Source organism: Passer domesticus, chromosome 7 (genome assembly GCF_036417665.1).
Source record: "Passer domesticus isolate bPasDom1 chromosome 7, bPasDom1.hap1, whole genome shotgun sequence".
Classification (NCBI taxonomy): Eukaryota; Metazoa; Chordata; class Aves; order Passeriformes; family Passeridae; genus Passer; species Passer domesticus.
Window position 1 is genome coordinate 8,751,778 of NC_087480.1, and position 221,360 is coordinate 8,973,137.

At 46.5% G+C, this 221,360-nt stretch overlaps 17 protein-coding genes, 1 long non-coding RNA gene and 1 other non-coding gene across 41 annotated transcripts; 9 read left to right on the forward strand and 10 right to left on the reverse strand.

The window, feature by feature from the left end:
- Positions 1–621: 621 nt before the first annotated feature.
- On the reverse strand, positions 622–57,444 carry KIAA1210 (KIAA1210 ortholog). 6 transcript variants are annotated; one of them, XM_064426740.1, is made up of 13 exons: positions 39,199–39,319; positions 38,491–38,852; positions 22,768–22,844; positions 17,726–17,894; positions 14,829–14,958; positions 12,195–12,353; positions 11,578–11,643; positions 9,904–10,116; positions 9,306–9,423; positions 6,967–8,562; positions 6,049–6,209; positions 5,482–5,581; positions 622–2,431 (listed from the first exon to the last, which is right to left on the reverse strand). In XM_064426740.1, the coding sequence occupies exons 2-13, from the start codon at positions 38,781–38,783 to the stop codon at positions 2,259–2,261; spliced, it is 3,255 nt and encodes a 1,084-aa protein (XP_064282810.1). In that variant the 5' UTR covers positions 38,784–38,852; positions 39,199–39,319; the 3' UTR covers positions 622–2,258. The 6 variants fall into 6 exon arrangements, with proteins under 6 accessions (XP_064282810.1, XP_064282812.1, XP_064282814.1 ...); XM_064426742.1 differs by lacking the exons at positions 38,491–38,852; positions 39,199–39,319 and adding an exon at positions 53,923–57,444; XM_064426744.1 differs by lacking the exons at positions 38,491–38,852; positions 39,199–39,319 and adding an exon at positions 52,194–52,502.
- Positions 42,507–45,140, forward strand: LOC135304091 (uncharacterized). 3 transcript variants are annotated; one of them, XR_010365529.1, is made up of 5 exons: positions 42,507–42,889; positions 43,203–43,254; positions 43,340–43,401; positions 43,885–43,991; positions 44,268–45,140. It is a non-coding gene; the product is annotated as an uncharacterized LOC135304091 (long non-coding RNA). The 3 variants fall into 3 exon arrangements; XR_010365528.1 differs by having other exon boundaries at positions 43,203–43,401; XR_010365530.1 differs by lacking the exon at positions 43,203–43,254.
- Positions 57,445–57,597: 153 nt separating the features above from the next.
- Positions 57,598–63,064, forward strand: PGRMC1 (progesterone receptor membrane component 1). The gene is made up of 3 exons (XM_064426755.1): positions 57,598–58,005; positions 59,735–59,890; positions 61,071–63,064. The coding sequence occupies exons 1-3, from the start codon at positions 57,684–57,686 to the stop codon at positions 61,169–61,171; spliced, it is 579 nt and encodes a 192-aa protein (XP_064282825.1). The 5' UTR covers positions 57,598–57,683; the 3' UTR covers positions 61,172–63,064.
- Positions 63,065–65,071: 2,007 nt separating this feature from the next.
- On the reverse strand, positions 65,072–76,117 carry LOC135304402 (A-kinase anchor protein 17B-like). 8 transcript variants are annotated; one of them, XR_010365813.1, is made up of 6 exons: positions 72,993–74,638; positions 71,909–72,034; positions 69,901–70,137; positions 68,058–69,067; positions 67,558–67,722; positions 65,072–67,016 (listed from the first exon to the last, which is right to left on the reverse strand). XR_010365813.1 is itself a non-coding variant. In XM_064426754.1 (6 exons), the coding sequence occupies exons 3-6, from the start codon at positions 69,988–69,990 to the stop codon at positions 66,880–66,882; spliced, it is 1,644 nt and encodes a 547-aa protein (XP_064282824.1). In that variant the 5' UTR covers positions 69,991–70,137; positions 71,909–72,034; positions 72,993–74,637; the 3' UTR covers positions 65,072–66,879. The 8 variants fall into 8 exon arrangements, 7 of the variants coding, with proteins under 7 accessions (XP_064282824.1, XP_064282823.1, XP_064282822.1 ...); XM_064426754.1 differs by having other exon boundaries at positions 67,558–68,814; positions 68,908–69,067; positions 72,993–74,637; XM_064426753.1 differs by lacking the exons at positions 71,909–72,034; positions 72,993–74,638 and adding exons at positions 74,665–74,753; positions 76,004–76,053 and having other exon boundaries at positions 67,558–69,067.
- Positions 76,118–79,968: 3,851 nt separating this feature from the next.
- Positions 79,969–95,520, forward strand: SLC25A43 (solute carrier family 25 member 43). Its single transcript, XM_064426757.1, has 5 exons — positions 79,969–80,338; positions 82,757–82,998; positions 83,961–84,133; positions 94,015–94,149; positions 95,176–95,520. Exons 1-5 carry the CDS (start codon positions 80,067–80,069, stop codon positions 95,377–95,379), a joined length of 1,026 nt encoding a protein of 341 aa, XP_064282827.1. The 5' UTR covers positions 79,969–80,066; the 3' UTR covers positions 95,380–95,520.
- A 3,057-nt stretch (positions 95,521–98,577) lies between these two features.
- Positions 98,578–100,633, forward strand: SLC25A5 (solute carrier family 25 member 5). Its single transcript, XM_064426758.1, has 4 exons — positions 98,578–98,781; positions 98,897–99,383; positions 99,499–99,639; positions 100,238–100,633. Exons 1-4 carry the CDS (start codon positions 98,671–98,673, stop codon positions 100,393–100,395), a joined length of 897 nt encoding a protein of 298 aa, XP_064282828.1. The 5' UTR covers positions 98,578–98,670; the 3' UTR covers positions 100,396–100,633.
- A 4,388-nt stretch (positions 100,634–105,021) lies between these two features.
- STEEP1 (STING1 ER exit protein 1) lies at positions 105,022–108,706 on the reverse strand. The gene is made up of 7 exons (XM_064426759.1): positions 108,540–108,706; positions 108,169–108,286; positions 107,997–108,038; positions 107,747–107,885; positions 107,144–107,233; positions 106,940–107,032; positions 105,022–106,214 (listed from the first exon to the last, which is right to left on the reverse strand). The coding sequence occupies exons 1-7, from the start codon at positions 108,661–108,663 to the stop codon at positions 106,152–106,154; spliced, it is 669 nt and encodes a 222-aa protein (XP_064282829.1). The 5' UTR covers positions 108,664–108,706; the 3' UTR covers positions 105,022–106,151.
- A 917-nt stretch (positions 108,707–109,623) lies between these two features.
- Positions 109,624–117,395, forward strand: UBE2A (ubiquitin conjugating enzyme E2 A). Its single transcript, XM_064426761.1, has 6 exons — positions 109,624–109,871; positions 110,175–110,255; positions 110,347–110,372; positions 115,345–115,434; positions 116,430–116,518; positions 116,903–117,395. The coding sequence occupies exons 1-6, from the start codon at positions 109,828–109,830 to the stop codon at positions 117,029–117,031; spliced, it is 459 nt and encodes a 152-aa protein (XP_064282831.1). The 5' UTR covers positions 109,624–109,827; the 3' UTR covers positions 117,032–117,395.
- A 3,083-nt stretch (positions 117,396–120,478) lies between these two features.
- NKRF (NFKB repressing factor) lies at positions 120,479–129,532 on the reverse strand. Its single transcript, XM_064426760.1, has 3 exons — positions 129,182–129,532; positions 124,955–125,076; positions 120,479–122,915 (listed from the first exon to the last, which is right to left on the reverse strand). Exons 1-3 carry the CDS (start codon positions 129,382–129,384, stop codon positions 120,928–120,930), a joined length of 2,313 nt encoding a protein of 770 aa, XP_064282830.1. The 5' UTR covers positions 129,385–129,532; the 3' UTR covers positions 120,479–120,927.
- Positions 129,533–130,434: 902 nt separating this feature from the next.
- Positions 130,435–156,683, reverse strand: SEPTIN6 (septin 6). Of its 6 annotated transcripts, none has more exons than XM_064426765.1 (12): positions 156,536–156,683; positions 150,368–150,482; positions 143,285–143,480; positions 141,968–142,154; positions 141,576–141,737; positions 140,577–140,678; positions 139,133–139,229; positions 138,709–138,877; positions 137,654–137,786; positions 136,933–137,123; positions 135,057–135,100; positions 132,081–132,304 (listed from the first exon to the last, which is right to left on the reverse strand). In XM_064426765.1, exons 1-11 carry the CDS (start codon positions 156,560–156,562, stop codon positions 135,097–135,099), a joined length of 1,383 nt encoding a protein of 460 aa, XP_064282835.1. In that variant the 5' UTR covers positions 156,563–156,683; the 3' UTR covers positions 132,081–132,304; positions 135,057–135,096. The 6 variants fall into 6 exon arrangements, with proteins under 6 accessions (XP_064282833.1, XP_064282835.1, XP_064282832.1 ...); XM_064426766.1 differs by lacking the exon at positions 132,081–132,304 and adding an exon at positions 132,360–132,791; XM_064426764.1 differs by lacking the exon at positions 132,081–132,304 and adding an exon at positions 132,360–133,336.
- Positions 156,684–158,847: 2,164 nt separating this feature from the next.
- Positions 158,848–162,399, forward strand: SOWAHD (sosondowah ankyrin repeat domain family member D). Its single transcript, XM_064426768.1, has one exon. The coding sequence runs from the start codon at positions 159,899–159,901 to the stop codon at positions 160,907–160,909; it is 1,011 nt and encodes a 336-aa protein (XP_064282838.1). The 5' UTR covers positions 158,848–159,898; the 3' UTR covers positions 160,910–162,399.
- Positions 162,400–164,963: 2,564 nt separating this feature from the next.
- RPL39 (ribosomal protein L39) lies at positions 164,964–166,885 on the reverse strand. Its single transcript, XM_064426778.1, has 3 exons — positions 166,750–166,885; positions 166,438–166,541; positions 164,964–165,263 (listed from the first exon to the last, which is right to left on the reverse strand). The coding sequence occupies exons 1-3, from the start codon at positions 166,750–166,752 to the stop codon at positions 165,215–165,217; spliced, it is 156 nt and encodes a 51-aa protein (XP_064282848.1). The 5' UTR covers positions 166,753–166,885; the 3' UTR covers positions 164,964–165,214.
- On the reverse strand, positions 165,385–165,516 carry LOC135305534 (small nucleolar RNA SNORA69). Its single transcript, XR_010366653.1, has one exon. It is a non-coding gene; the product is annotated as a small nucleolar RNA SNORA69 (small nucleolar RNA).
- A 774-nt stretch (positions 166,886–167,659) lies between the features above and the next one.
- On the reverse strand, positions 167,660–174,590 carry UPF3B (UPF3B regulator of nonsense mediated mRNA decay). The gene is made up of 10 exons (XM_064426773.1): positions 174,177–174,590; positions 173,482–173,588; positions 173,263–173,369; positions 172,404–172,502; positions 171,947–172,057; positions 171,237–171,280; positions 170,474–170,662; positions 169,825–169,976; positions 168,806–169,118; positions 167,660–167,970 (listed from the first exon to the last, which is right to left on the reverse strand). Exons 1-10 carry the CDS (start codon positions 174,573–174,575, stop codon positions 167,824–167,826), a joined length of 1,668 nt encoding a protein of 555 aa, XP_064282843.1. The 5' UTR covers positions 174,576–174,590; the 3' UTR covers positions 167,660–167,823.
- A 44-nt stretch (positions 174,591–174,634) lies between these two features.
- Positions 174,635–175,493, forward strand: NDUFA1 (NADH:ubiquinone oxidoreductase subunit A1). Its single transcript, XM_064426777.1, has 3 exons — positions 174,635–174,868; positions 175,045–175,134; positions 175,409–175,493. The coding sequence occupies exons 1-3, from the start codon at positions 174,767–174,769 to the stop codon at positions 175,427–175,429; spliced, it is 213 nt and encodes a 70-aa protein (XP_064282847.1). The 5' UTR covers positions 174,635–174,766; the 3' UTR covers positions 175,430–175,493.
- Positions 175,494–176,638: 1,145 nt separating this feature from the next.
- On the forward strand, positions 176,639–180,227 carry AKAP14 (A-kinase anchoring protein 14). The gene is made up of 6 exons (XM_064426779.1): positions 176,639–176,781; positions 176,899–177,019; positions 177,092–177,183; positions 177,340–177,519; positions 178,482–178,534; positions 178,864–180,227. Exons 2-6 carry the CDS (start codon positions 176,908–176,910, stop codon positions 178,949–178,951), a joined length of 525 nt encoding a protein of 174 aa, XP_064282849.1. The 5' UTR covers positions 176,639–176,781; positions 176,899–176,907; the 3' UTR covers positions 178,952–180,227.
- Positions 179,534–185,357, reverse strand: NKAP (NFKB activating protein). The gene is made up of 9 exons (XM_064426776.1): positions 185,072–185,357; positions 184,604–184,684; positions 184,137–184,210; positions 183,806–183,925; positions 183,159–183,204; positions 182,655–182,770; positions 182,430–182,505; positions 181,832–181,981; positions 179,534–180,554 (listed from the first exon to the last, which is right to left on the reverse strand). Exons 1-9 carry the CDS (start codon positions 185,311–185,313, stop codon positions 180,380–180,382), a joined length of 1,080 nt encoding a protein of 359 aa, XP_064282846.1. The 5' UTR covers positions 185,314–185,357; the 3' UTR covers positions 179,534–180,379.
- Positions 185,352–194,084, forward strand: ZBTB33 (zinc finger and BTB domain containing 33). 3 transcript variants are annotated; one of them, XM_064426770.1, is made up of 2 exons: positions 185,352–185,505; positions 189,110–194,084. In XM_064426770.1, exons 1-2 carry the CDS (start codon positions 185,487–185,489, stop codon positions 191,149–191,151), a joined length of 2,061 nt encoding a protein of 686 aa, XP_064282840.1. In that variant the 5' UTR covers positions 185,352–185,486; the 3' UTR covers positions 191,152–194,084. The 3 variants fall into 3 exon arrangements, with proteins under 3 accessions (XP_064282840.1, XP_064282842.1, XP_064282841.1); XM_064426772.1 differs by lacking the exon at positions 185,352–185,505 and adding an exon at positions 187,636–187,750; XM_064426771.1 differs by lacking the exon at positions 185,352–185,505 and adding an exon at positions 188,287–188,407.
- Positions 194,085–195,058: 974 nt separating this feature from the next.
- TMEM255A (transmembrane protein 255A) lies at positions 195,059–220,583 on the reverse strand. 2 transcript variants are annotated; one of them, XM_064426775.1, is made up of 9 exons: positions 220,338–220,583; positions 216,195–216,337; positions 211,658–211,720; positions 207,079–207,168; positions 204,878–204,940; positions 203,807–203,895; positions 201,078–201,237; positions 199,721–199,864; positions 195,059–197,755 (listed from the first exon to the last, which is right to left on the reverse strand). In XM_064426775.1, exons 1-9 carry the CDS (start codon positions 220,393–220,395, stop codon positions 197,597–197,599), a joined length of 969 nt encoding a protein of 322 aa, XP_064282845.1. In that variant the 5' UTR covers positions 220,396–220,583; the 3' UTR covers positions 195,059–197,596. The 2 variants fall into 2 exon arrangements, with proteins under 2 accessions (XP_064282845.1, XP_064282844.1); XM_064426774.1 differs by having other exon boundaries at positions 201,078–201,240.
- Between the last annotated feature and the right edge of the window lie 777 nt (positions 220,584–221,360).

Consider the following 221,360-nt stretch of genomic DNA (forward strand, 5'->3'; position numbering starts at 1 on the left):
ATCTCCTAGAGCAGCTTCTTTGCATACACACAAACAGCTATTTTCAAGGCTTCCTATGACCATGCCCTCAAACCAACCCTTCACTGAAGGAGCAATAACTCCAGAGCAACAGGAGAGCCATCAGCACTCTCATGATGTCTTAAACTTAGATTTAGAAAAGTTCCTTAGTCTGACCAGCTGTGTTGATCAGTCTTAAGTCACACAAAATGACCCCAAAGCAAAATCTATGCAGTTTATCCAGAGTCAATATTGACCAAAGACCTCTTTTTATTTCTTCCTGAATGAATGAGGGCCATCCATCCCTCTTCCCAGAAATGATATCATCATCACTGGCAACAGCATTTAATAGTAAACCAAACAGGGGAATGGAATACAAAAGGGGTTCCTTCAAGACAAGGATTACAAAAACATATATACACTAAACATAAAAGACAGGAATAATATTAAGATCAAAAGTAAACACAGGGAAAGAGAGATTATAGATCCATTGCAGTGCTTTGGGTGAAGAATCACAATCCACATTAACAGAATGAGAAGAGAGTTTGCTAAATAAAGAAAGGCCTCTATTTTATACAGGGTCAGTAAGCTTGTGGTGGGATGACAGCTGTACAAAACTCCAGGAATCAAAGCTGATTAAATTCTTTTACATTACACTCAAAAGTTTCAGTTCTTTGTAAGGAAATATATGCTTCCTAAAGCTGAGAAAAAGAAGTTACAAAATAGGCATCAATTACCAAGCCACTCCTTGTTTCCTTATCAAGTGAAATTCTGTTCTGGTGTTAGTCCAGAATAAATAGTATCTATAGATTCTGAGCCTTCCTGGGCAAGTAAGTTTTCACCTTTAAAAAAAAATATATCACAGTCTAGCTCCTAGTTAATACTGTTTTCAAATTGCAAAAACTACATATTAAATTCAGGCCAAAACTGGAAGATTAAAGTCTTGCTTGAGCTGATCTGAAACCAATTTTCTTTGGTTTGCAGTTAATCCTATCAATAGATAATATTTTCCTTTAAAAATTCTGACCAACTTTCCAGCTAAAACCAGTCAATCAGACTTCAAATTTTGCACTGGCTGTAAACAAAAACTACATAGACGTGCAATTCTGCAAGAACTGGAAGCACCAGTAAGTGCCACTGTCTCTTAACCTACCAACATTATTTCACAAAGCTTATTTTTCAAATGTCTGCAGCCTTCAAAGTCAACAGCAAAACTTTTGTGAGTTTGAGTGACTGCAAGGCCAGGCCCTGCTCCAGCTGCACATTCTCAGACTGATGTTGAGTTAATGGTTAAAGACTGATGAGACAAGAAGGAAACCAGATGCCCCTTTTATGACTAACACTACATACAACTGAGTAAATATACATCCTTATGAACATGGAGGGTGGCATTTCTTGAAAAGAAGATGCCTTTCCAAGGAGCAAGTTCTCCCCCCAACATACTCTTTAAGAGAGACAATCAGCTGAGGAATCTTTTTAAAAAATCACTATTGCCATAGTTAAAGAAACTATGTAGAATGTTTAATTTACCCAGATTTTTACAGGTATAACTAAAAGCAGACACATGCTACAGTGTGGTGGCTGTCCAGTGCATGGGAGAGAATGGTGTGCAGCTCTGGGCCATTCCAGTGGGGATCTGTGAGCAAGCACAAGTCCAACAGCACTGAGGCCTCAAATCACACAAAAGCCAGAACCCTCCAACTCAGGTGTGTTAAGATCTTGCAGTTATCACAAAACAGATCATTAACAATCTGAAGCAGAGTCAGGCTGCCCAGCCTAGAGCTCTAGAGAAAGAAGTGTGATGACATCAGTGTCCATGACTCACGGTGTGTCAGTGCCCAGCATTGTGAATATTTTAAAGCATACGTTAATTTCTTATCTCAAAGCCAAACCCTACAAAACACTGTACAGTCTTTTTAAAAGAACAAGTTTCTTTAAAAGATACTTTAAAAACATATTTTGCTAGAGAAATGTTTCAAAAGCCTGAAGCATGTCTTTTCAGAACATCACCATCAGATGTGTAAGCATATAAAAATGAACAAAATTTTCCTAGTGTCTGGTAGTAGGGAATGCTCAGCTTCCTCATACATCAGATTAAGCCCACAATGGCATTTCTTCATTATGTCTTTATATACAACAGTCTGATCAAAAGTTTTAAGGCTCCTATTTCTGGAAAGAAAAGAAATGGTCACAGTAAAGAAGGGATTAAGTGGAGTTAACACAGCTATTGGCAATGCAAAGAAGGATGGTCATGTCATTTGCTATTGTACGATCTGGGGCATTTCACTCCATGCTTTGGCTTTCTTCTTGGCCAGGGACAGCCAGGGTGGTTCAGCAGGACTGCAGGGTGTCATTGGCAGGTTAGAGGAGTGCCTTGCTTCCTTTTCAACAGCAGGAACCACGGATGCTTCCTGAGAAATTGGTCCAACTTTACCTGCCCATGAGAAAATACACATCACTCATCAGAAGTCTAGAGAGTTAAAAAATCAATTTCTGCCAATAATATTTTCTTCTCTCAAAAGAAACTCTTTTACAGACCAAAATGCTTGTGACTCACCAATAAGACAAAAGAATTATTAATTGGCTATTGCTGGCACTCTCTGGTCCACAACAATGTGAGGACCAGCTCTTGCAACAGGAAAATTGATACTAAGCAATGAGTAACGTGTCCATAAAAAATGGTCTCCTCAGTCTGAACAGCAAGTGTCTAAACCCAGATAAATGAAGGACATTTTTCAAAATTCTTCAAGCATATGAAGACTACAGACTATTATATCTAATTCAGATTCTTGGTTAATTAATCTCTTAATTTTTCAAACTCTTGATTTCTATTAAACTGCACAGCAAGGAGCTCCACAAGCTAATTATGCTCTGTGAGAGCAAGAAAATCTAGGAATAAGACTTCTGAGTATGCAGGAAAGCAGAAACAAAATAGCTGCAGGATAAGGATTACCCCAGGCTTGCTGTGGAGCTAAAAGTTTATGTTTTCCAATACTGAGAAGACTTAAAGATTTCTTTTAGTCTTCACTGCCAACACAAACATTGCTGCAGCAATATTATTAAATAGCAGGTAGGAATCAAACCGCTGCTTTATGTACTTTCACTTGGAAGCTATGGTGGTAGGATTTTGATGGTACTAGGTGTTCTTGATGCAGCCTAACAGAGGCCTGTCATACCCACAAAGGATGAAGGAACACAGATAATTCTTCTTTGATGGCTTTGAGTTCCTATTTAGAAAAGGCCTGCTCCATTCACCTTGTTTAAATTAATTTTTCAAAATTAATGTCTAAGCCATGTTAGGTAAAAGAAGCTTGATCTTGCTTGCACTGATATTAATTGAAAATATCCATCAGCTCCATTAGTCACACTCCATGAGCAGAGCTAAAGCAGTTCCCATTTTCACTCAGGAAGTCTCTGGTCTTTTAAAAGTTCTGGCTGGTTGATAGTTCTTGCAGGAGGCAAACTATACTTAAGAATACTGGAGGTAGGATACTGTCCATTGAACAGGCTGCAGCTCTGCATACACAAGAAATTTTCACAAGTATAAGATGAGGTAGGAATTCAAGTGTTACTGGAATTTTGATTTTGAAAATTAATTTTCCCATTTTGGGAGAGAACCTTCTTTGTAATAAGCACAACAATCCAAATAAGTAACTCCTCTGGATATTAACTCTACATCCTTTCTACCACCAGCACTTTCAACTAGACAAAGCCCTGGTTGGGCTAATGGGAACCAAACCAGGGAAGAGAAGAGTTTACATTTGGGATTCCAAATTTCCTACTCATGTGCAGATAGTGCTGAACATTTCCTAAACAATAGGGCCTGCATTTCTGAGCAGCAGAAGAGCAGTGTTTTCCTTAATCATCAGCACTAGTCAGAGCTTTTAGTGATGCTCAAGTCGTGGGACACCAGAATATGCCTATAAATGCTACCTCTGGAGACAAGGAAACAGTCACTGGATGTCAGGAAACCAGGCCAATTCTGGGGAAGAGGTGACCCACAAAAACTTGTAATTCTGCTGTAAGCACCACAAAGACGAGTGGAGAGCAATTTGTGAAGTTCTGAATTTTGACCAAAGGCGGCTGGGCTTCCAAGCTTAGGATGATGCAATGTACAGAAATCCAGTCAGCCTTTCAAAGGAAGACCTCATCTGAGCAAAAATCAGCCTGTTTATGTTCCATCTCTCACTTTGCACCTAAAACCACAAGACAAGGCAGGGCTGTAGCAGAATCCTTTTTAGAAGGTGTGGTATTTTAATCACACATACACACACACACAAAATTAGCTGCAACCAACATCAGAGCTTCTGTGTTGGTGCAAACACCCTGAGCCAGTCACCTGCTGTGGTAAGGGAGAAAGCTAATTTTGTAGAGCCTGTAGATTCAGAAATGGCTAACAGCTCTAGCAATAACTACTACAGGGAGCAGCACAGAGGTACTGCCAAATACCTCTAGTACAACAGCTCTGGGTGCTGCTGGATTACACAGGGAAAGAAAGGAGCCAGGTACACGGACTCTTTCCAGACAGCATTTCTTCCTGTGTCAGCTGCAGGAATCTGCAATGGAAATGCCACAGGTCTGGCACAGGGGTGCATTTCTTACCTACCTAGGCAGGATCTGCAATCAATAGCTTTCAGCTAGCACAGTATGCTTTCACAGCTGAAGGACTGGCTTCTCTGAGTCTAGCTGGAGCATGGCACTGAGGCTTGGCACCACGCTGGGTAAGCAGGGAGGGAGAAGCTGCAGCCCAGCAGAAGCCTTGGAAGAGGTAATAATGTGAGTCACCAAGTGAGTCACACTCTTCCCCTGCATCTTTAATACAGAGAAACATTGCTAAGTGTTCAGGAGAGGGGCCACCCAGCCTCCGTGTTCACCTGAGGGTGAAACTGACTCTACATAAATTATTCTTGATACATGTTTATCTATTCAACACATCCGGCCATGGAAACTGCACACTCTCCATATGCAAGCCACGCTCTTCTGCACCTCACTGCTCTTATTGTTAAAAAGTATTTCCTAACATCTAAGCTAAACATCCCCTGGTGCATTTTAAGTTCATGCTGGCCATAAAGAGTAGTCTTGCCCTCTGCAGAGAATTTAGTTGTCTTTTCTAGACTAAACAACTCTACTCCTATCAGCATTTCCTGGCTGACTGGAGATCTAGAAGACCTGACCTTTTTTGCTGCTCTCTTCTGGACACTCTCCAACTTCAACTGCTATTCTTTAGTACTGATCTTGGCCAGTAATAAATCACCAGACTGTTTATATGCCATTTCATGAACTGGCAGTGGAGATAAGAGTTCCTCACTTGCTTTCTCTGCTGAGCAAACAAGCCATTATGTTGACTTATACAAAAACCATGGTCTGAATAGGCCTTATATAAAGTGTGCTGATTATAAAAATGGTGTGTCTCTTCCCCCATCCCCTGCCACCCACACCACTTACTGGTGCAAACTGTAGCCACTATGTAAAGAAAAAGAATACCTGCTGCTGCAGACACACCAGTCTTCATTTGTGTTTTCCTGTCCTGAGAGCTGGAAGGCATGTTCTTCTTCAGCGTGTCCTCACTAGCACACATCCCTGGCTGCAGTGTGAGGAGAGAAAAAAGAATGCAACTGACTGCCAGCCATGGGCACTCACAAAACTTACCCTGGCAACCTCTCAAACCTGCATGTGGAAAGGCAGCAAAGCCAGGCAAGGATGGTTGGGAACATCCTGTAGGAGGGAGGGAGAAGGCAGGGAGGAAGCTAATGCAACTCAAAGCAGCTACATAAATATGCCCTGGGCAATAAGAAAGCTCTGAAAAAGTTCAGGTTTGAGCAGTGCAAAGGAACATATAGGAAAATCCAGCTGTGAAACAAATCCCTGTGACAGTCCAGTCCCAGGCATTTGCTTGCTTGCCTCACTTGTCTGTCTCAGTGTTTTGGAGGCCTGGCCTGCAAAGCTCCCTTTGAGTAGTGCTCAGAACACACCTGCCATGAAGACAATATTGAACAGTTTGCAGAAGTGCCCCGGTGACCTGGGGCAGGATTCACACCCATGCAACATTACCTGGCACTCTACCTCCCCCTGATCCACTTTGGTGAAAGCTTTGTCTTCATCTTTATGTTCTTTGGCAAGAGGATGGTCCTGGAAACCCTTTTGTTTCAGCTTTGCCATGGAGACCCAAGCTGGTTCAGAGGAAGCAGTTTCCAAATATGGAGAGACTTTTTCTACAAAATAAGCATTTTTGAAGTTAAGAAGGGATTTAGGTCAAGTCAGCCTAAAGCTAGTGCTTCACATTTTAAATCCTTCAGCATCTGTAATAGCCTTTGAACATAATGGAGATAAAATTACCTTCCCTGATGATTTTGTCCTTGGCAATAACTTTTTTTTTTTCTGTTTATTCTCCAGTTTTTGACTCAACTGTGCTTCTGTCTAAGTCAATGGTAGATGTCCCACTGAGATCACTGTGAACTGGATTTTGCCTTTGAAACAACATCCATCCATGGCAGATTAAATAAGTACTACTACAGTAAGGTTTTTTTTTTATGTAGGCAATAAAATACAGGCTTCCTTGTCACTTTTAAAATATTTTAAATTAAATAATTGTTAAAAAAATAATCTCACATAATGCAACTCCTAGTTAATGTTTGAGCAGCTGCAGTCTGAATTTTTAACTAAAACTGCAGCAAGTTTTAAAAATCTGTGTTGAAATTCCAAACACCTCATACCAGAATTTTTTCAGAGGCATTTAAGCTATTACTCTGTTGTTCTTCTTGCTGGAACACACCCTTCATTAAGATAAGCCAGGAATTCTCTTGACTGGCCAAATCATCAAGCCAATTAAATTATAGTGGTGATGACCTCAAGGCTGAATTTGGTTCTTAGCCAAGATTATTTTTAATTCTTTTTTTGTGCCACTCTGCCAAGGCTCTGTACATGATCACAGCTTTCTACAATATTTGGATACAAATACAGCTTAAATACCTGAAGGTTTATAGCCATTTTGCTTCTTTGCCACTTCTTCTGATCTTGCCTTGGTAGGATTTTTGTCTTCTAGGAGATCTGTTTTTTTAACAACTGATTTTGTGTTGACAGGAAGGCTTGGAGATGTCTTCCCAGTGCCCATCAGTTTCTGATCCTCCTTGACTGAAGCAGAAGAAGCAACTGGAGCAGCTGAGGGGATCAGCTTTGGAGGCTCTACATGGCTTTCAGTCTGGTATTTTAGTAAAGATGATGTTCTTCTTAGTCGGACCCCAAATGGGCTCTCAAAGTTTTGTGTTTCATGGTCAGCCCACTCCATAAAAGAATTCAAGTGCAGATCTCTGTCCTTACAATCTCGATCAAATCTGTCTGCATTGGTTTTTGCTGATTCCTGCATAATTGCATCAAATCGTGCAGGTTCTTTTGTCATTCCTTCAAAGAACTCTGGTCTTATGGGGGATGTTGGAGAACTTCTGGAGTAGGAATCTTCCTTTGAATTTGAACCCCCTGAGAGAGATCTTTGCCATGCTGGTGCAATGGTAAATCTGACTGGTTTAGCAGAAGCAGTCTTCAGTGGACTTTTTACATTTTCATCTGATGATTGACTGCCTTCTGCTGTTTTTCTGTGAGAAGCTGTAGTGCTTACCTGGTGCTCCTTACTGTCAGCATCAGAAGATATATTACTCTTCAAGCCAGCCAGACTTGAAGAGGCAAGACACCCAATGGAAAGTTTTTCAGAAACACATGATGTGTTGGCCTTTTGACTGCCTTGGTTACCCTTTGAAACAGGAACAATTTCTGCTTTAAAACATACTTCCAGCTGACTGCAAGGTACCACACAAACTGCTTCTGAGACAGATGCAGCAGTGTCTATTTTTTTTTCTACACCATCCCTGGATAACTGAAATTCCATAATTTCACAAGTTTCTTTGTCATTTTTTGCTACTGAACTCTTTTCAGACCTCAAATCAGCCACTATCTTGATGTCAGAACACGACTCTGAGACAGCTGCTGCAGCTCGTGGAGTGCTCAGTGCAGTATCTGAAACAGCATGGCTGGAGTGATTCCCAGTAGCACCAAAGCAGAGTTCTTCCTTTCCACTAAACAGTGGATCCCCCTTTTCCTGGGCTTTAATGTTTGGATCCACAGAATTTACTGAGGAACTTGGTGCAACATCTGGCAATATATCCATGCCCACTGTTTCCACACCACTGCTAAACAAGTCAGCTGCTGGTATGTCTGGAGACCCAGCAGCTTCTCCTTCAAGTTGCTGCAACTCTGGAAGTGCAGGTACTTCAGCACTGGTCCTTTGAGGATGTGTTTTTGATTCCTCAGCAGACCCCTCTGCAGGATACAGCACTCTGGCACTGTGGTGTTCTTGCAGGCTCACTGGGGAAGGCTCAGGCCTCAGGAGAAGTGTGGCTCCTTTGTGACGGCCCACACCAGGCAGGCACCCATCCCCTTGCAGCAAAGCACAGGGGTCTTCTGCCACAGGTGTGGAATCACAGGATTCAGGGGCAGCATCAGTGGGAGTTTTTACAGCTGGTGTCTCCTTAAAACCACCTCCCTTTGCACAGTGTCCCACCTGGGCTGATAATCCTATATTAAACAGAGGAAAAGAGTGTGCACGTAAAGGTTACAATTCAGACACCATCTGTATGCATGCCCAGAGAGTGCACTCCTTTAACAGGAATGCCCCATGTCTGGGCACTGCTGACTGATAAATAAGCTTGTTCAGAGCCTATTTAGAAATGGACAGTCCAAGTGAGAGACTAATAAATTTTAGTTTGAACGTACCTAATCCAGGGAGTGACTGAAAATTGCTGTCTGTTTCAGGTGTACACATGAGTTGCTGTTTAGTTGTTTCCTGTGCATACCCTTAGCTGTAAGACTACTGGCCAAATTTCTCTAGACATTTCTGCATCTGTGCCTAGAACAGCCATCTACAATGACTGGGAAAATTCTCTCTGGGTGAGTGGCAAATGAAGATCCAGTAAACAGAAGCCAATCAAAGCTACCTGACACACACAAGATATAATGCTGTGGTTAAGGTTTTCCTGAGTGTCAAGGAACTCAGTTTCACACACTGAGGTCCAGCCAGCTGTGTAGGACATGTGCTTCTGAACATGGTGCTTTCAGCTCTTGGGTTTTTTTAGTGCTGCCCTCAAAGTTCACCATCAGCATCATTTTGTTGAGTGTACTTGACTTTTTCCATCACAGCAATTCAGCAGGATTGGTTTTATGTTATAGAACCAAAAGATGCCTAGTTTGGAAGGACTAACAATTCAGACAGTTCTTGTCAGTGTTATGCAGAAGAGTTCAAGCACCCAAAGTAGCAATACCTGTGTCTTCTTTACCTTCCCAATCGCTTTTATGTTTGTCACTCTCAAGTAAATCTATTGAATTTCCCTTCCTTTCTGGAGTTGCAGGAAGACAAGTTTCATTTTCCAGCTGTTCCACCTAAAGAAGTGAAGATGCTTTAATTAAAGAATCATGCACAAAAATTGTAGTTTATACACATGCATTTCTATGAATACTCAAATCATAGAAACAAAACCTCCCTCCTGTAATTTACCAACACTGTGAGAAATGTACTATTCCAGTCAAGAACTAGATTTGTAAAAATAGATGTAGGCCTCTTTAAAACTGACATTGAGCTTTTCAAACACCAGAAGTGTTTTTACAAATGAAGCATAACCCACAATTTTTGGCTAAATAATGAAAACCAAAAATTGCATTTTTCTTCAGTTTCCATGACACTGAAGTTTCCAGAGTCTTTTTTGTTTGGTTGGTTGGTGCAAAAGAGGTGTCTTCCATTCTTCCAATGGAAGATGTAAACATGGATAGGAAAGAAAAAAGAAATTAAAATATTTAAAACAATAATTAAAAACTCACAGTAATTTCCTCCTGCCCAGTGATTCTTTTGCAGAAAACACCCACCTGGAGGGGCAGCTGATGCTTGTTGGTAAAGCCTCTCTGTTTCCGAGGGTTGATGGCAATCCTGTGCCTGGCTGCTGAGGTGTCCAGGCAGCCAAGGGGACTGGCAGGGGTGGTAAAATCGACAGGAAGGAAGCTGCTGCCTCGTGAGATGGGGGTCCCCTGAGTGGCAGAGGATAAAGGACTGATGGGCCTGGAGGAAGCTCCAGAAGGTATCTGTAAAACAGAAATACAAGATATTGTATTTATATATCATGTGTGTATTTTGCTTTACTTCCCCACATCTCTGGAACATTTCCTTTGTTAGCTCATTCCATTTCAGAAGCTTTAAATGGCTGTAGTTTCGGCCATAAATCCTCATTTTAAAATGCATGGCTAAAGCCATCTCTGCAGAGAGATTGCTCGGTTCTGTGTGTTCAGCTGTACATAACACAGAAGAAGAAATACCTGTCTGTGCCGCAGGGAGAGGCTCAGCCCGTCCCCACCCCAGCTCTCCTCTGCAAACCCCTCTGCAGTTGATGCACACACCAGCAGGAGACACTGCTGCCGTTTGTACGGCTGCCTCTCACCCCAGTAACGTGACCCACCGCAGAAATACATTATTTAAAAGCCACAGAAATAGCACGGATGCTTGCTCCTTGTTATCCCTAAGAAAGCTGCCACAGCCGCTTTTCTCTTTCAATATCTACTTCCAGGAAAATCAAATTATTTTCAGAATATCAGAACCATCTTCCAGACAGTGATGAATCTCATCCTCACAGCAATAACCTAGCAGCAGTAACCTAGGATAGTGCAATCAAAATAAAGGGTTTGCAGAAATGTTTGTACAAAAGCCCCCTAAACATGACGTTTGAGTGGTTTTGCTGCTGTTTTGAAATGCAGACCAAACATTCTGGAACACTTGCAAAATGTCCCAGATGTGCCAAACAAGCTTCATTCATAAAGCTGGGTGACACTCAGCCATTGCACTGTGCCTGGCATTTGCAGTTTAGTTTTGTTTAAGCTTAGGATATAACACAGCATTTCAAATATGTATGCTGGTGAAGTTTTAAAAATCATGAAAACATCTTCACATCTCATCTACAAAAACTGTCAAGGTGCATCAAAAAGTATGACCTCTGCAAATTTTTCCAATCTGGTCAAGGACTGTGTTGAGAGCAGAACCTGCTGCTTCTCATGGTCATTTATCATCCAAAGAAAATTGCAAATTAAAACACACCCTTTCCTGTGGAATACCTGCCATCAGGAAAGGCTGGTCCTGCAATCATTTCCCATGATAAGAGAGATCTGGGGCACTGCTCACAAGCCACTGCTGATGGGAAGCTGTGATTATTTGGTAAGGGGGCCCTGGGACATGGGAGCAGAATTGAAGTGCTTTGCCTGGTCCAATGTTTTGTGTAACTTTATAGATTCACACTCTGTCACAGAGCTGCCTCTGTGCTGTTCATACAACCCACTTACCAATAGATTTCTGACTGTCTTTATTTTTTTATTGAAAACCCTGAGAGGTACATTTTAAGTATCATTTGCCTCGCTCTGGACTCTTAAAGAATTGTTTCCTAGGATACACTGTACCCAGAATAAATTTAAAAAAAAAAAAAAAAAAATACTGGCTCCATACAGACTCCACATATGCCATCTCAGGGAAGTTTATTAGCAGGAAAAGGAGCTATTTACCTGTTCATCTTCACTGTCTGTCCCGCCTAAACTCAAAGAGCTATGACGCTGAACAGGGTTGGAGGACTGTGGGATAAAATGAGGAAGAGGGTAAGTCAAGGGAAGTATCACACTGAATTACCTTGAGCTGGATATCCAGTGCTAATTATGAGAACACACAAGAGGAAAAAGAAAGGAAGGGTCACTGGTCCCTGCCTTACACAGTAGGTTTAATTTCTTCATTGGCATCCAACATAAAGCAGGGGAGATTTCTCCTGCATTGGGAAGTTCCAGGAAGGCTGACCATAGGAGGCAGTATATTTTATAAAGTTATTTTGGGTCATTGTTTTCAAATCATCACATTTACAAATTCTCACAAGTTCACTGAAGTCTGAAATCATGCATTTGCTAATGATAGAGGTCAGAGTCCTGGTCTACAGACAAGCATGGAAAATTGCACCCAGAAAGGGTATCTGCAGGGTCAATTTCTAGGTATACCTCAGAGTGAAAAGTCCACAATCCATCTAGGAAATTTCTTCTGCTTCTAACTGATCTCTACTATCATGTACAAACAAACAAAATGGTCTTCCCCTTCCCTAGGCAGATTTTCTCTTTTCTGTACACATGGGCAATTATACCTTGTTTGGCGAATCTGTCAGAACTTCATGAAGGGTTGAAATTTCAGGAGGGCTTCTAGGTAAGCCATCATCTTCAGAAACAGCACCTGCATCTTCCAGTTTTTTCCCAGTTATAACAAGAGGAGGTGATCCAAGTTTGACATTCTGCTGCAGCTGAAGCTGTGATTGAAATATAGAATATAAACTTTCATTGGTACAATTTAAAGATGTTCTGGACATTGTGACCCACATGCTCCTATTAAATATACAGAATCTTCTAGTTAACAGAAAAACTTGAAGTAACAATTTATAGAAAAGAGCCATTAATAAAATTTTATCCGGCTGCATTCATCAAGGACCCATCATTAAAAACTGGTGTTGGTATAAAATTAAAATTAAAAATGAAAATCGGTTTTATTCAGTTATTTAACAAAAGAAGACAGGAATCTCACCATTCCAGAAAATTTACTACAGTTTAACTCAATTTAAATTTAAAACTTTCAAAATTCTAGATTTAACTATTTAGTCACATAAATTTAGGTATTTAGTCACACAAAGTATTGTCAGTCAGCATTCCCAATCCCAGGTTTACGTAGTCACCTTTCCCTCACAAAGCCCTTCCAAATTTGAGAGCTTGTTACAACCCTCTCCCACACAAGCAGCTGAGTCACAATTTTTATACAATACCATATTAATTTCATTTCTGGTCCACCCTAATTAATTGCTTGTTAATTTCCCCCACCATCACATCCTGGTCGTGTCTACAGCAAGAATGGTAACAGCAGCCAGGAACAACTTGGTTTGTAAAGGAGTTGGGGATTCTTTTCCAGGATTGCACAAAAGAATGCTCTGGCCGGCCCTGACCCTAGAAAAATACAACAAAGTCTTCAAACTCACAAGCAGCCAGATGTTCCCTCAAACTAAAAATGTTCAGATCTCAGGAAACACCATTACTAAAATTCTTGGCTTAAGTCTGTCAGCTGTGACAAAGCTGGAATAGAAACAAGGTCTGAACACAAACTTTGTCCTTCAACTGAAAACATCTCAACAGAATATTCCCAAGATAAACATGCAGACTTGCTTTTTCTGGGTTGTTTTTGGTTGTTTTTTGTTTTTTTGTTTTTTTTTGTTTTTTTTTTTCTTATTAAACCATATTGGGTAATTTTAAACCTAGTTTTGTGTTTTCCTGCAATCTATGCAGTCATTTACACCTCTGTAAAATAGACCTAAAAAGCTGCAATTCTTATTCAGCAAGGTTCATTTGCAATGTAATTCCTATAGATCTAGCTGCCACACAGGGTAGCACGATGTCTGGAACACCAGAGCCCAGTTCAAACAGCTTCCTTTTGCAATTTATGGGCAATATATTGCAATGCTGTGATATGTGGGCAGCACAAGGCATGCAATATAAGTGTGCACTTAATGGGAAGGAAAAGACAGAAAGTCAATTTTGCTTTGGTCTCTTTTCACAACTTCCTGTCTTAGATTTATTAAATTTATTACATGCAGACAGCAAAGTGGTGTGGGGGAAACTGAATTTGCATTCTGTCTTCTACTGGTGGAAGTTAATTTACATTGCTAAGAAAGTAACTGCTTTTATTAGTGCTTGGCTTTTATTCTGACAAGAGTCAAGCTCACAGAAAAAGCCTGTCTGTCAGAGCTACAAAAATAGTGCTGGCAGTATTACATTACTGTGGAGGATGATGGATGGGGAGAGGGCACAGTGGACTGCAAACAGCATGAAAAGAGCTTTTTCCCCCTAACAATGTTCTGTAATATACAAACATGTTTTCTTCTGCTACTCCTTTAGTTATACAAAAATAGCTTTGCCCATGTTGCAGCCTTAGAGAGGAACAAGTCCCTCTGTGCATCTTCTATTACTTAACATGTGACTCAATTATCTTTTGCAACATGAAGCTCACACTGAGCAAAGGAGGAATTTCAATGACCTTTGGCTCCTTTATCAACCATTTGTATTCAGTCTCTGGAAAAACCTTAAACTTTTATCTGAGTATTCCAAGCTGGGCAGTTAGTGACATGCAATTAATATAATCAACAGTTCATAAGGGAGCTGTCAAGGAGGGTTCAGTATTGCCTTGGAAGAAGGAAATGACCCAGCAGAATACAGTGTCTTTTGCTGACAGAAATCAAAAGAATAATGATATAAATAAAGCTGTCAGAGCATCCTGACATATCCATCATCCTACACACTTACACAGCCACTGGCACTACCATGTATAGTGAAAACATCTGAGCCAGAACTGCCAAAAAGAGTAACACAAATAATATTTAAATAATAACAGTGTAAGGGACACACTGCAGTATAAATAAATGGCCTTAACCCAAAAGCAGTAGCTATGAAGTAAAGAACATAAATCCCATTGGAAGAGGACACACTTAATAAAGAAAGTTTCCAAGAGTTCATGAACTGGATTCACATCACACACTAAGAGACCTGGGCAAGGCTCAAAGCACCAGGTCTGCTCAAAAATTCAGCTTCCAAGAGGCAGAGTAGATCCAAAAGTAGCAAATTTGGCTTTAGGCACTTCAGTCAGCAAAATCCTGAGGCACACAGCAAAAGGAATCAAGCGACAGACTTTCCTGGGAGACAGCTGACAAAAAGCAGCACTACTGATGGGGGGATGATGCTCTCACCTGTAAAGTTTTCACCCTTCCAGGTATGTTTTCCTGAGACAAGACGTCACCTGTCACATTTCCTGGTGCAGACTCAAAAATGAAGACACTGTCATGGGACAAGGCTTTGTTTCCCATGCTGCCCTTGGGCCTGGAATGGAAGGAAGGAAGGATGGGTGGTCAGAGCACTGGGTACATTCCCCACACCAGGGCAGAGGGTGACAAAGAGGCCACAGTGGGATGCATCATGCTTCACTTCAGATTTGTGCATGTTTAAGACAGTCACTCTTTGCTTCTTTTAAACTCAGGAGAGAGGAGAAACACATTTGATCAAATGCAGATGTCCCTTTGCAATGCACTCAGCATCTGCATTGAACACACAGGTCAGTTTGCTGCCTGGAGAGGGAGTCCAGTGTGATTAGGTCCCGTGTTAGGAGGTAGGTGGATGCAAACCACCCTAAGAAAGGTGCAGAAAGGGACAACAGGAGTCCCCTGCCCTCCTCTGGTGGCATGTGGCTAACATGAGACATTCAGGATACAGCTTTTGCAGCCTGGTGTGTGTCAGATGTCAAATCTTCTCATGTCCAGCAATAAAACCAGTTGCATTCACCCATATCCTAAATATGATCAGATCCCAAGTGTTTAAAAAATGTAGATGGGACAAGTGTCCATGGCTAGAGTTACAGACCTATCAATGGCCAGGTTAAAGTGCCTAGGTAAGACATTCCTGCTCTGTTTCTGTGCTCATTGGCTGTTCAGCCCAGTGAAGCCATGATGAGTTCCCACAGCAGCTGTTAACTGAGTTGTAATTAACTGAGATTGATTGGGCTTGGGCTATTAATTTATGCAGACCAAATTTTGCACCTGAGTGCTCAACAAAGAAGGCTCCAAATCATTTATTAACCAAGTTCCACCAGCACATGCAGGTGCTATTTGTACATTACTTTGTCCAAAGACAACAAGGATAGCCTCTACCAGGATTTCATCCTAGTCTTAAACTGGAAAACATCACAGAATATTTTCTCATTGTTGGCCACCAGACTATTAACAAATACAAATTACAAGGATTCCTTGGCTCAGATGCTGCACAGGCAATGCTTTGCTTCTGAAAGTTTGACTCTGGGGAGCAGAGGATGATTAGGAACACAACTCTGACAAGACAAATTCAGTATGTAAAAGCTCTTCTGCAAGGAAGTAAAATAGAAGAGGTCTCTGCTATTTGCCTAACCACAGATTCTCTCTTTATTTAGAATAAAGCCGAGAAAGACTGAACATTCATTAAGTAAATGCACTACATAAAAAACCCCAAACAAAACCCCTTTTTCCTCCTGCATCCCCCTTCTTTACACCTCCAGAGACCCCTCCCCTAGCTGCTGGGCTAACCCTTCTGTTGCCCCAAAGGTGTAGTCAGTCAGTCTACACCTATACACAGCCCCACAGCAGGGCAAAATAAATTTTCTGTAAGTTTATGTTGTGTTGAAGGCAATCAGAGCTGTTTCTCTCACAGCACAGGTCAGAGTTTGTGCTTCCTCCCATTATATATCATGGTTATTGGCTGTGTTAGTCTACAGGACAGCAGCTCTACACACAAGCAAGGCACTTGCCTTATTTCTTCATTAATGAAGCCATCCCATCCTTTTGTGTTTGATTTTATAGTCCTTTTCAGCATGGGAGATATTCCATATGGGCAAGACACAATTTTACTGCATTAGGAAAAACAGTCATGCAGCTTTTATTTACTGCAATGTATGTTCAGTATTAGCTGGCATATTTTATTTATTGCAAAGAATGTGTGTACATTAGGATGTATTTGCCTTTCCATCTGGGGAATTCTTTACCCATAAGGGCTGAGGTCTCCTTGTTCTTGAGACTGCCAATACAAGATCTCTGTCTTTCTTTCTCTCTCTGAATATGTATCAGATGTGTTGGCAAGAGAATTACTGTATTTTCTTCTGGCAGTCACCAAAAAAAGCACAGGATTAAATATAGAATTAACTGCAGCTTTAGTACAGATCAGTCTTTTATGTGCAAATCTACATTCCTCTGTAATTCCAGGCAGTATATTTATATGTACATGCATATTTCTGCTGAAGCTAAAGATGCACTAACTAAAGCCCAGATGTTTCAGCCAATGCCTGCCCACACTGATTTCCCCATACAAATGCTCAATTCATTCCTGTGTATCGAAATTCAAGCTTCCCACCAAGCCAGAGGAAATGATGGGACTCTAAGGGCAGTAGTTGTGTAGTTTGATGGTCTAAAGATTATTAGTGAAGCAGTGTTTGCAGTGCAAGCTGACAGCTCCTATCACTGAGAAAAGGACATCCTTGTGCACTAACACCGTTCAGGGAGCTGAGAAATGCTCCCATGGGCTTGCAAACCTCACACGCACAGCCCTGCAGGGGTGGCTGACACAAAAACAGGACCCTTCAGCTGTTATCTGTGCCTAAAGGGCCAGGTAAGAAAGTTAAAGAAGCAATCAAACACTGACAATATACCAGAAATACTTTTCTCTTTACTGCAGCCACGACAGAGGGCATCAGTGATGCTGACAAACACCCACACAGCTTCACACGTCTTCTCTGTACTAGCAGTACTCAGCCATCATCCTCTTCGTGTAAGGTTGCTGCTGATCAGACCCTCCTTTTAGATTTCAAACACTAAAAACAATCAAAGCAATCTGGGCTATCTGCAGTCTCAGACCAAGAGCTTGGATCACCCCTGCTCTCCCTCTCCTTTCCAGGCTGACTCTCCAAGCACTAGCAAAGAAAGAGGAAATTCCTGGAATTCCTTCATCAGCATTAGGGCTTGTTTTGCACAAATTTGGACAGAGGCTGCTCCCAAAGGGCCAACTCATGCTTTCATCCTACTGCTGCGAGAGGTCCACTTTTATTTATTTTCCTTCCCTGCCAGCTTACCCAGCCTCCCTCGGTGAATGAAGTGCAGCAGTGTTGAGCACAGCGATGCTGACATCGCTGCTGGACTGGCAAGGTTTTAAATTACTCTCTCCCCTGGGAGGTGGAGGTTCTTTCCTTTTCTTCTTGGCAAAGAAGTTCTTGAAAGTCTGAAATTTGGATTTTTTCTTTCCTGCAACATGAAAAAAAAAAAAAAAAGAAAATTTATGAAAGTTAGTGGTGTTACCTAGCTTGGGTAATGTTATCTCTTAAATTCTGGAGGAAGCCTCAAAGCCGGAGCAGCCCATTCAGTTTCAGTCAGCTCCTTTGTAAATAATTCAGTGCTGGAGCCCAGTGAAAGGTGAAGCTTCAATTCTTACATTTGGTTCCTATAAAGAAACACTGGCACTAAGCTGACAATAGTGGTGCCTACCTAGGTTCCAGCCTATACAAAAATAAACTTTATATAGAGAATGTATCTATCTACAACTGAACAGTGATCATGTTTGGTGTATTTTCAATAAAAATTGCTGTCAATGTCTTTAGGTATGAATGTTCTTCACTTAGTTTGGTTTAGTTCTGCTTACTCTTCGTTCAGTGCTCTAAGGAGACAACACCTGAAGGACATTCAGTGTTGGCAAAAATACTGAAACTGGAAAAAGAATTAATAAACTACAAACCAAAATATCTGTTTCCACATTAAACAACTGTCCCAAAATAAAATCGACATCTCCTCCAGGGACACAGAAGCAAACTTAAATTAAGACATTGTCGTGCAGGAAAGCCCCAAATAGAACAGCCCTAAGAATACCATTGGAAAACTGTTAATTTGGTTTCAGATTTTCCATAGTCCAAACGAAAATATGAAAAGGAAAAAAAAAAAAAAAAAAAAAACACAACACAACAAACCAAACCACCATGAAACATCACTGATCTTTTAATAAGAGCTAAGATGCTTCAACATTTTTATGTATATTTTCTTTCAGCACACAAGTCCTGCATTTTGCCCCTGACCCTTACACTGAGGGGTCACTTTGAGTGGTTTGGGCCAAACTATTGTACTAAGCCCCCTGTGATTGACTCAAATACATACTCAGAGCAATAACATCATTGCATATCTGAGCCAGCTTCATTGTTCAATTAACACTTTACAGCAGTTGGCACAATACATGCCCACAGCTGGAGGATTCCTTCATAAGCAGGGCATTATCTCAAGACAATTATTGTCTTCTCCCAGCAATGATTTAGTTGGTGATGCTGTGTCTCAACGTGTGCCCTGTGCGTGCAGGGATCTCTGCCAAGGGCCTTATCTGGGCTGAAACTGCCACCACACAGCTGCATCACACAGTGGCCACTTTGAGAAACAAACAATGACACTGAGATCTACTCCCCCTGTCTCCTCCCTGCTCCTCAGCCCAGTGCCAGCACCACGTGTCAGGACACACAAGGAGGTGGCATGATGTCCCCAGGGCCTGGTGACACAGCTGCCCTGGGCAGAGACCCCAGACCTGCAGCTGCTCTCCAAGTGACCTGGGCTGCTTCTGAGACCAAAGCATCTTTCAAACCATGGAAGGTGAGCTCTCACTGCAGTCCCACAATAACAACGGGACGTGGCTGCTCTTAGGGAGGGTTTGTCACTGGAAGGTTTTGTTATCTTCCACTGCTGCTTATCAGGCAATGAGTGAATGAGGCAGCCACAGAAAACACACAGGTTGTATTGCTGTGGCCCAGCCAACAGAGCTCATCCCAAGGGTTTGGGGTTTGTTAAGACTCCCAGAGGGCTCAATGAGGTTCATGCTGCACCTGTAGCAAGAAGTGGCAGGAGAAGACAGGTCACACAGCCAGCACACTGAGCCTCCCCAGTAAAACAAGCGTGGTGAGTGTGCTTCAGAGCCTTTGGAAACACATCCTGACCATTCCTGTCTTTCTATCAGCAACCAGACAGTGTGTGTGGTATTCTTCCAGGAAACTTGTCAAAGCTGATCTGGTTTATCTTAGGCAAAACAAAAGCTTAATGAGTTTAATGAAAGCAGTTCCCCAAAATTATCAATTGTGCAATGACTGCTAACATAGTCAATGACTCAAAGAATGAAATGGTAAACTTTGAGACAGGCAAAGGGCTCTGCAACTCAAAAGCTATCTAAATGAGGAACAAGGACACATACATTGGCCATGTACACTGGTGAACTGTCAGCTGTACAGACAGAAAGCAGCTGGATTCCAGTGCAGGCATTATTGATGAGCTTAATTAGATGCTGGTATTTCCAGAGAACCAGGAGAGTTTAAAAAAAAAAAAAAAACAAAACCCAAAGTGAAACAAAATCCGCTCCAAAAAGCCCACCACACAATAACAAGTGCTCCTAAGGATGTTTGGGAGAAGCAGACATAAGTCTTGCCACAAAAGCAAACATTGCCAAGGTACTGCTCCAAATACTTGTCTAGATCAGAAGTGGTGCTAACTGTAGAATGGAGGCTACAGAAAGGATTTCCAAACACTGCCAGTGAGCAATCCCCAGCTGGCATGGGACAACACTTGCACCATTGTGCAACAGAGGGGATCTGATGCAGACACATCAGGCACTTCAGTGCCTCCTCTAGACTCTAATTTATTGCTGGTGTGTGGGGTACATCCCCTCCAGCAATAACTCCTCTTCAACCATGCTCTGCTCAGCTGCAAACATTCAGCTGCCTCAGATGAATGAGAAGACAGTAAGTTTCCCTGCAGTTCCAGAGACTGGCACTTGCCATATTATTATATAAAAAAAAGATCAAATCACTAATGGGCACTTAGTGCTGGATGCGGATGGAAACTGTGGGACTGATCTGTGAGGGAGCACTTAGCAAAAGAGACATGGCTCAGAAGGACAATGCTCTTGTTTGCTTCCTGCTGGGAACAGCTGTGCTCTGGTTTTGCACACCATGAAAAGGATGCCACCTTTAAGCTAAAGGTGCCTGCATCTCAGTGCACTGTGAAACAGCCCAACATGACAATAAATTGGTAGAATCCTCAATGATACTTGAACTAATAAAATACAAGAAACGGAAAAAAAATCATGGCATAACAAAAATACAAGTTCAAACAACTATGCCTATTTCTCCTTCATCCACTGGTGATTTTTGAAATCTTATGGTTGCAAATCTTGTTTTACGGCACTAAAAATAAAATACTAAATTCCTGGGTTACTGCCCTAAAAAGGAAAAGCCTTCCCAAAAATTAGTTGCTTATGCTATGTTTTAGCCAACTACAACAGAAAAGAAGCAAGAATAAGCATTTTCCTTTCTCTGTAAAGTTTGTGAATTCTGTATTTTTTACTGTATGTGTACTGCCTATTCCATCGTGTCTCCTGTACACAGAGAGAATTAACTCAGGACTTTCTGCTCTTTGAATAGTTATTCCTTATAACAAGACAGAAAATAAAAGGTTGCTTCTTCCAATGCAAAAATTGAAACTGCAAAAAACATAGGGAACATCTGATTTGGGATGTCAATGATCACATTCAAATTAAACTATTCATCTGGGGATCTTCTATGGTCTCTGACTTCCTAGGGTGCATTCAGGAAGTATTTTGTATCTTTTGTTTCCCTCAAATCCAAGGACTAGATATTTTCAACCTTAAAAACACCTGGGAAAAACCCCAACCCACAGACAAGATCCTCAGAAAGTGTCATGATTGTAGCTTCATAAAATTACCAGATATTGGCAGTCAGACAATAAAATCATGGAATTCAGTATCACCAACACTGGGTGCTAACAGTTTTTGGACAGCAACCTGGTTCCTGCCACAAAAAAAAAAAGGAGTAGCATGCATTGGAAGCCTTGCACTACAGACAACAAAGCAAACCTCAAGAAATCAGTCTGACTGACTGGACTGTGAAGGGTGGGGATTTTACCCTCCCAGAGCCTTTACATCGTCAGCTAATTATGAAGAGGGAGAGGTGAAACAATCCTTCATTACCTTTGGAATTAAACAGAAGATTCTGAAATGGCTTTGTCCAGGTCCAGCCAAGTGTCTCCTGAACTCCTTGGCAACAGCATAGCAGCCTTTAACTATTTAAAATTTTGTTCATTTAGGGTCAGAAATATTCCTGGTGGATTTAGAGGCAACACTTCAGATCATGAGCCATGTCCTGCTTTTCCTATCACCCGGGTCAGAATTTGACCTCTTTTCTGAATCTTCTAGTGAACGTGAGTACAAAATTTTCAGGCATTGGCTTCACACAAGGTTACCAGATTGCTGGGATAGCACCAGACTGTGTGACAAACCAGATTATAAATCTAGGAAACCAGGAGTGCTGAGCATCTATCATTACACTTTCTTCACCTCTATCCATCTGCCAAGCAGAGTTCAACTAACAGTCTCTTTGCAATTTGCTTATCTCTTCTAACAATATTTTGATAGTGGCAAATATATTTCTAAAGGATAAAGCAAGATGACCTTTAAAACACAAACATTTAAGACGATTGCAAAACATTAGCCAAAGAAAAGAGAGAAAAAAACAAATGTTGTGACAGCCACTTCTCCAGAGATGCTTCAGACATGATGCTATTCCCCATATTCAAACTGGCAAAGGGGATCTCCTTTCATGTAGACAAGTCTCTGGCATAAGTATGATATTTTCATTTCTTACCTATTATTCCATCCCCTCACACTGTTTGCATCAAACCAGATTAAATAAGTAACAAATGGCTGCAGAGAAAGAGAGAGGCTGCTGGGGGTACTGATACAGCTCCCACAGACAGGGGATTGTTAACAGGCTCAGCTCCCACCTCTGCAGGATCCATCAACACAGGCACAACCATCAGCCCTTCAAGCTCTAACATCCTGCTTCTAAAACCCAAGTCAGAATCAAAAGGAATATCCTCCAACAGGATATGTTGCTCCAGCATTGCACATTAAAACATATTTTCCATAATACTGACAGCTGACAAAGACACACAGAATTTTCTTTACTCTACAAAAGAAGCCCCCAAAAAACAACACTGCAAAGCAGCTCACTACAGACCTGATTAATTGAAGAAAACAAATCTTCCAAATCAGCTGTACACTCAGAGAACAGCTACTTACCTGTGCACTCTTCGACTGTGTCTCCAGTTTCAGGTGACTGTGTGACCTCTGTGGGCCTCGTAGCCATTATGTAGTCACTGAAACAGAGATGAAAGCATCAGTTAAATTTTAGTCAATCACCCAGCAGAACATGGTCCCACACTGCACGAAGAAAGAACACAGCTGAATCCTTTCTAAAACTACATGCCCAAATGGTTATCACAACCATGCCTGGCACACTTTTGTGCACTTTGGCCACAGAAGTTTTCATTTTCCAGTGACACTTACTTCTCCAGCCACAACTAACAATCCAGTCTAATCACTGCCAGCACCTCTGTCTTGTAGGAGACCAGAATCAAAGTTTGCTTTCAGGAAAGATGTCATTACATCTGCTCAGCAAACACTGTAATGCTCCCCACTCTTAGAATAATGAACCTTTGCTAGGGAGTGACAGCTTCACACTGCTGTAAAAAACAGAAGTCAGTGTTCAGCTGCCCAGGGTTCATGCATTACAGCGTCCTCACAGCAGGCACCAGTCTAGTCTGTCATCATTATTAAAACCAGTTAAGCATCAGCACTGAAACATCATTCCAGGCTATGCTACATTTGTGGAAACCAATAGATCAAATTTATTTTGGATCCAGTGCAATCAGCTTTTAACCACAAGCTCTGAAACCTTATCGCCAGCAGGGCTATTGATCAACCAAATTAGCTGATGGCATCATCTTCCTCCCTGATGAAAACAGAAGTTCAGCCTAGTTTTAAGATCATTCAGTGGCTCCACTTTGTATTTTCCAAATGGGTGTCTGCAACAGACAAAGGAATGAAGCAGCAGACCACAGGAGTTACAGAACAAATGTCAAGCAACAATGGAAAGGTGACAGTTTAGCAGGGCAGCTCATAAATACTGTCCTTTGTTATGGAAGGTACCTCAGTGCTACTTTCATGTAAGTAGAGGTTCCCATATGCTGTCAGGACTCAACGAGTAAGAATCTCTACAACCAAATCCTGCTCTCTTTTCTGCATAGATCACATCTAACAATTTTCCACATTTAAGTGCTGTAACAATACAGCCAAGTCAAGTATCTCAACAGCAAACAAGACTGTGATTCTGTACTAATTTGGCCAACCACTAAACTCTTCCATTTCTTCTGCATCACCCACGTACTCTAAAATCTGTCATGCCCAAAAGCACTGGGACCTTTCTATGAGCCCACATCTCAGACAGCCTTAAAAGATGAGGTGCACAAACTCAGGGGCAGAGGTGTCTGTCAGAGAAAAGAGAGGAGCAGCTCAGGGAGGTGAAACAGGCAGGGCTCCTGTGACAAGAGGCCGTGGAGTTAAACATTCCCTGCACTGCCCACACAGACAGGGCAACTGTAAAGCTGCTGAACTCTGGGGAGGAACTGGGGAGGGATAAAAGAGAAGCAAAGTGCAGTCAAATAGATCCCCTGTGAGCACTGGGCACAGGAGAGCATCGGCACAATCTAGTTCCAAATAATCTCACTTCAACTTGTTAAAAACCAATGAAAAAGTCATTGCAACAACCAGGACTGATTACACCTTTCCTGACTGAGAGGCACTGAGGTTGTTCTTGAAACAAATCTCAGACAGTATTGACAAGCAATAAAAAATAAGATTTCTAAGTTTCCTTCTGGATGATCATAACCATTCAACTTTTATCCTTTCTCCCCCTTGTCTCATCAATTATCTATGAAAATGTTTGCATTTCCTGCATACTTTTCTTTAAAGCAGTCATCAGTAGACTTTCTTACAGACTCTTTCTTTATATTAAAAAGAAATTTGGTTCCAATTTTTCCTCTCAACTTTATACACCACGCACCCTGTATTAGATTTTTCTGAGGTAAAGGGAAATGCATTTGAAATAAAATATTGAGAAAGCATTCAATAAATTTACAGGGACAAACTGACAAGTCTCCAGACTTGAGTCTTTTCACAGAATTTGAGTGGACCTGGATTTTGGCTCATCTAGACCTCTAACTTCTGCTTTACCCACCTCCAGTTAAACCAAAGCAAGAGAAAGTTGATTTTTTCACATCTAGCTTTGTTTGCATCAGCTCAACATTTATTTAACTCAGTCATCTCAGCTGCTCACTCAGAATCCTTCCAGCCTTTGAAGACATTTGACTGCAATGTTTATTGTAACTGCAAGCATACATTTCCAACTGGTATATCTTATACAAGTAGAGCTTCAGCTGCAAAGCAGTTCAGCTCTGAGGCAGCTTCTTCACAGTCAAATCAGCTCCAGCATTAACTCAATTTTATAGTTGAGTTCTCTGGGGCACATGGAGCTCAAGTGTCAACTACAAGGGTGCCCCATTTAGGACCTCATCATCTTTTTCCAGTGAAATGAATATTACAGATTTTCTCAAGCTTTGAGTCAGTTGAAGTAGCTGAATTACAGGAAAAAAAATCCATATAATATGTGGTGTATATATTCCACCAGCAACGTGGAGGTTCCATCATTAAAAACCTGATTACATACCTGGAGGAAAGTTAGCAATTAGGTGGCATTTAGACTTCAAATTCTGGTGGCAGTGAGTTGTACTTTACAGAGAGCAGTTAGCAAATGTTCTGAGCCACAAGCCCTAGCCTGGAGGTCAGTGTAATGAGAAAAAGAGGACAAAAGCCCCATCAATACAAACACACATGAGTGCACAGGCATTAACCAATCGAACCTCCAGACATTCAGCACTTCCAGGCCTTAATAACAGCAGACAGACACATTGTCAGGATGTATCAATACCATGTACACCCAGCCCAATCAGCTGCACCAACCCCCTGTGAGCTCTCCCAGAGCATTACACCACTAGAGACGAAGTTTTAAACAAATACTGTCTGTGTATTGATTTTCAGTGATAAAAATATCAGGTTAAATAAATGGTCCTTTAGAGCAGTATTTCTGATACTCAGGACAGCTGGGCGAAGATGCTTGCAGAGGGATGCAGGACACTTCTCCTCAGTGTGGAACACTGGGTGCACTTCCCCAGTCTACAGCTTTCTAATATGTTCTTAACCCTCTCTCAAACAGTGTTTGCAATCCCTGCACAAGCACAGACTTCCTGCTGCAGAGGTACAGGGCACACAAGATGTGAATCTGCCACACCCCTCAAAAGCCAGACTCAGCCATGGCCAGCAAATCCACTGCATGGATTCCTATGCAGGGCCATGGAAAGGACTGAAGGTTTACTAAAAACAGTGTTTGCCTCTCCCAGCACAGCATGATGGGCTGGATTACCACAAATGTGAATTAATTAATTACTTGCAAAGAGTGGCTTCTTATGTCAATGCAATCACAAAAATAATACTGACATTATTAGACCCTATTTGCATTGCTAGGGTGTACTTTAAAGCAATTAAACTCCTACAAAGTTGCAGGGTTTCCTTTACCGCCAAAAGAGAGAATGGAACTTAGCAGTCACCACCACCCTCACTTGGTTTGATGTTTTAGATCCAGGCTGTCTCTGCTATCCCACATAACATTTCCATTGATAACCCCACTGTGCTGCATTCACTCAGAACTCTCCAACTCATTACAGGAATTAAAGAGTCTGAAAAGTAATAAGAAATCTCCAGGAACAGGAGAAATGTCCTTGTATCCCCTTTACAAACTGAACCAACTGGACAAATATTTGGAGTACTCTATTGGAGGGCAGTGATAGGGCAAAATAAATAAAGATCCAGGATGGTGTTCTGAGCATTTGCTTTGCTGAGCTGAACACATGACTTAATAAGTACATGGGGGGTAGAGGGGTGAGAGAATCTCACCAAATGAATAAAAGACAATTCCCTTTCACTGCTTGGTTTGTGTATTTAAGGACTCCTGGGAAGTTAGCTTTGTACAGGATTCAAGTTTCCTGCATTCAACAAAAGTTCAAGACCAATGTTCTCTGCTCAGCCTCAGAAAAGGGACACAGCCTCCTTGCTGTCTCTCCAGTGGAGCAGAAGACCTGGAAACTGCACAGCAAGCAAGCTGCTAGCCCACCTTCAGTGCTTCTTCAGCTTCAGTCCACGGCTCTGCATAGGCACTCCAGAAAGCCTTATGACAGAGAGATCAAAGGAGATGCTGAACCCTGAACAGCCTCTTTCTTATCAAATAAATGCTTGAGGAAATAAAGCCTCAAGAATGCGAGGCACTGCATTCAGTTAGCATCTTCATCGCCTATAGAAGACAGACAGTGGCAAGCAGCCAAGAGAAAGAGGTGATATTTCTGCCTGGAGCTTTTAAAGACCAATTTCCTCCATGCTACAAAAATTATTTGAAATCAAGGTTATGCTCCAGATTTCAGGACACACACTTTCCACAGCAAGAGGCATCAGCATAGGAAAATGGAGCCTGTGGACCTCATCTGGTCCTCCAGGTCACCACCCTGCAGCCAGCCTCCCCCAGAACACACTTCAAGTCACTGCAGGACCTCAGAGAAAGCCCTTCTATTTCTCCTGAAAACCAAGGTTCAAAAAAACACAGAATGCAGTATGGTTTAATATTCAGATTACATTCTGCAGCAAAAGGTGAATGAGAGGTTAAATTCTCTTCTCTCTTATTAAAGTACATTAATACTTTACATTAGAGGACTGTTCTGACAAAATATGGTTGATGGCTTTCCTCTCTGGGATCCCAACAATCTATCAATGAACTCATTAATCCAATGACAGCTAAGTGAAGTAAAGTTTACCCTCTGCAACTTCATGGAACAGGATTTCAGAGTCAATCATACAGCAACAGCAAAGGCAGCAAGATTTCTATTCAATTTTCACACCCTTGAGCATGTCAGAAACTCAGCAACCAAAGCTCCCTTTGCTGTCCATGAGATGAGTGACCTGCACTTCAAGGCCCACGGTCACAGAATATGCTGAGCAGTGTGGGATTCAACAAAACAGCTTTGTAGAAACAGGGCACAATCCAATACGAGAGGGGGAACCAGGATCTGACCTTGTACAGCTGATCCCATTGTGCTCTTCTACAATGGAGTGCTCCTAGGATGGAATTCCCAGGTTTTTTTGCCAGCCCCTAGCTGGTATCTCCCATGGGTCCCTCCCATGTGGTCCCTCCCATGACTGTTTAATGTGGGTATAAGAGCAGTTCACACCAGGATTCTTGCTACTGTCTCCACTGGTAATGGGGAGGGGAAGAGTTTATAAAGAATATTGATCTTGTAATTTTCACTGAAGGAGGGATAGTTCAAGAAAGTTTAAGGTCCTTTTCCAAGGATCACAAATAATAAATACAGCAGTAGTACCCACCAGGAAGTCTGGATAAGCATCATTAATATCAATAAAATATTCTCTCAGAATCAAGCAGGGGGTCATAATCCCCCACAGCAACAGACAACATTCAGCTCCTAACCTTGACAAGATATCCAGAGCAAACAACCATCCCCATGGAGAGATCTGATCCCAGCTCCCACACCTTGCATTCAGACAATGCCCCGACCCCCCTCTGTCCCCACACCTTGGCTCCTCCGTGAAGACTCTCCAGAGACAGGTCCCAGTGTGCTGAACTCTTGTTTGCTACAATCTGCTTTGAGAAGCCTCTGCCTGACAGCAGAGATTCTGAAGGATTTCTGCTGTTCAACAGTGCCTGAAGCATTATGTCCTGCCCTCCTAGTGAGTGTGTGTGCAACACTAATGGAAAGCAGCTGGTGGGCTGAAGCAGACTTTAAAAAAAAAAGTAAGAGGAGGAAATGCCTTTCATACAGTCACACAGACTCATTCTGTAATTGTGTGAGAAGCCAAGAGGATAAGAAGGGGGAAGGGTAAATGGGAAAAATTCATAAGCACTCTGTTACCAGTCCAGAAGCTGAGAGAGCCAATTCCTCTGTCCCCTGCCCTGCTGCCCCATCTCCCCAGACCCCCTCTGTCCCTGCCTGCTCTCCTGCCTTTTGTGATTTAGCACTGGAGCTGTGTCCTGGTGTGGGGACTGACTGCAGACCTGCGGCAGGTACCAGCAGCAGGGCAACTTTGGCTTGCACTCAGCTCAGGAGGCCAAACTGAAGTCCCAGAGCTTTGCAGCGCTTGGCACCCACGCCAGACAGATTAACTTGGTCTGGTGCCACTTCAAGCTGTCCTCATGCACCTAATTACTCTGCTGTGCTTATTAGCACGATCTTGGGTAGCTGCTGTCTGTGCAAGATCTCTGCTGCAAGTTTGTATCAGCTCAGACAATACAGCAAATATCTACCTGCTAGCCAAAAGCCAAGGAAAATGCTTCTTGATAGCCCAACCCTAATAATAATTTATCACAGATTTTACAGTGCATTTGCAGAGAAATGTGACAGAAATTTGCCCAAATCAAGACTGGCTCTAACATAGTCATGATCTCAGCCACAGCAAGATTTTGGCCCCAGACTGTCTCCATTTTAAAGGAATGGCCATTAAATGACCCAATTAAATTCCACCACTTGGCATTAGCCTAGGAGTAAGTTTTTCCCATGTATTAATTCTTTTTCTTCACACTAACACACTGGGGAAATTTCAGGAAACAGCTGGAATGAGGATCTTCTCCCACTCTTCCTAAAAAGAAGAAAAAGAATAGCAAAGTCTTCCAGCAACCACACGAAAGGAACCAGTTGCCAGCAGTAGGAGACACCCTCAGATCCACTTGACACGGATACTTTGAAGTAGTTGTGGAGGAGGAGGAACATGCATTTGAAAACCAAAGGGATGTAACCAAAGGCTGCCTTTGCCAGCTAGGGAGCTGCTCCCAGAGAGCATTACTGCCTCTGGAAATGGTTTCAAGGCAAAGCCAGAGGAAATGTCAAGCCACTATCACTGAAGAGCAGACGTGCCTCATGCCAGCAGAGCCGAGATGTCAGAGTCAAGTATGGGAATAAAAGCCAAGCTCACTGTCTCTGCCTCTCCAAGTGGTAAATTCAGCAAGCAAGTGTAATCTTCCATCCCAGGTCTGGTGGTAGGCATATTTAGCCACTGTTTTCTAGCTTGTGTATGTGCTTTTTACCCCCTCTCCAGATTCCTAATTAATTTTGTCTCCCCTGGAACCTTCAAGCATGAAGAGATGACTGGGATCTGACCTGTGGGGTGCAGAGCCCTGGGAGTCCATGGGCTGCTTTGTAGGGATCAGCAGAAGGTGGCAAAGGGAAGAGGTTTGCCATCAGCTGGCTCCAACATGCTCTACAGGGGCTTGAAAGACTGTGAGCCTGAGAAAACTTCATGGGAATTGCCATATCTGCAAACTCTGAAGGTGACAAGTACTAGTTTAGACAGCAAACTCTATGAGACAGAGCTTGTCTTTTAAACACGTTCTAGCAGATGGAGGCTATTGGGCTGGGATTTGGGTAAATTCACTGGTTTTCCTGGCTCTGTCATTGAACAGCAGGGCAAATTACTGCATTTCTAACAAAGCCAGGTTATTTATCACTCAGCCATGAGTTTCTTTACCTGAGGAATCACAATGGTCACACTGAGCTCCTGCAAAGCTTCATGAGCCCTGTGGGAGAGTTAGGGATCACCTCTGCTGCAGGAGAGCAGCATGCTGGAGCTGTATGGACTGACACAGGTGCTAGAAACACATAGAAGGTAAATCACAAAAAAACCCATAAAATTTCACAAGAGTAATCTGCATATCTGCCTTGGCCCCATATTGAGTCACAGTGATTTCCAGTATGTTATTCTCAGAAACTGGGAAGGATCATTACATCCTGGGCCAGAAAGAAAAGAGTCTGGAGGCATTTTTACCAAACTAAGCTGTTTGACTATTGCAGGAAAAATGAGGCTGAAACAACAGAGAACTGAACACCAGACTGAAACACGGAACTTTATATCTAAAGCTTTCTCTTTTTTTAAAGATTTTTCCAAAACAGTCACTTATCCCTCAACTCTTGGTTAAAGAGCAGCTTAAAGATGGGAAAAAAAATTTAAAACTTCAGATACAATGGAACTTCTCAGGACAAGATATAATAAAGACATTTAATGGCATAGAATTCAAAGTATACTTAAAAAGGAGGCAAACAGAAAATTCTGGGAGAAACTGTTACAAATTTTCACTCTGAAGATCAAAATGCCATAAAACCAGACAGCCATCTTTTGGCTATAAAGAAGCAAATAAAGCACAGGCTTTGTGGTCTCAGAAGCTGCCTTTGGCAGGAAGCTCAGGAAATCTCTCTTCATGTGAAGTCCCAAAACCTATTTGTCAGTATCTACTGCCTGCACACACAACAAATAAAAAGAAGCAGTTGAAACAGTGTCTGGCTGGCTCACCCTGAGCTCCCACTGCCCCTGGGCATTTCTGCAGCTCAGAGCCCATTCCGAAGGCCCGAGGCAGGCTCTGTGCTTGCAGAGGGAGCTGTGTGTGAAGTCTGATGGTTTCCCTCCCTTCTTCTGTTCTAAAGAAACCTCCTGCTGTCCTGCTCTGCTCTCTCTAGAGCCTGCGGTTAGGCAGCTCCTGAAGTACAATTGCTCTGGAAGCACATGGGGAGCTCCTGGAGCCAAGGGAGATCATCCATGTGCTCAGAACAGTTCCTGAGCCACTTCTGTCCCAAGGGCAACTCCTGACCTTTCACTCTAGCACGAGCAACTACCAAAAAGGGATCCTCCTTCTCTGGGATTCCAGACACAAATTTACCTCTCTAAAACAGGATCATCTAAAATAAGATTATCTGAGCTAATGCTGTTTTGCAGCAGTGGAGTTTCAAGCTGAATTCAACTGTATTTTAAGGCAGTGGTACAGCAGCATCAGGGAGCAGAGAGGGTACAGGGCAGCAGAACTGACACCAAAGACAACAAGAACTGCAAGATGGGGCAGTGACAAGCAGGCACATGGGGGAGAGAATCGATGGGGACAAACATTCTGTAAGATCTTCACAGGCCAAGTCTGCAAGAAAGGAAGCAATGAGACAATTGGCATCTTGATAATTTAAGCTTTTGAAACATTATTTTCACTAAACTGAAGTGATGGAAAGCAGTTTGGCTGCTGGAGTGAACCAGGAAACAATTCCTCCACACCTCTGTCAGGTCTGTATTTTCCATGCACATAGATAACTTGATGGTTACCACAGTGTCTCCATCCTAACTCTGAGCTAGACCACTCAAATACATTTCATTTTCATCAGAGCCACTGTGTGGATCACAAGTGCCTTGTTAGATGAGTGATACCAGGAAGCCCCAGCAGAATTGCACAGTTGCATATTCCCAGAATGTATAAGCATAAATTAATTCATCATGCATACAAGTCAAACATTTAGTTCACTAATTAACACCAGATCCTTGAATCTCAGAGGCCAAAAGGAGCAACCACCACAAAATTCTGAAGCTGGAATGCCAACTTGGCTCTGGATGGATGGTTAGAAAGCAAGACCAGGCAGCTTTGTCTGCACAGCCAAGTTTCCCTGCCCTGACTGAGAGTGCCACAATTCCCTCTAAGAGCACCTTTAGGGCTGAGGCAGAGGTAATCTTCATCCTAGCAGCTGGCATAGAGCTGTGGATTGGATTTGTGCTTGAAACAGTGCTGGTAACTCAGAGATGCTTCCTTTAGCACTAAGCAGGTCTCACCCAGAGCCTTCTCTGCCCCTCAGCCCAGCCCAGCAGAGAGGCTGGGGGTGCACAAGGAGCTGGGAGGGGACACAGCCAGGACAGCTGAGCCCAGCTGAGCCAGGGATGCCCCAGAGCACAGGGCTCCTGCTCAGCTCAGAAATCTGGGGGAGAAGGAGGGAATTTGGAGGGATGGTGTTTGTATTCCTGTCACCACTACATGTGACAGAGCCCTGCTGGTCTGGGGATGCTAAACACCTGCCTGCCCTGGGGAATAAATTCCTTGTCTTGCTTTGCTTGTGTGCATGACCTTTGCTTTCCCTATTAAATTGTCTTGATCTCAAACCATGAGTTTTCTCACATTTACCCTGGGATTCTCTCTCCAGTCCCAGCAGGGGAGAGTGAGGGAGTGGCTGTTGTAGGGCTGAGGTGCTGGGGTTAAAGCACAACAGTCACAAAGATACCAACATGCTGCAGCATGGAGACAGGACACAACAGACACAGTCTTGGCACCTGGACACTTCTCCAAATGCAGCAGCACACACAGGTACAACAGTACAGCTAAAGAAATGAATAATAATGTGTGTGGCCTTTTTCACACACATTGTGATGGAAATATTGGGCTGTTGGCACAGCCTTGGCTATTGGCACAGTGATGAGCAGTGACAGCTCAGCATCTGCAAGCAATATCAGACAGGATATCAACTGACTGGGGTTTCTTTTTCTTTGTTTATACAGTGACCCCCCCCAATGGAGTGGGAGCTCACCTGCAAACTTGAAAAAAATAATTAAGAATAAAATAATAAGATAAAATAAAATATGAGAGTTTGCATTTAGTATTTGCTGTATCCAAAATAATATTTAAAAGTACTTAATCCACAATAGTTTTACCAGCCCTGAGACTGAAAGAGATGTAATGCAGAACTATAAGCTTGAATCACTTTGGTGTGGAACACCTTGTGCTCAACTGTTTTCTTACAGCAGGAGAAATATGGAGGGTGGAAGGAAATCAACCTTGGAATTACCTTGGGTTTTTTTCCTGTTTCCCCATGGACAGACTTATCTCATATTTCCTCAAATCTGGCTGGTAATCAGCTCCAGCTGCCCTGCACCAGCTCAGGTAGGTTATCTAGTGGAAGCACAACCTGAACCCACTGCATTTTTCTCTCATATATAATCAGATTTCAGCTTTTACATCCAATTCTAGGCCTTCACATCACAGCAGATGTGAAAGCCTAAAACTTTGTCGACATCTGCACAAGAAGGAAATGACAAATTAATCTCTCCAATTGGCTCTAGGGGTACAAAGCCAGACACTTGGAACAGCAGAAGTTTCTGTCTAAGAGAACACAAGGGAAAATTATGACAAGATGTTTTCATGGCTCAGTCTGGCAAAATCAAAATCATGTACACAGAAAACCTGATGGTCAAAGGATGCAGAAGAGTGACAATCACATTTAGCAGATTGTCCCAGCCCAAGCTTCTGCTCCTCTGCAAGTGATGTAGGACAAGCAGCAGTGAAGGTCAATTTGACAGCATATCTGCCAAATACTCAGAACCTTGGTGATAGCAAAAGGGCTGTTCTACTGAAACCAAATAAACAGGCCTGCTTGGAATTCCTCTGCCTACAGCCAGCAAACACACTGTACCACTGTGGCTGCAAAAACAAACACCATCCAGAGAGAAGCACGAACAGAATGAGGATGGGAGTGACTCACTGGTGTATTAAGCCAGAATTGAACTTCTTGCACCAAGATGAGTCAAACTGAATGAATCACAAAGAGAAGTAGTTGATTTTTTGTTAATAATATAGCACCATTGTACCAACAGTGCCCAACTGCCTGCAGTGCCATGGCTCTGACACCTCTTAACTGCTTTTGTTCACCCTCTCTGCTATTTTTGAATAACAAAACAGGACTTAAGTCTCTGTGCACTTAATACCAGGCACTGAATGACTCCTGTGGGCTGAAGACAAAATGCTCACAAGTATCCAAACACTGTATAATTGCCTAATACAGGAACACACTCCTAGGCTGTGTACTGAAAGATTCCTCCAAGAGACTCACAACCCCTGAGGAGTCTTTCTGCCTCAGCTCACACTCTCTGATTTACCTTAGTGGGGAGATCCCTCACCTTCCATAAAACCCATTTCTTGAAACTCATCCAGGGTTTGTCTCTGCACAGGTGAGCTTGCTTTGCTGGGCAGATATCATACTCAGATATTTTCATCTCAAAATCCCCCAATACTGAAAAGCTGTTAATGAGCGATTCTTTCTCTTGTGAAATATGCTAAAGTGATGTACAATAAAAAGACACATAAACAGACATATTTCAGAATACCAAAGTGTTTATGGGAAGCATTTCACCTCTCCTGAGTTCATCAGCCACACAGAGAGATCCCAGATCATCACAGGGGCAGTGACTCTGCCACAGCTCCCAGGGAGCCTGCACTGATTCCAAAGCTGCCCAGCCTTCAGCCAGCTGAGCCCATGGACCACGGCTGAGCCAAGATAATGCTGGGGGATGCCACAGGCAGGGCTGGCCAGGGAGCTCAGTGTCTCACTTTAAACAGCCCTGGAATCTTGGACAGATGCTAACACCATGCCAAAGAGCAAAGCATCACTGCCTGCAGTCAGCAGCAGCAGAGCATCATTCCCTGCAGTCAGTCACAGCAGAGCATCACTGGCTGCAGTCAGCAGCACAGCATCACTCCCTGCAGTCAGCAGCAGCAGAGCATCATTCCCTGCAGTCAGTCACAGCAGAGCATCACTGGCTGCAGTCAGCAGCAGCACAGCATCAGTCCCTGCAATCAGTCAGCCCCAGAGCATCACTCCCTGCAGCCAGCAGCAGCGCTGCTCCTCAGCCCCCGCAGCAATCACAGCCTCAGAAAGGGAGGGAGGCCAGGGAGGCCAACGAGCTGCTGACAGAGCAGAGCCAACAGGCTCGACCTGCCCGGCCCCCGTGCCAAGTTGCTACTCCAGTAGCAGTTGCTGGAGCTTTAAACCACTTCCAATCCACTTGTCACTGTCCCAGCTAAAACAGCAGCTGCTGGCTGTGGATGGAGAGCCAAGGGCTCGAGGGACCACGCAAACATGGAAAAGTTGTAAAAAGTGTAACTGGCCACAAGGAGGACAAAGGGATTTTTGGGATTTCCACCGTCCCCTCTGAGCCTCTTCAACAAGAAGGCTGGGTGCAGGTGCAGGGGCAGTGAACAGACAGACAATCCAGCAGGTGGACAGCTTTGTACCATCTTCAGAATAAGCCCAGCAATCACAACAACCTCCTCCTGACACTCATCTGAACAGGCAACAACACAAAATACAGCCAACAGCACCTAACCCAGAAAACATATTTTACTCAATTTCATGGTCATAACATCATTTTAGATTAGCAATTGCTTTCATCACAAACAATCTAGAAATATATTGAAAATTCTACTGATGCATTCCTTGATCAACTTGCTTTACCCAAATGCTGAACTTCTTTGCAGGATAAAAGTGCACATCAGCATTTTTTGACAATTATGGAATATAAGAAAAGAACATAGCATCCCACTGAAAGTGCAAAGCTTGGCAAAGCAGAAGACATTCAAGCTGAAATGTCCATAATTCTGGGATTGTTTGTGAAAGGCACCATGAAATCCTGAGTGACCACATTAAATGCAGTTAAATACATTTTCTTATAGTCTGCTATAGAAACCAGACTGAGCTGGCACATAAAGCCTTCAGCCAAATATTTTATATAGCCTCTAACACACTATATTTGTCTTTGGAAATTGGCAGTTTGCATTGACCATCAGTGAACCTTATTATTCAAGCAACCACATTTTCAGCTCATAACAACATACTTGGCTAGTCCCAAAAACTGAGGAGCATATGAAAAGATTCTTCCACAGGCTTTAGGAAGATTTATCATATTTGTTCAGGTATAATATTTTTTTTCCTGGCACCATGCTTGGAGCAAGAAAAAAACAGAACTCTGCAACAAGGGTGATGATAAACTTAGGAGAACAATTCAAGATTACTCAGGTTACATATGCTGGTTAAAGAGAAATATGAAAGCAGGCTAGAAGTTTCATTTCAGTGAAATAGCAGTCAAGATTGGAACTATGATGAAGAATTACCTGGATTAGGCTTTGGGTTCTTTTTATTTAATTTCATAAGAGGACATTAACAAAGCACAGGGACAAGACTGTGTAGAAAAGCAGATTCAGCCACACATTATTACAGTGCACCAAGGCAGAGCCTTTGCTTTCTCTTGTAAGATGTGGGGCAGTGGGGTAAATGTGGCAGCAGCACAGGAGAGCACTCCCTAAAGCAGCTTTTAAAACACTCCAGGTGCTTTAGCTGGACTCAGCAGCTCAAAGCCCTGGAGGGAACCTTTCCTCATGAAACCTTTCCCCAAAGTCCATGGCAGGTTTCTTGGCAGGTACTAAGCTCTAAGTCACTTTGGACAAATTCCTACTGGTATCCAAACCAATTCTTAAAGCGTAAAAGTAATTTCATTCCAAAAGAGCTTTCATTTAGAAAGCAAATTAACTCCTACAGGTCAAATGACCACGTGAGAATTTGGGGAAGTTGTTCCAATGACACATTTGTCCAGAAAGACAAATACTTCATGTTAAACTCCAAACAAATTTCATTGAAAATTAATCTCAGGCTAAAACCATCACTATTTCTGCAGCTGGTGTCTTGAACTCATTTTAACTGCCAATAACCACAGCCAAATCAGCATATAAAATTTGTGAAGACTGCAAAGAGTTAGTAGTTAAATTAATTCACCTAGGAACACATCAGAGGGCTGAAATAACAGGCTGAGGAATATAACCTGTGCATTATATCAAGTGTAGAGACTTAACTGAAGAATATCAACAAAGAAGAATCTGTTGAATAATAAAAAAAAATAAATCCTGTTCCTCAAAAGTCAGGTGGAGATTGACCAGGAAAGAAGAGATGGTTTACCACATATAAAAAAGCTTCATCTGTCCAGCCTTTATAGCCACTCTCTGAATTACAAATTGGTTTTAAGAGCATATGATTCTAAAGGATTGAGGGAGAAAAATCAAACAATGCAAATGTATTACTTTTTGTCAATTCAAGTGCCAATCCACCTCCCTTCTTCAGGACTCACTCAGAGCCCTTTTGCTAGTTCTGATGGCACATCTGCCTTTATCTAAAGCAAACTTCTCTGCCAAATACTAATTCCCTGTTACAAATTTCAAAGGAGGAAAGGATTCAGTGCATGATGGAAAAGCTAACAGAAATCCAGTAGGAGTTGTGTGCCCTTGAAAATGCACATTTCCACCAGAGTAATGTGAGACAAACTGCTGGTGTGAGGGATCCAGCCTTTGGGAGAGGAAAGGAGTCAGCTGCCAGCTCCACTTTTGAACTATTTTCCTCCCTCTGCTCTCCAGGACTTACTCACACATTTAACTATCAGTATTCACATCTCAAGCCTCAAGACACAATTTCACTTGCCCTCCACTGTGCCTGGTCTGTAATCTCCCACCAGCTGCAAGAATAGAGCCCTCTGCAGTCTGCTGGTGCAAAACACGATCAAACCACTCCTCAGGTTTGGCAGCAGCAAATTTTGTTCCATTCCTCAGCAGGGAGAATGTCAAAGGAAAAACAGAATGCATCTTCATGGTGGTTTACAGCACAAATACTAACATGCATTCTCTCATTCTCTTTTCCCTTGATAGCCTACTCCAACAGAACATGCCAGTGAAGCACTAAAAATATAATTTTTTTTTAAATACAACAAATCTCTCAACAGGGAGCAATTACAGAAACAAACCTCAGATTGCTTATAGAAAAACTGAGCTCCTCAAGTTCTTAAAGAGCATTTACTGCCAGACTTGTAGCTGAACATTTTTTAAAAGCCAATGTGAATTTCTGTATTTCTCCTTTTTATGTGTTAATACAGAAACAACACAGCTAATCAGTAGGGAAGAGGGAATTTTCCCTCTTGCTATAATTAAACAGGAAAAGGTTCTTAGTACCTTTTCCAATATTTCATGTTTACACATGTGAAGGAGAAAAAAAATGACCAATTTTCACCAAATGAATATTTTAGCCAGGACTTATTTTTTGCACTTCTGTGCTCAGGCTGGCACTTTAGACCCAAGGCAAACCCACTTTGTCCAACGCTGCAGCTGCAACACAACAAAGACAGAATTTCAGAGTACCCGCTATCTCAGCTCCCTTTGGGAAGGGGAGGGCTCAGCATGGCACTTACTTTTTACTTTTCAGGCAGCCGTAGAAGCCAGCCATGGTGCTCCCAGGGAGGCGTGTGTGCATTGATTCACCCCAGCGTGGGGATGCCAGCGGGGATCCCGTGCAGCGCTCCCCACTCGCGCCACGGCAACCCCTGGCCAGATAAAGTTCCTGGTGTGAGGCACTCCGGCTCTGCTGAACCGGGTCCAAGGAGGGCTGTGCCTGCTCCATACATGGATATGAATTGTTAACTCCCCCTTTTCCTGTCTCCTTCCAGCCATTGGTACGCACAGCATCCGAAGTGTGAAATGCCATATGGCGTTTGATTCCGTCTCCCCGTGGGACTAATGAGAGGCTCGGTTATAATTAGGATGTGAAGAAGCCCTGAGGAGATTAATTGTTATTGTTATTTTTTAGACAGAGGAAAGCTACAGAAAATATTTGCAACATCTTTGAAATAATGACTAAAAGCCGTAGTTGTTCTCCAGCACAAAAGGTGCACAGGATCTCTCAGAACAGGCATTATCCCAATTCACTGTAAATCACAATCTATTCTAACAAGCTATTCTGCACATTAACAGGAAAATAACTCAAACAACTGCATCCCTGCAATATTGCAAGGTCAGGCGAAAAGCCCTAGAGTTTAAATTAGCCAGCACACCCATGTGGCAGAATTACTGCCAATTTACCAACAGTTGTTACTCACTGTCACAGCTAAGGAGGCACTCACTGGGTGTGGAGACAGGTAAATGCTGGGGAACACAATCCTCAAGGAGCCTCCTTCACAGGGGTGACCCAAGTCCTGGGGACAATGTAGCTGTACACATTTCTGCCATTGCACTGCATTAAATTCATATGGAAATGAATTTGCAGCTTGGCTATCAATGGCCTCTGTTGAGGTAAAAGCAGAGAAAAGCCAAGACATTGCTGGTGCTGCCTGCACACAGGGAGGGAGCAGCAGCAGCCAGTGCCACAGCCTGAGCCTGCTCCTGCAGTCACATGGCCTGCTAAGAATATCAGCTCCTAATTAAAAATTGCATGGATATTTCAAAGTAGGAGGTTCATAACTCTCATAATACTAAAGCAAAGTTTTACAGTCATTCCTAGAAGATCAGAAGAAAACCACATTTATTTGTATTTCTCAGCTGGTACATAGTGTTTGAATACTTGGGTCTGGCAAGCCAGTAGGAGGGAGTTTTATTAAGTATTTTTATATGAGTTTCTTAAAGACATTTAGTAGAAATACCACATTTACAGTGGAGAAGTCCTTTTTGAACACTTGGAAAAAATGCTTTATTTAAATACCTTTCTCATGAGAGACACATGTAGTTTGGGAAATGGACCTCTGGTGAGGAGCCCCACAAGTGGCTCAGCTTTAGCAGTTTTCTAACAGTGCAGAGGTTTGACATCTGTGAATGGACAACTCCATTTCTCAATATTCTATAAAGGCCCCTACACAAAGGAAAGCTGTCACGCAAATATCAGATGACAACAAGTGCAAGGGCCATCACAAACAGGAAACAAATCACACTCCAGTCTGGTTTCCCACTTAGCTGGAAAGCAAAAGCCTCTACAAGCAGCCAACTTCAATGCCATCCACAGAGTGCATTTGCAGATCAAAGCTGAGCTCAAGCAGATATAACACATTTTCTGCCTCTTGGGAAAAGACAAAGCAGCAAAAATACAGTAGCACTAGTGGAAGTTTGACTAGAACAAGTTTCACTGCTGGGAATTACCGCACTTGTCACAATGGCTTCACGCTGAACTCTTAATCCCAGCAGCAAAAGGATCACTAGAGAGCATTAATCTCCATCCATCTGACAAAGCCCATAGGGAAAAAAATGCAAAATCAAGGCTTCAGTTATTGGGCAACCACCACCAGGAAGGAATTCCTGGAGATTACTGGAGAAACATTCTGACTGGCTTAATGCACAAAACCTTGGATGTAGGATTGCATCTGAAATCTGCTTGGCATTTTCTTCAGAAAAATGCTGCCAACAGAAACATTTATACTACTGTAAGAAATGAAGGAGACCTCATGAGAAATTCACATTTATTTTTAAAATCAAGAAAGATCAAATGGCCTTCCAGTGGGAAGGCACAGTCCCTAAGGCTAGTGGAAGGGTGTAATCCTGATGACTTTGGAAGAATTTCATCACTTTAACTGGCACAGAACACAGCCTGGAAGCTTAAAAAAATCAGCATTTTTGCTAACATAAAGCAGATTTCCTGTATCCAAACCTCCTCAGATGGCTTGCCTTCAGAATATGCTTCCTTTCAATATTGTTCTTTTCTTTCATGCATTTTTGTCTTGAAGTTACTTACCTGAACATGCAAAACTTCATCTGTTGGCTTCCACTTAGGTCAAACATCATCCTGTTCTCAGCAACCAGCAGCTAGCAACACAATTTGCACCATCTCAAAACCCCCTTACTTTCCAAGAAGCACAGAGTAGTAAACAGTCATTAAAAATAATTATCCCACCTCAGGATTTAATACTTTTTGATTCTCTATCTTCATATCACCCTCCAAGGCACACCATGCTAGATTTATTATTCACTCCTCTGCCTCTTTATCACCAGCACAGTTTCAAATGGCTACACACTGAGTGTTTTGGGTACAGCCCTGAAATCTTAGATATTGATAAACATCACAGCTCTGTGTCCACAGGCAAATCAGTGCAAGCCAGCAGGTATGGGCTGTACCTGCTCTGACAGCCAGACATCACTGCTCTGACATTTGCTCCTCACTTGTCAAGTGCTGAAGTGAAGGGGCTGCTCTACTGCCAATTAATTAATTGAAGCTGTTTTCAGCTGGGAGGCAGACAAGCACCAAATAACCACAGACTTCGGCAGAGTAAAGATGGTTCTTCAAAGATAGGGAAGACAGCAAGTTTAAACACATGGAATTTCAATCAGATCTGGATTTCCTCTAAAGTTTGTGGCTTGGCTTGATTGAAATAGCCCAGTCTAGGCCTACTTTCATTTGAAAATCTGGCTTTCTTCAAACGCACTGTCATGGCTTTCCCTCGATAGCCCAATATTGCACCAGCCCCCTGCACATCCAAATCACAGCACATCCAGATTACTGTATGTCCAAATCTCTGCACATCCACATCACTGCACATCCACATCACTGCACATTGAGATCACTGGACATCCAAATCACTGCACATCCAGATCAGCCTTGCTTCCCCTGCTGGGAGAACAAGCAGTCCCAGGGCAACCTGCCCTCCCACAGTTCCCAGCACCTGGTAAACTTCCCAACCTGTTTCTTAATTTATCCAAAGGGAACAAGGGAGGCAAGACTGAGCAAGGTCCAGCCAGTCAACCATTGAGAAATCCTTGCACCAAAACACAGCTCCTAAAATCATCAAGATATTTATTTCACATGCACTGACACTTGAGTCATTGCATAAAGGCCTCTTCAACTTAAGTAACCAACAGCAACGACTAATGCAATGGAGGAAACTCAAACAAATACACAAATATTACAAATACCCAGGGTACGTGCCAACAGCCTGAGAGCTGAGGTACAAGGAGCTACACACACAACCAGCAATCCTGAATGTGTTCCATGTCCAGCAGAGCTGCTGTGCTTCTTGCAGCCTCTTGCCACTGATCTCCAAGGGCAAACCCTTCCCAGCTCCCTGCCTTCAAACACTCCACATTTTGCTCATCCAAAGCTTGCATGGCTGCAGGGCACACAGCAGCAGGAAGGGACCAGATGACACAAAGATAGGAAATCACACGTCTCACAAACTGTGTTTAAGCAGGAGGTTTGGTTTACACTTTTTAAAATTTATTTTCAGAAAGGGACAAAAGTTTCATTTGAGCATTTCACTAAAATTTCGAGGTAGGAGTAAAACTCCTACACCAAAGTGATGGACTGTAGCATTTCAGATTTCCAGTATATTTTGATGTCTCTGAACTGACTTCTTAGCAAGGTAAATGTCACATTGTGATAGGGTGAGCCATCAAATACTGATCCTTGAGCCACTTGAATTTTATGGCATGAAGATTCTGCGTGTTCCTTACAAGCACGTTCCATTTGTACCCCTAGCAACACCTTGCAACAGTGTGCCAACACAAATGGGGCTCTCAAGAAACACTTTGCTAAAGAAAAGGATTCAGCTTTCCTACAAGTAAAATTTACAGGCTGGCAAATTCCAGGCTTGGAAATTTTCTGTGAAAACTCTCCAGTTCTAGAGAAACAACTAAACACATCTCACTGCTAAAAGCTGCACTATCAGAGCTTTAAACAAGCAGGGTTACAAACACAGGAGTCTGCAGACAACAAAGAAGTGGAGATAAGAGGATTTCTGCCATGCAGAGTTTGTACATCCATCTGTGATTAATATTATGAGGAAAATGAGGGTCAAAGCCTATCTCTGAAACTGAATGTAGAGAGTGTAGTCAGAGGTATCTAAACATGCACTATTTCAGCTTTTTATTCATGCATTTATTTATATATGTATGAAGAAATTCTTCATGCCAGAAGAATTTGCCATGATACTTGCTCTGGAGTCTAATTACTCTATTCTGCTCTAATTATGTGTGTTTTCACATTTTGTATATCACGTGGGATTTGGGGGATTTTTGTTGTTGCCATTCCCTGTTAGAAGGACTTCCTGCAATCTCCCTCAATAATAAAAATATTTCAAAGACCATGGCAATAATATAATCTCTTTGATTCCAGTGTTTGGTAATTTTGGTAATTCATTTTTTCTTGCAGTTTATCACAAACACAGTCTTCTCCCCTGAGGAAGAAGTGAAGAAAAACTTTGGTATGGGGTATCCAGTGATTACTGAATTCTAAAATACGGCCAGAAAAATACTGACACTCTAAATCCATCCTTTATGCCCCCCCAGCCAAATGTGAACTCTTCCTGGATTAACTGGAGATGAAGGTCAGGCCATGTGTCATTCAAAAGGTAATTTCCCCTTGATTTGCAACAGGATCACAGATGTAACCTCAGGCTTCAGTGACAGAAAATACCAATTGTCTAACAAATAATACAGATCCAGAGATAGAACTGTTTGTTTGACATTTTACAATCTACAAGGATTTATTTGCATATAAATATGCAATTTGTTTTTAGATAAGTAACAGCGTCCCTGTATACACAGACCTCTCACATCTCTGCTTTTTTTATCCAGGGCCATAAATCTAAAATCTAAGATTTTTAATAATCTGAATGAAAAACAGATTATTTTTGACACAGTGGAAGAGTTGGTATTTCCTGTGAAAATACTAGCATGGTCAATATTTTATATACTGGGAAACTGTGGTTCTTTTGTCCTGGTGGGGTTGGTGCAGAAGTTGAACAAAGGAGCTCTATTTCTGCACATTCTGACTTAAGAAAATACCATGTTAGAGAATATTAAGTTCTAACAACACAACTTTTCCTTCTCAGTGTCCAGGCAGGCACCAACACACGAGACCATCTGGAAGGAAATGTGAGAACACAGTGTGTAGCCACAGCACATGGAGCAGTGCCTGCTCCGAGTGTGAACAGCAGAGGTAACAGTTACTGAGGCTAAACAAATATCCTGAGGAGATGTGAATAATGAATTGAGTTTTCTACACGCCATTCTTCCCCAATTCCCCTCTAGGGATAGATCCAGTTAATGTCCTTCAGACACTCTGGCCAAGCTCCCTTGGAGACAGATCAGACCAAGGCTGCCACTAATGCCCGTGCTGTGAGAGCAATCAGGCTTAATGACTTCCCATGTATATTAGTCTAACACTAATGTGGGCCCACCTCCTCACAGACTCACTTCTGGTTTGTTTGTACAGGTATGAGCAAGAGGAGAACCAGGGACTCACACATCTGGAATAATATTCCTAAAACCATCCACATCCTGGATTCCAGCTGCAACTGCAATGAGACTTCAGAAGCGAAGGTCATCTCTGATACCATCTCAGCAATAACACAGGAAAGCAGGAAGCACAGCTCTGGGGAAAAGGCTGTCTGACTCCAGTGCCTGCAAACACCAGGCTAAAGATAAGGTGACCATTAACCTTCAGAGAAAGGCAGGGAAGGCCCAGAATGTCCTGCCTGCAGGCTTTGTTTCTCCAAGGGGAAATAAACAGAAAAATAAAGCTCAGAACTGCCTACTCTTGACATTTAACTCAAATGAGTGTGCAATGGTAACATTTTCTCTGTTACCTTTCCTCTCCATAAAAGCCATGAATACAGTACCTGGTTCATTCCTCAATCAGCAAAATAAGTGAAAATATTGAGTAGCAATAAATTTATTCCTACTACTCGATATCTGTGAGATCTCAGACCTGTGCCCTCTGTACAGAATGTATTATTCCATGTTGCAGATACAGTGGGGAGAACTGAGGACGAGTAATTCAGTGACTGCTCCAGAATCCATAAACTGCAATTGAACTCAAAAGTTCCTGGTGACTGAAACTGTGTTTTAGAGCCTTTCCCCATCCTTCCTTGCTCAATAAGGACAGCCAGAAAGGCCCTACAAGAATAGGCACACTATAAATATCCAAGATAACTTACGTTCACTAGCCAGCCTTCAGCCATGGGAACTCATACAGGAACACTGGCATCAAAATGCTGAGTTAAATTAGAAATCAGTGACTGTACAACATGATTTGGCCCCACATGTTGAGAGTTTTAAAATCATCACATAATAAAAAATACCTCAATTTCACCAGAGTAGACACATAGCACATCAGAGTTCTCACTCAGCAGCCTAACACATTACTCAGACAAGTTCTGGCAATCTTTAAATATCCCAGAGTGCTCTCAATTGTCTTTTAAATATGCTGGCACTGTCCCCACAATAGTGAGAAGGGAAAATATCTAATACATACCCAGGGGCAGGCAATAAGCTAATTGCAGAAGAATTTTACCTAAAACTCTTGAATAAACTACAGTTCTGTGTCACTAAGTCACATCATCACATGTGTAAACTGAATCTCTCCTTGATCCTTCTAACCACAGAGCCTGGCACGCACTTTAGCTATTTGCTGAGCTGATGGGTGTGTCTATCATCCCAGAGCACTGGTAGCCAAAAAAGCTGCAGTTAAGAGACATGTCAAACTTAAATTCATTGTAGTAGTATCTTTCTGCTTTACCATGGAGTTCAGGGAATATCTTCAGCTTTCCCAGGATAAATGCCACTCTCAGCCTCACCACTCCAGCCCCTATAGCTAATCTTTAAACAGAACACACTTGAGATCCACTGCTATTGGCATCAGGTGTTAAACCATCCTTGCTGCTAAGTGGATTTTTCCACCGAGGTATTGGAGCAGCCAACATTGCAGGCCCAAACAGAAAGTGGAGCAGTTGTCACCATGCACCACAGAGCTGAAAAGTCACCTACCCCTCCTGCAGATTTTATCAACACCCACCCAAGAACACCAACTCAGCCTCTCTCATGAAGCAGTTGCTTTGGACACAGCACAGAGACCAATATAACCGATTCTTCCTGGCATGGTGCTGATTGAGTCCTCAAGGGACTCTATATACGCCTGGAGATAAGCTACTGTGAAGCCTAAAGATTAACTCTGCTTGTTCTGCTCTCTGAAAGCTCCCTTTTGGTCATGGGAATAGTGAGCAAGCCCTCCTTCTATTGAGGACTGATTATATTTAATGTACATAAGACTAGATGGGATTTAAAAGCCACTGAAGACTGATGAGCTAACTTAACAAGGTGGATTTGCAGTGATTTCCTGATTGCAAAACTGATATTGTAGTATCTTCTCACCACAGATGAGAGAGATTTCATTTTTCAGAAAGGCAAATACAACCATGTACAAATGCTAAACAATAATAAGACTTTCAGATATTTTTGTTGTCTTGTGCAAAGTTTTCTCACCATGTAGTTGCTAAATACAAAGGGATGTTAGTCAAAACCATCTAAAGGACATGCCCCTGACTGTTGCAGAATTACTACTGGTCACCAGTTAAAATGGTATTAATGAGGACATGATTAAGCTTTTATTTTGATCAGAATCAGCTACAAAACCAGCAAATATCTTATCTCTGAAGAGCCCCATACACCACACAAATGTAACACCCATTCCATCAAAATGAAAACCTGTTCAAAATCTGCAAGATGTTTCTTTTGCAGGAATGAGGACTCGTGATTGTGCTGATGCTGAGTAATGTAGGGTACAATAAAATCTAAGTCACACCCTACACAATTTTTAACCCTCTTAAAACTACAAATGAAGAGGAGATGCAATGGCCATAGTTTGAGGACCAATAGGGCAGAAGAAATGTGATTCTCAGAATCAGAGCAAGTAAATTGCTTGTATTTATTTTTTCCCTCTATCCAATCCACAAAAGTTGTGATAATATTGATATAACAAAGTTTCTTCAGACTCATCACAATAATTATGGCTGGTTTGCTCATTTCTTTCCTCTTTCCTCTGCTTAACATGATTTTACATTGATATGAATTAAAAAGATAATAGAAAACCTTTTGCATAGCCTAGAAACTTGACAATCAACTAAGGCAAGAACTGAGATAAATTATAGTCTTTCTTTGGCTCAGATTTCTTGCTTTAAGCTGATTTATTGCAAGAACCTTAACATTTTAATGTATTTCCTTATACAATAAGATACCACTTTTAATTATTGCAGAACCCACAACTTTTGGAGTTCAACTCATTAAATTCCCTCCTCAGTCAGCACATAGTCTTGAGTAGCAACATAGTGCTAATGTACAGATGATAGACTAAAAAATAAATAAGCATTAAAAAATTCTCAGAGAAGTACATTCTGGTAGTTAACAACAGGTGTATAAACATTCCCATGTTCTGTTCATTGCACAGCTCTTGAACCCTTAAGTGCCCACAAACAGGTGGCATTGTGGTTTTGAAATTTACTTTGATGTGCTGCATGCTATGTCTCTTTCAAAGTACAAAATTATTTTTTTAATTAAAGCTTATACATCTGTAAATAAGGTGTTTCTTAATCTATCTACAAACAAAGAACAAAAGGTTTTGCAAAACCTTTCATTACTGTTGTACATAAGGCAATTCTGAAATGGCCTCCCCAGCAAAGTTTAATTTGTTAATGCACAGGAGGTTTTTTATGCCTCAATCTCTATAACACTGTGTTAACATCTCTGCCTTTTTAAATTCAGATTTAGAGAGTCAATTAAATAAATCCAGAAGTTCCCTATGACATGTTAAATCATTTGAAGGCAGACTCAAACATAACATACAGATTGAAAAAGCAAGAAAATCCAAGCACCATTCATAAACAGTCCCTGCTCCTAACAGGTTTCTGGGAAGTTGTACTATGGGTCTATAGTTTAAATTTAGAGAGAAACTCTTGGATCATTTCTCAAATGTCAAGCAAACCACAGAGCCTGTTTTCTTCACTTGTCCTTTCACTTCCTCCTCCTGAGATAATGAAATAATTATCATATAAAAAACCAGGGTAAATTCAGGAGAGCTCAGAAATCCTGACACTCTTGGAGAGGCAACAGGATCAGAGAATGCATCTCCTCCAAAACTCCCCCCTCCTGTCATTACCAGAGCTTAGGAAAATACAAATAGCTTCTTGAACAATGGGATAAAATTCATCCTGGCATTGTGAGGAAGAGCCTTATGTCTCTGTTACCTGGCTGCAGCCACGTGCAGTGAGTGACAGAACTGGGAGAAAAGCTCAGTTTGGGAGACACAAATGTCCCCATATTGCCTGGTAAGGGCTGCAGCTCAACTCTACTAAGCTACACATCTTTTAAAAAGAAAAGTCACCAAAAAATGTCTTGGCATTCAGAAGAGCAAAGGTGGGCAAAGTACCAGCCAAATCCAGCAGCATTAACCCTCTGTTTGCTGGCAAATACCCTTCCCATTTAACCTAGTGGTATACAAAAATGGTCTCATGAAGCATTAACTGGGAGAAAATCACATTATATTGCCTTGACCACAAGGCAATATAATGTGATTTGCTGCAAATTGTACCAATAATATTAGCAGACTCCTATGAATGATGGCAGCCTTTTTTATAGGCAAATATCAGTTAATTCCAAGAAATGCATGTTCAGCAGAAAGAAAAATGAGTGGAACAGCAGATGAAAAGAATGGCAGTGAAATGACAGGATGGGCTGTGTGATTCCTTGGCATGCCATTTTGCTGAGGTTAGCCCCAAAGAGGTGTCAAAGTTGTAAGTAAAATCAGTATGCACACTAAGCTCCATTTCCCCCCACAGGCTTTTCAGCAGCAGTTTCAAGAAGCAATATCCTCATTACTTCCTGCAGTTTTAAGAGCTTAGAACAGTGCAGCCACCCCAAATTCAGCATTCCTGAGGCAGCTAAACTATGAGACATCTTAAACAAGTGGGTATATTGCAAATAATATTTGGTGCTCTTCATTTTGAGTTTCTGAATCATTAAAGATCCTGCTTTCAAGCTTTGTGACTGAGTGTGTATTTTGGCAGTTTTGCTGCAGTTTTGGTAACTCAGAATATTGTTCAGAGCCTTGCATGATCACTTGGCTGTGTGAGCTATGACCTGATGAGATCTTACAAGAGTTTGGGGAGAACTGCAACAGTCAGCAGGAGTCAGGGATGAGCAGCAGTTGAAACAATCCTTGTTAATAACATCAGCGAGTGTCTGCTGCTTGACAAAAGAGGTGGTTTCAAGTTCTAACATGTAGCACTCCTTCCCATTACACACAGAAGCTGACAGCTGAAGGTACAGAGATAAACCACTCCAAATGCAGAGAAATCTATTTATGTTTAAACTACAAAATAGATTGAACTTAGACAGAAGAACTGGCATAGAATCTCATCTGAGGGAATGATGAGAACTGCCCTTTCCGCTAAACCCGGTGTCAAGTACCAAAATCTCATGCAATGTGTTTGAATTCATTTGGAAGAAAATGATGAAATACAAATGGCATCTCTGCTTGTGGCATTGGCACTCTGCTTGTGGCATTGGCACTCCTTTTAAACTTTAAAAGAATGTCTGTGTACCTGTGCACACATGACTCAACATGATGCTGGTGCCACTCCAATAAAAGCAAGCCACTGATTCCTGAGTTTGGGCCATATCCAGAGTGATTCAGATCAATGACAGCCTTTCCACTAAATGCAGCTCTTCAGATCACAGCAATCAGCTTGCAGACTGATGTGCCACAGAGGCTGCAGCCACACTGCTTTGTCCCCTGTTTGACTTACAGCCCAGCTTGATGTTTATGTTACATAACTAAAGATATTGAGACCAACCACACCACGCACACTGTCCACAGCACAAACATAAGGATTACTGAAAATCCTCAGCAGGAAAAAGAAAAAATCAGCTCCCCAGTTTAATATACACCATGTGTACTTCCTTTTCATTTATATATAGAGAGACTTCATATAAATCCATAAATACCTATGCATGAATGCCCAACACACTTCAGCAGTATCAGATACAGGAAACATTCTGGTCAAAGTTGCAGAGGATTTTAGCAGATATTAAGCAGGAACAACTAAAGATGTGTTTGTTTGTATTAAATATATCAGACTCACACAGACACAAATTATTGTGTCCCCTGAGTATCCATTTTCACAGCTGTTCAAAACTGAGCAACATCTTAGCCCTTTTATTAATGCTTATGCAAGATTCCAGTATTTGCACTTGCAGCTACTGCTTTCTTGTGAAATATTCTAAGTACCCACTGATTTCTAAATAAATGTATTTAGAATTTAAATAAATGGGCCTGTATTGAGCAAGCCTTTGGACCAAGTACAACTTCTTGTTTCTTCTCTGACTGCCAGACATCATCTTCTGGAGAAAGAAAACATAGCTGTGCATTTGTCTGAAGTAAATTCACTGACCAACAAACTAAGAGCCATTACAAGTGGAAAAAATATTAACTTTGAAAGAGAAACCAGTGCCAGGAAAACTTGTTAAGTGATAAAATTTAACTTTTGATAATTGTCTGCACTTAATTGCTCCCAGAAAAACTAAAAAGAAGTCTAAAAGAGGATCTACTTCCCAAATGTCTGAATACAGTCAAACACCCTGTACTGTGGGTTCCAAAGGACAGAGAGTTTTGAATCATCAAATCTGCATTAAGCATGTCTCCATCTCTGTGGTCACAGGAATCTGTGACATTTCATTTTCTGAAAACTTCCATCAAATCTTTGACAGAATCATAAGCAAACAGCTTATATAGAAAAGCTCACAGTGATCTGAAAAAAATGGAGGGATTTATTTTTTGTTCATATAACATCCAAGTAATTTGGGTTTGCATATTAGAAAAACTTTATACATATATAAATAAATCCCCTAAATATCTAAAGATATTCTAAACTTGAGCCAAGTCAGGTCAACTCCAAGGTGAGAAGCGAGAAGCGCTTTGCACTTTCTTATATTATAGTGAGTTTTAATTTTGCAGACATGGACCAAAGTTCTGCATTGGACTGGGCAGCTGTGGAATCCTTGCAAACCTCACACTGCTGTGTGATAGGGCTGCATTTCCTTGTGACTAAATAGGAGCTCAGTCTGGAGAAGTGTAGCTGCTTTTATGTAGTGTGTTCATTTTGATAAGTCATCTATTTATGATAAGTCAGCTACTGACATACTTTGGAAAGAGATGAGCAATTTCACTAAATCAATATAAATTTTCTGGTACAATATTCTTCAGGAAGTGGCCTGAAGCATTAGCAATGTACTAGTCCATGTATTATGGAGCTAGAGGTCCAAACTAGAAACAACCAATTGAGCAAGCAGTGCAAAAATTTATGCCATGCTGGATTAAGCTTTCATTGTATTTGTTGTACAGCAGCAAGATAAATATATATTTGCATTTCCTATCTTACAAAGGTATTGGAATCCTAATTATCATCTATTATATTGTGTGAGAGAAAAAGAAATAGAAAACTCACATTCATGAAGCTGTTAATACAAGATAAGGCCACCAAGCTTGCCTTTCTGTTTTAAAGGTTTCAAACAGTACACTTCAAGTTACCTGTAACTGCTTTCAGTTTCTGTCAGGCACCAGACAGCATGAAGTGTAAAAGATCCACAGTGCCTGTAATCCCAGGTGGATCAGAATGTGTGTGTACTAAGCTAACTCAAATTCTCCAGCACCAGTTCTGAAATGAGTAAGAGCCCATCCAAACGTGCATCAGAGGAGCTCTGCTCAGTACATAGCTCTAGGCAGAGAAGTCCACTCAGACAGCTCTCCACAGGATGGGGTGAAAGGACAGCACGAGGGAAAAGAATCACTTTGAATGGCATTTTCAAGAGAGGAGTTAAACTAGAAAATGGAGAAGACTGCAGGTGGTTTGGTGGGGTTCTCAGATATTTTCTACTCGTAGTCTGTCTGCAGTTCATCGCCTGGGTGAAAGCATTTGCCCTAACTAACACAAGCCACTCTGACTTGTACAAGGGCAGTTATCACAGAAAATTCATCAAAGTTGCTATGTGATTAAGGCTTTATTCCTGCTTACAGCTGTTTGCTAAGATCAAGCAATTAAGTGTACCAGCAAAATAATCATGACAGAAATGACACAATCTCTTTTCATTCTACGACACTTTATGGATCTGACCCTTTACAAGACCCTGCTACTTCTCTCACGTCACTCCTGCACAGAAGCTCTGAGATCACAGGGATTCTCCCAGAGAATCTGCTAAAACCTCACACCTGGGAGACGGCCACCAATTCCAGCAATTCTACTAACGACCTAAGAGACAAAACAAAGACCAGCTCATATTAACAAGCAGCTACCTAACATAGGTTAAAAACCTGATTTGGAGCCCAAAACGCAGAGGTCCGACACTGGAAGACTGCAGGTCTGTAAGTCCGGGATGAGGATGCCCATGCAGCCCGCCTGCCTTGCGCTCGCAGCCGCAGGGAGCCGAGAATACAACACTGGAACCACGAGCGTCCCGCGGCAAGCTCCGCCGGGCGCAGCCGCCGGGGTTAGCCCAGCGCCGCCGCCCCCGGGGGCTCCGCCCGCCCCGGAGCGGCCCCGGCACGGCGGCTGCCGGGCCCCGGCCGGGCTGCAGCGTTCCCGTGCCGGCAGCCTTTCCCGTGCCCGTCCCGGTGCCGCCCTGCCGGGCCCCGCCCGCGCCCGCCGCCCCGGCGGCCCCGCCCCGCGGGCACCGGGAACCGGGCACGGCACCGGGAACCGGGCACGGCACAGGGCACGGGAACCGGGCACCGGTCATGGCAACGGGCACGGCACCGGACACCGGGCACGGCACCGGCCCCACCTCCGCGCTCCGCGGGGGCACACACACACACGCACACACACGCACACACACAAACACACACAAACACGCACACACACACGCACACACACAAACACGCACACACACACACAAACACGCACACACACACGCACACACACAAACACGCACACACACACACGCACACACACACAAACACACACGCACACACACACACGCACACACACACACAAACACACACACAAACACGCACACACACACACAAACACACACACAAACACGCACACACACATACGCACACACACACACCCCCACCCCGCCGGAGAGCGGCTCAGCCGCTGGGCACCGCGCTGCCTCCCCGCGGAGCCCGTGGCCTGGGACAGCACCCTGCACAAAACACCTTGGCATGAAGGAGTTTTGGCTCTTTCTCAAGCCTTTGTGGCCTGGGAAGTCCCTGCTGCCTGCAAGGCTTCCTGCTGGTTTGCTGTCCATGGAATCGTACAGACTCCAGTCTGAGACACCTGCAACAACTCAGCTGTGAAGGCACAACCACGGTGTGACCATGGAATCACAGAATATGCTGAGCTGGAAGGGACCCATCAGGATCATCGGGTCCAACTCCTGGCCCTGCACAAGACACCCCAATCATGTGCCTGAGAGCACTGTCCAAACACTCCCTGAGCCCAGAGAGCCTTGGTCCTGTAACCACTTCCTTGGAGAGCCTGTTCTAGTGCCCAGCCACTCTCTGGGTGAACAACCTTGTCCTGGTATCTAACCTGAACCTTCCCTGACAGCTTCATGTGATGGTAGTGACAGTTTTTGGGGCTCAGCTCCTGAATGTCTCAGGAAAACATTCAGTTTGACCTAAGCCAGCATTCAGCACATCACCTGGAGAGCTCAGAGCATCCTCACAGCAACAGGATTCAGGTAACATTGTTCAGGCTGTGGGGTGACTTTGAGGGTCTGAAAGGTTTTCCCATTGTATAACTAGAAATGCATCAGGATGGGAAATCAACAAAGCGCTTCCTTAGCCTGTTGAAAACTGGATTCTCCTGGATCACTATGTAGTGTCTTCATTTGTGTTAAATCAAGTTCAGTAACTGAACCGATCTCAGCTGAGATAAACTGAGGTGAGAATCCATCCGTCTTGTTGCATTTCTGCAACCAAAATACTGCAAGGTTACACCTGAGAAAATGCAGAGTTTATTGATAACTCCCACCTTCTAACCTTTGAATCTCTTGATGTTGAAGTTGGTTACCAATCCCTATTGAAGCAGACTGACCTGTTCTGTTGCAGAACTGGCACAGAAGTTACAGACCCTCCTTCAGGGATGCAGTGACACGAGTGAAGACAGCTCATGTGTTCCACAATGAAAGTGAATGTCTCCAGTGTAAATAAAAATAGGTCCTTGTGAACAACACGTGTACATGCCATGAATAGCATTTCCATATCCAACAGCAATGGAGCTGAGATAACACTTCCTAATCCCTCTAACAGTGCTACTGCTTTGACCTGATCTGGACATGCATCAATTTTCCTTCACATCATCTGTTACTTCTGATATCTAAAATCCTTCTGGCTCATTAGACCTGGAAGGAGATCCAAGTTGTTATTTTCAGGAAGTCAGGGATTTAATTTACTCTTTCAGTGTCAATAAGTGTGCTTCCTGGGGATACTAGACTCCTACATTGCAAGAATCACATGTGGATTTATGTTTTCTTTTTTTCCTTGCCTCTTGCAGAAGTATCTGCAGCTTGTGCAGATTGGTTTTGACATTTGCTACCTTTCAAAAAAAAGGAGCCAATACTGAGAATTCACAGTTGGATTTTCATCTGTAGTTAAAATACACCTCCAAAACTTCCTAGTGTGGTTGCTGTACATACTGATGGAGCAAGCTTTCTTGCCACAGTGACTGTCAGTCCAGCTTGACATGATTGAACTGAAACTTACAGTCTTGGAAGGGGGAAAGATAAAGCCAGTGAGGGAAATATTTTAGCTGTAAGTTTACAACAGGATATTTCTGAGGAAAGCAATTCCCCAGCATAAACAGTCTGTCTTTCCAATACCCCTCTCTGACACATTTTCTGAAATTTGGTAAAAAGTCCCATCTGGAGCTGTTTTATGCTGCAGATGTTTACACATTTATCTCCAAGAATGGCAGGATCTTGATAGCCTTCAGCACATAGCCTTGGTAGTCTTCTTCACAGTCCACAGTCCTTTCTCCTTGCACATTACTGGATGGAAAGCATAGCTAGACACTCAGAAGATGCAACTGAAAAAAAAGAAACAGAAATGTGATGGAGATGGAAATAAAAACTAATAAAAAAAGCAAGTCCAGCAAAAATATCTATGTTGCTTATTAAAAAATACAAATAGGAGTATATTAAAACTGTTTGAACTATCCTGACTTGCAAGGATATGAAAGCTGTCTGAGTTCCAGAGTTTTCTTCAATTCACAAGAAGAGAGCATTATACTAGAACACTGTGCTGGAGGCTATCAACCCATCTCAGAGATGCAAGCAGAATATTGCAAGGAGAAAGCTGTTGTTGCCTACAGAATGGAGAGGGAAACCTGTGTGGGAGCACAGCTAATGCCAGTGGTGTTTGACTAGAGCTGGGCCAACTCCTGACTAGAACCTCAGTTCTGTTTAAAGGAATTGCCAAGTGGGCTTGCTAGAGGGAAATGTATAACAAATGGTTCATGAATTTAGGTATTTCCAACCCATGTATTATAATTTTATTCATACCCTTTTATCTCTAAACATCTGTTCTTATTTTTTGCTTAAGATGCATTCTAAGGCATATGATTTTTTAAATAAAGATCTGAAAAGTTGGGCCACTGTAACTTCCAGTACCAGCACTTGCATGGCAAATAACTTGAGATTCTATCAATCTTGGCAAAGTTTCCTGGCCCTTCTTAATCTAAGAATGAACTGTTCTTGAATCATTTCCCTTGGATATTAGGCATAAACAGAGCCTCTTTTCCCTGTCTTAGTGTCTGATTCAAGGTCAGATTCAGGGTTGGGGTTGTTTTGGAGTCTTGGGGTTTCTTCCTCGCTGTTGAAAAAAAAAAAATGTAAAATATCCCTCCAAATTTCTGCTTTTTTTCTACATCTATTCCTCTACAACGTAATATCAACACAATGAAGTGTAACAGTGTCATGTCTACACTGAGCAGAATTAACTAGGTAATACAGCTCCCAGTTTGAATAATTCTGAAGTTTCAGAGATTTCTCTAGTATCTGAAATAGGGTCAAAATGCAGAGCTACTTTATTAACAAGTACAAATCTCAGCTGTCAGGTCAATGAAACAAGGAGTTTTATCAAATTACACAGCAGGTGGAAGCAAAAGTCAGTGCATACCACGAGAGGAGAGATGCAAGTTCTAGAGCTGGTCCATAAAACAAGGAACTTCCCAAAGGAGACAGCAGGTGGAACCAAACACCAAGAGCCAACGTGTCTAAGCATCTTAGCACGCAAACTCCTTGCGTGTTTCCCGAAAGGCAAAACTTTATCCACATCTGCATTGACCCACAGAGTTAAAAACGTTCCTAACACTGAGAATTAGAAAGCAAACGAAATGCAGTTCTTTCAGTTTTCTGTAACTACATGTCCCAGGGCCAGGTTCAGTACAAGCTGCCTGCTCCCCCTGAAGCAGTGATGTGAGATCAGGTCAGCACTTGGACTTGGTGATCCCAGCAGTCTTTTCCAACCTTAATGATTCGGTGATCATGGCTGGCACACTGCATTTCTTCTCTGCGTGTACCCTGAGGCACTGACTTGTGCAGAATGATGATACTCTGGCAGGGTTTGTGTTCTTTTTGAAGGACACAGTTTGCAGAGGTGACTGCTCAGACCCAAAGCATCACTTTGTGCTTTCTCACACCTGACACCGAGGAGCAGATGCCTATTGTTCCTGTATTTGGGGCTGCATTTGCTCCACCATATGGACACCATGCCAAATAGATACATGCAAGTTAGTACTTCCTTCAGCTTAAGTTTTTATTCACCAAAGCCTCCAGTGAGAAGAAACATGAATACAGAACTCAGTGAAAGGACAATTTTATTTTTCATGTTATATTAGTACATCATGGTTGCTGCTTCTGTAATTTTGTGGGGCCTGGAGGTAATACCTGAATGAGAAAAACCCAGAAGTTTGGTAATTTCGTCCCTTTTCTTCTATGTTGTTTGACAACATTTCTAGAGTACTCAGAGAAGTCACTGCCTTGCCAAGAAAGCAAAGGTGTGCACAAGCAGAGGTGGAGCGAGTGCAGGGAATGACAGAGCGGGTCGGGTAGAAGGGACCGTAGTGGGTCACCCGGTCCAAGCTCCCTGCTCAGGCAGGGTCAGCCCGAGGCACAGGACTGCGCCCACACGGCTCTCGAACGTCTCCAGCGAGAGACACCCCACGATCCCTCAGGACAATCAGCTGCCTCGTGCAGCACTGCACAGTACAGCTCAGGTGGAACTTCTGTGCATCAGCTTCGGCCCGCTGCCTCTCCTCTCAGGGTCTGGCACCGCGGAGCTGAGCGGCTCCATCCTCCACCAGCAGGGTGCTCCGCACAGCCCGTGTGGCAGCCCCGACACGGCTCTAACGCCACCCCGAGGGCATTTTTCCGCAATTTCTGTGGAACCGTGCGCCTGACCCGACCCGGGGACCGGCGGCCGGGGAGCCGCGGCCACGGCCGCTCCCTCACCATTACCGATCCCTCACCACGGCCGGTCCCTCACCATTACCGATCCCGCACCATTACCGATCCCTCACCACGGCCGATCCCGCACCACAGCCTATCCCTCACCACGGCCGGTCCCTCACCACGGCCGATCCCTCACCACGGCCGATCCCACACCACGGCCTATCCCGCATCCCCCCCTAGCGCCGGCGAGCCGGCCCGGCCTGGGGGCGGCCCCGCGCCCGCGCCTCAGCCCCGCCGTGCCCAGCGCCCGCCCCTCCCTTCCTGCCGCCGCCCCTCGGCCCGCCCCGGGCCGGCTGCGCCCCGTGCCGCGCTCGGAGCCCGCCGAGCCGCCGCGCAGTGCAGCGCCATGGCCCGCGAGGAGGCGGCGGTGGCCGGCGAGGAGGCGGCGGCGGGCGAGGGCGGCGGGCTGCTGATGGAGATCGTGGGCTCCCCGCTCAACCTGAGCCTGCTGGGCCTCTGCCTCTTCCTGCTGTACCAGATCCTGCGGGGCGAGCGGCCCGCCGCACCCGCGGGCGAGGCGGACCCGCCGCCGCTGCCCAAGATGAAGCGCCGCGACTTCACGCTGGAGCAGCTGCGGCCCTTCGACGGCGTGAGCGACCCGCGCATCCTCATGGCCGTCAACGGCAAAGTGTTCGACGTGAGCCGCGCCAGGAAGTTCTACGGGCCCGGTGAGGCGGCGGCCGCGAGGCGGGGCGGGTCGGGGCCGGTGCTGGCCGGGGCTCGGCGGCTGGTTCCCTCGGCGGGGATCAGCGCTCCTGCCCCAGCCCAGCCCGGAGGTTTGGCAGCGGCCCGCCGTGCTCGCCGCCGGCAGGGCTGCGTGACCGGGGCCGCCGGGGCTGCAGTCGGGCCCCGGAGTTGTCGAAACTCCGGCTTTGCCGGTTTTACGTTGTTTCATTATTCTCGGTGTTTTCCCACGGCAGGCTGCACGTACTGTAAGAGGTTGGGCGGCTTTGTCGGCCTGGGTTGCCTTCGCCTGATGGCAGGCAGCAGAAGCGAAGTTTTCTCTCAGTGTTGACATTCCATTCCTAGCTTTTAGTGGGTGTCACTCTATTGCATAATATTTATACTAAATACTTGGCAATTTAGATTAAACCGGCTTTCTATCAGGAGCATAGTTCAAACGTGCAAAGATTGAATAACCTATGCTCTCAGAGCAGCCAGTGATGAGGTGGGTGGGACTATGTGCGCCCTGCTGAAAGAGTTTTATCACCTCCACGAGGCCCTGGGGTTTTATTTTTATCAGACGGCCCACTGAGCCTTGCTGATTTGTACCAGAATCTGCCTGGCATAACCACTCTTGAGCTGTCCAGAGAGCCTGGGAGCTGCAGTAGTGAGCTGCCGGTGCTACTTAAGAGACAAGGAGGAAAATGCAGGAGACACCATCTTTTTGGAAGTGTTATCAGTTACTACTTTTGGGCCAAACATAGATGAGACTGTCACTGACTGATGCCAGGCTGTCACTTTGCATTCTGCAGCAGTCAGGATGATAGGTACAGTGAAATAGATGTGCAGTTTTGTATTTGTGCAACTTAAAATCCAGTTGACATAAGGACCAAGCTTTAGATGCTGCCTTCCTTGATGACAGTAAAAGCTGCCTGTTGCATCTGATTTGGTAATTGCTGAATGGTTCATCACAATGTCTGGCTGGTTTGACTTTCATTTTAATGGAAAAGTAAGATTATTTTGATTAATTTAGGAAAAAGCATGCTCTGGAAGTTGGCATGTGCTCTACAATAACCAGAGTTCACATCTAACTTCTTTGAGCTCCTTTTAGAAGAACGTTGAATGTCTAGTTGAACATGCAATATCTCAATTTTTGGCTTGTCATGCAAGCAAGTTTATCATTAATGAAGTTTAGCAAGAGTTTATCTTGATGTCTCTTATCTGCTGTGAGTTTAATGTTTTGGTCATTTGAGTTGATCTTGCATTTTGTTTTAATAGATGTTTCCTCCAACTTGATAATTTCTAGTAGCTCCACTATATTTTCTGTCCAGCCATCCTTTCATCTCAAGTCAGGAGTATCCATTACAAAACTTTCATTTCACCCCAGACATAGAAATGCTTCCTCTGTTCCTTATTCTAAGGATGTGTGTCCCAGTCTGTATGCTCATCCTTACCCTGTTTTTATGTGCCATGCACCATTGTGTGGTTCATTGTCCTGATGTTTCAGCAAACCTCAGCATCTTTCTCCGTTATTTTGTTTCTTGTCTTCTTCCTCTGTTTTCTCTTATTACCAATTAGAATAAAACTTTAAAGCATTTCAGAAGCTTGAGGCACCTGATGCATGGCTGAGGGTAGAAACTCATCATCTCTTTCAGTTGGGGGACTCTGCTCCATGAAGGTAACACAGCTTCCATTACCTCTGCAATAATGCTGCTTATTTTTTTTATTTTAAAGAGGGCCCCTATGGGATTTTTGCTGGAAGAGATGCATCCCGAGGTCTTGCCACTTTCTGCCTGGATAAGGAGGCACTGAGGGATACCTACGATGACCTCTCTGATCTCAACGCCACACAGCAAGAGACCTTGAGGGACTGGGAGTCACAGTTCACTTGTAAGCCATTTTAAACCTATTTACAAAGAAGTAGTTAACTGGTAATAGGGGAAGCAGTAGTTAAAAGGCTGTAACCAGCTGGTAGCATCATACATTAATATATTTTTATATTTATTTATTTATATATATATCTGTGATGGAAATTGCATACACCAATAGCTAGTATAGTGGAAATAAAATGTGTTTTCTTTTTAAATCTAGTGTTGAAAGATTTACTATAACCAGCTACAATGGAGTTTTCTCCACATGATGCCATTAGAAGTTTCTGTCCTGACCTGAGGTGCCCCTACTATTTTGGCCCTCTTCCTGTTTTAATTAAGACTGTTAATCACGCCACACTGAATGGCTGTTTTATTATGCTAACAAGCTTGTTGCAGAAACCAGAACTGTGCTATCAAATGTATGACTTGAGCTAGTGTTAAAATCTACCTTTACACGTGTTGAGCATCAGGACTGACAGTGAAGTCCACTCTTTTTATTACTGTGTTCCTATTAAATATGGCAGATAGTTGTTTTAAATTGTTATAACAACATTGCTAGTCTGAAATACCTGAAATCAGTGGGTTCTTTTGCTTTGTTGAAGTTGGCAGATAGGCAACATAGCTCTCAGTCCTTACATGTTTTGGCATTTTTACATGCTCAAAAGGAGATATAAAATAAATCAGAGGCTTAATCACATAATCGGATAACAGACCCATCTCTATCTTTGGGAGAAATTATCTCCCTTCTGTCCTATTGAATATTTTTAATACACATTACAAAAAATAAAACCCCTTCCAGGTTGTGTATATGTGTGCACATATATGTGCATGTTTAATAGATGTGAATAGTCTAACAAAGCCTTTGGTTGAAAAACCAGCTTTGACATGGGCAAGAGAACATCTAATCCAGGATTCTGTTTCCTTGGCTGGGTAAGTCCCTCAGTTTGTGTTTGTTCCTCTTTTGGTTTAGGCAATAAAATGAGAGTTACATTCACTTCACATGATTCTTACGACATCAGTAATAGTAGTTCAGGTAGAAGTTTATTTTAGTTTTTCTTCTTTCCCCCAGTGTTTGGAACAAGTTCCTCTGAGCTGTTTTATTGAAATATAGCTATGCTGCTCATTCAGAAAACAGTTGGAAGAGTTTAAAAAGGTGTCTTTTCAGGGCAGAAAAATTACTTGGATTTTTTTTTCCCCAGTTAAGTACCATCACGTTGGTAAGCTGCTGAAGGAGGGGGAGGAACCCACTGTGTACTCTGATGAAGACGAAAAAGATGCCCAGGATGCAAAGAAGGAGTAGATACTGCAGTGAGGAACAATCTATTTTTGAACCATAATGGATCATTTGTAACATTCCACTTCTGTTTCACAAGGTGCAGCAGCATCCAGGCTTACAAAAGGTCCAGAGGTACAGTGAATGGTTCCTTTTCAAATATTTCCTTTTCAAATTCAGTGGGAAGCTTCTGAAGGTCTATGATGTCTTCCTTTAAACCCACGTAATAAGAAGTATGCATGACAAATGTCTGTGCAAAAGTAAACTGCAATTTTGGCAATAAAGGACTTTTTCTGCTATCACCATTTAGTGCAAAGTAGGTTGGAATCAAGTTTTTCATTACCAACCTATCACTGTGGAGACAAGCACATGACTCACTTCACATATGCAACACAAACACCACTAATTCTTCTTTTGTGTTAGCTTCTGCAGGATCTGGCAGATCTTACCTGGGTTGTAATTCCTTTAGAAAAGGGACTATATTTTGTTTGTCCACAAAGCATCATACTCATTTGTTGTGCAATGTAATTCATTATTATGTAAAATAATTTGGCTTTCAATGCATTGCATTAGTGACTTACAGATGAAACCCTTAACTGCTTTTAAAAAAGATTTAAGAATTTTTGTGAGGTTAAATCACTTTTAAGTATTTAATAAAGACTGATGAATGCTTGATGTATTCAACATGCATAATTCTGCATAGACTAATATTCTCTGTTCACTTTTAAAGCACATCTAGTGTTAAAACACTTTCAAACACACATAGTGTTGTAAAGGTTTAGACAGTGAGTGGAACTAGGCATCCTTAAACGTACACCACAGAGTGTAACTTGACTATTGTTCATTTGATTTTCTTATTAGCAAAAAGCTAATAAGTGTTAATGTGAGTGTTAATGGAATTATATTAAACATGGAAGGTTAGCTGCTCTTGATTCCTAGGCCTAAAAAAACAAGAAGTTGCTGGTATGGCATGATTAGCAAGTGCTCTTGTACATGCACCTTTACTTAGCAGAAAAACATTACTGGTCAACATAACGTACATAAGTTTCCTCTGCAAAGTAAAACAGTGTGAGCTGTTTCTGCATTGAGGCCTTTGTTGGTTTGGAATGTTGCCATTAAAAGAAATGACACAATCTCATGCATAACCAGCAGTGCTATACCTGTGGCCCTGACCTTTGAGTTGCTTTTTACTTATTTGCACTCCTGGCTTACCTCTATGCTTAATTACTAGTTTTTTCTAAGTGACCTGCCTCCTGCCAGAGAGGTCTGGGGAAATGGATATGACCAAGGAAAAACGTAAATGTTCATCATCCAAAATACTTCTGTAAAACTTTCTTAAAAATTCCAAGATAACCAATGATTTGCTGATCACTTGTGAACTTGTTTCCTGTCCAGGTGATTCTCTAGTGCACAATGTCCAGGGTGCCTGCCTGGTGTAGTTCCCTCATTTCATTTCTCTGACTCAACTGTCTGGTTGATTCAATTTGGCAACGTGACCAAAATGATGAACTGAGTCCTGAGTAGGAAGGTGTAAACTAGGCAAAAGTGTTCAGAAGTAGAGTGTGTTGCACAACAGCAGCTTTCATAAACAAATTGACACAACATATTAAAGTGCCTGAGACCATCTGTGGTGAGAACAACTGATTCCCTCAGTCCCAACACTGTCCTGGGGTTTTCTTTTGGTTGCACTGGGCCTTCCAATGAAGAGTGAGGTTGTTTGAGCCAGAGCTGTGTAAAGTGGTACTGTATGAACTACCTGACAAAGGTCTAGAGACACACGTAGACCTTGTCATGACCTTTGTGTTGCTATTTTATTTTTAGAGACATTTATACTCTTTGCAAACTACTACTAATGGTTTACCTCAAATTGGAAATGTGCTTTTATTTGTTTAAGGCAAAAAATAAAATACTCTTGCATAATGGTGGAGTTTGTTTTTATTTACTGCAACCAAATGTTATATTTTATTATTATATTTAATACTCCCCTAATGTTTCACGTTTTATAAAGTCTTTCTCTGATGTGTCACATTATCCAATGCATACAGTGAGTAAAATATGTTCTAATGGAATGCTTGTAAATGCAGTTTGCTAGTAAAATTTTAACAGAATATTAGATAGAGAACATGCTCTATTGCAGAAAAAAAACCCCAAGTAATTGTTAATGCTGAGCAAAAGCTGGAGCTTTGGAAGGCTGTGACCTACCCTTAAGTGGACCCAATCAGCTGACTGAAGTTACTCTGTAACATCTTCCGAGGAACTGAAAACTATTGTAAGGATTAATCTGTACATCAGAACGCTATGCATCACAAAGAAAAGTAGCAACAAAAATGATGCAGAAAACATCAGGTTTTTTTTTTTCATTCCGTAACACAGGACAAAGCTCATTGTTAATACTTCTTGGGGAGGAGGTATGATGCTTTGGTAAGACTGTTACTTTTTCAAGGAAAACAGAGAATTTCTTGTGAAAGGAGAAGCATGTCACAAAAGCTGCTCATAAAGCAGCAGGTATGGGTTTTACTTCTTTCCAAAGTGCTGAAGAAAATGCATGGGTTTTAGCTTCTTTTGTAGTCTGTTCACTACAACTTGAACCCTTCCTTCCACAGTGACTGGCAGCAATGACTATGCAAAAAGAGCCATGCCAGGCAGCTTATCAGGCTGTACATTAACCAGACGGGACATGATGACCAATTCAAGGCAGAGAATGTCACTAATCTCCCTCATCTGACGTGTCCAACACCTGTCACAAAGATCTACTCCAGGACAAATCAAAACAATTGAGTCAGATCTTATTTTCAACCATACTTTTTACTGCTTTGTAAAATTCAGATATTCTTTCACCTGGACTTCATCTGCCTGTAATCACCTTTATTAGCTCTTACTTCCTGCTGTTTCAGTTAAAAAAAAAAATTCAGTATAGAATGCTTCTGTTGAAAATTATGTAAGGGGTTTTATGGAAGGTGAGGCACTTCTATGCATTGCCTGGAATCCCTGGTTAAGAAGAAAGGGCTTTATATCATAATTGCTGTATTGTATTTCAAGCAGATGGACTGGTTCAAGAATGGGCCTTGTGTATTACTGCTTTAAAACCAGCCTCTAGGATTTTGACTTCAGCATTCAGCACAAGGTACATACAACCCACAGGTCACATATTTTCAGTAACAAAGCATTGTTCAGCCCACTTCTCTTCATACCAACTCTATGAGAAGGCATTTTCACTAGTTCTGTACAGAAAATTAGACTTGATAGCAAGATCTGCAGTCTCAGGGCCCAACTTCATACATGTCAGAGTAAACAGTGTTTCCATAAAAAGCACCCAGCCTCTTGAACAGCAGCTGGGCACAACAGCAGGTTCAAACTGAAAGGTGTGAAATTATACCAGAAATGTTCCACATTTCCATTGCTGAACTATATAAATGCTACTTTTAATGCACCTTTTCATGTAATAAAATAAATGTTTTAATTGCCAAAACATTCTCTAACTTTCATATGTGGGATGTGACATTTATATCTATGACAACCAAAATCCAATCTACAAAGCCATGCATTTTAAAAGTTTTAAAGCAAGCTGTTACATGTATCTTTAAAGATTAGCCATCAGGATAATAAAATCATATTAAGCAGGCCAGTGTATGAAAAGGTGGGGCTCATATTAAATGTGCTGACAGGAAAAAGAAATTCTTTCCTGTGAGCATGGTGAGGCTGTGGCAGAGGTTGCCAGAAGAAACTGGATGCCCCATCCCTGGAAGTGTTCAAGACCAGGCTGGACACTGCTTGGAACAGTGTCCAAACGTGGAGCAATCCAAACCATTCTATGATTTTGTGAAAAGAAAAATTACTATTTAAACACCTGAAATCAGGTTCTAAGTAATGTCAAATAGGAAACACAGAAGTTCTCTTTTGGTATGAAGATTACAATGATGTCTCACATTTTAAAGTGCATGCATATTTTATTAACTAACAATGCTTTACAGGGAATGAGGACTTGGGAGACAAAGCAAATCCTCTATCAATTTCAGTCAATACAGGTGAACACCTGAAGCAATTACAGAAATGGAGTATTTATTTGTTACTGTTCTTGTGACAGCATGTTGATAAAACACTGGAAGTTTACACTGAAGGAAATCTTTAGTTCCTTCTGCTCCAGATTAACTAAAGAAATACTTCCTCACCTGTCACCAAAAGGCCTGTCTCGTGGGAAATGGGTACTCATGGACACAAAACTGTGTATAGCTTTACAGGGGGGAAGTTTTGTTATCTTTAATCTGCAAATATTCCATAGAGAAAAAAACACCCTTGGTATGTCCCATCAGTGCCACTGAAAACATTTTACACAGTCAACAAATACAATGGTCCCTCATCAGGATAACTGTATAAAATACTAAAGGGAAGACTTAAGAGGGCATAAAGGTTCTCCAAAATAGTCAGAAAATATTTCTGTCAAGAAAATAACATATTTTTTTTAGATAAAAGTAATAGATTAACAGTACTTTGAGTAGCAACCATTTATCATTCATTACCCTGAAAAGGCACTCAACATCTGAACATATGAACAGAAAGACTGATAAAACCTGGCTTAGAAGCCTGCAGGAATCACCAGTATTGAAGATGGGGGGGAATACCTATCTACCACAAACAATTACAATTATCTTTTTTTATTACTATTTATTAGAGCAGAAGTTACAAACATGGGTAAGATCTTATGTAATGAAGGCAACATTTTCACATTAACTTCGTCTACTGGCATGTAATAAATAAAGCATAATAAAATGAAAGCTGTAATAATCAGTGTATTGAACTTCAAACTCTGTGCCTTGCTAAGGGACTTTGTCCAAAAGCAATTGTGGCTGTCTTCTAGATATAGTCAGATGAATAAATATGGATATAAATCAAGCTCCTAGACTGCATTTTCCCATTTTTATCTACATGCAGCACAACTCTGACAACATTTCACAATTCCTCTGGAAAGCATTTGTAGGCAAACTCATACTAAACAGCTACCTCACTACATGTGCCTTCAAATTCTTGTGAATTGTAAGCCTGCATTTACATGGGGACTGTCAGCAGGCTGACATGCACTGCCCTCTCATTATCTAACACCCAGAGTTTGCTTAGACAACCATTCAGACTCCTGGAAGCACTACACTGAGCCTAAGTTCAGTGAAATCCTCCCAAAAGCCAGCAAGTTTTCAGAAACACCTCTAGAGTAGTGAATAGTAAACCAAGGTTCTTCTAGTGTGGGTTTTACAGAAGATGGGACTTCCTTCACATTTGGAAATCTATTACTTCTCAAAATTGAGTATAAATATCCCCCACACCTTCCAGTCCCACCAATCTGATAGAGGAGACAATTCATATGCTTGTTCCAGGATTGACAATTAGGTTTTTTTCCCAATGACTCATTATTAGTAAATATTGTAATTTACATGATTCTCTGCATTCAATCAAAGTGTAATGCTCCAAGATCTCAGTCTGTGTCCCTTCAAGTTCTTTAGCCACTAGTCCATGAAAGTTTGTCCTGGCTCTGGGGAAAGTTTTGGTCCAAAAGTTATCCAAAAGGCAAACACAAATTCTGCTTCTGTGGCTCACTTCACCAGTTTGATATTCTAACCAAAGGAATTATGTAAGGGAAAAAAAAATCAAAAACCAACCCAGTAGTTCATACACCTTTTAATGATCAAAGGGCTTTGTTCTCCCACTTGTTTATAAAAACTTCAGAGCTATAATACAGTAGCTGTTCAGCATCCTCTTCTGGGCTCTCCTCCACAGAAATTATCTGAGAAGGGGTTTGTCTGAATTATCTCAAGAGGAAATAGAGGGCATCCTCTGACATCTGCATCCATCTCTCTTCTCAACATTAATTTCCTCTCATCTCCTGTAGATAAGAAAAAGTTACTTGAAACAAGTTTGTCAGGCAGGCAGGGTGGGAAAGGGAGGTGGCTGTGAGGGTAAGGCTGTAAGGGTATCCACTGGAAGCACAGTAAATTGTAAAAAAGACTCTAAGAACAGCCAGTAGCAATCCTGTATGAAAATCAGAATTATTTGAGCTATGTAAAAATTTATTCACCTGAGACAGTACTTCCTACACAGCTGTGCCACACATTGAACTGTCTATCAATGTTTTAGTTGGCTAAAGCATGTTGTTACCAGAATAACCACTAATTGGGCTAATGCCCAGGACAGATACTGTGCTACCCAGTTCATTAGACAAATGTTACTCTTGAGCTGCAGCTGTGTGTTTCAGAGCTAAACTGAACAAACAGTTACTTGCAGAGACGTTGCACTGGGTTTTTTTTATGCCATGTTTATACCTTTTAAAACCAAAAACCATTCATCACTGTAAGAACTCTGGCAACGTCACCTGCCACAGCCCTGTCAAATTCAGTCCCCTTAGCTGTGGTGTCCCCCTCTCTCACCTCTCCTCTGGGGGGTCTCCTGAAGGGACGAGCCACCATCAGGGGTAACATCTGGTGCTGCCACAGAGGTGTGATGCGTCTTGAATTTCACTTTTTTGTGCAACATTTTCTTACATTTTCTCTGTATCTTTCTGAGCGACTCCAGCTGCATGCAACTGTCCGTCTCTGAAAAGCCACATTCATCAGATAAAAGATTAGAAGAAAGCTTTTTTCGCTTTTTCTTCATTTTATGAGCATTTTTCTCCTTTTCCCTGGATTGTCTCTCACTTTTCTTTCCTTCATATCTTAATTTACTACTAGACCTCTTGCATGACTTTTTAAGTTTACGTTCACACTGCCTTGCCAAGCCCTCATGGACAGAATTAGAACAGGAGTTATATTGGCTGATTTCCTTCTCTTGGCCTTCCAGAGCTACATTTTTAGGGTAAACCAGTAATTCTCTTTCCCCAGCTCTTGCAGACAAGCACCCTTTATTACAACTGCTGTAAATTTCTTCATACCTTCTTTCTGCTCTCTTCACTGAGCCGCCACATGCCTCTCTAAAGTACTCAGAATCACTGATCTCTTCCAACAAATCCTTTAATCTGCAAGCAGATCTACATGTTCCATATGGTACAGTGCCTTCATCTCTACCATCTTCTTGCTTGAATTGCTCATTATGAGTAACAGTAGTGCACTCCAAAGAATGATTCAGTCCAGCATGTGGTACATTATCAACAGTGAGTGAGTCATTCCTCTGCACCTGCAGCTTTTTTACAAGCTTGCCCCCATGGACCTTGCTTTCTAACACTTTGTCTGTTGACTCAAGTTCCCCAAGAGTGATCACCAGCCTATAATTACTATCACTAATACAATTTCTCTTGTGGAGGTTCTGTACAGGACTCAATTCTCTGAAGTGCTGACCATGTTTGCTACTCAAGCTGGTGTCAAACCCACTACCATCATCAGACACCACTCGCTTCCACCGGGACTTGTTCACAGTGGTTTTTGGCTCTAAGCAAACACGTGCATAGTGTGGTGTCTGATAGTAGTTCAGCAAATAATGGATGAATTCATCAGTCTCATAAACCTTTTGCTTTCTGCAGTCATCTTCCTCAGACACTGTCTGCGTGTGAACTGCATGCCGTGCAGGGCGGTGCCTTCCAGGGAGAGGCTCGATGACCCTGCCGTCCTGGGTGACCGTGATCAGCAAAGGCGCGCGGCCTCGGCGGGAGGAGCTGCTCACATCTCTGCCAGGCACGCCGTCAGAGCTCGGGGCTGCAGGGGGATCGTTTGAAATTGTCCTGACTATGTGACAAGCAGGTGCACGGAAGTTCCTCACATCTCCTTCCTCACAGCATAAAGCACTACCTTTGTGGGTTAACGGGCACTTCAACTCCTTACGCTTCAGCTCTTTGTGCGTACGATAAAGGGAGTTAATCAGCTCCTGCTGAATGTCTTTAAATGCTGTTTCAGAAAATGAATTGTCCTTCTTTACACCCAGTGAGGGATCCACTTTTTGACTTGCCAACTGCGGAACCAAGAAAATAGGAATTTATTTAACACATCATGTTCATAATCAAGAAGGCAATGTCAGATGTAATGGGGCCCTAAAATTCACGCAGAATGCCAAGGGTAGCCTCTGACTTCAACTCATAGTAAATTACAGTCCTTTAGAAATCTTTTGCATTAAGGACTGATAAAAATACACACTTACTAAAAACTGCAAGCAAATTTTTCTTTGCAAATAGTGGAGACAAAGGCATAGTAGAAAATAAAACCCCTGTTTTCATTTGAAACCTTTTTTGCCCAAAGCACTAAATTAAACTTGCAAATGTTCATCTGTGTGCAAAACACTCAAATTTTTATCAGTTCTCTGCTGACTTTCTCAAGACATTATCTGAATTAAATAAGCCTGGTAATGAGTGCTGGCCAAGAAAAAAGAAGAGGCTATTAGAAATCCAACAGGTATAATCTGCCAATTTAGTTCAGTCACTTGTAAACCTGAGACCAAAACAAGCAGAGAGAGCATCACTTATGTCCCCACTCTAAAATTCCTTGCTTGCAACACTGGATCAAGTCTAATCGAGTTAAAACAGCCTTTCCAGCCCTATTTTTTACTCAGTTAAGACAAGGTCTTGAAAAAGCACCAAGGCAAAGTTTCTGGGTGAAAATGCACTATGTTTGCTCTCAGGGCAAGACTGAGAGCAGATTGTCACAAGACATGGACCTCAGGCCTTCTCAGTGATCAGTCAGCCCCAGAGCAGTCTTCTGAATAGCATCAAGATATCAAAAGTCTAGTGAATTATTCAAGCTCTAATAGATATCCTTAAAAGCTTAAAATATGTTTTAAAATAGTCTTACTTTCACACGCTTTAACAGCACTGTAAGCAGTCTGACAGACTCCACTCTTCTCTGAGCTAGCAGGGATTTCCTTTCTTCCCATTCAGGCATATTCTCTGGCCAGTGCTGTTCTTCAGCCGGTGCCTTCTGCTGCTTTGGGGGATGTTCCTCATCTCCATCTATCTGCCTCTCTTCTCTCCTCTCGCGCTTAGCTTTCCTTTTTCTCTCTTGAACTTCTTTCCATCACCACGTCTTTTTCTAGGTAATTATCAATATGGGACAATTTAGATGACACTTGTTTTATTTTTTACATCCTGGGGAATTGGATGTAAGTCTTTGAAGCACTAATAATAAGCAAACAGTCATCAAGAATCACATGTGGCTAACAGGGAATGTCCTTTGCTTAAGTAACATGTTTTAAAAAAAAACCCATAAATTACACACACCCAACTGATCCCCACAATTAGAAAGCTGTCTCTTCAAACAGTCTGTACTCTTGGGTTTTCTTTATAACCACTGCCAAGACAACAGCATCACATGATTGTTTGTCCCCAAGGACACAACTAGAGACTAATCATTTGGATCTAATTCTTAAATTAACAAATCTCCCCTACAGATTAGCATGAGGGTCCTGTTTAAGAGGTATTACAAGAGTAATTCAGGGGTTATCACTGAGCAAGGCTTACCCAGAGCCAAGGCCTTTTCTGCTCCTCACTCACCCTACCAGTGAGGAGGCTGGCAATGAACAAGGAGCTGGGAGGGGACACAGCCAGGACAGCTGATCCCAGCTGACCCAGAGAATATCCCAGACCATATGGCCTCATGCTCAGCAATAAAGCGAGAGGAGGAGGAGGAGGAGGAAGGGGGAGCACTTGGAGTGATGCTGTTTGTCTTCCCAAGTCACTGTTATGTGGGGTGGAGCCCTGCTGTCCTGGGGAAGTGGGGAATGAATTCCTTGGTGTGCTTTCCTTGTGTACATGGCCTTTGCTTTACCTATGAAACTGATTTGATCTCAACCCTCAGTTTTCTCACTTTTACCTTTGTGATTCTCCTCCCATCCCACTGGGGAGAGGGGGAGGGATTGAGCAGCTGCTGTAGGACTTAATTACCAGCTGGGGTTAAACCTCAACAGGCTATCACCACTTTTTGGAAACTTTGCCCTGTAGGAAGTAGCTCTACCATATAATCAACGTGACACATCACCAAAACCTCCAGAAAACTCAAGGAACTGTGTTCACACAAATGAGTGTTTAAAAACAATTTTTAAGAAGTATTTGAATAAGGAAGAATTAGCAATGCAAACATAGCAGTGCTTCTAGAGACCTAGCATTAGATTCACTATGCTCTGCATTCTAAGTGGTTGTTTTTTCAACATGATTGGTTACTCATGACAGTTTAGGATGCCATCCAAACACATTATCTAAAGAATTAAAACTTCAATATACTACTATTACTCATATGCAAAATTAAGAACACTGCACTAAAGATATCAACATTAAAAATGGGTAAAGACAGAAAAGTATTAATTTCATAGCCTTGGACTTTCCAGTCAACTGGGAGGTACTGAGAAATGTACATCACATTAATTTTATTTCAGGGCACAAGAGCATTGATTTAAGATGTTGCAGCATAGAGCAATACAAAAAGCCCACATGCAGAACCTTAAGGAATCAATCCTCAGAACAATTTGAGAGCAACAGCTCTCTGATTTCACAGAATCATAAAAATGAGAATCTGTAAACCCACAGAATCATAGAATAATCCAATCTGAAAGAGACCTTGGCAGATCTCCAGTCCAACCTTTCTCATAATCCAGACCCCTGCATCTGATGCCTCACATGCAGAATTATCATTATGGTTTTCTTTCCATTATATAAATTAACAACTACATAGGATTGTTTCAATTTCTCCAACTCCTGCATTCTCAAACCTGGATTTTTACACAGCCACTCTTCCTGTATCTTACTTGGTGTGAGGAAGTGTAACAAATCTCAAGAAAATGGGACATTCTCTAAAAATATACTCTCACCTTTCAACCCCCTCTCTTTTCCCCTCCTTTTTCAAATGTGCTCCTGTTCTTGCAGCTTTAATCTTTCCAGGCTTCTCTGTCTTATGGCTCCTTCACTAAAAATGTCTGGTTTGTTTTAAAAGCCACCTGCCACAGAAGAAGCAGAATCAGACTTAGCAGCCCAGTTTGCTGTGTATTTATATATTTATATAAACACAGCCTGCTGAGCAAATGAGAGACCCCAGGTGACACCAAAACACCACTACACTCCTGAGAATGCCTCTCTCAACCCTGGCACAGCAGAACTCCTGAAGTTCATTCTGGGTTGTCAGTCAAGCTCAAACACCCCTCTCTCAAATGTCTCCTCCTGCTGTGACATCAGGGCTCACAAAGTGCCATCATATCTTTGAGCAAACCTGTTCCTGGTAGGCTCTTCTGTGGACTCAAAGTTCTGCATGTTCAGCACAGCATTCCTAGTTGCAGGAGTCATGCAGATCTGCCAAAACTAGAGTTCACTGACTCTGAGAGCAACATATTTTGGATCCAATGCTTGTTTGCTTGCTTAAAAATTGATGGATTCTGTTGATGTAGGGATAATTCAGGGTCACAGTTTAGAAATTACCAGCTGGGAGAAAAAAATGAAACAGGGTACTCCCTAATAAGTGCTTATGGAGGTAAATCAATAGGCTGCTGAAATTAAGCTTACAGGTTGCACATTTTCTTTTATAATGCCACACTAGGCATAACACTTCAGAGGATTCATCTCTCAATATACTTAAACAAAAAGGTACAGAGAAAAGAATAGGTACCCTTTTCTAGCCAATAATCACCAGGCAGCTGCTGCACCTACTTCATATTTAACAACAAGAAACTAAGTATCTTTCAGAGTCTCATCAGTTCCTGACATCACCTCCCAGTTTCAATGCCAACTACACTGAAAACATTGACAACCTTCAGCTTACCAGAGTAAATTTTCAGGAAATCTAAACAGTATAAGGCTGGGTTTTGATTACAGGAGTGAAGTTCAGACACCTGAACTCCATGTATCAGTATGCCTACATCTAGTACAAACAGAATAGTCACACTGGGGTTTTTTGCCACTCACATGGTTAATTGTACAAAAAGTTTACAGAGAGGCTTCCACTGGTTATCAAGGACTTTTCAGGCCTAAATTCAAGGAAAAAGAAACAGAAGTTGGCAAACCACCATCTGTGCCAGTTTCTTCCACAAAGGCTCAGCACCTAGTAAAGCTCAAGTAAAGCTTAGTGTATTTTAATGCTGTCCATATGCTGTATTTTTATTTTATAGACTCCATTTTAATAAATACAGACAAAATCAAATTGAGGAAAAAAGATACATAAACAAAGAACTGCAAGAATGCCATATAAAAACTTCCACTGAAGAAACACAACATAAAAGTTTGTAAGATGGTTTTCACAAGTTAACTATACTGTTATTACTTGAAAAATGCCTGTTTGCTTTTAACATGGGAATGCACAAGGGAAGACAAGCACAGAAACTGTTTGATAAAAGAGGGTGACTACACTTTTTGAAAACGATGAAGAAAAAACCACACATATGTACTGAGAAAAAACTAGTCCAATTAACATTAACATAAAACAACCAGGAATCTCTGGAAGCAGCAGCTACAGCAGACTGCAGCACTGAATCACTCCTCTTAGTGAACTGCAGCCAAGTGCATTCAGAATTAACTGTAAGTTTGTCAGGCAAGGCTGAATCTCTCAGGATTAATCTCTGCACACAGCTGTGTATGTACAGACACACCTCCAGTGTCTCATATAAGCAAAGCAGACACACAAAGCACTTTCTACAAAACCGAAGCACTGAGTAATCTCTAGAGTCCTTTCTGCCCACTGTGCATTAAGATAAAGAGCTTCCTAAAGATTTCCACCAAGTTAGTGCCAACCAAACTTCTGCCACCCCACTAAGATTTGTGGTGCAGCAGGTTAAAACATCCAGGACTCTGCTGTTACAACCTGCAGAGAAATGACTGTCAAGCCTGCAGACCACCTGGTGTACACAAAATCCTGCTCTGTTTTGCAAGTACATCATCTGTTAAACCAACTGATATATTATCCTGCCCTTGAAAATCTTCTTTCACATCTATCCTTGCACCATCACAGCTGCAACCATCTTCCTACTACTGCCATAAATCACCTAAAAGCCCCAAACTCTCTTCGTAGAGCTGAGTAAGCTACAGTGGTTTGCTGGTGCACACCATTAGCCCTGCTCTTCCCCACTTGTGCTCATAGCCAGGAGCTCTTCAAGCATCAGAAATTTATTTCTCTCTACATAACTGTGAACAAGGCATAGAATTATTTACTGGCTGACCCACTGAACTGCTGCTCAGCAGCATGGCCTTTTGGAAGTAACCCTGACATATCAACAAGCCACCACCTTAACTGCTGCAACTGACAAATCACAAGGAATTTGACTTTCAACCCCTTTATCAAATTATTATTTCCTTTTGGCCATTCTACCATGGTAAAAACATTTGGAACACATCTGCCCTTGCACTAGGATTTACTACAATAACTGAAGGCTGAACTGTCCTTATCTTACAAGGCCCTAAACTGTGTCACCTAAGTTCATACTTTAAAACAAACTTACACTTCTGGGAAAAATTAACAGCCTGGCAATATCTAACCTGAAACACTCACATAGTGCACCTGAGCAACATGCAAGTAGCAGGAATAATTGTTCCAAAGGCACCCCTCACATTTGCTCACTGTCCTGCTACATCAAACAGCTCTTACCATCCCCAGCTGGTCATTCATGCCAGGCCCTGGGCCATCACAACAGTTTCAGAGACCATATCATCCACCAGGTCAGGATAAAGGGTTATCTTAAAGGGGGGGGGGGGGAAATCATATTTTCCTAGGTTACTTTTCATGCTCTCACGGACAGTGTAGCCCCTGAGCAGTCCCACCAGCAGAGGTGAAAGCAAGCTCAAGGCAGAGGAAATATTTTAATTCTGCAGAGGCGAGTATGTAGGAGCACTATAAGCTAATGTAATGTGGCAACTGTATGTATTGATCCCCAGTAGCAGAGTTTATCATGCAGGGGAAAAAAGCTGGAGCCATTTAGCCTGGAGAAAGCGAGGCTGGAGGGACCTTATGGCTCTCTACAACCACCTGAAAGGAGGCTGGATCCAGGTGGGGGTCGGTCACCTCTCTCAAGTAATGTGAGGGGAAATGGCCTCACATTACATCAGAGGAGGTTTGGATTGGATCTCAGGAAAAACTTCTCCACTGAAATGGTGATCAGGCATTGGAAGAGGCTGGAAACACCATCCCTGGAAGCTTCAAATGGTTTGTGGCTATGGCACTTGGGGACGTGGTTTAGCAGTAAACACAGTAAATGCTACTGGTTAGACTCAGATCTTAGAGGGCTTTTCCAACCCCAGTGATTCTATGCACCAGAAAATCACTTGGAGAAGTTTAAAGAAGAGCTTTAAACTGATTTTTAACAAATTAGTTTATCCAGCCTATGGATTTGCATATTATCAGCCTATTTGCATTTGCCCTATGCAAAATTAACTGAAAAGGAGCGATGATCAGAAGCGCCGCTTCTCTCACGACTATTGCAATAAAGGAGCGTTTTGAAGCCAACACTCCCAGCACCGCTGTGCTGAGGATAAAGCAAACCCCAGCCCGATGGATGGAGCCACCGAAGGCCGCGGACCCCGAGCTCCGGCCGAGGGCAGCCCGGCGGGCAGGGCCCAGCCCTCGGCGGCTTCGGCGGGGGCACCGGGGGCCCGGCTGGGCTGCGAGCCCCGGGCAGGTGCGGACCCAGCTCGGCAGCACCCGGGCCGGGCCGGGCAATCCCCACAGCGGGCACCCCGGGCCAGGCCCCGCACGGGCCGGGCTCCTCCGGCGCAGCCCGCCCCCCCAGCGCCGGAGCAGAGCGAGGGTCGCCCCGCCCGCGCCGGCAGGCCCGCGGGCTCCGGGCAGCGCCAGCGGAGCCGCCGGGAACCGCCCCGGCAGCCGCCACAACTTTCCCCGGCGGAGCGAGCACCGCGGCCCGGCTCGCCCCACCCGGCCCCGCAGCGCCCTCCGCCGGCAGCGCCCGCTCCCCGGGGCCGGCCGCTCTTACCCTCCGGCCGCCGCGGCACCGCCGGCCCTCGGCCGCCACCCGGGGCGGAGCGCGGCGGCGCCCACGGCCCGCCCCCGGGCGCGGCTCCTGCGCTCCGCCCGCCGCCGCGGGCCGCGGCTGTGCGCTCCGCGCGGCCTCGGGGCGCTGCTGGGGCTCTGCTGGCCCGGCGAGTGCCCGCGGCTGCTCCTCCTGCCCGGCCCTCGCCCCGGCCTGCGCGGCCTCGCTGCAGCCGCAGCTTCGGCCTGTGCGCATCCTGCGTGTGCCTTGTGGTAAAAATAAGCCGAAAAGTTACTCCTCGGAGCTGGCTCGCTTGGTTGTGGTGCGATACCGTGTTTTCCTTTGTCCCGTAGCAAAGGTAGTTCATCCATCAGTGCTCACGAGTGGTGTGTGAGGGTTTATGCCGCCTGTCTCTGCAGGTACGGCTGTCAGCTCCCAATGGTGCAGTGCTCGCCCTTGTGCTGCAAAGTCCCCACTTCCTTGGTTGTTCTGAATTTAGCATCCCCGAGGGGACTCAAGGTAGGGTAGTCGTTTTTTAAAATACTCCCTCAGATTTCAGTTTGTTTTTTTTGTCTCTTGCGGTATTCTAGATGCAATTGTACAACCTTATATATATATATGTATATACACACACACACCTTTTATATCCTTCATCCACCTTGTTCAAAACAGACACTTTCCCTCTCCTGGATGAATACAGTGGTGACCAGGATGCCATTTCCACTCTGCAATGTCCACTTGCTATGTTTGCAATCACAACCCGAGACCAGTGGGTACACATATATTTACTGTGGGAGTGTGTTTCTGTTTTGTGTGCCTAAAAGCAGGTCTGTGTTTCCTCACTGTAGGAACGGATAGGACAAAGATACTATGTTTACCCTCTAATTGTTGTTCTGGTCTGGGTGCCTTCTGCACAGTTGTTGCTTCTTTTTCTTCAGCTTCTATGCTGACATTTGTTTGAGTGTTTTTTATCTTAAAATTGTGCTTTGGTGATACAAATTTCCAATATATTCTAAGTTATGTGATGTTTGTTTTCCTTCTGCATAATTTTTCCAAACCCAAACAGCCAAACTGGCATTTGAGATCACTTTGCAGCAGCAGGGTCATTGTATTCCCCCACTGCTTTTCCAAACCAGAAGTTGAGAAACTTTAATGTTTTATCTCTTGAATAAAAGGTTTAATGCAGCCATACAAAGCTATTTCTTTCAAGATCTGACGTTGTGCCCCCTAGATGCAGGAAACCAGTTCCTTGCCTGTAATTAAGCAAATTATGTGTCAACACAATCTATTTTATATTCTGTATTTCAGGGACCACTGTAAACTGTGGTCTTTTGCCATTGTGGAGTATCCTGCCTGCTGGGATTGAGCACAGAGCTGGGGCAGGGTGGAGGGCTCCTCTGGGAAAGGAGTCAGGGAATGCCAGAGCAACATCACAACCAAAAGAGTTTGCTTTAAAGCCTGGCAACCAGGGCACACAGACAAACTTCTCTGGAAGCTTCAGGATTAGGCTGGGGAGGAAGATGCTTGGAAGAACACAAAGCTTGCTTTAATACATAAAAGCTTGTTTAAATACATAAAAGGAATACTCTTGGCTGTGTTTCTGCTTGTGGCTTGGTAATGTCATTCCAGAAATTACATCTGAATGTTACATACTGCTCAAGCAATTTTAAAGCTAAGACAACTTTCCTCATTGAGAATACAAGTATAGATCCACTGCCTGTAGGTTGTACAGTCTGTGGGAAAACCCAAACCTCAGAGTTGTATTTAGTTTTGAAATAGAAAATTGAAACCTGTTCCAAAGGATGGTAAGAAAACTCACATAGTTTTGTTTCATAAATAACAATGATACAACATTGCTTGTATGTATTGTAGTGGGTGATTTGCTGGGAGGGAGGGAGGGAGGGAGGGAGGGAGGGAGGGAAGGAAGGAAGGAAGGAAGGAAGGAAGGAAGGAAGGAAGGAAGGAAGGAAGGAAGGAAGGAAGGAAGGAAGGAAGGAAGGAAGGAAGGAAGGAAGGAAGGAAGGAAGGAAGGAAGGAAGGAAGGAAGGAAGGAAGGAAGGAAGGAAGGAAGGAAGGAAGGAAGGAAGGAAGGAAGGAAGGAAGGAAGGAAGGAAGGAAGGAAGGAAGGAAGGAAGGAAGGAAGGAAGGAAGGAAGGAAGGAAGGAAGGAAGGAAGGAAGGAAGGAAGGAAGGAAGGAAGGAAGGAAGGAAGGAAGGAAGGAAGGAAGGAAGGAAGGAAGGAAGGAAGGAAACTACCTTAACCATCATCTAATTCCAACTCTCCTGCCATGGGCACAGACACTTTCCACTGGATCAGGTTGCTCAAAGCTCTATCCAGCCCTATCCTATTTTTTAATATATGATTGGTTTTATTTTGGCAGGCCCCTTTTCAAAGGAGAAAAAATAACAATAGACTCACACCAACCACCTCCTTATCCAAGGATTGCTGCAGGAGGCTGAGGTCAACTGGTGATTCATTTTATCTGCCAGAACAAGTATGGAAAAACTTGCCCCAAAATGAGTAATGGAAATAGGAAGACTGTATGGAAAATTCCAATGCTCAGTAAGAATCTTGAGGTTTGTCTTGTACAGATGAGAAATAAAAGAAAAAAACCTGGAAGAAATATCACCCTTTTCTTTGAAATCTTGAAGTAACATTTGAAATCTTCTGTTTCCAAGCACTAATCATGCATAGCAATTTATACCTATTTATTGTTGTTTTTCTTGTCCTTGATGGTTAAATGCTTTCTTCTCACCAAGAAAGTACAACACCATAAATAGCCGAGTTCCTGGAGAGAGATGCAATTCCAGAGAGATGTCTTTTAGCTCATTTATTGATCTAGAAATAGTCCATTGGATCAGCGGCAGAGCATGCTTGCCAGAGGCAGACTGAGTCATCTGACACTGTTCTGTTGGATGCACTGTAAGACACTGAACATAGCTTTCAGTTTGACTGGAATTAATTTTTTGGTTTGTTGGCTTGCAGGGTTTTGTTGGTTTTTTTTTGTTTTTTTTTTTTTTTTTTTTTTTTTTTTTGGGGGGGGGGTGTTTTGGTTTGGTTGTTTGGGTTTTTTTGTTACAAGAAACAGAACATCCTGTTTTGGAGCAATCTCTGCTACTACCTCCGTACTGGCTGTTATCTCCTCATTCCACAGATTCTGGTTTCAACTTGTATCTCCTTTCCACTTTCGTCTGTCCCCTCCCTGTGCCTTTTTTTTTTTTCCTCTGGCAGCACGTCAAGAGAACCTGAACTAACTGACCTCATAAATCTTACTAATGATGATCACTCAGTTACTCAGTTCCACATCAACACAGAGTGCTCCAGGAGCAGAACGTGGTGTTTTTGTGTAGCCGTGCCATTGCCGCATGCGCTCCTGTGGAAAAACATTTAATTGTAAAGAGAAAGGTGTGCATCCCTCCTGTGGAAATACATTTAATTGTAAAGAGAAAGGCGTGCATTCGCTCCTGTGGAAATACATTTAATTGTAAAGAGAAAGGCGTGCATTCACTCTCCGTGGAAATACATTTAATTGTAAAGAGATAGGTGAGCATTCACTCCTCTGGAAAACATTTAATTGTAAAGAAAAAGGTGAGCATTCACTCCTGTGGAAATACATTTAATTGTAAAGAGAAAGGTGTGCATCCCTCCTGTGGAAATACATTTAATTGTAAAGAGAAAGGTGTGCATTCGCTCCCTGTGGAAAGAGGTTTAATTGTGAGGGGTGTGTCCTGAGTGCAGCTGGGTCACTGTTGCGAGGGGCTTTTCCCCAGCTCCAGAAATGCAGCAATGCAGCAATCCATGAGTTCAGGGGCGAGCAGGGGTAGGGGCACAGCGGGCAGCGCCGCTCCGCTCCGCTCCGGCCCTGCCCCCGCTCCGCTCCGGGTTTTCCGTCCGCCTCCCCAGCGCGCTCCCGGGGCGCGCGGAGCCCCGCGCCACAGCGCCCCCCGGCGGCGGAGGCGGGCGGCGCCGCCCCGCTGTGGCCGCGCCGCGCCGGGCCGGGCCGGGCCGGGCCGGGCCGCTGTGCGCTCCGCTCGGCTCCGCTCCGCTCCGGCGGGACGGCGGGGCCATGGCCACGCTGCGCCGGGACGGCCGGGTCACCGCCCTGCAGCGCCTGGGCTGCGCGGGGCTGGCGGGCGCGCTGAGCCTCAGCCTGACGGCGCCGCTGGAGCTGCTGACGGTGCTGGCGCAGGTGGGCACCTGGCACTGCCGGCGGGGGCTGCGCCACGCCGGGCGCTGCCTGTGCCGCGCCGAGGGCGTGCGGGCCCTCTGGAAGGGGAACCTGACGGCCTGCCTGCGCCTGTGCCCCTACAGCGCCCTGCAGCTCGCCGCCTCCCGCCGGTAAGCGACCGGCCCGCGCGGGGCTCGGGGCTCCGGGGCTGCGCTCCGCGCCGGCTTCGGAACGGGGGGAGCGGATGGAGAGTGCCGGGTTCAGTCTGATCTCTGTCTCTGCCGGGTGTGCGCCCCTTCTCCCCAAAAACGCGGAGCCTTGCTTGTAGTTTTATTTACCTAATTTGTTCAACGCCTAGCGATTGTTAGGGCTTGGTGATATGCCAGCAATTGTATATCAAATCACAGATATTCTTCACATGATGAAGGGTCGGTAGTCTGTTAAAATTCTTTTGCTCTGGTTCATTTAGAAATGAAGTTACAGTGCAACCTTAGGTGTGGCTGTCACATCTGTTCTTTACAACCAGTTTGTCTAATTAATTTATACACTCTCAAGTATTTATGTTGTCTGTATCAAAGAAAATAACAAAATCACAAGTCAGATATTTTTACCCTATCATGCAGGAGTTGTTAAGCAAATTTGATCGGTTGTGACGTTGATACATGACATTGTTTGTTTTAAGACCTTGTTTTTGATAATACACAGATATTAAACTAAGGTAAGTGCTGGAAGGACTGCAGCGGGATGAACAGGGAGCAGTGCTGATGGAGCTCTGCCAACCCTGCTGTTTCCTGGGATTCCCTTCTGCTTCCAGTATCTCTCAGCCTTTGCAGGGAGTGCCTGGCTGTTTGCACACACCAGAATGTTTTGCCGCTTTGGGGGCTGGGCTTCGTTCTTTTTTTTTTCTTTTTTTTTTTTTATTGCAGTCAGCTGTTCATGATAACACATGACATTTCCACCCAGCTGGGTGCTGAGCTGCTCTGTTCCGGGCAGCAGCACAGCCCTGCTGGTGCTGCCAACCTGCTGGGTTTGTCACTCATCTGTCCCCGCACGTCATCTGCCCATGACTGCCTGCGCCCTTCAGGAGGCCACAAATGAAGTGACCCTAAAACTGGGCAGCTTTTTTTGTGCCATAATAGACACAGTGGTCAAACAAAGAGTGAGATAATGTGAGTGGGAAGGTACAAACAGTAATTTAAGTGTAAAGTTCACAGAAAAAGCACCAACATACAACAGTTGATTTTGAGCAAAATAACTTCATTGTTTGTTCAGCTTGAAACAGTGTATTCCTTTTGCAAGGCTAAAGTTTGTGTCTGGTTTGTACAGGGCGTTCTGAATTATGGGTAGGCTACCAGGAAATTAAATACAAGGTGCCTATGCTTAGTCCTTGATACACTCACTATTTGGGGGTTTTGGAAAGTCTTTTCTACTTTCTGGGAGAATGGTGTATGTAAAGGCAAGAAACACAGAAAGAGAAATGTTACAGGGCAGCTTAGGTAAACAGTCCCAGGAGGAGCAGGACTGAGCACAGTCAGCACCCCGGGGATGGTGACTCCACTCTCCCTCAGCAATTTCTCTGCACAGATTCTTGTCTTTCCATGGCAGTTTTAAATGCTATCAGGTAGTGCCTAGAGACACCCCATGCATTTGTCCACACACAGGAAAATTAGGCTGCGTGGTTTAGGAACCGCATAAGACACACAGGAAAAAAAGGTTTATGCCCTTTTGCTTCTGCTTGGCTGGGCTTTCTGCCCTGGGCACTCCCAGGGCTTGAGACAAGTAGATGCAGGAATTTGTCATGCAATAGAAAATGCACGTTCAAATGAAAAAACATTGAGCGAGCAGTGACTTGTAAATATTTGCACATTATTTTGTTCCACACCATGCAGGTTAAATGTAGATGTGCTGTTTAGATGTTTTAGTTAATGCTACCAAAATAGAATAATACATTTCTTTATCTCCAGCTAAAACTCTGGTGTTTTTACTTGCTTCTTGCTCCCTCCAGGACATTACTCCCTGATGCAGGAGTTTCCTGTCATAGAAAAGTCCTTCAATGCACCACAAATGTATGACTTGTGTGTAGCTGTTAAACTGTGCTTCAGTTTCAAATTTTCAAATTGACACTTAAACTCCTGAGCATAATAGTGCCTGGGCAGAAGTCTTCTCTTGAGGCGTGTCCCTGGGAACCTTCGTGTCCCAACATAAGTAACAGATCAAAGTTCAGTAGCTCTCAGAAGGCCTGTGATGTCATGGTCTACATATTTCCTCTTACGTGATAACCTTAACTGACAGGTTGGACCAACGCCTTTAACTGATGATCAGATAGTTTCTTGCAGATGTGTTTTGAATCATGGCAAGTTTCATCCTGTATATGGAAATACAAAAGAAAGATTTTTCATCCTGTAGATGGGTGCTTGTGTGGTGTTATGTATAAGATCTTGGATGAATCACATGCTAAAATTTCAATTCCTGCTGCTGAAGTGGCTTGTGGACAGAAGAACATTTGCAGCAAGAATCATCTGCCCTAATTACTGATGTGTTTTCTTCATGTTGTCGTTAATAGTACTTCTTTTCTGTGTTTGCTTTAGTCTTGTCACCCTTTTCACGGACGAGCTGGGCCATATTTCCCACTGGAGAGCCATCATGGCAGGAAGCCTGGCTGGCATGGTTGCCACCACCGTGACGTACCCCAGCGATGTGATCAAAACACGGCTCATCGTGCAGAACCGCCTGGAACCATCTTACCAGGGAATTGTTCACGCTTTCTACAAGATCTACCATCAGGAGGGGCTCCGTGCGCTCTACCGTGGTGTGTCACCAGCAATATTAGGTAAAACAGCTCTGGGGTGAAAGCACCTCACTGCCTGGTTTTTGTTGCAGCTGTGAAGTGTGTTCACTTGCTCACTTGATTTAAAAAGCAAATAGGAATGTTTTCTTGTAGAGGATGTGGAGATTTGCAAGGCACTGCAATACTGATAACCTTTGCTGCAGCTTTATTACTTCAAATTAGGACCAAGTGTGTAGTGTTTTATGTATGGTTAAATGTTCAGCAAAATACTCTCTTCCTTCTTTTATAGATGATCTAATTGTGCTTGGATGCAAAATTTTCACCATTAAACTCTTCAAACACATTTATACACACACACAGAATGCTTGTAATTCCTGTCAAGTGTGAGAGTGTCTCCTGAGCTGTTCAGTGAAACCAGTGTGAAGTGTAGTGTATAGTAGGTGTTAAAAATTAAGTTTAATTATGTTCTTGCTTTACTTGAAATTAATTTTTAATTATCTATTTACTCTGCATAGCCTTTAGAAATGCCATTTACCTGAGTCCACTTTCTTGCAATTTGACATTATATAAAATGCATACCAACAATAATAATAAATGTATAATCCCACTATAAAACTGATGAGAGCATGAAACAAGCAAAAGAGGCCAGAAGTATCCCTCATCAGCCTGACTGAAGACATAGCTTTGTTTACTTCTCTGTCACAAGAGAGAACCTGGAGAAACACCTGACCTGTCATGAGACTGTAGCAGTTAATAATTCTGACAATGTGCACATTTTAATAGGTAAATGTGTGTCCCTGTCAGCATATCTAGATGGTACAATATGGGTGTTTGGTGGTAAACCAGGGACTAAAGAGTAAAATTTTTCGAAATCTGGATTGGGTTTGTGGAATGTGAGGTGTGAATTGGCAGCAGCTCCTCCCATCTTTCTAGTTATGTGACGGGCAGCTCTTGTCTCTGAGTGTACAGTGTGTTGATTTAATCCTGTCTGGTTTGCTTTCTAGGTGCTGTTCCGTTTTCTGCAGGCTCATTCTTTGTTTACATCAGTCTGGACACAATCTGGCAAGAACCCATAGTTCGTTTCACTCCTCTTCAGAACTTTGTAAATGGCTGTGTAGCAGCTGCTGTGGCACAGACACTTTCTTTCCCCTTTGAGACTGTCAAGAGGAAGATGCAGGTACAGAACATTCTTTGTCACAGGTGCTTGGTGCAAGAGCTTGGGACAAGACTAGCTAGGTGATCATGGGTGCCACTTTATTTCCCTTACCAGTAGGCTACAGAGGCTTTGGTTTTGTTGGGTCTTTTGCTTGTTAGTGGGTTTTTGTTCGTTTGTTGTTTTGTTTTTAAACTCTGGAAATCATTGCTACAAATGGGCTGTTATACCTTTAATGTGAGTTCAAGTACTGTCATGGGATATGTGTATGCTCTCAGACTCCATCTCTGTAGCTTTATTTCTTTCCTTTTTCATAGCAGTTCCATCAAATTCTCAAAATTCAGAATTGGCAAACCTTCAATGAATACAGGCTGAAAGCTTGCCAGCTGAAGAAATTCAGTTCCCTTGGTGGTAGTCAGGATGAATGAGATCCATGTGGTTTTCAGAGCCTGTGTGTCTGCCATTTGTGCCTCACCACAAAACAAACTTGTTCAGTATTAAGTCTGAAGGATCATTATCCTTGTTCTTATTTCTGACTTCTCTGGTTAACAAGTGACTTTCCAGCTGCAGGTGCTGCTGTTTTCCTGGAGCATCAGCAAAAGGAGAGTTACTACAGCTTTCTGATCCTTTTTCCAGGAATTTAGCAATACTGATCTAAAAAAGGCTCAAACCCCACAAAACAACCACTATCCCACAGCTTCCATCTCACTGATAACTCACTTGTTGATGTTGACTTTTCATTAGAACTTCATCAGTAGAGAGACAATGAATAGCTTTCATCATATGGTCATTCTCTGGCAGGGGCATGAGTTTGGATTTTCAGCCTAGTTCCTGGGAATGCAAATTTATGGGAAGCTTTTGTGATCTTATTAGAAAAACAGTCACTAATTGTGGCAGCCTTATATAGGTCCTTGCACCCTTCATCAAGTGGTAGCCTGGTTGGCAAGTCACAAGGTAGCAAAAGGGCAGTGAAACTGTGCATTTCCCTCTCCTGCTCCCCAGTTCCCCTTTTCAGGGTGCAGGTGCTGTGTCACAGGAGCCTCCACTGCCCTCTCTCCATCTTGTAGCAGAGAACCTCAGCAGGAGGAGTAAGGGGCATTTATCAGACCAGCTAACGTAGCTGATGTGTCCAGAAGTCAAGGTTTAAACTGAGCACTTTCATCAGGTGTTTCATAAAATATTTCAGAAAAATTCTGAGCATGAAAATGTGATTGTTTTTTCCAGCTGTACCAGTGGATCTAAGAAAAGCAAATACTCCTTACAAGCCTTCTTTTACTTTATATCCTTAGGCTCACAGCAATACTGTTGCCCTGAAGAATAAAAGAAAATAAAGGCATTTACTGTGCTGTTTCCCTTTTAATATTTTCTGTCGATGCAGCAGTTGCTTGAACACTGAGCTTTTGTGATCAGTTCAGAAGTAGTTCTGGCTGTAACTGGTGTGGTGTGTTGTGTCAGGCTGTGTCGTGACAGGCATGTGAAGAAGTGGGACAGGCCCATGTTTTATTTTCCTGCCACTAGGCCGTGCTCTTCCACCGAGGGGAGGCTTAATCATCTGGTCAGCACTTCAGGCAATACAGGAACTGGATTTATTGCCTAAATGTGTAGGACTTGGAGAGGCTAAAAATACTTTGCATGGAAACAAAAGGCTCATCAACAGAGAGGGTTCCTTCCTCATAAGTGCATTGCAACACTGAATAGTGAATCTCTGAGCTTAGAGAAACACCTCCTGTTCAGTGATTATTCTGAAGGCATGGGAGAAGACAAAGATATTTCAAAAGAGCAAGCTCCCTAGGTGTGAAATCCTGTAATTTGGTGGGTGCTGGAAATTGCTTAATTCAGTTGTCCGGAAAAGAGACCTGTTGAAAATTGCAACCCACGTTGAAACCAGCAAAGCACTTGAATTCCTGCAAGGTTATCCAAGAAGTTTGGGTTTTCCAGTTAACACCAGGGTATGGCCCAGCTTTGCAGAGATGAGCTCTGCTTTGTGCTTGCTGGTCTGTGCAGTTTGTAGGGTGCTGGACAGAAGAGAGAAATGCCTAGTACAGCACCTAGTACAGGAAAAGTATCATGAAAAGGGATGGACTTAGAAAGGAGAGAATAAAGAAAAGGAAAAGACCTTCTAGACATTTCAGAGTTCTGTAGAAAATGAGGGAGTGGATACTTCTGATTAGTTTTTTTCTCACACATCTTATTCTGAGCAGCCTCTGTTTAGTGATTCAGCTTTCTGGCTGATAGGAGGAGGGGGCTAGCAAAGCCTTCAGCTACCTCTGAGCCTTGTGTGTGCTCTGCAGTGCACATGGAGAAGTGCTGGGCTTTTTTTGAAGCAGTGAATGCTGGGTTTATGGTGTATGAAGAAGAACCCAGCACACTGTGGAAGTCAGTATCAGATTCCTTTTCCCTCCCTTTTGTCCCACCAGTCTGACAGATAGAGGGATTATATTGCTTAAATAAGATTTTTCCAGTGAAGCTGCTGGTGATAGGGAGCCAGGGAGTTGTAAGACAGTCTCAGGAACTTCAAAAACTGAGAAACTAGGACAGAAGGTTGTCTCCATTGATTCTGGGGTAGAGTACAAGCGTGAGACCAAGACATCCCATTAAGATCTTTACCTGATGTGCTAGGCAGTCTTAGAATTAGCTCCATTCATCTCATCTGGACAGTGCTTGAATTGTTTGCATAGACTAGGAAATGAATTCTGCTATGGGAGAATTCATAAGGATAAGGTGCTATTTTTGATCTCCATTGTAATAATTTTGCTTCCTCCTTTCTTACTTTACGTATCTGAATCCTACACTTCTGACGTTGGCTGCCTCTGTCACTGACAGCTGTGGGAGTAGGAGCTGACTGTCAGCTCCTACTTCCTCAGCTCTTCTGAGGAAGAATTGTGTTTTGGTGATGCTTTATGATGTCAGATTTGTTCTGTAACCATGACTTCTTCCACCTTTGCTGTTAGAATTAGCTTTATCAAGTTTTTTGTTGTTTTTTTTTTTTAAAGATGCTGTGTTTGCTATATATACTTGAATGTTTTTCTTAAAATAAATGTTAATTAATATGAGTGAGTCTTACTGAATATTTGAGTCCTCTATATTGTGCTTATCCTAATCTTATTCCTTTGTCTTCCCTTTTTCACTTTGCTCCTGATTGGCATGTTAGAGAATTCAGAGGTACTGTATGCATGTTTCAGCATGGAAATATGGCTTTTGTTGTGCATCTGTAGAAGGGGATTAATGAAAGAGAGGGTTATGTTCTATAGTAAGTGTTTTCCTGACTTACTTTTATGATGTTTCACTTTCTGAACAAAATCTTACTGATCTTTATATCATTCTGACTATTATTCTTGGCTTTCACTCCTTACCTCACAATATAGTGTTCTTTGTTAAATCCAGTTTCTAAGCCATGTTCAAGTATGCCCTTTTTACCTTGCATACAAGACTTGCATACAAGAACACTTTTTTCTTTTTCAGTTTTTTTTTTCTGCCTTTAGCAGGGAAATATTACTTTGAATGAGTCTAGGTCTAAGTAAAATCCCTTCTTTCCTTTTTTTGTTATATCTGAATACTTTGAGCTACCTGCAATTTTTATTGTTTCATTGATGTTATTACAAAGATATTTTATACCACTTTCTGAAGTTGTTGCAGAATGCTGCTCTGATGCTTAGGGAAGTATTTGGTCTGGCAAATGGTTGACACAATGTCTGAAAAAAGCTATGGAGCATAATGTAGGCTTTGCCTTCTGTAACAGCCTAGATCAGCTTTTATGAATCTGAACAAATCTCGGAAGCATGTATCTTAGATCCCCAGACTTCCACAGGAGAAAAGCTTGAGGACTGACTGTCTGTTAAGCTGGAACACTGAACAGTGTTAGTAGGAAAACTGGATAAGAGGAAGAAATTGTAGATCAAGAATTGGAAGCAGGACTGGGCTGTTTTAGCTGTGAGGTCTGCCTTGACTCTGAACCTGTCCATCCAAGAAGCTGTGGTGTGATAATTATGCAATACCTTGAGGTGGGTTAGCTTTGCACTGCAACACAGTGGTGTGCTGAAGAAAAGCAGAACACATTGCACCTGTTTGGAACGCAGGAAGTCTGAGGGATGCCAGAATGCAATTCTCTCCAAATGATCTCCCCAGCCACTAAAATGGCCACCATGCCCCCAAAGTGAGATATGGTAGTGCCATCTGATCATGTGTGCCAGCCTCTTACAGTGCCTCAGCTTTGTCATCGGTGTGGTGTGAGTGAGAGCACTTTAATCTGCTTTGGGACAGATCAGATGGGTTAACTCAGCCCACCTTTTTAAACTCCACAAGCTCACCCAGCAGACAGGACCTGGCACAGGCTGGGTTTGCTGCTGCTCACACACAGCTGTTACAGACATAACCTGAATGCAGTAATGGCTCTGCAGGTACAGCTATTACTGCTGCCCCCAACGTGGGTACTTCTGCATCAGTAATGCAGGACAGGCTTGTATCCATTTGTCTGTGCTTAGAGTGATGTACCTGTGACATGTGAGGTGACTAATTATGGAAAACACTCCATTACCAGGAGCTAAAACTTGATCAAGGCTCTCTTGATGGCCACAACAACCCCCTGCAGTGCTACAGGTACTCAGGGGACAGAGTGGCTGCACAGAGCCCAGGCACAAAGGGACCTGGGGGGACTGGTCAACTGGACATGAGCCAGCAGTGTGCCCAGGTGGCCAAGAAGGCTAATGGCATCCTGGCCAGGATCAGGAACAGTGTGGCCAGCAGGAGCAGGAGGTCATCCTGCCCCTGTACTCAGCACTGGTGAGGCCACACCTCGAGTGCTGTGTCCAGTTCTGGGCCCTCAGTTTGGGGAGGACTCTGAGATCCCCTAACACATGCTGAGGTGGGCAACGAGGCTGGTGAGGGGCTTGGAACACAAGCCCTGTGAGGAACAGCTGAGGGAGCTGGGGTTGTTTATCCTGGGAAAAAGGAGACTCAGAGGTGACCTGATCACTCTGCAGCTCCCTGAAAGGTGGCTGTAGTCAGGTGGGGGTTGGTCTCTTCTTGCAGGCAACAAATGACAGAATGAGAGGACAGTCTTAAGACTGAGTTAAACTTTCCCCACGCCACAGGAAATTTAGGTTAGATGTCAGAAAAAAATTCTTCACTGAAAGAGTGACTGGGCAATGGAATCATCTGCCCAGGGAGGTGGTGGAGTCACCGTCCCTGGACATGTTTAAAGAGAGACTGGACGTGGCACTTGGTGCCATGGTTTAGTTGATGAGGAAGTGTTAGATCATAGGTTGGGCTGGATGATCCCAAAAGGTCTCTTCCAACCTAGTTCATTCTGTGATTCTCTTGTAGGTGATTTATTTTGATTTTGTGTAAATCCTTAATTTTATCCACATAAGGCAAATGAAAGTATGACCTGTGAAAAGCCCCAGTCCTGTTAAAAATTAGTTTTCTCCTCAGTTCCTAGATAGGCAGCAGGAGATGCAGGAGCTGGCATTGCCATCCACTGTGTGAAGTGTGGGACCAAGCCAGTCTGCCTAGGGGTTTGCACCATTAAATAAATCAGTGTTACTGTGCATGAAAATGATGCACCCATTTGAAGGGCTTGAGCTGAACCATCATGAGGCATTTGGTCAGAGCTGCTCATGCAAGGGGTTTGCACTGCCTTGAGGAAAAAGACTTCTATATTCTGTATAAATACTTTATCACACAGCAGGTGTTAAAGCAGAGGAAGCTTAGGCTCAGCAGCAAAGGAGGAATTCTGCAACAAACTGTGAAGCCTCAGGGTACACAGGCCTGGTGATAGGTATCTAAAGCAAAGAGTCAAGCTTTTGACCAAGCATGAAGCTGTTTTGCTCACTTGGTGCCATTCTTCCCAGAAAGACATGATTTGTTCCCAGTTCAGGTTACAGAGGAAGGGACAAGGTGTTCCTGGAGTGCAGAACACTGCAGGTCAGCTGTGCTGTGCTGCTCTGAGCTGATACCCTGCTAGCTTGCCATGGTTTACCTTCCTCTGTGCCTGAATACCTCTGGGTGGACTTTAACCAGGGGTCAGCCAGCATTACCAAACCACTGACAGGGAATGACTGCTGAGTAAGGCTGACCTTTAGGAGGAGGAATTGATTAAGCCCAAGAGGATGCCTTTTTTCCCAACACATTAACATGTATTTACGCTTTAATTTTTTTTCATTGTAGTGGAATGTAACACTCTTTCAAGCATCCAGTCTTCACTTGAGTGAAATTTCTGTTGACTGGAGTGGTATTAACTTGAATGAAAACTGCAATCCTTGACCTTCAGTTTCCTTTGAACTACAGCTGCACTTGCCTGTTGCCTGTGCCCTTATTAACCCAGACTGCAAAGATTTCTTTTTTTAGCTCAGATTAAGAGTGTGAACTCTTGAGCTGTGTGTAAATTGTCTTCCTGTACTTTTTTTTTTTTAAGCGATCAGAAATGTAGGACACCAGAATCTGTTGAAAATATGTAAATAATAAGCAGTTTTACTCTATCCACCATCAGGGTAGCATACCACTGATGATAGCTATTCATTGTTAGTTATCTTCCATACTCTGTGCCAAGATTAACGCCTACTCAAAAAATAAATAGTAAATATTTGTGCCAACAAACTTTATGAGCAGGGAAAAGGGGGGAAGTACATGGATTAAATACATGAATTCATAGCCTCTGATGTGAATACAAATAATTGCAAACCAAAATGTCCCAAAAAGCAAGTGAAAAGTTTTTATCTGCACAGGAGAGGGGCTGAGGGAGGTCATTGAAAAGGTCTATGAGATCAGTTCCCAAAATGGGATTATGTTGTTGTGGCAGTCACCTCTTAATGCAGACAATGGGAGAGACAGTGTCTGAAGAGTCTTCAGGTAACAATTACCTGTAACAATTAACCTGCAGTCATGACACTGCACCCTTTTTTAAATGTTTTGTTTCTTTTAAAAGAATATTGTGTGCAGGTAGTTGGGCATGTTTTTGTACGTGTCTCTTGGGTTTGGAGTGCTGCAGTAGAACAGTGAACACCTCTGTGGATGTGTTGCAGTGGCATAATCAACTTGGTGGGCTCTGAATGTAAAAATATTGTGTTTGTGAGAGAGCGGGTGGAGACAATTCTGCATTTGATGTGCTTTAATCATTTAGAGAGCCCACAGCCCATCAGAGGTAAAAAGACAAGCAACTTAGCCCTGCTACTATGAGTACCTCCTTGGCTCTGTTACCAGCACAGGCAGCTGGACCCCAGCCTCCTGCAGTCTGAGACAGCTGCAGCTGGGAGGAAGGAAGACTTCAGAAGAAACAGGTCTCCATGCAGCAGACCATAGTGTCCAGGGGTGTCAAAAGCAAGGAATTCCTCAAGCTGCTTTGAGGTGCATGAAATTCTCTGTCATGAACCTCACCTTTTGGGGATGAGATTAGCTGTTTGATTTGTATCTCACGGTAGGTTTCTGCAAAGGAGGTAGAAAAACCAGTTTGGTCTGTTTTGGTCTGTTTTGTTCCTTCCATTTTCTGGCTCTGGTGCCATAGGGTGGTTGTGAGGGTTGAACGGTGGTGGACATGCTTAGATGAAGAACACCAAAACCCACAGCTACTCTTTTTCATGAACAACAGTGCCAAATGAAACACATTTGCAGGATTATGCTTTTATTAATGCATTTTAACTTCATTTAGCTATGTTCCAAAATACTGAAATTTTAACTACAACACTGATACAGTTTTTAGTTTTCCTCTTGCAGTAGGTGATTCTGAGATTCTGTGGACAATTGTTATTTAATTACTGTGTGTAGGGTCCTAGAAGCATACAGCTCCTGTTCAGCAGAAAGGCTGGCAACACATACTTTACATCACAGACTGAAATCTTAGAAAAGCTCTGTCTATGGGAAATAGTACTATAAATAATTTCAGTAAATCTCTTAAAAGGTCAGTGTCTGTGGGCAGATTGGAAATCTAGGGGCTTGACTTACCTGTTCCTTTTAAACTGCCTTCTGGAGGCGTCTACTGTGTTACTGAAACCTGCACTGTGCTTGGCACCTCTTTTGGTGTTGCAGGCAAGAGTACTGTACTCAAACCTTTGATCTGTGCCTTTGCAGTGTGAACAGTAATGAAGGGGATTAAGTCAAACTCCTGCAGTTAAATTCTGGCAGGCCATGCCCTGCCTACCACAAAGGGACTGAAAAAGGAAGGGAATCACATGTTAATAGCATTCTTGTGTTCTTGAAACATTTCAGAAACCTGTCTTTATTTGCTGTTTGGCTGCTTATAACTTCATTTACAAAAAAAAAAACCAAACAAACAAAAAAAAAACCCACAAACCTTGTGGAACCTGTCTGGCAGTTGAGAAAGAAGAACAGGGCTTTGAATCCAGTTCTCTGACTGCTGTTGCATTTTTAGGGATACTTTAATCATTTTAGTTTTCTTCTAAGCATTGCTGGTGCCAAAGTCACCATTCTTATGGAACTCGTTTCTGAAGTCTCAGTTTGAGCACTCAGCATCTTCTACAGTACAGACATGAAAGTCTGTGCAGAAGTTTTTTACCTGTTACCTGCCATAAGAGGTATTTCACATTCATTTCAATCAGGCAGAAAAAAAATAAGAAAAAAATTATGATCTGTGGTTTTTTTTTTAGAAAGAAGACATGCCCTTAGTGTGGGGGATTATCAGGGTTTTTTTTCAGCCTTTAAATTTTAACAGTAGACTTGCCCATAACAATTTGATTAGCAATTTCTCCTATATACGTAGAGTGTGAGTTTTGATCTGTTTGCCTTTGCAGCATCTCAGTTGCCAAGTACTTGAAATGCTATAGCTAAGGCACCTAGAAAATCTCATCACCACTTGTCAGTTGATGAGGCTTGTCATAGGCTCAGCAGCTCTGAGAAGCTACAGGCTAGTCTAGAGAAGGAGTGAAAAATCACTGCACAGTGTGGTGCTTCAGATCAATGTGTGGATCATGATACACATATTCATCCATCAATTAACTGTACAAGCCCCATTTTTATCTAACTTCTACCTTAGGATGATCAGTTTGCAAGGCATCAATCTGTGTCCTGGGCCCCTGACACCAAAGTGTCACCTGCCATGTGTTTGAGTGAAACCCTGATTTGTCAATGCAAAATAAATCCATGGCTGCATGTGCACAGATGGATGAGGATGGGATTATTGAAGGTCAGGTTATCCTGTCTGTGCTAACGCAGTAGGAGATTAATGAAGAAAGGATTTAGCTGTTAAAAATGACCAACTACACTTCCTCCATGTGAACAGACACTGCACTGCAGTTGGCAGTTCAGCTGCCAGCCAGCAGGATTCTCCCCAGCTAACTTCAGCTGGTCCTTATCATGTGAGCACATTGATGTGGGAGCATGGGCACCCACTGCTCACCTGCAGCCCTTGGTGGAACCAAACAGCCTGGCTGAAATCTCCATCCTTCCATTTCTGCTGGGCTGCTGCTCCTCAGCCTGTGGTACAGCTCATGTTTGTCACAGCAGTGAGACACAGCCTCAGCAGCCAGAGACAAGCCAGCTGGTTTGAGCAGAGCTGCAGGAAGGCAGTGTGGCTCCAACCTTCCCTCTCACTGTGTTCCACTGCCAGGAGTGTGAAATATCTCTGCCTGGACCTGAGCAGCTGGCATGGGGCTCATGGGATAAGTGGCTCTGGTTCAGATGGTTTGTCCTCAAAAGGGTGGGATTTATTTCTAGTAGTGACATGGTACAAAAGGAGGCACTGTGTGAAATTGCTGTTCACTTTCCTACCTATCAAAGAGTGAGTTCTTTCCCTTTTTAATTTCTATTTTAATGCAAATTAGATCATTCTGGGAGGAATCCAGATCTGTCTGTTGAAACCTGGTGTTGACTGTTCTTTATATACAAGGATGGAGAAAATAATTAATTACTTTGCTTTTCTCTGCTTGTTCTGAATCCCTGTGGGTGTCTCTTGACAGGCCCAGAGTCCTTGGCTTCCCCACTATGGAGGAGTTGATGTCCATTTTACTGGCATGGCTGACTGCTTCCGGCAAACTGTGAAGAACAAAGGTGTGCTTGGACTGTGGAGTGGCCTCACACCCAGTCTGCTCAAGGTGAGGTTTTGCTTTCACCCCAGTCCAATACTGTCCTGAAGGAGTCAAGCCAGTTTTGGGCAGCTGGGATAGAAAGCTTATGACATACCTTTGTACTTAGAAGCTCATTCACTCATGACAGAATCAGTGACAAGATACGTTATAAACCAGCCTTGGAACTTGGTTTGGTTGCATTTCCCCAAATCCAAGCTTGGCTTCTAGATGTCACCACTTGAAAGTTCATTGCAACATCTCCTAACACACAAGGTGTGGAGTGGATGGGGGATTGCAAGCAATCCACTTAGGACAGCTAAACAAGTTCTCCTTCTGAGCTGAGCTTCAGTCATTTGACATGTTGTAGTGAGCTGTAAAAAAAGCCTGCTTGTATAAGCCACTTGCCCAGAAGTCCAAAGCAGTGCTTTCAGCCAGCTATTTAATGCGTGTGGATCAGTTACTGCAGCCTTTGCTGAGTTGAAAGCATGAAATAAAGCATGGTAGGTTAAACAGAAGGTAATTTAATTTACATAAATACGTTTTATAGTGCTGTGATGAGGATTACCTACATAGAGTACTACAGGTCAGCTAATGAGTGCTAATTGAGTGACAGTAGGATTGATTGTGACTGCCTTACCGTGGCTGATACAAAGCCAGGGGCCCTGGAGCTGCTGGTTCTGCATGGGGCCAAAGAAGAAAATCGTGGAGTCACTCCAGTGTATGTAGAATAAATTCCACATTTCCTGCCAGGATTTGCTGAGATTGCTTAGGATGTGCTTGGGTATTTGACAAGTTCTGGTAATCTATTGGGTAGCACAGATCTTCTTCCTCACAATATTGCTATAATTAGTTATGTAACAACAATAAACTCCTACTTTTAGCACACTGCAGCTGCCAGCGTAGCTTGAGATGAGACTCTGATTTTATATAAATGAGGACAAGGTCTATTATTAGATCAGATCTGAAGTCCTAGAAGTTCCCTCTTTTTAAAACACCTAAGCTCTGGATGCTGCTAGTGAGTTTAATTTTTTTTTCTTTTTTTTTTTTAATCAGATTGTGCCATACTTCGGTGTTATGTTTAGCACCTTCGAATTCTGCAAGCGGGTTTGTCTCTACAGAAATGGTTATATTGAATCTCCTTTAAATTACAAGCTAACACCTGGGGTTGACCAGAGCTTACACCCACAAGAACTGAGAGAATTAAAGCTCCTCCGAAGGGAAAGCCTTGAGCCCAGGAAATCAGCACTTGAAAACTGACATCAGAGTGTCCACTGCAGATACACAAATACCTTTGCAAGAAAGACATGCTGAGCTACAGGTACTGACATTTCAGTGGACTGCGTGGTTCTTGTAGTGAGACACCTGTGACAGGAAAGAATAAATCTGTATTGTATTTGCTGAGTGGGTATTAAGTATATGTCTGGCAAGCACATACTGAGGAGGAAAGATGCAACTAGTTTGAAAACTCTGTACTACAGAACTTGAAATGGCATTATTTTAGGTGCTTTTTAAAACTGAATAGCCATATGAGATTAAACCAGGTGCAGAAAGGCAAGAGAATAGAGATGAGAGTATAGATTGTCTCCAAAAGCATTAAGAAAATGGATTTTCTTAAAGCAATCTGAGATACCAAGTCAGCCAGAAATAATAAGACAGAATAAAATACATGCAACATGCAAGAATTTCTACTGAAATCTCCAGGTTTTTAGTGATACTGTGTGGATGTAGCATTCTACAGAGTCAGAATTAGTTCAGTCACACTCCCAAATCCACTGCTTAGTTTTTGAGATGTACTTGAGAATAATATTTTTGTCTGAATCTCCAGCACAAAGATGAATGTATGCTGCTGCAACTGTGCTTTTAATAAGACAGAACTGTAATGTGCAAAATGGACTGTAATACACTGGAATGACAATCTTGCAAACTTAAGTGCATACTCAAAAATATTCCTCCCTTTCTCGTGCATTGTTACTGCATGTATGTGAATTACTTCACACTCTGAAAAACAATTTTCCTGAAGTACTCTAACTGAAATGTTTCCTGGAAAATGCAGTTCTTAAATGTGTTAGATATTTCAGAGCCACAAACTCTGTCATGTTGTTTAGGTACTTTTAAAGCTCTATTTTTTTATTAGACCACTTTTTAGTTCCAGTGCACAGACCTAAGGCTGCTCTGAACTTGCAGAGAGAATAGCACCATGCACCCCACCTGTGACTGACCACTTTATCTGTGTGCTCCAGGGGCTGCAGACAGGTCCTGTAGGAAGGAACCTCTGCAAAACCACCAGGTTACTGCCACTGCCACAGATGGGCCTCTTGGCAGCTTTTGGACAACAAAAATCATCTCGTGTTATATCTAGGAACTGTGGTGTTGCTCCAGTTCCTTTGCAGAAGTTCAGCTATGGAACAGCCCCACCCCAGTGCCTTCTGATAGGAAACCCAAAGGCCATGTCCATGTGGGAAGTGTGTGCTCCTGGCAGCGTGGGAGTCACAGCAGCTCACAGAGGTGTGTGCACTGGCTCCAGCCTGAGCTGCAGCAGCCTGGGCTTGGCACAGCATTTGCTGCTCTACACAGCTCCTCAGCTGTGTTCTTGCACTGTTTATAACCCCTGATGGGTGAAAATAAGTAAATCTCAGAAACTGCTTGGTTAGAACATGTCACAGCAGGATGAGGCATTGGCAAATCCATGAGGGAACAGTCTGTAACTGAGGAGAGAAACTTGCAGAAAGATTTGGGATAACTGCCTTGCACCTAGAACTAATTGTTGATGTATCTTACAGCTGAAGTCTTGCAGTATTTCTCTTAATGGACTTGCTCTGTTCTGCTGCAGTGGTGCTTCATACTGACTTTTTTCTCAGTGAAGAAATGCAGGCATAGAAAGCAAAAAATTAAGATGGTAGAGAGCAGATCTGGTGCTCAGGCATCACACTGAGGCTGTAAGTACTTTTGGCTCTAACCAACCTGCCTAGTGATCATGTTTCTTTCTCTGTGCCTCAGTTTTCCCATGGGCACAGTACAGGTAATAATACTGAGACTTACTGGACATGTATGGATGTGGAGATGTGAATTGTAAGCATGTTGGGGAGGAAAGGATTTCTTGCCTTGTCCAAGCATAACTGTATTTTTTTTACTAATACTGTATTTCTAAATAGATTTTAAATATTGAATGGGTACCTATGAATGTCTGATCAACTGTTCAAACCTTGTAAGAGTCAAGTGAGTCAAAATGCTCTCTTAACTTGTTTCTGATGTGCTACTACCACCTTTGTATCATAGTGCATTCCTATGACCTATCAAGCACTATTCTTTTATCAACCAAGCCTGTCCTTTGCAATCACAATTACACATGATAAATCCCCAAAAGGCAGCACTAAAATATTTCAGATGTCCCTGAAAGAAAGCCCTTCATCAGTGGATCATTAACATGTACAATGGCGTATGACCATGAAGAATAAGTCAGTAGCAAGGCTAAACTCTTGGACAGGTGAAGTTCTGCTGGAGGGACGTTTGGATGCCGCTGTGCGCTGGGGGTGGGTTCCTGCTGGGCTGGGCTGTGCTGGGCATCTGAGCATCGCAGCTGGGCTGTGCTGGGCATCGCAGCTGGGCTGTGCTGGGCATCTGAGCATCGCAGCTGGGCTGTGCTGGGCATCGCAGCTGGGCTGTGCTGGGCATCTGAGCATCGCAGCTGGGCTGGGCTGGGCATCTGAGCATCGCAGCTGGGCTGGGCTGGGCATCGCAGCTGGGCTGTGCTGGGCACTGCGGCTGCACGGGACTCCGGGCGCGGTCACTGCTGGGCGCTGTGCAGGGTCACCGCGTCCCCTGGGTCTGCGAGCGGGGCTCGGCTGCGGCTCAGACACGGGGCTGGACGGTGCCCGCTCCAGCGTGCTCTGCTGTGCCCGGCTACCGCCGTGGCTCTGGGGTGGCGCGGAGGGGCCGCGGGCCCTCCCGGGGTAGCGACGGGTGGTGTGACCGGGCCGGGCCGCGTACGTGTGCTGCCCGCCGTGCGGGTGCAGTCCTCCATTCCGCGGTCCCTGTCCCTCTGTGCCCCATCCCGGGCTGTTCTGTCCCGCTCTCCCCATCCCGGGCTGCCCTGTCCCGCTGTGCCCCATCCCGGGCTGCCCTGTCCCGGTGTGCCCCATCCCGGGCTGCCCTGTCCCGCTGTGCCCCATCCCGGGCTGCCCTGTCCCTCTGTGCCCCATCCAGGGCAGTCCTGTCCCGCTGTGCCCCATCCCGGGCTGCCCTGTCCCGCTGTGCCCCATCCCGGGCTGCCCTGTCCCGCTGTTCCCCATCCCGGGCTGTCTTGTCCCGCTCTCCCCATCCCGCGCTCCCCGTCCCTCACCGCGGCCATGTGCCCCCCACCAGTTCCAACGGCGGCCCCGTCCCCCCTGCGGAGGCCACGCCCCCCGCGGCAGCCAATGGGCGGGCGGGCCGTGCGCCCCGCCCACGCTCGCGCCCCGGCCCCTATATTAACGGCCATTGCGGCGCCCCCTCAGCGCCGCCTCCCGCCTCCTCCGCCCGGCATCGCCTCCCGCTCGCGCCGCTCCCGCCATGACCGATGCGGCCGTGTCCTTCGCCAAGGATTTCCTTGCCGGCGGGGTGGCGGCCGCCATCTCCAAGACCGCCGTCGCGCCCATCGAGAGGGTCAAGCTGCTGCTGCAGGTGAGCGCCGGCGGCCGGGGCCGTCGCAAGGTCGCCGCAAGGAGAGGGGGGGCGGCGGCGGAGGGCCGGGGGCTCGCGGGGAGCGGCGCTGACGGCGGCGTCTCGGCCCCTGCAGGTGCAGCACGCCAGCAAGCAGATCTCCGCCGACAAGCAGTACAAGGGCATCATCGACTGCGTGGTGCGCATCCCGCGGGAGCAGGGCATCCTCTCGTTTTGGCGCGGCAACCTGGCCAATGTGATCCGCTACTTCCCCACCCAGGCCCTCAACTTCGCTTTCAAGGATAAGTACAAGGAGATCTTCCTGGGCGGCGTGGACAAGCGAACCCAGTTCTGGCGGTACTTCGCCGGGAACCTGGCATCCGGGGGCGCCGCCGGCGCGACCTCCCTGTGCTTCGTGTACCCCCTTGACTTTGCCCGAACCCGCCTGGCAGCGGATGTGGGTAAAGCCGGGGCCGACCGCGAGTTCAGTGGGCTCGGTGACTGCCTGGTCAAAATCTTCCGCTCAGATGGCCTCCGGGGCCTGTACCAGGGCTTCAGCGTCTCTGTGCAGGGCATCATCATCTACAGAGCCGCCTACTTCGGCATCTACGACACCGCCAAGGGTAGGTTGACCCAAACGGCACAAAAACGGAGATGCTGGGCCGCGGCAGGCCTGGAGTGCATTTCCATAGTGCTGGTGGCTTACCTGCCGTTCTCATCAAAGCCTCTCTCCTGCAGGCATGCTTCCAGACCCAAAGAACACCCACATTGTTGTCAGCTGGATGATCGCTCAGAGCGTCACTGCTGTGGCTGGTTTGGTGTCCTACCCTTTTGACACGGTTCGTCGGCGCATGATGATGCAGTCTGGCCGGAAAGGAGGTGAGTTCCCTCCTGGCTGTGTGAGAGTTACTGGGCATCCCTGAATCAATGGCTGGTGGTGGAGCTGAAGTGAAGGCAGAGTGGCTTGGCTTTCATCAGCCTGTGTAGATATCCTCATCTCTTGTAAGCAGGGCTGTAGGAGGGGCTGCAGAAGCAGGTGACAGGAAGGGGCACTGTGGGGTTGGCCTGTGCAGCACACCTGTAAGGTGGCATGCACAAGTCAGGTATATGTCAGTATGTAGGAGCAGCAGAACTTGCCCTTGGATGTTGCAAGCCAGTGTCTCTGGGACAAGAAAAGACAGCCTCTGTAGCAGGCACAGCCTGGCCAACTGTGCAGTAGCTGTTGGGTTTGGAAGTGTTGCTGTCAAAGCAAGGAGTTGCTGCCTTCTGCTTGAACTGGTCCTTCCAGTGTCTCCCAGAGACAATGCAGCAGCAGCACCATCTCTCCTGGCCAGTCTCTGATGTGCTAGTGTTGGAGAAAGCCAGCCAGGAAATGGGATGCACTTGAGATTGTAAAGCTAGTAGATGCATGAGGCTGTTTGACTTGGATGTTGGGGGTTGTGGGCATCCAGTTCCTAAAGCTGTCTGTCTCCTGCAGCTGACATAATGTACTCTGGCACTCTTGACTGCTGGCGGAAGATTGCCCGGGATGAGGGCTCCAAGGCCTTTTTCAAAGGTGCATGGTCAAACGTACTCCGAGGAATGGGCGGTGCTTTTGTCTTAGTCCTGTATGATGAAATCAAGAAGTATACATAAGTTGTTTCCTGTTGTGAACTGGCATGTTGTTCTGTGTAGTCTATGACTGTTCATGGACTTGTTTGAAAACCATCTAGTTACTAAACAGTGGCAGCTGATGTTTGTACAGGTTGGCATGGGGCAGGGGTGGCTGCTTGCCCTGTCTTTATCAAACTATTCCCCCTGATGGGACTCATGATGGTTTCTATTTCAGTCACTCTTGCTTAAAAAGTACAGAGAAATAAAAATCTGAAACCAATTTTCCTCATCTCATGTTTGTTCTTGCAGCAGTCAAAGTATGAGGGGGTTGGGAGTCTCAGCAGTTGTAGAGGAGGAGGAAGATGAACCACCTCCATCCTGCAAGCCTTGGTGCCTGCTGAGTGCAGGCTGCCAAGGAAGCTAGGTAGTGTTTCCTCCCCAGGGGAAGCCAGTGGTGTAGGCTGCCTGGTTTCTGCCTGGGATCTGGAGTGGTGAGGGGATGCTCTCCTGGTCTGCCCTTCAGATCAGTGAGTCTCTTCACTTCCCCCATGCCTTTGGTCTTTCTGGCTGCCCAGGCCTGCTCAAAGCAGTTGATTTCAATCACTGAAACCAATCTCAGGCACTGCCCAAGGCAGCTAAACAAGACCTTGTGTTGCAAAGGGCAAGAGTTGTTTTTAATGCTGGAATCTAAGCAGAGCAGCCAGGCATGAGAGCACAGCACCTTCCTGCTGCAGCTGGTGCTGGCCTGCCAGGGTCCCTGTGAGTGGGCACAGGCCTTCCTCATGGGAGACAGTCTTGTGCCTCAGAGCTGAGCCAGCTGTCCTTGCTGATGATTTTCAGCTGCCCCTGGGCTGCTGCAGTGTGAGATCCCCCACTGCCTGCTGTGGAGGTGAAACAGGCTGTAAAGGTGAGATTGAAGCAATGCCACAAGCAGTGGGCAGTGCTGGGGCACAGGCAGCAGCTTGGCAGGGGCCCTCTCCTGTTGTACAGGTGCCAGCTTATTAAGTAAGGGCTCTCAGCCTCCTGCTGCTAAGCTCTCCTGGATTTCAAGGGCTGTTCTGAAATGCTGTTGGTTGCTGAGCATGGGGCATCCTTCCCTGTCCTTTCCTCCACAGAGGTTGCATGGCCAGGCTGTTGGCACAATAAGGTAAGTGCATCATTTCTTCCTGCACACAGTGATGGGTGACTGAGGCACTGAGCTGGGCTGTGTGCCAGGCTGCGAAGGAGCTGAGCTGGGGCATCCTTAAGACCTACAGATTGTGCACTGGACTTGGGGTGCAGGGCTGCACTGAGTGAAATTAGTTTTAGCTACCTGCCCTGTTGACTGCTTTGGGGATTCAGGAAACAAGAATGTGTTTCACAGCTCTTTTTGGCTCTGGCAGGTGGGAGATGCAGGGCAGAGCCCACAAGGGGTTTTCCTGCACTCCAGTTTGAGTACTACAGGCTGGTAGTTTTAAAACTTCTGGGGTTTTAACTGCCCCCCTGCTGGCAGCTCCCTGGGAGCAGCTTGATCTGGGGACCAGGCCGGGGGGTTCAGCTGCTGCTGTTGCCTCCCACGGGAGCACACTGTACAGGGATTAAGGGTTTTGTTCTTGTGGGGAAACTGAGGCATAAGAAAAGGACTTAGGCCAGCCAGTGGCAAGGCAGCAAGCTGAGTGCAGTCCCTCCAACACAGCATTTTGTCCACTGGGCTGTGCTGCCCCAAGAATGGCATGGATGGGGGTGGGTTTTCCTTTTAAGTGTGGTTCTCCTGTGGGAAGGGCTGAACATCACACATTGTGATTTCCTCCACAGGAGCTGTGTCCAGCCTGGTGCATCAGCTCCTTTGCTGGTGAGCAGGGATGGGTGAGTGCCTGTAGTGCTGCTTTTGTCTCAGCAGCCATAAATCCAGGCTTAGGAGGTGTTGACAGCACAGCTGCGCAGGGGATCGTGTGACACTTGGCAGTGCCTGGGGCAGGTGGTGATTGCTGTGGGATGGTTGGAATGCTCCCTGTGCACCAGCCTGCCCCAGCTGGGCTGTGCCTGGCTCTGTGCTGGGTATTGCAGTGGAGAGCATCCCACCCCAAGGACTTGACTTGTAGAAGACCAGAGTGCCAGCTCATCCACTCCACTGTCCCCTTCAGCAATCATTGGGTGACTCCAGGCTGTATCTCTGGGCTTTGGATGGAGACAGGAGTGCCCCTGCCTCTGTGTCCTTGTCACCCTTGGCAGGCATTGCCCCAGCATCTTTCATGTGCTGCCTGCATGACTGGCAGGGTCTGGGCAGAGGGGCAGGGGAAGGGGCAGTGCTTTGGCATGCAGGGTAACATCAGTTGTTCCCAGTGGGGATTGTTCTGCCACTGCCCAGCCACACAAGTGGCCCCATCAGCTGCCCAAGGCACGTGCATGGTGGGCCTGGCTGTGGGGACAGAGCTGTGCCCACACACCTGCAAGGACACAGCCCCAGTTCTGCACAGCCTGGAGCCACACCGAGCTGCTGGGGGTGGTGATTTTGGGAACAACGAGTCCTCAGGAGCTGCCAAGACCCCACACCAAGACTGGCAGCATCAGGGCTCTGGGAGGTGTCATCCCACCAGTGGTTTGCTGGTTGTTGCTTTCTGATCCTGCTGGGATTGACAGGAGTTACAGCCCTGGCTGCTGGCACGGGGATGGAGATTTTCTGGCTGACAACAAAGAGATTGGCCACTTGTGCCTTGAAATCTGTCCAAATCCCCAGTGTGCTGTGGCCAGCTAGGGTCATAAGGATTCCTCAGCAGGGAGTTGCAAGGCTTCTATTCCATCCTTGGAGCCCAGCCCTGGATCCTTTTAAACAAGCCCATAATTTTGTACTTTTAAAATGCCTGGATGTGGCAAAGCCCCATGGCCTCTTTAGGGCAGCACCAGCAAAAGCTGAGACTATGATTCAGACTGATCAGTTAGTGCTGCTCCCAAGCTGATCATTTTGTCATGCACATTATGTGTATTTATCAATGTGCATTTATCAATGCAACAACTCAGAGCAAGCCAGCTGCACTGAGTAAAATAGCACCAACATGGAGCACCAGGAGAGCTGCAAGGGTTGACCAGAAACTTCCCCTCCCTCCATGCTGCTCCCCAGGCACAGCTGTGATTAACTCAGGGGAGGTTGGATTCACTGTTACCACTTCTCTTGAGTGTTTACAAATTGTGTGGAGGTTTTGCACAGGTTATGGGGAGCCAGGCACCATTGCTACACCCAGAGCTGTTCTGACTTGCTAAATCAGACTAGGGTTTTGTGAAGGTGCTTGGAAACTGGTCTGAACTAAGTAATGAACTACAGTAAGGTAAGTGTCCATGTGTGCCATTACTTTTGAAACAGATTCTCTCCTTCACTTTTATTTCACATTTTGTGATACCTCTGCAGATAGACAACTTCTTACATACAATATGGTGCTCAGTTAAACAAATATATCATTTGCCTGTATCTACAGATTTATAAAAACAAATGTTGACTTTTACATGTCTGACTGTAACGTGAAATCTGACTTTTCTTTGGTCTGAACTCTGCTACAGATTGCCCATTTGCTACCAGGGTATGGGAAACCCTGCAGGACAGCTGCTTTTATCTATTTTAACAGGACATTTCATCAATTGTTTGAACTTGGTGACCCTGCTTCCTGCTGCTACAGCCAGCTAATGTATTTTAATTAATTTAGATCTAGAAATGAAAAACCCAATTTGATTTACACTGTTGTGAATGCTCCAGTTGAAGTAAGAAATACATAATAATGTATTGGATCAGATTCTCTGTGTTGGAGTTGTTTCAGCCATGGCCTGCATAACTAGAGTATATCAAAAGCAACTCAGAAGATACAAGGCACTCCCCTTTCTGACTGGGTCCATGCACAAGTCCTGAGCCAAACTAGGCAGATTCCAGTGATGAGAAGGACAAACATTGATTGAACGTGGACTGGCCTTCCAGAAGCCTGTGCTGTGCTGTCACAAGGCTCCAGGAGGCAGCTGAGGAAGTTGGTAACAGCTACTTTGGACAACTTGTGTTGAGCTGGGACACTCGCCAGATTTTCTTTGTGCCTTACCAAATTGCAAAGATGCTCCTATCCCCATCTGGCAGCCCCTTCACAGCCTGTCCTCAGCTTTTGTCACTGCCAGCCTTAACCCTGGCAATAAATCCCATCATCCCCAGGTCAGCTTGTTGTTCTGGTGTCACCTGAAGCAAGACCACACTTCATCCTTGGACAACTGGAGACTCAGCATCTGCATCCCAGCACATCTCACATGGATCAAAACCTATCTTCAGATGTCAAAGTCTTTTACTCTTGCTTGGGAAAAAAAGTCTGAATTTTTACAGAGATCCCCCAGGCTTGGATCACTCCCAGAGGAGCCCTGAGGCCCTCGCCTGGCTGGACTGTGCTACCACAGGGGGTCAGGGGTCTGTGTACCCACACATCTGCCCTCCCCAGTACTGCACACCAGCACGGGCTCTTCTGGAAATAGGCTGGGCTGAGCAGGGAACAAGACAGCACTGCTGAGTTAACCTGAACACCTGCTTACCAACCTGGCATTAAATTGTCCCAGGATCTACCAACCCATCTCTGCTGGCTCTGGGCAGAGTTCACTCCCTCTTTTACTCCTTGTTTTCCCGAGAAAGAGAGGATAGATCCTTAGATACACAGATCTCAGTCTTCCCAGTCAGGGCTATAAAACCAGATGGAAAATCTTTATTGATTAGAGAAAGTTTTCCGTAATAATTGTGGGAGATGGAAGCATCTTGTTCATTGCTTGCATTTTATGATGCATTTATTGGTAGAGCAAGAACATCTCAGGAGGATGTTTTAGTTCAAATCTGGTATTTCATCCAATAGAGAGCAATGAAGACATGGGCTAGAGAACCCTGTTATTACATCACACAAGAGGCACAAAGTACAATTACCCAAACAGGGCACTTTAAAAACTGGTGTATAATGTTGTCTATCCAAGCCCTTGGTGGTCAGTACATTCAAAACAATTTTTCCATCACATTTCACAGCTCCAAATACTGATACTGTTTTGCCCAATGGGCTAGTTCAGATGTGCAGTTGTATTCTTTAATGATCACTGGCTGTATCAGTAACTTCCAACCAAGTATCTGAACTCCTTAGTAGCAGTTTTTATTTACAGTAGTTTAAAACAGGCTTAGATTTTACACTCTGGTATGTGTAATTCTGTACAGCTGCAGCCCTGTGGTGTGCAGCAGGAGCTGAGACTGCAGGGCAGCAGCCCAGTCTGTGCTGGCTGCCTCTGGCAGGTCAGGGTGAGCAGCAGCACCATGCCCAGGCCTTGCATCCCAGTTGTTCCAGACTGTGTAGGAATGGCATGGCTCAGCTGCTGCACCTTTTGGATAGGTTTAAAATAACAAAATTAACAACAGGCATAGAGCTTATTTTTGTAAGGATTTCTTTGTTGTACAGTTACCCGTCATCCTAATGTATTCAAGGAAACACACTTGAAAGCTACAAATAAAAAGACAGGTATCTAAAGGTGAACTTGGAAAGGCACCCAGCAAAGATTTTCTTGAAATAAATATTCTGCCTGGAAGAGTCTGCTCATAACACTGGATCTGCAGTACAGAACTGCAGTTTGAACAGTCTCCAGTGCCAAGTTAAGATTGGTACCCAGAGTATCACTTATGCAGAGGGGTCAGAGAGGTTCTCATCCTCCAAGCTGGCTGCAGCACAGTGCCACTCTTGAACGTTGTCTGTTACTCCTGCTTTGTTGACAGAACTGTGATAGCTCTTGGTAGTTTTCTCCTGTCTCCAAATACCCAGCAGATACACAGCATTTCATTTGAACTGGTTATCAATCAGGGTTCCCTTCATCTTGGCTTTCTTGGCTTCCAACTCAGCCTGAATAGGAAAATTAAGGTAGAATTAAATCATGTCTGGATAATTTTCCCTTCAGAGCTCCAATTAAGTTTGCTCTTCTTGTCTGACCAAGCAAACTTTTCAGTTCCAAAACCAGGAGCAAGAGTAGCTCAAGTGCTTTGCTGATGTACAAAACAAGGACCATCTTCAAAATCATAAAGAGCCCAAAACCAACTGCCCAAGAGGCAATTTCATACTTTCTATCCTCAGGTGGAAGCTGCACATTTCCTCCCCCTTTCCACCTACTATCCCCCTGTCACAGGAGGTAAGATCAGTTGTGATGTTGTTGCCATTCACTCTTTGAGTGCCCCTTGCAGTAGCAGCTGAGCTGCAGATCCTCCACAGGAGCCTTGCTGTGCCCTGGAGCCTCACGGCAATGACCTGCTCTGCCCAGCAGGCATGACAGCAGGCTGGCAAAGCCATGGCCTCATCTCCCCTTCCCTTGCTCCTCGTCCAACAGGTCACACAAAGCCTCCCTGCAAGCACTCTGCGGGCTGCTCTCAGTTAGCTCTCAAGGCTATTTTAAGTTCGGGGCACTAGAACATCTTTATAAAACTTGTAAAGGAAATCTCATCCTCACAAAGCTGCAAGCTGCCTGTGACCATACCAGGACCTCTCTAGACTTGCAGAATGAGCTGAAAGATGGCTTTTGTGTACAAAGCCAACACATCTCAGAGCTTTGTGTTCAGCACCAAAGAAAAACTCACCAACTCTTGTAGCCTTTTCTTGCTCATGCCTTTGCGTTCCAGCTGCTTCTCAATCACTTTTGCATTCTGTGCATAAGAGTCTGCAATCTCCCTCTGAAATACACACACAAACCCCAGAGTAACTACATCTCATCCAAACAGTGAGACCACTGCTGGCTCTGCCCAGCTCAGATGTGGCTGCCACTAAGGGCATCCAAAACTCACCGCTTCAATCTCCTCCTCCTCTTCATCAATTGTGGAGACTGTGACAGAACTGAACTTGCCCATGTCCTTGGTCCGTTTGGTCATCATCACCTGGGCAAAAAACAAGAATATTCTGTTAAATCTTGGCAACAGTTGTGCCAGTTGCTTCCTCCTTCCAAAAGTTTTAAGGCCTTTTATGCAAGTCATCAAGATTACCTGAACTCTGTGGGTGGCAAAGGGGAATTATGCTCAGTGATTTCTGGGCTTAAAGGTTTCATTACCAGAAGCAAGCTTGCTGATATACAGTAGATAAACCAGACTTTGAGAATCACTGTGCAGGCTACCAACCTGACCAACTTACAACTGGAAACTTTCTGTTAACTGAGCCTAAACATCAGGCACAGTCTAGATTTTAGAGTTGATTTTGCTCTCCTTTAATGCTAGGGCTTCAAACTGCAGTGACCACTGTCAAGGAAAACTTAAGGTAGACATGGACAAGACACAAAATTGAGTTACTGTTCAGAGGTCCTTTTCTTTTTCTTTTCTCTCCCCTCACCATTAAGTTATTTTATACACAACACCTTGAGAAAAGCAAAGGTATCCTTGTTCTTTAAAGCAAATCACCTTTTTAGGAGGTTCTTGTTTCTGAGTATATATGTTTGTTTTCCCAAAACCCTGGCCAAATTTGACCACAGCACCATCAACAATGAACGTCACAGGAGCATTTTTCTGTTGGTGTTGATAAAAGAGCAGCAGTCCACACCTGGAAACAGAAATATGCACAGCTGAGAGGAAACCCAGATTCTGGATTCCTATGGATTCCTCATTAAAAAGATTCTAAAAGCCACTCCAAAGACTCAAAAAGGTCACTCACTTGCCACACTTCTTCCTGAACTGCCGCTCTATGCCTTCGGGTCTGGGGGAGAGAGGCAGCGCTTGAGCGGAGCACACGGAGCCAGGGCGGCTCCCAGCCGGCCGGGAGGGCAGCAGGGCAGCCCGCTCCCGGGCCGGGCTCAGAGGGACGGGGCATCAGGGGCCGGGCCCACCTGCGCAGGAAGACGCTCTCCTCCTCCTCGGCGTTGCAGAACTTGTGGGCGTGCTTGGCCGCGTCCATCACGCGGGCGCGGTCCCGGGGCCGCATCGGCAGCTTCTCCAGCTGGCAATCTGCGGGGAGCGAGGGGCCGGGCTGGCGCCGGGAACCCGCAACCCGCACCCCGAACCCGCACCCGTGTCCCACATCCCGGCCCCGTGTCCCACATCCCGGCCCCGTGTCCCACATCCCGGGCCCGTGTCCCACATCCCGGGCCCGTGTCCCACATCCCGGGCCCGCTCCCGCCGCCGCCTGCCGGGCCCTGTGCGCGCCGGGCCGCGGCCTGCCCGCCCGGCCCGCCCGGCCCTGGCCCCGGCCCCGGCTCACCGAGCACCAGCACCATCTGCCCGCACAGGCAGTAGTAGACGTGCAGCGGCTTCTCGCCATCGTCGTACTCCTCGCGGTCGCGGGTGTCGGAGCACACCACGGAGCGCGACACCACCTTGGGCATGGCGGCGGCGGGCTGGCAGCGCGGCCCGGCCCCGCCCGCCGGGGCGGCTCCCGCCGCTCCGCGCCCCTCCGGCCGGGCGCCGCAGCGCGCTGCTCCCCACGGCGCCCGAGCCCGCACGGTGCTCACTGAACAGGCCTGCACAGCGGGAAGGGTCCGCACTGCAGGCTCACAGCGCGGCCGGGATGGCAGCGTGAACTTCCTTTCACTGGGCTTCCTCCCGTGCCTCCTTCTTCAGCCGCCTCACACAGCTGGGTTACATGGAATTTCACGTGAGGATAAAGTCGAGAGACACAGCCCAGCCAGCCTGCTTTACACGACAGCGGAGAGATTCTTTATTTCCAAAAGTTGTTAAAGAAACGTGGAAAATTGCTTATTTTTCCCTTGGAAACACCCTCTGCGGAAGCAGAAAATGCAGTGTAGCAGTTGTGCTGGTTTTTACAGCGATGGAGTTAATTTTCTTCACAGTAGCTGGGATTTGTGCTGGATTTGTGCTGGTAACTCAGAGGTGTTTTTGTCACTGCTGAGCAGGGGTTACCCTGAGCCCAGCCCAGCAGAGAGGCTGGGGGTGCACAAGGAGCTGGGAGGGGACACAGCCAGCACAGCTGAGCCCAGCTGAGCCAGGGATGCCCCAGAGCACAGGGCTCGTGCTCAGCTCAGGAATCTGGGGGAGGAGGAGGAAGGAGGGCGTTCGGAGTGGTGCTGTTTGCCTTCCCAAGACACGGTTGTGTGTGCTGGAGGCGGAACAGGCTCCGCTCCGGCCCGGCCCGGCCCGGCCCGCGCTCCCCCCACGGAACTGTTTTGGTCCCGGCCCGCAGCGCCGCCGCCCCCCGTGACGTCACTGTGACGTCACGCCCCGCCCTCCGCCGCCGTTGGTCCCGCCCCCAGGCGCCGCCCCCCGCCGTGGTGGTAGAGGCTGGGCCGGGGGCTCAGCCACATCCGGCTCCGCCCCCCTCCCCCCGCGCCGTTGGTACATCCCGGGACCGTCGGGCTGCCGGCGCAGGAGTCGGTGCAGCCCAGGCTCCCCCCCCGCGCCCGCCGCAGTGGTAGAGGCCGCGATCGCTCCTGTCCGTCAGCGCCGCCGCCGCCTCAGTCGGAGCTCGAACCTCAGCCGCGCCCGGCGCTCCCTCCGGCAGTGTATGCCTGAGCTATAACCCTCAGCCCGCCATGTCCACTCCGGCCCGTAGGCGCCTCATGCGGGACTTCAAGAGGTACCGAGGCCGCGGGCCGAGGGGAAAGGGGCGGGCGGGCGGGAGGAGGACGAAGGGCCGAGCGCTACCGGGGGAGGAGGGGGCAGCACAACATGGCGGCGGGGCAAGGCGCGCTCCGCTGATTGCGTAGCGCGGGCGGCGCTGCCTGCCGCGGGTTACGCCGCTTGCGCAGCGGCGGCTGCCGGGCCGGGTTACGCCGTTTGCGCAGGCGGGCGCTCCTGGGCCGGGTTGCGCCGTTGGCGCTGGCGGGGCGGGTTACGCCGTTTGCGCAGCGCGGGCCCCTCACCGGCGCTGTGCCCGCAGGCTGCAGGAGGATCCCCCGGCCGGGGTGAGCGGGGCCCCCTCGGAGAACAACATCATGGTGTGGAACGCCGTCATCTTCGGGTGAGTCGGCGGGGAAGGGGGCGGCGGGCCGCGGGGGGCCGGAGCCGGGCTGCCAGCGGGGTAACGCTGTGCTTTGCTTTCCCTTCTCCAGGCCCGAGGGGACCCCTTTCGAGGACGGTAAGTGCGGGGCTGGGGTGTGGCTGGCTGGGGTGAGCTGCTGCGGTGTGACACGGCCTTGGTGTCACTGCCGTGGGCTCTGCAACAGGTGTGGGCCTGGAGGCGGCGGGGGGACGTGGGTGCATGTTCACTCTGCCACACACGTGTGAACATGTTATTTATGTAAATACTGCTTTTCTAACCCTGCTCTCAGAAAGTGTTGTAGATTTAGATTGCTGTGTTTACATACAAAAAAATACAAGCTAGCTTGTACGGTCTTGTATGTAGTTGTTACATCTGTTATAAGTAATTTTAAAGGTCTCTGCCAACTTATCTGTTGAACTCTGGGTCATGTTTTTAGGGACGTTCATGTTTGGGTAACCATCAATAACTTGGCATAGAACTGTTGTCTTTTGTTTGAGTTCTGTTTTTTTCTGATGCTGGAAGTGTTCTGTGAGCAGTTCCAGCGTGAGTCATCTGAAGTAGGAAATGGGCTGAATGTTTGAGGAAGTTCAGAAGAGTGGCTTTTTCATGTCATTTATTTTGCTCTGCTACAATTGGTATCATTCAGGGCTTAAGGTTGAAAAGACTTTTTAAGTTTAAAAGCTGACTGAATAGGTCCTGGTGACATTCCTGTAGTTTCCATCTGGCCTTACTGACTTTGATAGGTTTGCTGATGCTGTCTGAGTGCTCCAGCATCTTGTGAAAACCTGTTAGACATGAAATACTGTCTAACTGAAATCAGTGATGCATTTTTTAAGGTACTTTCAGTGCAGGCTATAATTAATCTTAGATCTCCATGACTCATGACAAAAGCATAGGAAAAATTCCTTCACTCTAATGTTGTTCTTGGCTAACTCCCTTGTCTTTGTTTACCATGGAGGTAGCACCTGTGGATGTGCCTCTAAACTGCAGACTGTATTTCTCTGTGAAGATTTTGAAGACCTCAAATATTTCAGGCCTAAGAAAACTGAAGACTCACTTCTTTTTAATGAATTTTATTAGTTAAGAGATTTGTTAGAGTAGCAGCTTCAGCAGTCTGATGTTTAGAACTTGGAGTTAAAATATTGCATGATAGAACAGCTAGACTAAATGTGCTCTGCTGTCTCATCTGGTAACCCTTAAAGAAGGGCTCACTTCACTTCAGTGGGGGTTGCTAGAGCTGCTTTAGGCTTTGGAGCACTGCTGCTGATAGAGTGATTCACTGTCTGGAGCAGAAAGCTGTCTCCTTGCAGCTTCTTGCCATGCTCGGGCTCCTCCAGCTCAGCATGTGGTTAACAGATGCTGTAAGGGCTTTTTCCCATGTATTTCCATTTAGTTGCAGAAGGCTGAGGGCTGCTCTGGAGAGCCCTGACATTGATCTCCTCTGTGCTTCCTGAGGCTGTTGTGGGTGCTGAGGACATGCTGCACTCACAGCAGTCTGAGGTTCAGGCAGATGCTTGAGGCTGCTGCTGCTGTCCTGCTTTGCTTGGTGTCACCATGTAATCCCAGGGTGTGATGGATTGCTCTTCTCTTAGCAGAGCCTGTGTTTTCACACTGTGTGCTCGGGAAAGCAGATGTGTCTTGTGTTGCAGGATATCTGCTTATCTCCTGCCCTCTGGATGCATCTCACTTTCCTAGATACCAGAGCACTGAGTGGAGCCTGGAGATAGGGCTTCTTGGTGCCTCAGCTGTGCTTTCCCATTCAGTGAGTGGAGCAGCACTGTTCCCATGATGGCAGTGCAGCTTCATGTAGGTAAGAGTAAGGAAATTCTAATTTAACAACATGTTAGTTTGGACTTGCTTGGCAACTGCACAGGCCCTTGTGACTCCAAGATACACTGAAACTCTAGAATCTTGCTCTGAAGCCTTTGCAGGTCAGTGTTCTTTTTCATTTTTAGGCTCCTTCACTCTGTGGTGGTACTGTAAAATTTCAGATAGCTTAGTTCTTGCAAAAGTAGCCTGTGAAATTTGGGGAGAGTTGTTATTCTAGAGGTGTAATGATACCAACATCATGAGAATTACTGTTCTTTATCCTTGTTCTGGTGAGGCCCTTCTCTGCTTGCAGCTTCTGGGGTGGTGTAGTTTGTCTGGGCTGCAAACCTGAAGTTGAAACACATTTGTTTACTTGCTGTGCAGCATTCTGCAGCTGATATCCCTCCTTGTCCACCCCCAGACTTTGGAGGGTGTTTTCACAACTCCGTGTGCAGGCTGGCTCAGCTTAGGAGCAGCCACTAATTTAGATCAGCAGCACAGCTTCCATCTTCTGGTTTGAGAGGAGTCGATTGCAGGTGTCTGCAGGAGGACCCTGGGGATATTTACCCTGCCCTTCACTGTATTTCTAAGAACCTTCGTGTGTGGCATCTGAAGTGGTAATGCTGGCACAGCCACGGAAATCCGGGCTGTCCCAGTGCTGTAGGCCCCTTTCCCCGGAGCTGGATGATGGTACTGTGGTCAGTGGAGGATTCCTGGCTCAGAGATTCAGGTAGTTCAGCTGTTGTGTCCAGCCTTGCTGTGACTGTGCAGGAGGCTTGAGCAGAGGACACAAGGTGTTTGTCTTCTGTGTGGCTTATGCCTTGCTCATGGAATTTGGATCCTGTATCCTGGTGCAGGAGTGAATCATCCCTGCTTTTTGGGCGGTGCAAAGGAAGGGTTGATCCTGGGGGCTGCAGTGAGGGGGCCCTGCAGGGCCAGGGGCTCTGCTCTCTGCAGTAGCTGGGGCTGGGGCACAGGCTGTGCAGAGCCTCTCTTGGCTGTGTCAGGGACTCAAATCCTGAGGGAGGAGTGATCAGCAAGGTAAGTACAGGGCAGAAAAGAGAATGTTTGCCGAAGATTAGTGGTAATCCCAGTATCAATAATGACAGTAAATATGATAATTCATGGTTTAAAAATGTCTGTCTGGGGTAAGTTGTGAGAAATACCAGTTGAAAGCATTAAAATTAGTGACAGAAGGGACTGGACCCTGAAGGGCTCATCCCCAGCAGTGTGTTGTGATACCTGTTGTGGGCTTTCAGTGTGAGTGACCCTTGGACTTTGGTGTGTCAAGTCTCTGGATGTGCCCTTTAATAAAGCTCAATAGTGAGGGGTTGCATACTGTGGAGCATTTCCAAAGAGCCATTGCCACTCTGGGCCCTGACGTGGAAATCTGAGTAGGTAGATAGATACTCCAGCTGGATCTTGCTCCAGATGAGCCCCTTGCTCAGATTTGTGTTAGAAGTAGTGCTCTCCTGTCTCTGGTGGGACAATAGCTTCTCTTTTTTTCAGGAGTTTTAAACAGATTCTAAGACCAAACTGCTGCTGTTACTCTCAAACCTGTGTGATGGTCTGTGCTTGGTTTTCAGCCTACTGCTTGCTTAGTCACTCCTTCAGGAGGAGGCTCCTGAGAGCCAGAACTGGGGCAGGGACAGCTGAGAATATCTGGAGTTAAATCTCTAAGCATTTGGTTCTAAGGAGCTGATGTTTGCAGCTGGTAGAAATTGTTCCTAACTTCCCAGTCCTGGCTTTCAAGCTGATCTCAGACTTGGCTCTGTGCCACTGGACTAAGCTGGAGTGAACTTGAAAACCCCACTGCAGACTTCCACTAATTTGAACAATCCTAACTCTACTGTTCTGGCTCGTTTGTTTCAGTGAGATAGCATAGTGTTGGCTCTCTGCTGTTACATTGTTAGGCTGCTAATAAAAAACCAAACATTCATAAACTTATTTTTAGGGTGTTGAGACTTCCCACTGCTGTAGAGAAAGTGCTAAAGCATCTGTGCTGTGTCTTCATTTGCTAACTGGAACGTCAAAGCAGTGACCTTCATTTCTTGTAACTCAGTGTTACAGTTTATCTCCTTATAAAGAAAGGAGTCCCTGGGAAATCTTGTAGGTCCTTGATGATCTGGCAAAAAAAAAAAGGAAAACCAAAAATCTGTTCTCTGGCTTACCAGTTATTGGCACATGATTGCTAGCCCAAGGAATAACTTCATTGTGTTAGGGCTGGAAAACTCCCTCACGTAGGAAGCAAGGACACTGAGCGTGGGGGGACGTGGGGGCCTGACTCACCCATCACTGGTACATGGGATGCCCTTTCACAAAGGCAGCATGGCCCAGCAGCAGCTTGTTGCAGTGTCGGTGTCAGGTGCAGTCCTTGTGCAGGAGAGCTGTGTTTATAGGGACACGCTTCAGCTGTTCTCCCTGGGCCCCGCAGGAACCTCCCCAGCTGCCTCTGGGGCTGCCTGGGAGGAGCTTGCCTGCCCTGCAGGGGAGTAGGTGGAGTTCCTTGGTTACCGAGCTGAATCAGGAGTAGGCCTTAATCCCCTGAACCCATATGTGCAGCTTAGCTGACAGACTTCTTATTCTCAGATTGTCATAGCCTGAGGAGAAGGGCTAAAATAGCTTAGGTTGGTGCAGGCTGCCAAAATGGTTGGATTGAGACTCACCCAGAGTTTTCTGTTTCTGCTCAGTCTTTCACTAAGGATGACCAGTTAGTGTGAAGTAAATGGTCAGGTTTATATTTTAAAGTGTCAGAGTCAGATTTGGATGCTGCTTCAATACTACTTTTCTGCAAGACCTGGTTACCTTACAGCTGTTGAGAAATAAGCTTTTTTTAAATGTAGAGGAAAGAAATGACAAGGCCCTTGCTCTGACAGCATATTCCATAGATAGGACTGACCGAATGACGTTATGTTACACAGATGGCTCTACACCCACTGCTGTTGTTTGCAGTGTACTGGGATTGGGCTCTGGAAGAAAACCCCAAGGGCAGGTTTATTTCCCTCCATAAACCTTTCGACTGGTTTAATAACAGTAAGCCACAGGAAATACTCTTGTACCAGTACTGTCTGGGACTTCAGTGTTAATGATTAACTCCATGAGAGTAAAGGAATTGCTGTGGATTGCAGTGTGTGTTCCATATCCATCATGCCTGTGTGAGCACAGTAGTGTCAGTGTGTATTGTGGGGGAATGCTACTTACTCATCCCTTGTGTAAATTCATGCTGAATAAAGGTTGCTTATCTCTCTTTCAACTCCAGGAACTTTCAAACTAACAATAGAATTCACAGAAGAATACCCAAATAAGCCACCTACTGTCAGATTTGTCTCTAAAATGTTTCATCCAAATGGTAAGTACTTAGACAATGCTTGGGTTTACTTTTGCTGTTTTGTTGGAGGTTTGGTGGGGGAAAAGAGAGGGCTGGGGTGTTTTTTGCTATAGCTTGCTGTATAAAATGTCTGTTTATTATAAAAGATTCACTAATAAGGCAGCACAATTCCAGTGTGGCTGTGTAACTTTGGTGAGGATGGATATGTGAGCAGTGCTCAGGCTGGAAAAGAAAGGGGCAATAGAAGGAGCCTCTTACCTTTCAGGAGTTACAGCACAGTACTGATGAGACACTCAACTGCCTGTTAAGCCTGACAGAAGAATGTTTTGTACTTAAATAGCAGTGCTTTGGACTTCTGTCTGTATGTATGGTAGACATAGCATAGTGACACCAGTGAATGCAGCTGTCATCTGTCACTTCCCCAAAATGCCTGTAGGAATGGTGCACCATGAAGTGTAGTGTTAGGGTCCAGCTATAGCCAGTGGCAGCAGGGTTGTTTGATTAATCCCCTTCCTTGGTACCTAAAGGCTGGAGAGGTATTCCTTGCCTTTGTGCTGAAGTACCAGAAACCTTCCAACCTGGCAAGTGTGGGTGCAGTGCAGGGAGGGAAGGTTCTCATGGAGCTGCTGTGAGTAAGGTGACTGGGCTCTGTTGTAGAGATGTCATGGGGAAACCTTGAGTGTGAACAACTGTTTGTGGGTGTTCTTTGTTTGGTTCACTTCTGGGTAGCTAACATTTTTTTATCTTAAATCTGTTCATGGTTTTCCACAGCAGTAGTTGCAATGAGAAGTTTGTGAGAGAATAACCAGCGGTTGAGTTTAAATACTTCAGGCTTCTGTTGGTGAGGAGCTTCACTCTTCCTACCTAGAGGCCTCTTTGCAGTATTTCAGCCTGTCAGACACCATGGGCTGTGGCAGTGTGTCTGTACACAGGTTTTCAGGAGTGGGCAATACTAGGGAGAAAAGCCAGTAGCTGTACAAGTTGTGTTTTAAGCTGGTTTTTTTGACCCTTTCCAGTCTATGCAGACGGTAGTATATGTCTGGATATCCTTCAGAATCGCTGGAGCCCCACTTATGATGTCTCCTCCATCTTAACATCCATACAGGTAAAAGAACTCTGCATGAAGAGACAGAATTGCATTAGGATGCTTTGACAAAAACAGCTCAGGGAACCTTTTTCCCCCTCTCCTAAGAGCCAGTATAGCAGCTATGATATTGGCAAAGAGTGAATCCTGCCCAGGTGTGAAGTGGCCAGGCAGTGACACAGGTGGTCACTGCAGGGCCCACCAGCAATGCTCATCTGTCACAGCAGGTCACCTGCACGGTGCAGGGGTGGCACTGGTGGCCAAAGCCTCTAAAGCCTTCCGGCTGCAGGGGTGCAGTGTGCTGCAGCTGGACTAACATCTCTGCTCTGATAGTATGGCTGCTTTAGAGGATGTGTTGGAAAGCTGTACTTCTCAGTGCCTAAGGATCTTTTTCTCTTTGCACAGTCCCTATTGGATGAGCCAAATCCGAACAGCCCAGCAAACAGCCAGGCAGCTCAGCTATACCAAGAGAATAAGCGGGAATATGAAAAACGGGTTTCTGCAATAGTAGAACAGAGCTGGCGTGACTGTTGACCCAGGATGATGCAAATGAACACTCTGTTGATGAGGAAAATAAACAAAGTGTCCGAGTCATCTTTTTCCTCCTAGCATTTACTTTGCAAGCGAAATAGCTGTTGTGCTGTTGCCACCCTCCCTTGCTGAAGCTTCTTCTCCTTGGACATCAGAACGCACCCACTTTGAAGTCAAACGTTCTGTACTTGGGTTACTTGCAAAAGAGTTACTGATGCTGAATTCATTTTCTGTGGTCCCTCTCCAGTCTTAGGGCAGTATTGTGCATTTCTGTAGTGTACACTAAGCTTTTAATTGTAATTGTGTTATACACAGTGATGCTTATGTGTAGCTTGATAAAAGGGATGTTTATATACATACACATTTTTTAACTGATATTAACTAAAGTGCTGATGTGTCCGGGCTGGTCACTTACCTCTACTATTGGTTTAGACCCCACTGCATTTCTAAGTACTGGGTGAAGAAATCATCTTTTGTTTCCCTTTTGCATTGGTTTATCAACTCCTTTACTCATGTTAAAAAAATCAACTCTTCGATTGATTGCAGTTCAAAGATTTAGTAAGACCCTGGAATGCTTGTTACTTCTGCACTTCACATGCAAGATTTATGTACAGATCTACATAAATCACTATGGCTGTGGTACTTGGATCTTTGCTGAGTGTGAGAAACAAGCCCTTTTTTTTATTACTATTTTAAAGGACATGCCTACAGAAACTGTCAGTAGGTTTCCATAGTCCTGTCACCGAGGCATTACTGGACAAAACCAGGCAGAGCTGTGGTACTCAGCAAAAGGCCTTCCACATTAAGGAAGAGGTAAAACCTGACCTGTTCCAGCGATGGAATTACTCTCCTTCAGTGTCTTTCTCCTGCCCCTTATCTTTAGCTGAGAAAGATAAGTTGTTTGGGATCTAACTTTGTCTTGTGGGAAGTTTGAATTAGGTCCAGGGTAGGCGCTCGAGTCTCTGCAGTTTCTGCTCTTCGTAGATGACCGCGTGGTTTGTGTGAGCTACTGCTGCATGCTTGAGTTCGTTCCCTTCAGTTTTATGGAAGTATTTTTTCAATTCTGAAAAAAACATTTGTAAGTCCAGTCACTTCTTTTGTAAGGCAAGTTTGTACCTTTGGATACAGAACTTTAAGCAGCAGTGTGGGATGGAACCTGCAATTGTGTTGTCCACTGTTCCAGTGTCTTTTGTGTGCACATTGGTCTGTTAGTTGAAAAGTATAACTTTGCACAAGTAACCCATGTAAGAAACTGTACATTTTTCAAAAGTTGTAAATAAAGTGTAACCTTAGTGCTTATTGTATAAATAGGCAAGAAGTGTATAACTGTGCTTATTTAACTGGGCTGCCAGCAGCTGGGAGTGGGGTGAAGCTCCAGCACTGACAGTTCCTCCTGTGGGGAGAGGCGTGCCTGGGGCAGTGCAGGGGAGGGGCAGTGAGGGACAGACAGGGCACCTGCAGGGACAGAAAGGAGCTGCAGCAACTTTCATGAGCTGTTGCTACAGGAATTGCATTTACTTTCCTCCAGGATTTATGATGAGTGGCAGGTAACAAGAGCTGGTTTCTGTACAAGTAGCTGGGCTCTTTCAAAACTTAATGCAGATTGGTACCTGCAGTGATAGCTTGTACCCTGAACAGCCTTGTGACTCACGTGGGGCAGCTGTAGTGCCACAACCCTTTCTGAGGGAGCCAAGACCCTCTAAAGCCACAGATTGTTTCACCAGTTAAAAAAAACAAAACAGAGTGGACTCTTTGGGCAGCCAGAAATGGGCAGCACAGAGCTGCCAAAGACAATCGATCTCACCTTCAGCCTTGCTCAGGCCAGGCCTTTATCCAGCCTCTCATGGCCCCGTGCTGCCTCTCCTGCAGGCTGAGGCTCTGCAGCCCCCTGGGCACAGCGACGCTGCTGAGTCCCACCAGTCCTGCACAGGCAGAGGGGGCACAGCCAGGACCCAGGACAGGAAAGATCCTGCACAACCTGCCTGGGCCAGCTGCCCCTGCTGCGCTGCCATGACTGCAGCTGGGCCCCACCTCTCCCAAAAGAGGCATTTTTCATCTTGAATCAGTGGAACTCTTACTGCCTTCCTTGGCATCACCAAGCTCTAACCACCTGGTGCATACCCAAGCTAGGGAGGAGGAGCTTCACTTCTTTCCCTAGAAAGTACCAGGCTTCTTCCACTCCTACAGCACCATCTGCTACAATCCAGCATTCTTGAGAGCACAATTCAGACACAGGGAGAAGAAATGCACAAAAAACAACCCCAAACAAAAGGAAAAAAAACTTACTCTCAGAATTTACTGCCATAGTATTTTTCACAGCAGCAGCAAGTTGTTACTGAGCAGACCAAGCAGGCAGAAGCTGTGCTGCAGCCAGGCAGAGAGGAAAGGACTCTTGCTCTCTGCCTCCCGAGTCTCACCTGCCAGGGCAGTCTCTCCTCTCCCTCATCACCCTGCAGGGATGAAAATCCCTCTAACTGCTCACCACCAGGACATTCAGAGGTTAGGCAACCTCCCTCACCTCAGCCCTGAGAGCATTTAAAACCAGAACAGAACAAGAGGTGGGAAAAAAGGTAGAGGAGGGCGTAAGGATGTGGAGAGTCAAATACAAGCACCAGAAAAGGGCAGGTGATGGCTGAGACATGGCAACAGGAGACCTGACAAAAGCACTGCAGCAGGACTGGTACAGAAGCATCTGCAGCCCCCACTGCTGACAGAAGAGCCAGCATCCCCAGGCATGCCCCACTCCTGGCTCTTCCAAGGTCAGCTGCTATCCTTTAAGCTTGCTAAGCCTGAAGGGAGCGTTCTCCAAGGCTCACAGAGCAGGGGTCCTGTAACCCTGCTGGCAGAGCAGCACAGATGGAGGCCAGAGGCTGCTTCCCCTAAAGGAGGGGAGCACTCCAGCCTCCCAGTGGCATAAGCTGGCCCTGGAGAGCTTCCACACTCACACGTGGTCAGAGCAAGGCCCGGAGTTTCCTGGGGAATCCCCCTCACCAGACATAAACACCGGGGCAGGGATGGAGCAGAGAAATAACCAGGCACAAATTCAGTTTCATTCAGGATTAAAGAGCTGATATTCCAAGTAAAAAAATAAGTTATATAACAGTCCCCACAAGCTACATGAGCATCTTTGAGCGTGGGCTCTGCATTTACCTCCAGTTTTTATATTTCACACTTCACCATGGTATCTGCACATGTCAACCGTTCTCCAAGGTAGAAGCGCTGGAATTCTCTCAGTCCCATTTGCTGGCAATGAAGGTGCCTTCAGTGACTCTCAGAATGGGAGACTCAAGGGAGAAATCTATGAATAAAACTACCACTAAACTGGTTAAGGTTTACATACTGTACATATACACACAGCAGAGACAAGACCTCGATATATGTATTTCTCAAGAATAATCAAGTTTTCACACTTTTTTTAATACAAAGTGTGACAAAACTGTTTTTTTTTTCCAGAAATAAAACTTTATTTTTGTTGAAATTAATACCAATTTTACATACAAGTTTATGCCCCCAGACTGCATTTCCTTTGCTTTATAATTTTTTTTTTTCAAAAGGCTTTTTTTTTCCTTCCTTGCTCAACAAGAGCAAGGGACCTATAATTTTAAATTATGTCAAATTCCTTCTCGTTGGACATGTGTGTTTGCTATTACAAAACTATTAAAATGTGAAGGAACAAGTAATATCAAAGACACATACAGTAACAGCACTACTGCTTTTGGGTTGTGCTAATGCGCTTGAACAGAATTCGGTCGGTTCTAAACACCTAACAACATTTTAGAAATTATATTGCCAAAGTAAAATACTTTAATGTCATTATTACCCACGAGAAAAATGCAGCATCTCTTTCTTTAGTCGAGTGGCAAGGAAACTCAGTCTCTGGTCAAAGGGGACACCTCACCTCAGTTTGCTTGGGGCATGATAAGCTCGTAATGCCCAACCTGGCCTTCCTGCTTCAGCTGGTCTAACAGATCTTCCTTGCGCCGCTTCCTGCTCACCACCAAGTATCTGTTGTATCCCTGCCCATGGGATTTACTTTTAAGACCGTATTTTTGGGCAATTTGATGTATCTGCTTCCGCTCATCCATGGTCAGTTCTCTAGAGAAAGTCAAGTCAACGTGACTGTCTGAACGTGCATAGTTTCGAATGATCTCTTCAATATCTCTCTTAGCGATTCTGTTCACCCTTTCCACATCAAGCCCAAGTCCTTCCCTTTTGAACTGCTCCTTTACTGAAATAGGCTCCCTAATTCCTTCACCATCTTTCCCTAGGCCACCGCCTGTCCAGCCCATCTTTCTTAAAATTTGGTTCCCAATGTTGTCTTCTTTGATCTTCTGTTTGAAAGCCTCTTCTGCTGATCGACCTCGAATCTCATTTCTGGAGATGACGTCTTCAACAGCACCTTTCTTCAGGTTATTAACAACAGTTGGCTGAGTCTTTTTGAGGATTTTCACGGCTTCCTCTGCTGCCTCATGCTTGACAGATTTCTTTACTCCAACTGCTTCTGCGATGAATTCATCTTCAAGCATCACCTTGCATTTCCATCGCATGCCTGTCATCCTCTCAAAGACGTACTCCACCGTCATCTTGTTGAACTGGGCGGTGTCGTTCAGGGTGCACACCGGGTTACTGGAGTTCTCGTAGATCACCAGGTCCTTCAGGTCCTTCTTCCTCCCAGAGCCCCGTGATGAGCAGCCCACTTTCTGCACCTGGGTCACTTTGAGGGATGCTATATTGGACTGCATCTTCTGCAGGATCTTCAGTGCCTCCTCAGCTGCCGCGTGCTTGCTGGTTTTTTTTGTGCCAAATCCCTCGGCCAAGCAGTGATCTTGGAGATACACCTGACAACGCCACGAGCGGTTGGGCATTAATTCATACTTATATTCAACAGACATTTTGTTATACGAGGCAGAATTGTTAAGTATTCCTATTGCATCGCTGGCATTCTCTGTGAGGACAAAACTAGTCCAGTCTTTGTTGGTATTCGTGGAACCCTTCATGGATTCAGTACCGGGCTGCATTGGGACACAGTCCCTGTTGGCAACTACGAACTCCTCATGAGGTTTGAGAGCGGGAGGGAAATCTGGGCGACACACACCTGCCTCACACACCACCAGGTCCTCGTGGTAGGTGTGCTTGAACTTGCGCTGAACAACTCGAACTTCCACGGATTTCTTGAGCAGCTTCACTGCCTGCTCCGCGGCTCGGTCCCGGGATCCGTTCTTGCTGCCAGCATAGCCGGTGGCCAGGTAGACGTTCTGACATCGCACCTCGCAAGCGAAGCCATCTGTCAGCAGCTTCTTGCTCTTGGGCAGGTCAGCAGGAGCAATCTCTTTCAGAGGAACATAAATATATTCAGGGTTTGTCTTGCATGCCTGAATCGAACGTGTCAAAAGATACGTGAAGTTAATTTTATCTGTCCCAGTGTTTGCATCTGGATTAGTAAGATTTTTCCAGACAGCTGCTGACAGTTTCTCCATGAAGCTCTGCTTCAGCATTATTGCTGATGGAGGGAAAGTCTCTGATGCAGAAGGGGCAGTTGAAGGGGAAACAGAAACCTGCACGGCGTTGCTTGTGGTAGAGTCCACACTATTCACAGCCTTCTTGGCTGCTGCTGCTGGGCCTGTAAAGCCAAGCCCAGCTGAGCTGGAGAGCTGGGGATTCACCTCTCGTGCATTCACAAAATTATTTGTACAGTTTTCAGCTGGCTGTGCCATGCTGTTTGTATTTGCCTCCTGGTTCACCTCCTGCCTTTGGTTATCCAGAGAATTGTCCTTCTTGCCATCCTTCTCCGCGCTGGTGACAAAATGTATGGGCTCAAAGCGTGGTCGCACTCGGAACTTGGGGACCACCTTTTTGGGTGGCTCAGGAGTCTCTTCTGGCTCTGGACCTAGGAGATGGAAGAATATTACACAATTACCAATATGTGCTATGACAGGGAGGCAATGTTTTCAGGAAGTGATCTTCAAGAGAAGCCTGCATGCTCTGAACACAGGATTTGCATTCCTTAGCCAAAACCCAAAAGGTTTCCTTCCAAAAGACATTCACAATTTATCAAAGACAACCAGTCATTCTTGTGCAGGTCACTACAGTGGTATTTCCACTTTCACAGCTACCACACAAAAATCTCTACCTATTTAGTCACATGGTGCTGCCTTCCAGCATTGCTCACTGACCTATCTGGTCATTTCTGAAGTTAATCCCTTCAAATCTACTAAAATAAGTAATAAGTAAAACTATGGTCTACAAGACAGAACACCACAGCAGGACTAGAACCTCAGCTCTGACTCTGCTGCAGGGTTGCAGGATGATGTCATCTGATAAATAAACTGATAAACTACTATAGATAAACTACTTTATCATCAGGTCTCCTCATCTGAGGTAGCACACAGCGGTACCAAACCCTCCTTTCCAAAACATACAGGGCTCTTACTCACTTAATAGAAGCTCATCTTCTCTCAGTGTAATTGCTTTGGGCTAAAGGGCAGCAAACATGAAGAAATCTGCCTGAGCCTCGAGGGACAGCTGCAGCAAGGCCCCATTACTGACAGACCTCTTGTTTCCTCACCAGAAGAAATGCAAATGAGACAGACTATCCTGGTGTGCACAGCTACTGCAGAAGGGGAGAATCAAATAGCTGACAAGCAAATATGTTACATCTAAGAAGAGATGGTTACACAAGACTTCTCCTGTGGAAGATTCAGCACCCACATGCTGACGTGGTACATGTGTGTAATTTCATCGGAGGAGCAGAAGGCCAGCTCAGTGCTGGGAAATGCTGCCCAATCCAGTGCCAATGTGTGTGGCCTTGTTGTAGGTCAGGCTGTCTAGACATCAACCACCACAGCACAGGTATCTCCACCCAGCTCGCTGCAGGTGAACACAACACCACACAGCACAAACAGCCCTTCCTTCCTGCTGAAACCAGGTGACAAAGCTCTTACACATTAAATCCTTTGCCCATCAGTTTTGATGAATTATGGCAAGGTTTGCATTTCTTCCCCGTCTCTTTTGATGGCTGCACTGCAGCAGCACCTAAAGGCTCTTGCCAGCAGAACAGCTCATGATGCCGTCTGTGCAGCAAGCCCTGGAGAACCCCCAGGGCTGCTGCCTGTGACAGACAAAATAGGAGAAGAACAGTATCTCCTCAGTCTTGCAGCTGGCCCATGGAAGCACAGAAAGACTGCTGGCTGTCAGAGTAAGGGAAGCAACTTTGGCGGAGCCAGAAATCATACCCAAGCCCAGAGGAGCCCTGTGCTGTGTGGCCATTTGTGCCTCACACAGCCACACTGCTGGCTGACACGGGCCTGCCCGCACAGCTCCTGCCCAGAGGAGGGCAGGCAGCTCTGAAGGTGCCATGGAGCAGCCAGCAGACAGAGCCATCCAACTGCCAGCCCCCTCTGCCTGCTGCACTTCCTCCACTGGAAAAGCAACAGCTGAACACTGATCCCTAAGACCATGGGACTGGGCTGACATGTACAGCACTCTGCCAGGCCCAGCAGGGGGGAAAAAGAAACCCCAAAACTACACATCATGTCTAGTCCCCATCCCCTCAAAGCTCCAAGCAGGCTGTAACTCAGCATCAGTGAGCTGAACATCACTATGCACATGTACAACCCCTCCTAGGGTCAGAACATCACACCTCACCACAGCAAAGCCACACAGGTATTGGATTCCAGACACCGTCCCCAGGGGAAACCAATTACCTGATAATTGAAATGAAAAATGGTATTTTCTTATGCAAAGACAGAACTGTGTGTGAATCATGCAGACGCCAGAGGAGAGGGAACTGCTCTGCAGTCCAGCAGAGCACACCACGGGCTGCCCTCCAGGCTGCTGTGCTGGCTGTCCCGTGGCACACCGCTGTCCCCCCTGCCAGGGCTGCCCCAGGCAGCACAGGGAAGTCACTAACACAGCAGAGGTACTCACTGTCCGACGGAGAGCTGTGTCTCTTCAGCTTCCTGCTGGGCACCAGCTCGTAGGACCTCGTTTCCCCAATGTCGATGCCTTCAGCCATCTTGAGAACCTTCTCCATGACCTGCACACCGTACCTGTGGGGGCAACAGCAGCACTCTGAGCCAGCCCCAGGGGCACACACAACCTTTTGGTATGTAGAACGAGAACTAAAGCTGCCTGAGACACAGCACAGGAGATGCTCCCCTGATCCTGCTGGAGCAGAGACAGCACTGACCCCTGTCCCCTGCCACAGCTGCTGTGGCACGGGCACACAGCCACACACCAGTGACCTGGCTCTGCATGAATCCACCTCTCATAACCATGCAGCCACCACACTGACAGTGTTCTAAACTGGAATTTAAATAAATACATTATCTGACAAAGCACAGTATTTGGCACAGCTGCACTGATGAATACTGGGGTGTGAGAGAGGAGCAGCAGCTTCAGTGAATCAAACACAGGAGCTCAGACTGGCACTGGAGTCCTGTGTGGGGCAGCAGCCAGAACCTGCACGTCACCAACACCAGAACTGCCATGTCAGGTGACAAAGGCACTACTCAGCCTTCATCGACCACTGTTTAAAAAGCCAAACTAAATTCTAAGTGGGTGCTGTACTGAAATGTTTTAGGTTCCTGAACCACGAGAGCTGAGGTGGCTGTGACAAGCTCTGAGCAAACTGACCTGCTGCAGCACCCACAGCTCCACACAAGCAGGACGTGCATGGCACAGCCCTGTTCCATCCCTCCAGGCCTTACATCCCCCACCAGATCAGTTTTCCATTGCTCTGGGGATCTGTCACATGATTTCGAGCCGTTTGCATGCTGAGGCTGAACAGGAAAAAAACCCAGACCTTTCTATCCAAGGAGAGCCTACAAACACAGCCTGACACAGCCTCTGACAGCTTCACACCACGGTTCAGAAGGGAGGAACAGCAATGCAGCACCTGGTCCATGGTATGCTCACGTTCCAGAGTCAGAAAGCAGCTGTGGGCACTGCCCAGACAGGAGCCACAGCTGTCCCAGCAGCCTGGGCTGCAGGGATTTGCACCAGCTTCTGAATACTGCTGTTCCAAGGACTCTGGAAATCTACTCAAGACAGGCTTTTTCTGCTCCTGATTTAGAGGATCAAGCAGAAATTAGATCCATATAAACTCCTGGGAGAACTCTGAGCACAGACTACTCCAATCTCTGCTTCACTAGCACAGCTCAGCCCTCAGTGGAGGCAGTGGAACGGGGAATGGGAAGAAAATTCCAGGAATGATCAAAGGGACATGAGACAGTGGTGATACCCTGTTGGGGGTTAGGATTTTTCCTTTTGTTTCTTTCTCTCATGGAATTTTGTCCCTTCTGTTACTAAGAGAAAATAATGACCAGTACTTAAAAGAGACTAAAGAAATGGCCAAAGTGCCCCCACTGCAAGTGGGCAGCTTGCTACTCTCTCACCTGGAGGGTTTTCTCTTTGGAAGGTCAAAGATACCACGAGATTCTGGCCAGGGGTGAGGGGCTGGGCTCAGCTCCTCTCCCTCTCTCACTGTTGGCATGGGAGGAGGACAGCCCAGCCTGTGGTTTCTCTGCTGCCTCTGGCTTTTTTTGCTACACTTTAACCCTGCACTCAGTGTCCACCTGACCCTGAAGCTCCCGCTAGTTTTGTTTTGTTTGTTTTGTTTTTGTTTTGTTTGTTTATTTTGTTTTGTTTGTTTGTTTTGTTTTTGTTTTGTTTTTGTTTTGTTTTTGTTTTGTTTTTGTTTTGTTTTTGTTTTGTTTTTGTTTTGTTTGCCGCCCCGGGGGAAGCCGCGCCCCCTGCCGGCCGGGAGCCAGCAGCGCCCCCGCTGGCCGTGCCCGGAACTGCAGCCAGGGGAGGCTGGGCTGGGCCTGTGCTCTGCGCGCCGGGGCTGCGTGAGGGGACACAGGGACACACAGGGACACACAGGGACACAGGGACACACTGACACTGACACACACAGGGACACACAGGGACACACAGGGACACACAGGGACACACAGGGACACACTGACACAGTGTACACACACTGACAGTGTACACACATTTACACCGACACACAGTGTACACACACATTCCAGTAAAGAACTGCTGTTCCTTTTCCCAGGTCTTTGCCTGAAAGCCCCATCATTTCAAACTTATAATAACTGAGAGGGGAAGGGGTCATATTTTCCATCCCAAGGGTGGTTCCCACCTTCCTTGGCAGACACCTTCCTTCAAAGCAGGACACAGCCTCGTCCTCTTGCAGCCAAAGGGAGAGGAGTGGGAATCTGTCTCTCTCTTGGCTTGCAGGGACAGGATGACATTACCTGTGGTGGACAACGTCCCCTTCCAGCAGGGTGCAAGAACAGTGTCAGGTTTGACACCTGTCACTCCCCAGAAGGATGGAGACCTCTGGGGCTCATATTTCAGCTGGGGGCAGGCAGGAGATCAACCATTCTCAATGTGTGTTTGTCCAAGCTGCCCAGAGGAACCCAGTGCCCCACTGGAGTGTCCCTGCTGTGGCTTTAACAGGTCACCCCTCCCCCTGATGCCTGTGACTCTGGAGCACAATGCTCTCCTGCACCACTGCCCCATCTCAGCCACCTTTAACACATCGGGGAACAGGAGCGCCTTCTCTCATCCACAGCTAAACTAAATGAAGCCTTTTCCTTAACCCCTTCCTCACTGACCATGTTTTCTGAGCCTTCTGGGCACCCTCCACATCATCTCCCAGCAGAACACTCAGATTTCACAGCAAAGACTCTGATCTCTCTCCACAGAACCACAGAACAGTGTGAGCTGGAAGGGCCCCACAAGGATCATGGAGCCCAAGTCTTGGGTGAAGGGCTCACGTGGGATTGAACCCACATCCCTGTCACTGCCAGCACCCTGCTGCAACCAGCTGAGCTGTCCAACAGACAGGCTGCCTCCAGCTGGCAAGAAATCAGCATCAGGAAAACAAAACAAAACAAAACTTCAGGGAAAACAACAAAAATCCCTCCAACTTCGAAGCTATTTGCTTGATAAATCAACAACAGCTCTTCCCAAACACCACAGGCAGTTCCAGGGAATGCTGCAGGTCCCTTCCTTCCCCAGGCCACTGTGAGCAAAGCTAGAATTGTTTTAGCAGCACAGAATGCTCCCATGCAGTGCTCCCAGCCAGGCACAGCAGCTCTGGGAAACACCTTCACTGCCAGTGGCTCCAGACTGCACCCTGCCCAAATCTGCTCCCCCCGAGAGCTGCAGGTGAAGGAGTCCATCACAGAAAGTATCTGCACCGGTTTTTGGGATTTGAAACCTTCCCACACAGCTGTGCAGTTCTGTCAGCAGCACCTGTAGCTGTTAAGTGCATCACTCCCAAAGCCCTGGCACAGAGAAGGTCCCCATCAAGACAGCACACAAGCACATTAAGATGGACCACACAGACTCTATATGAAGAATATATGTATATTCTCAATTTTAACATATTGCTCAAGCTTTGGAATTGGAAACTGTCTAAAATCTATGCTAAATTTTAGTGCTTGCAGGGCAGAACAGCTTAGTACGTGACCCGGGGGGGAAAAAAAAAGGGAACAGGCAGATGTGTATTTAAAGATATTGATTTTGCTCTGTAGAGATGACACAGAGGCTGCGGGATGGAACATTATTAAAAGTCCATCTGTGTGCCACGGTTTGCAGAAGTTGCTCGTTAAGCAACTGCTTCCGTGCAGTTAAAAACAATCTCATCATTGAAGGCGCCTGTGGAACGTGGGTGACCTTTCTGCACAGCTCCACAAGCCGGCACGGCTGGAGGAAAGGATTCCCCTTCCTCTCCACGGTTACTCCTCCCAGAAAAGCAGAGCCTTCAGGGGACGGCACGGGCTGCTGTGTGCTCAGGGAAGCTCTCTCCTCATTTAAATGACACAGCACCGCAAGCTCAGCGAGTCCTGGGGGCGGGACACCAAGAACTCCTCGCAAAACACACATAAACTTCTCCGGTGCCTCGCTCCCCTCCGCGCACAAACAGCGGCACACTCGAGGAATCAAAACTGGCCAGGGGCAGTGGTTCTCTCCCCTTTCATCCCCTCCGCGGCTGCCTCCCCACACGCACCGGGAGCCGAGATCTGCCACCGCGGAGCCTGCGCCGCCTCTCCCCGCGGGCTCCCGTCCCGCCCGGCTTCCACCGCCTGCTGCCCGCCCCGCTGAGCCCCGACCCCCGCCCGGGGCCGCCAGCCTCACCTGCAGCCCATGAAGACGTGGTTGGTCCAGAGCACGGAGAGCGCCAGCAGCTGGTCGATGGCGCCGCCGGGGTACGCGGGGAGGTGGCGGAGGATGAAGCGGCGGCGCAGCGCCCATTGCCGCTCGGTCTCGTTGTACTGCCGCCACTGCTCCAGCTCCGGCTCCGGCTCGGCCGCCGCCTCCGGCCGCGGCTCTGCCGGCATGGCGGGCACGGGCCGCGGGGCCGGGCCCCGCCAGGGGCGCGAACGGCGGCACCAGGCCCCACGTGCGGAGCAGGCCGCGGCTCGCTGCGGGCCAGCGGGAAGCGGCGGCCCGGCCCAGCCTCAGCTCCCCCGTCACCTGCCCCGCCCCCGGCCCCGTTCCCTGGCGGCCCCGCCCCGTGGGTGCCGTCGCGCTCCCGGTTCCGCTCCCGGTTCCGCTCCCGGTTCCGCTCCCGGTTCCGCTCCCGTCACTCGCGCGGGGCCGAACGCCGCGGCCCGGCCGGCGCCGCGTCACGTGGCGGCGCGTCACGATCGCGCGAGACACCGCGAGAAACAGCCGCCATGGCGGGGCCTGCGCGGCGGGCTCGGCGCCCCCTGGCGGCCGGAGCGGGGCCGGTACAGCCCCGAGCCCCACGGCAGCGCCGAGCCCACGGCAGGGCCTGCTCCTCGCGGTGTGCCCCGGGCCCACAGCAGCGCCGGGCCCACGGCAGCCCCGAGCCCCACGGTGTGCCCCGGCCCCGCTCCCCGCCCGCCCTCCCCGGGCAGCCCCGGGATCTGCCCCAGGGCGGCCCTGCGCCGCCCGGGCCGGGATCCGCCAGCCCCGCCGCGCTCCGGCCTCCCGTGCCCGTGCGGAGCGCCGGGCCCGGCGAGCTGCACACACACACAGAGCACACAGCACAGAGCCGCGCTGGCTTTCGCGTTTTTTATTTAAATGTACATGACAGTTAGAAAGGTGAGAGGCGAGCAGCCGGGCCCCTCAGCCGCTCCCGCGCACCCCGCGCGGGCAGAGCCAGCGGCACGGCCCGGGACACAGCGGCGGGGCCCGGGACACAGCGGCGGGGCCCGGGACACAGCGGCGGGGCCCGGGACACAGCGGCGGGGCTCGGGGGCTCCGGCACCCCCGGCACACCGCAGCCGCTGCCGGAGCCCGGCCCCGCTCCGCCCGGCCCGGCGCTGCCGGCTGCCCGAGCTGTACACAAGAGCAGGCGGGCTCGCAAGGAGAAAGCGGCACCGGGCTCTCTAACAGGATGGTGAGACACAGGAGGACACCGGTCAGAACACACAGTTCTTACTTTATTTCTTTGATAAAATTAAATATTTCGTGGCTGCCAACAGAGCAAGTTGCACCATGTTTGTATTTCCTTTGACTCTGAATGCAAGGTTTCCAAAACCAATCAAACCACCAGCATATTGAAAATATTCCTTAGGCTTCACACCTCAGGGAAGCCCATGACATTTATATTATTAAAGACAACATTAGAAAAAACATATGCCCATAACAATGTTTGAAAATGTATTCGCTACATCATTAGTCCCAATATCACATTTCTGTAGCTCTTCAAAATTCCAGGTCATCAGTTCCCCCCTCGTCGCCCTGTCTTGTCACACAAATTACAAGACACTTCAATTTTAAGTATCATGCAAGTCAGTAAAAGAGCTTCTTCCCAAGACACTAACACTGAAGATTTGTTCCCCCCTCCCCAGACATAAGACCCTTAGACTCTTCTAGAAGTGGCAGTCTTCTCCCTCAGACACAGTGCAGCTGGCGAAGACAGATTAAAAAAAGCTACAGAGAGAGAAAAGGGGAAAAAAGAGAAAAAACAGAAGATTAGCAAAAAAAGAGAAAGACATTCAAAAAGCAAGAAAAAGAGATGCAACACGGAAACAGCTGACAGAGGAGAGATGGAACCTCCTTGTGGTACCTCAAGTACTTCAGGGAAATCGCGCAAATAAAAACCTTTCTTTCTTTAAAGTCTTTAAAAAGATTTCACATAACTTTAAATAACATTCTAATAAGGCAAATGGTCAGGAAGAACAGGCAGTGTGGTAAAAAATGTCACATTCAATTGTCCTTTTAGCAGTTAATCTAGAAATCCCTGACAGATTAATACTGACTGGTTTTAGGAGCAGGGAAACATTCAAAAGTAGAGGAAGAAGAAAATATTCAAATTATTTCAACTTGCTAAACAAATCACAATGCAATCAAAGAGCTCTATGGAAATGAAATGGTATTTATGCTGAAACAGAATACCTGAGAAAATACATTACAACCAAGAGTGTGGGCCGCCCTGACTGCTGGGAAGGGAGGCACCATGGTGTGAGCTGGGGCTGCTGCTGTGAGCAGGAGCCAGGCTGGCCCTGGGCTGGAACTGCTGCTGAGCCCTGGCACCACGCCGGGCACTGCCCAGGTGAGCCCAGCAGCAGCTGGCACTGTAGCATCAGCTCCAGCTAGCCTGAGTGTGCTCCTCTCCTGAAAAGCCTGGGGTCTGTGGGGGCTCTTTCAGAGGGGCAGGACGCGTGGGTTCAGCACACACGGAGCCCTGAGCCCGCCCACAGCACACACAGATCTGAAATGCAAACCAGGATTTACATGCTGGTCTTCAGATAGCATGAATCAGCAAAAGGAAAAAAAGCAAATGAAAAAAGACAGGTGATGTCATGAAAATGACAACAAAGAGAATGAGAAAAGCGTGTTTTATCTCTGAACTATGTGATTATTAAACTAAGATGGTGTTGTCATTTTAATGTCATCAATAAATATATTTAATCTGCATGGTTATTTCGCCAGCAAAAATAACTCACAGAACTTATTTCCATATCCCTTATTTAGCTGGGTGAAACGAGACCAGGAAAAAGGGGAATCCATTAATTGTAGGGGGGAAAAAATGGCAGGATTTGAAGTTGTAGCATCAAGAACCTTGTTATGACTAATTTTACATTGTTTAATAAAAGCAATAACCACCAGTACACAGTAAAAACAGAATCACAATGAGAGCACAGGAGAGAGCAAGGATAACACCCTGGAAAGGTCACAGCTGAAATGCTGTCATGTTTTATTAGACCCTCCGATTTAACAAGTAAATGAAGGTCCATTCCAGGCCTTGTATTCAGGGGTAATTACTCAGTACAGAGCCATGGGTTACTGAAAAAGAAGGGCAAAAAAAACAAAAAACAAAAGAAGTAAATGTTAACCAGAATTCACTGTCCGATGAACTCTTTATTTAAAAACAAAACTCAGCCAGAAATACACAGACACTTGCAGGCAAACCACAGTTGCACTTGGCCAGAGTGAGCTCCTGGCCCAGTGAGCAAACACCCTCCTTTTTAGTGCAAATCTTGCAATAAAAACAAGGCTTTTGCTGAATAGAAAATATGAGAAGAAACCTGTCAACATCTGTACAATTCTAAAGAGATGTCAGATAAAAAAAATATAAAAGGCAATATTTTTTTGCATTAAAACCAAAAATTGTTGGAATCACTGAGAAGAAAGTCAATGAAACAGCATAGTCTTTCTTCAGAAACACTGATATGTACAGCAAGGTGACCAGCTTTCCCTGAGATTGGATCCAGGATGTGCATCCAGGTCAGCACACTGAGAGGGAGACCAGGCAAAAGATCCTTCATGACCCCTGCAGCATTCAGAGAACACTTAGTTGCAAACCATGGATCCAAATGTGAGATTTCCTCAAGCCTGGGAACTAGAGGTTTGGGCTCAGGCCATGCCTGTGAGGATGTCAAGTTTTGCAAAAAGTCCTTGAAAGTTATTTGAGTCACACATGGCAGCACAGGGGGTAATGAGGGCTTAGGAACAGCAAATTAACATGGGGAGAGGGCAGCCAGGCTCTGGAGAGAGCAAACCCACCCCAGAGCAGGAGCTAAATGCACCCCCAAGCAGCTCTGACGGCAGGGAAAGCTGAGCAGTGGGACAGGGGACCCTGGCCCAGGAGCAGTGGGCATCCTGCTGCTGCCCTAGGGGCAGGAGGAGCCTGGCACAAACCCCCCTGGCCAGCAGGGTCCCTCCCAAGAGCAACCCCAGCAGCCAGGAGCTCTGGTTTGAGCCCAGTGGAGCACGGGAGGGGAGCAGTGGGAAAGGTGAGCAACAGGCACAATGGCACAGCCGAGGGTGGGGCATTCGCCTCTGGGGCCAAGGGAAAGGTTCTACAGGAAACCCGAACTGAAAATGAAAGAAAAAGGCAGGTTAATGGTTTTATGGATTAATGACAAAAAAACAAAATAAAAATACAAGTTTTTCTAATGGGCACACACACACACAAAAAAGAAAATGTTGCTAAGTGTTAATGAGGTTTAATCTGACTACAAAACATGCTTTATGCACGCACACACACACACACTCAGCAGTGGGATGAACCAAATTCATTTTCTAAAACAATCCCTTCACAGTTTTGCAAGCTACAGGACTCATCAACTGTGACTTGTTTGTATCCTTGCAAAACAGTGAAGCCCTGCAACACTTTATGGATCAATATGGAGACTGTTTTTCTAAATCCTGGAAAAGTACCACATATACATATTTAATTTAGCAATGACAAATGCCCATTGAAAAAGGCACTGTCTGCATTTGCATAGTGGGAACAAAGGACTTCATTTGATTCAAAGCCCTGCACACAATAGTGTACAGTTATGAGGACTGCCAAAAGCAATCCAAAACCAACAAAAATCAGTAATGTTCACTCTAGCTGCACTTTAGCTGTGCCTTCGTACTCAGCACCAGAATGAACACTGTTATTCTTTCAGCTTATTTTTCCACATTCAGAGCCTGATAAGCAGAGAATTGTTCTTTCCATTGTTGTACAGTTACTGTTGGCAGCAGAGACATTCACTCAACTGGACAGCTCAAGACGACTGCAAGCGCCAGTTGGAGCCAGTGCAAGCTCTTCTGAAGCTCTTCTGTTGAGTGGAAGGTCCCGTTTAAATTACATTCCAAGGCCTCTCACTGGCAGCACAATGTTTACTTGCTTTGCCATTTCCCTTGGTGGAGTTAAGAGGGAAGGAATCTTGGAATCAGCTTCTACCAGTTTAAGGGTAGACTGTAATTTACTTTAGAATATCCAGGAGAGAATGTAAGTGTTAGCTTTGTCTGCAGGGAAGGGTGGACTCAAGGATGAGTTTTTAGGGTGTTTTATAGTTTATTTCCAACAGGGTCCCTTCTCTGAGAGGCCTGTGCACCTCAGCCCCTGGGGCTCTGTCTTGGATGATGAGTATCACTGCTCTGTCAAGAAGCAAGACATTCCTGTGGGAGGTTTCCTCTTCCTCTCACTAGAGAATCATCAGCAAATTAAAAATGCTCAATTAAACCCACTCAACCTAGCTGTAAGTAGACCACTGTCATTAGCAGTTTAACTAATAACCCTAATGAGGATGACAGAAACTAGTCTTGCATCTACCTTCACTGTAACCACGAGTTAACATTACAGCTTGGAGGAGTGGGAGGGAAGGAGGAGAAAGGAAAGACAGAGACATTTTCATGGCTAGCTGGGCTGTATCATCAGCACCACATCTCCATAGCAATTGTTGCCATAGTGTCAACGTGGCCTGTGTGATTAAAGAATATAATTTATTTTTATGAGAGATGGAATAAAGAGAACAGAGCCAATAAAGTGCTGGGAAGATTTAAAAGGAAGAGGATGTAATCCTTAATTTTCTATGTCCCATATCCTGAGTCTCTGAATTCAACTTTGCAGAATCTTTAAAGATAATTACATAATTTTTCTACAATTGCACACGTAGAGAGTGACTGGCAGAGCACATATAGTGGGGTGAAAGCAGGGGAAGACAGAGATAATAGTTATAAGCTTCAGGACTTGCACACGCTCTGCTTTTTTAGGAAAGGTACCTGATCCCACTGTGAGGCTCTATTAGTTAATGACGCTTACCAGGACAATGTGCCTCATGCACCATGCAGCCAAACAGCAGCTAACTGTAAAACAGCACACATGTAAGGCCTGATAATGATGATAATGATGTAACAACAACAACAGAAAAATCAACTGAGTCATGATTAGTGCAAATTACAGAGCTTGGGTTTAAACAAGTCACCTGTGAAAGAAAAAGGTTATTGTACTGCCAGGCAGTAGTAAACAAGCTACAATTAAGCTCCAGCTTGCAAAATTCATGGATTGTTAAGAAAAAATTATGATCCAAGTACTAAAATCCATTATTAAGGACAATCAGAGCAGCTACAGAGCAAAGAAAGTAGGTGAAAGAAGCTTCCTATTATCTCCCCAAGCCTTACTGAAGCACTGACCTATCTCTGTCATGGAGTTTTCTGTGCTCTTAACTGAAAGTACCCTCCATGAAAGTACCAAAGCTTTTCCATATCAACATGCTTGGTGTCAAGCAGATGTTGAGATGAGAACCACTTCAAGGATCAAGAGTTTGACTTGGGCCACAGCAACTAATTGCTGATACTATAAGGCTGTTGCCTCTCTTTTCTGCATTCCTGACCCTGACTGATCTCAAGGCTGAAGTCTTGAGTGAGCAGATGTGTAAGGGCTCTAAGCATGAAAGAATTCAGCTGGGTATTCCTCACACAGTCCAGCCTGGAGAGAGAAGTCTGTCCCCAGTCAATCTCAGACCCCTCAGTATGAAAAGATATTAAAACCCCCTGAAGGTGATTCAAATGAACAAATCAAAATAGGCAGTGGTAAAAGGAATGGGAAAGTGCAGCACTAATTGTTCATCACAAAAGACTGTTCATGTTGAAGCAGCTTCAGCTTTAAACTAAAAGACTAAACCAGGATCTCATTCCTGTAATTGGGTCTTTCCTCCTCTGTCTCATTTAATCCCAAGCTTAACAATCACAGGTTTATTCCCTGACAAACAGTGCTGTCAGCACTTTGGGCTTGCCCCATACTGTCCAATCTAACAGCACTTCTTCATGTACTCAGGACTGCACAGTGCAGGCAAGGACTGCCCCAGGGCTGTGCAGAGGGGGGATTATGGCACTGGTACAAAACCAGACCCCTGTTTGTCTGCACACCTGCACAGGTGGCACAGTGCTCCTTCTGGGAAATGCGCCACAGTGAGAAGGAAGGGTGGGAGATCTGTTTCACAGGTTGCTCTTGAGCAGCTGCAGAGCTGCAGGAGCCTAGCACAGGCACTGCAGACAGCCCAGGTCCCAGACCCTGATGAGGGCTGGATCCTGTCACACCAGTCCCTGGCACTGGGAAGCCCTGCTACAGCCATGCAGTATCTCCCACTGCTCCTGTGGAGGGCAGAAAGCTGATTTAGGACAGGAGTACTAGTGCTAACAAGGTGCTATGACCTGTCCCCTCATTTTGCCATCTTACATCCTGCAGATTCCAGAATTCAAGACTGTTAGTCTGCCTGAATAATTTCCACAATTTTCTCAATATAAAAAAGTAAGAACCTGAGCTAAAACACACTCCTCTCTGAGGGTAATGTGACATCCCTGCTACCCACACCCTAGCCTTGGCAGCTAGTATGGTTCCACTTTACAAGCACTGAGAGACCAAGGGAGGAGCAGGGAATATTGGGGAATAAAACCAAGTTCATCCTCTCCCATGCTGTCAGAAAGCAAAGAGGGAGGTTAGTACTGCTCCCTGCTCTTCAGGATGACAGCAAATGTGTTACATGCTTCCAGATACTGCTCAGCCTTACTAGGGTTTAAATCTGGCTGCAAACCCTCCCTGATAAGGACTGGCTATGTTGGAGGGAGATATGAACAGCCAGAAAAACAGTAAAGGAAAACCATTAACAAAATCAAATACCTCTGGGTTAGCAACTTACTTTTTCCTTTCCTTATCCCTTTTAAGAGTTTGCGACCCTCCAGCCTGCTGAGCCTGTGACTGAAGCAATTCAGCTGCTGTCTTCCTTTGTTTAAATGCATTTACTTCATCATCCAGAGACTTCTTCTTATCCTCCAGCTTCTTCTTTTCATCCTGATGCAATTTCTTCAGGCGATCAAACTTTTCATGCAGCTAAAAGGAAAGGAAAGAGGTGAGCAGGACGCAGCACAACAGACAAAGGGCAGGGAGCAGCCTCCCTCCACAACAACCTACAGGCAGTATTCTAGTAAAGCATCATTGTGCAGACTATGAACAGAAGACTGGAAGAGCAAAAGTGTAAAAAAAAAACCCTAATCCATCTTCAGGGGTTTCTGCCTTATTCCTCTTTAGAAGTCAGTAAATTAACAGATTTTTCACATTGCTAAGAAAGTTGTATGGCTTTATTTTTTGTAAAACAAGTTCATCTCAAGGGCTGCTTCTCTCCTTGACTTTTACCACACTGCACCTCTCCATCAGAATCAAGACTCTGGTCCTTTCCTGGTGCAGTAAGTTGTACAGAACAAGCACTGTGATTCAGTTTTGCCCTACAGACTGAACACCTTAACATCTCCATCCAAGTTAAACCTTAGATTTCTTGGTAAGAAAGTGCTTTGGCAACAACTACCTACTTGGAGTGAATCTATCACTCACAGCCATGAAAACACAAGTACTGCAGTTTTTACCTCTTTTTCAGCCTCCTTCAACTCAGCTTCTTTTTCCTTGACCCTCTGGACAAACATCTGTCTCATTGCCTCTTCCTTTTTCTGCAGCTCTCCCAGAAACTCGTTTCTTTTGGCTTCGTAAGTTTCTTGTAAGCTGAAAAGGAAGGAAAGCCCAGTGATAAGACTTGGGACAAACTGCTTACCCTGACCCTCTGAAATCAGGCCCTCACCATGACTATGCTTTGCACACACACATTTGCTACTCACTCACCCACATGTGCCCAAGGTCTTCTTTATTCAATGATTTTTGGCACTTCTCTGTATGTTGAATGTTGGGCAATTCAAAGAGACCAGCTGGCAACAAACACTGGTTTAGAGGAACGCTGCTGTCGATGCCTTAAGATTTCAGTCTTTATGTTTTTTTAATCCTGTACTGCATTAGTGCATAATTCTAAACTCCATAAAAAGTGCTAATTAACTGTCTTCACATTTTGGTCAGACAAAACAATCCTTCTGGGCCTGAGATCCAAGGACACCCTACAGCCTCAAGCCTCAAAATGCATAAACAAAAGTGAACTGGGGAGGAGCAAACTGGGGGTATATGACTTTATTACCTGAAGCTGTAATTGGAGGATTAATGCCTGATATGTAAATAGACCAAACTTATATCTGGCTGAAAAACTCATGACCATTGTCCATTTTGGGTGTAGCCCCTTGGGGAGGTTTCATCTGCCCTTAATGTACCTGAAGGCCCTTCATTAAACATATCCACTTTTATCCTTTTAACTTTGTCTGGCCTCTGTTTCTAGGTAAGCTCAAAATAGGCATCACTGTGTCTCTGCAGCACATTTCTACTCCCATCCTTGCAGATTCACAGTCAGTCCTGCAGATCCTCCCTGTATTTTCACCTTCTCCCAGTCAGACCTTAGCTGAAGTCTGGATTTATCTGACCTGGCAGTTTTTCTTGCTGCATTGGCTTTTTCCATGCTCCCCCGAGGACACACACACACACAGAGGCACACAGCACATCCACCAGTGCCTCTCTCGAGCCCTCCTGTCTCCTCCAGGGATCTCACCTGAAGGGTTTGCTGTCTGGATCAGTGTCCTTGAAACCCATCTCTTCCAGTTTACACCGCCTGTAGAGCTCATAGTGGCGCGTGTGGGTCTGCTCACGCAGGTCCTCCATGTTCACGCGGATCAGCATCTCCCGCAGCTTCACAAAGTCACAGTGAGCTTCGTTCTCCACTGGAAGAAGGCACGGCGAGGAGGAAAATGAGGACAGAAACTAACATCTCTTCCCACTTTCCTCAACTGTCTACTCCTCCAACAGGTTTAACAGCCCTTCCAAGCAGAGAAAACTGGCACTATAGGATTTAACAAAGGATAATTCCCCATGGATAATCACGTCCAGCAGGCCCCCTTGCTCTTTCTATGAAATCCCACTGCCTCCTTGCACAAGTGTCACCATTCATGCCATGAAAATCCCAGGGCTCAACTCACCCTGCACTGTGCCCCAAGGGTACTGACGAGCTTTCATCATTTTGTTTCCTATTTTCAGCTCCTCCGTGCTCCCGATCACTGCAAATGGCAAGTGGGCCTGGAACACATTTGATGACATCCACGTTAGTCCCTCAGACCTGGCTGACCCACCAGCACACAGAGATGAGCACAGCCACTGAGCAAGACAGTCATTATGCACATGCTAATCTCAGGGAGTCTAGTCACTGGCCACTAGTCCAAGACAAGGGGTAGCAGGGTGGGTCCTTTTTTGGAAACCTTGTTAGTGCTACCACTCTATATCCTCTACCTGGCTGATCCTCCCAGCCACAGAGTCTCAGGTGAGATGAGCCAGTGCAAGGCTGGCATCAGAGTGCCAGCAGGAACAGAGGGCTGCGGCTCGGGCTGCGGTGCTGTCCCAGGGCTTGCCGTGCCTGAGGAGAACATCTGCACAAGCACAGAAGCAGTAAGAGGTCTTGGAGCCTTCCTGATTTTATCCCCCCACCACTCCTTCAGCTCATGCTGGAGCATAAGAGACCCTGCTCCATCAGGTCATGAGATGGAAGTCCATCCTTCACTCCTGGAGTAACAGCTCCTCCCTGTTTGCTTCTGCCCTGGTGAGGAAGGGCTGAACATGTCCCCAGCCACTGTGTCTGGTGTGACCCAAGGTCACACTCTTCAAGCTGAGATATGCACTCCACATTACACAAAGGCTGACTAAGAAGAAGAGGGATTTGCTTTGCAAAAACTCAGAAATCAGAAACAGTAACTTCTTAATAAAGATGATCTCTGCAGAGGGCAAAAAGAGACTTGCCCAGTGCATGCTCAGCAAAATTGGAACTGAAAGCCTCCCAACACCTACCTAAACTCTGAAGATCTCACCTTACAGTCCTCTCATTTCCAAAAGGCAGGCAGCCAAGCAAACCCCCCAGACACTGCCATGGTACTTTGCTGCATTTTCTGTGAGTGAGATTTCTCCCCACCTCCCTTGCTCCTGGGAGCTATACTGCATTCTGCCAGGCTGCAAGGAAGTCAAGTGCAAAGCTTCAGCACTTTTGAGTTCCCAGCTCCTTGCACCAACCCTTTCTGCTGAGTTTTGTGAAGTAACATTTGTTAGGCAAAGCTTTTAAAGTGCACCAAATTCTGGTCAGTTGAAAGGACCTCAGGAAGCCAACTCCATGGAAGATCAGTGACCCTGGATTGCTCTCAGGAGCAGGAAGTGAATTCCACAGGTTATCCAAAAATTTGGACAAGTTCATGACAGCTGGTACAACCAAAAGATTTCAGAGATGATGTTTTTGCTTTCAGAGTGTGGCTCATACAGTCAAACTGCAAACAAAACAAAACTTCCAGCAAGCACTCACAGAGATGGGCTCTGCCCCCTATATTCCTCAGCCCCCTGCTCTCACATGCAACACAGAGAGAGAAAGAGTAATATTTGTCTTACGTTTCTAATAATATCAGTATTTGGATACAAGTTTTCCAGACCAGCAAAATTGCCTTGGTCAAATTCTGGCCTGCTTAGTCCCCATAAACCTGGTAATTCTGACTGTAATAGAGGATGAAAGAATTGATTTGTCTGTGCAGCAAGTGACACAACCCAGAATGTCTGCAACCCAAGACAGCAATTCCCTCCCAGGAGACAAGTAAATGGCTGAAAGGAAAGACAAGCAGAGGTCCACTTCCACCCTCAGAACACTGAACTGCTCTGACCAGGAAACCATCACTGACATCTCCTACGTCAGGACAAACTTCATGTTTCTTTCAGGCCTCACCAGAACACTCTACAACTATTAATACTTAATCAAGAGGTGGCACAAATGCACATCAGCTAGACCTCTACTACGTCCATAGCAGTAAAGCAATCAACTTCCCCTACTTGATTTCCTATGAAAAGCCTTCAGGAAAATGGGACCATGGTCAGGATGTGCTGCCAGCAAGGCAAGGGACAGCTTGTTTCATCCTCAGGGAGCCACAGACTGGCACCCACGATGCTGGGGAGGCCAGAATGGGAACCTGCAGGCACCTCAAGGCACGTCTGGCCCAAGTTGTGCACTGTTTTTCACACCTTGCTGGTTAAGCTGTGTAATTCCTTGCCAGTGGAAGTTTACTGGTGGGAGGCCATCAGGTGATGTAGAGGACAGGAACAATCAAAAACCCTTGAGCTGAAAAGGGTTTAAACACTCATTTCTTACATGTCCCTCAAAAGATATGCACAAGGACAAGGAGGGTATTTAAAGTCTGTTTTATGACTAGAAAAGGCCACCGGAGAGGTAGCAGCCTAACACAAAGGATGACACTACAAGGATGAGATTCTTGTGAAATCCTCTGGTTTTAAGAAACAAAATCAAAGGGAAAGTAGATGTGAGAAACATCCCAGTATGAGCCACCAACCCCCACAATGACAGTGCTGTTCTGGGAGAGGAGGAAGAACCGAGGCACTTACATTCATTGTCCCATTTATCTCTGCCACCGATTCATCGTCTGTTGGGAACTGGTAGATCTGCACCCCATTACTGACCAGTTCACTTGTGATTTTAATTTTAAACTTGGTCAGCTCGCTCTTGGAAATGGCATCAGATTTGGCAATGATGGGAATTATGTTCACCTAGAAAAAAACAGAGGTATGAAGTAATCAACTTCGCTCCTGGGAGTTTCTCTAAGTCTGCAATACAACCTTCAAAAACTTGTAAGTGCTCAATAAATCTACAGAATTATCTGCCAACTCAGCCATTTCCACCAGAAGGGCTATTCAAGGTGGGGAGATCCTCTGGAAAAGCAGCAGCCTTTCCACTCTGCAAACAGTAAATCTGCCCAGTAAGAGTTACTAGTGCCAACCTTGCTGTCGAGCTTCTTCATGGTTACCAAGTCCAGGGATTTGAGGGAATGGCCGGTGGGAGCGATGAAGTACAAGCACGCGTGGATCCGCGTGTCATGGTAGTTGTGCAAGACCCTTTTTATCTTCAGCTCTTCTTGCAAGTAGGCTTCAAACTGAGCATCAATGAACTCAACGATGGGCTTGTAGCTTTGGTGAAAGGAAAAAAAAAAGTTATACATCTCACAGTCAGAGAGCTCAACAAATAGATAATGCCCCTGGCTTGCTTTTAAGAAAGAAGCTGTTGATAGACTTCACTTTCCATTTTCCACTTTCTGAGACCAATTCTCTCTACCTCCCTTTCTCCCCACCTGTAAGAAATTTTAAAGCTGCACTGCTGATAAGGAGACGTGGCTCTACATCAGACTCTAGCAGCCTGTTTGTGAAAACACAGCACTGGGATTTAGCAGAGGACAGCAGATGCACCCTCCTCTCCAGGGAAAGCAGACTCTCATATTTTGAAATGTAAGGGTGAGAGACCTAAAGCAAGGCTAATGGAGACTCATTTGCAGCACTCAGGGAGTGAATGGCTTGCTGCTCTCACAGCCCTGAGTGCTGCTGGTGGAGACACAGCTTCATTCAGTACCACCTTTGCCCAGTGCTCTCAGGCAGGAAATTCCTGCAACTCCCTTGCAAGACCTTCTGAAATGCAGAGCCTGCCACAGCTATAATGTAAAGGACATCAGTGCATTTTAAACAAACTTAAAAAAGTATCTAACAGACCCACAAAAAAAGCAACTCCATCAGCAATGTCTCTGCAGAACACCTTGCACACTGTCTGGTGCAACTGCACATCCCTTAACCAACACACTCCAGCCACTCTGGGATGTGAGCTGCCAGAGACACTCCCCCAGGGTATCTTACTGCTCATTTATTGTGCTTCCTTTGGCTCTTCCCATGGAAGAGCCCTGCCAAAAGTGGATATTAAGCCAAGCAGACACGAAACCACACTAGTGGTTTGGTCAGCAGCTTGAGGTCAGCAGAAACCAAAACAAGCCCAGATGCCCTGGAGCATTTCAGTCTCCCCACCAGATGCATTTGGGCAGAAGTTTGCCAGCAGGGCAGAAATTGCTCTGACAGCATGAGAAAAGCTGCTTTATAGCTGAAGCAGTGCTGACATCCAGAGCCTTTGTCCTCTCTTCTACATGTCCCATCCCAAAGAGGTGACAAGGACTACTCCTAAGAAGCAAGCAGGAAAACTCCAGTGCAGTCAGGCCCAACTAGGGCACAGGGAGAATGAAAAGCCAGGTCACAATATAGCCCCTCTCTCCCTCACTCACCTGTCCTCTTTGTTGATCTGATCCCCAAAGCCCACTGTGCTCACAATAGTCAGCTTGAGGTTGACATTGCTCTCCTGCAGGTCATAGGTACTGGATTTCAGCTGGACCCCAGGCTGTGAGTGAGATGCTGGATCACCTTCAAACTTGGTGTTGAAAAGGGTGTCCATGAGGGTGGACTTACCAAGGCCAGTTTCCCCTATTGGAGAAAAAGAGAGTTGAAATGTTCTGTTGAATATTAATATGGGTTGGCCTTTGAGCTTCCAAACATTAACAGGGGTGAAATTGTAGCAGATGAAAGCAGATCTCATGCTCCCAAGGGAGCATCTGGTAAACAGAAAGCCATGAACAATGGGAGGTCTGTATTCTGGGCAAATTACATTTCACAGTCTAATGGCCATTAATGTCATTAGAAAATAGAGATGAAAAGCAAGAGGTGAAAAGGCGAAGGGGAAAGCATCGTTCAGATCCTGCTTAAACCCACAACTACACTACAGAAGATGCTGTTTTCATTAAAAAACAGGAGAGGAAATGGGGCTCACTGCCATTTCCAAAAAAAGCTGCTCCAGATCAATGTCTCTAATAAGCAGCCACAGAAATAGCTTCCTTCCGTGCAGGAGCCCTGCGAGCTGGTTGGATCCCACAGCAAGTTCTGCAGTTGGTTTCTCACAACAAGTTGGAGAATCAGCCTTCTAATATCTGGTTTCATACCTTAGGGGCTACACAAGCTGTAAAATATTGCAAAATCTGCTTCCAAAAATTCTGCTAGTATTGTCAGTATTCTGCTAGTATTCTATCAGTGTTGAACTGCTATCTGGATTTCATTTATCAACAGGCAACTATTTCCTTGTCTGGAAGGAAGAGACAAATCCCAGAGACCAGTCTTGAATTTGTTTTAGATACATCCCAGGAAGAATAAAACAAATCCCTCTGTGCACACATTCCACAGGGCAGCCTCCCTTACCAGGCTCTGACAGCAGAGCCAGCTCTCCGAGCTCACAGGACCTGACTTCCTACGCAGTCTGGTCTGTTGCCTTGTGAGGGCTGCTGTGTTTTGGGGAAACAGCAATTTCTGAGCTGCCCAGATGGCTTTTGGAGAAACTTCAGGAGCAGCTGAACCCCACCCTCTGTGAAGGCTGCTCATCCAGCCTGCAGTGGGAGCACAGGGAGACTGTGTCTGGCTGCAAGGGCATTCCCTCCTTCCCCCAGCCCTCAGCTCCCAACCAAAACAACTTCACCATTTTCCCACTTTGCTCAGAATAAAAGAGCTTCTTATTTTTGGAGGTTTAGAGCTCTGTAGCAGATCCAAACTTGCATGAAATGCCCAATTCAAGAAGGGGAAACTCCTCCCCATCCTCCCCCGTCCAAATGTCCAAATCTCCAAGCCTCACCCCTGTGAGGCAAGCAGGCAAATTCTTCTTCTGGCCTCAGAAGGGATTTTCCTCACTCAGGGCTGAAGTACATGGCAGAGCAAGGCAAACACAGAATCATAAAACCATAGAATGGTTTGGCTTGGATTGTCTAGTTCCAAGCCCCAAATCCCCTGCTCTGGGAACTGAGCAGTCCCTGACTGCCAAGATGACATATCCAGTATCTTTCCAGAGGCAGCAAGATCCATTAATAATTCAAAGTCAATGCACACCTTGAGCTGCAGAACTGCCTGGGAGCCAGCTGAGAGCTTGTGCTCCATCCCCAACACCAACTACAGCCAGAACAGCCACCAGTGCAGCTGCTCTTTGCACCCATCTGGTTTTCAATCCAAAGGGGAGCAGGAGTCAGCAGCAGGAGCTGGTGTGGCTGCAGCCCTTGTGCCACCTCACTGCACCAGCTGTACCTACAACAGCACTGGCCAGAGCAAGGGAGGGGGGCTCAGCAAAGCACAAGGTTACCTATGCCACTGGGAGAATAAGCTGGCCCAACACTGACTTGGAATCTCATTGCCCAGACTTGTCAGGGGCCATTGGCCTCCAAAAGGGAGCAGGTGCACAAATCAGACCAGAGCACTGCCACGGTTTGGACAGGGATTTTGGGAGTTAACAGCCAACAGCCTGCATGACCTCCCCGGCCGTTCTCAGGGATTCCAGGAAAACAGCAGTGTAAAAACAGACAGAAATCTAAACAGCCTGAGAAGGCTGCAGCATTTCCAAAGCCCCTGCCAAGGGATGGGTGGGACAGAGCAGTGAGCTGGCTGCTTGCCTGTGAATGCCAGGAACCCTGATGGGACATCTCAGGACAGAGGAGTCCCTCAGCCCTGCAGTGCTGAGCATCACCCACACACAGCCCTGCAAGGCTGCTCCTGTGGCACTGCCCCACAGCCAGGCAGGCCCTGGAGCAGCTCCAAGGCTACAGGACAGGGTGACAGGGCAGCAGCAGCAGTGACAGGGCAGGGAGCTGCTCTCTGCAGTGCACACACAAGGTCACCTGTAAACCACACCGGCTTCTGGGCAGACATCACCCTATAAGTCACCTCTCGTTTCTGCCTCTCTCCTTTTGGGTGGAAGATGTTCCTATGAGGCCAAGACTATTGTTTAAGCACATCCTGAACCTGTTAATCATTGCCTACTTTAAATCCATCTCAAGTGTTTTTTCCAGAAGGAGTGACTTTATCTGTCAGGGGGCATGGGGAAGTGTTTAAGAGATGCAGAACATGCTTTTACACTCCACCTCATGCCAGCTACACAGGGCCAGCAAGGCAACTCTGAATTCAACCACTGAGATTTTCCTTTTGGAAGGGGAAGATCAGAACTGTGGCTTTTTGCCCAGGTGGGAGTTGCCCATCCAAACACCTTCATGATTAAAACATCCAGGCACTAACATGGCATCTCATAAGAAGCCTGGACTCCCAAATGTACACTGAGCCAGCAGATACCCCTGTCCCTGCAGTGTGTAACCCCACTGACTTGACACAGAATTAAAGCCTGCCAGGGAAGACAGAGGAAGAGAGGAAAGAGTGTCTCAGCCGAAAGAATGTTAACACTGACAGAGTGACATGAAATGGTAAAAAACTAAAGTCATTAATAAAGTGTTCTGCTGTGTTAAATATGAGCAGAGATAGGGAACACAAAATAGCCTTGCTATTTTAAAGTCCAAAACAACAGAAGGAGGAATTTCTGAATCTTCTGGGAGTTTCTGCCTCACACAGAGGCAACTTTTTGCTGGCTGGAAGATGTGAATGGTGCCAACTGCTTCTTGTAAGGACAGGAGTCCAGATGGAACAGATGGTCTGATAAAAAGGACAAGTGGTCCGTGCTTGTTGCAGCCAATGGCACTGGAATCTTCCCCAAAAACCAGAAATGATGAACAGGGATTAAAAGACGCAGAATTACTTTGAAAAAAGCAGCAGTGTGCACAAACTGAGTGAGAGGCATCCCTGGCAGGGGGATTATTTCCTGATGTCAGGCTTATGGACACATGTGATTTGATCTCCAAAACCATACTTAGGGATTATGCAACTCAGTGGTCTGCTGCCCCAAAACAGGGCTGACAGAGCTCTGCGGGGGGGACAGGGCAGAGAGAGTGACCTTTGCTGCAGAGTTCTGCACCAGGAAGATGTGACAGCTTGAGTGGAAAAGCTTGAGTGTTGTACCTTTCATTGTGGGATGGAGTTTTGCTGTTAAGTCTGACAATTTTCAAGGACATTAAAAAAAATATGGCCAGAGCCACCACTGCAGGTTCTGGACATGCAGCAGCCCTACATCAGAGCTCAGAAAGCACCACCCACTCTTAATGCCCAACAGCCTGGCTGTGCTGGGCTCCCCACAGGTCCTCCTGAGACCTGTTCCCTGCTCCAGCTGCACGTGCACATGGTACCTTCACTGCTCTGGGGAAGCCTCACCAAATCTCAGAGTGATGGAACAGTGGTGGCACCACTTGCAAAACTACAGCTGGGACAAGCTCTTACCTTCCCAAATCAAGACAGGCACCTTCATGGTGAATGAACTGTCATGGCTTCTTCTCACAGAGCTTCTAGCATCCCAAGCAGCTGCAGCAGTGAGCTGAATTATGCACCACAAAAGCTGCACTTCCTCCTTTTGTGCCTGGAAATTTAATTTGCTTTTCCCTAGCATGTGCTAAGTGAAACAAGCAACTGCTCACAGTCTCCCTTTCCCACAACACTCAGGTTTTAAGAGGCCCCAATCACATCATCATCAATCGACTCTGGGAGGACAGAGGAGTCCTTGGAGTATTTCCCTGTTTAAGGGAGGGAGCAGCTTTCACAAGAGCTTCCTTTCATGAGAGAGCAGCACCTGCCCTTCACAAGATTAACAACCGTGGCTCCAGATATCAAATAATTCAATTTTAAAGAAAATGTAGATGCATGCACAGCCTTTTCATGTGTAGAAATAGGAGGTAATGTAGCAGATTTGTTGAGACAAGCCCTGAGGCAACTCAGACTGATAAGGCCATCTCTCAAGGAGAGAGGGAAAATAGTTTGTTTCATCTGACAGGCATGCAGAGACATCACACAATTCCCCACGGCCAGGCAAAGGCTGGGCTGCAGGGGGCAAGGAGGGCAACAAGGGCTCACAAAATACACTGAAACACCTCCTCAGAGAGGCACCCAGCTCCTGGCATCCCCCCCGGGCACCGGGCAGGAGAAGGCTGAGGAGACAGATGGCTTTTTGATTAGAGAAACTGTTCTCTCCTCAGCTGCTTGCACCAGTGACCACAGAAACAACCACTGGGCAACTTCCAGGCTGTACAGCTCATCACCCCAGAGCTGCCTGCTGGAGAGGAATCCTGTGCACATCCTTCCCTCCCTCCCTCCCTCCCCCAGGGTGAGAGCTCCTGCACAGCACAGGCTCACTCCTTTGGAGTGACAGACCTCAAACAGTCTTGGGACAGTCCCGGGGGAGAGAGAAATATTTCTGCCACAAAACAGCCTTTCTCATTGCACTGAATAGGCCAGTTAGAAAAAATTCCCTGCAAATCCTGGGAGAGAGGAAGGGGCAAAATCCTGCTTAAATTGGATGCTAGTTTAATGCAACTACAATCTACCCTGGCAAAAACTGAGAAAGCTTACATCAAAAACCAGCAGCCTGTTCCTCTTCTTTTTCCCCTATCTCACTGAGAAATACAGTCAGCACAGAAAGTCTCAGCCATTAAACACTTCTCCAGCCTTTGCACTGAACTAAGAGGCAACTAAAAATTTCTCCTGTAAGGTTTAGGGAGAAAATGGTTGTGCTGAGAAATAAAAGATCAGAGAAACCATCTGCAAGCCCTAACATCTAATGAGAGGTTTTTTCATTCATTCTAGCTTTGGCTCTAGTCTCACGGGGGAGACAGCTTTCAGCATGAGAAGAGCTAAAAACTGCTCCACTCTGGACATGCTGCTGAGAGTCATTTCTGAAGCCTTCCTTGGCTTCTGCAGCAAGAGCTGCAGGAATCGGTGGCTCAGATCCAGTATGACACAGAGTAGAATTATCACTGGATTTTTCCTCCAACACATGCCACACACAGCTGAAAAATGGGGGGAAAGAAGTCTCTTTCTGTCATGCTTAGTGGGCTGTCTATAGGATTCTCATCCAATCTTCATTTGCTTCCTTGTTCTTTCAACTTTTCATCCCAAACTCTGCTGTACAAGTGAAATCCAACAGAATAAATGACAGATGAACACTGGGAATTTTTGTTTTCTTTCTCCAGGATGTTTAAGTGTGGGGGCAAAGATTTGCAAATCTTTTTCTAATGAAGTTTATTATATTTTTCTATAAAGTTTCTTTATTTCAAGATTGTGTTACCACTATTCATAAAAAACTGGCATAAGTAACTAATGTACATTGATCTTGGTGAGTCCTTGTTATTCACCTCAACAAGTGATTAATGCATTCAATTTCTGCCCTGCAAAGAAAAAACCACATGCATTCAGCTCCTCTCCACACATCAAAGTGAAGATATAACTACAGGAGGCACCCACTGCTACACCTAGAACTTGTAAAAAGAGCACTGCAGCCCAGTAAGTGGAAAAGGAAACACTTTTAGACTTCAGTCCTGGGGACAGGAGTTTCCTTAGGTCATATCACATTCATGTACTGTGGAAATCACCCAGAGACTCAGCCTGACAGTGACCTCCACTTGTCAGCAAAGTTTATCATCTCACAGGAATGTAAGATGTGGCTGCAAGGAAAACTGTCTTCTCAGCTCTATTTAACAGGGCTCAGCTCTGCTCTCCTTGCTCCACTACTCTCGTTTCAGATTTAACCCTGTTCTGGGCAAACACCAGGCCCATACCATGAGCTGCACCTCTGTGTGGATGCAGGGCTGACCAGCAGCTGAGTCCCCAGGAGGTGTCCAGAGCTGCTGCTCTGCCCCTGCCACACCAGGCCCTGCTGGGATCATCTGCAGACAGGGCTCAGTCTGAGCAGCCACGGCCATACAACCTCCAGGGCAGGGCACTGGCAGCAGCAAACCCATCAATTACTAATTCTCCATTTTTCATTTCCTAGTTAACCTTCCTAAACCATGGTACCAAAGCCATACAGGGTTTTATTTCTGTGACCTAAGAGAAGGGATTATTTGGGATCCTAACCCTGTGAGATGGGCTGCAGGGACAGACACCAAGTCCTGCTACGGTGCCAGGCCCCAGCTGTGATCCACACCACATGGCAGCTTGGATAATTGTCAGAAGAGTTAAGGCTTGGCCAGACACTATCTTAATTCAAGTATGCACAGAAGGGAGAAGAAAAAAATAGCTTTTAGTGATTTAAGAGAAGCATGATTAGTATTTTGTTAAAATAATTATAATAATTATAACAATAATTCAATACTTAACCAAACAAGACCTCATAACAAAGTACTCTGGCATGAGTACCTATTTTCTTTTAAAAATGTGAAATTCAAACATATGAGGAAAAGAAAGATCACAATAACAGCCTGTGATTTTAGGCATTTTGTCTCACTGCTTGGTAGAAAGCCATACTGCAGAACCCCAGTAGGGATTTCCCAGAGCACCAGAAAATCTTGTTACTGAAAATAGAATAGTTGGGGAAATTTCAATCAAAGCTACCTTGTCAGTGCTGTAAGCTACGAGCTACATCCAGCTGCAGAAAAGTTTTCAGCAAGAGAACTTCCCAAAATGGAAATACTCACCCACACACAGGATGTTGAAACAAAACCCATGATTAACTGACTTATTAACCAGCTGGTCAGGCAAACTATCAAATCCCACGTGTCCGGAGAGCGGGACAGTACGACAGCCTTCACCCTGAAACACAGTGAAATACTTGTGTCACTTTCAAGCAAAATACACTTCTCTGTATAAACCCTTAAGACCTCCCAAGTGGAACCAACTGCACAGTGCAAGCAGAGGTTTGCACAGATCTATCAATCATGTCAGCATGCTTCACTCCTCTCTAAAACAATTCCAGAAGGCACAAATACAACATTTCATCTGTCAAATATTTGAAGGTAGCCCTGAGAAAATAACACTAAAATGTGCAAAACATGTACACAAACACAGCTGGTGAAATGAAGAGGTGAAACACATTTGTTTCTTCAAAAAAATATGCAGAAACTCAAGTCTCACCTTATAGTGAAAACAAAAAGAATCCTCTGTGCAAAGCAATGTATTAGTGACACCTCCTCCTACAAGGCTATTACCATTCACTGTATGTGAATTGGAACTCACATGTAATTCCCATTCATAGCTGCAATTATAGAAATTAGCTAGAAACAGTAAGAGAAACTGTACCTACAGGAACGCAAAGCAGAGAAAGAGTGCCCAGAACTGAGCTGCTCATGACCCCACAGGCCTGAAGGAGGCTGCAAAGAGGGTTTAGGAGTGGAGCTACTCAAACCTCCTGCTGGGGGCAAGGGCTGCTCCTGCCCAGCCACCCAAAGGACTTGCTGAGAAGCTGCTCCTGCACCCTGCTCTCTCCTGTGCTCAACACCACTAATCTGGTCTCCCCAGCCCAGCAGAACACGTGGTGCTCCATGCCCAGAACAGCCACGGGCTTTGGGAGAGAGTCAGAAATTTTCACTTGGGCAGTCTGTGCCAAAGCAGCCTGGATCCCAACCCTGCCCAGCCAACAGTAAAACACAACACACAGAGGCTCAGCCTCAGAAATGGCACCAGGCAAAATGAAGAGCCAGTGCTGCACCCCTGTATTGGTGTGTACTGGAGAGCTGTCCTCCTGCAGCCCCAAAAAGGTATTTCCCTCTCTGAAGCAAAGGCCTTTTTAAAGAATGTATTTTAGTGTGAAAATCAGAAAACTCCCCTCTAGCCTTCCATCAGTTTGCAAATAATACTACAGCCAAAAGGCAGTAGTTTATAGGGTGTGATTTTGAATTTATTCTTTCACAGTCATGCTTTCACATATCTCGAGAGCCTGTTTATAGGGACAGGAATACTGGTTTAACCTCTTCTGCTAATGGCACTGGTATTTTAGGCTGGGAAAACATCCCCAAGGAGTACATTTACTACAGTAGCCTGTCAGTATGTTTTCTTGTCTTGTTACTGTTTTGCTGTTGTGGGTTTGGATTGCTTTTTTTCAGATATGATGTTCCAAATACACTTCAGTCATTAACCATATTTACCAGCCTGTGATGTGTAAATATGTTTCCCCTTGGCCATATTTTGTGTATTAGTCTGACTCTTCTTGACAAGATGTTCACCAAATATGGCGCTTCATTAATTCCTGAGCACCTTCCCTCCTAATGACATGTTCATGAGGAAAGCACTCAGGCTCCCCAGCAGACTCTGGTTTTGCCTACTGACAATGCAGCTTGAGATCCAGTAAGGCAAAACCAGCTAAAGCAGAAGAAAGTGAGAGTGTTAGACACACAGATTTTGTGACAACATACTCAAACTCTCCTGAACTGCATTCACCAAAACAAAACCCAGCCCTGGGGAATCTCATGGCAGTGTTGGATCTGCAGGGACAGCCAGGTCCTGGTGAAGAACAGAGGGGGCACAGAGCCCAAGAAGAGAACAACCCGAGATGGCTCCTGGGGAAGGAGAAATATCAAGTGTATTTTTAATACTCAGCCCTAAAACCACACCACTGGAAGACTGCTTGAACACTACTCTCCCCAGGAAGCGTGGGCAGGAGTGTGGGCTCTCATTAAGAACAAATCATCCCCTCATCCCTAAATATAAGTGTGATCCAGATGGAACAAAATAAATGGTAGAAGTTAAGCCACTCTCAGCTAAGAGGAGGCATTTACCATCACACAGAATTCAGCCTGCAAGTCATTTCCTGTAGGTTCTTTTTCTAGTCACCTGTGGTTTTACAATGCAGCTAAACCACCCTTCACATCTGGTACAGGCCAGGAAACAACTACTGCAAAATGGGATTTCCAGTCACAGCAGCTACAAGTCTCCATGTCAAGTACACAGCCATAAGGTACATTGTGCTACTCTTCCTAAAAATCTACAGCCTCCTTGGCCAAGGCATCAAGAGACTGGATGCAGTGGAGAAAAAAAAAAAAAAAGAAAGAAATACATTTTAGGATCAGCCTGGTTTTGACACTCATCAGAAAGCTGACAGTAATTACCAAACCAGTGGAGAGAAAAGAAACATTTTCTGTCGGATCCACCAAGAGAGTGCAAGTCACCAGTCTTCAAGCACCAAGTGGTGTCTCTGTACTGGAGCACTGCTATATATAAACAGCACCACCATAAACAACATATGAACACACTGATTAGTCATCCTGGGTGTATATTAAATGTAGGTTTGGATCCCCTTGTTCAACACTGAAGGAGAATATGTTAAGCTTATAAGCTTTTTGCTGATAAGGTGTTCAAGACTGTCTTCCATCATTCATCTCCCAAACCAGATCAAATTTAAAATATATAAAGAGGTACCAAGGTAAGCAAAGTTTAACTACTGTATGCATGAAGGCTTTTTCCAGGAGCATCAGTGAGTGCTGGATGGCTGAGAGTCCTTTGTGTTCTCTATTTTAAGGTTACATCTTCTTGGAAGGAAGACAAAGATGGAATCTCTGGAAAGCCAGTGTGAACACTGGCACCACACCAAGATACCAGATGCCTTTTTTCCCCACATACACAGAGTGCCCCCTGCCTAGACAGATTGGGCTGTTGTTGCTGGGGAGGAAGTAGAGTGTGTTTGTCACAAACAAGATTAAAAGAACAAAAAGAGCAACACACTCTCTTGCTGTATTATCAGGCAGGGCTATTGCAGAGTGAAAGTAAGGAGCAGCTACTTGGAGAAGCTGTTTTACTTCTTCCTTTCTTAGAAGGATTGATACAGCCTTTTGTAAGGGCTTCTCCACGCCACAGAACCCACCACCACCTACTCTAATTCTCACAGAAAACTATCCGAATCATATGGAAAATACAAAGATGTTATAATGAATGACTCCAAGCCTGAAGGCACCATCCATTAACTATCAGTTTACAGAAAAGGGGCAAGATTTAGTCTTCAGGTGTTTGAATCACTCCAGGGTCCCGGATGAAAATACGCTTAGAGGAAAATCTTGCTGAATGCACATGTGTGCCCTGATCTGCTTAGCAGGACAAGCAGGTACAGAACTGTCACCTGCTGAGTCCCCAGAGCCCTGAGAGGCCGCTGCCTCTGTGGAGCTAAAGCAGAGCGCACACAATGGTGCTGCCCACTGCAATGCCAACACTGCACATTCGGGACCATCTCTGTGCCCAGGTCCAAAGGAATGATGAGAAAGGATTCCATGGCAAAGGCAAAGCCTCCCCTTGGTGATGTTCAGGCAGAGCACAGCAAAGAAAATAGAGAATGTTACAGCTCTGAACCCAAGGGACCCAGTGTCCAAATGAGGCCCACACAGCACAAAACTGCTCTCAGAGGCTGCAGAACAATACTTCATTTAGCTGAGTGTTTCTGTTCAGGACACTGACAACTGACACCCAGTACCTCTGACGCAATTTCTCACCTCTTCCCACTTCAAACCCCGATGCCTTGGAGACTCCCTTAGAAAGATTTCCAAACTGCCACAACCAACACAGCAGCACCATCGTGCAATGAAACCAAATAAAACAATGCTCACAGAGCTCCATCACTGCTGCCAGCGCTCACAGCCACCTCCTGCCCCTCTGCTGCCCTCAATGCTGAAACCTGGGGGCTCAACCCCCAAACCTGAGACAACTCCTGCACAAAAAGTCAAATGGCAAAGCAAGGCAGAACCAGAACTTGGGTTTCCACACCACAGTTTTTCATATCATCTTTAAGCCAGAACAACATCAGATCCCTTCTCATGACCTTGGAGTTATGGCATTCACTTCCCCAGACTGCATTTGGTTCTGATTAAACAGCAAATTGGAGCAACACTTGTACCAATTATTTCTCACTTGTACAAGTATGTAATTCTCCTATGTAATGAAAGAATTATCCAGCAGACAGTATAAACATCCTCCACAAGATAAATGCAAGTTAGGAATGTAAAGTCTAGATAAAGACTTTGTATTATTCTTCCTTGCTCAGCTGATAAAAGATCAAGAATATAAAAGAAAAACATCAGGAAAGTGGGTGGGAAATAGTTTTGAATTGGGCCCCACAGAAAACAAGAAGTGTCTCACCAAAGGTCCTGACCATGAACCACCCTCTCCAGACACGCAGCATCACTCGGCCATTCAACATTCACAAAGAGTCAAGTGCTTCCGAAATCTCAAACTCTGACAGCTCTTAAGATTACACTTCTTTATGCCCCCGACAAAAGGCTGCAGAGACGCCACGCAGTTTGGATGCATTCCCAGGGAAGTCAGCAGCTAGAAGATACACATCACTATCAGCAGTCTCAATGTCTCTGACCTCTGCTGGATACGGAGAGCTGGGCAGTGCCTGGCAAGACGCCCCTGTGCCCCATCCTCCCCGCTGGCAGAGCACAGGAGAAGGGGCTCAGCTTGGTGGTGACAAGGCCACCCTGCCCAGCTGGGGAGAAGGGGCTTGCACCGACTATCCCTGCAGTAAGTGTGGCCTTGATCAAGGGTTCTCTGGGACGATGGCAGGGTGGTAACCCCAGCTTCTCCCCAAACCCAGCCCCAGCTCTCACACCTTCAACCCTGCTGGCACACACAGAGCCCTCTGCACCCCCAGGACATCACAGCTGACTGCTCCACAAACCACATGCCCAAGACCTTGGCTGACAAGTTACCTGTTTGTAAAAGGACATTTTCAATTTGCAGCACACTAATTTCAAGTCTGTCTCACAGCCAGCTTTCCCTCTTGTCTCCAAAGTGAGGCTGTGCAGTATCATAAATTCATTCCAGGCCACAGGCAGATGTCTCAAACTCCTGTACATTATCTTAGGAAAGCGTAACACTCAATTTCTTTAAAAGACAGGGGAGCAACTGAGTCACTTCACGTATTTTGGCAGTCACATCCAAGGCAATGGGTATGTCCAGGAGGAAATAACATCACAAACTGGCAAGGAACAGCTACATCTACCCGTTCAGCAAGACTTGGGTCCATGCTAAAACATACTGCTTTGAAGACGAAACTGGAAAGCATTCACCTCAAGTAATACTTCTGTATTAACACATGGACATGAAAGTTGGAAGCCCATCAAACCACAGACAAAACCTTTCCAACATGCAAACGCGGTACAGATGCCTCCTTAGCATTTCTCTGACAAACGCAGGGGTGGCTCAACTCCCTGTGCCTCTCTTCTGGATAATTCTCCGCAGACACACAGGGATCCTGTGCCTCGCTAGGCAGGCGGGCGAGCCGGGCAGCGGCCGGGGGCACTACGGGGACCCGGGGACAAAGCGCAGCGGGGACACGGTGCTGGCGTCTGGCTGCCACGGCTGCTCCGCGGTGCCACACTGGAGAGCTCCCTTTCCGCACCACGAACACGGGCTGAGGCTTTCCTGGGCAGGAGAGCAGCACCCCGGGGAGGCAGGGATGCCACAGCCGTGCCCTGCCCGCCGCGGGGCCCCCAGAGCGGGGTGAGGGATGCACGGCCGGGCCTCCCCAGCGCGGCAGCTCCGGCCGGGCCGGGCCGGGCCCGGGGGCACCGGCGGGGCAGCACCCCGGCCCGCCGTGGTGCGGGCAGCCCAAGGTCGCCGCGCCGCGCCACAACATCCTCCGCCCCAGGTAAGCCCAGCTCCCCTCGGGTCGGCCCCCAAAGCCCGACCGTCCTGGGGCTGCCGCCGCTCCGAGCCGAGTCTCGCAGCCCGCGGGAGGCCCCAGGCCGGTGTCCTCAAAGCCCGCCCGGCGCCCCCAGAACCGGCCCCGCCGCCGCGGCCGTGCCCGGCTCTCCCGCCCGGCGCTGCCCGGTCCCGGCCCCCCGCTCCGGTGCCGCCCGGCCCCCGCGATGCTCCCGCACCTGCCGCGCCACCTCGGCCGCCGCCATCGCTGCCCGCCCGCCGCACGTTCCGCCCCGGCCTGCGGGCGGCTCCGGGCGCGCCCACCGCGGCACCGCGCGGGGGGGCCCCGCCGCGCCCCGAGCCCGCCCTGCCGCGCTCCCCGCCCCGCCCCGCCGCCTTCCCGCCCTGCTCGGCCCCACCGGTCCCGTCGGTCAGGCCGCAGCCGCCGCTGCGTTCTGTGAGGAGCGGGGCCGCCGGACCCTCCCCGCAGCAGCCCGCGATGGTGCAGCCCGGCTGCGGGCGGGGCGGGCGGAGGTTCGGGCGGCGGCTCGCGGGGCCGGGTGGGCGCGGAGCTCCGGCCGCGGGTCCCGGTCCTGGCTCGGCGGGTCCCGGTCCTGGCCCGGCGGGTCCCGGTCCGGCCCGGCGGGTCCCTGTCCTAGCCCGGCGGGTCCCGGTCCGGCCCGGCGGGTCCCTGTCCTAGCCCGGCGGGTCCCGGTCCGGCCCGGCGGGTCCCTGCCCCGCCGCCTCCGCGGCACCCGGCCCCTCGGCCCTGCCCGCTCCCAGCGCGGGGAGGGGTTCCCCGCCGCCTGCTCCTCAGGGAGGCCCAGGGGGCCCCGTCCCGGTGCCCTGCGGCCCCTGCGGTCACACGGGCCGGGCCGGGGCCGAGCCGTGCAGCGCCGAGGCTGAGCTGGGTTCACGGTCTGGGTCCGTGCAGGTCCCCCGGGCTCTGCAGATGAGCTGCTGTTTCAGGCGGAATGTCCTGGGCTTGCCCTGTCCGGGCCCGCCCGGGCGCCCGGCTGAGCGCGGCTGTGCCCGGTGTGCTCCGCCGGCTCCTCCGCTCCCCCCGGCTGCCCGCACAGCCGCCGCTCCCAGGCTGTAGCTGGTGCCGCTTGGGTTTCCCTTCGTTCGATGGCAGCACAAGCACCAAACGAGGCTGAGGCAAAGGAAACTCAGTCCTCCCCCAAAGTAACTTTCCTGGCCCCTGGACTCGCGGGTGAAGTCCCCAAAGTTGTCACCCTGGTTTTATCGTGGTCAGAGCTCACCTGTGTGTCCAGTCCCTAATGCAGGCATGACCTCGGTGGCCCTAAATGGGAGGCTTGCTTTGCACCATTAGTGCCTTCATTCCCCAAGAGCAACTCCTTATTTCCTTTCTTGTTTTGCCCAGATGCCACCCAAGTGTTCACCAGGATCTCATGGCTGTGTGGTTCAAGTTCTCTGCCTCCCTGAGCCCACAGAAGCCACCAAAACCCAGTGACAAAATCAGGCAGCTCCAGAAAGGGAACAAGGGGACAATTATGCTTTCACTGCCAGTTGTTTGGGGTTTGAGATTATGCCAGCTCCCCACACATCCCAGAAAAACTGGTCCAAGTGGTTGGAAAAAGGCAAGGGCCCTCAAGGCTGACAACCAGCTCAGGGCAAGTCAGAGCAGGGCTAAAGCTTAGGGAAGGCAAAGAAAAAGGCTTCAAGGGGTTGTTGTGGCTTTTAGCTGCCTGACCAGCTGCAAAACCACCTGGTGACAGTTCAGCCACGGTGTCAGAGAAGTCATGGATAAGAAACTTCTGGAGAGAAAGAGGACTGGGAGCTTTTGGGGCAGAAGAATTAGTCCTAACAAAATTAGGGTACAGACTACTGGTGGCTGCAGCTGCCAGCAATGCCACAGATAGACTGTGCTACAGAGGGGATCACAGCAAGAGAGGAAGGCCAAATTCCCAGTGGGATGCAACACTGAGTGGCAAGGAGCCAAACAGTGTCCCAGGCTGGGCTTCCCTTCCATCAGAGAAACCCACCAGCCGCTGGAACGTGGCCTCCTGGGGCAGTACCTGGGCCTTCCTGAGCACAGCATCAAGGAGGAGCATTGGGGGCTGTTCCAGGGGGGCTGTAAGGCAATCGCTTCAGTGACACAGCCTTGGCATGCTGCTGGGGTCAGAGGAAGTGTCCTGGGACCAGTGTCATGGATTTACACACGCCAGACAATGTAACAGGGTCTGACCCTGCCAAGGATTCTGGGTTCAAGTGAGTGTTTCCAGTGAGTCTTTTGTTAGTTCTTTGGTTACAGCTCAAGCTGGTGCTTCCAGAGAGGAACCCCTACCCCAGTTCACACCTCTCAGTTACACCCTGACACTCATCCCCCGTCCAAGTCAATCACTCAGTTCTGGTTGGCATATCTTGATTTCTTGCTGGGTTTCACTGCAGCTGGGCTGGCTGCCTCCTGATGTTACTTTATTCCCCTGGAATAGTCTCCTTGGCCCTTATCATCTCCATTCTGCTCGCATCTGCTGAATTCCAAGTGTGCTTTGTTAGCAGTTTATGTCTGGCCAGCTCTTACCTTTGGCTACTTCAGGTGCTGAGCGGAGCCAGCAGTGCCAAACCAGGCTGTTCAGGCGGGACAATACAGTTCATCAGTCTCTGCTGGAGCACTGTGCAGCACTGCTGTCAGCAGTCAGCACCGAGCTGCTCGGGACCCCCCTGCCTGCGTCCGGTCCTGCTGCTCTGCACCCTCCCTGTATTCCCGCATGTTCCCTGTATTGCCACACTTTCCCCGTGTTTGCACGCTTTCCCTGTATTCCTACACCCTCCATGTAGTCCCAAACTCTCCCTGTATTCCTGCATGATCCCTGTATTTCCATACTTTCCCTGTATTCCCGCATGCACCCTGTATTCCCACACTCTCCTTGTATTCCCTCACCTTCCCTGTATTCCCATACCCTCCCTGTATTCCCACACTTTCCCCGTATTCCCACACCCTCCCTGTATTCCTGCATGTTCCCTGTATTCCTGCTCCCTTCCTGTATTCCCACACGTTCCCTGTATTGCCACACTTTCGCCGTGTTTGCACGCTTTCCCTGTATTCCTACACCCTCCATGTAGTCCCAAACTCTCCCTGTATTCCTGCATGATCCCTGTATTTCCATACTTTCCCTGTATTCCCGCATGCACCCTGTATTCCCACACTCTCCTTGTATTCCCTCACCTTCCCTGTATTCCCATACCCTCCCTGTATTCCCACACTTTCCCCGTATTCCCACACCCTCCCTGTATTCCCGCACATTCCCTCTATTCCCACACTCTCTCTGTATTCCCGCACTCTCTCTGTATTCCCGCACATTCCCTGTATCCCCGCACTCTCCCCGTGTTGCCGCGGGCTCCGCGGGCCCGGCCGCGCTCCCCGTGTGTGTGCCGGCCGGGGCAGAGCCGGCCGGGGCAGAGCCCGCCGCAGCCACGGCCACAGCGTGACCAAAGGTCAGCCGCGCCGCCCGGTTCCGCCGTGCCCTGCCGCCGGGCGGGCTCGGTTCCTCCTTCGCCTGGGGCGGCAGGGGAAGCGCGGTGAGCGCAGGCAGCGTGAGCTGTGCCCTGCCGGGGACAGCCCTGCGACAGGCAGCGCCATGGCCCGGCGGGAGCGGGAGCGGAGCGAGGCGCAGCAGAAGCTGGCTGGCATCTCCCGGCCCTTCTCCTTCCTGGATGCCGCCCAGCCCCGAGCGGGCGGCCCGGCCCGCGGCTCCCACCTCTGGCCTGCCGCCCTGGGCAGCAGGGAGCGCTTCCACACGCTGCAGAAGATGGACACCAACAAAAGCATCAACTGGGGCAGGCACAGCCTGGGGAGCTGGGGCAGGACGTCGGGCAGGTTCTCCGGTAGCCCCAGCAGTACCCGGAGGAGGGAGCTGAAGGAAATCCTCCTGCAGAGCAACAGCCCTGGCAGCACCATGCGGTTTGCCACTGCCCAGAAGACATCCAGCAGCAGCAGTCTCCCTGCAGGGCTGCACCACGAGCAGAAGCCTGAGCAGAGCCCCGATCTGCTGCCGCTTGTCCTCGACCCCCTGGAGCACGCCTGGCTGCTGACGGTGGCCGAGGGCGATGCGGACAGCATCATCAAGCTGCTGGACCTGGATCCCAGCCTGCTGACCAGGAGAGACTTTGTGACAGGCTTCACCGCTCTCCACTGGCTTGCCAAGCACGGCCACCATGAGAGCTTCATCCAGGTCATCTCCCACGCCCAGAAGAAAGGCTACCCTGTCAACATGAACATCCCCACAGCCAGCGGCGGGCTCACCCCTTTGCACCTGGCTGCCTTGCAGGGACACGAGGTGCTCATCAAGGTGCTGGTGGGAGCTTACGGGGCAGACACCACCTGCAGGGACCACAACGGGCGCAAGGCTTGGCAGTACCTGCCAGCAGGCACCTCCAGGGACCTCAAGGAGCTGGCAGGGGCCTTGGAGGAGGACTTGGTCCAGCTGCACTCTCACAACACCAACAACAACTGTAAGTCATCCGGAGAGGCTGGGGCAGGGCAGGACTCTGTGGACTCTGGGGCTGAGGGAAAAGCCCAGCACTCCTGGGGCCTGTCGACCCTGCGAGGCTTTGTTAGACAGGCCTTTGCTTTCTTCCAGGAGCGCTGAAGCTCCTGGCTCCATTCACCGCTTAACCCATGCTGGATAGCAGCTGGAAAAGCCTGCAGGGACCTGGGAACTTGGCTGCTCAAAATCCTGGCCAAGTGAGGGACCATGGCCACCCTGGGTCTTGTGGTCTTTTGGGGCTGTTCCAGTGTGTGTGTGGAGCACCATGGCCATTGGGAGCAGTACCTTGGGACAGCCCTTCCAAAAAACTGCCTGTCTGCAGAGGGGGTTGTGCCCCCTGCCCCCGTGGATGGGGACTCCTTGCTGCATCCCAGCAGACTGGGATGCCCCGTGTTTGGGGCTCAAGTGTCAGCTCTGCTGTGGGGGGCTGCTCCAACCCCCTGCGTGCCCACAGGAGGATGCTGACCCACCACGTGTGGATCTCAGGCTGCAAACGCCTTCCAGCTCCCCGAGATCTCCCGATCTCTGCCATATGCACCTTCTCTGGGTTCATCTTTGTTTATGACAGCTGATTATAAAGCTGATTCTCAGTAGAGTAAGAACTAAGGGCCCTGCTTGTCAGAAAAGTCCAGGACAAGAGAAGTCTTTCTGAATGCAAAACAACTCACACTGGCAGTCCTTCCCTTGAGATCCCCATCCCAGGAAGCCTGAAATGCTCAGTCTCATTAGGAATGGGGGCCAGAGCAAAGGAAAGACACAAGGGGGGCAGCACGTGGTGGCTCCTGTGGGGATTAGAGTTCAGCAACAGCTCTGGAAAGATGATTCATTCTCAGAAACTGTGGAAAAGGTATGTGAAGGCTGTGAGATTATTTTTATTGCTACTGAGGTCATGCTCAAAAATGAAAATGATGAACATTGCTGCAGCAGCATAACAGTGTGTGTATGTCTCAGTCACTGCATTAAAAGGGCAAAGCTTCTGCTCACCTGTTTGTGTTTTGTTCACCAAGTGTTCTGCCCTGATGATTTCAACTTACTTCTTACATTCTCAAAGACCAGTACTGCTTCAAAATATCTTCAGAAAAACAACAGCCCCTTCCTGTTTCTCATCAGCATGAGACTATTCCTACACCCTGAAATAGCAGCCCTGTTTGAGAAGTGATTCTCAGACAGGAACTGGGGAGTTTCTGTTCCCCAGGGCAGCCCTTGCAGGGACAACTCCTTTAGGAGGGCAGTTGTGGTTTTCTGTCCAGCTGCCTTTCAGGGGGCCTGCAGGGGTGACGGAGGGACTCAGGGTGATCTGGCCTGGCTACACAAGTTCATTTGCATCTTGATGCAGAAAGACACACAGGTAACTTCCTTTGGGGAACTAGAGCTGGGGGGTTTCACAGATCCTGAGCAAACTCCAGTTATATTCAGACTGCTTGGACATCAAATAACCCAGTCTGCAGTAATGACATGTGGAAGAGCAGCCTCCACATAAGTGCACAGAGATCCAGTGACTGGATAATGCCCAGTCCAGGTGCCTGGGTGGATATGTAGATGTATCTGGACATCTTTTTAATCCCTAAGGACAGCAGCAGATACATACAAAACGCACTAGAACTAGATTTAATGCCTGATCTACAACAGTCTTGTAATGCTTTAGCTCTAATAGATTGAAGATGTTGGCAATGCAGCTCCTGGAGCTGCTGTGGCCACGTCCGTGCCATGGGAGAGCAGGCTGGCTCCTCACAAGTCTGCTCATGCCAGCACAAACTCCATGAACAGCACTGGTGTGAAGTTCACTTCCAACCAAAGTGCTGTTGATAAGACAGGACTGACAAAATATTCATTTTACCTATTAGTCTTTTGTCACCTTTTTATAGGGGTCAGGGAAGGGGCACAGGATGGCTCTTACATCCTCCTCTGAGTAAGGCACGGGGTAAACAGTGGAATTGAGAATTTCCTTGAAGGAGCCATTTCCTTGGCAATAGTACCTGTGGCTTAGTCATGCTCCACCCGGAAACATGGACTTAAATGTTCCACTTGAAAGTAAAATTTGACTGACAAATGTTGCACCTAAATATGAGAAAATGATTTTCAGTTGTTACCTCCTCTTGAGAGATAATCAAAACCCTCTAGAGATAGCTTTTGCCCTCATCTTTTGGTCGTGGGTTTGACCCAGTATTCTGGGCAGAGACAAATTAGGTGGGGACTTCAGAGCAGAACCAGAAGTCTGCTTCTCTAGATGTGTCACAACATCCTCACCATGTCACCCCCTGCCCTGGGCGGGTCCCTTTCCACTGAGCAAAAGTAAAGATTTCCTTCCAGTGACCCACCCCTTTGTCTCACTTGGTTCATTTTCATACCTACAGAAAGGCAGTGGATTTGGATACAGAGACATGTTTAGAAAAATATTCCTCAAGTACACAATCAGCTCTAACTTTGCTTTTCACTCAGAAAACAAAACATATCCACAAAAATCAATGGACTAGAGTATCCAAATGTTTTTTCTTTAAAGCTTCTGTTGATGTCTCAGTTATTATGTGTTAGCCCAGTTCTGCAGAGATTCCTGAACCCTCTCACTGGGAGAAAGCAAAGAGAGCTGCCACAGACAACTGAAAACATTCAAACCCAGAGGTATTTGTTTGGTTAAGGTTCTGCAGAGGATTGAGTTTAACCCAAGTTTAATTAGTACTAAATTTACTTTGTGTTATCCCTTAATGTCCAGCTTAAAAAGCAGATTCAGTCAAATAGGGAAAATAATATAAGGAGTCATTTTCCAAAACAGTTCCTTAGTAGAAGCTACTTCCATCTAATAAAAATATTAGTCATGATAGTAACAGGGAGACTTTCTAATAAATGGTAATAAATTGTCCAATCTGTTGCTTAGGAAAGTTTTCCTACAAATGCCATGGAAAAAACTGCCTCTTTCCCTTCTCAAGTCCATAAAATTGCTGTTTTCCTCCTCAGCCAGATCCCCATAGACACAATTACAGAGAAACTCTATGAGCAGCTTTGCCTGCCAGCAGCGATGGGGAGAGGCTGGAGGAGGTAAGCTGGATGCCAAAGCAGAACTCCAGTCCTCAGCAGTGCTGTTATTTCCTGAACACTCCCTCCAAAGAGTGCAGAAGAGCTTTAAAAACCAGTGAGCTCAAAGTGGCTGCAGCACGCGAGGCTCTGTTCAAACACCTCTGGCAATGCTGTTTGCTGCTTTCCTGCTGCAGTGACTTACTGATGATGAGTCCAGACTCTAACCAGACAGGATAAGGAGCTGGAGGATACCTCTGAAGTATCCTGAAGCCGGTACAAATCCCAGCCTTGCTCACCCTGGCTTACAGAACCTCAGCACACCTTAGGAAGGAGAGCTCATGCCCTGAGTGAGATGTGTTTCTTAGCATTTACCTGTTTGGCACATGCTGTACCCAGCGTTATTTGCTCCGAGTTGCAATACAAAGGAGATAAATCTATTTACCTCCAGTGTGAAAAGCAGCAACACAGAAGGTCTGGCAGCCTGATCAGGAAGCTGCCTCTCAGGAACAGACCCATGACTGAGGCTGAGCCCAGGAATGAAGCAGCACCTGGGCAGCCCTGTGTCAGGATGGGCTTGGCCACAGCCCAGAACAGGCTCGCTCCAGCAGGGATTTCCTGCTGACCAGAGCTGGGAACAGAAAGGACTGGGTGCAGAGCCACAGCTCCTCCTCCACCTCCCTGCAGTGAACTGATTTCACAGGCCCCAGCAGAGAACACCAGCACAGGGGAGCTGGAGTGCCAGAGTGCCCACAGACCCTTAATCCCCTTTTCCCTCCCCCCTTTTTTAAATAGCTGCAAACTCTCCCTTTGAGCTCCATCTTAAATTTCTACCTGTCTGCTGAGAATGTTTTATACTAAGGTGCACTTGTGGTTGGTGTTGATTTATCAAACCAACACAGACTCCCCACCAAAACTCATTATATTTAACATTATAGGGAGTACACAGACATTATGCACTGCACTCCACAATACTGCATTCTGTAAGAGATTTTCTTCAGGTCTGATTTTGAGTTGTTTTTTTAAATTGGTACTTTGCTCCTGAAGGTTTATAGTCTGAAATGGAAGACAGAGCCTACTCTGCCTGAGAAGAGCTGCCAAGGTGCAATCCCATCATATACATATGAAATAATTTTCAAAACAAAAGTCATTCAGGTCCATATTTATTAGAGAGCCTGTGCAGTTTCAATGCTCACGGTGATGCCTGAGAGAACACTAACAGAACACAGTCTCCATGTTTCAGATACAAAGGTTTTCCCAGATAACATCAATATCCCAGAGCAGCTTATAAAAACCCCACACTGGGGACTGTGCTCCAGCACCACAGAAGGAATCGAGGGTGTTATCGATCTGACACACAAAGACCAGTGTTCATTAGAGCTCCTGGGACAGTCTCTCTCACAAGCCCAGCTTGGTCCTCCTCCAGTGTCTCCTTTTGGAGTTGTACCTAAGACAAAAGCAGAGTCAATTAGCAACGTGTACACACACATTTGTTAAACATGAAAGCAGAACAGCACGTGGAAAGTCTCTTCCATTAAAGCACATTAATTTGTGAGCATGTTAAGAACAAATGTCCACGTTAAGAACAAATGCTTTCACCACGGTGTGGGTGAAAGCACAGACAGTGTTAACAGAGTTGCTCTCAGCAGGAAAATGGCAGCACTCCCACAGCAGGAAGCGCTGCAATTGCAGCCTGCTTTAACACAAAGCTTGGACAGAACCCATGGCCCAGCTACCCAAGTGCCAGGAGACCGGAATCCATGACTTGTCCCAGGGTCAAGCATTTCAGAGTACTGAATTCAGCTGAAACAGAACCCAGTTATGACCTGGCACGTGGAACACAAGGATCCAGCTGAGTGCAGAAACCACTGATCCTAGAAACAAGGTGGGAGCAGCTACAGGAACAGAACCCAGCAGTGTTGTGCTGGGTCACTGCCTGAGCCAGCCAATGCTGCTGCTGCTCTCCTCACTGCTTAGGACAAAAAGAGGCAGTTCTGTTGCCTTAAAAAGCCCAGATGAAGGAGTGTATGAGATAAAAAACTATACTGCAGTTTTCAGCCAGAGGGCTTGGACAGGCACGGCCCTGTGCACTCCCCATGTGCACCCATTGTGTCACAGCACTCAGCATTTCCCTAAGCACAATGCTCGAGAAACACAACAGGAAAGCAACGAACTATGAGAATTAATTCTACAGCCAGGTGCCAAGCATCTCATACTATCAATCTGACTTCCCATACATCCAAGCCCTTGCTTCCTTTGCTCCCTGAACCTCAGAGCACCCATGCTCAGGAACCATTCCTTGAAAAGCTAAGAGAGAAGACAGGCATTGGGAAGGGGAACGTCAGGAACAGAGAACAAAATCTGGAATAAATCATCCACACGTACAGTTCAGGTTTTCACTTTACATGTACCACTGCTAAACGCTGTGGACGCTTGCAGAGCGCGGATGCAAAACCACTACAGAAAAAACGGCACGGAAGCCTCGCTGCCCTGCCGCCCCCGCACGGCCCCCACGGGCACAAGGCTGCGCTGCGGCGGCACAAACGGCACCAGCCCCGCCGCGGCCCGTACCGCCGCACCGGGCCCGCAGCTCCTCACAGCGCACCGGCCGAGCTCGCTACCTGATCTTATTGCCGGTTTTCATGCGAATCCACTGCGGGATGGGCCGGTTCTGCTTCTGCTTCTTGGCGAGGAAGCGTTTGATCTTGAACGTCTTGTGCGACGACTGCAAGAGAGCGCAGCGGTCAGTGCCTCCCCCGCCCCGGCACGGCCCCGCCAGGCCGCGGCCCGCCGGGAACGCCGCGCCCGGCTCCCCCCCGCTCCCTCGGGCCGCTCCGCCCCGCCGCCCGCCCGCCAGGACCCCCGAGCGCGGCGGCCGCGGGGAGAGGGCTCGGGGCGCGGCGGGAGGGCGCGGATGGCCGCGGATGGCTCACCATGGCGCGGAGCGGCGCGGCGTCCCGGCGATGGCGGCGGCCGAGGCGGCGGAAAAGGGGCGGGGCGGCGGGCGCAGCGCCCCCTGGCGGCCCGGCGGCCCCGCGCAGGAGGAACGGCGGCGGGGAGCGAGTTTGTGCGAGTTTATTGGGTTTAGTACAAAAAACAGCTATGGCTAAAGTTCGCTAGCTTGGGAGGGCCTGCTACTGGCGGAGTCTCGTTCTGGGCTGTAAAACAATGCTTCAAGTTATGAGGGAAGAGGAAGCAGTTCCGACAGGGCAGGAGGTCAGAAACATTTCAGACTTGAGTGAAGGGAAGATGCTGGAAAAGAACAGGATGCCCAAACCAGCTACATTTGATTAAAAATAAACATTTCAATGTAGGGAGACTTTACATGAGAATTTATCAAGTCATATTCAACTATTAAGCCAGCTTATTCATACACTCCAACTTAAGTTACTTTATCCAGAGAACCACTGAAGAGGACGGTCTCTCCCTCCCTAACACGGTCACGGCACTGCCAGATGTTCTGCTCCCTGTGTGCCAAAAGGCTCCTATCCACTGGCACCTCAACAGCCCCAGCCTGTGTACGTGGCTCAGTGCTAGACTGACACACCTCAGCTTCCACTGCCTCACGCAGGAGCACCACACAACACAGCAACACCTGTGTGAACTCCAGGCAACTCCAAGCTTGCTCTGCTTAAGTGCATCCAACACTGGCTCTAATTGCCTTAGAGTAGAGCTCTGGCTTTTGATCCAGGTGTCATTCCCTCCTGACCACAACTGGTTTATTATCAAACTTAAGGCCATAAAGTCTTTCAATTTCGCAAAGATTCTCTTCTCTGCTGTAGTTAGATGCTGGGAAAATAAGTTCAAATAACTGAAAATACTACAATGAGAACACATTTCAAATTTGGAATCTACAACTGAGGTTCTTTAACCAGAAACATCCAACAGCACAATGCCCCCTTTTCTTCCTTTGTTCCTTTTTCGCTCCGAAGGCACTTCTGGATTGCGTAGTAGTACATGCTCTTTGGCTGCACAGACAGTCAGAACACATAAGGCTGCCACATCAGTCACTCCTCTTCCTTCGTGTGACTGGTCTCACCCTCTTGTTTCTTATCCACTGCCTGATCTGGGGGCTTTGCAGCACTGTCTTCATACTGACACAATCTGCTCCGGCTTCGCGCTCCGGGCTGGTACAGCTGCATTGCTGGGCGATCCTGAAATAAACCAAAACTGGTTAGATTCCTTCATAACTCCCTGCTCTCGGGGTTATTATGGCATCATTTCTATGGTATTAGAAATGGCTCAAATTCAAACTTTTCAGGCTAAGTTCAATTATTCCACAGTGGTGGCAAAGTAACTTCAATTGTCCCAAATCAAGGCTGTCTCTGTTATAAAGCAACATCCCTGTTCAAACCACAATGAACACTGCTCATAGTTGAGGTTATTTGCAACGAGTTTCCTGTTGAATTCAGCTCACATCCTCTCAGAAGAGAGGCCAACTTCAAAGTTTCAAAACCTTGAGTTTGTTTCATTTGTACCTGACAATGCCTTAAGCGATACAGAAAACAGGCACACAGATAGTGCAAAACCACATTTTGTAGAGTACATAAAATTACACTCAAGACATTATTTCTTGAGCCTAGAGCACGTGTCATATTCTGCAAGTTGCAGTTTCCTATTTTAAGGAACCTGTTTAATCACACTCCCACACTGAGATGCTTTTCCAGGCATCATAAGATCAGCAGACACAAAGAGATTACTGATACTCTACCAACACCTTAAAGAGACAGCCTATGGGACAAGTCAGCAAATAAAAAGGATCAGTGTCTTACAATTTAGCCCATGTTTTCTTGGATTAGTTCTTACACAGTGACAATAAATACCACTGTTAAGCTAATTTTAGTGGAAATTTCTAGCAATGGCAGAGTTTGTTGCACAACAGGGAGAAGTTTCAACAGAGAAACCACATGGTTCTCTCCTTGAAATGCTTTTATCCTAAAAACCACAGATCCCTGTGAATCAACACATGAATTTAAAGAAATCCAGCACCTTGTTTCTGATACGATCCCTCTTAACTGTATCCTCTTTTTTATCGTCTTTGGTTACTTTCTCAGATTTGTCCATGCTGCTGGTAAAGTCTGTAAGATCACTTTTCTTTCCCTTTTCTCTGAGCAAGTCTCTCTCCTTTTTCACATCTTCCTCTTTTCTTCTAAAAACCTTCTCTTTCTCATAGCGCTCTTTCTGCCTCCGACGCTCCTCTTCTTGCCGTCTCAGCTTCTCTCTCTGTGCTCTCTCATATTCTCTGTCTCTGTCAAAATCTCTATCTCGGTCCCTGTAGTCCTTTACACACTCATCTTCTGATCTGTATGAAAACAAAACTGAAAATTAAGCTCAAAAGATTCATCAAACAGAGCTGGGAGATCAATGTAATAGTGGTGTAAATGTGCAATAGGAAGATGACACACTGGCAGGTACTATGGAGCTCTTGGGAGGCTGTGACAGCCCAAGTCATGCATGGCAGCCAGAGAGGACACTGACCACTAGAGCTTCCCAGCCTCCTACTGGCATAGCTGGCTGAGTCTCTTCTGGCTTTGAAAAAAAAACCATCTGAGTTTGTCTGTCTTATCTGTATTTCTCACATGGCAGAACTGAACCTCAAACAGATCACGGAGCTGTTGAGAATTACATTTCCACTTTGACTTTTTACAAGACTTAGAGGGACTGGTAACTGGAGAACACCTCTCCTCTTGCCATGGTCATAATAACTGCAAGGACAGTGCTAACAGCCTGCTGCATTCACCTAGATATGGGCTTCCTTAGTGGAGTTCCTATAATGAGTTGTAAAAATATTAAAATCTGTCCACTAATGAAGAATTTCCAGGTAATTCACAGAGCTTTCTGTAATCATGGGGATGTGCATTGGCACAGAGAACACAGCTCATGCCTTATATGAGAAAAAGCATTTGAAAGGAATTTCAAAACATGGTCATGGCAGAGCAGCCTAAGCCTCAGTACAATCAGGAAACAAGTTATAGATACATATATATTTATAGCAAGTACTAGAATACTTTTTTGCCTTCTCTTCTTTTGTCTCCCCATCAGATCGTTTGGCAGATGCACTACTCGCATTTTTTTCCTCCCTCAGAGTCTCTCTTTCCAGTTTCTTGGATTTTTCTTTTCTCTCCAAGTCTTTTTCATCTTTTTCAGGCTTCTTAAGTAGCTACAAAGAAAACAGAAGTCTCAACTAAAAAGCTCACTCTAACACATATTGTCTGGCACAACACCGAAATTGCATCAAAGGAACCAGAGTCCAGTAAGAAGTAAACATTAAAGAAACATTACTGCAAATCACAGTATTTCTAAAAGCTGGAGTGTATGAGTAAGCTTATAATTCACACAGCAGACTAGGGTTTTTCTCCTAAACCAGGCTGTTTTAGAAAGCTTAAAAATAGTCTCCATTCCATAGTGAATTCACAATCCTGTTTACCGCAGCATGTACAACAGTCACATGACAAAAACTTTAAATATTACTATGAAACATTACAGCATGTAAACTTTTACAATGCCTACTACTGAATATTACAAAAAAAATTGGTCATTTACTAACACCAAACTCCTATGATTCTTTACACAATACTCAAAGTACATTTTGAGACTGATATACAAATAATAGGGGAAAGGGAGTGTAACAGTTTATAATAAAGAACTGTTCTAGACCTTAATCTTTGGTTCTTCTTTTGATCTGTCTCTTTCTTTTTCTGGGCATCTGTCTACTTTCTTCAATTTTTCTGCTTCTTTTCTCTTCCTTCTCTCCTCTTCTTTCCATTTTCTTCTTTCTTCTTCTCTTTGTCTTTTTCTTTCTAATTCTCTCCTCCTTCTCTCCTCTCTTTTTTCTTCTCTCAGTCTCTGTGTATGTAAAAACAAAGAGAAAGTGTCTCTCCACACCAGAAAACATCTCTTTAAGCTCAAAGCTGCCTCTACTATAAAATAAATAAAAGTCCTGTCATCTCTGTTGTTGTGAACCCAAACAGCAGTTGTGAACCTGTTGTAGCAGTATTTATTTTACTTATAAGCCTTAATTTGTACTGTCTTAGAAAACTCAAATACATCACTGGCCTCAGCCTCTATCATTCAAATTTTAATTAAATTTGCCCCACTTCTGATTATCGCCATTGCAAGAAGTTAAAATAACATTATGTGCCAGGAGAAAGATCATCTACAAGGACCTCAGCCATACCGCACTAAAAATGGAAGCACTAAAATGAAATCTGTTTTGTCAGTGCAAAAAGAGGCATTTTGCTGTGACCAGATGTACACAAAGCACCACCAATCCAACACTCTACTCCTTTAAAATATATGAACCAGAAGCTGATAGTTTGGGTCAAAAGCTCCTTCTTCAAAAGGAAGGGCAGAAATATATCAACATACAATGAGCAAACTGTACTTGCAACAACAAGAAAATTCTGGAGGTAAGTCTTACCTGTTTATTTTTCAAGAAGTTCAATAAAGGAGTAGTCTTTTTAGCTGGAGAATAGATAAAAACAAATGTAAGTATCTTGACTTACCCAATACTGCAAAACCTGCAACAGAGCTCTATATGAAGTGAAGCAGCTTTACACATTCCCCTGCCTCTCATATAGCAACACAGCAGTGAAACAAATATTCCAAACCTATCTCCAAACAGTGGCAACTATTAGGATTCTATAAACTTCTTTAGGATATTAATAGGATATCCATTACACCTATCTCTACATTCAGTCTGCATTAGGCTTTTCCCAGACACTCTCATTTTTAAAGAGACCCCTGTAAGATACTTAAAAAGAACAGCCTGGTCATTTTATGGTGGTATTTCACCCAACTACACTACCTCTAAACTTGTGCCTGCATGGAACATCACTGATCACAGCACTGTGCATTAAACACCACTGCATCTCACTGAAATGCAGCACTCCACAGCCTGGTCTGGCTAACAAACATCTGCAACGGGAAGGAACTTTGTCATCTAAAACCTACACCTACAGAAGAATTTAGAGCATGGGAACAAAACAAAACACACAATAATATTAGCCTAAATGTTTAACAAATAGTACAAAAGAATTCAGTCTCCTCCAGGCTGAGCTTCAAATTACAAAACATATTTGTTTCTTTGTGATCTAGGAAAATATAACTATAGTACACAGATTTCCATACCTATTAGCTCTTTGTTTCTTGCCTCTATTTCCTCCAACAAAGTTTCAGGAGTGGAGGTTAATTTTTCATCATCTGCACTGTAACTTTCCAAAAACTTCTTGTATTCTGGATCTGCACAGAAGAGAAGGGAAAAAAGGGGGGGAAACAAGAAGAGATACTGTAGCATGAAAAGTGTCTGCATCATGCACTGCTCAGTTACATTCACTGAAGCTGGGTTGGTTATATGCCACCTTTTCATAAGCTAGCAGCTCTCAAATGAGCTGCTTTACTATGTTTGTCTGGGACAATCATGTTTAATAGATTCCTAGCTGACAAAGCAGTGCTCATAAACTCCACATACAATTAAGCAAACATCCTATTGGTGGAACTGCAGTGTCACAGTACAAACATTACATTCAAATTACTGCTAAGAGTTTCAAGTCTACACATGCAAAAACAAACTAGCTCTCTGTTATACCATCTTCAATAGTTCCAGTTTTGGCATCCTTTTTCTTGCTCTTCTTTTTTGCAGCTTTTTGGAAAGGTGCAAACTCAACTATGGCAGCATATTCCTGACCTGTTAAGAGAAAAAAATACATTAAAATAAAGATGAAACAGATATAAAATAGATTATATTTCCCATAGCTAAAGCAGAAAGGTAAGCCTCACAAGAAATATGCAACACTAGAAGAGACTGCTTACACAGCATTAAAAAATTATTGTATTTGGAAACCATTTAATAAAAAAACCACTCTACAGACAGCAGAATTCATGACCTTAACACTCTCACAATACTAACAAACCAGCAAATTCACAGGCTGACAAGAAGGACATACTAGATTTAAGACTGCCCATGACTGTCAGTTCTGCCACCTCAGTGGCACCACACCATGCAAGGGCCTCATCCTACAGGCCCTGTGTTCATTGTGCAAGAAAGAATATTTTAAATTAATGCAACTGAGGCAAATCTCAACTTCCGACAAAACACTGTAGAATGCAAAGCATGACAAGCAGGCTTTAAACCTTTATCTTCTGACAAGAACACCACATTTATAGCTGCACAAATCCAGCTGGGCATGGCAAACACAGAGTGCAGTTACACTGCAAGCCAGCTCATTTAAAGGACTTAGATGTTACTGGATCTATATATGTACATATTTCTATAAATGTTACCGGATCTAGATATGTACATATTTCTAGAGGTATTGGAACTGTTTTTGAGGCACTAAACCCACACAAGTCAGACGTGGCTGCTCACATCTACCCCTCCAAAATCAGCCAGCACACAGCACAGCCAGCAGGGAAGCAGCAACGCCCATCGCGTGCCGTTCGCTGACCTTTGTGATCCACAAAAACGTAGCCGTCGAAGCGATCCCTGAAGAGGACTATGTCTTCCTGGTTCTTGAAGTTGATGTAGGCTCTCGAGAACATGTGCGGGTACAAGCTGCAGAGACACAAACCGAGAGCGCCGGGCTGACGAGGCGGCGGCGCCGCCGGGGCCGGGCTGGCGGCAGCGGCGGCTCCCGGGAACGCCCGGCCCGGCCCGGCGGCCGTACCTGGAGTCGTTCGCGAAGAACTCGAAGTAGTCGTGCTCGGGCAGAGGCTGCAGGTGCTCCTCCAGCTGCTCCTTGGTCAGGCTGGGCGGCAGCCGGCGGATCACCACCTGCGGCACGGCAGGAGCGGCGCTCAGCGCGGGGCGGCGCCGGGCACGGGGCATCCCCGAGCCGCCCGTCCCGTCCCGGCCCGGCCCGGCAGGGCCCCGCGAGCGGCCCGTCAGCGGGGCAGGGCCCGTCACACAGGGGAGCCCCGTTACCGGGGGGCAGGTCCCGTTACACAGGGGAGCCCCGTTACCGGGGGGAGGGCCCGTCACACAGGGGGAGCCCCGTTACCGGGGGCAGGGCCCGTCACACAGGGGAGCCCCGTTACCGGGGGCAGATCCCGTCACACAGGGGAGCCCCGTTACCGGGGGGAGGGCCCGTCACACAGGGGAGCCCCGTTACCGGGGGGAGGGCCCGTCACACAGGGGGAGCCCCGTTACCGGGGGCAGGGCCCGGCACACAGGGGAGCCCCGTTACCGGGGGGAGGGCCCGTCACACAGGGGGAGCCCCGTTACCGGGGGCAGGGCCCGTCACACAGGGGAGCCCCGTTACCGGGGGCAGGGCCCGTCACACAGGGGAGCCCCGTTACCGGGGGGAGGGCCCGTCACACAGGGGGAGCCCCGTTACCGGGCACGGCGGCGCGCAGGCCCCACCTTGCTGAGCGTCTCCTTCTTGTCCTTGGGCCGCTCCAGGCGATCGAGCTCGGCGGCGCCGGCTCTGCCGTCCGTGCCGGCGGCGGGGCCCGAGCCTGGTGCCGCGGCCAGCAGAACGCCGGGCCCGGCGGAGGCGCCGCGCCGCTCCTTGGGCCTGGCGTTCTCCTTGTCCTCCTTCATCCCGATCCCGATCCCGATCCCGATCCTGACTCCGGGCCCGGGCTGCGCCGCGCGCACCCAACGACCGCCGCCTCTCGCGAGACTGCGCCTTAAAGGCGCCGCTGCCTCCGCCGGACTACCATCCCCAGCGTGCACCGCGCCCGCCGCCGCCGATCCCGGTGGGGTCAGCGACCGGGACCGGGAGCGGTGTCGGGCGAGCTGGGACACGGACACGGACATGGCACGGTCTCATTTCCTGCCAGGGACTGTTCCCCGGCGGCGCTGTCGCTCCCGCTGCCCGCCCGGGCCCGCCAGGCTGTGAGGGGCGCGGGGCAGGCCGGGAAGGGCGCGGGGCAGGCCGGGAGTGCCCGGCACTGGGCACCGACACCGACACCGACACCGACGGCAGCACCGGCACCGGCCCCGGCGGGATGTGGTACGAGATCCTGCCCGGCATGGCCATCATGGGCGTCTGCCTCAGCATCCCCGGCATGGCCACCGTCTTCATGCACCGCTTGTGTCACGGCGGCAAGGTCAGCGCGGGGCGGGGGCGGGTCCCGGGGCCCGCGCCCTGAGGCTCCGCGTCCCCGCCGGGGCCGCCCTGATCCCCCGTGCCCTGCCTCCCTCTGGGGTCCCCTCCTCCCGGGGCTCCCCTCGCCCCGCCTTCCCTCGGGAGCCCCAGGCCTAACAGGCCGTGCTGTGCCCGCAGGAGAAGAGGATCGCCCGCTATCCCTACGAGTGGACCCTGCTGGAAAGGGACCGGCGGCTGTCGGGTGTCAACAAGCACTACGTGTCCAAGGCAGGTCGGGGGCGCTGGGCAGGTTCCGCCGGGGGAAGCGGGACCCCGGGGCTGCTCCCCCCTCCCCGAGCCCTGGCGTGGCCGCTGAGGTGGGCACTGGCTGCTCTTGTCAGATCTCACTCGGTGCCTGCCTCTGGGGATGTGCATTTTAACTTTGTTCTAATTAAGACCTGGGTAATTAAATGCAGTTTGAAAATCTGCATTTTCAGATATGCTGTGTTGCACATTAGTAGCAAGAATGACACAAATATAGCTGTTATTTTTTCTTTTTCAGGGTCTGGAGAACATAAACTAAGGTGTCGACGCTTTGAAAAATTCATGTATCTATAGAAAATGGTTTAAATAAAGCTATACATGTGTTTGGCCCTTGTATTTGTGTTGTTGTGGTGAGGTGACCCTTGCTGGACACCAGGTGCCCACCAAAGCCACTCTGTCACTCCTGTCCTCAGCTGGACAGGGGAGAGAAAATACATTGAAAGGCTCGTGAGTTGGGACAAGGAAAGGGAGAGATCACTCATCAGGTACTGTCACAGGCAAGTGAGACTCGAGAAATTCACTTAATGTATTGTCAGATAACAGCAGGGTAATGAAAAGTTAAATAATAAAACACCTTCCTCCCACTCCTCCCTTCCTCCTGGATCCAGCTTCACTCATGATATTTTCTCCCCCCTCCCTGCTGAGCTGCACAGGGTGATGGGGACTGGGGGTTGTGGTCAGTGTCATCCCATGTCTCTTGCTCCTTCCTCCTCTGGGGAGAACTCACACTCTTCCCCTGCTCTGGCCTGGGGTCTCTCCCATGGGAGACTCCTTCACTAACTTCTCCAGTGTGAGTGCTTCCCATGGGCTGCAGTTCTTCATGAACTGCTCCAGCATGGGTCCCACACAGTTCCATGACGTGCAGTCCTTCAGGAAGCAGCTGCTCCAGCAGGGTCACATTTCCTGCCAGCAAACCTGCTCCAGTGGGCTCCTCTCCATGGGCACAAGGGTCCTGCCACAGCCTGCTCCAGCATGAGCTTCCCAGGGTGTTACAGCCTGCTCCAGCACGGGTCATTCCTGGGTGCAGGCGGCTCTCTGCTCCCTCACGGACCTGCAGGGACACAGCTCACCGTGGCCTTGCAACACTGCAGGGCGATCTCTGCTCCTGCCCCTGCCCCACGGCCTCCTGTCACGGTGGAAGAGGAGCAGCTGGGAGTTCAGCGCCCTGTGATCTGCTAAACATTCCTGGCCTGTCCGTGCAGTGCCGTGTTCCTTTCCCTCCGGAGGTGCGCGCTGCCAGCGCTGCTGCTCGGAGCCCGCAGCACCCAGCGCAGCGGGCTGGGCAGAGCCCGCGGCCGGGCACAGCCTGGACGCTGCTGTAGCTCCGAAGTGTCCGGAACGGCAAAAGTGCGACAAGCAGACAATCCGCGTGGATCCCAGAGCTGTTGTGTTGCTCACACCGCCTCCCTCCCCGGGAGACAGCGGCTGAGGGCGGTGTCCGCGGGCCGGGGCTCGCCATGGTGACGGCGCGGCTCCTGCCCGGGGCCCGCACAGCGCCGGGCACAGCGCCGGGCCCGGGCTCCGCTCCCGGGCTCCCGCACACCCACCCCGGGACCGGCCTGGCCGGGGCTGCGGGGAGAAGCAGCCGGCGGCCCGGGAGCGCCCAGCGGGGTGAGCAGGCCGGGTTCGAGCCAGGGCCGTGAGGGACGGCCCGCTGCTGCCCGTCAGACGGGGCCTGCGGCTCCCAGACCAGGCCCGCTCAATGCTTGTGCGTCTGTCTCTCTAAAGGTGAAGCCAATGGAGGAGGAAAAGGAAGAAGCTGTCAGTGAGGAGCAGGATCACATCCCTCCGGAAGATGAGAGAAGCAGTACAGAGGAATGTCTTCCAGAGGCCGAGGAAAATGAGAAAGGTATTGTGTTTGCTCTACTAGAATGTGTTGGAGTCTTTTCAGGAGGATTTGTCAGCATTTTATCTGTTTCAGAAAGCAAGCATGTAATCAAAAATATCCCGTGGACCACAGCCAAGAACTTCACAGTGGAGAAAGGACAGCAGCAAATTGAAGAACTAATTTCTGTGAGTCACAATTCCATCCACTCGGGAAGGCCACACTTCCTCATTGTTAAGAAGTATGAAAAATTAAAGGAGAGCACCTCTGTTCCTTTTTAGCACCACACTCAAGTCAGCTCTAGTAGGCATAGGGAGTCTTAGTGTGATGTCTTTGTTCAACAGACATGGGACATTCATGAAAGCTGGCTTCACCACTCAGAATTCCTCGAGGAAGAAGAACTGAAGGACAGCAAGAGGTACCATTACAGAGCTTGCTGGGGCCTCCCAACACGCAGAAAACCTGTCCCACAAGCAACAGCGAGTGTCTACTTCGTTATAGTGATCTCCAAATTCAAACCTGATGTAAGTACTCAGAAATGGCGTGGACGGACTAGTCCTTTAAGGGACAAGAGTACAGTGGTATTCCTGAGGCAGGGAAGTGCCAGGACAGTGGAGAGGCTCGTGAGGAGCCAGCAGCTCTTGTGAAGATGCTGACAAGGCCTGGACCCTGCCAGAACAATGGCAGGAGATTTAGATGTGGCCTAATAGAAACGTGCCATTGGTTGGCAAGGGCAGCAAGGCACAGAGCAGGAGGCTGGGCTAGTTCCCAAGTCACTGACTGACAGAACTTGACAAACAGAATCTGGCAGGATCCTACATCTGCCTTCCTGCTCTTACCATCTTCCCTTTCCAAGCAACAATTGTTCTGGGCAGCTGTAAGAAGGGCTGAGTAGAGGGAGTTACAGAATGAGGGGTCAGTAGAGAGGGAGTGCCACTTCACCCTTCAAGCTGTCTCAGAATCCCTTTCCTGATCAGCCTGAAGTTTGCACCTGTACAATGAACTCTTGCAACTCAAGGGATAAAAATGAAATAAATTGCACTGAGTAGACTTCTTACCTCCAGGTTTAAATCATACTGAACCTTAGTGTTTCTACTTAACGCTATGGATCCCCAAATAATATTCTGTGGTTTAACCCCAGCTGGCAACTTAGCATCACAGAACTGCTTGCTCACTCCTTCCCCACCGCCACGGGATGGGGGAGAGAATTGAAAGTGTAAAAAAAGTGCAATAATATTTTAAAATAAATAGAATAATAGTAACAAATTGGGGAAAATAAAAACAAACTGAGGAAAAAGCCCTGTGAAAGACAAGTGGTGCAAATGGAAACAATTACTCACCACCCAGTCCCTGAGCAGCATCTTCCCTTCTGCCCCAACCAAATATGCAGGTTATTTTTAAAGTAAACAGTAGCTCTCACTCAATTACAATGTCTGCTTTTTGAGGGGCTGTACATGGCCTCTGCCCTGTCTCTGCTGTGTTGCAGACTGCACCTGTGGAGGTCTTCTACAGACTGGAGTCCAGCAGGCTGATTCGGAGGTAAATGTTATTGCCCTTCTGTTTTAGCAAGCTTTTCCATTCCAAACCCAACAGGGAGCTCGATGTAAATAAGTTTGCAATAATAGCAGAGGAGTGGAAGTTGGCAAAATCTTGCTCTGTGAAATGACCCTGCTTATCACTAACTTCACCCCCAGAGGCATGAATAGCCACCCTGTGGGCATCTGCATTCTCAGAAATTTGTCCTACTTTACATGGTTTTCATTGCAGCACATACCCCTTAGGTGGTGAATAAAGGCCAGATCTCACCTGGCCAAATTTGGATTCACTATTATGCTTACAATCTACCTTCTTTTTATTCCATTCTCCAGGCCAGAACAGTGTGAGTTTAGAGAAAAGTGGCTTCAGGACATAATTGAAAATAAAATAATGTGTGCACAACGACTTGCTTCCCGATGAGCAGCTCCAATTCACCATTACCAGTCCTCTATTGTAGAGAGCCAAATAAACACAATGAAAATAATAAAAAAAAAAGGCTCTTCCTTAGCAGCATTTCTACTTTGTGGATAGACAAAAAGCATTGAACCTGTGCAAAATCAGCCATGCCCTGCCCTGGCAGCTGTCTGTGTGTGACAGTCCCTGGCAGGTACAGGTGGGGACAGCAGGATGGAACCAGGTTCCAGAGGGTAAATGGGAAGAGGTAGCTGGGCAGGATTTGCTGTTTGTGAAACTCCAGGGAAAACATTATAGGACTTTAGGACTTTTATTTTCTTTATACAAATATACAAGACATCTCTGCTGCTAGACTTAGAGGAACAAAAAAAAAATAAATTAGAACAAAAAAGAAACAACCAACCTCTCAAAACAATTTTGTTTTGAAAAACATTTGAGAAAAAGAAGTTCCAGGAGATATGTTTGGAAATATGTAGTTGAATCAAAGATAACCACCACATAAGCACTGCCTGAGCAAAGCTCCAAGCACGAGTTTAAAGCAAGCCATGTAATACTGCTGAAACAGACCAAAGTAAAATACTACAGGAGTTAAAACGAGGGTTTAATCTAGAACACTTCCACAAACAAAAACATTTCAAATAAATTGAAAGATACATCCTTGTTACCACCTGTGTACATCCAGGGGTTCCAATCACTGCACCCCCCTGCACTGATGCCTATGTATAACATAGGAAAAAAGAAGCAAGCAACTTAGCTCTTCACCATGTGTTTCAGTGATTGAAGATCAGACCCTCCTATTACTGTTACTTTACAGCTCAGTTGCCATCTGCTTGCTCTGAAGTAACTGAAGCCCATCTGTATTAAATTACAAACTAATTTACAAAATATGTACATGTCTGGTTTGAATCACAAACCAAACTCAACTGTTTGGACAAAAAACCTAAATTTAAAAGACTTGTGAAAAAATAGTGGACTGTCCTGGATCTTAAAACAGGAGCTCAGGAGTTCCTTCATTTTTGCTACTGGTGCTAGTAGCTTGTTAAAGGTATTTCCCAAGCTAAATGATCCTATGATTAATAAAAATAAAAGGAATTTAAAAAATCACACTTATTGGCATTAGCTAACAAAACCTTCCCATGGGATCCTTTGGCTTGTTGGATTCAAAGTGAGTGCAGAACATTGACACCTCTCATCTTCCCCGCCTGTTCTTGCCTTGCAGCTTTCTCTTTACAGGGATTCCTTGCAGATGGTAAACAAACCATCCAAGAAAACCTGATGTAAATAACTCTGTTTCCTTGGCACAAGAAATCCACTCCTGAGGCTTGGCCCTGTTGGGTGAAAGGTGCTGCAGCACCTGCAGCTTTCTTCAAATCACAACTGGACTGCACTGGCTGCCACGTAGTGCAAGCTATGGTGTACAGCTCAAATGAAGCATCATTTTTCCTCTTTGCCTTTAGTCTTTCTGTAGACCATCTCTCGAAAGCTTGCAAGGATCTTATTCTCTCGCTTCCTCCTCTCCTCCTGGTTGAAGGATGCCAGAGCTCTCTTTTCATCCGCGCTGTAGATCTGGTTCTCTTTCCGCAGACGCACTGCCTCCATGCGCCGATGCCTGTGGGGGAACACGGGGTGTCAGAGCCCTGGCACAGCTGCCAGCCATCAACTGCCCCGAATGTGTTCAGGGGCTTTAAGCAAAGATACTGAAGTACTAAGGCCTGAAGGACAGGCTCTGAGCCAAAGCTGACCTCTAGATGAACCTTCCAACAAAATGTTATATTTGTATCCACTCATTAAGGTAATATCCATTATCATTAGTGAAACATGTAGTGTGATAAGAATATACTTATTTTTCTGCATTTAGAAGCCAGACAAAGGCATGAAATCAGACATCTGGCCTTGTTTGAAGGTATATGATCAAAGCCACCTCCCTTGGTTCCTCTCCTTGAGCCCTGGCCAGGCTTTGGGTGCAACCCAAGAGGAGGATGAAACTAGCTGTTCCTGCACTAGAAGTTGTGTAAGCTTGTTTATTCTACAGTCTAAAAGCTGGGCCCTCCCACAGTGAAGATGGAAGCCTTGCCTACAGGTGGGACACAAGATGTGGGAATTCACAGGAATGGTTTTCCAATCCTTTGCTGTGCCTGGGGCTCCCCAGCTCATGTGCTGATCTGGATGATGGTAAAGTATTAGGGTAACTAGTGATGTATCTTTCTTCCCTCCAGGAAATCTTTTGCAGTAATGATTAGGTGCATTACTTAGCTTATCCTTTGTAATTCTTTGCAGTTTTGCACTTTAGCAAATTATACATAGTCCCTAAAGTCAGTATCTGAATCTTTTGTGCTGACCCTGCCAACTGGCAAAACAGACAGCTAAACTAGATAATCCAAACTGCACATTAACCTTCCCAGGAAGGAGTGTGGCAGAGCAAGGAACTGATTTCTGGGGATGTCTGTTCTCAGGCAGTCAGCCAGAAGCCTCCCCTACCCCCAGGGTGTCAGCTTCTGGCTCACCAAAATTTAAGTGATTCCTGCTGGTCATAGAAAAAAAAGTGCAGCCAGCCTCTCACACATTGATCTGTCTCCTGCTGAAGGGCCAGCACATCCCTAGGGCTGCCCAAACAGACCACCTTTAAGCCACCTGACACAAGCATCTCTTCATTTGAAATAATTAGAAGAGTATTGCCTGTGAAGAACTTTTGCTCTTGAGGAGAAAGTGTCCTTGAAAAACTCACTATCCATCTCTAGCAATGGGGAGCTTAGCGTAGATTATTGCAAGCAGAACACCTTCTCCTCCATGCCTGCAAGTAGAGCTTGGAAGCAGTCTTCTCTTCATCCAGCAGAGAAAGCAGCTCTTGAAAATTCCACTGAACCACTGCCATCATGAAAACCATACCTGCTGCCACTCATGACATAACCAGAGCTCTCAAAGGAAGCGATCTCCTCGCTGGTCAGGCCGATCTCGCCTCTGCGGGGAATGCGTTTCCCGGCCTTCACGTACTCTGCCATGGCTGCACCTTCACCGGGCAGGAGAGCGTGTCCATAGCTAAAAAACAACAGTGGGGATTTCAGTCATTTCAGATAGAGAGAGCCTGAACACCCAACTTCCCTCTTTACTACATACAGCTGCATTTTTAAACACTTTCTTAATTATTTCCCACCTGTTTTTTCCTTATGGCAACACTAGCAACAATATCTTAAATTATCACCTGAGTTCATTCTGGTGACACTACAAAGTCACAACACTGCAGATCTTTAGAATAAAGGCACTTACAATTGATTTTTCTAGGAATCAAGACAAAAAGCATAAACCAGACTCTTCTACCCAAATTCAGGCCAGGGGAAAGCACAGCACCACTAGAACTTCTGTCTGTGAGTTTGGCACAGCATTTCTCCCTCTGCATGCCTTATTGTTGCAACAGCCCTCTGGAACAATAACTTTCACACTTGATTTACTTGCTTTGATCACAGTACCATTAGAAGTGGCTACTCACTTCAAAGGCCTATCATCCTGAGATGCATGAGTTTTGGGAGCCTCTGGTCCAATCAAACTGTCAGCTTCAGTATTTTCTGCAACAATCAAATAATGAGGAATATTAATCTTGTGCCCATTGCTCTTTGTTATCAGAAGGGTTACACAGGTCAGCAACACCTAACAATGAATTCACAAAAAGGACATCAAGAAGTTTCCACCCAAATTTAAAGTCAGGTGAACTTACTTGACCTCTCTATCCAGAGTTCATCCCCTTGGAGCATTTCATCATCGGAATCTTCGCTACTTGAATCACTGGATTCCTTCCTGCTCTTCTTAGCTTTCTTCTTCTTATACTTCTTCCTGTGGTAAAGCCAGACAGACATGCTATTTATCAAAATTTAAGATTAAAGAAGATGCTTGGAATCATACTCAAATAATTAGTTTCTCAAGACAACTTCCACCTATAGGAAGAATGGCTGTCTGCTGTTTCACACAAAACACTTTACAGCAAAGCCAAGACAATATATATGTTCTGTTTTGACTTTCATAGAGGTTAGAAAGTGGCTCTACACTTTCTGTGTTTGTGCTGCACAATTGTGTAGATTTAAATAAAATCCATCAAATTAATATTATTTGCCAGCTGTTGCAAATGACCTAAGGTCCTCAGGCTCCCTCAGAGCCTGTGAAGAAAACTGAGCTGCCCTCCAGCCAACAGCAGCCAGAATGACACAGCAACCAAGACACTTACTTTTTGCTCTTCTTTTTCCTCTTCTTGCTTTTCTTTTTATCTTCATCTGTAAAAAGACAGTGTATGTATTATCAAAAATAAATTATTATCATAACTAAGTAGTTTACTGCCCTGTGAGTAACATGTCATGCCTTTTACAGCCCCAGTGTTCACGGAGCTGTGGCTCTTTGACTCTCTCAACCCTAACCCTAAGCCTTAGCCCTAACCCAAACTCAGTAATATTGGTTTTCCAGGTCAGAAGGATGTAAGAACAGCAATGCTGGGGCCTTGCTGGGATTGCCTTGGCATGCATTTTCCAGTCCAGTGCTCCTGGAGCCATAGGCTCTTTTACTCTCTCAACCCTAAGCCTAACCACTCCCCTAACCCTACTGCTAAGAATTACACTAACCACTATCCCTACCAATTAACCCAACTCCTGCCCTAACCCTGAGCCTATTCCCAGCACTAACTGCCTCCACCAGAATGCCCTAGTGCCCACCCTGATGGGGCTTGGTTATACTGGGAAAGTGTTAGTGGAAAGCTCCCTGCAGTGCTGGTCGACAAGAGAACACATCAGACAGATCTCTGGCATGGGAGGCCCAGTGGATGCTAAATTCAGAAATCCATTTCCTGAGGCCAGACTGCAAGCTGAAACGCTTTGGTCTTACCACTGGAGTTCTGCTCAGACTCTGAGTCACTGTCACTGTCCTCAGAATGTTTCCTGCGCTTTCTTTTGGATGCTTTACGTTTTTTCTTTTGTCTTTTCTTCTTCTTTTTCTTCTTTTCCTCTGCAATGTTTTTAAACATAACATTAGAGAACAAAGAGCATCTCGTTCCATATGTATTGCCTGATCTTCCCAAAGCAATGCTCTCCTTTCAGCTGGAGCCCAGCCCAGCCACTTCCACCCATCTAAGCCAGGGAACCTCCTGCAAACAGCAGCAGCAGATTCTAAGCCATTTTCCCATTTTCAAAAAAGCTGTGCAAGCCAAACAAAATACCTTCAGAGCTGGAATCCGAAGAACTACTCTTTGATTTTGCCTCTTCGTCTTCTACCGGTGTGTGCTCATCGGAACTGAATAAAATAACAGTTTGCTACTTAAAATCTGTTTTGTTCTACTCAAGATCAAAGGTATGCATATGGCCAAAGACATTTTGAGTCAATCTTTGCAAGGGAGTAAAATATTAAAGAGCTAATTTAGCCTGGGAACTGCTGTCAGAACCACAACACAAGAGTCACCTGATCTACAATAAATCACACATTGCATAATTGGGATTACGTTGGAATAATAATAATACGTTAGAATTATTTGGTTGAAAAAATAGTAATCTCATTATGTTGCTTCAGAAAGGAACTGATACAATAAGTATCGTGACAACATGACTAATGCAGGGATAAAGCATTTTTATAAACTGAACTGATATGTAATTAATATTATAAAAAACATAAAGAAAGAATATGCCTTACTCTGGGTCAGGAACTTTTGGTGACAGCCCCCAGACTTCAGGTGCCCCCAGTTCTCCAATTCTCTCTCTCTCATTGAGTCTCCTGTAAAGGAAAACACTGTCACTGACTCCTAGTTTGCAACGCCCAGCACACAAACACTTTAAGTCCTACACGTCAGTGTTTCTAATCGCCTGAAGCCACTAGAGTAAGGGTAAGAAACTCGGAGCAAGGAGCACGCTCGCAGGGGCAGTGCGGCAGCAGAGCCCCGCACAGCGCAGAGGACCGGCGGTAGCACTGTTACCCTTCCAGCCGAGCTCGGTCCCGGGCCCGGCCGGCCCTGCCCGGGGGAGCGCACCGAGAGCCCGTGACGGGCCGGGAGCCCGCGGCGGGGCCGCACAGAGCCGGGCCCGGCCGGCCCGCGGCACCGGCCCTCCCGGGAGCGCCGTCCCTGCCGTGCGGAGCGGGGCCCGACCCGCCGCCGGCGCTCACCGCTGCCGCAGGATCTCCTCCTTCTCCTTCTCGTAGTACTCGGGCCATTTGCCGTGGTGGTGGTGCCCGTGGTGCGCGGAGGAGCGCGGCGCGCCGGGGCTGCGGGACCGGCTGCGGCTCCGCCGGTGGCTCGGGCGCCTCGGGCCATTGCGCTCGCGGGAGCGGGAGCGGGAGCGCGAGCGGCGGCCGCGGCGCCCGGAGCTGGCGGCGGGCGGGGAGCGGGAGCGGGACGCGGGCGCCATGGCGGAAGCGGCGGCGCTTCCGGCGGCTTCCGGTGCCGTCCCGGCCGGGCGGGAGCGGGGCGGGAGCGGGGCGGCCCCGCCCGCGGGGTCACCGCCCCACCCGCCCGGCCGGCAACGCGGCGGCGGTGGCGGCGGCGGCTCCTTTTGTGCCCCGCGGCGGCCGGCCGGCAGCGATGGACGCGCGCACGGAAGGTGAGGCACCGACGGGCGCGGGCCGCGGGCGGGGGGCGGTGGCGGCGCGGGCCCGGCTCCGCCCCGCTCCGCGGGCACCGGCGCGGGGCCGCGGCCCCGGGAGCTGTCCAGGGCGGCCCGGCAGCAGCACTGCCCCGCGGACAGCTCACCGTGCCCCGGCGGGGCTCCCCTGCCCGGCCCGGCCCGGCCAGGCCCGCTCCCGGGTGCTCGGGGCCCGGCGCCTCCCAGCGCGGCCTGACACGGCGCGCCGGGCTGCGCAGAGCTGACAGGACGGGAGGAAATGGCCCTCAGTTGCGTCAGGGGAGCTTTAGATTGGGTATTAGGAAATTTTTTCTCATGGGAAAGGTTATAGCACAGGAATAGGAATATAGCACAACTGCCCGGCGAGCTGGTGGAGTCACCATCCCCGGAAATGTTAAAAAACCCTGTGGAGGTGGCACGTAAGGACACGGTTTAATGGTGAACATGCTGCTTGGACTGGGATCTTAAGTCTTTTCCTTAACCTGTGACGATAAAGACGATACAAATGATGTATTCAGATAAGACACCCACCCTTCTGTGGGCGCACTTCCCCTCAGGTTTGGCCATTGCCACGGAGCTGTCTGGAACGAACCCCGAGTTCTGCTCAGCTCTGGGCGTGCGGTGCAGCACCGCTGGCTCTGCCCAGCTCGGTGTGAACGGGGCATTGTGGACAGCTGCTCCACCCTGGGAAGCCCATGCTGCTTTATGCTGTCTAGAAACTTATGCCAGTCTCTTTTTCACAAATGAAACAATATTTTAGCTCCCAAACCTACCATAAGCAGCATTAAAAAAATCGAAGCCTATTTAAATTGTGTATTTTTTTGGGTGCAAGGAACCATGTGCAGAACAGGGAGGGAAAAGATTTGCCAGATACTGCCCATGTGTGTGCTGTCACTGTCGCCTGTGTCTGTGTGAGGACAGCCCAGCTTCTCCCTTCTTTGGATAATTTTGACAGACTAATTTTGGATTATTTTAGGTCTGACTAAATGGTGACTAAAACATCTGCCTCAGGACACTCTGCAGCCTGTGTTACCTAGCAGTGTTAGGTGACTTGAAGTACACAAGTTATAATGTCATGCAGCACCTACAGCAACTACTAATGTCAATAAAAAGGATCACTGGACTCTTAATTCAGTTATATGAGACTTTATGTAATGGGATTGGCAGGAGAAATACCCTCAGAGATTTCTTCGAAGCACAAATAATGGAAATTTGTATTTTAGTCTTTCAGAAGCAGTGATGTTTTATTTGAAATTCCCACAGTGGAAGAATATTTCTGTCCTTAAAGGTAGTCTTAGGTAGGATAACTATTGATTTTCAATTTTTTTGAAAACCATTAACTGTTTTGCTTATAAAATTTAATTTACTTTAATATAAAATACATGTTTTCATGATGAAGAATTTTACTTTGTCTCTCAAATTTGTCAGCTCTTTAAAAGAATTTTCTTTTCTCACAAAGTGGATTTTTTAAAAACAAAAGAGCTCAAATTGCTTAATTGAAAACTCATTACTGAATTGCATACTTTTTTGTCTTCTGGCAAAAGCCTGCACATGAATTTCTTTAAATTTGTACTTCATATTTTCAGAGCCTCCACCCCAAAGTTTTTTTGATCACTTCTGTACATTAAGATAAAAGTTGCCATTGGGTCTCTTATGTAAGTTCCAAAAAGACCACGTGTAGTTCTGTATCCTTGATGTTTAGTATCAATATCTCCGATAAAATGATTCTTTTATATTGGTATTTATATTGTAAGGTTTGATGTGACTTGAGTCACCAAACACTTTCCAGGCTTGTCTAAAAAGTGGAAAGAACAACCCCTAAACTAGGACATGCATGCTGACAAAAAAAAAGCACATTGAAATTCAGCTTTCAGGTGCAGCAGTTCTTCGAGCACTCCTGAACAGCAAGAGTTTCCAAGAGGCCGCGCTGTGCATGTGTCACTTTGGTGGCCACATGTCGAATGTGCGGCTGAGTCAGTTTTGGTCAAAGGCACTTTGTGTCAGAGCCGAACATGCCTGCACAGCTGCTGGCCGAGTCTGGCACGTGTCCGTGTGGCGCACGGAATTGCGAATGCACGCTCGGGCAGCGGGAGCGAGGGCGCTCAGTGCGGGCTGGGCTCCTGCTGCGGGGCGGAGGTGCCAGAGCAGAGCCAGTGCCCCGGCAGGAAACGACACCCGCGGCAAGCAGCGACAGCCCGGCCTCGTCCGCACGGCCAGCCGCAAGGCAGGTGCCGGGCCGTACCGGGACACGGAGCGCGGGGAGCCGGGGGCCAGGCGGGAACTGCCGAGGCCGCAGCACGGCCCCCGTGTGCGGGGCCCAGCCGTCCCGCACTGCGCTGCAGCGGGGTCGGGGCCGCGCGCTCGGCACCTCGGGGCCCGCAGGCGGGGGCGGGCGCTGCGCCCCGGCAGCGTGCGGAGCCCCGCGGCCTCGGGGCTGCGGGAGCGGCGGGGCGGGCCCGGGCGGGAGCGGCGGGAGCGCGGCCCCGCCCCGGCCCGGAGGTTCCCGAGGCCGCTCGGGTCAGAGGCGAGGGCAGCGGCGGGGCCGCGGCCGGAGCGCGGCCCAGGTAGCGCTGTGCTGCCCCGGTAGCGCTCCGCTGCCCCTCTCGCCCCGCGGGGGCTCAGCACGGCTCGGCGAGCGGGGCCCGGCAGCCCGGGCCCGGTGCTGCCAGGCCGCTCCCCGGGCCCGCCGCTGTCCGCTCGGCCTCGGGCCGCGGAGCGGCCGCTGCTGGCCCGGCGGCGGCCCCGCTCACGGGAGCGCGGCTCTCACGGGCCCCGGGCCGCGGGGCAGCCGGGCGGGACCGCTCCCCGGGCCGCGGGACTCCGGCCTCGGCGGCTCATCCGGCCCGGCCCGGCCCGGCCTGCGGGAAGAAAAGTTTTACGGGTAAAGTTGGAGCCCGTGGCTCGCCGTTCTGTATTTTGATGTTGCTTTTTGCGGCTTGTTGGGGGGCTTTGATTAGGCAGTGGTGGCAGATAGGTTACTTAGACTTAGCAGATCTGTTTTGCTATGGTGCTGCTTCGGTGTCTCAGTTTGAAATACAAAGCCTTGCAAATATATAACATGGGGTTAAAAAAGTTTATTTTTCTGGGGAAGGAAGTGCCCTGTCCATAGCGTTTTCATTGACTCAGTTGACTGGTGATATACAGACACACAGATTCTGCTGTCTGGCCATAAATAACTTCATGCTTTTGGGTTTTCTCATAACAATCTATGGAATATTTCACAATTAAAAAGAAATTGCTAATAATGTTTAAAGCTGCTTTTGGGACCCAAAAACTTCCATCTTGGTTTTACAATTAACCTTATTTGCTGTTGCTGAAGATGACGTGTTGTTTCTTTGTTCCTCACCTTGTATGTACAAAGGATATATTCAGAATTCCACTTACCTTGTGAAGAAGAGGAAAGGACAAACAACAATAAGAAACAAATTTGCAGAGTGCAGTAGCACATAATCTTGTGAACAGTATCTCAGATTTGTTTTTTCATAAAGAAGGAATAGACAGTAAATATGTGAATGTTGTCATGTAGTTAAAACTGTTAATCTGCATTTTTACTAATTTGATGTCTTTTGCTTTCCCTTTGTAGGAATGGAGGGGAAAAAACTTATTTCTGCAACAGACACACAATATTCTAGTGTGCTCCTTCAGTCCTTGAATGAGCAACGTGGCCATGGACTTTTTTGTGATGTTACAGTCATTGTGGAGGACCGGAAATTTCGAGCTCACAGAAACATCCTTTCAGCCTCAAGCACATATTTTCACCAGCTTTTCTCAGTGGCTGGACAAGTGGTTGAACTGAGCTTTGTAAGAGCAGAAATTTTTGCAGAAATTCTTAATTATATTTATAGTTCCAAAATAATCAGTGTCCGATCTGATTTACTTGATGAACTGATTAAGTCAGGGCAGGAGCTGGGTGTTAAATTCATAGCTGATCTGGGCGTGCCTCCGGCCGAAGGCAAGAATGTGCCAAGCGAGGTCAAAGACAGTGCTTCAAACACTTCATCTTCTAGTCCAAATCAGAGAGATGCTGAAACCCAGGTGACTGTAATCAGGCCGGAGGGGCAAGAGGCAGCAGATGGGATGCCCGTTATAACACAGTCATTCTCCTTACATGGCATAGAATACGAGACTACAAAAATTACAGTGAGCGACTCGGATGAGGAGGATGATGATGTAATTTTTTGTTCTGAGATTGTTCCTCCAAAAGAAAGTACTAAAGACAAAAATGCTGCAAGCCAGAACCAGCCTTGCTCAACTCCAGCTGGAGCTTCTGACCAAAAATCCTGTGGCAGTGGTGGCTCTCCCCATGTGACGAACAGCACAGCAGCTCAGAACCTCACTTTGTCTGCCACTCAGCTAAGCCCAAGCCAAACACAGCCAGGTGCTGAATCATTCGTCTCGGCAGCGCCGCAGCATTTCACTCCCAATATCATCGTGCTAAACAAGCCTCTGCTGAACTCATCACTTGGTGCCAGCTCCTTGCATCAAACACATGTGACTCCTACGATTAATTTACTTGAGGAGAACCAGCAGCCATCCAATAACGGCTCTGTAACTGAAGTGGAAGCAACTGCTGTTGATGATGAAGAGGTTGTTGAAGATGATGTCGACATCATTGGCTCCTCTAGTCCTGGTTCGGTCGGCAACAGCTCTTTGGTTCAGCAATCTTCTGTCCCTAAGGCAGGGAGCACCGAAGGATCAGGTGTACAGAAAAAACAGGTTGTTACATTTTCACAAGAGCCAGCTACTAAAGATGGAGAATTTAAAATAAAAATCTCAGATGTCCTTTCTGGAAACAACAAGGAATTAAGTTCGGGTCTAACATCAAAGAATGTGGCAGATGGGCAGAAAATCATAACATTAGATACAGCAACTGAAATAGGAGGCTTGTCCACGGGCTGTAAGGTTTATGCAAACATCGGTGAGGATACCTATGACATAGTCATCCCCGTGAAGGGTGACTCTGAGGAAGGGGAAGCCAAGCCTGATGACACACCCAAAAAGTCTGACGATGAGTCTCCAAAGGGGAAACGCATGAAAGTGAAGCACGACGACCACTACGAGCTGATAGTGGACGGCAGAGTCTACTACATTTGTATCGTGTGCAAGAGGTCGTACGCGTGTCTGACCAGCCTGCGCAGACACTTCAACGTGCACTCCTGGGAGAAGAAGTACCCGTGCCGCTACTGCGACAAGGTCTTCGCTCTGGCAGAGTATCGTACCAAGCACGAACTGCACCACACCGGCGAGCGGAGGTACCAGTGCTTGACGTGCGGCAAGTCCTTCATCAACTACCAAATCACCGTGTCCCACATCAGGTCTGTTCACAGCCAGGACCCTTCCGGAGACACCAAGCTGTACCGGCTGCACCCCTGCAGGTCCCTGCAGATCCGGCAGTACGCCTACATCAGCGACCGCCCCGGCAGCGTGCCGGGCATGAACCAGGGGGGAGTTGTCTATCGGGTTGGCTCAGGGAAGGATGGCACCGAGGGAGCGACGTCCAACTCTCCAGCCAAACAAATCACCTGGGATGACATTTTCGTTCCGCAGGGAAATGAAACAATTTTTAAACAAAACCCGTCAGAGGGAAGTACTGAGTTTGAGTTTGTGATACCAGAATCTTACTGAAATGTTTGAAATGCTGGGAAAAGGGTTCAGTGCAGGAGCACTACAGCTGTTTTAACTGAACTGTTGAAATTGCTGTAAAATCAAAGGTTAAAGTCAAAAGAAGTTAACTTGTTCTACCAAGTAACCAAATGGTAACACTTAGATGGACCATGTTAATTGCAGTGATTTGTGGAAGCAATTAATCAGAAAATTTACTTGAATAGAGAGTGAGATATTCTAAGGCGCTACCAGAGTTTTCAGATATGTTAAATTTGATCAAAACATGAGGATTTGTGGCTTGAAAATGTACAATTTCTTCTGAAGAGCTAGAAATATTTCTAAACTCATTGAGGTATTTCCTGTACCCATACTTACCATGTAAACCCTTTCTTTCATGTTAGCACTTTAATGCTGAATTCTGTTTAGATGTTAACCAAGAAAACAGTAAAATGTTTTCATCATAGTCTCTGGGTCATGGAACCATTTAAAAAAATAATCCCACAACTCACATTTGTGAACAAGGAGCCAAAATACATGATCCCCTACTACACTGGAGTCTGTTTTTGAGCTAGCATCCTAATTCTGCTTTCATAAATATGATGAACTGTCTTCATGCAAAAAGTCTTGTCAACAAGCAATACTCAGTTAGGGCTAACTTGAACAAACTTTACTTACACTTGGCAGTATGGTGAGCTGTCCTTGGTTTTTACTCTTTTTGCAATGGGAAAAAAACGCTGCAAAGCTGAATAGTGAAGAAGCTTGGAACACTTAGGAAGGAGATAATTTTACCTTCTTACAGCTTGAGAAATATTGTTGCATTTTCTTACTGCTGGAAAAAATGCCAGTAATTAGTTTGATATAAAGTGCTGTTCCTTTTTTTTTTCCCACTTCAAGAAGAAGGGCTTTAGTGCAGAATTTTTAATTGATAAAATATTATTTCTTTTTAGCTGGAGGTTTCTCAAAACTATGAATTCATGTAAGTGCTGTATTGCTTTAGCACTGAGACTGCTGAAGATCCTGTATGCCTGTTGGCTACATCTTCAGGTATAACAGGGATTTGGATTTCCCCCCACACTTGCCCCCATTTATACAACTTTCGGAAGATGAGGACTAAGAAAATACCCTTTATACATCATGACCCAAAGTATAATTTCTCTGCAGTTGTCTCGTTGTCAGCTGTTTCCAGGTCTGGGTTTATTATGTTGCCCTTTTACTCTCCTTGCACTTGGTGCCTGTTTTAACAGTTAAAAGATGAATTAGATGTCCAACTTGATCAGGAAGTGGTAGATGAAAACAGCTGTTTACTGGAGTCCTAGTTTAGCATTTCAGAGTTAGTGACTTGTTGAATTTTTGTAAATGGTAATATGAAATTTCCTCAAGTTCTAGAGGTGGATGGGAAAGACTATTGTGCATAGTACTAGTCATGGAAACCTTTAATTGCTTAAATTGCAGTTACAGGTTTCTCTTTTCTTTTTCATGCTTTAAGTTAGTATCTTGATTTTATGACTCTCAGAGTTAAAGGTTTTAGACCTTTAACAGTACTCTTCACAGAAAGGCACTTAAATGGTAAATGGTTCAAATATAAGTTGAGCTACAAAAACCATACCAGAAATCCACGTGAGCAGTGATGGGAGGAGGATTTGTTTACGTGGTGCCTGTGGTGCTCAGCACTTCTCCTTTGTCAGCCAAGAACATGATATACCTGATTATTTCCAGATCATATTGCAGACCCCTTTGAGTGCAATGGGTCATGCTTTAAATGTGGGATGTACCTGAGGTGCATTTCTGCAGTCACACACTGTCACCATGGGACATGAGTGTGGACTGCCTGGGTTGGCACAGGTGGCTGGTGCTGTGGTGGGACTTCCTGAATTTTGTGACAAGACAAATGCAATGATATTTTTGTTATTGACATGACACGTGTTTAATCACAGAATAGTCTTGAGTTGGAAGGGACCCGCAAGGATCATTGAGCCCAACTCTTAAGTAAATGCTCTGTGTTGGGATCTGGAATTAAGCATACATTACAAAGTGCAGAACTAAACATAATGGCTATCACTATTTGCTGCTGATGTATTTAAAACCTTAAATTAAACTGTGCCTAGTAAAGGTCTCTCTTTGGAGGAAAACTGGAAAATTAGGGCTTTGTAACTATTTTTGCTAGAAGACTCGTGCTTGCATGTGTCTCAGGGTCTTCAGTTTTCCTTGGAAGTGATTTTGATATCCAAAGTCCAGAGGTATGTAAAGCATTTTTTTAATTTCACTTCCAGTATTTATTGGTTTGGAAACATGTTAAATCCATTATTTGAAAACTTTATGGGGCCATGAGTAAGCTTTTATATTTAGATTTCTGGCAATTGCACTTACATTTGTGTTTTTGTTTGTTTTTGTAAGCATTTAACTTCCAGTTTAACTTAATGAAAAAACTTATGTAAATATTAAGAAATTGGCTTTGGTATGATGGAAGAAAAAGGTTGAATCTGACAAAGCATTTATATGGAAATGAAAAATTTCAACAGACTAAGGTAGCAAACCTCACAGTCATTTATTATGCATATAAAACCATTAACAGATCTGCTGCAGAATATGGTAATGGTGGCTGCATCCTCATTGTCTGGCTTCTTTGGGGACACATACCATAACATTCCACTGTGTGAACTAAATAAATATTGAATAACATCTACTGCTTATTTATTTTGTTCTGTTAAGGCATGCAGCTTATAAAAAGATGCAGAAGCTGACAACTATATACATTGAATTCTGAGTTCTACAGCTATTGCCTAGGAGATGTTCCATGTGAAACATTCCTTGGTTTTCCGCAGTCTGTGATGTATATAGTTGTACAGTCTTTCCTTAACATACTTTTTAAAGTTGTGTTCTACTTTTCATTAATCAACACGTGATATTAGTTTTTAGAGCTTTCTATGGCAAAAATAAAAAAGTTTAATTCTCAAGGTGAGTGTAATATGTTTCTTTTTGATGGCAACTCAGTTTCTACAGTCTGATGTGTTTGTAGCTGCCTTTTCCATGTCTTTGGGAACAGCAGGGAACCCACTGTGGAGGGGAACGGGGAGAGGTGTTTTTATTGGGGCTTAATTTTGTTTGTTTGGTTTGCTGCTGTTTAATTGGTTTTGTTGAACACTTTCCAAGAAAGCAAATCAGCTCAAGAACCCCAGTGTGCTGCAGAGATGGGGTGGATGGGAGCTCCCAGGGCAGGCAGAGCTGTCCTGAGGCTGTGCAACACTGACCAGCTGCAGGCACTGCAAATGAGCTCAAAGCCAACAAAACCCCTGCCTAGGGCCCAGTGAAACATCCACAGTGACCAGTGCTGAGCTTTCAGCTCACTGTGCTTTGGGCTCTCCTTACCAGCTGCTGACTGCTTGTGGTTTGTAGGAGTTCCACTGCTGGTGACCGGGGTCAACAGGAAATGGTCACTCACTTTGTGTAGACTTCTTATTGCATGTAGGAATGCTATTTAATAAGTAACATACCAAATTATGTTCTAGATGCCTTCGTCTCCTTGGCATAGGGCTTCTCTGACATCACCAGGACAGAATATGCCCAAAGTAAGGAAAGGAGACATTGAGACTGCACTGGTTGGATTAGTCAGATCTGTGTGAAGTGAAAAACCAGCAGCAGTAACTTTAGAGGGCTTGAGGTCAGAGCATCATGTTATGGTAAAACTACAGAATTATCAAATGTGGGGGCATGAGTGCCTTCAAAAACAACTGAAGGAGTTTTTGGCTAATCCTGGTAGAAATATGTCTCAAATATAATGAACAGAGATTTTCTTTCTTGTTTTGTTTTTTTTTGGAGGGGAGTTTTTTGCTTTGATTTTTTAACATAAATTTTACTATTTTTTAAAATAACCTTTAAGATGCTTGTAAAAGAGGAAGGTTGCTAAAATGTAAAATAGAATTGGTAAATGTTTACAAAAGTCACACAGTTTTATTTAACTTTGGCAAAGTAATAAAAGGGTACATATGAGTCACAAACTTGACATTCTCATAAGAAATGACAAATACAGTGCAGAATGTTGCAGTTACATTAAATGCTTTGTTTTACTCAAGCAGAATGAAACAGGTAATTCAACAGAAAATACCACCACTAAGTTTTTAAATGTGAAAATGTACTTGTCCTTTTATAGTGAATTTAAAGCAGCAATGTAATTTTTGCTAAAATATTCCTTAGAAAAAAATGAGAATTTGGATAATTTCCTATGGGTAGTATTTTTCAACTCAAAACCAATGACACAATTAATCTCCTAATTGTTTCTCTACCACTAAGTTGTGTTCTCTTCAGGATGTTCAGTCCTGTCCTGTGGTGTCCCCTTGTCCTTCTAGCCCTATTTGGTTGACAGGCACAAATGGTACAGTGTTTGTCAGAAGTGGGACAGGACTGTTAGCTTTTATTTCAAAGATAAAGCAATAAGATGTTTTCTGATAGTAAATTAATGTGCCCTTCTGTTTCTAGTTTTGTGGGGAGTTTTATCAAGAGAAGTACTGTCTGTTTTGAAATTGCCCATGATCTCTTTATCCAGAGATTCTTTATATCTCTTTAATTCAATAAAATGTAATATAAAATGGAAGATGCCCCAGTATATAAATTTATTTTCAGTACACAAATTTATAGGAGCTGCACTTCAACATTCTATAGTAAAACAAAATGCCACCAGGATATGTTCTACATACACTACTGCTTTAAATCCTGTCAGCTGCATTCCTTTCTCCAGCTGTTTGTTTTTCCCTTCTTATTGGAGAAAAGTCATGCTTGCTTCTGGATAAAGTGTCATCCTTTAATGAACTAACATACCGATTAGTATTTGACAGTGGAAATGATAAAGTTAATACATAGTCTAGCCTAAAGGCTCTGCAAATGCATAGGATTAAAACAGCATTATAAAGTGTGGGTGTACTTTGAAAAGTGACATCAGAGACTTCAGTGTTTGTTTTCCATGTTGACAGCATCTTAATATTTTTTATAGATTAAAAGTAGGTGCCACAGTTTAAAATCCAACTGGATTCTCCCCCAACCCACCAGCATGTATTCCATTTTGATTCTGAAAGCCAGATTGAACTTTTAGGTACCTTTTTGTCCGCATCAGTTGCAAGTAAAGGAAGGCAACTGAGGATTGGAGTCAACAAACTGATGCCAAGGAAATGATATCTTTGGGAAATAAGGAGTAAAATGTTAATGTTGCTTTTATCCCTGAAGTAAGCAGTTGAGAACACTCGGGTTGAGCAGGTCAGATCTGAACACTGTCATCTGAAATCACTTCCTGGAGTAGAACCACACTTTAGAGGTCAGTGTGTCACATATCAAAGCTGACCTTTTGTTATGCAAGATGCATGCAAAATCTGCTGGAATCTAGATCAATCAGCACAGTCATCAGCTGAAGATTAAATGAAAGTCACAACAGTAATTGCAAATTCCTCAGGTTTGTCCTATATTACAGGGTGTTGAATTTCATCCGTGTGAGACTTATATCTTGGAGAACTAGTAGTGGATATTCCTTATGTGCAGCCCATAATACAGCTACTAAACCAGTGCTTATTCAGGGTGCTGATTCAGTCCATTAAAAAAGTTAAAAGTACAAGCTTAAAAAGAAATTCCCAACCACAGAAACGTAAACAAACAAACAAATAAATAAATAAATAAATAACATTTTTACTGCACTGTTTCAGTGATTTGTAGAGGGTTCCTGATATTTTTATAGGAATACAAGGACAATTTAGGCAGTGCAACCACCCAAACTGACTTCAGCATTACTTACACAGAATTCAGAGAGAGAGAACTCCATTTCATCTTTTATCTTAAGAAGCAACCTGAAATAAAAACAGCTTGCCCCCCCTCAAAAAAACAATATTCTGATTATTTTGCGACACATGCATGAGGCTGTCCTATGATGTTATCCTTTTCAACAGGGTTACATTTTGAGGCACTGTCACAGTTTCCCCCAAAATTTCTCCAGTGTGTTGGGCCAACGAGTGACGTGAGCTAGGTCCTGTGTCCTCACAGCCAAAATCCCAGCAACTGGAGCCCAGGGACCAAACAAAACCAGTGTTGAGTGGAGCTGTCTGCAAGCACCCTCACCTCAAACAGACTGATAATCTCTAGCAACTCTTGATCTTGGCTACCCTTACTTCAGCTTGGCACAAGATGGAGTAAGGCAGACCAGAATCTGTCATCTGTGTTGGATCACTTGATTAAAAATCAAGGACTACATGAAGCAAAGAGGCTGAAATTTAGGTCACCTGCTACTCAGTGACTCATTAAAACATCAGAAGTCTGTCCCCTTTGTCACAGGCCATCATTAAAACTTCTGAAATAAGTCTCGCAAAAAAGGACAGTCCAATCCAATATTTTAATTTGCAATTCTCCTGCTCCCTCCCACAGTAAAATATAAATACAAAATGTTCACACTTATTTTGATGGCAAATACGTTTTTTCTTCTTTCCCACGTTCTTTATGGCGTGTAAGGTGGTGGCTTCTCAAAGGGTGGGAAATAGGGTGGTGAGTAACGAGGTGGTGCATTGGAGGCCCACATATAGCTGGGAGATGGTGACAGGGACTGGGGGTCATCCGAGAGGCCAGAAGGAGTGGAGGCTGGAAACACGCTGGAATGCTGCAGGGAGACAGCAAAGGCTCTAATGTAACCATTTCCTAATGGAACTTTATCAAAGTGATACTTCATTACCAAGCAGTTCAAAATTAACATTTCAAGGTCGTGTACATACAAATAACACTTCAGATAACTTGTTGCATTCAGAGTAAGCACAGCCTGTAAGTAACAGTTTTGAAAAATGAGGCTCCTTAGATCCAAAATTGAAGATATTTAAAAGAAAAATCTCATCACTTCTGTGTTCTCCTGCATTTCAATTGAAAACTGATGAGCTCCTCTCAAATCTTGGGTGTCACACACCAGCCAGTAGCAACAATGAATGAGCTGCTCTAAACCAGAGAACTGGGTCTGCCATTTCAGAGTTGTGTGTGAAAGCCAGGTTTCTGCAAGGGCCCAGGCTTCCTTAGGAATTCTGGTGTGTTGTTTTTCTCCTGTGAAAAATGTGTGGAATGAGTGGGAAGCATGGTTGCTCCAGAGGGAGTGCATCCCTTGGAAGGGATTTGAGAGGCATGGCTGGGCGTGCTCCTCGTGCTGGGGATGTCAGGGGAGAGGGCTCAGGGTCACTGCTTGGAGCAGAGTGGGGCTCAAGGCAAGGGAGTCTCCACAGCAGAGCTCAGCTAATGCTCCCCTGCAGGCCCCAAGTCCCCTGGAAGATATGCAGGGCTCAGACTTGGAATTTCATCTTAAAGAGGGACTTGGCTATGTTAAATTTAGATGAGTTGAATTTATGCCCAGCTTTTGTGCTGCCTCCTGAGCCAACACCTGTGCTCACAGCAGTGAGACCCAGACGCTCTGATGTGTCTGGCTGAGCTGTGTTAGCAGAGCCCAGCAGGACTTCCAGGTCCAAAGCAGGGAAATCACCCACGCTGGGCTCTCTGCAGGGCTGGGGCTGCCACACTGGCAAACTCTGGGTCAGACAGTGCTCAGAACTGCTGAGAAACTGAGAAAAGGACTTGTAGCACAGCTTGCTTTGGCATGCACTGAGGCTGGCATTTTTGTAACTGCAGGAAGTTACACAGCACCAGAGAGTGTCCTGGGCTTCATTAATCTCAAAAATGAGTCACAAATACATCCTAGAAGTTCTGACTTAAGTGTTCAATTATATTGAGGAGCCCTGACAACAGCATTGTCCAGTGGCACTAGCAGCAGACCCAGGAAGGTTTAGAATTGTGTTACCTCTGCATGGCTCAGATGAGGGACATGGTGCCTATCACAGAGCACACCTCTTTGGTGATGACCAAGTTCTTAAACTCTTGTTAATTAAACAAAAAGTCTCCAGTCCTGGTGGTGGTGTGATGTGTTAATTAACATCACCCCCGTGATAACATCCACCTACCAGAAGAGCAGAGGAGGAAATGTCCTCATCTGCTCCAGCAAGTGAAAGTGCTGTTGACAGCAAGGCTCACATGAAATTGCTGTTTCCAACAGCACAGCTCCATAGCTCAAAGAGGAAGGGATGCATTAAAGCAGAGGGGATGTTTGCAGGGACCCCTCTTAGGCCAGCTGAAGGATGTGGAAAATAACCACAACAAAATAGCTTTTCAGTCATCTCATGTCTTCAGGAGCTCAAATAGCTTGTTTCCAAAACCTCTTCATTTCTCTCAGAGAGAGTAGCTGGCCTAATAAAATCCAGTACCTGAACACCTGGCTTTGCCTCTCTCCTCAGAACACTGCAGTGCCAGAGGCAGTGCCTGTTTTTAATGTGATCTCTACTGGTGAGTGATGGGGAGGCAGGCAGGCAGCAAGTCCTCCCTCTTGCCTTCACTTCAAGGACAGCTTTCAGGAAAACACTGCCTTAGTAAGAGAGGGCACTGCCAAGGACCAGTGCCTAGTAGGAAAAAATTGGTATTTTCTGCAGGGACAAAAAAATTAAACTGTGTGAATGACAGGAAGACAGGCCCAGAGTCCTGCAGACTGCTGGATTTAACCTTGCTGCTAAACAAGGAAACAGCCTGTAATGCTGCCCACCTGAAAGTCATAAGCAGAGTAGGGAGGCAGGTGAGGAGTGCTGTGGTAGTAGGAGTTGTAAGATGTCACTTGTGGCCTGGAGTAGTAGGTCACTGAAGGGTGTGCATTTTCAACACTGCAGTTCAGCGTAGGGAGGGAAGGAGTCTGCCAAAACAAAAAGAAGAGAGTATGAGGCTGCAAACCCAGTCACAGAAAGCTGAGAGCTGAATGAAAGCAGAAATTATTTAAAGGAGCACTGTGTCTTCAGATGTCAACTCTGTTGAATTAGCAACTGGCAATCCAGTTCCCTCTCAGGCAGCAGCTACGCTCCAAGGTCACTTTGTTCCACAGCCCTGATTGTTTCAGACTCCAAACAACAAGCTGGCAGTAGCCCAGTGCACACCAGTACTCCCCCAAGACAGATTTACTTCTTCACAAGTAGGAGAAGTTATTAATTGCTTCCAAATTACTCTGTTATTTGGTGCATTTTGTGCATTGCTGTTCATTTCTATACATCTTTGTTTGCAGAGGCTCTCTGGTGTGGATCAAACGTCAAAGGGCTGTGATGCACAGCTGGGAACATGTCTCCTGTTTTATTTGGGAAGATATTGGTGAGTCTGAAAAGAGTTCAGAGTTCTGAAACAAAGTACCCTTAGTGCAGGGCCCAAGATTTCTTTGTAAGAAAAACATTTAACCAAGACAACAAATCTCTTTTCTGTGTGATTGTTTTTGTGTTATTCCAAATGAGTCACAAGTGACTGAAAAAGCCCCAAATGTATCTGTTGAACATTCAGTTCTGCCCCTTCATTTGTGCTGTTGTGTTGCACCATATGGAAGGTAACAGGCAGCCTGGTTAAGTGAAGTTATTTCAAAGCTCACACTGTTAGAACAGTATTTTTTTCATTATCTGAAGTTTGGTTTTGATCCCCAGTTCACCCTCTCAGGTTCTGCACCATGATGAAATTAGATGGAGAGTTTCAGCCTAACACAGCTGCTTAAACTACAAAATCAACAATTAATGAGCAACCACCACACTTTTCCTTGTAGAATGTGAACACTATGAAAAGGAAGATCAATTTTTAAGAAAGGGTTTATTTTCAATCACCCTGGTATTGCCAATGCCTCTCTGATGGTTCCTTTTGAAAATACAGTCTCCCAATTGTATTAGTATTTTCTAACTGTGCTCAGGTGGTGACAAGTTCAGAAAAGTGAATCTCTTTCACTTTTTTGTTAGTTATTTCTTGCCCTTCTTCCCACCCTGAGTAAAGTAATGCATAGATCATTTGCACTGAAATACCAATAGTTTCCATAATTATTTTTAAAGGCAATTTGCCTGATTTGTTTTCTTTAATGCGTCAAGGAATTGATATCCTCTTACCATGTCTTTAAAGCCTCCAAGTATTGCTGCTGTAATGATCCCTAGGAACAGCCCGACTATGTTCAGAATTGTTGCTGACCAGAGCAAGTGGTAAAGGTGGATGATGTCCTGGCAGCTGCTGACATCAATGTACTCATAGTACCCTCCAGAAATCTCTACTCTGCTAGATTAGGAAAAAAACAACAGTAATGATAAAAATGCACCACATATCATAAAACCCAAGCAGTTCTGCTGGACAGTAAAATGCATTCTGCAGCTCAGTGATAACCTGGACCTTCCTGCCGAGGGAGGGGAGTGGGGATAAAGCCTCCTGGACCCTGTGATTGTGGCTCCATGATCTCCTTGCACAAAGGGAGTTCTGAAAAAAATACTGGCACAAATCACTTTGTGTCTGAACCTGCCTGTTATTTCTTTCATCTGAAATCTCCACAGAGGTCCTGGAGGCTTACCAAGGACAAACCGGTCTTGGAATTATCAAGGGAAATGAGGCTGTGCCCGAGGAGCAGCAGCTGCCCCCAGGCAGTGCTGGCTGCTCCCCAGAGCCCCGGGGCAGGGCCAGCACAGGGCCAGCACAGCTCCTGCCTGGCTCCCAGGGCTTGGCCACCAAGCAGCTCCAGCTCCGTGCCCTGCTCCAGCCACCAGCCCCTCTCTGCTCCACAGCAACCCGGGCTGCTGGAGCCTGGCACCTCCTCTTTCTGCTCACACTGAACCTTCTCCACGTGCAGGAAAGAGAGAGAAAACTCGGCCAAATCTGGTCAGGTCATTATTTTGGAAAAAGAAAAGCAACTCCTGCAGGACGTGGGCTGAAGGCTTGCAGAGGAATTCTTGGGGAATGACCTCTGAGGCGGGTGGGGAACAGGCTGGCCTTCAGCACAGCTCACCAGATGCAGTCCAGGGCCTACAGCAAAACATATTTATCAGGGACAAACAGTACCAGGAGCTTAGGAATGACTTATCTGCCAGCTCACACACAGGGCTAGGCTCAGAGCACATGAGAGCTTTGAGGCCAGGGGGAAGAAGTGGCTCATATTTAAGGTCAAGAAGCAGGAGATGCACGTTCAGCAGACTCCACAAGGCCTGCAGGAAACTGCCCCCTTTCACAAGAGTCACCCTCCTCTGCTGATTACACAACTTCTGCCTCTTTACCCTTTTTACTCCCACATTTCATTTTAGGAGGCCACTGCAGGAACATCACGAGGTGAGGATTTCAGACAGAATCGAGGCACCACAGGTTACAAAAACGTGTGCTCTGGCTGGCACAACCTCTGTGTAACCTGAGCTCTCGGTGACCCTCTAACAATAAAAGCTGATTGTGCTGTTTGCAAGTGCTCCTTCCCATGGAGATGTGTGAGAACGTGTGAGGGAGAACATCCCTCATTGTTCAGCATGTCCTGATCAGCGGGAAGGGGCTGGTCCCGTGCTGCCAGAGCCAGGGGTGCCAGCATCAGGAAGAATGCAAGATGTCACGTTTGCCATGGTTTCCATCCTTTACATGTGCACTAACCAGTCTTGAGTGTCCGTGCCTCCACTGAGACACCATCCTGCACCTCCCTCAGTGCAGGATGTTTGCGTGGTACTAAGCAAGATTGAAACAGCAACAACTGGTATCTTTCATCAGAGAGGGGAAAGTGGGTCAGGGGCAGGTCCCAGGACCAGGACGGGAAAAAAACCCCAAAATACCAACAAAAACAAAAGATAAAGAAATACAGAGAAGTTTCAAGCTTTTGCATTCCATTCCAATCAGTTCTCTCTCTAATCAGTATCCTCTCTTCAGCTAGTAAAAAGGGATTGTGTTCTGTAAACTGCCCAAGGAAAGCATGAGTAAAAAGGGATTGTATTCTGTAAACTACTCAAGGAAAGCATGAGCTTCACGCCTCTTTCACACACACAAAGTCCGACAGAGACTGGGATCACACTTCCCAGCACAGGGAACCACCCATCCTCTCCCAACAGCAGCTTTTGATCTTCCTCCACCACAGTCAATGATTTCAGTGGAGGCCAGCCCAGCTCAGTACTGTGAGAAATGCTAAGCCTGAAACAGCCCTAGGCAAGAGCCAGCAGTAAAAAAATCGATTTATTAATGCCTTGCTAACACACATTGGACACTCCACAAGGTACAAGCAGCGCATGCTGTAAATTAAGCTGGCTTAGGCACAGCAGCCAGGTCTCAGTGGTTGACTGCTCTGCAGTGGTTCTCGATTGGGAACCACCTCCTGACTCACTGCACAGGGCTGGTTCACCTTCCAGCCCCGTGTGAGCATGGAGGACGTTCAACGGGCAGAGGACACTGGTTTATGAAGGCACAGGTGGCACCAGAATGGAATGGTGGCAAGATAAAGAAGAACACTGTCCCAATTTTTTTGCTTCTTCAATATTGTCAAAGAAAAAACCAAAACCCAGTGCCAACAGAGAAGGAAGGTGTTAAGATAAGCAATACTCAATAGGTAGAAAGCCTGAGGAGGACACCAAGCATGAAAGTGCTCTTCATTTTTCCAGTTGGGCTGGCCCAGAGCATGCTCACCCACAGCTGGGATGGCCTTGCTGTGTTTCACACCCACCTTTACCTGGTTACCTTTTGTCTGGGACTCCTCCTTGCTAACAAACACAGCTAAAGATCCCTTCCCACAACAACTGCCATTAACTATCCTGCAAACGAGCTGCGAGCTATTGCCAAGCAGCATGACCACTGCTCTCCCCTCCCATGGCCAGGAGTGGCATTTTTGGCTTACTTCCCACAGTTGTACAGGTCACAGCAGAAGCAGGTGTTGGTTTTTATTTTCGGTGTGCAGGGGGCACGGCGCTGTGGGTGACAGACCGCCTGTGTGAATACAGAAAAAAAAATACATAAAGCACAGGAGGACACAACCCCCAAACACAGTTTCTGCTGCTGTTTGGCCTGCTCTACATGTAGAATTCCCAGTGATCTCCACATAAGCCCCAGGCATATTTTTCTTTCCTTATCTTGCTCCCACAAAGCCCTCCTATGGGAACAGAGGTGCACTGGCTGGAGCAGAGCAGCATCTCTTCTGCTGTGGGAGCTCACACAACAAGCATGTGCCTGCAGAGGAAGGAGGTTCTGTAACTCCTGCAAGCAGCCAGGGCCTTGATGAAACAACCCACCTCACCCCAGGGCAAGGCAGAGCAGAGAGCTGTCAACAGCACGGCCCAAGCTGAGAGCAGATTCCAATAGTGGTGCAGGACTGACCAAAGTGGTTCATTGTGTGTGCCTGAAGGTGGTAACAACCGAGTCCACATGGACAGTCCTCGACCTGAAAAGAGAGTGGACCACTCCCACACTGCTAAATGTGCAGCATTTAACTTTGCCAGGCCTTCTAATTTCGTATATAATGGTTATTCAGAACCACCTAACTACCTGTGGACTTGTGAGGAAAGCTCTGAGAGACAATCAGTGCTCAGCACACACCATCAGTATGTGGCAGGCTCACCCACACCCAACAGGCTTCTCTTTGGAGAACACAACAGGAGAGGTGCAGAGGCTGGTACTTGTTGCTCATATACACAGAAATGATTGCTTTCTGAAACCTTAACCACCCAGCTGCTATGAATGCATGGCTGAAGACCTAGAGAAACTGGAGCAATTTCCTATGCTACACGCCCTTCCCTCCATCTGCTCCATCTCTGCTGGGGCATACAAGGGGATCCCACCTCCCGAGTGCTCCCAGCCCAGGCACGGCCTCCCACCCCTCCTCTCTTTGCAGACCTCCGGGCCACTGGAGCAGCTGCTGGCAGCAGGTCCCCACCTGCTCCAAGCAGCAGGGCCCAGCAGGACGGGCTCTCACCTCTGGTGGGGTTGTGCTCTTGGAGTAGTACTGACATCGCCCCGCGTACAGCGGCCGCAGGTCCTGCACAGAGAAAGCACCAGCTCAGCCTGCAGCAAAACCAAACCCACCCAAGGGGCTGGGAACAGGGACCAGACTTCAGACAGACCCTGTGTAGCCATGGTATTTTATGAAAAATCCTTTGCTAGGATTTTTCTCCTAGATGAGAAGCCTCAGAAGAGAAATGTAAACAATTAACTATCTGATGGCTGTGGAATGTGGTCTGGACATTGTTTACCAACAGGTGCATCTTAGATTGGTCCATGTGGATTGTTTTCACTTGATGACCAATCACAGCCACCTGTGTCCAGGCTGTGAGCAGTCACAAGATTTTGTTATTGCATTCCATTCCTGTTCTTTCTAACCTTCTCATGAATCCTTTTCTCTCTATTCTTTTAGTATACTTTTAATGTATCACTTTAATATAATATATATCATAATATAATAAACCAGCCTTCTGAGACATGGAGTCAAGATTCGTGTCTCTCCACTCGTTCTTCTCTCACACATGGGGCATCAACCACAACCCTGATCTCACACCAGCTCCTCAATGCAGCAACTTCTCTGCAGCCCCCACCCCAGTCCCCTGAGCCCCGGGGGATGTTTAACCCTGGTCCTGGGAGGCATCAAATTGTTACAGCAGCGTGGGAGCAGCAGTCCCTCAAGCTCTTTGGGTGATAGTGGCCATCCTGAACTGAACAGACACAGACCAGGTCTGCTTGACCTATTTCTGAGGGTTCTTCCTGCTGAATCATAGCAATTTTTCATGAATTGTTCACAAATTTGTCCTTCCTGTGCTCTTCAGTGTCTTGTGGGAAAGCTCTGGAGGATCATCAACGTTCCAGCCTGCAAACATGCACTAATGCCTCCCTTTGTGGCAGCTTGATCTCCAAGGCAAATCCTCGTGGAAAGCAATGCCAGAGGTGTATCCACATCAGGAGCCCTTCCCAGGAGCTGCCAGACCGGCTCTCCAGGTGTCTGATCCAAAGCTGGGCTGGCAGGGCAGTGGCAGCAGCTGGCAACAGGAAAAATCCTTTGTGCTGGCGTGGCAGGAACAAAGCCTTGCTTGCTTGTTTCCAGCAAGGTGGTGGCATTTTTGGACTGTCAGGTGGTAAAGTGAGGCCAAAAGCCCATCTGCTCATCAAGAGGCAGAAACCAAAGGCTCTGTATCTCAACTGCTCAGCTCTGGCTGCCTCAGACACGCAGCCACCCCCAGAGCAGCCAGGAGGAGCTGCCAGCTCATGCCACAGCCCAGCCCATGAGGTCACACCCTTCAAAGGGGGTCAGAGATGGCCCAGACTTGCTGGTTTTGTCCAGACAGACAGACACCCATCACACGAGTGAGAGGAGCTGCCCTTTGCTCTGCCAGCAAATCCTGCCCTTCCACTGCTGGCGTACTCAGGGGCAGGAGAGAAGAGCCAGCTTCACAAGGAGCACAACTAGCCAGCTGATAATTCTGACCTTCTGAAATTCCTTTCCATTCTGATACAAATAAACTCCAAAATATGTCTTTTTAATCCCTTTTTGCCAATTTTTTTTTAAAAGTAATCAAATTGCAGAGCTGCAGGACAAAAACCTGTTTGCAGTTACAAATTTCAATCAAAAAGCTGAAATGGAATTGGGTCTTTTTATTTCTATAATAATAACTGAAGCTTCTGCACATCCCACTGTACTAGTGATTGGTCATGACAGGAGTAGCTCATAATTTTTTAAGTCACCAAATGGAAACTGAGAACCTACTGCAAATGTATCCTGTTTATACTGTAATGCTTCAGTGAGCTTTGTATCAAATTGCTTCATTCTTCTACAGCATCGTGATTCACTCTGCATTAAGAACCAGCTCTGCCAACATTTAAAACAAAATAGATGCTACTGCTCATACCTTGTCCCTTGGCAATAGCTGTAATTCACATTACATCTTAAGTGTTCTGATAATAAACACATAAAGCCAAAAAAACCCCAAAGCAAAGCTTTAAGATCTTAGTGCTTTCTGCTATTTTTTTTAATTATAACATTTTTCTAAAGCTTGTGATTTAAAGCAGCATTCAGCACATGATATATATCTACAGGGTTTGGTGTGGCCCGATACAGGCTTGCAGACACCATCACTTGTTTCCTTAGATAAAAGCACTGCAGGAGTGTGTTTTCCTGGAAGCACTTACGATGTGTCGGGCAGCAAAGACACCGTCGACAATGGCACAGCAGAACGCAGCGATCACACCAAAGCTGATGAAGACGATCGATGCAACCAGCTGAGAAAGGAAAGCAAAGCCAAGTGTCAGCTGCCTCTGCAGTGCTCAGTGCCCTCTCCACGAGGATTTGCGGAGCACGGTCGTGAGCCCCGGAGCAACCAGTGACCCCAATGTCTGCTCTGGCTGAAGGCGGTGGATACGGGCAGAGCAGGAGCATTGTGCCAGGCTGGCTCTCTGGGGACACGATAGAGTAATGCAGGTTTTATCATCAGTCCAACAGGCTAAACTTGGGCTGAGGATACACCTCCTCTTCTGGCTGCTGCTGTCCTTAACTCTCCCCTGGGGAGACAGAGGATTCCTTCTCTCCTCACCCTCCTGGGAACTCTTCCCGAGCTGTGAGGAGGCAGGAGATGGATGTGTGAACCTCTCTGCTGGGACTGTACCTTCAGGGAGCAACACCTGGGCGCAGGCACAAGCAGAGAGAGCAGAGGGCAGTGACCAGCTGGTGCTGAGCACCCCAGAGCAGCCTGGCTGGGCTCGGTGCCACGCTGTGGCAAGCACAGCCCACCCAGCTCCCACTGCAGAGCTGCACGGAGAGAGACCTCCCTCCACCTGCAGCTTGAGAAGGGCAGTCAGACAGGTAAAGAAAGATCCTTTTCCACTGGCCCCATCCTGCCTGTTCTTAAAACTAGCATGAAAGCGCTCAGCAGGTAAAGCAGAAATAATCTCCACTTCACACAGCACCTCTGGCAAAGAGCCGGTGCTCAGCCGGGGGAGCCTGCAGCAGGGCTGACACAGCCCCTCTCACACCTGCACCCAGCTGCTGGGCTCCTGACCAGCTCCTCTCACACAGAGCTCCCAGCACTGATCCCAACCCCTGCCACAGCACACTGGGCATACCAGCAGGGCTGCAGGGGCAGGGCAAGCACAGCATCCAGACAGACAGGGTCACAAATACAGCCTGGGGAACAGCTTTCAATCTTAGTTCATATGTATTGAAATACGTTATTTCAGTATATTGACAGGATTTCAGTGTAAAGAACAGGAAGCTCCCCGGTGGTTTTCCAACTCTGGTGACTGAAACCTTCAAGTGTCAGTTGCTGGCAGCAGTTAAAAACTGTTTCTCCACGAGTACAAAGGTGACTGTGGTCATGGGGGAGCTGTGAGCAGTAGTAAAAATCTCTACAGCCCAAATACAAAGCTAACAGTTAGCCTGGCAGCACTGACACGTACCTCAGGTCTCCTGACTTGGGGATGTTTGTTTTAAAGATCCAGGTACTAAGTTTGCTTGAAAACCTTGGCTCCTGCCACTGCCCAGCTCTCAGACAAGCCAACCCCCCAGACAAATAGAATGCAGAAGGATCCCATGTGTGTTCTTAAAGTACCTCAGGATTTTTAGGTTAATCACACTGGTGTTAATCTACATCTCCCTAGGTGAAAATAGATCTTGTTCCAGTAACCTCATCAGACCAGCTCAGCTTGAACAGTGACTGGAGATGCCAGAGGGCTCACCCGGGGCAGTGGAAATGGCTTACTTAAAAATGAGAGAAAATAAGATGGTTTTCTAGACGAGGGAAGCATTCAAGGCACAGGCATTGGGCCTGCAGAGCTGTGAAAGGATCCCAGTGAGCACAAGAAGGTGTCATGATCACAAGCTTTACTGGAATATTCGATGCTGTGCTACAAGGTACTTGCAGATGGCAGCAGGTGGCAAATTTTCCATGACCAGATCCTCCACTGACCCTGTTTCTGTCAGCTGTGAACTCCTGCATTTCTTCCCCACCCAGCCCCATCCTTTGCAGGTCTGGATCCCAACTCCAACCATCCATTACAAGGTCTCACTGTCTCTCTAGGAAACCACACAAGCAGAGAAAGTCCATTTCTGGTGGAAGACACAGGGTTTATGGCTTAGGGTATTTTGTAGCAAGTTTAGATTTTCTCAGTACTTTCTTTTGTTTCATACACACATGAAAGAGGATATTTGCCCTAAATAGCGTGAGCCTTAGAGATGGGAAGTGAGCCAAACACTAAATATATACAATTAGGGAATTTGTCAGTCATCTCTGCTCACAGACAGGAGCTGCTAATGTGGTGGTTTAAAATAAATACAAAGTTAATGATACTTTCATAACAGCCCTACCAAGAGGTAAGTATCTGATGCTCACTTTATTTACACACAGTTTTCTCCCTCTCAGATGTAGAAAGAAAAGCCAGAAAACCAAACACTGCGAATTTATGGTAGAGAAAAAAAATCAAACAGCAAATAGAAACATACAAATGGAAAGGAATGAAAATGAAGAAATGTCTTTGCAAACAAACTGTGGGCCTGATGGTAGATAAGGCCAGAAATGGAGAGGTGAAAGAAGCGATGGGGGGAACCATAAATTCCATAGGAATTCCACAAATTGACACAGACTGTTACTCACTGGAGACTGTGCTAAATCTCTGGATTTAGAGAGAAAGAGACACAAGCAAAAAGAAAAACAGAGCGGGGTATACATTAGAAGGGAGTATTAGGTGTTTCAGGAAATCTGTACCTCTCATGTACCTCAGCCAGTGGAGAAAGAGAGAGAGAAATGAAGCTGGGAAATGAGGATTATAAAGAGGCTGCGTCCCCTAAAAATTTTAAGAGACCCGAGGGGAAATGACCCATGGCCTCTCCCTTTATTCAATAAAGTAACAGGACTCCTCTGTCTGCTTTCTGGACATAAACCTCCAGTGTTTGTGGATTAATTTTCTTGACAAATCTAATTTTAAAAATCCCAGTTTTCAACTTGCCAACAAGATTATTTTTGATTTGGGATTGATAATACTGTTCCTGTAGCAAGCAGAAGTCCTTCTCTAGAGCCCTGTGATATTCTTGACTGATCTTCCCTCGTGTAACTCCAGATGAAGTCAGCCACACCAAGCAGCATTCAGACAACAAAAGACAAACTGGGTTTGGATAGGGCAGCAGTGTCCTGGGCTGAGGTTCCTATGGGTGATGGTGCAGCCCCAGATGGGCTGTGAAGGTGCTGGTCCTTACTCTTCCAGAAAGGTGTGCAAACTGCTGACTCCTCACTTGGAAGCTGCTGAGTGGGCAGTGGGGTGTGTGCCAGAGCAGCCTGGGCAGCTGGCCCTCCCATGGGCACAAAAGCTCTCCCTGCCCTTCCCTTCCCTTCCAGAGGCAGGGCATGGGAGGCAGTACACCTGGGTGGGTAAAACCAGAGAGGTCTGTTCCTGTCAGCCCCTTCAGGTTAGCTCTGCCATCAGCCACACTGACAGAAACACTGAGCATCACCTCACAGACAGAAACATGCAGAGAACACAGCTGCACAAGCTGCTTCTGGCTCTTCTGCCTTCAGCTGCACAGCAAGCCAGACCAAGGCTGCCTTTTAGCAAACTAGGACACGGGGGAAGTTCAGAGAGGTTGGAAAAAATAAATCCTCCACGGCCAGTGGTATCACAGAAACATGCAGTGGACAAAGCTGCCACTGTGAAGTGCTCCTGGGTAAGGAGGACAGGTGACTACAGCACAGGGACAATAAGTGACAGCTACTGCATGTCCTGTCTGCCATCTGAGTGGAAACATGCTCACTGCCAGCCCAGGCAGCAGTGATGCAATCCCTGCAAAGCTGGGTCATGAATGTTTTTTAGGACACAAAATGACAGAGATATTAAAAGAATAAGCTCAGGCCACGCAGGGCTCTTCAGAATAATCAAACAAGTTAGAGCCACACTGTCACTTGTGGGCACTCCTGTGAAGAGTCCAGGACTGGCACAATGTGGTCATTGCTCAACCAGACACTGACACGCTGCTAATACATGATGAGCAAGAGGCTGAAACCCTGCTAGGACAGAAAGAACAGGGAAATGTTGCTCTTGCAGAGCCAGGGTGAAAACAACAAAAATATCCACTGAGAAACCCACCTCCCCTGCAGCCTGTCTGACTGTGGGAAAGGCAAATGTCATCTCCTGCAGGGTCAGCCTCACCCTCTCCTGCTCAGCAAAGCAAAGGCAGCACAAAGGCAGACCCTGGATTTAGACAGGAATTCCTCCCATCTGCCTTTGCAGAACCTGCCTTAGCCCTGGTCAGCAGAACACACTCTAACCTGACCCTGAGCCCCTCCACCCCTGCCAAAGCAGGCAGCAGCCCAGCAGGACAGGCTGCAGGGACAGCCCCACCTCCCTGGGCCCTGCAGCCTCGGAACAGCAAGGCTGGGGGATCTCAGCAAGGCTGGGGGATCTCAGCAAGGCTGGGGGATCCCAGCAAGGCTGCAGGATCTGAGCAAGGCTGCAGGGATCTCAGCAAGGCTGCAGGATCTCGCTGCCAGAGCCTGGGGCAGGCACAGCCCAGGGGTTGCAGCTCTCAGCTCTCCTGAGTGAGACAGCCAGGCAGCAGGCAGAGTGCCCAACGGGGGCTGCTCCCAGGCTGCCAGAAACCATCTCCAGTTCTCAAGAGGTATGCAACACTACCCTGGAAGAGTTAGGAAAACCTAAAATAACACTCTTTACACACAATATTTGAGTTACTGTCATTTTTTAAGAAAAGTTTTTATAAAAAACTTACCATTTGTCTTTTGTTTTCTATCAAGTTTGATCCGATTATTCCAAGGAACGACCCAAAACCAAGCTGAAAAACAATGTATGGTTAGCATTTAGTTCAGCATGCTACCCAACAGATTTTACAAACAGAACACAATTAAATCCAGAAGCAGCAAAAGAACATTCTGCTGATGTGTGAGCTCTCTTCCTTCAGCAAGAAGTCAGTGGAGTCTCTCACTAGCAGGAACTATCAGGTGTACCCCACACATGACACTAAAAGCGTGTGCAGAAACCAAAAGGATGAGTTCTGAATTGCATCCCCCCAGTGATGCTGAGGATGGCTGGTGGATGAGGATGTGCATTGCTGTCTTGGAGCAGCCCTACAAACACTCAGAGCCTCCAGATGCAAACCCAGCAGGACCAGTGCACTAAATCCTCCAGGACCAGGTTCTGTGACCTCACTGAGCTTGTGAGCAAGCACCTCAGTTCTCAACTCAGAGTTCCTCAGTGTGAAGCATGAAATAAAGGAAATTTATGAACTCTGGAAGATTTAGCAGGTTTCTGTCTTTTACTCCTGCCTCATTTCCAGGGGTGAGGGTGCATGAGCCAGGGTGTTCTACCAGAACAGCTCACACTGGCCCAACAGAAAAAGGCACTGCAGCAAAAGCATCTTTCCTTGCTGCTGTACCTGACAACACTCACTTCAGCTCAGTGAAGTCAGCCAGGAAAGCAATTTCCCACCTCCTTTCTCCATAGCCTTAAGCTACACTAAGAAGTTTCTAGGACAGAGCACACCCCAGCCAGCACAGAAACAGGGACTTCAAGCAGGAACCATGGACTAGGAGGGGAGATGCAAAAATAGGATTGTGGCACACTGAGAAAGGTCTTTGGTTGGTGTAGAGCATATTCAACCCCACTTCCATGAGCTGGCAAAATAAGAAACACTGGAAAAGTCCTACAGCTGGATCTGTCATGCTAAGGAGGTGCAAATCCAGACAACAGACCAAGGGCTAGTGAAGATCCATGTGAGAATTCCTAATAGCTGGCCAACTCCCCAGGAAGAAAAACAAGGCATGAGACAAGCTGTAGTGGTTCAAAAATGAGTCAACTAACCTGGAATCAATACTTTGAGATCCAGGAATAGAAAACAAAGGTTTGATGAATCCAGTACCAACAGGCAGAGAGAGGCATGTGCAAGATCAGCAGGCACAGATGTGATGTAAACTTGGCCTTCAGTCTTCCCTTGCCCTGCTTCAGCCCAGCAAGCTTTGGTGCAGTGCAGACAGGGAGGGCAGCTGGCTCAGGGTTAAAGTGAGCAGCTGGATTAAAGGGGAGCAGCTGAGCAGGCTCTGCTTCCCCAGGGCCTGGCTGGCACTGGGAGCTCCTGCAGAGCCCTGCCCCACACCAGGCTCATGGTGGGAGGCACTGCAGTGAAGCCAGGCTCTGCTTACCCCTGGGGGGGAAAACAGGCAGGGCAGAGACCTAGGGCACTGCTGAACTGCCCCACACTGACCTGCCAGTGCTTCTGGGCTCATTATTTACCTTATGATTTAGCTTAGGCAAACAACACCCCCACCTTCCTAAAGTAACACATTCATAGTTCAAGTCCAAGCAAAAAAAATTTGGGAGATCCAGGCATTAACAGTGATGTGGATCCAGGTGTAATTTTCAATCTGGTGATATTTAGCAGAAGGAACTTGTGTGGTAACACACACCTAAGGCAAATGCTAAGAAAAATGTTTTGTGTTCTTTGAGCTTTAAGAGAAATATCCACATGATGTTTCAGAGCAGCCTCAAAACAAAAGGTGAAATTCTTTAGATAATTTAAGATAATTCAAAAAGAAGAAATTAGAGCAAGTCTGTACATCCAGCAGATGAAGACCAAATAAACTGGTGGATTCTCATTAACAGGAATTCTCATTGCACTAATGGAAGAACTACTCATTCCTCTATGATGGGACAAAGAGATCTCAGTAATGTTCCTCAGTTACATCATTTATTTGCTGCTGGATGTGATCCCCTGGGATCCGTCTGAAAGGAGGACAGGACACAAAGATAATGTGCTTTTCCAGAGTAAAGCCCCAAGCCAACATCCTTGGCAAGGAACCATCACAGAAGAGGTTTGCCAGTGAAAGCCTAAGAAAGATCAGTAATTTACACAGATTCTGGCAGCTGTTGGAACTTGGAGGCAGCACTCCTGTCTCACAGGCTCACTCCCACAGGGCTCCTTGTCTTCTGCACCTGAGCATTACTCTTGTCTGCTGAACAACACTGCTGTGCTCTGGGCTCCCCTGCCCCAGCTCGGTCATCCAGCCACAGGTGAGGACATTTCCCACAGAGACACACCTCAGGTATTCCCTGATGCAGCTGGGAAGGTGTGGGGGCTCATGGAGGAGGGTGAAGGCAAACTGGCTACAGGATGTCACTGAACCCTCTGCTTCAGCTTCTCCAGTTCTATCAATGAGGAACTGAGCTGCTAGAGAAAACAAACAAACAAACAAACAAACCACTTCAACCCCTCAAAAAACCCAAGAAACAAAATCCTGCTGATGTGTGGAATGTCTCCAGTGCCTGGTTCTGTCCTTCCTTGGAAGCAGAGGCCTGGGAAGATAGTCCCCTGCATTGAAGCAAACATCTTTGCACAAGAGGTGCTTGCCCAAGAAACACAAGTTGAAGGAGGAAAGAAGGGTGGTTCAGGCATGGCAGCAATGAGACATCTGATGCCTGAGCTCAAGAAGAATTTGGACAATGCCCTCAAGCACATGGTGTGATAACTGGAGTTGTCCTGGAGTTGGACTTGATTATTCTGATGGGTGTTTTCCAACTCAGAGTATCCTAGGACTTTATGAGTCTGTGTTCCCTAAGATGATTCCATCAGCCATGGAACTGCTCCACACACACAAAGTCACCCAGCATACAAAGAGACTTCTGGCTCTATCTGCTTGAGGACAGCTCACAGAACACTCACTCACTGCAGCCAGCCCTTTTTCCCCAGTAAAGGGAGAAATCCCAGCCTGTTATGAAACATCAGCTATTTTAAGCACCTTCTGAAGCATCCAGCAGCACTCTGAAATGTTTTCCTGTGCAGTGAGACAGGTGAGGTCATCACACATTTCCACAGAGCAGATTAATGAACCTAGGTGGGGAATTTGGTGACAAACACAAATTGCCAGGGTGCCTCTGAATGAAGGAACTCAACGCCCTTCCCAAGTCCAGGACTTCATTAATTCCTTGAGCAGCCCAAGCCTTAGGAAAGCGAAAGTGATGCTGACGTTCCGGACCATAAATAGCTCGGGAGATGTCAAGGGGACGTGAGCAGCAGACTCTGCCCATTTGCATCAGCCTGCAGGACCTGCTCTGAAGCACGAGGTTCAGCTCAGGCTGGCACAGTGCAGAGGAAGTGTGGAGAGTCTGCAGCCAGTCTGCCATCATTCTCAGCACCTTCCTTCTGTACTTCTCTTTAAAAAAGATCAGGCCTAAATGCAGGAGATACTGGGACAAGCCAGAAAACCTAAACCAAAGAGACCCAACATAATCTGTAACAATGTTCCACACTGCAATGGCTGTAAAGGCTTCCCTTCTTCAGCTGTAGAAGAACTTGGGCACAGAAAGTAAAAACCTCCCTGAGATCAGCAATGCATGGCAAATAAATCAAACAGCAATAAGACAAGAACAAGTCTCCACCTGGTTTTCTGGAATGGTTTCAAGCCTCCAAATTCAAGGCTCCAAATCAAATGTGCAGCATCCTACAGCTGTTACACCAGGAGCTTTAGCTGGGGCTACTGGCTGCATTTAATCTACTGAGACACCTAATTTGATTGCATTTCAGTGCTTCTTTTTCAGCATGTCTTAGACAGGCACAGGAACAGAGCAGGACTTGCTGTCCAGCTCGTGTCAGACCTCTGCTCATGCCAGGAGGGTCATGAAGCACTTGCCCCTCCTGCTTCTGTAAGAGAGCATACATCTAATGGCTGGACACCAGTGGTCTTCTCTAAATGAAGCCATGTGAAGCTAAAAGATGGTTCTTTCCCATTTTCAGCTGCTGGTAACAAAAAAGAAGAAATGGATGTGCTCATGGCTTTGATGTACATGCTCCCCTGGCAAGCTGCCACAGCTCCTCATTCAGGGACTCCAGTTTGTTAAACACTTCTGCAAGTAAACTTTATGACCACAAGTTCGTGTTACCAGTATTTCAAAACCTGGTCTCTCAACTGCTTTTGGCAGTAAGGTCCTTCTTTGCCTTACTTCTGCCTGGGCTTAGTGAGATCTATGTAAACAAAGAAGTTCTGAAGTTGCTTCAACTGACATAAAATCTATATGTCTCACCACTAGCTCAAAATCAAGTTATTTACCTAAGCTCAGAGGCAGCTGCCACTTGGATGGGATTTTTGCATGGGAATGTGCAGCAGGTGCAAAATAACAATAAAACAAATAAATAAAATGGTGATGAAGTAGCTGAGCAAAATATTCAGGACAAAATCACCCTTTATAACAGTTTCAGCATTACAAGGGACTTTGTAGGCAATAAGTTTTCTAGACCTACCTAGGAGTTCTATACTTACAATAACCCCTGGGTAATAACCTCCAACAGTCACATTTTGGGTTCTTGTTGTAGCAGCTAGGCCCACCGTTAGAATTAATACTGACACAATGAGGAGAGTCACAGTTACGTAGAGGGAATTTCTTTTTCTTCTATTGAACGACCCTAAAAACACACACACACACAACAGAATTTGCTGATTCCATCTGGGGAGAGTCACAGCACCACAAATTTCTCCTCCCACTGCCAACCACGCCACGGTGAATTTCCCTTCCTCTGACTTGAGAATATTTTTGGGTTTGCCTGTCACTTTTCACCTTCACTAACATTGCTCTGACGTAGGTGAAGAGAGCCTTAAGAACTGCAGCTCTGCAAAGCTCATTTAGATACACTGGAGTCTCCCAGCCCCTCTAGCCTGGGGCAATTGAGCTAATGAGAAATATTCACATTAGACATTTATATACTTTCTGATCTGTCTACTTGCATCAAGCTAAATAACCCCACTGCATGCTGCTTGTTCTGAGAGGGGAAATTTGACTGTAATCATAAGGCATCCACAGTTTTCCACGCAAATAAGACATCACCAGTAACAGCCACTTCTCCTCTACTTTCAGCAAGGATCAGGTATTTTTAGATGCTTGAATAATGAATTTGTGGATTAGTAAAACTCATCTACAGCTGCCTGATGATGAGAGGTTTTTTTTTCTTTTCTATATTTATAGATCTCCCAGATGAGCATAAACATAAAAGAGTGATTCCACCAGCCAAGAGGAAAGCTGGCTGTGACACTACACTCAGCAACATCTTCAGGGGCGTGTTTGGTCTGCATGTGCTTTGCCATCTTTGTGTCACTTTGTGGAACAATCCTTTTGATCATATTTCATATATTGTGTAGATACAACCCAGCACCTGCAAGAATGGCTGGGAGGATAATGGATTGTGGGCTGCTGGGGCCACCCTGCACCCCATTCCCACAGCCTGGGGCTCTCCAACAGGCCCTGCCAGCAGGTGAGGGTGTTCCCACCTCAGAGGCTCCCAGCACTTCTCTGGGTGTTTCAGAGAAGAGCAGGAATGTGTCCCAGGGACAAGGAGCAGCTTTCAGCACTGCAGAGTGCATTCCCTAAAGCAAACCACCTTGGGCATCCCCCCTTGCCCAGGGCTCCCTGGCAGCCTGGGCACAGCGAGGTAAAAGTGAAACACCTGCAGAAAGGCCCTGGGGGAAGACTTGGTCAAGCCAAGCACAACCCCCTTGTCCAAATTCTCCAGAAACAGGAGCACACCAGGTCCTGCTGGGACCTTTCTGTCTCAGAGATGCACACCCCAGGTGTCCACAGGCCCTTCTGCAGGATCTGCAGGATTGCATTTATGCCCAGCAGATCCTTTCAGCCCAACAATGATGCAGCCATACCAACCCACACAGGCTGCTACAGATGATCTCCCTTCTCCCACAGGGACAGCTCTCCACAGGGAAAAGCACAGGGAAAAGCACAAGGAACAGCACAAGCAGCTCCCCCCTGCTCCTCCACCCCTGCCCCAGCCCGACCCAGGAGCTGTGCCCAGGAGCATCCCTCTCCATGCTCTGGGCTGGCACAGCTGCCATGGGCATGGGGATGGATCATTTCACCCACAGAGGAGCTTGAAATCACAGACAAGGGCTAAACTTGGGGCTTAAAAACCCAACAGAAGGAGAGCACGAAATCACAGAAGGGTAAGGTTGGAAAAGACCACTGGAGGTCATCCAGCCCAACCTCCCTGCCCTATGTGAAAGGCAGAGAGGTTTATAAAATAAAGCACTGTTCCTTCTGACTGCCCTGCTGTCTCTGGAAGGAAAGCTCTCCACCCACAAACCTTCTGCTCATTTCCAGAGCTCAGCTCTGACTGCACCACTGGGACATCACCGGTCCTAAGAGCAAGGAGCCTGACAACTGGTTAGTCCTCAGCTGGAATAAATAGCTGGATAGTTGCTAATTTCAAACAAAAAACATTAAATAACTGCTAGAGAACCCCAAGACTGAGGCTGGATATTTTATCAATGATCTTTTTGGTCTTTCAAGCCATGCTTTATAGGCTGGAGATAAAGGTATGTGACTGTTTGCTGCAGGTCGCATTTGGGGTTACTCTCCCACATCTACCACATAATATAAAATCTAGGCTTCTAAATCACTCAAAATCATTAAGAGACGAAGCTATTCTGTATGTACTGCCTCACAAATATTATCATTGTGCCATACTTCTGTTTCAATGTAACCATTTAAATGCAAGTGTCCCATAAACATCTTAAAAAACCATAACAGTGGGACCAAAACTGGAGAAAATTTGCCGTTTCTTACATAGATGAGTTCTGAAAGGGGAGAAAGGATGAATCCATCTTGCTTCCATGGAATTACCAAACTTCTGATTACTGCTACAGTGTGGCTGGCAAAGGAGCAGAGGGGAAATGAGCCCAGCCCCGCGTTCCTTACACGGCGGGCAGGGTGGGCTGTGGGTGCAGGTGGCTGCAGGGCATGGCTGGGAGGGTGCTCTGGGCACTCACACACCCCACCAGAGCTCCTGCACTGCCATCACAACTGCTGCAAAAAGTCACCACGAAAACCACTCTGAAAGGAGCGTCTTGAAACACCATTTGTAGAGGCTGTGCTTGTTTCAGCACCATCGTGTTTTTCACTCTTAGTTTCTGTGTTGTTTTGCAGCTTAGGACTGGCACACACCAACATTCAATAGAGAACAGAAACATAAGGTTTCAACTGGAAATTTTCTCAAAGCTTTTCAATATTCCTCATAAGATTACAAAAATTTTTAAAGCTTTTATTTTAAATTCAGACAAAATCAGACAAAATCTTCTAACTTGATATTGAAAAGAGATGTGAAACTGAGGAGATAATGTGACTACCTCCACTCAGCTCTATACTGGGTTATTAATTACATTTTTTCCTTCTCTGAAAACACCTTGCTACGCACGTAGAGAGAAAGTGGTTTTGTACTTCTGTAAGGATGCCTGCAGCTGCTTCAGCATACAGGCTCATACCCAGTATCTCTCTAACAGCTGCTGAAGGGCTGCTCTGACAAAATCCTCTCCCTCAACATTAATTTCTGCTCAAAGTATTCCCCACCAGATCATTTTCCTGTGTGCTCCTGAGCTTGGTACAGATCTCTGCACAGCAGCCGAGCTACGGCAGCTTTGCTACCTCTGCTTTTAAGAGACAGCAATAGCCTTTTCTCTGTGATTTATCCCAAACAGATACCCCAAAACTTGCAGTGCTTACCACAACATAAGTAGACAAGGTGATCCAAAACACTGTGCTGAGCTCCGTTAGGGAGCTGTAAAGAAATTTATGCTATCCATAGCCTGGCTATTGCTTCTGCTAAAATGGCACTCCAAACGGGCACTGGTTTTGGAATGATTGTTTTTCTTTTAAGCATCCTCTTGTTATATTTGCCCCATAAGCCACTCTGAAGACAAGGCTGTAGCAGGTTTTTCCAGATTACTGTAAAAGTTTGCAATAAAGCATATCTTTGAACTGCCCTTGATTCACTTTTTTTTTTTTTTTCTTCCCCCGCGATTATTAGGAGAAAATGGACAAGATGGCACAGAAACACGACCGACTTCTCCATCTTGTTCTTTGGGGGAAAAGCCAGCAGCGAAGAACAGGCACAGAGCAGCAGCTCAAGGAAGAAGCCAGCTCTAACTCTCACCCCGGGAGAGCCGGGGGCAGATGGCACCGAGCCTCCCTCTTCCCAGCCCCTCTCCCTTCGTCCCATTTTCCTGCTCCCAGCGCGTCACCGTGCGAGGGTGACCCGCGGCTCGGGCTGCGGGCCCGGCGGGGCTGCGGGGCTCGGGGCTGCGGGGCTCGGGGCTGCGGGGCTCGGGGCTGCGGGGCTCGGGGCTGCGCGGCTCGGGCTGCGGGGCTCGGGCAAATCCCGAGCAGGGGCCGGGGGTCCCCGACCCCACCGGGGCGCGGCAGGGCCCCGCTCCCAAGGGTGCTGCTGCTGCCGTCCGGGCTGCCCCGCCGCAGCGCCCCGGGCTGCGGGGCCATACGGCCGGACCGGACCGGACCGGACCGGGCGCGGAACGGCCCGGCCGCCGCAGCCCCGCGGGTTCCCCGCGCCCCGCACGGCCCCGCGCCGCGTCCCCCGCGCCGGCGGGACCCCCCGGGCCGGCACTCACCCACGGAGTCGGGCAGGGCCACGCCGGCCGGGCGCTGCTGAGTCAGGGACTGCCGCATGCTGCCGCCGCTCCCGCCGGGCCCCGGCGGCCCCGGCCCGGCCCGGCCCCGCCGCGCCTGCGCCTCGCTCCGCTCCGCCCGCGGCCGCCCCGCTCCGTCCGGGCGCCGCTCGGCCCGGGGCTGCGAGCAGCGCACAGCCCGGTCCCCGGGGGCTCGGGGAGGGAGCGGCGCAGCTCCCGCCCCGTCTCCGGAGGGTGCCCGCCCGCCTCCGGGAGAGCTCGGCGCGCTCACGGCAGCCCGGCCGGAGGCGCTCCCCACCTCTCTCCCCGTCTTTCTCCATCCCCTCGCCTTCAGCAGCTCCCACCCTCCTCCGGTCCAGCTGCTCCAGGACATCTGTCCTTCCCCACAATCTCCCTGGCCCCGCTCTGTGGCCCCGTTCTCGCCGTGTCCCTCCTCCCCGAGGGGCGAACGACAGCCCCGGGCAGCCGCCCCGGCCCGGCCCGGCCCGGCGCTCCGTGTCTCGGCACTCGCACATCTCCGCTCCCGTGGCGGTGCCTGTTGCTGCCTCTGCCCCATTCCACGGAGACAGCAATCAGCTGCAATCTCCGTGTCCATGGCCAAGGAGCAAGAGCAGGCCCTCGACCTTTATTTTCCACATCCTATCTGCAAAATGGGGATAAAAGCATCTTCCCAGCAGGCTTCATAATTGCTTGTAAATCTCTCTAATGCCCTGGGCTGAGAAGTGCTAAGTACAAGTCATGTAATTATTTCAAGCACATGTCATCAACATAAAAGAAACGAATACTACCTCTGCTTTAAACCCCCCACACTTTCACTGGATAAGAGCCTAATGACCGGCTTCTCCCCGGGGAAAAGGGAAAGTGTGCGCCGACAGCGATGCGAGAGCCTGCCTCCCATTCCACCTCCCGAGCTTCGGGAGGACAACCTTGCCCCAGCCTGGCCAGGGGATCCAGCTGTGGGCACAGCTGTGGGCACAGCTGCCGGCGTGCTCCCCTGCCGGCGGG

Excerpts from the sequence above, each read along its gene's own strand:
- TMEM255A (XM_064426774.1), bottom strand. The coding sequence starts at position 220,395 with ATGCGGCAGTCCCTGACTCAGCAGCGCCCGGCCGGCGTGGCCCTGCCC. Across the intron at positions 211,721-216,194 it reads GTTATTACCCAGGGGTTATT|CTTGGTTTTGGGTCGTTCCT; the intron begins GTAAGTATAGAA and ends ATTGTTTTTCAG. Across the intron at positions 203,896-204,877 it reads AGAGCACAACCCCACCAGAG|GCGGTCTGTCACCCACAGCG; the intron begins GTGAGAGCCCGT and ends GTATTCACACAG.
- NDUFA1 (XM_064426777.1), top strand. The coding sequence starts at position 174,767 with ATGTGGTACGAGATCCTGCCCGGCATGGCCATCATGGGCGTCTGCCTC. Across the intron at positions 174,869-175,044 it reads GCTTGTGTCACGGCGGCAAG|GAGAAGAGGATCGCCCGCTA; the intron begins GTCAGCGCGGGG and ends CTGTGCCCGCAG. Across the intron at positions 175,135-175,408 it reads ACAAGCACTACGTGTCCAAG|GGTCTGGAGAACATAAACTA; the intron begins GCAGGTCGGGGG and ends TTTCTTTTTCAG.
- STEEP1 (XM_064426759.1), bottom strand. The coding sequence starts at position 108,663 with ATGCCCAAGGTGGTGTCGCGCTCCGTGGTGTGCTCCGACACCCGCGAC. Across the intron at positions 108,039-108,168 it reads GAGAGCGTCTTCCTGCGCAG|ACCCGAAGGCATAGAGCGGC; the intron begins GTGGGCCCGGCC and ends TCTCTCCCCCAG. Across the intron at positions 107,886-107,996 it reads TTCAGGAAGAAGTGTGGCAA|GTGTGGACTGCTGCTCTTTT; the intron begins GTGAGTGACCTT and ends TTCTGTTTCCAG.
- PGRMC1 (XM_064426755.1), top strand. The coding sequence starts at position 57,684 with ATGGCCCGCGAGGAGGCGGCGGTGGCCGGCGAGGAGGCGGCGGCGGGC. Across the intron at positions 58,006-59,734 it reads CAGGAAGTTCTACGGGCCCG|AGGGCCCCTATGGGATTTTT; the intron begins GTGAGGCGGCGG and ends TTTATTTTAAAG. Across the intron at positions 59,891-61,070 it reads CTGGGAGTCACAGTTCACTT|TTAAGTACCATCACGTTGGT; the intron begins GTAAGCCATTTT and ends TTTTTTCCCCAG.
- SLC25A5 (XM_064426758.1), top strand. The coding sequence starts at position 98,671 with ATGACCGATGCGGCCGTGTCCTTCGCCAAGGATTTCCTTGCCGGCGGG. Across the intron at positions 98,782-98,896 it reads GGGTCAAGCTGCTGCTGCAG|GTGCAGCACGCCAGCAAGCA; the intron begins GTGAGCGCCGGC and ends CGGCCCCTGCAG. Across the intron at positions 99,640-100,237 it reads GCAGTCTGGCCGGAAAGGAG|CTGACATAATGTACTCTGGC; the intron begins GTGAGTTCCCTC and ends TGTCTCCTGCAG.
- KIAA1210 (XM_064426740.1), bottom strand. The coding sequence starts at position 38,783 with ATGGCATTTCACACTTCGGATGCTGTGCGTACCAATGGCTGGAAGGAG. Across the intron at positions 6,210-6,966 it reads AAATGGCTATAAACCTTCAG|AAAAAGTCTCTCCATATTTG; the intron begins GTATTTAAGCTG and ends CTTATTTTGTAG. Across the intron at positions 5,582-6,048 it reads AGGGGGAGGTAGAGTGCCAG|CCAGGGATGTGTGCTAGTGA; the intron begins GTAATGTTGCAT and ends CTCACACTGCAG.
- RPL39 (XM_064426778.1), bottom strand. Across the intron at positions 165,264-166,437 it reads AAAACCGGCAATAAGATCAG|GTACAACTCCAAAAGGAGAC; the intron begins GTAGCGAGCTCG and ends CTTTTGTCTTAG.
- LOC135304402 (XM_064426749.1), bottom strand. The coding sequence starts at position 69,990 with ATGCCTGAATGGGAAGAAAGGAAATCCCTGCTAGCTCAGAGAAGAGTG. Across the intron at positions 69,068-69,900 it reads TGCTGTTAAAGCGTGTGAAA|TTGGCAAGTCAAAAAGTGGA; the intron begins GTAAGACTATTT and ends TTGGTTCCGCAG. Across the intron at positions 67,017-67,557 it reads GGAGACCCCCCAGAGGAGAG|GAGATGAGAGGAAATTAATG; the intron begins GTGAGAGAGGGG and ends TCTTATCTACAG.
- SOWAHD (XM_064426768.1), top strand. The coding sequence starts at position 159,899 with ATGGCCCGGCGGGAGCGGGAGCGGAGCGAGGCGCAGCAGAAGCTGGCT.
- SEPTIN6 (XM_064426762.1), bottom strand. The coding sequence starts at position 156,562 with ATGGCGGCGGCCGAGGTGGCGCGGCAG. Across the intron at positions 139,230-140,576 it reads ATACTGATATTATTAGAAAC|GCCCACTTGCCATTTGCAGT; the intron begins GTAAGACAAATA and ends AATGTGTTCCAG. Across the intron at positions 137,124-137,653 it reads TGAAGGAGGCTGAAAAAGAG|CTGCATGAAAAGTTTGATCG; the intron begins GTAAAAACTGCA and ends CTTTCCTTTTAG.
- AKAP14 (XM_064426779.1), top strand. The coding sequence starts at position 176,908 with ATGGAGGAGGAAAAGGAAGAAGCTGTCAGTGAGGAGCAGGATCACATC. Across the intron at positions 177,184-177,339 it reads AAATTGAAGAACTAATTTCT|ACATGGGACATTCATGAAAG; the intron begins GTGAGTCACAAT and ends TTTGTTCAACAG. Across the intron at positions 178,535-178,863 it reads TCCAGCAGGCTGATTCGGAG|GCCAGAACAGTGTGAGTTTA; the intron begins GTAAATGTTATT and ends TCCATTCTCCAG.
- UPF3B (XM_064426773.1), bottom strand. The coding sequence starts at position 174,575 with ATGTCCGTGTCCGTGTCCCAGCTCGCCCGACACCGCTCCCGGTCCCGG. Across the intron at positions 172,058-172,403 it reads AACTGGAACTATTGAAGATG|ATCCAGAATACAAGAAGTTT; the intron begins GTATAACAGAGA and ends TCTTCTGTGCAG. Across the intron at positions 171,281-171,946 it reads AAGAAACAAAGAGCTAATAG|CTAAAAAGACTACTCCTTTA; the intron begins GTATGGAAATCT and ends TCTATTCTCCAG.
- UBE2A (XM_064426761.1), top strand. The coding sequence starts at position 109,828 with ATGTCCACTCCGGCCCGTAGGCGCCTCATGCGGGACTTCAAGAG. Across the intron at positions 110,256-110,346 it reads TGGAACGCCGTCATCTTCGG|GCCCGAGGGGACCCCTTTCG; the intron begins GTGAGTCGGCGG and ends TCCCTTCTCCAG. Across the intron at positions 116,519-116,902 it reads CCATCTTAACATCCATACAG|TCCCTATTGGATGAGCCAAA; the intron begins GTAAAAGAACTC and ends CTCTTTGCACAG.
- NKRF (XM_064426760.1), bottom strand. The coding sequence starts at position 129,384 with ATGCCGGCAGAGCCGCGGCCGGAGGCGGCGGCCGAGCCGGAGCCGGAG. Across the intron at positions 125,077-129,181 it reads CACGTCTTCATGGGCTGCAG|GTACGGTGTGCAGGTCATGG; the intron begins GTGAGGCTGGCG and ends TTGCCCCCACAG. Across the intron at positions 122,916-124,954 it reads ACACAGCTCTCCGTCGGACA|GTCCAGAGCCAGAAGAGACT; the intron begins GTGAGTACCTCT and ends TCCATCTCCTAG.
- NKAP (XM_064426776.1), bottom strand. The coding sequence starts at position 185,313 with ATGGCGCCCGCGTCCCGCTCCCGCTCCCCGCCCGCCGCCAGCTCCGGG. Across the intron at positions 184,685-185,071 it reads GAGGAGATCCTGCGGCAGCG|GAGACTCAATGAGAGAGAGA; the intron begins GTGAGCGCCGGC and ends TTTCCTTTACAG. Across the intron at positions 184,211-184,603 it reads CCAAAAGTTCCTGACCCAGA|TTCCGATGAGCACACACCGG; the intron begins GTAAGGCATATT and ends TATTTTATTCAG.
- SLC25A43 (XM_064426757.1), top strand. The coding sequence starts at position 80,067 with ATGGCCACGCTGCGCCGGGACGGCCGGGTCACCGCCCTGCAGCGCCTG. Across the intron at positions 82,999-83,960 it reads TGTGTCACCAGCAATATTAG|GTGCTGTTCCGTTTTCTGCA; the intron begins GTAAAACAGCTC and ends TTTGCTTTCTAG. Across the intron at positions 94,150-95,175 it reads TCACACCCAGTCTGCTCAAG|ATTGTGCCATACTTCGGTGT; the intron begins GTGAGGTTTTGC and ends TTTTTTAATCAG.